The following is a 280,378-nucleotide window of genomic DNA, read 5'->3' on the forward strand; positions in this document are numbered from 1 at the left end:
ACTATTCCTCCAGGAATCCTGTCCTGCACTGTTGCATAGTGTTGTTGTGCGCTGATCTGCAGCTTGTGTGTCCAGCCCAGAAGCAGCTGCATCTTAGAAGGGTTTCTGTCATTTTCATTACCCCTTGAGTACCTGAGCACAGCAGAAAGGGCCTCCAGTTTCCCAATGGGCTGAAAACCAGCTGAATGAGGCTGATGAGGCTGCACTCCCCAGATCCTCATTTATCCAGTGGTTTAAGCCCACCCCTCAATAAATAAGTCGGGTTATTTTGTAATACATACTTGGGCATAGGGCTGGATCCAATAATCTTGCGAGGTCCCTTCCAGCCCTAATATCTATGAAATCTATGAACAATAGGTTCTTGGGTACTTGATTGTAAAGACACCTGCATCTAAACTTCTGTACTGCCTGAGCCCCCAAGGCCTGGAATAGTCTCTGTTCTTGAGATACATTTGAATGCCTATCTTGCTGGGATCATTTGACCCTTGCTGACTTCCTGCCTCTGGGGCAGGGGGTTGGACTCAATGATCTTGTGAGGTCCCTTCCAGCCCTAATGTCGATGAAGTCTATGAAATAAAACTAACCTCTGTATCAAACCAGATGTGAAACCAAGATTTTTTTTACCAACGATCTGAAATGTAAAAGGTCTCTGATGCTATTTCTAGAGGGCCAGATTCACAGTAACTGCTCAGTCAGGGCTCATGGCACAGGTGATACCCTGATTGCTTTTTCCTTTAGACCAGTATGGCTACAACCCGGATACTTGTAACTTCTCAGGTCCCCAAAGGGGAGTCTCCATAGAGAAGAGAGTTCAAGAGCAAACAGGAGAGGCCTGATTCTCCTCCCACTTTGCTGATGTAAATCAATAGATCAGTGAATCAGCAAAGTAAGTCCACTGAACTCAACTGCAGATCATTTTGGTGTAGTTGTAGACCAAGCAGGCCTCCACCAGCCCCTCCATGCTGCAGGCTGCCACAGGCCCGGGCGCTTCAGTTCCAGGACAGGGTGATCTCTATATACGGAGGCCGCCGTTGAGAGAGACGATGCTGCCGTGTTTGCTGGAAGGAGTGAAATGCATGTCTGGTTTGGGCTGAGGTTTCTATTGTTTTGATCACATCGAAGAGCAGAACCTGGCAGGCCACCAGCTGGAGCTGGTACCCAGGCACCGTTATCAGGCTTGCTGGGTGAAATCACGAGCGCCACTAATTTGAATGTCCCGTGTTTATGGAGGCTGAAGGCTGCCCGTGCCCTTTGATTGGCGAAATGGCACCATCTCGTCCCCTTCGTCACCAGATCCCATGCGGCGCCTAGGAGAGAAAAGGCAGGGATGGGTTAGCCTGGGTCAGGCTAAGGACGGGGTGAGGGCATAAAATGGGTCAGGGCCCGGGGGACTAGGGCAGGCTCTGCCACTGCTCCGGATCATTAGTATTATGGGTTGTATTCTGGCACCGTCATTTGCCCTGCGGATTTGGGCAGGCCAGCAGCGCCCAGGCTTTCCAGACCCCAGCCCAGCTCTGGGGCCACTGGGGTCGCGACCCTGCTCTGGGAGAAACTGCCAGCAAGCCCCGCCCCCTCACCTGCGGCCCCGCCCCTGCCGTCACCTCACCTGCGGCCCCGCCCCCCGCGCGCCGCGCTCTCGCGAGATTTGGCCCCGCGCCCCGCCCCCCGTGGACGCCGCGGCCTGAGCTGCGGGGATCGGCCGTTGGGGCCGTTGGGCCGCGCGGGCTGGGGGCGGCGGTGCGGCGCGGGGCGGGGCTGGGGCGGGGCGATGCGGCGGGGGCCCCGCTAGCCCCGCGATGCCGGCGAAGCGCAAGCCGGTGCTGCCGGCGCTCAACATCGCCCCGGCCATCGCCGAGGGGCCGAGCCCGGACGGCGCCGCCGAGTGAGTGGGGGGGGCGGCGGCACCGGGGCCTGGCCCGCCCGGGGGGAGCGGGCGCGTGTCCGTCCGTGTGTGCGCCCATGTGTGTCTCCCTCTCTGTGTGCGCCCCTGTGTGTGCGTGTGTGTGTGTGCGCACCCAGGGTCGTGTGTACGTGCCCCCGTGTGTGTGTGTGTGTGTGTGTGTGCGTGCGCGCGCGTGGGCCCGTGCATGTTTCTGTGTGGGGGTGGGTGCTCATGTCTGCCCACACGGCTGCATGTGACAGTGTGTGTGTGTGCCTGTGCACGTGCCCCTGTGTGCCTGTGCACGTGTGCGTGGGTGTTCCTGTGTGTGTGCTGGGGTGCCTGCATGTGCATGGGTGCTCCTGTCTGTGCCCGCACAGGGGTATTTTCTCATGCGTTCGGGTGTAGGTCCATGCGCCCAGGTGTGTTTGCGTGAGTGCTCGTGCACGTGTGCGGGTGTTTGTGTATGTGCTTGCATGCCTGGGTATGTAGGGGTGCTTACGTCTGTGACTGTGCTTGTGCAAGTGTCTGTGTTCATGTGTGCACAGGTCTGTGTGTGTGTACGGGGGTGTTTATGCCAGTGCATGCCTTCATGTGTTTGCGGGTGCTTTTGTCTGTGCATGTGGTAGCGTGTGGGTGTGCACACGCACGTGTGTGTGTGCCGGTGCCTGCTGGGGACACCCCAGGCTGGGGGAGACATCGCCATGGTGCAAAGCTGGGGCCGGCAGGGCGCTGAGGCCTTTCTGTCGGTGCTGATCCTGTGCTCGTGGGCCCATGATGGCCAAGGCCCGGGCGGCTGGTCTCAGGCAGGTCCTCACCCGTGGTATTAGAGCCCAGTCCCCCCTGGGTACAGGGAAGGGTGGTATTTTGGGCAGGGCCTTGAGGGGCCTCAGCAGGCTGTGGGGATTTACATGGTCTCAGGGAAAGCTCTTCTCATGTTACATGATCCTGGTGTGGAGGGGAGGGGCTGCTGGCATGGAGAACACCCCCTCCCCAGCCCGGCTCCCCCACAGGCAGCTGCTGTCATGGGGCCGCCTGGTAGGGTTTAACCATGCCCTCTGATTTCACAGGTTTACCCCAGTGGCAGACAGCAGGAAACGGAGCTGGGGAGGAGATGGGTGTAAGCTGTATCATCATTCATCTCCCCCTGTCCCTTGGAGATGCGCCATGGCCTCATCCTTCCTAAAGTCATTAGCCTGGTTAGCCTGGCTGCCATGTTGGGGGTTCTGCCTTAAGTGCAAACAAGAGAAGCTTTCATCTGAGCTTCCTTTTCCCCACCAGTGATGCCAGGCAGGTCCAGTGGCAAAGGGTTTGGGGATTTTGTTCTTAGACTCCGCCAGGCTTCCTAGTATCTTGTACAGCTAGTGAACAGCCACGTATCCAGTTTGCCCCTGTCTATGGGTGGTAGAGACCAAATGAATCCTCTGGCAGAAGCCTAGCAAGTGCTAAAGCTTTTTTTTCTTCCCCCACCCCTGCTTTTTTGTCCCTGTTGCTGTACTAGAGCCAACCTCGTAGACCTCCAGAAGAAACTGGAGGAATTGGAATTAGATGAGCAGCAAAAGAAACGGCTCGAGGCTTTTCTCACCCAGAAAGCCAAGGTTGGGGAGCTGAAGGATGATGACTTTGAGAGGATCTCGGAGCTGGGAGCTGGCAATGGCGGGGTGGTCACCAAAGTACAGCACAAGCCCTCAGGACTCATCATGGCACGGAAGGTACAGAATGGGCAGGGGGCGGATTGGCCTCATTGGCGCTGAGCAGGAGAGGCAGGGTGGCTTGCAGGCAGCGTTCAACTGCAGGGTCTTCTGGGTTACCCCTTTCTCCTCAACAGAGTTTCTTTCTGGGCAGAGATGCCTGATGGTCAGCCTTAGAGACCAAGTCTTATGGCTGTCCTTAGAGCAGATGCTGCCCAGGCAGCAGCTCTGTGCTTAGTGGAGGATCTGCCTGTGAGGTGAGCAAACAGTTCAGTCTCCTTGGCCTTACTGCAGAAAGTGCCATCAGAATAACATGTGTGACATGGGCACTAGTCCCCCAGCAAGGGCACTGAGGTGCTTCACACTCCTGTTAGTCACCAGGCCTCTGTTGGCACTAAATTTCTGTTCATACTGACCTGAGCTAGCTTGATAGCATGGCACAGAGCTGAGGCTCTTTCATGCCCTCTCCTGTGCGTGATCCAGTCCTTTCTCGCTTGCAGCATGAGCTCCTGGGATGCGAGTTGCTCTGTTTGTCAAAACCCATGTGGTGTCTCGAACACCTCGAGTCAAAACCGTAATTTTCTTTTTTCACTAGAGCTACGCTTAACCAGCTTGGCCAAATCGAATGAAGCATGTAGCAATCTTGCAATCTAGGCAGGTGCAGGTCACAGCTAATGAATGGCAATAGTTGGCAAAACCTGCAGAAAGAAGTGCAGTTGGCTGGCAGAGCAGAGGGGTCTTTAAAAGTAGGCCCTGGTGAATTAGTTCGTAGGCAGCCACAAATTAAAGACATCTTCCTGCCCCAAGCCCTCCTTTCTCAGTTTAGCTGACTGTTAATCCTAAAAGCTTGTTCTGAGCAGCCTTGCCATTTTGCTGACATCATTTACCATCCCAGCCCCACCTGTATTCCCTCCTCCTCCCCCCACAACTCATGCCTGAGAATGAAACTGGGATGGATTATCTGCCCATCAAAAACAAGGCAACACTTGAGGAAAAAACAAGACATTTTTTGCCAGATTAGATGGAGCTGCACTGAGACATGCTTGAAATTCTACAGCTTCCTAATCTGTGGGGTTGAATTTTGAAAGCACAAGGTAAAATCCTCTGAGCCTGATGAGCCAGCATGTCCCAGGGACTGTCTGGGCTTCCAGTGTAGCACCTGACTTGGGAGCGGTGGAGTTGGCAGGGTGCCTTGAATGTGAAAATTGATGCACATGTGGTCAAAGCTCCAAAGTCTAGGAGATGCTTGAGCATTTCAAGGCCTTAAATCTGGCGTGGCCCTTCCTTGTCACCCCCTGTGGAATGATGGGAGTTGTCATGATAATGGCTGCCATGCTGGAGTGACTTGCTTTTCCAGCACTTGGGGCTCCCCTTCCAAGCAATATATGCCTATAAAACTGGCCCTCCTTGGAGCCCTAGGAATGATGCAGCTGCTGTAATTTTCCCACCACTCCCTGTTCCAAGTTGCAGGCGTGATACCTACCTACCCTGGTTGCTCTGGTACAGGATACTTGTTGAGCACTTGCAGAGCTGGCTTTTCTTGTGTCAGATGATTAGCATCACTAGCAGGCTAGGTCTAGGTTGTCTTTCTGCTTCATATTTTGCGTTACCTCTACACAGGTGACTACTGCCCTCATTTGCATTTTCTGTGCCATGTAGAAATCAGGAAGTTGTCCAGACAGTTCAGTGTCTTCCCAGCCCGAGATAAAGTAGAGCTCTTTCAAGCTCCCCCTTTTTTTTCCGCCTTCCCCTACCCCAGGTGACATTCATACTGCTTTGTGACTCTGCATCTTGATTTGTCTTTCTCTGCAGCTGATTCATTTAGAAATCAAACCTGCCATTCGTAATCAGATTATCCGCGAGCTGCAGGTCCTTCATGAGTGTAACTCACCATACATTGTGGGTTTCTATGGAGCCTTCTACAGTGATGGGGAAATCAGTATCTGCATGGAGCACATGGTGAGTCTAGATTCCCTCTGCCTTTTAAGCTGCTGCTGCACTGAGCCATGGCACTCTGGGCTGTGTGGGCAGAGGGGGAGTGTCCCAGTTCTTTGCTGACAGTCAAAAAGTCATCTTGTGTGGGACGCCTGCAGTGGAGCGGAGCTGTCTAGGAGTGCACAGCCCTGTCTGGGCATCTCAGAAAGAAATTGAGTTGCTGGAAAGCGGAAGCAAAGGCTTTGGGGTCCAGCCAAGAGGAAGTGTTGCAAACCTCCACCGAACAGAATTCAGCATGAAATGCAACGTGCATCTTCTGCTGTATTTGGCAGGGGAGGGAGGGCGAAATCTTTTCAGCCAGCATTGCCTTGGAATTGACAGCTGGACATAGGGGAACTGTGCTGACCATGTGACGATAAGCTAACTTGGCAGAAGGTGCTGTTAGAACAGAATTTTTGGTAACTAAGATGAAGTGGGAAACAGGAGATGGACCTTGTCCTCTGACCACCCAGCTGTGGTAATCACCAGAGGTCTCTTCCTTTCTCTGAGGGCAGGGAAATCTGAGGGTACTGACAGGACAACCAAAATGTGGTGTGCTGTTTGGGTCCTCCTTATCCTGGCTAGAGGTGCCTGGTCATAGAGTCTGGAGCTGAAGAAGACCTGTGAGGCCGTTTGTGCCGGTGCTTGGTGTGTGGCTGCTAATCTCTCTACTCTGAATGTAGGATGGTGGCTCCTTGGATCAGGTCTTGAAAGAAGCCAAAAGAATTCCTGAGGAGATCTTAGGAAAAGTCAGCATAGCAGTAAGTATCCCTTTACCGGTGCTCACTTATGGGCAGATGGGAAGAGAAGATCTAGGGGATCTCAGAAGATACAGTAACTGGCAGTGCATACCAGTCTGACCTTATACTGTCAGTCTCCCAAAACATGCTGGTATACTTGTTTTACCCTGTGAATGTCTTACCTCATATATCGGAGGATGATGTTGTCTTGGTAGACATGGTGGACCTTGAACCTGAATTAGTAGGTTTTTCCACCCATCTCTAGTATGACATGAAAACATAACCGAGAGATGGGAAGGAAGTATGTTTCAGACCCTTCAGTGCATCCCCAGCCTCCTGAGTCAGAGGAGTAAGGCTGGAAAGGACTTCCAGAGGTTATCTAGTCCAACTCCCTGCCTGAGGCAGGATCATCCTTATCTAAATCATCCCTCACAAACCATAAAGTGTAGCATGAACATGTGCAGATATGAAGCCTTGTACAAACCTACAGTTCTGCCAGTAAAGCAGGTATTTCTGATGTAACATAGTGGGATTAGAAAGTTGCATCCCCGAGAAGAATGGGTGTAATTTGCAACTGTTGTTTGCTCTGGTGTGTGATGGTTACTTCAAGAACTGCAACATTTAGTTGCTAAAGGGAGGCTTTCCTGTCACTGTCACAGGATTGTGCAAAGTGACTTTGTCTTTTGGTTTATTGTAGGTTCTGCGAGGTTTAGCTTATCTCCGAGAGAAGCATCAGATCATGCACCGAGGTGAGAGGGAGAATCAAAAAATAACTTCTGCCACCAGGAGCCGTGGATTATTTTTACCTAGCCTTGTGCTTAATATGTTCCTCTCTCCTATTCTCAGATGTGAAACCTTCTAACATCCTGGTCAATTCTCGGGGAGAAATCAAGTTGTGTGACTTTGGGGTTAGTGGCCAGCTCATCGACTCCATGGCAAATTCTTTTGTGGGAACACGATCCTATATGTCTGTAAGCACCTTTTCTCTTCTACTTTTGAATGAAGTCTGTGGGTAGAAGGGACATGTCACACCCTCCAGAACCCAAGTATTTGCACCTGGTGTCTAGATTTACCCCCAGCTTCACCATGCATGCTAAACCTCATTTGTAATACTCCTGCTATTGGACCCTTCTCTGCAAGAACTACAAGCTATGCCCATGTGAGTAGTGGTCAATTTGTAGCTGCCATCCTACAACCACATTCACTATATTTTCCTTCTCCAGTCTGTGTGGCAAGAAAAACTCAAACAGCTGGTCAGGAGAGACTAATATAACCACATGAAATGCCTCTTGAGTTCTCTATCACCTTGCCCTTGTGCAGGCACGTCCACCTGAGCAAAATGCTTCAGATCGTTCAAGTTGGTGGTGCCAAGACTGCAGGCAAATGGAGAATTAGATCTAAAGCATCAGATATGCAAACTGAATTATAAAAGGACAGAGGGGTTTTTTTCCCCTTCATCTGATCTTTCGGAGCAAGTCAAAGCAGGAGAACAGTGTATCCTGTGTAACAGTTTACTCAGTGCTCCTTGTGCTACAGCAGCTGTGACAAAAGCAGTTGGTTATTAGGGGGCCTCTTGGCCTGCAATTCTATCCTTAACTCTGGTCCCCTTTATATTTTGGGAGCTGCTGTTCTTAAAGTACAGTTATATTAAGACCATGATGACTTAAAATAAATAATAGAATGTCCCCTGTGCATGCAGGCTGTGACAGTCGCTGTTCTGACCATAATAGAATGTAAATGCTACTCAAGTGTAGCTTCCAGTGAAAGTATAGGATTAGCTTTGGTGTGTAAGTGACTTTTCTGCAAAGGGGGAACTCCCCCCCTCACCCTTTTCTGCAAAGGGGGAACTCCCCCCCTCACCCTTTTTTCTGCACACGTTTTTCTGAGCTTACTGATGCTTCTGACTCATTTCAGGAGTTGAAGGCCCTTGGAGGATTCCGGTTTATAAAGGGGACACAGTGAATCTTCTCAAGCAGCTTTTCCCTGTTGTTGATCAGCCCTGAAAGGAAAAGAGCATGGTTTGCAAGAGCCAGCTCTTCAACCTGAAAGAGCAAAGCACTGGGAGAAGGGGGAGAGATTTACAGTTTTTTATCTGGTTCACTTAAACATCTAATTAATGCAGGAAGTCACTTGCATCTCTCCCTATGATGCAGTTTCTCTGCAGTCATGTGCTGTGGCTGGGAATTACTTCCAGCGAGCAGAGTCCCTTTCATGGTGACCTTCTCTGAGAATCAGTCTTATCAAGACCCCTTTCTGTGACTCCTCCTTACAGCCGGAGCGGTTGCAAGGCACTCATTACTCAGTTCAGTCGGATATCTGGAGCATGGGTCTGTCCCTTGTGGAGCTGTCTATAGGAAGGTACCCCATCCCCCCACCGGACTCTAAGGAACTGGAAGCAATATTTGGGCGTCCCATGGTAGATGGGGCAGAGGGAGAAACCCACAGCATCTCGCCACGGCCCAGACCCCCAGGACGCCCAGTCAGCGGTAAGAGTTGTGTTTGAAATCAGTCAGTATCCAGTGGAATGGGCGGTTTGAATGTTTTACTTGTGGGGCTGGGTTAGACATGCATAGTGATTTAGAACCACTGACTGGATTCCATTGCTTCTCTACATCTGAGCTTTTGGCATGGAGTTGCTGACTTGTAACAGTACTTCCAGCAGGAGTTTGCTCTGCAGAACAGCTCAGTCTGTAAAAGCACCAGCATCAGGATCCATCACAAACTTGTACTCTTGTAGTTCTTGCACCCTCCCTGCGTGAAGTTGCCTACTAAGCTGGGATGTGTATTAAGGCATCAGTTTTTTCACCTGATTGGTGCTTCTGCAGGATCAGCTAGAGGCACTTTGAAGGGCCTGATGTTTGGAGTTCAGGTGCCTGGCACTTTCCCAAGATCATGTTCGTTCAGGGTGTATCACTTGAGCCCTGCAAATCCTTCTGGCTGTTTCTGGAGTTCTTGACCTTCCCAGGTGCAGAATTAGAGCTGGAAGTTTGTGCCTTCTGCCAAGATGCTTTGCTGCCTGTTTTAAATGGTCCTTTTGGGTGTGAGTCATGTAGACTTAGTGCCAGAGACATGGCCCTCGAGTCAAGTGCTCTGCTTAGCCTTGGTTCAGTATAGCACAGGCAGCAGGGTAAGCATTTGTATCCTGCTTATGTGCCTGGCCTCTGATTTGAAGGTGTTGTCTCTCAGTGCAAGTCACTTGTAGTGGCCCACTTAGTTCCAGGTCTCCAATGGCCTGGCTAACAAAGGGGCCAGTTGTGTGTGGAGATGAATGTAGTTTTGCTGACAGCCAAACTGAGACCTCCCCCGCCCCCCCCCCCCCCCCAGATCAGCCTTGCATAGATCTACAAATAAATACATGGGGTTATTGAGGCAGCCTGGGTTTGAGCCACTGACTTGGAGGCAAAAGGCTTCCTAGCTTACTTTCAGTCTGCCAAGCCAGATGGCTCTGCATTCTCCAAATGCTCGCAGCCACAAAGTGAATCAGTGACTTGGCAGAAGCAGATTAAACCATAAAGGTCAAAAACATGGATTTTAGAAACTCAGTGCTTGCTGACTTACTTGTGTTTCCTTAGAGTCTCAGCTCATGGCACATTCTGTTTATGCTAAGAAAATCCCTCAACTGTTTGCACAATGTCTTACCCTCCTTTTGTCCACTTCGTCTCTCAGGCCACGGGATGGACAGCCGGCCTGCCATGGCTATCTTTGAACTGCTGGACTATATTGTTAATGAGGTGGGTATGGACAGAGGTTTTCTCAGAACTGTGACCCCTCTGACTCATGGATTTTAGTCAGGTTTACCCCTGGGGTCTCCTGACTCAGGATAGGCTTAAAATCCTCTTGTAGTCATCTGATAAAATGTTAATGGAAAGGGAAAAATTCAATAGAATCCTCTCTCTCTTGCTGTGTTGGATCTCTTTTCTCCTTTCCCCATTTTATCTTTCCCTTTCTGCATTAAAGCCTAAAATGCCCCGGCATTGGGGCTTGCAATCTCCTTGAAAGGGGAGAGGAAAAGGGAAGCCCTTGAACCCAATGAACTATTTCTTCAGTAGTCAGCCACTGCACAAACCCTTTTGGCAGTCTGTGAAGAATACACAGTCCTGCATAGGAGACTACGGTCCTTCCAGCCTTCTGAGCACAAGGCTGGCTCAGTCAGTGGAGAGCAAAATAAGGGGTTTAGAAACTGACCAAATCCTAAATCTTTTTTTCTGATGCATTTAAACCTTTCATTTTAAATAATCTCTTTGGCAAAGCCAAAGGTAAGTTACAGTCTGTGGTCTTACAGCAGCAGTCTGTTGCACAAAGGAGGCAGAGCTAGTCTGTAGAAACAGTAGCTTTCCCATTTGAGAGGACATGAGTTGTCACCCAACCAGCTCTCCAGACTGTTCTCAGTTAGTTCCATCTGCTTTGGAGCTGGGAGCTGCCGTGTTGGATCAGGGCACTGATCCTGGCATGCTGGACTCCATCTCATGGCAGTACTTCCAAAGCAGACAGCCCCTGTGTTCTGAGTCAAGTGGGCAGTGCTAAACCCAGAGGGAGGGCAGAAATTTCCCTTCTCAGCTCCTTGCACACCTTCTGCCACATACCACCAGAGTGGGTAGATGCTAGGAGGGAGCAGTGACCAGTGATTTTTTTGGTTTTTTTTAAGGGGAAGTGGGTAAGAGAGCTCTGATATGGAAAATCCTTCTGCTTTCTTCCCCAGCCACCTCCCAAGCTGCCGCACGGAGTTTTCACGCAAGACTTCCAGGAGTTTGTAAATAAATGGTAAGGGTCTCTGTGTGCAGGTCAGTCTAGAGCCTGAGTCTGGCGTTGGCAGGACAGGCCTGGAGATGGGAGTGTTTGCTCCAGTGCTGGCAGCAGTAGCAGGAGAGGTTTCTCTACCTGCATTCTGACATGGAGGTCCTGGCCTCGGCCACTGTGATCCACTCGGTGTGATCACTCTGAGTTGTGCTGGCCGCTTCTATAATAGAGTTGTTTGTCTTCCTAAATGGACTTAAACCACCCATTCATTTTGCTTGGGCCACAAAAATAGCTGGTGAGAAATGACTAGCTATGCTGTGCTGCACTACCACCAGCATGGCTTGTGTTGGACCTGGTGACCTAACAGATGGAAGTCCTTGTAGCCCATTACCAGTCCCCTGAGCCACCTAGTCAGTCCCTGTGATTAGACTTTGTTTTCTGGGTGTTTGATGGGTCCCTTGCTAACATCTGCTGTGGAGGGTCTGGGTTGTTTAGCACCTTAAAGAAGGTGCAATTGCAGCCACCAGTAAGCAAAGCCACGGTAGCATTAATTTAGCTAGCATAGTGTGGGTTAGCGACCAGGAATAGCCATAGGGGATCCTACATCTGGCTTTCATTTAGAGGAACCGATAATTATCATGGCTCGAGTCCATCAGTGGGAGGGGTCAGTCAAGCAGTATCTTTGAAAGTTGAGTTGAAGACCCCCACATCAGACAAACGTGATGAGGTGACATCATAATTAGCAGGCATGAGTCGAGACCCACTGGTCCTGGTTTGCCCACGAATATGCTTTGTTTTTGAGCCAAGCACTACAGCCTGTGAGGCCTGAACTTTCCACTATGAATAATGATTTTGAGGTCATCGGGTGTTGGGTGCCTTTCTTGGGATGCTGCAGGAAGGCCTGATTTCAGAGTGACTGAACTGTAGTTCCTTCAAATAAGGCATCTGGACATTCTGGGCTGGTCTCATGCATCGCTAGTTGCTTCACTTTCTAGCTGGGGTGAGTGGCTGGTCCAACGCCCCTAGAAGGGGCTGCACCTTGGGGTCCCAGTGGGAGCTGGGTTTTTAGAAATAGGTATTCTTGTCCAGTTCCCCCAGTGTTTGGTCCTGCTGTCCAGCCTGTATACGGTGACTGGGTAGTGGGTTGATCTGGGTGCAGATTTGTCCTTTGGCAACTGAGGATGCTCTCTCTGACCTCTAGGATTTGTGAAAAAGTCTGCCCAGTCCAATCAGCACACACAGGGCCTTCTCTGAGAGGTGATGGAATCTAAGGGGTTTAGATGCACTGAAGGCAGCTCTCAGTGACATCCAAATGACTTAGCCAGGGGCTGGTCTGCAAGTAGTCAGTGTCTGACCAGGACCCATCCTTTTTTCCCGCTTCTGATTTCAGCTTAATTAAAAATCCAGCTGAAAGGGCCGATCTGAAGATGCTGATGGTAAGTGGGGCTCAGGGGGAATGGGGGCAGTGCCAGGTTGGCATAGTGGGCCAGGTACCCCCCCTTGTGAGCAGCACTCCCAGGGCACAGACATCTATCCCATCCCACTTGCTGCACCCCAGTCCTGGGGAAGTGGGGAGCAGGTTTTGAGCATTACATTTTGACCCTGCAGTCAGTGCAAGAAGCAGCTGCTGCCTGAGGAGCTCAGCTCGGCTTGTTTCTGGTCAGTGCCTGGAGCTACAGCCGCTTCACTGTCCTGCACTGGCTGCGTTGCAACCAGGCACTGCTTTCGTCATGTCAGAGGGTGGTTTGGTTTGGGTGGCTGGCTGAGGTCCTGCATCCAACGTCTCTGCACATGGAATGAGCCACTTGGATATCCATATGGCTGCACCCCCACTTACACCTGGCTGCCTGGTAGAAATGCTTAGAAATCCATACAAATTGCCGGCTTCTGTGGCCCGAGAATGGGCCACATTCCCAAGCCAGCACTGCACATGTGGCCTAACATCAGCAAGGAGCTGCCACTGCAGCACAAGTATATTGGACCCAGTCCCTAGCAATGTCCTTGTGCCAGCCAGGACTGGCTGGTGGGAGGGACCTGCTTGGGTCCAGTGTGTTCCACAAACCTCCTGGCTTTGCCCCATTGGGCAGGAGAAGATGGGTCCCTGGTGGGCACTCACAATGTGCCCTGGCCCGCTATTAACAGTCTTAGCCAAAGGATCAGCTGTAGCCTCAGCTTATGTAATCGCTCCAGAGTGTTGATGTTGGGTGTCGCTGCCCAGTCTGTTCTTGGTGACTGTGGGAGGCAGAGCCTGGCAGTGGAGCAGGTCCAGGTAGTGGCTGGTGAGGTGGGGGAGGCCTGGGAACTGCAGCTTGGCTCTGCTGCACGTGCCCTTTACATGGCCTTATTTTCCTTTCAGAACCACACCTTCATCAAGCGCTCAGAGGTGGAAGAAGTGGATTTTGCTGGCTGGCTGTGCAAGACGCTGCGGCTAAACCAGCCCAGCACACCCACCCGCACGGCCATGTGATGGCCAAGCGAGCTGCCTTGTGTCCATACGTCTGCCTGTCTGACACCATCTCCTGCCCTTCCGTAGAAGACCGAACCGCCTTCTCCCTCTGCCGCCCCTCTCTCGCCTTGCTCCCAGGCGGCAAAGCATCCATCCTGCTAACCCGTCACAGACCTCAGCTTGCTTGCCCTCGGCTGTGTTCTTTCTGTACCCATGCTCGAGCGTGCTGCGGTCTCTGGAGTTTCTGACACTTGGGAAATATGCTGCTGCTTCCGTTGTCTTTTCTGAAGCCTGTTCACTTGGGTTAAAGGTGGGGTGGAGGGGTGGCAGGGTCAGGGGGAGCTCAGTGATCTCATACTTCTTCTGCTGCTTGGTTTCGGGGCAGGCTGGAAAGTGACTGGTGTAGACACCAAAGAACTGGAAATGGAGGCAGCTGCTGATGCAGAATGGCTGGACTTGAGGGCCTGTGGGGTTACCGAGTGCTACAGTGGTCTCACGTGCATTGGCAGAGCAAAGCAAGCAAAGGAGGTGAAGGTGTTGTGCTTGGTAGATGCTTAGGGTTTGTGTTGGCGACGTTGGCAGGTGTGCTGCAAGAGCAAGGAATAGGTTTGGGTCGTATTTTTAGCTTTGTTGGGGAAGAGTCAGTGAATTCTCCCCCACCCTCCTGGCTTTCAGTCTGATATGCGGTTTGAGCCTCGCCAGAGGGTGGAACAAGGACTGGAGGGGGAATATCCACATCTCTTTTTCTTCATATAGTTTTAAGATTCTTTGGTTTTCTGTGTGTCGGACGGTTATTTTCTAGCAACCCAAGTTGCTCTGTCCTTTCTTCTGCCTCTAAGGGTGGGGGACGGGCGATGGAGATCCTACTTTTAAAAATACAGCAGGTCAAAGCATATTGGAAATTATACACTGGAAGTCCAGGTGCCATCTTAGGCTGCTGGCTTACCAAGCCAAGCTGTTTGCTTGCTGAGGAAGAGAAGCGCCTCTGAGCCCATTGTTGTCGCCCTGGGGCAAGGCTGGTGTCCCATGCATTGAGGTGATGCTCACATGACTTGTGCCCACCAGATTAATGTTGGGGAAAGCAGCTCCTTCCAAGAACAGCAGCTGCTGTGTTGCCTTCCTGCTCTTGGACACTGTGAAATGAAGCACCCTTCTGTCAGTGCCTCAGGGGGAAGCCTGCATTTCTCTTCAGCCAGCCTGCAGCTGAGGTGGTGTGACTAGAGTGGTTCACTCCCTGCTGGCCCCAGGAAGCCAAGCCCTGATCATTCTTCACCTCAACTTGCTGCACCAAGAGTGAATCATGCAGCATCCCAAGAGCATGCCAACTCTTAGCACCCTTCAGACGCAGCTGATGTATTTGTGGCATACATGCTCTGCTCCACTGGCCAGAGAAGACCATCTCTGGGGGGCTAAGGCAGGGTAAAGGAGTTGTAGAAACTGCCTTTGAGGAGGGAGGGAGTGAGTGAGACACCCCAAATCCCAAAGAAATGGAGCCGTTTTCTACTGTCACCCAGTTTGTGAACCATCTGAAGACTCTCCCAAGCTGCCTGCTCATTGTATAGGTGTCATGTTGATCTGGTTCTCTCCCAGCACTGATTTCTCTCCCCACCCCCACAGCCCCTTGGCCTTGCCATGGGGCCTTGCACCTGTGACCTTCCCTCATCACGTGGCCAGAATCTGGATTGTTCCTGTCTCACCCACTTGGTCTCATGGTATTTGAGTAGCTAGTTCTGAACAGTGCAGCTGTGCGTTCAGCAGACAAACTTTCAAGGTGCAGGTAGATGTGGCTCAGACCTCCCTGATGGGATGCAGTGCAGTGCTGCGAGGAGGAAGAAGGCTTCCAGATGGATCAAGCCCAAAACAGATTTCTGGGGACAGTGTCCCAAGGACAAGGGAGGTGCCTAATTTTCTTTGGTTTGGATGGGAGTAGGGTGTCCCCTTCCCACCTTGATGTTGTCTCCCCTCTGTGCTCTCCTTCCCCTCTGGTAGGGGAGAGACCTTCGGTTCCTCCAAGCATCTTGCATACTCAGCAGATCCTCTGAGAGGTGAAGATGCCATCTCAGGGTGTCAAGCTGAGAACAACCTGCACCTTTGCAGAATCTGGCATGTGCACCCTCAATCATATTAACAGCTTCAGATCACCTTGGTGCAGGGCACACAGGGATGCGGCTCACTGAAGTGACTCCACAAGACCTCATTAGATCTTACGAGTGCAGAGGGTCTGCTGCTTGGGGTGTAACACTTGCCCCCTTCCTGCCAGTAAAGACCACATCCCCCAGCAAAGCAGGGTTCCAGTTGGGCCAATGATTCCATGTGTGCATTGGCTACTGGCCTAGGAAGATCCAGAGTCTGATGGTCCTTCCTCACTGCCAAAATGGCAGCAGCGTCTTGCCCCAAGTTGGTAACATCGCTTTCTGCCTTTGGGAAGGTCTTAGGCCCTCCGCATCTGCGGAAAGGGTGAACTGCTGTGTTTGCAAGTGCTTCCAGAGCCTCTACAGGTGGCTGAGCAAGCAACTTGATGGGGAAGGCAATGGCTTTTGCTGCTCAAACAGCTGCAAAGGCTAAGCCCAAATGTGCTGCACTAGGCCTTGCAGCTCACAGCACTATGTCCTTGTTTTCCTCTAAGCATCTCTCCATTCTCTCTCGGGCAGATCCTGTTCCTGTTTTTCTCCAGGGAAAGGCCAGCAGGCTCCACTGGCCGTGCCCCAGCAGGGCCAACTCCCCTTGTTGAATCTTGCTCCCCTCAAGCTACCTCTGTAGTGTAGTGAAGGAAAGGTATGTCTCAGTTCGGCAGGAGCAAGGAAAGGCTTGGGTCTGATGACATGAGTGGAACAGTGTTGGTATGGATCTCGGGGGCATTGGATGGAGCCCATTCAGCTGTGGGGTTCACCAGTTGTCATGTCTCCCCTCTCTTGTCCTGCTGAACAAGCCACAGGCATGACTCATGCCCTTCTGCATGTGCTCTGCGGCTGCTTGTGCTAGTCCGTTGAGCTGGAGTCTGGGAACCTTGTCTCGTCAGGCCGATGCCTTGGCTTATGGCAGTCGGAGGCTCGGCCTTAGCCCTTGCCTCCTCGCGTGGCTGTTAGAGGAACAACTTCAGCCAGCCCATGATGGCTGCGCAGGTCCATCGTGAACTCTGCTGAGGGATTCGGGATGAGGGGAGCCAGTTTTGCGAGGATTGAAGAGCTGTTTCTGCGAGCTCTGCTTCTGGAGTGGGCTCATCCTGGGGGCAGGCAGCAGGTGTATCAAGCACTCCCCTTCCCCCTCCTTCAATCCTCCCCCTCCCCCATTCTTTTTCCTTCGAGCTCTGGGAGGCACTGACCACATCTACCTGAAAGGGAAGGTGCATCGGGCAAAGCCAAGCCTAGGCTGTGTCTGTCCAGTGCAGAGCCCATCCTCTTGATGAAGGGCGAATCAAGCGTCTCAACTTGTAGATTGACACGATCTAATAATGTAATGAGGGGGAGGTTCCACCCCCTCCCCCATAGATGCATTTCATGCTGCTGATTGTGGTTCAGATATGCTGGGTGTTTAAAAAGAAAAAAAAAAAGGAAGAAAAATATCAAAAAAAATTCTATATATAGTGGATTGTGCTTATTTTTTCAAATAGTACCAGTGGCTCAAGCACTGATGTCATTTTTACATTTTGAAGGCCTTTATTTTTAACCCTGGAGTTATCAGCTTTGATCCAATAAGATGCTCTCCAGTATGGGCTCTCTGGGTAGCCAGTCCCCTGGTGCAGGGAAGCAGGTTCTTACCTGGGGGGAGCTGGGGGTCAAGCTCTAGCATCTGAGAGCCCTTTCCAATTTCCCTGGTAGACACTGGGAAGACAGGCAAGGGCTTCTTTGAGGCTTCTCCTCCAAGCTTGCCCAAGATTTCACTCCAGCATGCAAAAAAATTGCATGTAGGGCTATGTCTACCTGCCACACGTAATCATAAAGCAGGATGAAAACCATTTAGCCACCAGAGGAGTAGCTTGTCCATGGCCACAGGCTGGCATTTGTGAGATTGAATCTGAAGGTCCCTCTGCCACATTGCAGAAGGTAGCACAACTACCCTCTTTTTTTCCACTGCCCCTTTTGCCTTTCCTGGAGAATTCTTCTAGTCCATCAAATCTGGTAATTCTTGAGGACTGAATGTATTATACAAAGTGTTTGGGTTCATTAAAAAGAAATTTAAATGGTGAGATCCTGTGCTCTAGATGACTCTACTGGATTTGTTTTGTTTTGTTTTTTCTGGTCCTGTATGAACCGTGAGGCTCTGGGACGGGGGGGGGGGAGGGGGTTGTATGTTTTTGGCCTCTTTATTTAAATGATTGGTAGGGAGTTCTGCAGTTGAAAAGCTTTAGGATATTTTGTTTTTGTTCTTGCTTTCGCGCTTGATTTTTTTTTTTTTTTTGGAGGTGAAAGAGGAAGTGTCTTGAGCATTTTGTTGGTGCAGTTTTTTTTAACTCGATATTTTCATCATGGAAAAAATAAATAAATGGCACTTTACTTTACAGGCCTTTTTCCCCTCTTTATTTTTTTCCAGGCACGTTTTCCCTATTGAACCGGAAGAGGAGGAAGTTGGGAAGTGACGTCTTGTACAGGCAGGGAGTACCATAGCTGCCCCTTAGGTGAATCATAGGTCTTGGAAGCAGCTGGTCGCAGCTGCTGCTGGACACAGGAGTCTAGAGGTAGATGGGGTTCCTCTAAAGAAAGTAGAGCTGTTGCAAGAACAGCTCTTGTGGGATTTCATATCTTAATCTCGTAAGTGGTGAGGCGAGCTAATCGGTTCACTGAGCTGCCTGCCACCTGACTGCATCGCGCTGGGGTGGGCGAGGGAGCTGAGTGACTGGAAGCCTGTAGGTCTCAAACTCAGGATATGATCAATAGTGTGTCAAAGTAAGAGGGACTTTTTCCGCTAAACTCTGTGGTTGGACATGCACAGTGTGTGTGCTGGAGAGGGCAGAACAGTGCCTGGGAAAGCCCTCTAGTCACCTCCCCTGGGGGAATGGCTGGGGAAGACTTTTTCCTTACATTTGTTTTTGGCTAAATACAGCAAGAAAATTGGGGTTTCTTTTCCATTATGAATGGGCCAGGGCTCCCTGCCTGTCTGCAAGCCCAGGAAGGGGTTACCCCCACTCCTCTTCCAAACAACAGCCCAGTGAAACCCTATCGTAGATGTCCGGAAGCCCCCTCCTGACTCAAAACTGTCCCAAAGAAGGCATGAGCTGGGGAAGCGATTGCAATGGTTGATTTCTACCCGTGGAGGCCTGCTATGTCTGGGGTCCTCGGGAGGTGCATGGCAATTGCTGGTTGGACTGGAACAGGACAGGCTCGTTGCCCTGTGGAGCAAGCCAGCCACAGACCTAATGAAGAACTCTCCCCTCCTTGCTTTGGTGTTAAAACCAGACAGTAAAATCCCAGCCCAGGGGGGAGTTTTCCCCCTGAGTCTGGGCAGGGAAGCAGTATGCCCTGGAGCTCCCAGCAGCTGGGGGTACAGAGATGCCCTTGCCCACAATATGCCATGACTGCCAAGTGTTGTTGCTTGTAGGGCAAAGGGACTTGCCCTCATCCAGTCTGACCACTTCTTACCCACTCATGCCAGCCACACATGAACTCAAAGCTTGAGCAGTATCAGTCGGGACTGCAGGGTTGCACCACTGTGCTGGAGGGGGAGGGAAACCTGGGATGATCCCTGAGCAGGCAGCTGGTTCTTAGGGGTGCATTGGGGTTGGTGGAGAGAAGGGCAGCCTTGATGCAAAGCTGCAGGGGGAGCAGTCTAAAAATTGCTGGGGAATAAGCTGGCAGTAAAGGTGAAGGCAAGATTGTAGAGGCAGGGAAGGATGCCACGATGGCAGGAACTGTTGTGGGGGTAGGGTGGGGAGCAGAGGATGATCTTGTGCCTGGGCACTGGCCTAGGAGCCAGGGCAGCCACATTCAGCTGCACAATCTGCCACAACCTCCCCATGTGGCCTTGAGCAGGTCCCTTTCTCGGCCTTCAGCTCCCTGTTTTGTAGAAGAACATGTTTTCTCCCACTCTCCTGTCTGTCCGAGCTGCAGGCTCTGGCTGAGGGACTCCTGCCCTGTCTGGGCACTGAGCAGTCTGTCGAGACCCCAACCCATGACTGATTGGAGCTGGTGTGGATTCAGACTTGAGATGTTTCCCAAGCAAGGTTTGATGTGGATGAAGTCTCAGCAGAACCCACCTGGCTTTCTTCTCACTCCCCCACCTGCCTATTGGGCTACTGGGGGACATGCAGCTCCTCTGCCCCACCACAGCCTCTGCCGCATGCAGTGCTCCTGGACCTGGCCTGCTCTGGGCTCCTTCATGGGGAATTTCAAAGCCTTGGATTTTCATCCCAAATCTGAATGAGACCAAATTTCCAAGGGCCCTGTAAAACGAGAATGCCTGTACTGGTTATACGCCCATTAAGCTATTGACACCTTTAGAAACCCCTGCTGTACCCAGATCAGCACCTGGCTGGACTGCTGACTTGCAAGGAAGTCACTGTGGTTGGTGCATTTACCTTCCACTTGCCTGCGGCAGTCGGGAGCTAATCTTTGGCCTCAGATTTGAAGAGGGGCTGGGCACGAACCTGCCGCAGGCTGCTTAGCAAATCCCAGCCTGGGTTTGCTTCCAGAAGGAGCAGTTGAGACTTGGGGCTGCTTTCCATGGTGGCTCTAACGCTCGGGAAGGATGCACTTGAGCCAGGGAAGGAACAGGCTGGGCAGTGTCCAGAGCGCTGGACCTGGACAGGCAGGACGCAGACTAGGCCTGAGATGCTTCATGTAAATGTATGAAGTGGATGATGTCCTGTTATTTACTCGCAGCCTGGTCATGCGTAGAGCCCCCCATGCACAGCAGTGCCCTGTCCTGCTTGGTGCTTTGGGAGACCCATGGTGAGAGGCTCCCATACTGGGCAGACCCCAGCCTTGCCACTCCGTCAGTTCAGCCCCGCTGAGCTCCGGGCAGGCTTAGGGGTCCCCCAGGCACGTGGCAGCAGGACTGACAGTTTGGTGGCGACAGAGAAAGAAAAGACTCCTGCTTTGCACAGGGTGGAATTGGATGACATGGCCGATCCCCCGGGAGATCTGTGAAGGAGCTGGGAACTGAGAGCACAGCAGACGGGTTGCCGGTACAGTCAGTGCTTTCCATCTCCAGAAGGATTCGCCCACATTGGCTCGTCCTCAGCGAAGGCTGGAATCGGTCTGATGGACGGTTTCCAGGGCAGCTCATGGTTACGCACGTTCTTCTCCTCCCCACCCCTGAGACTTGCAAGGTAACGGTCTATGCTGCTGTGTTTGCCCTGGAATGCAAGCGGCCTCTGCTCCCAAAATGCCTGTCCCTGTGCTATGGGGGTGTGCGCTATGTCAGCTACAGCTCTCAGCATCCTCCCATGGGCTGGACCCCTGTTCCCCCAAGGGCTGCTTATCCCCATGCCCTGAGCCGGCAGTGGTAACCAGGGGTAGAGGGAGCCCAGGGTGTACCAGGCAGAAGAGAGATTGTGGAGAAGGGTCTGAGATACCTTTGCGGGCGAAGCAGCGAGATCCTGGGGATTCCAGCCTTGGATGGCCAAGGGGCTTCTCGGATGTCTGCTGGAGGTCCTTGGAGGGAGGAGTTACAACGGCCCCTCACTCAGAGCAGCCAAGCAAGGATCATCTTGCAGGGGAGGACGATCTGGAGGTGTCCTCCAGCCTGGTGCTTCCACCCCTCCCGGGCCGCAGATGCGTGCATACATTTTACATTGCATACATTTTGCATTGCATCCCTATAGCAGCAAGGCTCGTGTGGGCAATAACCCCAAGGCTGTGGATCCTGCTTACTGGAGTAGGGGCCCTTCTCTCCTTGACAGAGAGCTTCTGGGCAGATCCCATCCCGGGCTGGGGGTGCCTCTTCACCCCTGCTGTCCTAGGATCTTGCAGTATTTTGCTAGATAGGCGAATGTCCCTGTTTTGGGGAGGGAGAGGACTGAAGCTCTGACAGCCACGGCCGGGCCCCTGGGGTCCGTACGGCACTGCCAGGGTGGTGCCAAGGAGCAGAACCTGCCTTCAGATAAACCAGCATGGTTGGGGGGCCTTCCGCTGGGCAGGCCCCAGCAGCCACAGGATGTGATCTGTTCACACCCCTCGCGTGGGGCAGGCCAGGGGAGGGGGGCAGGAAATGAGGCAGAGGTTGACCCACTTTCTGTAGGTGACGATTTCACCAAGGCAGCTTGGGGCAGAAATTAAATGCCACTGCCCAGGCCCATATCCACAGTCGGGGCATTGCCAGGATTTGGTGCTCTTGCTCTGGTGACAGAAATTCTGTTTGCACACGGTTTTGCTGGGCTATTGAAAGTCCATGCAATGGGGTGAGGCAAGGAACGGAGGGAGAATTTCTTTGGAGCAGTCAAAGCCTTAAAGCAAAATGCCCGGCGACTTCAGCAGGGCAGCTGGGCCGTGCAGGGGAGCAGGGGACAATGGGTTAGCATGCGCCTAGGGGCACGGTGGGGAGCAGCCGGGGTAGCACTTCTCTTTGGTGCCAGCTGGGAGGGGGACAGCTATATTCCTTTGTTCTCTGTGGCCCTTTCTTGCCCTTGGTAGCTGCTGAGGCTGTCACCACCATTGCTAACAGGGTCATCTATTTCGGGAGGAGGGGAAGCAGGGCATGGAAATGTGACATGATTTGCTCTGGGGTTTGATCCTGAAGAAAGCCCCAGAGATTCTAGATGCCCTGTCTGGTGCTTGCTCTGCTAGGGTACCCCTTGTTGGAGGCTCAGCACATGACATTCAGCCCTGATCATCTTTGTAGAGATGGAGAAAGGCCCCAGGTCCAGCTCCTGTCTTTGCCATAGCCTCCCTGGGTGGCCCTGGCTGCATCACTTACTGCCTCACTGAAGAATCAAACAGGCCAAACTGAGAGCTGGGCCCTGCTCTCCTCTCTTCAGCTTCTTGCTGCAGTCTGCGCCCTGCTACCTTGGGGCATTTCTGCACGTGCTGCTCCCGCTCTGATTTTGCAGCCCTGAAGGCAGGAAGGGAGCAGTATCAGAGCTGTGCCTGGGCCTCGGGTTCTCATCCGGAAAAAGGTGATGTTTCCTCTTGCAGGTCCTGTCTTTTGAAATCATAAGCACCTTGAGGCACTGATTGCCTCTCGCTCCATCTGTGCAGTGCCCAGTCTGATGGCACTTGGATGGCTGATGGGTTTCTACCCTACTCTGCCTGGGCTTGGGCGGATAAGGTGGAAAGGGGGTTGTGTGCAGATCTGTCTGTGCCTGGAGGGCCTGGATGGACAAATTAACCTCTCATGAAACTTGGGACAGTTCCCACCCCCACTCAGGGCCTCCATTTCCCCACCAGTAGCTGATGGGGACTGGACCACCTTCCTTGCAAAGCTGTTGAGTACCTCAGCTCCATCCCAAAGGGCTCTGGGGCTTCTGGGTGCCTCTTACTCCATGCAGCCCCAGGCCCTGCCAGCTTAATACCTGCCAGGTGGGTGGGATGCGAGAGCCCAACAGAAATCCTGGCTCCCAGGACTAACCACTAAACCATCCTCCCCCATGCTAAATGAACCCAGCTCCTGGTGTGCTCTGACATGCGATCTGAGCTGCCAGTCCTTTGAATGCCTAATTGCTTCTCATTAAAGTTAATGATCTCCCAACACAGCTTGCCTTGGCTTGCTGAAGGTAGGTGGTACAGCCTTCTGGGCTTTGACTGTGAGGGAGTAGTTCATCCCCATTATTGTATTAACCATTGATTTGTCCTGTCCTGTGGCATGGTGGGCCAGCACCCCTTGTGCTAGGTGCTGTATAAATCTAGCTGTGGCTGAAATCTTAGGTTTCCTTATCATGTTTTCTGCCTGAGCTCTGCCTTTGTGTTATGATGCAAGGGCTGCCACCCCCAGGCCTGCAGCAATCATCAGACTGGCTTAAAATCATGAGTTGTTTTGTTTGGTTTTTTTTTTATATAACAACTAATTTGTGGGAGGAGGGATTATTATTTGCCTTCTTATATTGAGCTGTTGAGTCTCATTTTTTAGGCCTCTCTTGCAGCCAGGAGGGCTGTCAGCATGACCTCCTGAGCTCCTCAGGTGATCCCTTTTAGGAGTTATGGCTTCAAGAGAAAAAGATTTTTCAAGGCAATAGTTTGCCAGTGGTGTTAGCTCCTCGTTTGAAGCCCACAATCTACAGTCTTAAATATAGTTTTTGCAAAGCTGCCCACAAATAAGAATATTTTAGTGACTTTCTTTGTTACTTCGATTCCAGCAAAAAAACTGCTTTGGACTCTTGCCTTTCCAACTTCCCCGGGAGCCACTGAAACCCTGAAGTGATGTTCCCGTCCTAGAGCACAGAACTGAGGAGCAAGAGAAAGTGAAACCGGCTGGGCAAGCATGTCTCGGTGTCCGAGCTGAGTAAGATGTAAATAAGTAAGTAGGTTGCAGGGGCCCTGCGATTGCAGCTCTTCAGGTTTTAGTAATCTAAGATGGAGGTGGGCTCAGGCCTAATGCACCAGACCACAAATCCAGACAGATGCCTGGCTTCTAGTTCCTGCCTCAGCATGTGACTGCACACAAGTCACTTCCTGTCTCAGGCCAAATCCAAAGCCCCGTGTAGCCGGTTGGGATACTTTCAGCTGACTTTTGCTGGGTTTGAGATAATGGTGTCTGTGCTTTGTGCCTGGGAGCAAAGAGGGGGGTGATGATATCTCCCCATTCAAAGCGAAAAAATGGCATCTCTGTCCCCCGTGAGATGTGATATTTCCCATCCCCGCCCTTTATTAAAGTATATACTAGAAAAATTAGAATAAACCTTTAAAAACAGGCAGCCCTCACATACTTGCTCTTCCCTATCTGACTGCCAATCCTTAAGTGGAAAATTTATACAAAGCTCTGTATGCCCTTGCGTGGGGGATGTGTGTTAGCACGTATGTGCTAACAGTATGACCTAGTGAACAGAGCACTGGGCTGGGAGCCTTGGTGTTGGGAGACCTGGGTGCTGTTCCTGGGTCTGTGATCTTGGGCCTCATAAGGACTTGGCACGGCCTTGCCCCATGACCATCATGGTAATGCTTTGAATTCAGAGGCTGAAAAGTCCCTTATTGGAGGTAGGTAGTGGTGTTAGTGATTAGAGGTAGGTAGTGGTGTTAGTGATTAGCACAGTGAATCCAAGGCTCAGTCTGGTCTGTGGTGATAGGACACCTCCTGGGGCCCTTGTTTTGTATATGCACTGACTTGCCCCAGGTTATAGGCTCAATTTTTCCCTCTTAGATTTTCTTTTAAAGGAGCAGAAGGAAGCAGGAGTTGATTTATCTTCTCCTGCCAGAGACCATAGCAGTTCAGCACTGCTGTGGGTGGCTGTACCGTGGGACTCTTGTGCATGAAAGGTGCTAAAGAAATATGGAGTATGCTGCTTGAAAGGGGGATTAGAAAGACTGCCTGCAAGCAAGTGAGCATCAGCTGATCTCCTGCAACTGTTTGGCCTGTCTGAGCCTGCACTACATTGAGTGAAACTAAACGGCAGCAATTTACCCCGGAATGAACCAGGTGAAATACTTACTTACCATGGGATAGAGCAGACAGACACAGCAGTTAACATCTGACCCTTGGTAAGTCCCTTCCCCCTTTCAAATCAGTATCCTTGTTTTGCTCATCCACACAAACAACAGCAGAGGAGGAGAGATGTGATGCAGGGGGAGATCTGTGTTGAGCACCCTGCTGCAGAGGGCGGAGGCCCATGTTTTAGGGCTTTCAACACCCCACTTCCTTGGTGGGATCCCTAGAGGGCTGTGATGATTGGGACATGTGCAATCGGTCAGCTATATGGTGGCTGCACTGGCGGTGTCCCTGCCCTGGGCTGGTCACTATGCTCTTCTCTTCTGCTTCATGCCTAAGTGATACCAAAAGCTAGAAGGGGCCTCCTTTGCACCTGTCCTCTCTCACTTGATCAGCTGTGGGGAATACACCTGAGCTGGCAGCACTGCCAACCCCAAGCAGTCAAGACTCTGATCCCTTGAAAACCATGAGATTTAATTCTATCCGTTTAGGGGCCTCTCTCTCTCTTTCTCTTCTTAATTTTTTGGAGGGTACAGTTGCATGACCAAGCTTTCATCAGCCACTAGTAAGTACTAGTAAGCTTTTTAAAAAGAAAGCTGGGATTTCCCATAATTGCAGGACTCCAGCATCTGGGAACATTACAGATCGCACAAATGGCAGCACCAAGCTGGAGACCTCGTGCCACAGGCTTCATCCTCCACCCCCACATTCTGCCCCACAGCAGTCCTTCAGGCAGGTGTTTCTAAAAGTACCTTCTGGGCCCTGCTGAAGGTAGTTGATTAGTTTGACAAATGCTGGGATGGTTTTTCTAATTATCTATATTCCCCCAGGCCTGCCCCAGTGTACAGAATTGCGGGATCGATCCAGGCAATGCTGTGAGTGTTAAAACAATGCACCTTTCCGTTATTGTTCAGTCCAGGCCAAGAGTTTTTGAAGTAATGAGTGAGCACTTGAATGAGTATTGGGGTGCCTGACCTGAGCCACACTGAAGGCTCCTGCCTTAAAGGAGTACCCTGCACCCCATGTTTAAGATCTGTGCACAGACTATGCCCAAGTGCTGGGGTCAAACTAAGAGCACATATTCACCCTCTTAGCTGGTCTGTGGGAACACCCACCTCCTTTGTGCCACCATATGCCACGTCTCTCATTTAAGGGACTTCTGCTGTCCACTGGCATGCCTGTAGATGTGGTTATGCTTTCTGCCAGGGCCAGGTGCCTTCTACAGCTGGAGTCTTCCCAGGGTGCATTCACCCCAGTGGGTGCAGTGAATGGCATGGACCTTGCAGATGTGTGCTGGTGACTTCTGCTGGCAGACAGCAGCTGCCACAAAGAAGCTTGCCCTAGTGTAGACAAGGCCTCAGACAACATTCCCAAGCTGCTAAGTTGTGCCTCGGACCCAATCACCCACAGCAAGCCTGGCGCAGCCTTTTCCTGCATCCCGCTGCTAGCCCCTGGAAGATGTAGACTGGTTCTTCTATCACGAGGCAGGAGGGTGATTGCATGTGCATCGCCGTGGGCATCCCTGCACAGCCAGGCACTTCTGGACATCAAGGACATTGCATTCGGGTAAGTGCCAGGGACAGATCAGGGTAGCTCATGACGACACAGCAAGTCGGTCCTTTTCTCTGGGGTGGGGAGAGGCTGCGTTTTGTGTTCAAGTCCTTCATGACTAGACTTTCAGAAGTATCCAAAGCCCAGTGGGAATTGAGCGTCTCACTCCCTCGGTCTGTTAAAAGTCCCCCACTTAAATCTGAAGCCTTTCCTCTTGCAAAGGAAACGTTTGAGCAAGGGGGGCTGCATGTGTGCCCATGCTGGCAGATCATGTAAAACGTCTCCAAAGACAGATGCAAAATCCCTGGCCATTGACCCTGGAACCTAACAATGGTGGTGTGTTAGCAGCGACTCGTGTGAACACCGTTGACCATTTCTTGGCCATCGCAAGCTGGCTGGAAAGGGACATTTGTGCTGTACAAGCTCCTGCGAGAGGCACTTTATTTAGTATCAGGCATAGGAGGAGCTTGGGTGGGAGGAGGAGCTTTGAGGGAGCTTTCATGACTTTTTATTTTTCCTGGCCTGACCTCTGGCTCCAGGTGATAGGCACCAGTGGATTGCACTTAATTTCCTTGAAAGGGTGAGATGGGAGGCAGGCTCTCAAAAGCAGGCTTGGTTTTGTAAGAGCTTCGTGGCCACAGAAGCACGTGCTGCCGTCGGTTCGTGGGGGGCTGGGCCGGGCGCTCTTGCCCCACCGAGCTCCTCGCTGCGGCCGTGCTGGGCGACGCGAGGAACGTCTGTCCGGTCCGGTCCGGTCCGGCTCCAGCTCCCGGTGCCAATACGGGGTTCCTGCGCTCCGGGGCAGTGTTGCGGAGCTAAATTGCGTGGGGCCCGGTCTGACGTCCCTCCTCTCGTCGGGGGGGGCCACCGGAGGAGAGGAAAGGCCCCTGAGGAAGGGGGGAGTTGCTACCCTTGACATGACACCCCCTCGCCCCCCACCTCTGTCTACCCTCCACTGGGCCGAGAGGTGGGGAAACTGAGGCAGGGGGTGAGCCGAGGAGGACCCCCCGCCTTTCCCCCTCCCCCACTCAGGCTTGGCAGCTGAGGCCGGACGAACTCGTGGCACGGGCGGGGGCGGGAGGGCGCTGCACCTTTAAGAGGAGGGAGGGACCCCTGTGCCCTCGGAGAACCAGGAAGGGAGCTGAGCATCATACGGGGCTTTGCATATACAGTTACAGTAGGGGCTGGAGCGCAGCGCCGCGCGGCCCGGGACCGCCGCCAACTCCGCGCCCGCCGGACCCGCGGTAAGAGCCCCCCCGGGTCGCGCGGGGGGCAGGGGGTTGGGGGGGGGTCTCCCCATAGCAGGACCCCACCCCGGAATTAACTTTTGCGGCCGTGCGGGGGGGGGGGGCGCGCAGACGTTGGAGTCTGGGGGGGGGGGGGGGAGTATTTTTTTTATTTTTTCAATTTTGGGTGGGGGGGGCTCTGCCCCACGGGCTCCTGGGAGCCGTAGTCCGGCCGGCAGGTGCCGCGGGCGCGCGGACTACGCCACCCGGCATGCTGCGCGCGGAGCCGGGCCAATAGGGCGCGGGAGGTGTGTTGATGGGCGGCGGGCTGAGCCAATGGCGAGCCGGCTCGGCCGCCGGGCCAATGGCGGCGCGGGGGGAGGGGGGGGGCTGGCGCGGCCGCTGGCTCGGCCGGCTCCGGCTCCGGCGCGGGCGGGCCCCTCCCGGCTTCCGGCCGCCGCCAGGGGCAGCGCCCCCCGGGGGCCGCCCGCACGCGAGGCCGGGGATGCGCGGCCTAGTGCAGGCCCCGGCTGGGTGGCGTCCTCCTGCCCCCACCCCCGCCCCGGCCTCCATTGGTCGCGGCCCCGCGGAGGGTGGGGTGTGGCGCGGCGCCAGGCGCCCTGTGGGCCCCACCGAGCCCAGCTTCCCCTCGGCGCCGGCGGGGGGGGCCGCTGGGTGGGGTCCCCCCGGGCCTGCTCGGCGCGGCGGAGGGCGGGGGGCGGAGGGGAGGCGGCTCCTCGCGGGTCCAAAGAGACAAGGTCGCCCATAGGCCCCGCGCCGCCGCGTCGGCAGGGCGGGGGGCAGGCGGGGGCGCTGCGGCCTCAGCCGGGGTGGGGGGGGCCTGCCTCGCCTCCCTCCCTCCCTCCCTCCCTCGCCCCCACCCCCCGGGCCGCGGCACCAGGCTGCAGGAAGCAACTTGCAGCCTGATAAATAATCCAGCGCTGAGCGCCCCGAGGACCCGGCCCCGCTGCAGGCAGGCAAGTGGCGGCCGGAGCAGAGGGCGGATTGAGGGGCGGGGGGCCGCTCGCCTGCCATCTCTCCTCTTCCGCTGGGACTTCCTCGCCTTCCCCCCCAGCCAGGACGGGCGTGGGGCCTGGTCCGGAGAGCTCCTGCGGACACCCCGGGATGCGTCTGAAGGTCATTAGATGCCTCTTTTTTTCTGAGCACCGCTTTTGCATGGCTGGTTTGTTATATAAGAAGCGTTGGGAGGAGGAGGAAGGGGGGGGGTGGTGTCGGTTCAGAGCCAGGTCCGAACCTCTGGCAGAAAAGAGGTTTGGGCTGCCCGAGCGCTTGGGCACCCGTCGACAATGCTCCTTGGCGGAGTCCTGGTGTTGGTTGGGATTTATGAGATCGCAGGCCTTCCTGTCATCCTGGTCGGGGCCCACGGAGTTTGCGATTTCTAGCCTATTGGTGGATGCAGGATCACGTTGGGACCAATGTGCATGTGTGTGCATCTCCTCCTGCTTCAGCTGGTGTTTGGGGCAGGCCTGACGATTCCCCTGGAGCCAGGGCCAGGTCCCTCTTCCTTGGGTCTCTGCAGGGCAGCCGTAGGGCAGTGCCAACTCCTGTCCCCTGCTGTCCCTGCAGCAGCTTAGGGGGTCACAGCAGTATGCCTTGTACTTGGGTGACGGGGTCGATCGTGTAGTTTTAGGAATGGGTTAGGCGAGGACTTGCTATGGGATTGTTCGGATAGGGATGATCCTGCCTGGAGCAAGGGGGTGGACTACATGAGGGTCCTCCAGCCCTACTTGTCTCTGATTTCAGAGCCAAGGGAGCGGGCAGTGCGTGGCTTTAGCTTCCTGAAATGGCCCCTTGGTAGGATGTACTGCTGGTCCCTGAGCACAACAGTCATGATTACCCAGCCCTCCCCGCTGCTAATTATCTCCACTGTAAAACAAATATGCATGTTTGCGGACCTGTATGTGGGGAAGGTCCCTACATTGAAGAGTTTACAGCCTAAATGAGGATTGGATGCATGCAGGAGCGATTCATGCCATGGCTTTCGTTGATATTTGTTTGAGGAGCCAATGGGACAATATTTCAGCTTTAAACCCTGACCAGTGTCCTGGATTTAAAGAGCACCCTACGGACACTGGTTAGGGTTGAGTTGGAGGACCTAGCAGACTTACGAATTCCAGCAGTTTGCGACAGATGTATGTTTTGTTTTTTTGTTTTTTCAAACACTATAAACATCTATATCCATGAACAGGTTATTGGAGATGAGGCATGCCTCATCTCATAATATATTCATTCAGTCGTTAATATTCATTCTGGCTGCTCCTGTGGTTTGTTCTGGGAAACCAAAGATTAAAGCAGCGCAGCCCAAACATGGATGACATGGTGGGGCTTTTCCACTCGGCCCTAATCATGTTAGGAGTATAGGGAGGGTTTTGGAGGATTAGAGATGTAACGATGTAGGCAGTGGATAAAAGTTGTTCTGCGTTATGCTGATCTGTGCCTCTTCATGGGCTCAGACATGTGCTATGTTGCGTTGTGGGGTTGAGACACACTAATAGTTCACCAGTTTCCAATGAACTGGCTTGGAGTTGTGAGTGCTTTTACCCTTGGAAAATGTGCTCTGTTTTGCTTTCCAGTCCTGGGGGAATGTGAAAATGAACAGGTGTTCCTCAGCCGTAAAGTGCTGGTTTCCCAAAGGAATGCAAAGTTCGCTGAAAAGTTACATGTTTCAGAGATAAGGTGCTCACTGGTGTTACAGCACCCCACAGCTAATTGGGCACCTTCGTAAGAACCAGCCATAGACCCCATGTGCCAAGGTGAGCGCTTCTCCTGTGCCCAAGTTGAACTGGAGGCCTGTGGAAGCCCTGCCCCGATTAGAAAGTCAGCTCCAGGCATCTGAGATCTGGTGTTTAACTTTGATTAAAACTGACGCTTGAGGGGGTTTTACCACTCTTGCAATGCCACATTTATTGAGAGAGAAGTCTTTTGTGACAAACAGTTACACTTCCACTTGTTATCTTGCTAATCAAAGCCATCCTCAGCTATGGAGAGACCTGTTCCCATCTATAATTAAAAGCCTTTTGATGAGAGTGTTTCAGCAAGGGAGAAAAGGAGCATCTAGGATGTGGAGAGGTGTTTGTGCCAGATCCCATGACTCTTTGATCCAAGCTAGGTTGGTTGGTTGGTTTGTTTGTTTGTTTGTTTTGTATTTGGGCTCTTTTGATTGGCCAAAGCACCCGTCAATCAGTAGGGCATCCGGGCCTTCAATACCTGTGCTTGAAGCATCCCGCTAGGCCTGGAGGAGCTCCAGGAGGACGGCAGAGTAAGTGACTGAGATCAGAGCAGCGCTGGGATGTCGTGCAGGTAGGCAGAGGCAGGCCTTTGTTTCTCATCCCATTCCCACGCAGTGCAGTTTTTTTCCCCCCACTGCACTGAGCTCAAATGTCACTGTTTGGACTGAGAGTAACTTTGCCCATTGCAGTTAGACCCGTGCAAGTCGATCTAATCCATTTCTCTGTGTACAAGTATGGCTACAGAGGTGAAAAGGAGGAACTCTCTCCCAGCCCCAAGGCCTAGTGCGTTATAGAGATTTTCAGTTTTCCCTGAAGCATCAGACAGCCATTGCTGGAGGTGGGACATGACTCTGCGGTCTCTGGGTCTGTTCAGGTGTGGCAGGGAGAAGGGCACCGGCCAGGTGGCATGTGCTAGCCTGGCTGCAGGTGGAAGGCAGGAGCAGGTGGGTGAGGAGGCTGTTCTGATATAACCCTAGTGACACAGTGCTCAGCACTTCCGTTCCTCTTCCAGTCTACTCACTATCATTCTCGCCCATCAGAGCTAAGGTCTCAAACAGAATACAATTATGTCACCGTCTCTGGAAGGGTGGGTCAGTGACCTACGTTTTCACAGAAGAGGACACATGTAAATGTATCCTAACCCTGTTAGTTGTTCTGGTTGCTCATTCCACCTTATACTTGCTCTTTTGCTCTGGATTGGTGGGAATTCACTTTCCTTCCTGGTTCACATGCCCAGTTTCTGCCCACTGGCAAAACTAGAAACTGATAAGTACATAGCTGTTTTTTTCCCCTTAATGAATGTGTATCCCACTCTGAGCTGGGAAAGTGTCTATAATCTATAAGTCAGGCTTGTAGCTACAGGTAGCTGTTCTCTTCTTGGTTGAAGTCTCTTGCCCAAACAGGTAGAGGTAGAGGTTCAGCACTCCCACTCATGGTTGCTGTACGATCAGTTCTTGCACTGGGAGGGGTCAGGGAGGAAGAGTTAAAGGCAGGAGTTTCCAGGAATTTCTTATGACATACTTACCCTTGGGATTCGCTTTCATACTCCAAGAGAAGTAAGAAGTGAAGAGCTATCTGTTCAGCCACAAACTAAAAATTACATAAGTGCCCACCCTGCTGTTTGTGCTTGGCTTTGTCAGTAAACTCGAACCTTATTCTTTTATTTTTTCCTTCCTGGTGTGGAAAAAATGAGTGGCCTTTGGGGTGCTATTTGAGGTAACCAGAGTCAGGCTGGATCTTGGTTCCTGGAACTAGAAAGCCGGGTGTAGTAAGTAGGGAAGGAAATGGAAGGTTTTCTCAGGGTCAGGGGCTTGGAGGGCGGGGCGGGGGGGGGGCAGGGACCTTGAAAGGCAATCTAGGAAATGGTTTCAGATCTTAAAAGGAGCATTTGTCTTTAAGCTCACAGCAGCATGAGTGGAAGGGGGAGGGGGGAAGCAGCTATTGAAGTATCTATTTGGAATTTGTGCAAATGCTTGTTTGCACAATGCAAGGTTTGCAAGCTCATTTGGTAGGGAGCAGTCACAGAAGAGGGGACTAGTTAATCCCCAGCAAAAGAAAGAAGCAAGTGGGGACTTGGAGCACTAATCATCAGGGGCAGATCCTGTGGGCCTGCCCGAGCTGTCAGAGAGAGCTCTGGTTACACAACAGGAGTTCAGCGCAAGCAAAGAATTCAGGATTTGGCCTCGGATGCCTGGTGTCCATTCATGCCTCGTCTCCCAAAGAGGTAGAACAGAAATATGGCCTACCTAGCAGGGGCCTTGCCCTTGCCCAGATGGAAATTTACTGGACTGACTTTCCCCCTCCATACGTGCTCAAGTCCCTTGATGGCATCATGCCAGGCAAGGCTGGAGATTCCTCCGTTTGTGCTTTGCTGGGTAGTGGGTTAGCACTCTTGCCTTGGGATTTTTATTTATTTATTTTTTTTAAACGATGATTCTTTGGGCTGGTTCAGATACTTTATTTGGTGATGTGGAGTTTTGTGCCCTTTTGAAACGTTGTCAGCTTATTTTTATGCAGTACGTGGTTAACTCCAGCTTTGCAGTCTTCAAGATCTAAGTAATTTTTTCTCTTTACAAACGGACTGTATTTCAACCCTTAAAATGGAAGCCCTCAGTTACTAATTTAATTCCATGGATTATTTATTTATTTTTGTCCCCCTTTTGCAAAATGATTAAGATGGAGATTCTTAAAGTGGCTGCAGGAATTGAATACCCAAAGACAGAGAGAGCAGAATACTTCACTGCGCTCTGTTTCTGAAACTCCCTGAATGTGGTTCGGTCATGCTTCTCCATCTGTTTCTTTATTACCATTCCAGAACAACTTAGGGGGAGCAAACCAACTGGACAGTGACAAGCGCACAGATCACATTCGCTGTGGGTCTCGCCCGGACTGGATTCAGCAGTGATATAAGGGCCTTCCATTAAAGCCAGAATGTGGGGTGAACTCGGTGACAAGTGACTGAGAACGATATTGCAGCGTCTTAATAAACAAGCGGATGTTCACACAGAGGATGGGTACACAAAACTTGACTACGTTGTTACACATATGCATAAGTCAAGAGACATTCCTGCTGGATTAAATGTGGTCTCTGATGACAAAGGAGAAAATTGGCAAGGAGGTCTGGGTGGAGTAACCAGTTGAGACTAACCTTGCAACACAAGAGCAGTTTTAGTTTGTCCTAGTTTTTTGCATTAGTTGCCAAAAGGGCCCGTGTGTTGACTTATCGCAGAATCACTATAATGGGCCTCCTGCTCCAGCCCTAAATAGGGTGGGTGGGTGGGTGGGCGGGCAACTGGGCTTGATTTGTATTTTGCAACTTGATGGGCTTCCTCCTCCCACTGTTCATTGGGGAAGAGCCTTGTCATTTGAGCATGTGATTTGCCATCATGGATCAGCCTGTGGGTAGGTAGTGGCATCTTGCTTCCAACATTGGCCAATTCCTGATGCCTCTGTAGAAGCTGATTTTCCCTGATACGCTCTGCAGTTTGTGTACAAGCAGGAAGAGGATTCCTTCCTGATGCCTGGAGTGAGCAGCGGTTGCCCTGAAACACGAGGCCTGATTTCCCCATGTCGTTTTGCACAGACTTGGGCGTAATAACCAACCATGCAAAAACCCTGCTGAAGCACTCCTCTCTTGCTCTTTCTGTGGCAGTGAATTCCAGGGGGTGATTGAACACTGCAGGTCTTGTCCCAAAAGGCACTCGGCATTGGCAGTGAACTCCCACTGAAGTGTTTAGAGCACCCAGGAAGAGGCCTTGCATGGAAAGCTCCTGCTGCTGTTTCTGCATTTCCCTGCCAGGTGTTCCTTTGTCCCTGCCTCATGGCACAGCCAGAAAACGGGGATGGATCAGCTTTCTCACAATACTACTGTTGTGGTCCCTTTAATTATTATGTGCTTTTTGGTAATGCTTACAGACCTGAGAGATGGGCTGGGGGCTGCGCCCATGTGTGAGAGACTGCCCCTTATCCAGAGAATTTAGAGTCAGTAGAGGAGGCAAAGAGGGGACAGGGAGGTGAAGTGACCCGCCCAAGGTCACACCTCAGGTCATTGGCAGAGCCAGAAATAGAGCCCAGGGCTCCTGACTCTCAGTTCACTGCCCCTGTCTGCCAGTTTCCACTGCCGGCAATTTTTTTTTTTTCTTTCCCCTTCACTTCCAGGCTGAAATCCTGGCATCTTTGTACCCTCTCATCAGTTGCATCGCTCTTTCATTTTCGTAAATCCATATGACTGAAGAAATTACCCCCTTTAACATCTTCCAGCAGCTTTGTGTTTGGGGCCATCATGTGCAAGGCATTTAAATTTTAGCAGAGCCAGAAATGGAAAAGTAACAGCCTTTCCACCCTCCCTTTCTCCTGGTGGGCTCCACACCAGTGTCCCTAATAATCTCCTTCAGAGCAATGCAGAGTCCTAGACTTTGGAACATCTCATTAAATTCAAAGAGAACTATTGATACTGCAGATCCAGCTTGCATTGGGTAGTAATTATTGTTCTCCTTCATCACAGCTCCATACAGGGAGAGGTACAAATCTCAAGTTAGTCACCGAGAAGAAGAGCCAGGCTTGTTTTCTTACCTATGAGTCGATGATTTGGGACTGTTTGTGGTCCGTCATACTTCGTACTCAGAGCTTTGCAAAAAATAAGTGATGCTACGGCATAATCCCAAGCGGCGGTTAGAGATGACAACTATGTATTATGCATGAGGTAGCTACGGATGGAAGTGGCTTGCTCGCATGCCCTGGCGACTCTGTGGTGAAACTGGCAGCAGAACTCGGGGTTCGAGATTCCTGAGTTTCTGCTCTAACCGCTCCCTTATGCTGCCTCAGTGCAGGTGCCTGGTTAACATGTCAAAGAGCAGGGTGGAACTCGATACGCAATGAGATGTCTTTGCTAAGTCATCCTTCAGCTGCTGTCATTGTTGACACAGCAATAAAAGGCGAAAGAGAAAAAATCAGAATGCCGAAATGGTTGTAAGCAGGCTGGCCTGGGAATATGCAGCAGTCCCGTGGGAGGCCTGGTGACAGCAATCTGCAGTTTATCTGAGTTAATTGAGTGCTGCTGAATTATCCCCCAAACTTTTGTCTTCTCTGAAGTTGTTGGGTGATGCTTGGTGTGAGCCTAATGCCAGAGCAGAAGAGACTGGTGTAGCTGCCAGGCTTTGGTATAGCTGCTGGGATTTTTGCTCCTAAGTTTTAGATGCAAATATCGAAGACCAGTCTCAAGACTGCCAAGATGATCAGACCAATCTAGGCTCTAAATGAGCGCAGGATGCAGCTGTTCTTGCTCTAGGAAATGGCTGTTGGGATTCATGGTGGGAGGGGGAATGCCTTTTCTGCATTGGCCGGTCCACAGTATGCTGGTCTCTTGTGGTCTGTGGTTTGCTGGTCCGCTGTCTAAAAAGGTTGGGAACCACTGCCTTATTGCCTTATTTTAGCAGTGCAGTTGGGTTGAGTGAGCAAATCTCAGCCTGTATTTGCCACTCCTGCAGGAGCCAACTTGAAATGCACTTGGCTATCAGCCTGGTTCCTAACAGATGAGTATCCACATCACAGAAGCTACCATCACACTTTGCCTAATCTGGCCTCCAGCCTGACAGCCTTCGCAGAGGTCCCATGGGGTGTTCCTCGAGGTGACTTCACCAAAGCAGAGGCTACTAGGGTGGTTGTCAGTAGGGGTCAGGTGAGCGTGATCCAGGGTGCAGGGAGTCGAGAGACATGGCTTCACCCCTGACTTGCAGTGTGATGTGGGTCAAGCCATTGCCCCTCTCTGCATCTCAGTTATTCAGGCATGGATCTCGAGGATGGGTCTTCCAGCTGTTAAATTAGAGAAATATAGCTCTGGAAGAGACTGGGTAGCCCTACCCCCTGCTCACTGCAGGATCATCCCTGCCTAGGTCCTTCCAAATGTGGGCCTAACCTGCAATTAAAAATTTCCAATGGCAGAGCTCCCACAACATCCCCGGGAACTCAGCTCCTGTGCTGAATCACCCTCCAAGCTAGAAAGTCCTCCCTAATATCTAACCTACTTCTCCCTTACTGCAGTTTCAGCCTATTACTTCTCGTCCTGTCCCCTGTGGACATGGAGAACAATAGCTTGCCATCCCCTTTATAACAATATTTTCTGTATTTGATCTGTTCTCAAATCTCTCTCTGCGCTCCCCGTCCCCCCGTGTTTTTGTCTTTAGACTAAATAAACCCAGGCTTTTCCAACCTTTCTTCATGTATCACGTTTTCTGGACCTCTGATCGTTCCTGTTGCCCTCTTCCCAAACAGAGGATTTCTCTTTCTTCTGCTATTCAAGCCGGTATAGGTATTTGTTTAATTTTTAACTGGCACTAAATTGGGGGGGGTATTATGATTTTATTTTTATTTTTTAATTGTATCCCTGTTTCTTTTAACATCCAGGATCTTCACCTCAAGAACCTGCATCTGTTTTGCAGGTCCGCATAATTCGGATACTTTGGCAGTCAACTGCCGAAAGCCCATTCCTTTTAGAGAGCAGTTGAATTTTTATAGAGCCAAGATGGACTGGATAGTGTGGCTTTACCAGCTGGGCAAACGCCCAGCTTTTAGAAAGATTTTTGCTTCCTCCAGAGTGTCATGAATCCCACCTTTTGGCTCTGTGCTGTGTTTCCCAAGGCCTGGAGGGAGGATCCTGGGTAGAGAGAAACCTGCTCAGGCTTGCCTTGTGATGTTGCAGGGAACGTCGTTGGCAAAACCCAGCTCCTGCCCTGTATGATCTGAGAGTTGTGTTCATCTCTAGGGATCTGGGGCCACGTAGTTGGAAGGCGGGGGAGGAGGGTAGAACCAAGGCAATTGTTGCCTAAATATCTATCAAACAGACAAGGGCTTTGTATGACTTGTAATTGGGGTGAGCTATTCATAGGAAAAAAATGCCTGATTCTCCAGTCAGTGGTGGTTGGAGGATAGGATAATATTTGGGCTGCGGGCAGCAAACCACAGACTTTTGAAAATAGCAGTACTGATTTTATTTTTTTTAATAGCAGCATTGTTTTAATACTCCTTCTCCAGCAGGCAGCAACGTCATGGCTAGATCTGTTCCAATACTGTAACGTGCGGCCATACCCTCAGCACACAGACTTGACGAATCATGGTCCCAGGTCTTTGACGTAGCAGGTCAAATGCCTGGCACCTTCAGGTCTGAAACGGAGTTGTTCCCATGAAGCCTCGCCCCTGAGATGCCAGCAGCGTGGTGCCCTGAAGCCAGCTCACCTCGTTCTCATCTGGGAATGAGAGAAGCTTTCCTTTCTGCCCTCGCTTCGTTGTGTAATGTTATCAAACAGCTGACGTGTTGCAAGAGTGGGTGGCATTTCAGCAGTGAGGGAAGAGGCCTGCCTTTGCGAAGTGTGCTGGGATGCGTCGGGATGAATGGTGCTCTGCAAACCCCCAGCACTATTATTGGCCGTCTCGCTCTGACTTACACCTGCTTGCCTCCGAGCTCTCATGAGCTCATCAGGCTCCTCCTTTCATCCAGGGCAATGTTACATTACAGCAGGGAGGCAGAATTCAATCGAACCAGCTAGGACATCAGGAGGACCCCAGCAGTGCACCGGCCTGATATCAACTGTCCCTTATTTGGATCCTGACTTGACGTGGACCCCGTGGCTTGAATTCAGAAAATCTCAGATGGCTGCTTTAGTGATCAGTTGGGATCTGTTAATTAAATAAAAGTCAGCTCCATTGTAATTCTTAATTAACTTTTATTTCTCTGCCTGTTGAAGACAGAGTAGCTAATTTGACTCTAGTCTGAAAGAAACTAATAATGTAATTTTAAAAGAAACTTTTCATTGTAAATCTTCTGCTCCAAGGTAAAGTCGGCCTTAAGTGTGGCAATGATTTATGAGTTTGCAGCTAGGATTATTGCAACTGAAAGCAATCAACCGCCTGTTGGGAAGTGTTTCTTTTTTTTTTTACCCATTCATTTGTACCTTTGACTGTGCTTTTTGCCTTATTAGTTTCACTATCCTGGAGATGCAGGCTTTGTCCAGGGAGATTAAGCTTAACGCTAGGAAGTATTCCCTGTTAGGGTAGGGAAGCACCGGAGCAGGCTGCCTCGGGAGCCGATGGAATTTCCTTGAGGGGTTTGAAAACAGGTCAGACAAACCTGGCTGGGAGGCCTAGGTACATTTGAACCCGTGTCAGCGTAAGGGGTTGGACTAGATGGTCTCTTGAGACACCTTTAAGCCCAGTAGCGCTAGAGTTCAGTGCATTAGGTTGGTATAGGTACGTCTACACCGTGACTTGGATTGTCATAGCTATGTTGTAATGAATGTTTCCTCTCCTGGGCCCATCGGACCTTACGCTGACCACCTCGGGCCCAGCTGGCAGCTATGCCTGTGGCTTGTATCAAGCGCACATCTGCCTGTGCAGAGATGAACCCCAGAGTCCGTCCCCGCCCCCCATGCTCGATTCAAACTAGGCCGTAGGACAAAGATGACTTTCCACTACTACCGGCCTGGGCTGCTTTTAGAAACTAGAAGTGGAAAGCCCATATTTCATTACTCATCCCCTGAGCCACCTAGTCCTAGCCCTTCTGGAAGGACCTTGCCATTCAGCTCCCCTTAGGAAGGCAATGGGATGCCACTTTTGCTTCCCATTTCAAGGACCTGAGCAGGACACCAGGTACCGAGCCTGGGAGCTGTTGGCTAGACGCTCTGACCGCTGCTGCTGTGGTGCGGCCGTTTGCCCCAGGGAGCCTGGAGGCTGGAAGGAATCGCAGGGGAATGGCATCGTTTCGGGCCCCCTTGCCTTCTCGGCTGCTGTGAATCTGAACCGCAGCCGGACACAAAAGGCACGTTGTGCGAGTTGAATAAGTTGCGAAGTGTACCACTTTCCATGCCAACGCTGGGAGTCTCATGACCCTGCAGCCGTTCCCACACTATCCTGCTGATTGTCCCGGCCCCCATGGCAAGTGGCAGTTAACTCTTGCCTGGCTGCCTGGCTTGGAGCTGGGGGGCTGGGTGTATGATGTGGGTAGGCTGCCCAGAAAATAAGTCACCTGGAGCTTCAGTCTTGCACACAGTCCCATTCCCTTTAGGAAGCAAAAAAACTCCCTGCACTGTCTAATCCAGCACACTGTCCTGGCTCTCACAGTTGGGGCCAGAGTGATGGCCCCCTCAACAAGGTGACAGTAATGTTTCTTTACAGACATGGATGACTTAAGGCAGGAGTGGCCAACGTGGGTGTGCAGCCCCTGTGCATGGCATGTGGCAGATCAGGGAGGGAGCAGAGCAGCCTATTGGGCAGGGGAAGGGGATCGGAGTGGCACTCGGGGAGCATGTGGGGCTTAGCTTGTGACACCCCTGCCAAAAGGTTTGGCCCCTGCTGGCTTAGGGGGTTGTGCTAATGGTAAGTCAGGCCAGCTGTATATAGCTGGGTGCTCTTAGGAGCCTCTTCTCTGTACTGTCCAAACACTTCAGGATCGCCAGCAAACGGGCAGAAAACCCAGCAAGGTCGGGAAGGATTGTTTAGCCCTGTTTTACAGATGAGGAAGCTGAGGCAGAAAGAGACATGAAGATTTTCCCCAGGTCACACAGCCCACAGCAAAGTGAAGGGCTGGGCCCCATTTTCATGAGTCCCCTCTCAGTGCTCAGCCCTAACCTCACCTCCCTCTGAACAAATAACACCAGCCCAACAGCACAGGCTCCCTGATTCAAGACCACGTTCTGCCCCTTTTCATTGCCAACACGAAATCCTCCTTTCCAGCCGGGGAGGATTTCAAACCCTATGAAGCCGGGTCCTGCATACAGTGTGAGAAGCCACTTCCGTCATGATCCATATGACACGCTGCACTTGGCCTGGTTTGGCAGCTCCTACTGGGGCCAATGGCCAGGATCCCATTGATTTCACTGGGAAGTGACATGCGGACACATGTGCACAACAAACCCGTCTCCGGCTCTGAAACCCATTCCTGCCATTAAAATCAATCTCTCTTGTGCTTAGATAGTGCTCTTAATGAAATCGACTGTATCAGGCGCTTCTAAATGCCAGTAATGCTCTATCGGAGCCATTTCTACACCTTCGTGCTGGATGGATGTGGGTGTTGCCGAGTGAGAACCGCCTCTGCGCTGGGATTGATGTGGCTATTCATATGCTTTGAATGAGGAGTGAACAGCAGGAGGTGTGGAAACATGCCTTCCCCTTACGCAGGGATGTTATGAGAAAAGGTTCAGTTTGGAGAGAGTCAAAAAGAAAATTAGTAACAGATAAAAGCATGTGCGCGTGGAGGATATTGTTTGACTGCTTCAGGTGCTGTGGCTGGTTGCCATCTCCCAGTGCCAGCACCTACAGATAGAAATTGCTTCATGCACCAAGGTGCATCAGGTCCCTGCCCTGTGCTTCAGTTTTCCTGTTGACAAGGCAGGGATGACGTTGCTCACCTGGGTGGTTTGAGTAGTCAGAGCTGTGCTGGAAAGGTGCTTTTCAAGGGCAAAAGCTGCTTTCCTGTTTCTATTGTCATAATACCTCAGGGGTCTAAGTGTAATGGGAGCTTTTGTGCCAGGGCTGTGCCTTGAGAGGCAACCCCTGCCCCGGAGACCTCACAGTCAAGCTGGGCAAAGAGCTGCACGGAGTGGGAAACTTGGGCCTGGAGAGGTTTAAAGCCACGTCTCTACAGAGGTTGGCCCAGCCTGCTCGCTCCCGCTCGGGGGCATGCCGGGCTGGCAGCCAGGTCATGTAAACAACTCCGGAGCAGCCCCATGGCTCGCCATGTACACAGAGCCTGAGCACAGCCCTAGCAGGGGCTGGGGCCCAGCTGAGGCAGACCCTGCCCCATTTACGCTGCCTTCTGACTGGTTGCTGCACCCTGGGGAGAGCAAGGGGGCGGGTGGATTTGTTCTCTGGCAGACTCAGGGTGGAGGCACGGCCGAAGCGAACTGGGGATTGACCTGGGGCTTTTCTGCTCCCCCCTCAGCCACAGGTTGCCCCTCTTTGGCTGGCAAATTGCTTGCATGAGGGTTGTTCAGCTGCAGCGAGGAAAGGTAGTTCAAGCTGAGCAGAGCCGCTTGGCCTCGCTCTCCTGCCGGTGCCCCAAAAGAGCCTCGTCACTGTAGGAAATCGCCGTTCCCCTTCCCAGCGATATCTGTGGGCCTGGGCTGCAAGGTGAAGGGGTGGCGGGACGCTGCCCTTCCCCCCGGGCTCCTGCGCTGTCAGCACTTCGCCAGCCCTCCAGGAGCAGCTGAGTCGCTCGGCTGGTGCCTTTCATGCCACCTCAGGGTTGTTCTTGCTGGAGAGCAGCTGGGTTTGTTGAGAGAGGGGAGGGGAAGGATGGCACAGCTGTGGGGGCTGGGGGTCCTGTGTGAAATCAGATAGGTAGGGACTCTGGCCAGGTCCTCCCCTCCAGCCTGCCGGGGTGAGAGGGTGTAATCCTGCCCAGCTGGCACGCCAGCAGCTCAGCCAGCCCTTGGGAGGTGCGGAGGGGGGGATGTGAGGCACCTGACTGGGGGCTGCGCAGGAGCACACAGAGTACACAGGGGCTGGGCCCAGGGGGAGCGAAGGCGGGCGCTGTCCTTGGCAGTGCCATGTAGGGAATGGGCTCAGCCATGCAGCAGCATGAACCACAGGCGCACACAACTGCTTGTCGTGTCTTCTCCCTCCTGTGATACAAGCCTGCTTTAGCACAGATTGCGCTGGGCTGGGACTGGCAAGATCTAAGTACATTAACTGCCACGGGGCCACTAGGGACCCGGGGCAAATCGCTTGGTCCATCCTGAGACCTTCCTCCTTCCTAGGGCGGATGTCAGGATAGACCCGTTCGTGGTTCTGAGGTGCTCAGATACAGGATGATTGCCGGGGGTAAGAGGAGATTCACATCTGTTTGGGTTTCCAGTCCTCCACAGAAGTTATACCACAGCCAGGCTGAGACCACCTCTGCCCCCCTCCACCTCTTTCCGGTGCTCTTTCCTGCTAAGGCAGGGGGTCGGACTAGATGATCTGCCTAGGTCCCTTCCGACTCTAGCTACTATGAAACTATGAAACTATGAAACCTCCCTCCCCTCCCCTTCCCTCCTCTAGTCTTCAGCTATGGCAGGCTGGTGCCCCCTCCTCTCATGCACAGTCCCCAGGCCCTTGTAGGGTTGAGAGCTTTGGGTTGGGAGCTGGGGGCACCTGGTGAACTTCAGGGTTTGTCCATGCCCAGCAGCCTCACTCTTGACCCCTGTCCCCCTTAGTTTTGTTGACAAAGTTTCCAATCTTTGCACTGGGCACTTCTGCAGCTAGTCAAGATGGTCTTGCTAAGACCCCATTCTGGCATACTGTCTTCTTCAGTACTGTTTGCCCATGCCCCCTTCTCAGGGCAGTGCATATGGGTGCATCTACTCCTGGCTTCCTCTGTGAGTGTGGAAACACAGTAGGCACCATGGCCAAGCCAGTGCTGCAAGAGATGCTCTTCTCCCCCGGCTTGTTGTTCATAGATCATACCATGGGTTTGGCCCATTCCTTTTGCAAATTATTTTTCAGGCCATGGCTGAATTAGCAGGGTGGGGATGCCTCTGAAGGAGATGGCAGGACCCTGGGCGCTATTTAACGAGCAGGACAGGTTATGACAGAAGAAGGGCTCAGCACAAGGGGGATGCTACATGGATGCTTATGCATGGGCCAATAAATAAAACCAACCATATTCCTTCCAGTTTAACAGGCACTATTGAAAACCAGGTCTTTCTTGTGAAAACAGCTTGCATCTTAAATTTGCATTCAAAATAATAAAGCAAAAGCTCTATGCACTATGGAGGTTGTGTCCTTGCCAGTGTGCCTTTGTTGGATGTTTTACTTTCTCCCTTATGTTTAAGTTTCAAAAAATCTGGGGGTGTCTTGCGTGTGAAGGGGTTTTGTATTTGAAGGAAAGTGCTGTGTCAGGAGATGATCTGTTCAGGTACAAGAGCTCTCTGGAAGTGGAAGCCTCCATGACTTACTGTGTTTCCTCTTGTCTCTCCTCAGTCCTGTGTGTCGAAGATGGAGGGTGGCGTGGACGGTCCCATAGGGATCCCGTTCCCTGATCACAGCAGTGACATCCTGAGCAGCCTGAATGAACAGAGGAACAATGGGCTGCTGTGCGATGTGGTCATCTTGGTGGATGGGCAGGAGTTCCCCACCCATCGCTCTGTCCTGGCCGCTTGCAGTCAGTACTTCAAGAAGCTCTTCACCTCAGGGTTAGTGGTGGACCAGCAAAATTTGTATGAGATAGACTTTGTGAGCGTGGATGCCCTGTCGGCTCTGCTCGAGTTCGCTTACACCGCAACCCTTACCGTCAGCACTTCGAACGTCAATGACATCCTCAACGCCGCCAAACTGCTGGAGATCCAGGCGGTAAGCGATGTTTGCACGGATCTCCTGGACAGGAAGATTCTGGCCAAAAATGACCAGATGGATATAGTAGATCAAATTGATCAAAGGAACCATCTCAGAGCAAAAGAGTACCTGGAGTTCTTCCAGAGCAACCCCATCAATGGCCACCAAGGCAGCCTTCCGTGGACCAACCAAGACTTGAGAGACCTTCAGAGACTGAACTTCCAAGGCCAAGAGGAAGAGGAGGAGTCAGAATGCAACGGCATGGACTTCTACTCACAAGCCCCCCTAAATGAAAGACCAAAGGTGAACGACTGTGACCCCGACAGCAACCAGGACATGTGGCTGGACAGAGACGAAGAGGAGACTGCTGGGTCCTTATTCCCACCTTCCCAGAATGGACATTACAGTGGACGTAGTCTGCCAGCCCCAGGAGAAGATGATGCGGCTCAGGGGGGGCCTCTGGACCAGCAGGAAGCCGGCGACTCCCCCAGCTTTGCTCCTGGGGGGGCAGAAGTAGAGGATGCCGACACCAGGGATGTGGACAGCCTGGCTGCCAGCGCCCTGCTGCAGCAGATGATCAACTCTGTGGGGAGGCAGCAGCTAGGCGATGATGACCGCAAGGATGATGATGGGGTCATGGATTATTACTTGAAATACTTCAGCAGTTCGAATGAGAACGACGTGTATCCGTCCTGGTCCCAGAAGGAGAAGAAGATCAGGGCAAAAGCATTCCAGAAGTGCCCCATCTGTGAGAAGGTGATCCAGGGGGCTGGCAAGCTTCCCCGCCACATCCGGACCCACACGGGCGAGAAACCCTATGAATGCAACATCTGCAAAGTCCGATTCACGAGGTATGCGGGGCGGGTGGGACCTGGGGGCACTGGCGTGTCCTGCCGTGGGGCTAGGGGAGGGGAAGGGAATTGCACAAGCTTCACTTTCGGCTGGGTGGGGGAGGCGGGTCGGCTGGGCAAATCTTGCACAATTCTCTTCGCCCACTCTCCTGCAGTGACTAATTTCCGTCTTGCCAGGCAAGTAGATATAAGAGCCCACATTTTCCAAACTGACAAATGGTTGCAGGTAGCTGACAAGCGGTGTCTTAAAGAGGCCCTGGTGTAGTGTGGAGCTACTTGGGCCTCTTAGAGGTAGGAATAGCTCTCAGGTGTCTTTGAAGGGGGTCTGATCAGTAGTCATGGCTGGAGGTGGGATATTGTAGAGACCCTGGGGGCTTGACAGCCCATGGGAATTAGGGGGTCTCAGGGAGGTGGGTCCCAGCCCCAAATGCTCTCAGCCTGGTGGGGGGAGATTTGCTTTGCTCAGTGGGGCTGGGATCAGGACAAGGGGCAGTGAGCATTGATTGCCCCATCTGACAGTTGTGCTGCAGGGAGGGAGCCAAGTGCAGGCCACCCAGCCTGACCTCTCTGAACTCAGTGTCTGCAGACCCTCCAGGAGCAGAGCTGCTCTTGCTGCTATTGCCTGGTCCTCCAGGATCTGGGAAGGGCTTAGGGCTAGAGCTCTCCCTCTCTCACCTCCAGCCCACTCCAGCAAATCAGGCAGCATGTTTGCCCCGGCAGCATTTCTAGTCAGGGGCCGTCTGCGCTTCCCCCTGCCATGGGAGCACTGAAGAAAGGGCATATTGTTTGAGCAACTCCATCTCGTCCAAGTGTTACAAAGCGCCCTCCTCCTCCTAGCCTCTGTGCCTGTGATTGCAGCGCGAGGCTGGAGCCGGGGGTTCCACCCAGGTCTGTCCTGGCTGTGCCAAGCGGTTGTGTGGGCTGGTGGTGGAGGAGCCAGGCGGCTCAGTGTTTGCAGCCCTGGGAGCCCCGATGGCTTTGCTTTCAAGGAAGACGGTCCCTTCCAGTGCCTCAGTAACAGTGGGGCAGCGTGGGGGCGAAGGATTCCCCCTCCCCCAAAGTAAACTATGGGGAGGAGCCAGATCACCCTCATGTGGGTGTCAATTTGGAGCAACTTAGTGTGACATAAATAGGTTTTTGGGTGGAGAAGCTCCTGGGATTCAACATGTGAGATAAGGGAGTACCTTGCTGCCAAGGAAGCATTTGGCCCTCACCTTAACCTCTAAGCATCTTGCTGGATTGGATCCAGAGGGGCACTTGTGCCTATGCATGCTCTGTTGTGTCATTTCCTGTCCTCCCTGCCCCCTTCAGCACCCCAAACATGCCGCCCCTGCTTGTCCCCAACTGGCCAGCAGGTGCAGGGGTGTTAGAGGCATGTAGCTCGCAGGCCCCACGTTTGCTAGCTGGGGAATGCTGATAATGCACTGACTCGCCGGGGCAGGCCGCCAGCCGCACCAACACCCTGCACCAGCTCCGGCTCCAGCTCCAGCTTCGAGTGGGCCTGGCATTGGCAGCAGACGAGGACAGATGTACCTCCCTGCCCTGGGAGTGAATCTACCAGCAGGCCTGGGGCGGCCTGACACAATATAATGTGTGCATTGTACATGGGGAGGGGGAGGGGTGTGCACTGTATGCAGAGGCACATATGCAAACACTCCATGCACATGCTATTGTGCACTCTCACGCATCAGATAAGTCTCCTCCATGGCAGATCTGTGGAGGGGCTGAGGGATGGTGTCTCTCTCAAGTGTGCTGTTGTGGGCTGTGTCCTGGCGTGGAGCCGTCCCTGGCAGTAACAGTGGGGAGGGGGGAGCAGGGGACGCATGGCTTGCCTTACTGAGTTTCTTTCGGAGGAGAATTTTGATGATGAGGCAATGCCACCTCATCACTTTTTTGATCTCTCCCTCCTGCTGTACTGCTGGGGCTTCTGTATCTCTCTCTCTCTAGATGCTAGCCTGCGCCCACCGCTTGCTCTGTCCAAGCTGGTGGGAGGGGCTGGGTGGTTTGCTTTTTTTCTTTCCTTTGGATGCAGAGAATTGGATGGAAGCACTGTCCTTCGCCCAGCCCAAAGTTATAAACAAGGCTGTTTCATAATACACAGGGGCCAACTTGCCTTTTCAGACCAGACTGTTTGTCCCTCCCCCCCTCCCTCCCTCCAGGGAAAACCATATTTGGCTGCAGAAACCCCCAAATCAGGGCTGCCCTAGCCCTGTGCAGTCTTCTGCCAGGTTTCACCTGCAGCTCGTTAGCTGGGATGCCTTGTAATTGCCTGCACGGCTGTCCCACAAAGACGTGCTGCTAGGCCCGCTTTTTTCCGACTGCAGTTTTATTGACCTCAGAAATGCTGAGTCAGGCAAAGGCGAGGGTTATGGCAAAGTCTCTCTAGAGGTTACAGACAGAAATCGCATGTGGCCTCCAGCTCCCTTCCTGCCCTGCTGGACCATCCTGTGTGTCAGCCCTCGCTCCCGTTATGTAGCACGAGGCAGTGGGGCTGGAGGAGGCTGGTGGTGCTGACCCAGCTGCCTGGGAAATGCTGGTCTCTGGCATTCTGCCATGTTTATGAACCTCTGCAGTGGTCAGGATGGGAACAGCTGAGTCCTGCCACCTCTCCTGCCAGCATTTACCATCCCTGGGGGTGCAGCAAAAGTCCCCTTAAGCCGCTATGGGTGTGGTGTCATCCATGTGCTTCCCTCCAGGTTGCCATCTCCCTTCGCTTTTCCTTTCTCATCGTTCCCTCTTTTAACCAGAACTTGTCAGACCAGAGCCCCCATGTCACAAATGTCAGTAGGTCATTGTCTGCCTTACAGCTGGGTCCAAGCAGAGATCAGGACTCACTGATGCTGGATGCTGTACAGGGAGGCACAGACCCTGTTGTAAGAAGGTTGCAGTCTAGCGAGACAGGGAGAGGGAGAGAGGATGAGCTGGGCAATGGAAGCTCAGACCAGGGAGTGACTTGCTGCAGGTTGCACAACAGGTTAGAAGAGCAGAGCCTCAATCTCGGGCCCAGCAGAGCCTCCGCCCCGTGGACAGGGCTGACTCGCAGGCTGCCCCAGACTAAAGACACTGTCCATTTAAACTTGCACTCCCCGGCTCGGTTTGCCTTCCCCATTTAGCCCACCAGCTTCCCCTTTGACCCTCTCTCAGCTGGGAGGGTGACGGAGGCAGCCTGATGTCAATCCCCCCTGAGTTTTACTTCCTAGTTCTATAGCAGCCCTGTTAAAGTGTAATTAAAAAAGAAAGAAACACTGTTTAAAAAGGGGAAATAATTTTAATGGGTTTTTTTGTTGTAAAACCTTTGTTTAGCAACTTAGATTCAAAGGAGCGAGCTCTTAGATGGTGTCCCCTGAATGAGACCCAGAGCTGTCCCCATTGCCCCTGAAGCTAACCTGCCAGGGGGAACTGGTGTGAACCAGGGCTTTCCAACTGGTGGTCCACTGGCCTCGTGGAGCCCATGGGCTCCTGCTCAGTCACTGCTCCCCTCAGTGCTTTTCATGCAGTGTTACCACTGGGCTCCAAGCTCCCTCTCCTTCCCCTGCTTCTGCTTCTCCCCACTAGGAGTGGAGGCAGGGGTCTTGCAGCAGGAGGGGGCCGAGTTAACGGCTTGAGAGTGCTGCAGGCATGACTTCTCAACCTTGGAGAAGTTGGATAGCCCCGGTAAACAATTATGACTCCATGCTGATGCACCTTCCTTCAGATGGCAGGAATATCTTTAAGCTTACTGTATCCTGTAGTCCATACCCAGAACTTTCTTGTGGTTACTGTGATCCTTATTAATGATTTGTATTGAGATAATAGCTACGAACCCCAGTCTTGGGCCAGGCAGTAGTGTGTATAGCACAAAATAGAAAGGCTGGGGCTGCTGGGCCCTCCCCAGGGTAGAGCTGGTATCTGGGAAGCAGATTGCCTCTCACTAAACTGGCCAGCACTTCCCATGGCAGCAGAAAGGTATGTAGTTTGCAGTAGTAAATCCAAATAATGGAATAAGGCCTGGGAAGGGGCTAAATCTTTACACTTCAGGGGTGGCATCAGCCTCCCCTGAACACTGACCGGTCAGGAGGAGGTTATCCTAGTAAAGCAGTTGGTGTTATACTAGGCAGGGTGGCCCCCCGTTTGATTCACTCTGATAGCTCCTGGATTCCCCCCAGGCACTGGGTGGGCTGCCCCAGAGATGTGCCTCAGGTCTGACCTCTGGGAAGGGCTCCGGGACTCTGCCTTACCAGGTTGTGTAGCTCCTGGTCTCCCTGAATGGCTCATGCCACACTATGTGGGTTTACTAGGTGGATGCTTGTCTGTTAAGAACCGCACAGGAACCCACCAGCTTGTTTCACACAGGCTTCCAAACAGCCATTGAACGACAGCAGCTTGCTAAAAATACGGTTCCACTCCTACCCCCAGTGTCATTGCACCGAGCCACTCCGGTCCCTTCCAGGTCCATTTGTTAGCATCCAGCCAAGAGCGGGTGGAGCATCTGAGGTCAGAGGGACTCCCCGGCCCATGAATTGTAGGAGGTAGCAGGGTTTCCATCCCTGCTGGGACCTGGCAATGCATTGGGGCACAGGATCTGAAGGCCACCGGCTGACACCCCCTTTCCTTTCTGTCCCTGCAGGCAAGACAAGCTGAAGGTTCACATGAGGAAACACACAGGTGAGAAACCGTACCTGTGCCAGCAGTGTGGGGCCGCTTTTGCTCACAACTACGACTTGAAGAACCACATGCGTGTTCACACTGGCTTGCGGCCCTACCAGTGCGACAGTTGCTTCAAGACTTTCGTCCGATCTGACCACTTGCACAGGCACCTTAAAAAAGATGGTTGCAATGGTATCCCATCCAGAAGGGGACGGAAGCCCCGGGTGAGAGATGTTGGCGGCTTGGCCGCCTCTACAGGGAATCCTGAAGACGGAAGCTTTCAAGGTGATGGCGAGAATCAAGAGTCAGAGGACACCACGCAGAGAAACAGCCCAGAGCAGCACTTTGAAGATAGCCCTAACGATGAAGCATCAGGAAGTTTGAATGTAGCAGGGGGGTCATCTGAGGGTAACAACATTCAAGGACTCTCCTAAACCAAAAAAAAAAGGTGTCACAAAATCTAGTTAGTACTTTCCTCCAATTTCTCTTCAAAGATGTTTCTCTCCCTTTTTAAAACAAAATGAGAGATATATATATATATATATATATATATATCTATCTATAGATATAGGTATAGGTATAGATATATATATATATCTATAGATATAGGTATAGATATATATAGATATCTGTATATATAGATATATATATATATATATGTGTGTGTGTGTGTGTAACGTTTCCAATCTTCTCATCATAGCCAGGCTTCCTTTGGGAAGCTTTTCTAGCCAAGGGCCTTTTCTTTGAAGGCAGATTCTTAGGAAGTTTGGGTTAAGGGTGGCAGGATGGGTCTGTAACATGGAAAGAAGCTTCCATGTAAATCCAAAGCTTTATTTTGTGTCCAGACACACTTAAAACAAATTGTGAGATGCATTTCTTTAAAAAAAAAGAAATGATGGAAAAATGCTAAGAGCTGAATGAACTGTCCTGGGCAGTTGATACTTTTGGTGCCTCTGTTTGGCTGGACTGGGAAAAATCAATTTTTTTGCTTCTTCTGTTTTGGAAAGATAAAGCTCCCGATGCCCAAGATGCTCGTCACAGGGTATCTGATACCTCCCAGGGGTTTGGGTCTTTCCTTCCCTGATGCTGAGTAAATTGAGGTAGCTTTGGCAAAATCGCCCTTCAGAGCAGCCCCAGTGCAATTATATTCACTTGCTATTTGTGATAATGGAGGAGGTGGGGATTAGGGATATTTTACACATTGATTTAAAAATGTTTATGCCGTGTGTAGACAGACAAAATTCTGCTCCAGACATCATGCTTGAAATGCCTACAGGGAAAACCAGGGTCCTTCCTATAAGTTGAGCACTTCATCCCTGACTGGGAGTAGGTTGTAATCCTGGCTCTGCTCTCACATCCCTTTGTGATGTCAGGCAAAGCCACTTTTCCATGGGTCTCAGCTGCCAGTTGTAAAAATGAGGCTAATGCTATTTGTCCACATTTGCAAAGTGCTTTGAGATCTAGGGAGTCCACATCATGAGGGGAAGACTTAACTCTTCACCTTCCAAGGCAGATAAGAAACAAACAAACAAACCTATGCACTCTGCAGGGGAACTGCATGAGATTCTCTTGGACAAGACAGTGGTTTTCAACCGGGGTGCTGCTATTCCCCATCGGGGTGCCAGGATGCAGGTACTGCCACCATGGTAACAGCCACGAACATACTCCTGCTGCATTAGGATTCTGATCAGCCAAAAGCAGGCAGGAGCTGACTTGGCCATAGCCCTTCCCAGTCCACCTGTGTGCCTTTCTTTCCAGGTGGAGCACTGGGGCTGCTGGACCAAGAAGGGCTGCACAGCATGAGGCAGCTCCTGCCTGCGTTAGGGTGATCAAAGCTCTAATTCAGGAGTGTGCTCATGTGCCACAGCCTTTCCTGGACTGGCTGTGCAGCAGGTGTAGGCCAGCTTTATCTGGAGATAGCAACACCCAGTTGAGAAGCTCTGAAGTAGGTTGAGCAGCACCAACAGTAGTTCTCAACCGGGGTGCCACCACCTTCCAGAAAACGGTGCAGGAGCGCCGTGGCTCTGAAAAGGTTGAGAACCACTGCCTTAAGAAATGGTGGCCTTGTCTGCTCAGGTGGCACTTTTCCTGAGAACGCTTGACCTGCCTGGTGAGCAGTACATATATACATCCTGTCCCCCCCCCCAGAGATGGCTGTATTTCAGCTGGTACTATGTGGTTGTAGATTGTAATATGGTATAGCACTAAAAGTCTTGTGTGAATGTTAGATGTCAGTAGAAAGAGAATCTTGTGGCAACAAAACTAACTCCTCCTTGCATATTGATTACCCTGAGTGGGACAGGGAATATGAGAAAGCAACAAAAATTCCAGGCAGTCTCTGTTTCAGGGATGAGTTAGCAACACCTGCTTTATTTCGTAGTGCCCGGCTCTGTGATGAACTCTAGGCATAGTAGAGCCAGGAACTGTTCCATTGCAACTGGGACATCCTGACTTTCCCTTTCACAACATAGCACTTACTTTCTCTTCCCTGTTTACTCATACTCTACTCCCAAATCCCAACTCCAGTCGTGAAGCTATGGTCATCGCTAGGATAGGGACTTTGAGGCTCACAGAGACCCAGTGATTACTGGGGTGGCTTTTTAACTTCAGCCTTCAGCCTTCCTGAGCAGCTGCTGCATGGCCTAGTGACAGTCCTTAGCACTTGCTACATTGCACCTTTCAGCCCAGGATCTCAAAGCACTCGATTCCATGATTATTTAAGTCAAAAGAATTTCTTGGATGAGGATCATCCCGGAGATTTTAGGAATGAGAGCGATGGTGTCAAAGCACACCCTAAAAAGGAGCTAGAAATGAAAGCTGTCCTACAAAGGTTATTTAGGATTTCCCTTAAAGCTTCATGGAATCATTATGGGGAGAGAATTGGTAGGGCTAGAAATAAAAGTCTGCTGAAGCTGCTACCCCGTTAAGGCTTAGGGGATTTGGAAACGTATCTCCTATGAGCACCTTGTGCTGGGTCATCACACACCCTGACTTCTGGGGTATGTAGTTCTGGTCCATCAGACAGGCACCAAAGTATTCACTGTCCAGCAGAGGCAGGGACTGTTATTTATTTGAATTGGTGGTGCTGAAAGCCTAGCGCGGAGGATACCAATGGAACAAAGGTGTTGGCGGTGCCATGGGGGAGAAGAGGCAGCCTGCGGGCCCATCTGCCCTCTGCTTAATGCAATGCATAGCAGGTTCCTTCAGCATCACCCAGCACCCTGTTTCAGTGCCAAACAGACTTGGAAGTGACCTGTCCGGGAGATCTTTATGATCGCAGGCCAGCGACTCCTTGAGATAAAGAGGGTCAGGCCCTGTTCCCCCTAACAAAGGCCCCTTCCCAGCTCTCAGACAGCACTGAAAGATCATAAAGCAACTAGAAAATTACACCGACAGCTGGGCTGAGTACAGGAAAGAGGCAGGGGTTGCTTTCAGCTTCTCCAGCATGTAGGATCTTGTCCCAGTGTAGCTCTTTGGCTTGGGGGTAATGTTTTACCAGTCGAGCTACACTGGGGCAGTCCCTTGTGCAGTCTCAGTCTGAGCCATGTAAAAGTCATTGTACTATCACATGCAGGAAGGAGAGTCGCTATGCTGGTGTAAACACCTTTGCCCCAGTTCACCGGGCTACTGTGTAGGGCTTGAGGGTTGTCACTAGCAGTCCTGGCTCTGTGATCTAAAATATCTCTCAGGGGTCACTCCCCAGCCTGTTCCCCAGCTCTCTAGTGAGACAAGTCCATGCATATAGAGACAAGTAGACGGGTGGGTACACAGCACACCCCGCTCCAGGTTAGGAGAGGACAGATAAGGCACCTTTCAGCCATTCACCTGATGTTTAGATGCACAGTGTAAAATGAAAAGAGATTCTAGTCCTTTAATTTTAAAAGCACTTTTTAGATTCTTTTTTTGTTTCTTTTTTGATTTCCAAGTGAGAGCAGGTTTGGCTGAATGTAATTGGAGTGGGAGTGAGATGGGCGTGTGAGGGGGGAGGGGGCGTGTAGCGGGGTTGGGGGGAGCTGGATGTTTATTTAATGCAGAAAAAGCAATAAAAATAAAAAACCATTATAAAAAAATATAAAAAAACAAAGAAGTCTTAGCACTTTGCGATGGAACGGGTACTTTGAGATCACTTTATCTTAATTTAAAAAAAAAAGCAAAAGCGAAACATGTTTACAAGTCAAAACCAACTTCTACGGAAAGAAATTATTATTAAAAAAAAAATTCCTAAATTTATTTTTGTAAGAAAAAAATGTGTATATAGATATAAAAAAAAAGAAAAATCAATTTCCCTAGGCAGAACCCAACGTATCGATCACAGAGTAATAAATCTAGAAGACCCACCATGTGAGGAATGATGCTAATTAGGTTCTGTGACATGACGTGAAAACAAACCCCTCAGAAGTGATTGCACTTCACAAAACAGAAGCTTGAATTTTAGGCAGGAATCATGGTTTCTTTTTTTGTGTATTGTTTATTCCCCTCCGACCCCCCCCCCCCTTTTTTTTTTGTTTCTTAAATGTCTTATAGCCAGTGCTAGCCCAGATGTCTCTCCCATCTCCCCCATGCCCCGTCCCCTGGGAACATCTTAGTTCATGCAGTTTTAGGTAGAAAGAAGACTGCTAAGCTGACCGACAATGCTGTTTATCAGGAGAAAAGGGCCCTGGGATGGTAGGTGCCCTCGTGCTTGTCTGTGGTTGATTTCTGAGGGTCGGCAGAGGAGTATATGCAGCCCCTGTGTACATAGCTTCAAGCTTTACTAATTTAACATTCCCCAGCTCTGCCTGTTGCCATATAAATATCAGCCGGTGCCACCCCACTGTTTGGACAGCAGTCAGTGCAAAGGGAGGCATTCAGGTTTGAAATCTATTTGCTGATGGCTAATGTGAGACTTTAGGATCAGGGCTTAAAGATGATAATGTGCAGAAACCGCTTCCCCTAACTCCCAGTGGAGCCAGGCTCAGATTTGAGAGATGGAAGGAGGGCAGGAGAGAGATCGCCTTTCAAATTAAATCAAGAGAAATCGGAGTAGTGCAAAAAAGAAATGGAAATAAATATATTGTTGATTCTTTTCACCCACCATTTGGCTGGACCTTTGCCCAGATCTCAGCATGGGATCTCCATCTTCCTAGCGTTTAAAGTGAAAACTTGTTGGGAACAGTGCAGAGGGTGGTTCCTTCCTCCATGTCGAAAGATGCATTAATACCGCTCTCCCCTCCCGGTTCTGTCCCATGCAAAGAGGGTGGTGAGAGGCAGGGGAATATCCCGTGACCTGGGCACTAGATGGACAAGGCAAGCCACCTCTTCCAGGGATGAACCTCTGCTTAGCACTGGCTAACTCTTGCATATGCAAAAACTAGTGTGGACTTGTAAATAGACAGTTACTTGAGGTTCTTTATTGTAATCAAAAGTTGTGGTATCTCTTTTCTAGTTTGTGTTTCCCCCCTCTCTCCCCTGCTTTTAAAGCTTGTGTTTCTCTCCACACCTCCTTCTGCCATTTGAAAACAAACAAACAAACCTGAAAATCTCTCTTTTCCTTCCGCAACGTGAACAGCAAAAAAAAAAAAAAAGAAAAATTACAAAAAAATTAGTCTCAGGATTCCTACTGGGGAGAGAGAGAGAGCAAGCAAGAAAGAGTCACCCACACGCACGTGCCCCCCTAGATCTATGCTGCAGGGTACCTGCCTGCTTCTTTACAGTGACAGCCTGCCCTGTTTCATCCTGAGATCTCTTTTTTGGAGTTCTTTTCCTCTAAGAAGCAGCATGCAGAGATGGGACTGTTTTGGATGGGGCAGGGCTGAATTTGGTCCCCTTCTGTGTGAAATCTTTCCAGCAAGGAAAGATAAGGCCCGAATTGAAACCCCAGATCCAGGGTCATATTTCCAGTGACAGCAGGCACGTGGTTTAATGACTGTTCCCCCTGCAGAGCCGCACTCTGAGCTCCCGTTTTGGGGATTTAACTCTGCTAAGGGGAAGGATCCAGAGTCCTGGTCTGGGGTTTGCATTTGGCTCTGTCTCTGCTATGGCAGAGCGTGGAGCTCCACTGCTCCCTTGCTCTGGGTCTACACTGATCGGAAAAGAGGTTGGGGGGTCCTCTCTCTCACTCTAACCCTTACCTCTTCTCCCCATCCCCATTGTTTGCAGTGATGGGCTTGGGAGCAGGTCAGCGATGGTTTATTCTGAACAGAGATACCACACCTTGTTTGTGATATGTAATGCTTTGACCTTTATTAGAGATCTGGGGATCTGATGCGTGAGCTTTGAGTGGCGCTAGATTCATGCATCAACATGGCAACACTTTAGCACAAGCCTTGATAAGTTTGCACTAAACAAAAAAAAATTCAACCAACCAACCAACAAATGATTCTTATCCCTTCTCCCTACAGGGAGACTAGGAGCTCCGAGTATGTTTTGCCTTAACCTTATGACTTGTCTTACTCTGTGTAACAACCAACGATGGAGATAATAGTGCATGCAAAAACTCCCCAATCGTATACTGTATATAAGTATTGATTTTTATTGTTATTATTATTATTATTATTATTATTATTACTTTTTAATTCAGGTTGTGATAAAGTGTTGCCAAAGATACTGCTGAATTACATTTCAGGAAAAAAACAACAAAAAAAAGTAACTCATAAAAAACAACCAACAACAACAACAACAAAAAACAGCAATTTTTTTATTACTGCCTGTTTTGATTTCTTGGTACAAAAGAAAAATGTAATTTCAGTAATGGTAAAACTGTGTTTGTTTGCATATGTGTGTCTCAGACAGTGGTTCCCTCTAGGCAGGGGGACTGGGGACTTCTTCCAAGCTTCTGGAAGAGGACTAAACCCTTAACTGATCAGAGATTGGGATTTCCTCTGAAGCATTTGATTTAGCTCAGGCTTTTCGGACTTGTCAAACATCCTTGCTATGGGAAGAGAAGGGCATGGCCTGGCTGTGGGCTTGATTGTGTTCCCACGTTGGCATCAGTGGGGAGAAAGTCTCACCGTTATGGAATCAAAATTGGGCCTTTGGGTTTCAACACTAAGAGATCTTGGGATCCAGCCCACCCTGGCACTGTGGGAAGCAGAGGAAGCCTTCTCAGATGCTTACGACTCAATAGATCCCCCCATCTAGAGGGAAAACCGCCCGGACACACGTGCCGCACCGTGTCTACCACCTTGGCAGAGCACAGAGAAGCCACTCCTGCTTGCATTCTTCCTCTAGGAGACGGCAGGACTCCTCTCCGCCGTGTGCACTGAGGGCCTGTCGAGCTGGCCGCCTCACAATTGGGAGACTCGTTGGAAGCTGTTCTCTCCTCTTTCCACCCCACTCCCCCAATGCAGCTAGTGAATGTAACCCGTGGACATGGCCAAGGGCTGAGGACAGAGGGCAGAGAGGTGGGGAGGGCCAGCTGGCCGCCTGGGGAGAGTCTGCTGGCATCCGGCTTAACAGGGACACGAGCAGAACCGTGAGTTCCCAAGACTTCTTCAGTGAATACCAAAGTATACTCCACCCTCACCGCAGAGCTCCCGAGGGGCAGGGGGTGGGGGGCATGGGGGAAGCTCTCTGATGGGATCTGCTTTGATCTTAAACACTTTCCCATCAGAGTGAGCTGTAAGGGATTCACTTCTCTACTGGCACAGACTAAACGCCCTTGGCCCTCCCCAGTGCAGGGAGATGCAGGCCAAGGGCAGTAGCTTCCTAACGTGAGCGTGGGGTGTATTTTCCTCTCCATTGTCATGCTGTAACCATGCCTCATGTATGTCGGTTTATTTCTTCTGTCCCCTTCCCCTTTTCTCTGATCTCCTTTCAAAGATGCTGCATCTCCCCCAGACCCACCACCCCCAGCAAGATGCCCCTCAGCTCCAGCCGGACTTGAAGGCTTTGCTAGCAGACACCGACTCTGGTGGAGCTTCCAGCTCCTCCGCTGGGCAGGACACTGCTCTCTCCATTCCAGATAGGTTTGGGGAGAAGGAGGAAACTTCAGGGCACAATGCAGATCCCATCTGTCCTAAGGTCCATGCAGCCGGTGGTGCAGGAAGCTGTCTAGCTGCAGGCAGGTCCTTGCCCCTCCAACCCTGAGTCAGGTCTTGCACCTAAACGTAACAGAAGCAGACCTGCTTCTCCCCCGCCCCCACAAGCCTTAAGCAAGCCCAGACGGTGCGGCAGGGATGCAGCATCTTGGAAGGCAGCAGATTGATTCTTTGCACTAACTAGCCCCATTTGCTTTGATGGGAAACTGTCCTGTTGCACACATGAGCTGAGAGCAGGCCAGGGGCTGTTTCTAAGAGGAGCCCAGGTGCAGTGACAGGTGAGGATGGGAGAGAGAAAGTCACAGGCTCAGCCATTCCTCTTGGTGATGCCGGGCAGGAGAGAGGCAGACTTGTCTCTCCTGCAAGCAAAGGGCTCCTTTCTTTTTTCCTTTAGTGTCTGATGATGTTTAACAATGCGAGTGGTTTGTTTTTTTCTCCCTTTCTCCTCCCCTCCCCCCCCAGTCCCCGCCTCCTCTTCAAAAGTTCTTGATGGTTACACCTGATGGGTCTGGGGACCCCAGGCCCCAGCACTGGGGGAGGAGGGCTGGGAACACATCTGGTAACACCGTTCCCAACTTGGTGGTGGGCTGGAACCAGAACAAGAGTCCAGCTGTGAGGCAGGGCCTGGGGAGCAAACACAGATACTCACTGGTGATCTCTTTGCAGTGCAATCAGGTTGTCCATCGGTCAGTGCCAGGCAGCATCCCCGAGTGGGTGTTTCTGTCCTGTGAGAGGCAGGTGAAAGGGTCAGAACAGTCCCTTCAAATGTCCCAATCTCAGAAAACACCCACCCCACCCTAGACCATTCATTCAGGGTGCTCAGTGGCTGCCTTTGTGAAACCCCACCCTCCCACCGCCCACCCTCAGGGGAGCAAGGCCAAAGCCCAGCTTCTCTCTTTCTCTCTCTCCCTCTCTCGAAATGCCAGTGTGACGAGCGTTCAGGAGGCCTGATTCGACTATTTAAAACATATATATATATATACATATATATATATATATATTTATATTTTCAATTTATTATGAAAGTTTTATTTAAATAAAGAGGAACACTTTTTAAAGAGCAGTTAGTGAGTTGTCACAAGATTTAGCTTCCTTAACTGGGGACCCAGGCGTGTCACATTTGTATGGCCTAGGATGAGTAACAAGATGCTGCATTAAAGTTATGTTTTCTAAAATTACATATATGTGTGTGTATATGTGTGTGTGTGTATACACACACACACATACACACACACACCCTTCGAGATTAAACTTTATTTTGGGATAGGGGGATCTAAAACTCCCCTCTCACCTTTCCCCAGAAACGAACTGATCCGATGTCAGAAGGAAGAGAGAATATATATATTTAAAAAAAAAAAAAAAAGATGGGGCCACATTTTCTGCGTCTTTATATATAATCTATTTTAAAAAAAACCAAAAAAATGACAAATTCTATATATAAAGCACTCTCGAGTTTCATCAGTTTTATGTGTAAACTACTTTTTGTGGTATCTGGGTAATGAGTGAGGTGAGACAAGCACAGAAAAGACATTCCATAGATTGTAACTTTGATAGTTCTTTATAAAGTGTGGGAGACGAGACAAAAAAAAATAATAAAAAATGCACTTTTTGGGGGCTTTAAAAAAATAAACTATATATTAAAAAAAATAAATGCAACAGCTTTGTCCTTCTTGTATATAAGAACCACTTAAAAGGGTAATCTAATAATCTAGTCATTAATAATTTGGGAGTTGTTTTGTTTTGTTTTGTTTAAATCTCTTTTTTCCCTCTTCCCTCCTCCTAAATTCAAAGAGAATTTAAAATAAATCAAAATCACTGGTGTCTTGATGGGGCTGAGACATTAGGAGGTGAGAGAGGGAGTTTGTGGGGTTGCAGGGAACCGGTCCTGTCCCTGCTCTGCCCTGTCTGAGCTGCTGCTGGGTCCCCTTGGTGCCACCATGCCCTGCCCCATCTTGTCTGGCTGAGTGGATGTTCAGGGCTTGTAGGATCCATTGCAAGCCTGTGTCTCCTCCCCGTGGGAGGCGTTCACCCACTCACAGGGACTAGCCTTGCAAAGCAGTTCCAGAGAGGAAGCCCTAATTTCTCTCTCCACCTGATGAAGGGGAGTGTGGGGAGATTTAGCTAGTTGTTCTTCGGGAGCTTTTAACTTCACCCATTTCCCTTTGCCTCATCCCATGCCTTTGTGGCCTTTTCTCTCAGGGCTGTGGTGGGGTTGGAGAAATGGGGGTGGACGCATTGCTGGCTCAGGATGCATGTCTCTTCCCCTTTCCAGCTCTGAGTCAGGACATGGGGTAGGATTGAGGCCAGCAACCAGGGGGACAGGCACATTTCTGTCCACAATCCTGAGCTCCTCCAGTGAGGCCATTCCTGTCTGTTGCCTGCATCCTCCTTCTCCAGTGCCCTGTGCTCTGACTAACCCCTCTTCCAAAGCAGCTGGACTCTTGCAGACATGGAGAGCCTGGGCATGTGTGCTCAGCTTCCCCTCAGCCAGCTGTGTAGGTCTCTCTCTGCCCAGCCTCGTGGACGTGAGGGATCTGGGTCTATCTGCCACAACCAGGACAAGTCATAGCTGCCCAACCCCAGCCAGGTGCAGGCCTGCCTGCTCCGACAGCTGAGCACTGGGGGCCAACAGTGGGTGCCTAACTCTTGAAAACTAAGCCCCAAGTCTGTGGGGCAAACCCCACAGCTGGCTGGAAGCCTGTGGTCTTAGGCTGGCTGGCACCTGCTGAGGACACACTGATGGTCGAGTCCCAGTTGCCTCCAGTTGCCCTGGGTCGGTGCTTGGAAGCCACTCGGGATCAGTCTGGTGTTGACTGGTAGCAACAGTTTCCCGCTCTTTTTTTCTCCCCTGCTCTTTTTCCCATCTGCTTTGTCCCCGTTCTTTTTTTTCTGTCCTTTTCCCCCTACTTTCCCCCCACTCATTTCCTGCTCTTTTTCCCCCCTGCCCTTCCCCCCCCACTTTTTTCCCTGCTTTTCCCCCCACTCTTTCCCTCCTGCTCGTTTCCCGCTCTTTTTCCCCATTCTTTTCCCCCTGCTTTTTTCCCCGCTTTTTTTCTGCTCTTTCCCCCTGCTCATTTCCCACTCTTTTTTCCCCGCCCTTTCTCCCCTGCTTTTTTCCCCACGCTTTCCCCCACCTTGCTTTTTCCTGTTTTTTCCCCGCCCTTCCCCCCATTTCCCCCCGCTTGTTTCCCGCTCTTTTTATCCCCGCCTTCCCCAACTCTTTTTTCCTGCTTTCCCCCCCTCCTGTTTCCCATTCTTTTTTCCCACCCTTTTCCTTGCTTTTTTTCCTGTTCTTTCCCCCACTCTTTCCCCCTGCTTATTTTCTCCATTTCCCCCTGCTTTTATCCCGCTCTTCCCCCTGCTTTTTTCCTGCTCTTTTTTCCCGCTCTTTTCCCCCTACTCATTTCCCGCTCTTTTTTCCCACCCTTTCCCCCCTGCTTTTTCCCCCACTCTTTCTCCCTGCTCATTTCCCACTCTTTTTTTCCCGCCCTTTTTTTCTGCTCTTTCCCTGCCCTTTTCCCCCTTTTTTCCCCGTTCTTTTTCCCCGCCCTTTTCCCCCTGCTTTTTTCCTGCCCTTTTTTCCCACTCTTTCCCCCTGCTCATTTCCCGCTCTTTTTTCCACTTTTCCCCCTGCTTTTTTTCCTGCCCTTTTTTCCCGCTCTTGCCCCCCTACTCATTTCCCGCTCTTTTTTCCCACCCTTTTCCCCCTGCTTTTTTTCCCGCCCTTTCCCCCACTTTTTTCCCGCTCTTTTCCCCCACTCTTTTACCTCAAAGGGCATCAAGCTCAGCCCTGCCAGGCACAGGGCTCTTTGCTGGGGACAGGGGAATCAGAAGAGGGCGTTTGGGAGCCAGTTGCTCCCCCGCTGTCCCACGTCAATGACTTTCTGACCGTGGTGGCACTTAGAGCAGGATCTGGCCCTTAGCGGAGAGAGGCCATATCCTCTGACATAAGCAGGGAAGGCACTGAGCGGAGGAGGACAGGGGCTGGGGATAGTGACCAAACCACTCACAACAGCCTGCATCTGAATATTGGTCCCATCTTCACTGCACAGAGCAAGGGTTAAACTCTGCTTGGCCCCCACTGGGCTCTGCTGGCACTGGCAAGCCCAAAGGCAATCTCCAGCCTGGGCAGGGGGAGCTCAAGGGTCTCTCAAAGGATTGTCCCGATCCCGGCTGGGCTGAGCCTATCAGGGATAGAGGCCATTTGGCCCGTTGCCCCTCTTGAACCAGCCCCATCCTGCCCTGTGCAAACTACTGGGTGATGGCCTCACTGTTTTAGCAGTCACCACCCCCATAGCCGCAGTTGCTTTCAGCCCACAGCAATGAAGACTCCCAAAGGATACTGCAGCTTCTGTTAAGGGCCATGATCAGGATCCTGCAGCCCTTCCTCAGGCAAAATGGCCACTGAAGTCAGGTCACAGGAGCAGAGGAGGCCAGCAGGAGCTGGGGACAGTATGGGTGTGGGTACATGATGGCACTAGCTGGAGGACAGATTGGCATTGCTTTGCCACTCCTTTGCTCACCTGTGCCCCCCTTCTGGGATCGGCGGCCATCTTGCTGCAGCTCTGAGAAGAGGTCCTTTCTCAAAGGTTTCTTCTGCTGGGCTCAATCCCATGTGCTTAGTTCTGAAAAAGGCCCAGCTTCCTGCCCCCAAACCTTCCTCTCCCCTTTAAAACCTCCCCTAAAATAATAAAGGGACCTAGCTAATTGTGCGTGACCGGGTGTTGCAGGCTCTGAGCACAGTCTGTCTGGAAAAGGAAATCCTGACCCGTTCTTCCCTTTCTGCTGCGAGCTACCCCTGGGAGCACGGCCTCTTGTTCCCTGCAAAGCAACCACCTCTTGCAAAGGGACCCTCTTCATAGCGTAGGACTCCCTGTCTGCAGGCCTTGGGCTTCTTCGGGGGCGATCCATGCACAGGCTCAACGCTGCTGAGGGCAAAGAAAAAGACCCAGCATCCCCTATGCAGCGGGCTCCTTCCCAGCAGCAGAGAACAGCTCTCCGCACCAAAACTTGCCAGTCCCATCACCCTGCTCTGAGCTATCCTGAGGTCCCAGCTTTTTTTTGCTTTTTTTTTGCTGGGAGTAAAGGGTGGGGCAGAAATCCTGTATCTTACTATGTAGTCCTTGCTCCTTTTCTAATCAACTAGTACCAGGTATTCAGGGCTCCTGCTGACACTTAATGGAGGCAGGCTGGAGAGAAGGGCTGTTTTGCTCTGGAGGCCTGGGGTTTCTCTTTCACTATTCTTCTTCTTTTTTTTTTTTTCTTTTTTTTTTAACTGCGGGGTGTTCAGGCCCTGGGGGGAGGGGGTTCTGACATGAATTTCAGGCTTGCACAGGAACCGTTTCCTCCCTGGTATAAGAACAGCCCATTTCAAACGCTGCATTTGATTATTTTCTACTCTTGGGCAGGTTTGGTTGTTTGACTAAAATCCAATCCATTGTACGTTCCTTTCCATCTATTGTACTGTAATAGAGACCTGTTCATTTTTGCACTAATAGATTGTTTTTTTTCTCTCTGACTCCTGGCATCCACTGCTTTTACTCGTATCCTGGTCTCACTCCTGGCCGGCCCCGTGGCCCAGGAGTCGTCGCCCCCTGCTGGCGGAGTCGTTGCTAGCACCAGGCTGCCTGGGGCGTCCTCTGCCCCAGCACTTGTCATGCTGGGGGTGCTTCCTACTCCCCGCCCCATGGCTGGTGCTCCTGCAGGGCCTCCTTCTGCCAGCTGCTTGCTCCCACACCAGTGCCTGCTGGGAGAGACTGGAACTGAGGAGCCCTAAAGTCCTGCCTCTCTCTCAGCTACTCCCCATTTTGCAATCTCCCCCACACTGCTGGGACTTGTAGTGCCCCGTTGGGGCAGCTTGGTCATGACAGCTCCTGCATCTGCATCTGGGCTCCAGTGCAGCACTGGCTGTGAACCACTTTCCATCGGGGACCCAGGGCTGCAGTGAGCCTCGACCCTGCCAGCTGCGCTGCCATCAGGGGACTCTACAGCGGGTGCAGGAGCCCAGCCAGGGCAGGGGCTATTTGGCTACAACACGCTACGTGTTGGATGGGCTCCGGGGCACACCCAGGCCCTCAGTGCATGTGCACCTGTGCTGTGCAGGGGAACTTCCCGCAACTAGCACCAACACGGCCTGCCCAGCTGGATTGGCTACTGATTGATCTGAGAGTCTGAGCCCTTTTCCAGACACTCAGTGGAACAGATGAGGACACTGGGCTTTGCCTGAAGGCCCAGCATCCCTCTGATCTTTTCCAGAGGCAGTATGGGGGTACTGGCCTGGCATGCCAGACACTTCTTGCACACCCTTAGGTAACCCAGGTCCTTGGAAGTATATAGGTATGCAACTCTCCTGGAAATGCTCTTGAGCGTCCAATCCTTTTAAATGGGGGGGGAAGGAGGATGGGGGTGTTGTACGTTGCTGAGTGTGGGGTCCTCAGATGCTCTGGAAGTGGGGGCCAGGGAAGTATCTCAGCCACTTGCCATAGGCCTGGATGGAGTCTGTGTCCTGTGCTGTGCCTCAGTTTCCCTTTTTGTTAAATGAAGCAGAGTCTTCCCCGCCCCCTGCCTGTAGTTATATCTTGGCGTGGCTGGCAGGCAGGCAGTGCAGCTCATTATCATTAGAGGCCCTTTCACTGGGAGAGACAGGCTGGAGGCGCAGTGGCCATCCCCAGCCAGCGGATCTGCTCCTTCTGGGGTACAAGTACAAGCAGCACTGATTCCTGCAGAGGCCATCTGGGCCCCCTGGGGAAGGGGACAGCTACCCTAGAGCCACTTGCCACACCAGGCTCACCAGGCTCGACGTCGTCTCTTTGTGGAGGGAAGCAGAGCAACCCCCCAAAGGCCAGTCCCCAGCACTGCACCACTGCTTTGGCCCGGTGGGTTGAACTGTGCGCCCACACCCCCAGCCTTTCCCTTGTGCCCCTGCTCTTGTTTATTCATTAAAGGCTAGATGGCACTCTGAGGCCCATCTTTGCTTATTGTCTTAAAGGAGCTTTCCTGCCTCTCAGCATCCTAAGCCTCTTGCCTTTGCTGCTGCAAAGTGTGATTTGAGGCTGCTGATGCCTAGATAGCAATACAAGGAATGATTGTAATCCGTGTTTTGCACAGATTACTGCCTAGGAGGCTCCTAATGCCATGTCTACAGCCTGCTGAGGCATGGGGCTGGCACTGCTGCTTAGTGCAGCACAACCTGTCACCCAGCGGGAACCGGGAAGCATATGGCAGCGACCTAAAAGAGTCGCCATGCCAGGACTCAGCCTCACTGCACACCTTGTGGTAGAGGAGGCATCAGAAAAAAACAGGGGAGCCCCTATATAGAGGCTGGGTGGTGCAAAGGGGGCCAGGCTTAGCGAGCTGTCACACCTCACTGGGCCAGAATGAGGGCAGGCGTTGCCCCATCCTAAGGATGTCGGCACTAAGGTGCACGAAGGAGCAGTGATCTGTTGGGGTCAAAAATAAAGCCAGTTGCAAAAACAAGAGCAAGAACCAGGAGTGCTAGCTGGCATGCCTCTGCACTCACCATTATACCATACTCCCTACCCATCTGGAGTGGAGCCAGCGTCCTGCCCCACCACTGGCCCTACTGCAAGCCCTCTCCCACACTCCCTCTGTACCGAGGCAGCGGGCAAGGTCCCAATCTGTCCAGAAGGGAATCTGTCACCCACACAGCCCCACTGAACAAGCAGAGGAGCCAGCTTCACTGAGGGCTGGCAAAGAAAGCATCCTGGGCTGACAGGCAAGTGGGATCATGAGAACTGCATTAACCCCCTGCCCCAGCACCAGGCCTTTGTGACCCCCAAAAGGAGGTCGACTTGCTTCTGTCCACAGCTGGACAGGAGCCGACAGAGCTTGTGCACTGAACCGTGCAATAGCCATGCTGAACTATAAACGCTCCACAGTGAAGACATTTTAGGCCCTACCAGTGGGGACTGTGACTGCTTGGGCTCTCCCCAGCCTTTAGTTTCAGCTCCAGAAGATGTCTGCCTTTCAGCTGAGGACCAACAATGAGGCCAGAAAATGCCTCCCCTGTTTCTGTGGTTTAAGAGCCCCCCACAGCTAATGGCTCAAACCCACGGCACCCTGGCGGTCTCCCATCTAAGCACTAGCCAGGCTGAGCACCGCTTAGCTTGGAAGGCAAGCAAGATCAGGTATCATCAGTCTAGGAAAACAAGAGGGTCGATATGAATCACTAATAAGCTGCCACACACACATGGATGTAGTAATCGAACACCACCCTGGTGGAGATTCAAGGTGTAAGGCACCCTCCTGCATAGGGGAAGGCCAGTCTATAAGTCTGCCACGAAGACTGGTGCCCTGGGGCTGGACATTACATACCAGGGACACCAGCGCCACGCAGCCTCATTTGCTCTGCTTTTCAGCTGGGGAAGTAGACTCAGCCCAGAGCCCAAAGCACAGCACTGGCAATGCCGGGCGTTTGTCCCTGGCCCCCCAAGCCTCCCGGCTACAGTCAACCCTCCCTGCAGCCCAGCTCTTTCTTTAGCACTCTGCCGCTGAGCTCGAGGTGGTTTGAAGTCACCCCAGCCAGCCCTGGGTATTGTATGCCTGCTCTGCCAGCTTCACACAGACCTGAAGAGCCCAGGATTTAGCCCGGGTGACTTGGACAGCATGCACGCTGCAGAACCAGTTGCATTTTGTCAGCAGGGCACAAGTAGCAGCACTTTGGGAGGAGGGCTGCAGTCCACGGCTTCTTGCCACTGCCTAGGTGGGGACTGGTGCCAGTAAAACCCAGGCTGGGAAGGGAACTGCTGTAGCACAAATCGTCACTGCCTGGTCACTGCCTGGGATGGGGCTGGGGCTGAGTGGTTCCTGCTAACATAACTGGAGAAGCGAGTAAGCAAAAAAGTGAGCTTGAGCAACAGGCCTGTTCCCCACACCGCCTGCCCTTACCTGCCACATCCAACCCCTCTTCAAGAAGAAGCCTTTTTGTCACACCGGGGGCTCCAAGAACATGATAACTATCCCCCACTCAAACCTCCTGTGCCCGTAGCCAGCCATGCTGCCAAACAAGGGCACAGGAAGGTCTCAGGAAGCAGCCGTCATCCTCCACCCCAGAGCTGGCTGCTTTTCACCGATGGGTGAAGGAACCTGGGTTCCTCCAAACAGCGTATAATTCAAGATGCTATGGCTACTATTGTTGGTGCTATGTTTTCTGATAACACCAAGTAAAACCCTTTTTAAAAGGAAGATCAATAACCTATAGGAGTAAGAATTAAAAACCGATAACACCACGGCTGAACATGGCACCAGGAGAGCCAGACACGGCCCCTGCTCTTGACAGAGCTGTCAGGAAGAGGTGGATGAGGACAGGGAGGGCCAAGGACCCCCATTTTGCTGCAGACCTCTTGGGTGACCCTGGGCAACTCACTGATGCCTACTGATGCTGATGCTGAGGTGCCAGTGAGCCCTGGAGGCTCTCACCAAGGCCAGGTGTCTCTTTGCACTGGGCATTAGCGAGAGACTCCCTGCCTGGCACAGCTTGACTTGCAAGCTAGGAAGGCAAAGGCAGGAGGGAAGACTACTGCCCATGGGCATGGAGTGGAGAACAAGATCCCATTTCTCTTGGGGAAGCAGACACAACACTAAGAGCAACCAACCAAAGGCACCGTGAGGGGAAATGCTCCACAGGGCATCACAGCTGCCTTCTTGAAACAACCTTGGTATGGAGCATGGGCTGGAAAGGGCACAAGGGCCAGGATGGGAAAGTGATCAAATGTCTACAGATTTTCCCCAGAGACAAGCTCAGCTGCATCCTCTGGACCAGGCCCCATCTAACTCATGGGAACACAGCAGGCAGCCCAGCTGTGCTCCAACACTGGTGCTTCCTGCCTCCATGGGAAAACAGATTTTCACCTGGCACCAGCATTAACACCTGGTCTGTGCTGCTTTTTCTGTTCCAGGCTCCCCATTGTGCTGGGTGCTGCCCCTAAAACACACATGGCCAAGGCTGGTCTGATCCTTAGGAGCTGCCACTCAGCGGGGCTGATCAGGGCTGAGAAATCTGGGTTGGGATTGCCAGTACCCCCAATGGAGAAATCTGGGTTGGGCACTGCAGCCAACAGTTACCATCTTGCTGGTCATCAGGTTAGAACTAGGCTCCCCTCCAACTCCTCCGCCATCCCCTTTCTCTGATGCCTCCAAAATGCTCCTTGCACATGCCCTCCTGAGCCATTGCCCCTCATCAACGTGGATTCAGACTAGGAGGATAGCAGAGCCTGCAGGCTGGGTGTATCAGTATCACTGCATCCCCACAGGGTGACACCAGGCTGGGCAGAGAAGCAAATATCTGATGAGGAAGAGTTTGCAGGAAACTGGCTTGAGACCAAAACCTCATTTTTCACAGGCCACCAAGCAGGCACTGAGATGAAAAGCAGGGGTTCTCCATGTCTTCCAGTCTTGCCAGGTGAGGAAGGGCAAGAGGGTCGGGACCCCAACATCAGATCCTATCTCCAAGTTACATCAAAGCCAATAGCAACACCCCCACCCCCCTTTCATATAGTGAACTCAGAGAGCAAAAACATCCAAGGCCACACCTTGCAGAGCCATGGCCCTTTGGGTGAGAGACACAAGCAATCATAGAGAGAGATTCAGCATTCAGACATATGCACCTTGAGGCCAGAAATGGGGAACTGAGCCAGGATTCTGCCATAACATATTTGCAGCTAGAATGCAGATGTCAGAGAGCCTCTTCGCTGGGTGTTTGCCACAGGTCTGTCCTGCTAGCTGGAAAAATAGGTGGTGTCACAAGGGTGGAAACAGGAAACCCGATCATCACCAAGGGCCAAGCAAGCAGCTGCCCCATGTGCCACTAGAGGACACTCTGGTGAAGGTGGAACCCTACAGTCCTTTTGCCTTCCCGTGAGATGCGTTCACATTGACCTCCAGTTGCAAAGGCATATCCCTGGAAGCCTCCATCCAAAGGGCACTGACAATGTTAAAAGATTAGTTTGTGTCATAAGCTTCCTATTTTTCAAGGCCGCTATAAGATTTTGGGGGCTTATCTCCTGGGATTAAACAGCCAAGTCGTCTTTCTTAGCAAGGTCCCTAATGCCACTTAGTGCCTGGGATCTGCGATTTTCATTAAGGGCGTCAGGAACAATTAGCAGGAAAAAATTAGGGCAGGGTCTTTCTTAAATAAAAACCAAGGCTTATTCAATCAGTCAAATGAATTTCCAACTAAGTATCAGGCCTGACACCCCTCCCCCACTTCTGCATGCAAGATGCAGATTGTAAACCCCATATGTACAAGTGGCTTTTGTATCCAGTGGCGGGGGGGAACTACATGCACACACACACATTCACATGCATGCACATGCCTAGACATGCATGCATACATGTATAAGCTTTAAAAAAAATTTTAAAAAGGGGGCAGGTACTTTTCCAACAGGTTTATTGGCAGAGAACAGCAGGGAAGAACAGGACAGACCTTAACATCTTTGCTACTAGGGCACCGATTTGCACAAGTGTTCAACGCTTCCTTTATGTGATGGATGGATGGATCATTCAGTGTTCAGAGCAACATGAAATAACATGAAATGTGCTCATGCGTTGCAAGTCATCCGACACCTTTCCCCAGTGTGGAAGGTTCTGAAAACCAACCACCAAACCAACGCAGTGATCTCATTCTTCAATCACAACAAAAATAAAGGGGATGGGATCACACAAGACCCATCAGATACGCTGCTCTGGCCAATGGCATCCACATAAGTCAACCAGAAGCCAGCAAGACTAACTATATGGCAGAAGCAGGACTACTGGGTTGAACTAGAAACCTCATATCAAAGTAAATATCCTGTTAGGTCCCTTCTAGTATAACCCTGACAGCCTTGCCCAGCTGGGATGTAAATGGTAGGGGACACACACACATATGAACTCCATGCTTCTTTAGTGCAATACACACACGTGCACAGAGACAGATTCTGCCGCCTCCTCCTTCCCTTCAGCTGTTCTAGTTGGCTCCATGACTAAGATTCTCAGAGTCTCAGGTGTTGGTTGTATCCCCAGGAAGGGAAGCAGAAATTGAAGCACAACCCCTGGAATTAGCGGCTTATCTCACGGGGAAAGCTGTGCAGCCCAGCTGGGGAACAGGTTTGTTTGTAAGAGTCACGCTGGCAGGAGATGCCCAGCTAAAGCCCTTGTAGTGCTATGCTGCACCGCAGGCAATCAAAACTACAACCACTGGACCTGAAGGCATGAGGTTCTGCTGCCTGCCTCCATCTGCTAAGGCCTTAGCAGCCTCATCATGTCCTTTCTGTGCTGCAACCATGATTAAGGATAGAGCACCCTTATGGGGCAGGTGCGGGACCGATATGCTATAGATATGAAGGCATACTAAAACCCATCCCACGTGGCCAGGCATGGCCTCACTAAAGGCAAGGAGGATCACTGGTAATCTATTCCCCACTCAGTCCTTGGATTGCGGCTGGGATGCAGACAACTGGTCACTTGACACCCAAGGGAATAAATATTGAGTCACTGGAGTCAGCATCCTGCCAACATAGGACTTGACAACCATCAGCTAAGCCAAGCTCCTCTCGAACTGGTACCTTAGAGACAGACTTCAGGTATCCCAACACCAACAGTTTGGATATTGCACGGTAAATGGGAAACACAAGAATCCATCCAGCATCAAAGACAGGAATGTGCTGAGCTTCTGGAAACATTGAAAAAGATACACTAGATGAGAGAGCAGGCATCCCCAGTCTTCTGGGGTAGGTAACCCTACTTCCAGGTTTGCAACCCCATGTCCCGTGGGAGTCTGAACGCTATCCCTGAATGGGCTTGTACTCACTAGCTTGAGACCTGCTGGCATAGGCAGCTCACGCTACTGGACTGACACCACGGTCCTGTCTGACAGACCATCAAATGACACTGGATGATGCTGAGTATTCAGGTGCTTTCAGCTGTGGATTTATTGTTTATAAGACTATTCCAATCAAAATAAACCAAAAATAAAGATTCTGCAGAGGCTGTAAGGTAGGCAAGAAGACTAAGCATGCTGAAGGGACGTGGAAAGGAGCAGCTACCGTGAACCCTGTCATCCTCATACCAATATAAGCCCCAGCAGGGGACAGCAGCAGTCAGCACTGCTGAATGTAGTGATCAGATGCTCCTCCAGGCATGGATGGGGACTGGAAGCAGTGTCTGAACCTCTGAGAAGGTGGACTTGCAGGGCCCCTACCTCATTTTTATATATGTAGAAGATGGGGTGGAATCACAAGTCCTGTGTCATTTTCTGGCATTTGCCCTCTTCAAAGGGCAGGTCCCTGTCCCAGCTTCACTAAGGCAACCCATGCAAGGGGAAGGACCTTTGCAGTCAAGTTCAAGGCCAAGTGCAGGTCGACAGTCATGCTCAGGTCTCCATGCTGCATCTGTCAAACCTGGTTCTTCCCAGCCCTGGTGGCCCCATGTTCCCCAGAGGCGGGCGAAGCAGAGGCTACAGGTACAGATGAGCCTTCAAGGGGTGCTGTAAGTGGGGTCTGCTCCAAGCCCAGCTGAGCTGCTTCTCCTGCAGGCATCTGTAGGCAGCTCCGGGGAGGTACAGGGGAGGCTGGGAGGCTGTCTGGGTGAGGGGCAGAACGGGGAATCTGGGATGGCAATGCTGAGAAGGGCTGGCGGCAGCAGGGTGCATGTACGGTGGGCAGCACAGGCAGTACCTTCCTGGGCAGCAGCTCACCCCATAGCAGCCATAGGGGTAATAGTTCAGACTCACCGCCATCCTGGAACAGGGCAAAGAGAAGACAGGGTCAGATGGGTCTGTGTGCTCTGGACACAGGGACCTGCGCTAGCCTGGAGCAGATTATCTCTTCCCTTGCTGCCTGGCCCAGCAAACCCAGGTGGGCTCTCCCTGGTGCAGGGCACGCAGGGCTGGGAGCCAGGTTTGACTTAATAGCCAGCAGCCCCCTTGGGACGGTTGTCTGCCTGGATGACCTCTGCTGCCAGGGCTGTGTGTCTCAGTAGCTTGCACCAGCTCCCAAGGGTCTCTTCCCGAAATCCAGCTCACAACTTGATTGTTAGAGACTCCACATCTCCCACCCATTCCCTCAACCTTTGCCTTCTGATGGTGTCTTTCATCTGCATTCTTTGCCTTGTGCACTTTGCAACCAGAGCCCTTTGTCCCATCTAACCCTGGCTCTGCCCCTTCCCTCCCAGAATGGAGGCAGGTTTGATGTTCATTATGGAGAGAAAACAGAGTGTGAGAGATTAGCCGAAAGTCACGTGGCAAACCGATGGAAGAACCCAGGTGACCTAGCTCCCCAGCGCTCAAGTCCTCCCTGCTGCTGCAAGGCACTAAAAGAACAAAAGCCGTTTCAGGAATCACCAAAACCTGCAGTTAACCTTGGTCTCAGGCACCAAGGATTTTTTGGGGGGCCTTGATGAGTATGGGAAGAGATCTGTTAGCCTGCTGCTTTCCTAGCTTCCCCTCTAAGCTTCTGTAGCCCTTACTGTGCCCACCAGCTTTTGCCCAGCTGGAGGCACCACTCAGTTTCCTTTCTCCTCTGCCAGGCAGAAAGGTTTCAACCACCAAGTGCAGTATCATGGCAAAGGACAGAGGAGGGATCACCTGCAACACCAGGCTCCAGTGAAAGGAAAAACAAACATCCTTTTGGGCCTGGTGAGGTCAGATTCAGGTCAACGTAAAGGGATAATGGGCTTATCCCCATGGGGGAGCAGAGCCCACAGGTCAGGCTGGAAATCAGTGGAGTCCAGTAGAGAGAAGGGGTCACTCTGCACATGGCTCAAGGATAAGCCTAGGATTTGAGAACTGGGCGCTGAGCCCTGACACCCTGCCTCAGGCTGCCGCTCACCTGCGGATGCGCCGGCGGGCTCTGCGCCGGTGGTAGTCACCCTTGGAGAAATCCTCCAGGTTGGCAGGGTGGATGGCCCAGAAGTGCCCCTTGCCGTTGTCACTCCGCCCGGCTTTGATGAAGCATTCGTTCAAGGAGAGGTTGTGCCGCACGCTGTTGCGCCAGCTCTTCTCCTGCAGAGCCAAGAAGTTGGACGGGGCAGTGAAACATGGCAAGAAGGGGAGAAATTGGGGTGATAGCATTTGCCTGGAGACAAAGGACGGAGGGAAGGCAGTGGCTATAGGAGCAGCAGCCCTACCATGGTCTGCTCACTGGCACCCAAACCCCATTATAGATCTTCAATACTCACGTCACGCTTCCATGGTCTAGGTTGGATGAGCTGAGTTGTAGTGAAATTTGAGCTATATTTTTGCCTAACTTTTAACTTCTTTGGGATAAATCAGAGAATGTTTTCTTCTTTCCCCTGCTGTTTACTGAACCTTAGAAATACCAAGCCTGATATTGTTATCTTGGTCTTTCTGGAAGACAATTTGGAGGCCCCAGACAGCAAAGGTTGATTCTTTTATGGAGATTTTCTTTGCTTCAAAGTGTTACTGTCTCTACATCCAGGGGACAGAATAGATTTTAATAGTTTAAAGTCAGAAAAAAGAAGACAGCCCTTTTCTTCTCTCAAGCACTTCTGTTCTCAGAAGGTACTCTTAGTCTGGGGTGGCTAACCTCCGCTATCCCAAGAGCACCAGCTTGGGGTGCTCAGACCTGAATTTCTAATGTAAAAACACAAAACCCACCTGCCCAGCCACCTACTCACACCAACAGCTTTCTGTTTCTCTTGACAAAGTAAAAGGGGGTCAGATGCACAGCAAGTCACCATGCAGCGACCAAGCAAATCACTGGCAAAGTCACAAGTTAGCCCTGTCACTGGGTTCTCTGAGCACCATCACATCAACATGTAGCTGCCTCTCCCAGAACACCCACATGGACCCCAGCCATGGACCAACTTCATCTTGCTGGTTGCATTGGATGTTCATCTAGATGACCCAGTGATCTGGACACTTTCCTATTGCAGCCAATTTCAAGATTTTTTTTTTGTATAGTCTAACCTGGGGGGGAAAAAAAAAGAACAATCCCAAGGTCAGAAAGTTACTGCATCTCCCTGAACCTGTACATCTCACCCTCTCTGTTCCACCCTGCTACTTGGTGATCAATGCAACGGGGGTTCAAGCTGGCAGTGGATGGATCCCACATTTGCAAAACTCCAGATGTTTTTTGCATCCATTTATGAGAAGTGTAAAGCCAGAGAGGGAGAAAGGTCGCTTCATTTTGCCTTCTCCCAGGGCAGCAGGTGTTGAAGAGCAAGCATGAAAATCAAAGAAAAAGGCACGGAACAATAAGAAAGGTATAGCAGGGTGCGTGTGTGCAGTCACTATCATTGAACCGATGTGTGTGGGGGTGGGCATTGGATGGAGAGAAGAAAACAGCAGAGAAACTTCTTCTACTCCAGTGAGAGGAGGTACTTCTTAATTCTGTAAGAATATGCTGGGTCTCTCTCTCTCTGGTCTAATTTCAGGGCCAAGGCACCCTTGTGCCCACTCCCTGCCAGACTGGCACTGAGACAAAGGGAAATTTTAAATCCCCTACAGATCCTCTCCCTTTTACCCAAAGATTCAAGTGAAAATTAGAGAAGTAACTCTGCAAAATTCAGCCTTGGCTGTGCACAAATCAATGTCAAGAGGCTCGGACATGGATGGTGAGTTTTTACAAATGAAAGAAGGACCGAGCTTGCAATCTCTCAGCCCTCTGTTGGAACGTCCCTGGCACCAAAAAGAACCGTCCAGCAGACAGAGGCAAGCCCTTGGTGTTGTATCCAGCAACTCATACCCCACCCATAGCTGTGGAAACTCACCTTATTTTTGAAGTAAGGGTAATTATCCATGATCCACTGATAAATATCTGAGAGCAGCAGCTTCTTCTCTGGAGAAGAGAGGATGGCTGTGGAAATAAGGGCAATGTAAGACTGGTTGGGTTTGTCCACGGCATCTGGTGGTGCCTGAGCTCCAGTATCTGCCTGCTTTCTCTTAACCTCCTTTTCCATTTCTTTCTCTTCCAAGGAGCCCAAGGTCTTGGACTGAGGCTGGCTCCCAGCCTCCAACTCCTCACTCACTGGCTGCCCCTTATCAAAGAGCAGATAATCAATCATGAAGGAGACACCCAGTTGTCGCTTGCTCCCAGCTCCTGCCTCCTCCATGGTACTAGTGACTCTGGGGCTCTTGTGTTAGTTCATCCTCTTCTTTGCCGCTGACTTGAGTAGCTTCAAGCTGGGCTAGGGAGATCTTGCAAGGGGAATGAGCTGGGGAAAGCCTCCTGAGCACTGCCTGATAATTAGTGCAGATTACAGGGTTTGCTAATTGTGTTTTCACAAACGGGCTGCCTTGGCAAAGCAGCCTGTTTATCTGGCAAAGCCCCGGGTTTAGAAGGATTTGACCCTTAAGCCTAATAAATAAAATGATTAATCCACTGGAGGTAGAGGAATTCTGAGCCAAGCTTTCCAACAAGTCAAGGATTCACAAACGAAGAGAGACATGCGAAGGGGAAACAAAGCAGGGCCGGGAAATGTTTGAGGCGGATGGACCTTCTAAGAGACACCTAGAAATCTGTTAGCAAACCCATTGTCTGTGACTGCAGATGAGCTCTAGAATGACAGTCCAGTGGTATCTGTTTTTCTGCACGTAGACCAACTCTTTTCCCTGGAGAAGAACAAGTTTAGATTGTCCAGTGCTCTCCCCTGGATGTCAACACATCAAACTGGGGTCAAGACAAGAGCAAGGGAGGAGGTGGAGAGGTCCACTGCTGAGCCTAGGAAGGGAACAAGCTACTGGGGAAGGATATAAAAGAAAACAAGCTAGTATCATGGGTAGAGCAAACATGGTGAGTTTTAGGAACCTAGAACTGGAAAAGAACCCCTGAATCATCAAGCCAGTCCTGAGCAGTCACAGACAGCCATCTGGCTAGTAGAAATCTAAAATAAGAGAAACAGGAATGTTTTTTCATCTCAAACAAGACTCATGACAGCTTACAGGAGTGGTGCCCAACCTTGAGAGACTCAAGGCACCCTTTGGAAAAAGCCAGCTCTTAGCTTTGACTTTTTTTTTTGACTAGTGGAAAATAGCAATAGAATAGAGCAATTCTGTTGCAAAGAACTCCGAAAGACCACAGCAGCTCAGAGTGTTTTTGACACTTTGGACTCCTACTTGAAATCTCTGGGTTTATCTTGTAAATCATGTTTGCCCACCTAACAGTGCTAACATTGTGTGGCATCCTGCCACATCCTTAAAAAAATCTCAAGGCACCCTGGGATGCCACAATACCTTGGTTGAGAATCACTGCCTACAGCAACCATACAATTTAGAGAAACTCATTCTTGAGGTTGACCATAGGAATGAATCACTATACTCAAATGGATTAATGATCAAGGGACCAGTGTCCCAGAAGCCCTCCCAATCACCAGCTCATCTACTGAAACAGCTGAAGTTGGAAGTCAGAATCCAACCCACACACATAATAGGATTAAACGATGCAGCATCCTTCTTGGCACACTTTGCTCTTCCACCTCTGTTCTGGTCTTTCCTCAAACTGTTATCGTTGCCTACTCCACATGGGTTTCCTCCTCAAGTGAAACGGTGAACCTCTCCCCAGTTTAGTCAGGTCTTGGATTGGAGTTTAAGGAGCAAACTCTTCTAAAATGGAATGAAGTTGGGTTTTTTTTGGTACTAAAGAAGCATGTAGCAGCCCCAGTCAAGATCAAGACTTTACTGTCCTGGATGTTGTACCTATCCAGTGAGGCACCCCCTATCTCGAAAGGGTTTCCCATCCGATTAGAAGAGAGGCCACAAAACTTTCAGCTTCCTCCATCCTTTCCTTCCTTGGGTCCTGCTCCCTTGCTCTCTGTTTAGCAGAGCTTGTGATAGCTGTTCATTACCTACTGGTACGGAGAGTACCCCACTCCTGCTATAGTAGCAATCCAAGTTGGAGTCGTATATTATTGAAGAAAAGCATGTCCAAGAACGTGTCATTGCACAAATCCTATTTTGGTTTGATGTCCTATTTTAGGTGGTGATTTTATCAGATCGGTAGGGAACAGAGCCAGAACTCGGTGTGAATGCAGCTGCCTGACACAAGGTGCCCAATAAAAGAAAATCTAAATAGGAAAGAAGGACAAGGAATGGTCCCAGATTTAATCAGAAAGAGAATCTGTGCAGCTGAGAACAGCCTTTCCCCTGCACAAAGCCCATTAATAATGAAAGGAGGGATGCAAAATGTAGAATGAGGAAACCATTTTATTCCTGAATGCTGAATGCAAGAACTACCGTGAGTGAGAAGCAGGAGGCAATTTGCTTAATGACATCAGCTGAGACCTCCATTGAACACGTGCTGGGACATCCTAATTAATGGTCAGGGGAGGCTGCATGTGCCAAACACTTCTGGAGACCAAAATCCTCCCCAGACCATGGTTGTATTTTAGTAGCTACTTAGTGACATGAGGAAGACCCCCCCCTACACTTAGGTTGTCCACACAACTCGTTCCATGACATCCACCCCCAACATTTCTAGGGCCCAAGTTTTCTCATTCATTCTGCAAAAAGCAGTGACCTTCTCTCATGGATGGAGTCTCAGCAGGGAATGGAGGAGCACAGGTAACATGGGCAGCATCAGCAGCATTTCATAGTTTCATAGTTAGTAGGGTCGGAAGGGACCTGAGCAGATCATCGAGTCCAACCCCCTGCCATGGCAGGAAAGAGTACTGGGGTCAAACGACCCCAGCAAGGTGATTGTCAAGCCTGGTCTTAAACACCCCCAGGGTAGGAGCCAGCACCACTTTGCTTGGAAGTCGGTTCCAGATCCTAGCCGCCCTGACTGTGAAGTCGCGCCTCCTGATATCTAGTCTGAATCTACCCTCTGCCAGCTTGTGACCTTTATTCCTGGTCACCCTGATCCTGCTCGGGGGAACAGGGACTCCCCAGTGCCTGCTGGTCCCCTCTGACTAGTTTGTAACAGGCCACTAGATCCCCCTCAGCCTTCTCTTGTGGAGGCTGAACAGGTTCAGGGCCCGTCGCCTCTCCTCGTAGGGCCTGCCCTGCTGCCCCCTGACCATGCGAGTGGCCTCCTCTGGACCCTCTCCATGCTGTCCACATCCCTCCTGAAGCGCGGCGCCCAGAGCTGGACGCAGTACTCCCGCTGCGGCCTGACCAGTGCTGCACAGAGGGGGAGGGTCACCTCCCTGGACCTGCTCGAGATGCATCTGTGGATGCACGACAAGGTGCGGGTGGCCTTCCTGACCGCGTCCCCACACTGCCGGCCCACATTCATCTTGGAGTCAGTGATGACTCCGAGATCCTTTTCTGCCTCTGCACTGCCGAGAAGGGAGTCCCCCAGCCTGTAGTGTGGTGCTGGCTCTTCCTCCCCAGGTGCAGCACCTTGCACTTGTCAGTGCTGAATCCCATCCTATTCTCATCCGCCCACCCCTGTAACCTGTCTAGGTCCGATTGCAGCCTATTCCTCCCTTCTAGTGTGCCCACATCCCCTCACATCTTAGTGTCATCAGTGAATTTGAACAGGTACTTTTTACCCCCTTGTCCAAGTCACTGATGAAGATGTTGAACAGTGCGGGCCCGAGGACTGAGCCTGGGGGACCCCACTGCCCACCTCCCTCCAGGTCAAAAATGACCCATCCACCACCGCTCTCTGGGTGCGGCCCTCCAGCCAGTTGGTGACACATCTGTGTGGGTGTTGACACCACAGCCCCCCAGTTTCTTAATGAGAACGGGGTGAAAGAGTGTCGAAGGCCTTTCCAAAGTCCAGGAGGACGATGTCCACTGCTACCCCTGCGTCTACAGATTTGGTGATCTGATCATAGAAGGCCACCAGGTTGGTCTGACAGGACCTGCCACTAAGGAACCAGTGTTGGTTGCCCCTAAGCATGATCTCTCCTGCTGGCCCCTCATGGATATGTGCCAGGATAATTTTCTCAAAAAGCTTCCCCAGGATCGAGGTAAGACTAACCGGCCTATAGTTCCCCAGGTCCTCCTTCCTCCCCTTTTTGAAGATGGGAACCACATTGATCGTCTTCCAGTCCTCTGGCACCACACCAGAGCACCACGAGGGCTCGTACAGCCGTGCCAGGGGTCCCGCAATGACCGCAGCTAATTCCCTCAGTACTCGGGGGTGGAGATTGTCCGGACCTGCTGATTTGAATACATCCAGTCCCTCCACAAGTTCCCTGACTAGTTCCTCACTAACCCTTGGCCTGGGTGCACCTCCCCTGGGGCCTGAGGGGGCCCAGAGGGGGAGCGACTGTTCCAGCCCCTGATCAGGAAAATGGAGGCAAAGAAATCGTTAAATAGGTTAGCTTTGTCATCTGGTGTGATGACCAAATCTCCTAGCGTGTCTTGCAGGGGCCCCACGTTACCCCATACCTTCTTTTTGCCCCCTGTGTATTTAAAAAAGGACTTCTTGTTGTCCTTAATCCGGGTAGCTGGTCCCAGTCCCATCTCTGCCTTGGCCTTCCTGACCCCCCCCGCATCCCCAAGCAGCCGCAGTGTAGTCCTCCCTGGGGATGGCCCCTCCCTGCCATTGGGTGTGCGCCTCCCTTTTAGCTAGGAGACATTCCCGGATGCTTCTGATGAGCCATGGGGGCTTTTGCGCCCTCCTGCCCCCTTTGATCCGTGTTGGGATTACCTCCCTTTGGGCTTGGAGGATCATCTCCTTGAGGAGCGACCGCTCTTCTTGGACACCTGGCTCCCCTCCTCTCCAGGACCTCAGTGCTTCCCTATTCTCCTTAGTTCCTTGAAGTCCGCCCTCCTGAAATCTAGGGCTGCTGCCTTGCTGTAGGCCTTTGCCACCTTGCGCTGAATGGTGAATCCCAGCAGGCGATGATCACTGTCACCCAGGTGGTTGAGCACCCGCGGCCCCTTCACTGGGTCATCACCCGTGGCCAGCACCAGGTCCAACAAGGCATCTCCCTGGTGGGACTGTGCACCCCCTGGGTTAGATGGAGGTCCTGCACTCTGGCTAGGAACCTACATGAGCAGTCAGACCTGGCTGACTGCTCTTCCCAGCAGATGTCTGGAAAGTTCAGGTCACCCACGATGACCACGTCCTTTGACCTAACTACCTCTGTGAGCTGACATAAGAATTCCTGGTCTAGCTCTTCCCCTTGGTTGGGAGGTCTGTAGTAGACCCCTACTGTTAAGTCTCTTTTCCTTTGACTGCCTTGTATTCTAACCAAGAGCACTTCAGAGTGCCCCTCCTCTGGGTCTTTGCTAATTGACGAGGATGTATATTCCTCCTTAACGTAAAGAATATAGAGATTTCAGTGACTTCTAGGACACCCTCCCCATTTCAGCAAGAGCAAGGAGCAGTCAGACTGGTTACATCAGCTATTTAAGGGATCTCCTGCTAGCGACCAAAAAGGGTGCCCAACCGGTTACAAGGACAGCTGCAGGCAATAGAGGCTGGGCTGCCACTGCTGAGCATTAGCTACATGCAGTGCAAACCTTGTCTGGAACCAACTAGTTTGCTAAGTAGGCATAACGGGATCACAACCGAGAGAGACGACCTCGTCCCCACTCTGCCTGCCCAACCCCTCTGCCATCTTCTGCAGGTCCATGAATATCATGCTGGATGGGACTACAGCAACCATCTGGGCTGGGCTTCTTCAGCGCACAGAATAAGCAGTTCCTCTGGTGAATCCTGCTTCCTGCTAAAGCTTCTCCCTTGCCCCGGACCTTTGTCAAATATAATCAGGCCTAAGTGGAGTTAACACTTGTAAATCAATATGGTAATAAATGGTATCTCTTGACCCTGGTGAAAGCAATGGCAGTGCACAGGAAGAGGAAAATTTAGTGCCCAATCTCAAAGCAATGGAGAATCTACTGCCGTTGGGTCAGAAAGAGAAAAAAAATCCAATAGCACAATGGAGAAGGACAAAGCTGGGAATTAAATGTAAATCTTTCTTTTTATTTAAGAAACACTATAATTCTGAACTTTGAAGAATGTGTACTGAGGGAAAGAAAAATAATTTTCTTTTGCTTTTTCTCTTCTCTTTACAAAAAGAAAAAAACAGGATATAAGAAAAAACATATGTACAGGAAGAGCTGGCCAACTCAAACAGAAAGCAGTAACAGAAGCATGATGTTTCCCAACAGTGGCTTGGCCTGGAAAATTTAAAAACAATTAAATTAGAATACAAATATTAGAAAAACTGGACTCTAAAGCTACCTTGCGGCCGGGGATGCAAGCCGCACAACTTTATACAGTAAAACTTAATGTCTGAGCTCTACCCAGTCGCCCCCCACCCCCCAACCCAGTTTAAACCTGAAAACATATTGCTTACTTGCGCAAAGAAAAGAAAAAAAGGAAAGAAAAAAATTAAACGGAAACTTTCGTACAAACAAAGGTCATTCTGTGGTGGAACTGAAATGGCGGAAGAGCAAACAAGATTTTGGGTTGCCTCCCTCCCCCACACGCCCGTCTCATTCCCTTTCCACAGCCCCTCACCCCTCCATGGAGGAGGCAGTACTTTTGCATGCTGGTGCTCGAGAAGAAACTTGAAGAGGCTTCTTTTATTATTTCTCCCTCTGCCTGATGGGCCCCTGCCAGAGTCATTTGCAGGTCCCGGAGGGGTGTAATGGCGGAGGGTTGGGAAGAGAATATGATAGAGAAGGCAAGAAGAGCTCCCTTCTGCCTCCTGTTTCATTTGCTGGGAGAAATACAGATTGGCAGAAAGGGCTCCTCCCTTCAGAACAAGCCCATGTGGCTCAAGGTCATCAGCTCTTTGCCCTCCACCCGCAGGCGGTGGGATGCAGAGCCCGATAACCAGCCACCACAGGGCATGGGATTTCTTGAAGCAGATTAATCTGAGGTACAGCGCACCGCACCAGAGAAGACTCTACTCGTACATCATGCAACGAGACTCTATGGAGAATTTGAAGAGGAGAACTTCAAATGCCAGGGTCTAAAGCATTCTGCTCAATAGCAACTATGGGATAATATTCTGTTCTCTTCCTATATGTGTTAGGCTAGGTCCTTAAAGGTATTTAAAAATAGTTCTAGGTGGAACTTGATGGCTTTAAGTCGATGTGGTATTTTAAATGCATTGCTTTTTCTTAAATGCATTAAAAGTGCTTTTGAAAGCACCATCACTTTGGTTCTGTGATTGAACATAGCTGCCTCCTTTCCTCCAGACTGATGCTTTAGGGGAGGAGGTGGTTCTAAGGGATGACGTAGATTCATGCTGCCCAGACGTCTGTCATTTCACTGCAGCTGGAACAAACAGCAAGAGCTGGAGGCATGGCGGGGGCTGGAAGTGTTCAGTGATCAACTGCCTTTTTCTAGTAGCTAGAAAGCCTATATACAGTATGACTGAAAGCTACTTGCGTGGCCTTGGCTGCAGTATTACCACTCAGCTGGTCTGGTGCACAGTGCACTCACTGCTAAAGGCCATTACGTTGCTCTCCACCCTTCCCTTGTACACGTTCACGGGGCCAAGTCAACATGCCAGCTTCCTTCCAACATTTATTCCCATCCACAGACGAGAAAGTCAGCAAGGTCCAAAGCAATGCAGACTTCAGAGGCTTTTAACTAGGAACAGGCAGAGCAAATTATGCAAAGTTAATTACAAAATCTCTACAAGACAAAAAGGTTACCATTTGGAAACTCAAAAGCAACAATATTTTGTCAAGAGCATTGCAGTAGCTTTGGGTCTGGGACCAAAGTCTTAACAGAACAGAGAAGTGGAAAAGTCCAGAGGCCGTAATACGTGGTCACTGTGCTCCACTCGTTGCCCCTTGGCTCTGTCCCCAACATTATGACGTTTGTGCCGTCAGAAGTACCAGTGATGGGCTTTGCACTGTTTCATGTCTGAAATAAACCTGAATTGGAGTTACCGAGGTAGTTGGCTAGAAACTGAGATTCTCCCACCTGGCATTTTCTTGAAGGCCATCCCTCCCCTCCACCCTGCCCCACTCCTACACGATGCCACACGTCCAGTTGATGGGCTTCAGCTGTCCTGCAGGCTGCTGGCACCGACTCCAGAAACAAAGCCTTCTTAAAAAAAAAAAAAAGAAAAGAAAAGAAAGAAAAGGGAATGTGCAGCCCTTTTAAGTCTTCAAAAACACCAAGTTATTGCACTTCAAAAATACAACAGGTTTGTGGTTCAAGCCCTCCCCGCCCCCCCATGGCTTCTGCTCAACTAAAATGCTTCACTACGCACAATTTCTACATTACCTTCAGATTAGGTTAAAAGGATTCAAAATGTGTCTCTCTTTACATGAGGTGCAGAGCTGCGGGAGCTCCTAACTAGAACAGTGCGATCCCAATCTTAAGTCTCTTCTCTTTCAGTCCCGGCCCTCCCTGCCCTCTCCCTCCCCCTCTGCCACCCATTTAAAAAAAAAGAAACAAAAAAGAAAAAAAAAAAAGAAAGAAAGGAGATCTAACTTTGCTGGGGTTCTATCAACCTCCCCCCCTTCTCTTCCCCACCCCAACCCACCCATTCACATGTCCAGCAAAACTTTATCAGGAATGGTTATTTAACAAGACAATAAAAATGCACACAGCTTTGGAGATGCACTGGAGTTAGACGTCCTGTTGGTTTTCAGGTGAACTCCACTGATTCAAACCGTACTGGTGAAGGGCAGTTGAGATCAAGTTAGCTCTGGATCTTGACTGCCTGGCTTAAGACACTTTTCCTTACTTCAGACTCTGGTTCAGGTTGAGCTGGCAGAGCTCAGGTCAGGCTTTTAGTGGGGCAGTTTTTCAACCAAGAAGCAGCTCAATGGTTTTATTTTTCATTTTAATGGTTAACTCGGAATAGGAAAGTCAAAAGGAGACCAGGGAGGAAGGGAGATGAGGTGAGAGGTCCTCTCCCACCTCCAGTTTAGTAAGCACCAGAGTATTCAAGTCTGTCCATTCAGAGATTCAGAGCTACTTCCGCAGTCAGCAGGCAGAAACTAGATCTTTCTCGTAAGAGCAGCGTCGTTTCGGTTGGGGTCCATCATCGTCGTCATCCTCCTCCTCGTCTTCTTCCTCCTCCTCTTCTGATGATGAGCTGTCCAGTGTTAAATCCACCACATCAGCAGTGACCTTGCCATTCTCACCATTACTATTGGGAGTGGGCAAGAGCCCATTCACATCTGAGGAACCTGGGAATAAATGGACTTCAATTAGAACATCTAGGAATTAGATGTTAAATAAATGGACCACAATTAGAACATCTATTATACTCCCCAGAGCCAATACCCCTTGGCAGGCCCTGCATCCCCATACAGTATCTGGGGAAGTGACAGAGAGAACCCATTCCTCAGGGAAAGTCGTATGAAGAAAGATCTACTTCATGTGAAGTCCACTGTATCTTTGTAAACCAATGAAATAGTAAAATACTTTCTAGGATACCCCCCAAAAGCTCATCTGATCATCTTCTGCTCAAACTACCAATGGGAAGCATTTGCAGAAGTGTATGAAGCCCTTCAGTTAAAAGGGAAAAAAACCCCCTCGGATATATACAAGCAGGTTCTGGCAAAATCCCCATTCATGGAACATCAGATCTTCCCTTGCCCCCAGTCAGAGGAGTTAGAATAGTTTGGTGTTTGGTCCAAAAGCATGCATGCCAGAATTAGTTCTGCACCACTTTGAAGCCATACCTAAACTATTCACTTGGACTTGGTAGTTAAACCATTAGAGAATGAAATTGTTCAAAGGATTCAATGACCCCATCCATAATGATCGTCTTACTGGTCAGACGCATTGGGCTTCTCTGTGACGCCAACTTACTCCTTTGTATGGAGAGAGGAAAAAAAAAACCCTATTGGCTGCCTGGTTGTTTACTCAATCGGGTGACCTACTGTTTCCAACACTGATCAAGCACCCCTTAGCAAGCTGGGGGCCCATGATTTTGTATCACAAAATCATTTGTGCAAGTTTCCTAGAGCTCAGCATATTAATTTCCTTTGCCCCATGCCATATGTACCTAGTACTAGTATTGGACACTGAGGGCTGCAGCTTCTCTCCTTCTCAGCTCTTATTGGACACCAGGAACCATCCGCCATGTATTCTATTTCGTCTGCATCCTCACATTCTGTCAGTATCTTTGACAACAGCCTGAAAAGGAAACAAGATGCTATCTATTAACCTTCAGGCAATCAGCAGAGCACCGTGGCAGTATGTCATTAAGTTGGATCCTCACCTTACATGGCCCTACAGCTTAATCCAAGAGAAATTTGGTGACAGGGCAAGGTTACAAAACAAAACATTTCTTGATCACAAAATCCTTTTTTCCCCATAAAGGAACCACAGTATAGGTTCTAACAGTGAACCTTCATCCCAAAACCATTCCACCCTGACAATGTGCTTAAATAATAAAGCAGAGACAGGGTCCAAGTGAGAGAGCAGTCTCTATGCTCAGTTCACTGCCTTGCCTCTCAAGGCTGACAGTGAAGAGAATTACTGCAGGTGGATGGTTTTGTGATGAAGGCTTTCAACCGAGTGGACTGAAACACCAGCTCAGCCATAATATCAAGCCCAGGCTGAAGTCCTCGCGCCTCACCAGGTCATCAGATCCTCCAGAATGTTGAGACTGTAATTCCATGACGTTAGAGGCAAGAATTCTTGCAGGTGATCTCTTTTATTGGACTTGAGACAGACAAAGGCAAGTTTTTGGGTATCACAGTACCCCTCCTCAACCCGCCGAGAGCAGCAGAACCAAACAGCAGACTGAACAAAAGCTTGTGTAAAACTCAGTATGTAAACAAATGTGGGAGATAAGAGCAATTGGGTAGCCAACAGGCAGGAGAGAGGCAATAAAAACCTGATAAAAAGAGGAACAAGGTTGTTCAGGAGGGTCATTATCACCTGGGATCTACAGATGGCCTGTATCAGGTAGATTATAATTGGCCATAAAGTCACTGTCTATGGTGTTAAAACCCTGGTACTTAGGTCTCAAGCTTCTCCTGTAAGGGTGCAGGTAGGTTTCCTTTGAGCACAAGAACTGTGCAGTCAGACAGCGAGCGATTGTTTTCTGTGAAAAATGTTCTCCTACTTGTGTTTCAGGGTCTCTCTTCTTAATCTTTTGTCTGTGCTCATTCATTCTGGTGCATAACTTCTGTCTGGTTTCAGCTACATATTTGCTAGGAGGGTATCTGGTGCACTAGGTCTAACTTCTCTAGTCCTTTGTGCTGCTGCCCAGACAATATTCGTATGACGAGACGCACAAAGCTCACAGGATAACTGGTGTACATGCATCAAAATTAACACATTAAGATAAATTAGATGCTCTTAATAGACTGAGAAATAGGCATGAAATATTACCTTCTTTGCTCTTTACAAGTCCACATACTGGATTTCCTAAGCTACTGCTGAAATCTCTAGGGACACCATAATGTATGCAACTGCTTCCTGTTAGAGGCTGTACCAGGCAATGGGTGGGGAGGAGAAAAGAGGACAACAAGAACTTTTTTCCCCAGCAGCCCACTATCATAATAAGAAATGGCCATCTCTTTTTCTGAAGTCCCTGGTCTCTAAGTCCAGGTTACTCTTCTGGTTCACTCCATCTTCTTTTACCACTGTTCAACTCTCAGCACTTGCTTTCCAAATGCACCTGAAGGCCATTTATATTTACAGAGGCTGTCTACAAGTCTGGTTCTGGAAAGCCTCATTCCCTCTTCCACTTTAAAAATGTGACCCAAACTCATTTGGCTGGTTTGCAGCCCAAAAAGAGGCATCTGTAGGTTTCCATTTTAATAACCTGGCTCTTACTGCATTGTAGGCATAGGAAAAGGAGTCTAGGGACAGCCGTCAGATTTCTCACTGGTGTTACAAGTACAGTTTAGAGGGTCGTCGATCTAAACACCTAAAACTTCACTGTTTGCTTAAAGAGCTTCTCAGAAATCCAGAAAAACAACTATTGTAGTTAGAACAAAGATAATCCAGCTCTTAACATGAAACCCCTCAAATCAAACAGGAAGGGTACTTGTTCCTCCTTTCAAAAGCAGAAGCTACTCGGCACCATAAACAGACAAGTTCTTTTGATTCACAGAACGCTCCAAAATGTATTTTGGTTGTACCGTCTCCATCTACTGGCAGGGAGGAGCCCTACCTGTGCATCTAGACTGATACCAGATAATAAAGAATGAGGCATAAGCTTTTTTAATTAACCTAGGCCAAAGACTAAAAGTAAATAGTATTTCAAATACATGTTAGAGAAAAAAAAAATCATGATAAAAAAAAAGCCAGGGAAAATATGGTTTAAGTGAGACTTCAAGAACCCTGAATCTTCTAAAGTCTGGGTATTTGTGAGGTACATGACATATCTTAATCTTGCCCCTTCAGGAAGATTTCTACCCTTTATCTTGTTCCTTATATAGGTAGCTAATGAAACAGCCAGAACAATAATATTGAGTACTTTAAGGAGTTCCCAGTCTGCAGCTACAGAAACTGCACTTGCGCAGCTTGAACCAAAAGCCTCAAATATGTACCAGAGATCTCTGGTTTAAAACTGCATTTGTACCTCAACGGAGCTAGCTCTGCATCTAGAGATATGCGAGTGAAAGGCTGGCATTTAGAATCATTTGACCCAAACCGATGACATGTCGAGAACTGCTTGTTGGGTGCCAACATCATGCATGATAAGGCTTTTAATGAAGGAACGGGAGAAGAATACATGCGAAAGGCAATCTGTCCTGACAACAGCATGTAAAGAAGTTTCAGTTGCTGAACTACAAATGATAAACAATAGCTCATGGTAAAGTAAAGCACCCTTGTTTTGTCAGTCTCCAGTCAGATAGTGCATATGAATGAGAAGGTGGCACAAGTTTTATTTTGGCAGCAGTTTACAGAAAGCTGGTTGAGAAACTATAAAACCAAGCAAGGTCCAAGTCACAAATTTTGGCATCAGCATTGTCTCACCCAAATTAAGAGCAACTGAACTGTAATATGTTTACACTTCATTTAGAAGTGGTGTTGGATCAGATACAGAGCTAAAAAAATTATAAAAATCACAGTGGGGAAGAGAAGAGGGCTGGAGAGAAGCGAGTGAAGAGATGGTGCAAGAAGGCAAACTCACCCATCAATTATTAGCTGGTCATAGGGCGCTGGCTTGTCACACACAGGGCACATCCACGTGGGCTTCTTCTCATTCATCTGTAGGTAAAAGACTGCGTCGAAGCACTGCAGATGCGCACAGGTCTCGGCTCGACAGGGGACAGAAAGTCGCATCTTCACCAGCTAAAGGGACCAATCGCAGGCAGATCAATGAGAAATCCTACCACAACATCAGAGCCTTCCCCTCCCAAAATGAATACGTGTGTGTAGACGGATGGTTTTGGTGCCAATATGCAAGAAACTGCTTAAGGGGCAACTGGTAAAGGCAAAGATTTATTATCCTGCAATGGTGGCTTGGGTAACAAACTAGGACATCTCATATTAGTAGCTGGAATTGCAGTGCAGCGAGACTTACTGGACAAATGAGTGACACTCGAACACCTGTGGTAGCGATTTCACTGTCTGGATCCAAGCGCAATTTCTCTTTTACTGCATTCAGAAACACAAAAAAGGATAAAATTAACACACAGCTCCATTTAACCATGACCATTACGTGTGGGGAAAACTGCTGATGCCAGAAATGTATCTGGTACATTCTCCAAAAGATGCAAATGCATTTCAACCATGGAGAGTAATTGCTACTAGGCAAGGACAGGATGGCAGAGAGATGACTTGGACTAGGTCTTGCTTTCTGGGACCAATGGACCATGGTCAACCCTCAAAATTTTTCACAGATGACTAAGAATGCAAATCAAACAATGGAAAAGTGCATCACAGCACTCAGACCTACTGTAACCTGTAATTTGTGAGCCATTTGCCACCATTTCATGGAGCAGTTCTTGATACCACTGGTTCAGAAGGTTCTTGGCTAAATAGACAGGGACAACAGGAAAAAAAAATACACGAGAAGGGAGCAGCTCTCTCTCATGTAAAAGTCATGCTAAGGTGTAGGTCACCAACAGTCGGTGTTCAGCTTCGTCCCCCTGCCCTACAGAACTAGGAGGCTCCAAGACAGCAGCTCCTAAACTGTGGGTCACGACCCCAAGTGGGGTTGCAACATCAGTGGTTGGGGTCATGAGATTTCTGAGCCCACCGTGGGGTACAGGACTGCAACGGGGCTGGACCAGCTTCAGGCAGAAGCTGCTTCCACAGCCCAGCAGGCGGGACCCAGCACAGGAGGGAGCATTACACTGTCACGGCTGCCAAGGCAAAGTGCAGCAGCAGCAGCAGCATGGAGTTGTGCCCCCACTGCTGGGTAGGAGGCGCCTGCATCCTCCCCCTCCTCCCCACGGGCTCTGCTCCAGCAGCTGGGGCTTGGGTGCTGCTGGGGGAGCTGGCAGGGATAGGGGGGGTATGGGCCCTGGGGCACCTGGGAGGCTGTGGGTCAGGAGTGAGGCACCATGCTGAAGTCTAGGAAGCACTGCCTTAAGATATGCACTCTTCCTTCTGTTTGTTTGGTTACACCAGCAGTCAGAGAGAAGATGTAGACAAAAGACATTACAGAACTGCACTGTATTTCTGAGATCGGGTTAACCTAAAATATCTGGTCAAGTGGGATGTAAACTCACTCCATCCTGAGACCAGGGCAGAGACTGGATAGTTGTGAGACAACCGGGTCAAGGTCACACCTACTTTTCAAAGGAGATCAAATTAAGGTGCAGAAGAAATCATCACTGTAGACAGGCAAGTGCTGTGCCAAGTCCACTCAGCTTCCCCAGCCTCACTTGAGCTGAACTGGCCTGTCTCAGCTGCTAGCGGGCCACAGTGCTGCAGTTGACCAACATGCTGAGCTAGCTTCCCGTCTCCAGAACCTGTGTACACATTTAGGCTGCAGCTGTGGCATAAGTATGCACAAAGGCTCCTCCAGCGGGCCATCCACAGAGCACGCAATGCGGGAGGTTGAGCCAAAATGCCATTAATGAAGCAGGCAGATTATATCTGAAAGGACTCGGCACATCAGGACAAGAGACAGGGAGTTCAGATTCTGTTGCAGCCAACTGATGTCAGAAACTAATGGGGCTGCAGATAGGCTCTCTCACTGTGCTCTTGCCTCAGTGACTACAGAGGCATTTTCTGGAGGAACATCTTTTTTAAAAATCAGGGGTGCTGGAGAACAGAGGCCAAATACACCACTATATAAGCACAATTATAGAAGCTATTAGCACTGCTGTTATAATGATCTATTACCCTTCCTGCAGCCTCTCTCACTGGAGTGATTTCCCATTTTGACTGTTGCAGATCACAACAAAATGCAATTAGATATTGATTCTAAAGGCAGCTTTGTAGCAAGCAGCTCTATGGTGAAAGGCAGTTATGCAACTAACCTGTAAGAATTTATGGGGTGTTTTTGTGCCATTTCAGCCACGCTAAAATTATCCTCAATTTAAAACATTATGTTTTGCCAAGAGTTAACCCATATTTTGTCCAGTCACAGCAGCCCCTGTGCATCTACTCCTGAGTCATGGGGGTGGGGAGGAAAGAGACCTCCTAAGGAGCCATTAACCAGAACCAAGATTCGCTTTTAAAACAGATGCCTTAAGCCTGGCTCTTAAATCCACAGTTCAGTATCTGATTACGTAGCCTGATGTTCAGACAATGTTCCTAAGTGAATGCACCTAAGGAAGATAAGTCAGCAAAGGGAGTCAAGCTGAAGCATTAGTGCTTACTGGAAGACAGATGAGCAGAACCTGGAACTCGTTGTGGAATGATCGTTAAAGCTACAGCAGCAGGGTTTAAGCTACTGTTTCTTGCATACTTCATGTACCTTGTCCTGCAAAAATCACCCTCAAAAAGCTGGGGTGCATGTGTTAAATGGAAAAGCTGACTTTCTGCCTGGGGTTGGAAGCATTTGGATTAGATTTGGACTCCACTGTGCAGCAGCTGTGATATTACTGTTCGGGCAGCTGAGGGAGCCAATTGACTTAATGGCTCGCTGTTCCTCACGCTACAGGTGTTAACAATGTTCACTCCTTTTTTAATGGTCTTGTTCCACTAATCAAGTCAAACTTGAGGGAATTTTGCTGGCTGCTCCTGGTCCGTTTCATAGCCTCTAATCTCTCTTTTCAAAAATCACAGGCCCACCTGTGGAGACCAGTCTTCAGCATCAGCTAGGGATTCAACTCTATTTATGCAGGAAAAGGAACTCAAGTCAGCTGAAGATCAGGCTGTGCCCCTGCTCTATGCAGCCATGACTCCGGAGAAATCTTTCCCCTTCATTCTGGCTTTCAACAAGGTGCAGATGAAATATGGGGGCACGTGTATGCCAGAAAATACAATATTTGTTTTTGCCAGATTCAGAGAGCCATAAAGAAGAGTTTAAGGCAAGCAAAAGCAATGTGATCAGAAAATAAGGCAAAGAGCCTCCAATTTGAATGAAAAGATTTAGAAAAATAATCCATCTTTGCCACCTAAATGAAACCAAGTTCAATTAGAGCAGTGGTTCCAAACCTTTTTAGACGCGAAGCACTTCTCTGAATGTGTCAGCTCTTAGCTTTCACTCCTTTTTCGACCACAGAAACATAATAAAGCAATTCTTCTGTTGCCAAACAGCTCAAAGATCACAACAGGTCAAAGACGTTTTTGATATTATGGCATCCAATCAGAAATCTCTGCATCTTGTTAGTCATGTGTAGATGTCTGCACGCATAACAAAGCCAATATTGCATAGCACCCTTAAAAGGATCTGTTGGGAGCCTGAAGTGCAAGTCTGATTTAATGGAAAAAAGTGGAAGGCAGGAGGCCTGTTTGCAGAATCTCTGCTGGCTGCTCTAAAACAGGACGAAACACTCTTCTAGAAGTAACAGGACACAATGTTCTACTCACATTATCCAAAACTTTGTTCCAAAGAAAGTGTTGGGGTCAGAGGGAAATGATAGGCTCTTGAAGGCATTCATCTTGTGACATAAAACCAAAATTGCATCTTCTGCTCAACTCATCTGAAGGTACCACTAGGGAGTAGAAGTGGGAGCACAGCCAACTGCCAAAGCTGACCTGAAATTTCTTTTTGCATCAGCCAATGGCTGCCAGAGATTTTTAACCATTTGCTGTTTGTCCCCCCGCCCCTCACGCTCAGGTTGCCAGATGTTCTGTAAGACTGCTAATCCCATTGACAATTATTCCTGAATAACCAATGTCTCAGCCAGAATACCTTGTTAGAGAAGTTCAGCATTTCTATTTGCACCATGCTTGGGCAGAGCTGGGAGTGATGAACAAAGTACAAAATCTGTATTTGCACACAGAGACAGTCCGAAAGAGATTCATACAAATGGATGTTTAGTTAAAACATTGCTGTGTACCAAAGAAACGCGGATTTAATCTTTAAAGAGCAATTCTCTATAGCTAGTGAGATCTGAGGCACTGGTGAGGCAGTTTTCTCCTATACATTTAATAGATCACGGGATTGTATTTTCTGGGCCTCGAGAGTGGTCTGTGATTAGCAGTTAAAAATTATGCCAATGAAATTAAATCGGCCTCTTGTAAAGAATTAGGTGCTAAGACTATTCCCTATGTCATTTGGAAATTTTGAACAATCTCAAGTAAATTACTCAGACTCCTAGGAGCCAAAGGCAAGACCTTCACTTTGAGAGGTTATTTCCCCTAAGACTTACAATAAGGTTTTGCATTTGGTTTATACCACAATAATTTACCTGGATAGTCTGGGACAAGCATCTCTTGGGGATCAGCTCTATCATAGCATTTGAAAAGAGTGGTGATGAAACACTGCTTCCAGCCCCTATAATTCCTCAGGGGCTGGCAGCAGAATATTTGCACAGGATGGATGTTTGCTCCACAACACTCCACTGGAAAGACTGCACATCAAGGCTGAGGAGCTCTGGCAGAGTTTCTTGCCTTAAAATGATTCAGATGAAGGCAGGAAGTCACCCATGTAAGAATGACACTGACCCTCAGCAACTCACTCAACAAGACCTAGGGATGAATTTTAAATCTGTCATAGATTCTATGGAGCCACAGAAAAATACATGCTGCAGAAGCTATTTCTGCAGAGATCTGGGGAAATTTGCTGTGTTCAACATACAGCGTAGCAAATTCACAGAATTGGACAGGCAGATCCTATAGACGACGGCAGTTTCTCACAATTTGTGGTGCCCCAACTTACTGGCTTTTTTCAGTTGGAGGGAGGACATAATGCACGTGACATGGACTAAAAGTAACCACTCATTCAGTCTCTTAACAGCTTCACACACTCACCAAGTGTCTTGCAGAGTTCTGGGTGCTTGACTCCAATAGTTTTCAACTTCTGCAGCAATTCTGCTGAAGTCAACTGTCGCACTAAGTACAGACCCACTGAATAACTCTGGAGACAAAAAAAAAAAATGAGAGGATGAGAAAGAATGCTCTCCCCACATGCTGGCTTAATTCCCAAATCACCCTCTTTGGCATTTACCTTTCCATAATTCCCCCAGGTGACAGTGATACGATTGGTTGCTCCAGACAGGTACAGGAGATGTGTAAGGTTAATGGGACGACAGGGCCTCTTTGGCTCCACTCCTGGCTTGTTTGATGGATAATAGCCCTAGGGGACAGACAGATAGTTTTTTTTTTCCCATAGTAGCGGCCGATTCCCTCCCCCCCCTACATTTTTGAGCAAAAGGACACACCTCTTCTGTTAACCAGTGTTGCAAAATTCTAGTCACCTAAAGTCTTTTCTAAGGAAAGAAAATTAATTGCTTTGCTTCCTTCTTATGATCAGCCACAGCAGAGGGCAAGAGGGTAGATACCGACCTTCACAGCAGCATGGCAAGAATATGGGTTCACAGGATTTCAGAGAGCTTAAGGTCAGAGGGAACTATTTAATTATCTCGCCTGACCTCCTGTTTACATTAGAGGCCATTTCATGTCCCCCAACCATGCCATTATTAAACTACAAACCAAATTCATCATGCAGTTAGCTTTAAAAGTCAGAACAAGATACTTTTAGCACCCTAGCGCCTCGCCTCTCTCGCTTTAATCAACAAGCAGCTTCCATTTAAATCTCACAAGTTCTCTTTGTGCTGTAAAGTAACTTGTCATGCCTGGGCTGACTTACCGGCACCGAGCAGTAACTATGATTCACTTTCACTGCGATGTTTGGAGGGTACTGATCCTCCTGAGGGGAGCTAGTGTCTGTGTAGCAGATTCTGGAAAGAAATGGGGCACCTTTAAATAGCTCCCTTCTATCTATGTCCAAATATTACCACCTTCGCCAGCTGCCAGCCGGACCAATCCATACCAAACCAACAAGCCAGTAATCACCCCCCAGGACCCGGTACACAGCTGTGAAACAGACTTTGATAAACCAGCATCTTCTATCGACATAGCAACTCAACTGCCAGATAGAAAAGATAGAGGGTCAAACTAACAGAGAGCCAAAGTGGATACTTGTCCCATCCCTGGGAACAAGGGCTTTGCTCAGAGCGATAGTTATTTTAGCAGCTACTGCCCACAGAGAGCTGGCACTGCTGCCATGCTGTGCTCGTGCGTTCCCTCCCCCAGAGCGCTGCCTCATGGGTTTAATTAATTCCCTGCCATCCGGACTTACCTTAGCACAACCTGAACCGATTTCACACCGGGTTGCAACTCCCTGATAAAAACAAACAGAAGACAGGATTCCATGTAACGCTTCTTTTTCCCCCAACCAAGTCACAGAGTTTTAGATTATTCAAAATGGAAAAGGTGTAAAAAACCATTCACTTGTCAGAGCTTCTCTTACAGAATTCACTGAGTTTGGAAAAGAAAAACAGCTTTCCAGGCCTCGTGCACTGGCTCCAAGCTGTCGTATTTGGATTTCCAAAAGAACATAAAAGATGGTGAAGAAAAAAAAGAAAGAAAAACCCTTGGTTTTTTTCTCACCAAAATGTGATAACAATGGAAACACTACTACTGATGGTAAATTTTGTGAGACGTTTCCAGCCCACCACACTCACGATCTAGATTATCATTTTCAGAGTTGTTGACAAAGCTATTTAACACCCTCTTTGTTCAATTATTCCATGTAAGCCGATTCTTGAAAACCGAAGAATCTGAGTATTATGGCAGGGTCAGAATGACTGTGAATGCAGTTAGCTTCAATAGCACTGTGCAGAGAATCCTAGGAAGTTAGGACTGGAAGGGACCTCAGTCCAACCCCCTGCTCAAGGCAGGGGCATCCCCAACCCGATTATCCCAACCAGGCCTTTGTTAAGCCGGGTCTTAAAAACCTCCAGGGATGCAGATTGCACCACCTCTCTAGGTAACACGTTCCAGTGCTTTACTACCCTCCTAGTGAGAAAGTTTCTCCTAATATCCAACCTAAACTTCCCTTGCTGTAACTTGAGATCATTGCTCCTTGTTCCATCATCTGCTACCACTGAGAACATCCTCTTGGCAACCCCCTTCAGGTAGTTAAAGGCTCCTATCAAATCTCCACTCAGTCTTCTCTTTTGCAGACTGAATCAGCCCAGGTCCCTCGGCCCTGAACCGTTTCATTGCTCTCCACTGGACTCTCTCCAACTTGTCCACATCCTTTCTGTAGTGGGGGCCCAAAACTGGACACAGGACTCCACATGTGGCCTCACCAGTGCTGAATAGAGGGGAATAATTGCTTCCCTCAATCTTCTGGCAACACTTCTATACCAGTGCATGGGATTCTTCTGTCCCAAGGACTTTGTACTTGTCCTTCTTGAACACCTTGTAAGATTTCTTTTGGCCCAATCCTCCAATTCATCCAGGTCACTCTGAACCCTAGCCCTGTACTCTACTACTTGGCCCCAGCTTGGTGTCATCAGCGAACTTGCTGGGAGTGCAATTCATCCCATCTTTCAGATCGTTAATAAAGATGCTGAACAAAACCGGCTCCAGGACTGACCCCTGGGGCACTTCACTTGATACCAGCTGCCAGCTAAACATTGAGCCATTGAGTCTGACAATCCAGCCAGCTTTCTATCCACTTTACAGTCTGTTCATCCAACCCGTACTTCTTCATCTTGCTTGCAAGAATGCTGTGGGAAACAGTATCAAGAGCCTTGCTAAAGTCAAGGTATATTATGTCCACTGCTTTCCCCGCATCCACAGAGCCCGTCATCTCAATCAGTTGGTCAGGCATGACTTGCCCTTGGTGAAACCATGTTGACTGTTCCTAATCACCTTCTCCTCCAAGTGCTTAGAGGACCTGCTCCATGATTTTTTCCAGGGACTTAGGTGAGGCTGACTGGTCTGTAGTTCCCTGGGCCCTCCTCCTTTCCTTTAAGATGGACGGGCACTATATTTGCCCTTTTCCAATAGTCTGGTACCTCCCCCAATCACCACAAGTTTTCAAAGATGATGGCCGTCAGCTCTACAATCACATCAACCAACTCCCTCAGCACCCTTGGGTGCATTCCATCCAGCCTCATGGACTTGTACACGTCTTGGTTTTCTAAATTGTCCTTAACCTGTTCTTTCACCACTGCTGGCTACTTGCCTTTTCCCCAAACTGTGCTGCCTGGTGTGGTAGTCTGGGAGCTGACCTTGCCTGCAAAGACCAAGGTAAAAAAAAGACCGAGTATTTCAGCCTTTTCTTCATTGTCTGTCACTAGGTTGCCTCCCCTATTCAGTAATGGACCCAACACTTTCCCTAACCTTCCTCTTGTTGCTAACATACTTGTAGAAACCCTTCTTGTTACCGTCGCATCCCTTGCTAGCTGCAACTCCAGTTGCACTTTGGCCCTTCTGACTTCAGCTCTGCACGCCCGAGCAATAATCTTATACTCCTCCCTAGTTATATGTCCAAGCTTCCACCTCTTGTAAGCTTCCTTTTTGCATTTCAGCTCACCAAAGAGCTCTCTGCTAAGCCAAGCTGGTTGCTTGCCACATTTGCTATTCTTCCTGCATGTTGTGATAGTTTGTACCTATGCCCTCAGTAAGGTTTCTTTAAAATACAGCCAGCTCTCCTAGTCTCCTCTCCCCCTCAGCCTGGCCTCCCAGGGGATCCTGCTCATCGGTTCCCTGAGGGAGTCGAAGTCTGCTTTTCTGAAGTCCAGGGTCCATACTCTGCCGCTCTCCTTTCTTCCTTTCCTCAGGATCCTGAACTCGATCATCTTGTGGTCACTGCTGCCCAACTGCTGTCTACTACTACATTCCCCACCAATTCTTCCCCATCTGTGAGCAGCAGGTCAAGAAGAACATGGCCTCTAGTTCACCACTTGCACCAGGAAGTTGTCTCTAACGCTCTTTAAAAGACTCCTGGATTGCCCATGCACTGTCAGGGTGACTGATGTTCCCATGAGAACCAGGGCCTGTGATCTGAAAGCTTTTGCTAGTTGTCTGAAGAAAGCCTCATCTACCTCATACTCCTGGTCTGGCACACTCACCACATCACCCTTGTTGCTCTCCCCTCCTTAACCCAGAGACTTTCAACAGGCCTATCTCCAGCCAGCTTCATACCAGAGCTCTAAGCAGTCATATGGCCCTTTTACATACAGTGCAACTCCTCCTCGCCTTCTCCCCTGCCTGTCCTTCCTGAACAGCTTGTACCCATTCACGACAGTGCTCCAGTCCTGCGAGCTCCCACCATGTCTCTGTTATTCCATCATGTCATAGTACCGTGACTACACAAGGACTTCCACTTCTTCCTGCTCGTTTCCCAGACTCCATGCATTTGTGTACAGGGACCTGAGGTAACTAGTCGATTGCCCCGATTTCTCAGGAAGTAGGAAAGCACCTCCCCTGTTGCCCCCTCCTGCGTGCTCTTCCTTTGAGTCTTCTGCTTCCCGGCTTACTTCAGGGCTTTGGTCTCCATCCTCCGGTGAACCTAGTTTAAAGCCCTCCTCACCAGGTTAGTGAGCCTCTCTGCAGAGATGCTCTTCCCTCTTTTTGTCAGGTGGATCCCATCTCTTCCTAACAATCCTCCTTCTTGAACAACATCCCATGGTCAAAAGCTGAATCCCTGCTGGCAACACTACCTGTGCAGTCATGTATCGATCTGCAGGATGCATCTTCTCCTGCCAGGGCCCTTTCCCTTAACCAGAAATAGAGCCCTGCAGTCACTCTTGATCTGCTCAGGGTCTGCCCTGGCAATACCACTGGTGCCCATATGGATAAGCAGCATGGGGGAGTAGCCTGAGGGTTGGGTAGGTCTCAGTAATCCTTCTGGGACATCTTAGATCCAGGCTCGTGGTACGTAGCAGATCCCCAGGACAACAGGTCAGGCTGGAACATGGATTCCTCCTTCCCCCACAGAAGGGAGACTCCAACCACCACCATCTGTCACCTCCTCTTCATGGAAGCAGCCTCAATTCTCTCCACCTTGGGGACTTCTGGCCTGGCCTCTTCCCCTTATGGAACATGCTCCTCCTCCTCTGTTGTTAGTGCACGATATTTGTTCTCCAGGTAAACTACTGCACATGGGGATGACAACTTTTTTGCTGCCAGAAGATACAAGCTGCCACCTTCCTGCAAGTCTGGGCTCTCTTCCTCTTCCAGCACCACCTCTGGCAGTCCTTCCTCCAGTCCTAGAGGTTTCCTCCAACATGGAACGGATGAAGTCCTCATGGCAGAGGATGCTCAGGAGCCTTGCTAACGCCCTCCTGTAGCTCTCTTGCCTTCTCCCTGAGGGACACCACCAAAAGGCGCCACTCACATCACAGGCACTCCTCCACCTGGCTTCATGCAGAAACAGGACCCAGGAGTCCTGTGTGGCCCCCACTGCCCCAAAATCACAGATGGACCCCAGGAGTCTTGACCCTCTGGATGGTGCATGGACGGGCTCCCACACTCCCATAGGTGACTGGTTTCTGATTTCTCACACTCTTCCTTCCAGGGTCCCTGCCCCAGGACGAGCTTCAAGGGGACAGCAGTGAGGGCCAGAGCATGGCAGGACTTCCTGAGAGCACCTGAAATGGTCCCATGCCAGGTGCTGTACAAACCCAGAGCAGAAAGACTGATCCCTCCCCGCCAGCCCTGTATCTGCTTAGCCAGGGCATCCCCTGACACAGGAAGGAATCTGCAAGCTGCAGTCTGCACAGCACCAGACCAGGACCTGGGTGGAAGCTGCAACCATGTGTGGTCCTGCCTGGACAGATACCTCACAGGCGGAAGCAGAGGAAGAGCTAGAAGAGGCAGAGGCTCTGGGATTGCAGTGCCCTCCAGCTACGTCTCTGGGTCTCCTAATCTGCAGCCTCTCGCTTCTTGCCTCTCTTTCCAAGCAGACCTTCTCTGGCAAACTCCTCTGCAGATGGCCTCTTTGCTCTTCCTTGATCTGAAGGGTTTCCTTTTCCCTGCAAACTCTTTCCTCTCAGCAAGCTTATAGTAAAGGAATGTGAGAGAGATTCCAAGCAAACTCCCCCTCGCTCTGGACTCTAGTTAAACAAGGGGCTTAAGTCTTGGTGTAGTTGCTGAGTTTTAGCTGCTAAAATAAAACTATGTAGATTAGTCAGTCCTAATTACCTATAAAAAGCAGCTTATCTTTCAGGCTCCCCTTCCAGGACAGGGGCAGCAAACTGACTAGCGAACTGCTTGCAAACTGTCCTGTTCATTTCTCCGTTTGCCGCTCCCCTGGTCGCTTGGACTGTCCAGGCTCCTTTGTCACACCCAGGCAGCAATCAATCGGCAATCAGTCCACTCAGCTGCTCAGAGCACAACCAAGCACATAAACCCACCAAACAGACCTCAGCAGGCCAAGCACACAGGCAACCCTGGCTGAGTTACCTTCCCGGAGCGGGATCTGATGCCTCGTGCTTGGTTCCGCTTCCCCTTCCTCCTCTTGCTCCCAGTGAACTGCTTGCAAACTGTCCAGTTTGCTTCTCCCTGTTTGCTGCTATCAAACAGGATTCTCCCTGTTCGCTGCATAGCAAACAGGATTTTAATACATCTCAAAAAAGCAACATATCAGACTAAACAGGCTCATTAATAAAGTTGTATACACAGGACAAGATCTATGCTTAACTTTTACACAGGATAAAGTGGAAGTACTAGATTAAACCCAACATTTTGCCTCGATTTCACAGTGAAGTGTTTCATGTTGTAATCCATCTTTTAACGGAACTCTTTAAAGATGAAAGGTGTCATTTCAGTGTGCAACTTGCAAGGAAGGGAGTTATTCTGGCAATTTTAGTCAGTCTGTATTCAAGCAGTACCAGAGAGGCAAAACCAACCTTGAATGACCATCATTACACCTGATCTGAAGCACTCACTAAAATCCCTCCTAGGAGCATGTGCTAAATTCAGATCAGATTACAGCTTATTAAAATCCCCTTGCAAATCCAAATATTCTTGGCTTTTCCTTTCTCAACATTCAGGAAACAAAATAAGCAACCTATTATGTCGTTCTAAAACAGGGGTGGGAAAAATATGGCCCAAGGGCTGGATCTGGCCTGCCAGGCAATTTAATTTGGCCTGCAGGCGGGTGCCTACCAATTCACTGTATCCAGCCCAGCCCCCCATGCTGTGCTCACATGGGGATGAGCCCCATTCATTCCTGTGAGGGCAATGCATGCCGCGCTCCCAACCACCCCTGCAGGATGGCCCTGACCCTGGCCCCGTGGGTAGGAAAGCAGCATCAGCGAGCGAGCTAAGAGTGGCGGCAGGCAGGAAGGGTAGTGACAAGGAAAAGCAGCAGCGGGGGAAAAGCGGTGGCAGTGGCAGGTGGCAGCAAAATGGCAGCTGAGTGGGAGAGTGGGGCCCGCACAGTTGCTGGCAGGTGCCCAGGGCAGGGTGTCAGGAGTGCGGAGCCCAGGCTGGCAGGGTCCACCTGGCCCAATGCACGGAGCTCCCCACGGCTCGCATGCAGTTCCTGGGTTCTCTACCCAAGCCATGTGCCTCTGGAGGAGGAGCACTGTGCAGTGAAGCCAGCAGCCTGGCCCCATTCACTGCTACGTGCAGGGCATGGGGAATGGCAGGGACCTCTGTGCTATGGAGCCTGGCTGGCTTTGCCCCTCTCCCTGCAGCCCTAGCTGACTCCCATGACCTGCACCACAGGCTTCACCGCACAGGGCTCTCCCCAACAGCATGGGACTCAGACAGGGAACCTAGATATACACACATGAACACACGCACCCTCCCCTACACACACACACATACACAGACCCCCACAAACCCCATACCCACCCACACACACCTACACATCCATATGCGCCTCCCCATCCACACCCCCTCTACAACCCCCATAACCCACCCACAATATACAAGAGTAAGACTTCATTTTGAGATACTGTGTGATCACTTCTATATACATTACACAAATGCATGCAAATCAGAACAAAAAATACTTTTTGATTTTTTTTCTGGTTCCAAGATGGCACACCCCCCTCCCAAAAGAAGTCCTTTTGGGGGTAAGAGGAGGTAAGAGGAGGGATTTTTGGTGGCAGAGGTCAGGGGCTAGGGGCAAGACTTCCAGTCCCAGGGTGGCAATCAGGAGGCGGGGCACCTGTCAAGGGGCAGGGCTACCCTTGCGGCCCTCAAGAGCTCACCAAAAACTGAATAAGCAGCCCTCCAGCCAAAAGAATTGCCCACCCTTGTCCTAAAAGGTCCACACAAGTCCTGATATACTGTTTCCTCTCTCACTGGGTCCCTGAATGACATTTCCCTACTCTGTTTTCTATCAATCTAGAGCACCACGGCTTTTGAGCACTTAAGTATTCAAGAAAGAAAAAGCCCTCCTCTCCCTCTGACATTAGTACTTGCAGGATTATTTACTGTGGGAAAGTTGGGTCAGGGTTTTACATCTCGTTTTGAGGGCTATTTGGTTTGTCGTCATTCTGATCTTTCATGGCAGCGAGTCCCACAGTAACAGGCCAGCTGCAGAGAAAGCTTTATCTCCCACACGGGCATATTTCACTCTTGGGGTTGAAAGTTATGTCACTGAAGAGGAACGTAGTTGTCATGGTAAGTCTTAGTGGCAGAGCGTGAGATGGTTGCTTAGGTAGCTATTATAAGGATCCTTATAACGGAGCAGCTTTCTTTCAGGCAACTAAGGTCAATGGCATTAAGCATATAGCTTTTAACCTGGGATTCAAAAAAGCCACTGCAAACAGATTCACAATGCAGGGTTAAGAGAATTTAAGACATCTATTGATTTCATGCTGTTTGCCCTGCCCAGACTTACTATTCTAGCTGGAGGTTACAGAACTAGGAAAGTTGGGAGACACTAAAGGCAAATTGGATAGCGCAAAGAAATTACAGTTTTTATCAGCGGAGAAAAGGTGGCGTGCTAGTGTCCTCAAGCAAGCAGTGCTGGCAGGCAGAGAAGAGACTGGAGAGAGGAAAAACCCATCAGGGACGTTACACAATTCAAAGGCTTTTTTAAACAATACACGGCAAAGAGTACCTGGAATTTCTGATCAGATCCACTTGTCTTGATGTCAGTGCAAAAATGCATGGACTTTCCTGGAGCTTCTCATTGTTCTGTGGGACTGAAGAAACAGGAGAGAAAAAGGAGACTTTATCTCCAGTGCATATCAGAGTGAAGCAGAGACCAATCACATTCTCACTTTCATTGCACTGCTAAAAAGAGGTAAATTCAGTTTGCTTAGAGCTGCATTTGTGTTTGAAAGGGTGCAGAGACTAAACATGAGAGAAGTTCAAGCCTCCCCCAGCGGGACCGAAGAGTTGTATGCAAACTTCAAACATTTTCCTGGAAAGATAAGGAAGCAAGATGTGTGTCAAATGTCTTTATGCCATGCACCGCTGATTAAAACAGACTGTTCACTCCTTGCCTGCCTCTTTTGTTGGCTGGGGAATTAAAGTGGTGTGGACTTTAGTCCCATCTATTTTTCAGGACCCTCCCCCTCCCCACTTCCATAACCTGGACAATATGCAATACTTAAAAATAAAAGCCTATCATGAATGGTACCACAACATGAAGACTAGAATACAGAGAAAAACCTAACAAAGGATGTCAGAGCATTCACAGATAAAACCACTAGACTATGGAAAGGGAAGTAGGCAATTGCACATCAGTTTCGGACAAGATAGCTTCAAAACCCCAGCCCCAGAGGGCAAAGAAAGAAGTGTTTACAAAAAAAATAAAAGGACTGGTGCATTTGTAGGCATGAGAGTGCTGAGATTTACTGACAGGTGAAATGCTATGCATAATAACTGACACTTTAAAATGTAATGTTTGTTTAACATTTCGTTTTACAAATAAACCTCATTAAAATTAACATTTAAAACTGATAACCTATGCTAGCTTATAGGAAGTTTAAATCCCAGTTGAAATGAAAAATAAATCACGCTCAACCAGCAAAAAAGCTAAAACAAAAAACTGAGATTAGGAGGGTCCACTGGCTAAGCACCTGCAACTTCAAATGCCAGACTAGTTCTCTCAGCAACTGCCTCTTCTGCAAGGCAGAACAAATATCTTCTTCTTTCACTCTAATCAATTAGTTTGGTTCAGCTAGTTTATTCATAGCTAAGAAATTGAGCGGGTATTGGAAAAGCAGGAAAACTGGTTTTCCTTTTTCTAATCTGTGAACAAAAAAATGGAGATGGGGGTATGTTGTCCATCAGTCCTAAAACCTTGGAGGGCACAGGGACAGAAACAAATCAGTGCAGTTAGCTGAAGGTACTCCCTTTATGAATACGTCAACTGTAAATGCAAGCCATATCTTTGTAAAATTACCAGTTCATAAGGAAAAAAGTAGGCAGCATATTTAAGGCAGTATTAAAATCAAAATATTAAAGTGTTATTTTTGTGCATTTTCAATCATAATCCCCGTTTCCATCCAAATGCAGCTTGACACAAATTGTAAGAACAAATCTTGTAAGTTAGAAATGCATCATTTGCCATTTTCTAGCTTAATAAAAATACACAAATTAAACAGGCTAGATCATCCCTTCAAAACAACTGCATTGTCTTGGTTAGTAAAAGCAAGTATCAAATACAATAACATGGCAGAGTTTTGAAAAGGTAAAAATACAAAATGAGACTAAAATGAATCATTTAAAAACTGATCCACATGGCAAGAACTCTTCTCTTTAACCAAAGAGATTGCCACCTTCTCTAGAGAACAATGCTGGTGGGCTGACTAACCCAGACTGAGGACGCCATCCTCAGCATCAGCAGCGAAGCAGTGACCCCAACAGTCTCCCACCCAAGCCCATGCAACTGGGAGATTTGGTTTTGCTGAAGTTACAATCTCCAAAGAATCCCTCAGCAGCAAGACATGCATGCAGTATGCCGCATACCCTGGAACACAAAACGTGCTTATTCAACATGCCAAACGGCTGGGGCAGCACTCCAAGAGAGAAGCCCATCCAAGATTACCTCTCCTGCTCGATGAAATATAATGGGGCAATGAACACAGCCACAAGCCGAGAGAGGTAGGACAGCTCTTGCCTGCACAGCACCAGGCACAGAGAGAACAGCAATCCTACGCAATCTGAGCATGCAGCCAAGACCACAGAAAAAAGCAATACCAGCCAGAAGCAGAAGACGCTCGCTTTCCTCTGCAGCTGCCTGGTTAACGGTGAAAGAAGGAAACCGTTAGGAGACCTGACCTGCACCCCCCTTGATTTGTATTCCTCTCCAAGGACCCAAGTTGGGCCAACTCATCTTTACTGGATGAGAGCCAGGATGCTCCCCTCATGCACAAATAATGCCTCTATTTGGTTGGTCAAAGTAGGCTGCTATGACTTGACACAGTTCTCAACCCTTTCTAGCTGTGAAGAAACAGAGAAATCACACTAGGTCTGACCAGCAGACTCGTATCCTGTCACCAAGCAAGACCAAAACCAGATGCGTGACAGGAATGTGCAGAAAAACACCCTTCAGTAGCTTATGGGATAATGTATTCCCAGGGGGAATTTCTGCTGGATCCACATCAGACAAACATTGATCTATGCCATGAAATGTCAGGATGTCTACCCCTTGCTTGTGAACACTGAACAGCACAGGAACACTACCATCCACAAGGTAAAGCCCTTGCAGTCCAAAATGGCCAGGCACATACATCCTTCACCCAAGAGCAGTCGTCAAAAACATGGGTTTTTTTAGATACCAACCTTAGACAAACGAGTTTCAAGCAAAAGTCTTTCTTGAAAATGAACTCTTTTGAAATCATGCAATGCATTCACCACTGAGGACAGACCAAAACAGTCAGAGCTTTAAAGCAAGCCCTGGTGAGGATTTCTCAGAGGAGCCCCGATGCATGGAAGCATGCTTTGCAATCAAGGCAATGCAGTTGCCTCAGCCACCAAGCCATACAGTCTATTCAGAGCAACTGGGGATGATCTTTGTCGAAGGAAGGAATGTACTGTCAAAATGCTTGCAGCTAGTTAGAGCAGAAATCATACTGTCAAGTCGATATTAAAAAGACTAAGACAAAACAACGCCGTTTACTGCAACAGTGGCTGGAACTGCTAGATTATGTAGCTCTGTTCCCCGAATGGTCGTACGAGATCCTCGTTGGGCACTGCCTCCGAGGGAAGTCCCACTGTCTGCAAGTGCAGGCCAAAATTCCTTGCCCCACTGTGTTTTAATATTGCAAAAGCCAGTAACAGCACTGCCCTAGCTGCCAGTATTTTGCGAGGATTAATACCCTAAGAACTGTGAGGCGCTCGGATGTTATGGTGACAGGGATCATGCAAATGCCCAAGAGATAAATACCAAAGTTTGTTGGAAACAGCAGTAGAAAAAAAAATTCAATGACTAGAAAGGTCTACACTTGATCCCAGTCTTACATCTGAGACCTCAGCAATAGAAAAAAGTGGTGATTAATTAATTAGTGGGCACACCTGCTTCATTCCCACTGCCAAACCATGTTAAAAACTGCCCACCCAAGGCAGCTGTGCTGATTTAACTAAACCATTTCTAACCAGAGTAACCGAATTCTCACAACTCTTGTGGGTTTACGGTTACCAAATACTGAATATTACCTGGATCATGCTACACTAAACTGTTTGCTCCCACAGCTGAGGCCCTCTCTCGAACAGTACGTAACCTGATGCTTGCCTGGTCAGGGAACACTGCCTAGAGACCAAATTAGACATACCCCATCTCACCTTTTTTCTCAAGGTGATAATTTTGAGGCAGGAGAGCCCTTGTTACTTCTCAGCACAGATTAGCTTCCGATTAACCAATATCCTTCCAAGTCAAGGGAATGCACAAATTCCTGTTCCCTTGTTCCCACCACTACTACTACTGTGCTTTCAAATTCTCTCTTTAGTTGCGGCCCATTTCACCAGGCCGCATCAGTACTTAAGTACGTGTCAACATGATCTTTAATCTCAGATTTGTCTTGGGTGTTTCTAAAACACAAGGAAAGGAACAATTTTTGAGAGCAGCTCTGGTTTAGATAGAGAAGCTGCACCAGTATAACAAAAGGTACATCTGTAAACAGAAGTTTAAAGTGGTGCAACATCAATACACACAACCTTTTATTCTTGAGGACTACCTCATAGTTCCACCCCAACCTCACCAAGCAGAGCTCCATGGAAATGCAACTTTTCTTCACTCGTTTCACATTTGCTTCCTCCAAAAATACCATCACCAAAAGTACTTAGAGCCTGCTTTCTACAGAGCACGGTTTTACAAGGGCACTGCTTAGCAATGACAAACAGAATCTTGTTGAACCAAGTATAAAGGCTGGTCACAAAGATGTCTGTCGCTCCCCCTAGCATTAACACTTGAACCAGATCTCTTCAGAGATGCCCAGCCTTCTCTCAGTTCCAGTTACTGAAATGAAACGGCAGGGCCAGGCCACACAGAAGGCCCTCATGCTTCCTGCCCCACATTAACAGTGGTGTGTGTTTGTATATTCCCAGCTTCCAGGGCTTGGAAAATGAAAATCCAAACATGTCTTATACTGTACATTGTGAGCAATAAGTCGAGACACCAAAGATAATGAGCATCTGTTCACCACCTAAGTACTCTATACTAATGAAGCAGAAGTTGCACTTCTCAAAAGAGAAAATTAGTCAAATGTACTTCAGGGAACAAGCCGACTCTCGGGAGGTATTAGCTAACATTGGGGTAGGATACTAAGTCTAGCCAAACCCAAGATCTGATGTCACCTAACAAATTTTCAACTCTTATAATCAGGATAAATAGTTTTCTGTTCCTATTTCTCATCTGTAGATATTTCCACTCTTTTTCTCTTTGGACCCATGGACAGGAAATGAGGTTGTAGCTAAATATATGTATTTTTTTCTTCAGAAGATTGGATCGCATTCAATTTACATTTCTGATGGAGCACAACCTTGAAGCGTGCTGCATTCAGAAGCAAATTCATCAATTTCTAAAGCTCTAGCATGTGTGTAGTTAACATACAGTTTAGCCTGTCAGCATCAGTTACCACTTGTCTAAGGTATGACAGCCTCCAACCTTTGTTGCTGTCACATGAAGCCTGACTCATACAGTCAGTAGAATTTTTTAAACTTTAAATACTGGTGAGCAGTTCAGAAACTAAAAAATACGGAAAATAGGAGTAAACGGAAAAAAAATAAAATAAAAAAATCAGGCAGCACTGCACAGAGGGCAATAAACATATGGAATACGTTAATCGGGAAAGGCAATTGAAACAGAGGATATAAATAAGCTCTAGGGATATCCACACTGGCTTGCGAAGGCGGAAGGGAGTGAAGGTATGATAAAAAAGCAGGAAGATGGGATTAAGAAATTATGAAAGTGTAGCCACATTGGGCCAGACGACTGTTTCCTGTTCCTAAAAATTTATGTTCTCCTGATTTAAAGAGGACAGTTTAAGTATTGTCGAATTGTGGTAAGGCAAGTTTTGCAGAGCCACATAACATGGTCAATAAAAGTGCTTTTCAGGTCCACACTAGAACAAACTCTGCACTCCTCCTTGGCCAGCACAACAATGCTGTACAGCAGTGGCCATCTCCCAGGTCTTCTTTCAAATTTCCAACTCATGGCCAAACACTGCAGCAGTTCATCCACCTGCACGAGGGTAAAGTGTCATTTCCTTCATCTATCACCACTGCTTTCATACTCATGCACATTGGAAATGTGCCTTTTCAGCAAAGGGAGATCAGATTCCCAGGTTCTGTCTTTATTTTGCTAAAATAAAAGTCTATGTCGGGTCGCAGGGAGCACACTGTGTCTATGCTTCAGAGTCAGCAGTGGCTTCCAATAGCTCTCCAAGCACAATTCAAGGTGCTAGTCTTGACCTATAAAGCCCTATGTGGCCTGGGACCTACAGAGCTAAGGGACTGCCTCCTCCCTTGCACTCCATCATGATCCTCAAGGTCAGCCAAGAACAACCTCCGTTCACCAAGTCTGCTTGGCCAAAACGCACAGGAGGTCATTTTCAGTTGTTGGTCCCCAGCTCTGGAACTCCCTTCCGTTGGGGCCTGCCAGAGCTGGAGCCTGGCCATCTTTCAGAAGTGGTGTAAGACATTTTCATATGGGAAAGCTGTTATCAATGTGGGGTTAAGCTCAGGGTATTCTTTGGGGAACAACTGTATTACTTCATCCATTTTTATTACTTTGTTGTCATAGGCTACCCTGAGCCTCTTTGGGGAAGCTGGCACAGAAATCCAATCAAATCGAATAAATCAGTACAAATGTTGTAGCGAGGCCTCATGTTACCAAGCTTACTCCTTGGACAACTGCACATCCATGTAGTTTGAGGAGTCCCAGGGCAACCAGGAGAGGGGAAAAAAAAAGGGGGGGGAAATGGAGGAAAGAAAAAAGAAAGGCCACCAAAATTACACTTCACCCAGGGACACCTATGCTTAATACTACTCAGCAGTGTTCCCTCTAAGCTGCATGGTGTGAGCAGCCGCACAGGCATGCTCATGCCATGCTGCCAGGCGCACCTGCACGGCCGCGTACCTCACACAGCTCAGAGGGAATGCTGCTACTCAGAACTACAACAGCGCAAATGCAGTGTCCAATCATCTGGGCTCCTAGTTGGGAGAAGATGCTTATTTCACCTTCCAGATTCTTCTAGTTGTCTCTCAAAAACACAAGGTCCTGAACATACAAAACTGTGACTGGTCCATACAGAACATGCCTACTATGGAAGCCATCTTCTTTCCCTTGTGGCAGGCTTTCAGTCTGCTGGGCTAAGTACAGAACCAACTGGCACTGATACAGAAAGGGACAGCGCTCCTGTTTAGTACGCTTGTGGCACTGATGCAAAAAGAAGCTTCCCCCCTAATATACTGCTCCATTAGCCAGAGCAGGGATAGATTATGATTCACTGCGCGAGGATGCAATGCTACAAGGCAGCATTTTCAATGACGGATATGAAAGCTCCGGCAAAACAAGACAGGCTTTACATTACTTATCAAGATGACTGCAGTTCCTGTTTTAAGGTATAGGGAATATAAGCAGAAACAAATAAACCTATATTTAAAACATTTTGAACAGACACCCGCCAGAATAGGGTTCACTGGGTCCCTCCCCTATTCACATGGTGGCATTAATCACTGAGAACACTGCCGTTGTTTCAAAGCCTGTATGCTTTTTGCACTTTCTTTTCCCCAAATGAGCCCTTGGCACAAAGGCTGCATCTGGGTACAAGACTCACCTAGCTCTGTTGGCTTCAGCAGTTCATCCAAGATGTTATAGAAGGGCAGTTTCACCAGTCGAACTTCGGGCTTTACAACTTTGGGCGGTAACCTTCCCAGTCCATTAAGGTATTTTCCATAGATCGCAGGATAGTCAATGTTAGTAGTGGAGATAGAAGTCCTAGCAACAGTGCTCCCCCGGTCGTACGAAGAATGTATGGAGAGCGTCTCAGGAGGTCGGTGCGGCTGCTGCTGCGGCTGCCCAGACTCAGAGCTCTTCTTGGCATAACGAGTCTCATAGAGCTCTTTAATTTTCTTGAACACTTCCGGGCTACAGTCAAACTGGACCAGCTGCAATGCTCTGGTGACTAGTTCATGTTTAAGTCCGCTTTTACTCCTGCCGACATACCCCAGTAACATCTGAAGATCCGACACTCTGAAACTCATCACCATGTTCTAGGGAATAAAGACGAAAAGTCAAGTCAAAGATTCTTATGGTTATAAATAGATTGTGTGACAATTCCCTCCACAGTCTGTAGCCTGGAATCCAAAATACTGATGTTCACTTTCAAGAGCGACACCCAGCCTTCTGCTTAGATCAGTTGCTGTTCACCTGATTAACGTGCTGTGCGTTAGACACTTGTCTGGACAATGGAAATGAGCAGGAGACCATCTACTGAATTATCAACCTATTCATACAGGTCAGACAGTGATGGCACAAGCTCATCTTTAAATTACTACAAACATTTGTATCCTTGTGCTGATTTTAGTAGAAGCAATAGCAACTATACAGTAACTCAGGGAGACACTGAGTGGCTTTGCACCATACATATTCATGGCTTAGTTCCTTCTTTCAAAAGAAGGAATTAGCCCTACCCAATAGCTCTCATTCCCTGCCTGGCACCTGGGAAAATTGTGTGCGTTTTTTTAAAAATGCCATTGTGTTTGGGTGTATTATGATGTCATCCTACATTAAAGCGAAGGCAACAGTTAATATCAGTAGTGGAGACAGAAGCTCAAGCAACAGTGCTCCCCCCCAGCTGTATGAAAAACACCCTGTTTTAAGACCGCACACATCTATCCCAGTGTTATCAGCACTGCCTGCATGTGCAGGAGAATTCTCACATATGCCTGATTTAGAACTGAAATGCTAACAGGCCACAGAATGATGCTCAAGAGGTTTTATTTAAGCAGAAGGTAGGAAGACAGGCCAGGCCATCAGTGACATTCACAGGGAGCCCTCTGGTTAGAAACCCAGTTCTTGATGCTAGACATCCTCAGCATCTTCCCTCTTTCTGCCAGGATGTATTCTCTGGACTCTGTTTGAATATTTCATCTTCATAGCAGTCTCTGGTCACTGTAGTCTGATGTTTTTAAAGAATCCTTTCTATTCAGTCTTCCTGCGCTCACGGGAACAGTTCCTTGCCTTATCACCCAGGACTTCTTATCCTCTGGGTGAGAGCAGGGCCTATCAGATTGCTAGATGGGCAAGGGTGCCAAGGGACTACCTGCTTCTCTGGCCCATGCCCAGCCACTCCTATGACTAGGCCCAGTGCCTGCTTCGCTACTGTTCTAATGGAGCACCATAAAACTATTAAGGTAGACCCAAGGTTTTCAAGACCATTTAACACTAGCCAAATCTCAATTTCACCGTCTTGTGCTCATGGAAGTTCAGAGAGCCTATAACTGTCCACAGATTCAGGAAGACAACCTGTCTACATTGGAAAGCTTATCTGCATAAGAATAAGAGCTTTTTAATTAAAAGTAATGCTTAGATTCAGAGATTGATCATTCTGATCCTCCTGACTACCAAAGACAATGTCATAAGTGTTCAGGGTGAACCGATGAAGTGCATTTCCTATAAATGCAAACTGCCTTGAAAATGTTTAGCAGGCACCTATGTTTCTCACTTCAATGTACTTCGTGTTTTATACACAGTATTCTACAGCAGAAGATGAAATCAGAGCGCTGGTAATGATCTTTCCATCTGAAGTCAGATTAATCTATGCAAACCAGCTGATAACAGTATTCTTGTGATTCTCTGAAGAGGGACAAACTAATTTTTAAATTAAAAAAATGAAGTAAGACCAAAAACGTTCACTTGCCATGTTTATTTGTGGGAAGTAGTATTCAGCCCAGAAAGACCTAACATTATTTTATTTTTCCCAGTTTTCTATGAAAGCCTCTAACTTCCTGGTTCACTGGAGAGGTCACAGAACTCAAACTCACTGGCTGGACTGAGACACCGGGTAGCTGAGATGTTCTGGAATTTCTTCTGGCGAGGGGAAAGGGCTTTGGAGAAAGTTCAGTTGCTTGAACACTTGTCTTAAGACTTGGGAAACCTGGGTTCATCTATCTCCCTGCTTCACTACAGAGCTGTTGTGTAGTTCGGGATGAGTCATTTGGTCTCTGTGCTTCTGTTCTTCATCTGTAGCATGGAAAAAAAATAGGACTTTGCCACCCCGCGGAGTTAAGATAAAGAAACGTTAAAGACTGTGAGATGCCTACTGCAAGAGAGTCAAAAACACCTCCAAAAAAAGCTATTCCTGCACTCACTGTTCTTGCTTTCGGATCACTTGAGGCATCAGGAACATAAAACAGTTTACATTTACGCGCAGTTTATATTTAGCAGCGTTTCAAGTCTTAAAAAACACAATCATGGTTCTTGAGCAATAAAAAAGCCAAAACATTTAGGCACAGAGAAAAACAGATCACTAGAAGGTTGGGTCACTCACTCATCAAGGAGCGGGTACAAATACAGTTTTCGTTAGCTAGCGAGGTTATTTCAATATCAGCGCAGATGCAGGCTTTCCCATAAACTAGGAGGTCATGTGGACGAGGGGCACAGAAGATGGCAAGTTCCAGTCTACCAAGCCCGCAGATTCACACAAGTTTAGGGCTGGAAGGGACCTCAGAAGATCATCTGGGCAGCAAAGATGGCTGGCCTCACATGTCACCCCAGTGCACCTTTGATGACCAACGTGTCCGCGGTGCCTCCCATCAGAAGAGCAGCAGGCTCAAGCCACCAGCGTCCATCCTTCAATCCTTTTGCCACTTTTCAATCCTGCAACCTCTCAAGCAGCGCGGCAAACCCTCAGCTGCCCCGGATAGGCGAATTCCTTCCTTCCAGCCTAACCCGGGCATACACCGAGCACCTTCGGCTGTCATTGCAGAGTCACCGGGTAAGAGTGGTGATTTGACAGGAAGCTTTGCAGCGCGAAGCCGCCTTCCAGCTCGTCCCTGGGCGCATTTGCCCACTTCACACAACAAGGGTATTGCACAGTGGGACTGGACCACAAAAAAGAGCTTGGTGCTGTATACGAGACAGAGCATCCCTTATATATATATATACAGGACTACATATATGGAATGCTCTGGAAAACTAGACGCGTTTTGAAAGCCCCTGGATTGAAATGTAAAGGTCGCCGGGGACCCTCGACACCTTCCAGCGCCACACGGTCTTCCCCGAAAGCTCCCCTGGCCTTTGACACGGACCTCAGCAAAACCATCTGCGAAGGCGCCGGCGGAGGGGGAGTGTTCAGCAGTGAATTTCTCCGCCGGGAGGTATTTGGACAGCTCCTCGCAACTTGTGCCAAAAGCCTTTCCAGCGGAGGATGCCTGCCCGCCATCGCTAGGGGCCAGTCCCCCCCTTGCAGCCCCGTGAGCCGAGGGGAGAGCAGGGAGGGTGAGGGAGGGACGGGTCGACCCCAGAGGCAGGCGGCGGAGCAGAGGGAGGAGGGAAGGATTGGGGGCCGGGGTGGGAGGTCCCGGGCTGAGCGGGGGTCCCCCGGGAGCGGCGGGCGAGGTGCGGCCCGCGGGGGCGCGGCCGGGCAGGACCCCAGGGCACGGCCGTCTCCCGGGGGAGGGTCCGGGCGCGCTGGGGCGGAGCCGGGCACCGCCGCCTCCCTCCCGGCCCAGCCCCGGGGCGCCGCCGCCACCCATGGGAGAGGGGGGGGGAGGGGGGTGCTCACTCACTTTCGCCTCTACCAGCTCCGCCGCCATCTTGTTTCCAGCGTCCACCGCGCCGGGAGCCGCCGCCGGGTCACGTGAGCGGCGGGGCGGGGCGGGGCGAGCGGGGCAGGCGCGGCCAATCAGAGCGCGCCCTCGCAGCCTCCCTCCCACCCCAGCCGCGGGCGCAGGCGCAATGCAGCCGCCCGCCGGCGCCGCTGCCGCCAGAACCCCGCCCCCTCCGCCTCTGACAGCCGCGGGCTCTTAAAGGGGCCGAGCGCGGTGGGGGGACAGGGAGGGAGCGGGTCTCACACCCAGTCCACGTGCAACCAGGGGTGGAAGGAGCATCCTCCGCAGTAAAGTGCTGTGACTCCTTCACCATATTCGGGGTATAACAGAAGTCCTCAGGTTCAGGGTGAATGCAAAGGGATTTATCTTTCGAATCGCTCCCAACCCTGTGGGTTCATCAGTGCAGCGTGTCATTTGAGGGAACAAGGCCAAATCCTGCTCGCTTGACATGTGCGAGCTGCCCGGTGGGCTCCAGAGATGATCCGACTTGCGGGAGAAAGGGAGTTGGGATCATTAGCCACGATGGGCTGGATTTCTGTAATTAATGGGAGCACATACCTACACCCATCCACACCCACATGCACCCATACCCGCATCCCCCATCCACCCACACCCTTACACGCGTGCCCACCCCCCATACCCAGACCCACCCACACCATCCTACTTACCACCTGGGGACTGGGCTTTGACCCGCTGAAGTGTCTTGTGGGACTTTCATTTCTACCCAGAGCTTTTCCAATCTCTTCTCTGACGCCCGATGAAGGGTGTTTGTGCCCGAAAGCTTACAATTCGAGAAATGTTTGCAAAAATCTAGCTGGTCTAATAAGAGGTATCTCCTCTACCATGAGTTCTGAACCAAAGTGTCTTGTGGGAGCATCACATAAACTTGGCAGATTCCCAGGGAGGCCAGAGCCGTCCTCACCCCAGCCTTGTGCGTCCTGGCTGTGCCCGTGACTGACCGCAGGGCAGATCAGCTCCATAGGAGCTTCATATCCTGGCCCTGCAATGCGGCCCAGGCTAATCTGATTCTGTAACTTTCCCCTGAAGAGTCTCCATAGTAGCTGGGAGGAGGAGGAGGAGATCCCACCGTTGCCCACCATGGTTGTCCAAGGAAAACCTTCCAGCCTCTGCCTATCCTTGGTAAGTGGAACCGGCTCTCTAAGGGCTGATGAGGGGAGGAGGGTAATATGCAGCTGATGCTATCTCCTCCCTTCCAGTGGGGATTTGTACTTTGAAGTCCTCCCACATACACCCATGGCTCAGGAAGGTCCGACCCAGCCCCCTGCGGCAGAGCCCTGAAAGAAGAAAGGGTCCATGGACCTGCTTCTGTTCCAGCTGACGGACCCTGGGCTTTGGCACCAGGGATGTTAATGAGCCTTACCCATATTGCAAGATGGAAACAGATACAAAGCAAATGAGGTCCTATGACTCAGCTGGAGTTGCAGTCAGGAAGATGCTAAATTTAGATCCTCAGATTTGCCCTCTCAAGCTCTGCTAGCTGGCATTGTCCTGACTTTCTGGGACTTGCTGTCCTAGTGGTGCAGACATTAGCACCGGTGACCCCAGTTTCAAAAATCATGAGCATGACCCTCAAAAGGCTTGTGATCGTCTGAATGAACATGAGTTTTAAAAACCCACCCAACTTCACGGGGCTGTCGGCATTAGCTTCGAGGGACTGAAGTGCTTTGGTGGTGTGGTTATGTCACTGTGTATAACAGTAACAACTACAGGCAGAGATACAGGTTTTTGCATAACACTTCACACTCACAGCTCTGCCATGGCAGCAAAACCCCTATTAGATAGATAGATAAAATATAGGGGGTGCAGGAACTAGATAGATATTTTATCTAACTTCAAAGTTGGTTGGCCTTGATTTAAATATATTAACAAAATAAGCAAAAAGAACCCTCCAAAAACCCAAAGAGAAGTATAAAATTGCACAAGTCTTTTATATCTTTTCCCTTTAGGAAACTTTCTCTTGAGCATAATTTGAAGGCAGACTTCAAATTTATATATTTGCTTCAAAAGGTTTGTATTCCAACACAGCCTTGCCAGTCCTATGCAAGCAAAAATCATCATTCAAGACCCAAAATACCATAAGAGTAGCTAAAAATGTTGTAAAATTATTTGGGGATCTTTTTTTTTTCTTCTCATTTTGATTTCTACATGTTAAGGTACAATCAGTTAATATTTTTAGTCTTTTATAACACCAGAACTAGAAACTTCTTTTTAAAAATGAAAGATGAGATTCTCAAGTAATCCTTTGTTTCCAGGGGCAGGAATTAAAAGGCATGATCAATATTTTGTGATCCTAGGATAAAACAGTAAGAGTTGGCAACCCAGTAAACTAGGCAAAGGTGATATCTAGTATTTGTTGGTCAAGATTTTCACAAAGTTTGATTCCTATATCCATATTTGGCACCTCAATAGATAAACTGATTTTCAAAGTAGGGTAAGAGTGATTTTTGTAACCCTGACAGTCCAGAAATTATGCAAGAGGCAAGGTTTTCTTTGGGTGATGTCTTTCATCGGTCAAGTTACGTAGTTGGGATAAAGTTAGACAAACTTTCAGATGCAAGATGTTCTTCCTTAAGTCTCACGGATTTTCAGAAGTACTGGGTAGTTTCTACTATAATCTTTCAAAACTCAAGTAACCAACAGGGGCCCCAATTCTGTGATGAAATAACAGACGTAGTTTACAGTAGGCACATCGGTGGGCTTAGAAACTTCTGCAAAGGACTAGGGCCTCAAATCCCTTTTTGTAATTTTTGGACTTGAGGACTGTTTGGGGAGGGGATTTTTCTGAGGGACAAAGTAGCAAAACCACCATGAAAATCAACAGGAGTTGTGCAGCTAAGGACTATTTGTGCTTTTTGAAAGATCATGGGAAACGATGTTGTAAGTGTTGAACCTTAGGCTAAAAACGGAGACCAGTTTATCTTGGAGCTGATTGGCCCAGGCTTTAACTCTGCATAAAAACAGGCAGCAGGCTCAGTCCTTAAGGCATGCAGCCTTAATGGCAATTAACTCAATTAGCCCCAACTGCCTTGGGAAAAGGTGTTATCTCCATTCTTCACAGGTACTTAGGGTGGGACAATGAGCTTGTGCTGTAGGATCCCAGCAAAGAAGGCTTGGGGCAGATGGGGAATCATATGATTTGTTTTTCAAGTCACCTGTGCATTTAAGAGAATAATTTGCTCTGGTTATGTGCCCCCTTGCCTTAAAAATTTGAAGCCGAAGTCTCACTACTACCCTTCAGAACTAGATTTGTAAAGGCATAAAGATCCACATAGACGCCAAGTGGAAATTAAAAAAAAACAACCCAAAAAACACATTAGTGTCAATGGAAGTCAGATGACTCAACCCAGATCTTCCCACTGTTTGGGCCCCTAAGATCCTCCGCTGAAATCAAGGGGTGATAAGTGCTTAAGCAGAATAAGGGTGTAGGTTGTAGCCATGTTGGTCTACGGACATAGGCAGACCAGGTTCTTTGCGTGAATCTGATATCTTTTATTAGACCAACTTAAATAGTTTCCAGCTATTAAATAGTTGGTCTAATAAAGGATATCAGATTCACCCAAAGAACCTCATTTGCCAAATAGAATAATAAATAATACCTGGGAGGATCTGGGGAGCAAGTGTATTTTTAAAGTGCCATTTAGTGCCCATCTACAAGTCTAGGTGTCTAAATGTATTTACTAGGCTGGCTTCAAGAGACTTGGTTATTCTGGAAAATGTGACCTAGGCACTTTTGAAAAATATTTCTCTTTGACTATGGCCACAATTGTTTCCAGAATCAAATATTAGCCATTTTTGCTGTTGTTCTTTGCTGAAAAAAAATGGAGATCGTGTTTACTTTTGGAAAGTATATTAGCAGACAAGGTTCTTTGGGTGAATCTGATAGCTTTTACTAGACCAGCTTAAATAGCTGGAAAACAATTTTGAAGCAAGCTTTCGGGTTCAAAAACCCTTTGTCAGGCTGAGGAAGTTCAGCAGTTGGTGTGTTGTCTTCCTGGATGGAATGAAAAGTAAAGAAGCCAGAGATTGTACAATATATGTAAAGTACTATTGTATACAATTGCACACGGAAAGTATATTGTACACTCTTGGAAAACCATGTTGTTTCACTCTCCCATTCATATGTATGAGTTATGGAAGAGTGAAAAAACACACTTTTCCAAGAACGAACAAAATCCACATTTTTACTACAGTACCATTAGTCCATGAATCTTCTAGCTCTTTACATTGCAAAATGCATCCGGCCAATTGCACAGCTCTAAAATAGAGGGATTCCCTCCTGACTGTGACTGTCAATCAGTCAATGTTTTGAAATGATGAGGATTAATCACTCTTGTAAAATGTAACCTTTTATTTAGTTACTCGCTGTCTCCTACATGCAAGGTTGGGCAGTCTTCTGGAACAGATTTCATAGACGTTCGGGCTGAAAGGGGCCTCGGAAGATCAGCAAGTCCAGCCCCCCGCCCGAGGGGCAGGAAGTCAGCTGGGGTCAAAGGTTCCCAGCAAGATAAGCATCCAAATTTCTCTTGAAGGTGGTCAGTGTAGGTGCTTGCCCTATTCCAGACCTTGGGGACTTGGACAGTAAAGAAATTCTTCCTTATGTCCAGCCTGAAACGGTCTTGCAGTAGTTTATAACCATTTGACTTCGTCATCCCTTGGGGCATTCTTGTGAACAAACGTTCCCCCAGATCCTGGTGGTCACCCCTGATAAAGTTATAGGTGGCCATCAGATCACCCCTGAGCCTGTGCTTTTCCAGGCTAAAGAGCCCCACGGCTCTCAGCCTGTCATTGTAAGGTCTGTTTTCCTGACCTCTGATCAAGTGCGTGGCTCTTCTCTGGACTCTCTCAAGCTTCTCCACATCCTTTTTGAATTGTGAAGCCCAAAACTGGACGCAGTACTCCAGCTGCGGCCTCACCAAGGCCGAGTACAAGGGGAGAGTGATGTCCTGGGATTTTCTTGAGAAGCATCTATGGATGCAAGCCAGCATTTTGCTCACTTTACTAGACGCAGCATCGCATTGAAGGCTCATATTCATCTTGCGGTCAGTGATGACCCCCAAGTCTCTTTCTTCAAGTAGCACTGCCGAGCCTATAAGGATGCTGGAGGTTTTTCCTCCCAAGGTGGAGAACCTTGCATTTTTCGGTGTTAAACACTGAAAGTCTCTGTACCTGGAGTTACTGAGGAATAATTGATCAGAGGGCTGTTCTCAGTGTAAGTGGTCTGTTGGGTTAATATGACTGAGCCACTCCATGTTCTGGAGCCAGTGGCGCACAGAGAAGTGATGTGGCCTTTGATGCCCCAGCCCAAATGCCCAGGGGCCCATTCTGTGGTGGGATGGATGGGGCAGTAGAGTGGGTTTCCAGGCAAGTCCTGGGGCATAGGGAAATCTGTCAGCTGCCCCTTGTTATTTATTATCCAGCCTTAAAATTGTTTCTGCCCCAGCAATAGTGTCATCAAGTGTATCCACCCTTTCTCCTTCCCCATTCAACTCAGTGGGGCTTGAATTCTATTCTCCATCCCCTCTCAGCCCCTCCATCCACCAGTTCATTCCCACAAGGGAGCAAACTATTATGCTTTCAGATCTGTGCTCAGCAGTATTAATGATGATGTGAGGAGAGTTGGTCCAACATGTTGTGGCAGGGGAATGCTTTCTTAAAGCATACCTGGAGCAAACTGGGTGAAGGACATTTCCACCCTTCTAGCTGAGGTCCACTGCAGTAAGATAACAGCCCTCTGGCTACTTCCACCTTTCCTTTTTTGTGTTCTTGTGACAAGGTATTTAGGAGAAGTCACAGATTTGCTGGAATCTGATAGGGCTGCACCGTGTCTCATTATCCCTGTTTTACAGATGAGGAAACTGGGGCATGGGGCAGTCTACTGGCTTATCTGTGGCAAGTAGGCCAATGGAAAAGTGGGGAATCAACTCTGGGTCTCCCAAGGCCTGGCCCAGTACTTTGTCTGTAGATGTCTGTAGTTATCATTAAAGAATAGGGCTGGAAGGAACCACAGGAGGTCACCTAGTCCAACCTGCTTCTCAAGGCAGGATCATCCCTGTTTAAATCATCCCAGCCTCATGCTTGCCTAACTTTCCGTATCAGTTAACAGTTTGGGTACGGGAAATAGCCGCATTAGCACAGCATTACATGCAGACTAATTCACGTCTCAGCAGAGTACATTAGTCTGTGGTGAGCTCGATGCTAATGAAGCTGTCCTGCTTCTGGTTCTTGAGCTGGCTTGGGCATCTCTCTATGGCTCTGTGTTGCTTATATGCTCCAAGGGCAGATTTTGCAAAGTGCTTGGCATCTTTGACCTGCTCTTGGAAATCTTGTTGGTCCCCTGGGCATGTGAATGGTAGTGGGTCTCATCTGGAAATTGCAAGGAGCTCAGCACTCTGGCAGGCAGGCCTCCCCCAGATAAGCAGAGAGGGTCAATGGTAGTAAGTGAACAAGTGTTTGAAAGGGACTTCAGACCATGTTGCAAGTTCACAAAGTCACCATGGGGGAGTCAGTTCTTGCATCTGTGATCTAGCTGGAGGAGGAGGGAAAAGAGAGGGACTTAAACTGCCCTCTGCTCTCTGTTATGCAGGTGGAACGCAGGTGTTTGATCACAGGGCGAGAGGAGGAGGGCTGCAGAGTCTGTATGAGGAGAGTTACTCATCTGATCCCCCTTTCCGCTGCAAGAGAAGCCCTAGGGCTGGGGTTTGTGGCATGCTGAGAATGTGCATCTTCTGCGCAAGCTTCAGGCAGCCTGGCTCAGCGTGTTGCTTCCACTGCAGCACAGTGCCCCTGCTAGGAACACCTGGTGCTCCAGACCCTGCACGGACCACACTTCCATTGAAGTCCCTGGAAGTTTTATTTACAGCAGAGTTGCAGATCTGACTACTAGGGGCCCAGTTTTCCTCTTGCAAAGGTTTTACACCAGTGACTGAAAGAATAGCCCCCCATCCCACTGCTGCTGGGGAAGACAGATTTCCAGGAGCCTTCCTCCTGTTGGCAATAGCAACACATATTAATCAAACAAAATACAATAAGACAACTCCCCTGACAGGCCAATGTGTTAACCAGGCCAATCATCCTTAATTTAAACGCTGGCAAAACCCAGCCTTTGTGCTAAAAATTCAAACAGTTACCTTAGCAACTCTACCAGCTGATAACTCATCCTGCCACAGGGAGAATGTACACCCCCAGACAGACACTCTGAGCCCAAGCAATCCTTGGTGTAACTCCCTTGGAGCCACAGTGAGAGCAACATTGCCCCTTTCACACCCATAGAAACTGCAAACAGCTGTATTTGATACGACTGCAAACAGCTGTATTTAAAGTGAGCTGGGGGTGGAGGTGTCATGAATTCAGTGGTGGATTTTGCTGAGGGCACGGTGGTTGTAGAGCAAAGTGACTTTGTTGCGTCCAAACTTTCTATGTTGTGTGTTGAGGTTAGAGTAGTAGTTCTCAACCTTTTTACACTTGGGGTACCCCTGGATAGACTCGAGGCACCCTCAGAAAATGCCAGCTCTTAGTTTTCACTGTTTTTTTAACTACAGAAAAATAGCAGAGCAGGGTTTTTTTTCCGTTGCAAAGAACTCAAAAGGCCACAAAATTGGATTTCAATTTGTTTATCTTGTAAGTCATGTTTGTAAAATGAACAGTGCTAATACTGCGTAGCACCCCATAGCACCCTTGAAAGGATCTCATGGCACCCCATGGCACTCCAGTTGAGAATCACTAGATTAGAGGGTAGAAAAAACAGTCTCTCTCCCATTAGGCTATGCATACTAAATAAACAAAAATAGAGGCCGAGGCCGAACACTTGATTCCGCCACTAACTTATGACATGGGCAAATGATTTCATCACCCCCTACATTTCCCCATCTGTGAAACTGGGGCAAATAAGACTGTCCTGCAGCACTGGGGCTTAGGGAACCTCCATATAACAACAGGTCTAATTTCCACTCTCATAGCTGACATTGCTGTAATTCCACTGACTTCAGTGAAGTCCCTCCTGTTTCATGTCAGCACATGTGAGAAGGGAATCTAATCCACTGGTTTGAGACGGTATTTAGGATTAATGAAAAAGGTACCATATTGTGCTGATTATAAGTTGACACCCATTTTCAGGTTCTTTTTGAGGAAAAACAGCTCTCCTTCCCCACCCTCCAAATTTAAGCTGATAAGGACAGATAAAGACCTTGAAGTCCTATTGTCTTTACAAAAATCCCACATAAGAGTCAACCGACCAAGGAAAGGACCCGGTGGGTTAATGCCCTAAAAATACTAACCTACAACTTACACTGCAAACTTTTCTGATTTGTAGATTTTTCTTGCATGTACAAAAATACTGCAGGGATGAAGTCAAGACTGTTGGGGGCCTGAAAATAGGTTGACTGTGAATAAATCAAGAGCCATTTTTATGGTTCTTTTGGAGGGAAAGAAAGGTAGGCTGATCATCAGACTGGCCAAACTTCTTGGCAAGCATGCCACAAATGAAGGCGAAAGTATGAGGTAGTGCCCCTTTAATCAACCACTGCTTGTGTGCCAAACACATTGGCTGTCCTTGCCACATGTGATATGCATGCCACAGGCCAGCCACCCCTGCAGTAGATAATGTGTTTAACGAGCCATGCTTTGATTTTTACCCAAAGGTGTTTCAAGAGAGAACAAGGCATTGAGGAAATAATTGCAGAATGGCATGCATGGCACATCTTCTGTTCTGACCTGAAGGAGTAGAAAATCCTTTGCCTGGAAAGGAGCGATTCCTTTTGTGTTCACCTGATTCAACTGGGCTTTGTGCTGGGCTACTGTGCATCTTCAAAGGGGCCTGCCTTGGTCCTGTGATCTTTGAGTTTCCTTTTAGCCAACCTGGGCATGCAGCTAAGGCCTGACCTATACCATGGGGTTTTGCTGGCTGAACTCTGGTGCACTTTCCTTCTCATAGAGGCAGAACCCTGCCTCCCCGCTGAAAGAAGACTTCCGCCACCACACAACAGCTAGCAGAAGGCACATGTAGACAAAATTAGATATTTTGTCAGCAACTGGAATCTCTTCTGAGCTAGCTTCCTGGGGCATACTTTGCTCCTGCTGGCTGGCACAACTCCATAGGCATGTTGAGTAGAAGCAGCCCAATACAGACACATTATAAATGACAGCATATTGTCCCTGACTTCACAGAACCCCCCTCCTACTGTCCTTGGGATCTTGATGGTCCACACTCCAGAGGACTTTGAGTCATGCTTTGCTCCTCTCCTCTCAGTTCTTCCACTCATCTAACCCTAACCACCTCCTCCCTGTCCTTTCTGTTACTGTGCTCCTAGCCTATGCTTCTGGGGTGTCCAAAGGTCCTGAAGATATCATTGCCCCATAGCTAACTGCATAATGGTTTTTCTGGATAGGTTTCCTCATTCAGGGGGGCACTAGCAGGCTGCAGCGTGCAGATAGATCCTGCTAGGTTTGGCTCTACTGAAAGGACCCAAAAGCAGGACTAGCTTGAGTGCAGTGTGATTCAGTTATCTCCACAAGCCTCTGATTCACAGCAGTAGAGATTGGACTAGTCAGCACCTGGAAACAAAGCCTGAACACCCCACCCAGAGAGCTAGAGAAAGCCAGGGGAGGGAGATTACTGGATGCTTTGCTTAATTTGATCACTGCTTCTCTTCCACATTCCCAGCCCTATCCAGCTAGACAGCTACAGCCCTCCGGGGTCATTTCAAGGCAATTCCCATCTGTGGTTGAGGAGGTTTTTAGCAGCAGGCATTTCAAGGAGACATTTTATAATCTTCCCAGTTGCTCTGCTTGTGAAGCTCTCCCCCACAAGCTGAGGGAAGATGAAGCCAGAAGAACGGATGAGCTTGACTGAGCAACAGAGCCAGGAACCCAGCTTTAGTGCAGGCTCTAAAAATAATTCTCCTTAGAGCATGATTTATGCAGCACAGCGGAGCCGCTCTGCTCTCCCCGCTCTTGGCAGGCAAGTGAAGGCATCAGCAGGCCAAAAGCTGCACCTCTGGGAGCTCTGGACTTGCAACAAAACCTCCCTTCCTACAGGTGTAGCTGCTGCCCTCTCCACCCCTGCTAGCTCATGCGCAGCCAGGCCTCCCTGCAGACATTTGCAACTCCCTTTCCCTTCCCCTTCTCATTATCCACCCTAGCCAAGGCACTTCCTCCTCCCCCCAGTAGTTTATTATTGGTTAGAAATGTAGACGTCACCGAGACAACAACACACCGGCAAAGACATGAACCTGGGAGGAAAAAAAATCAAGAGGCTCTTTCTGCTTCCTCCCCCTGCCAAATATGCAGAGAAAAATAATAGATCAGTGAATTATTCCAGCTTCTGTTTAACAGTGAACATCTGGCAGCAGCTGGAGCTGGTGCTACAGCATCAGGGAGTATCATGTTTAACCTGCAAAGTTGAAGCAACCTGCAGTTATGTTTAAAGATGCCAACAAAACAGTGAAATGTCTCTATCTATTAGAGGGGGGTCCTTTGATTTACAGAGAAGGAACAGACTAAGCCAGGGCTTGGTTTTGTGACCTTGGTGCTTGTTGCTGTTCACATTGGCTTCACAGCGAGGGCTCCCATATGCTTGCTGGCAAGAGGAATATTAGAACCATGCCCAATTTTCCAGCAAACCATGTTAATGCTGTGGTTTATGGTTTAGTGCTTCTAAAATAGTATGTGCTTCATTTTTTTTTTCCTTGTTAACACACTACTTGCATTGAGCTTCTAACAGTAAAACTAGAGTGGCTGAAAGGCCCAAGACCTGATTCTGCAATAAACAAAGTGCAAGTGTAACCCAGTGCTCGTATAGGACTCAGTAGCTCTACTGGGGCTGTACATGGGTGCCAGAGGCCATCCATACAGAGCTCAATGGCAGGATCAAGGTCAAAGGCAGAACTAGTTTATACAGTCGAGAGTCCAGAACTGGGATGACTCACCTGAGATTACAATGCAGTCTGAAAATTTATTCAGATCTCATGACTTTCCTTGTACTTAGTGTCGTAACCCAGTAAAATAACCTGTATCCAAACTCAAAGAGAACAATTTAGAAATAGAGAAAAAAAGAGAGAAGAATCTTAGGAAGAAGGGGAAGGGGTGTTACCTGTAGCTTTAAAAGCAAATATATCCACTTGTATATGATAAATAAAATAACTACAAAGAATAAACATTTTATTTAGCTACTGTCAGAAACAATCTAAGTACACAGCTTAATCTTAGCTTGTTTTTAGACACTGAGAAAACATTCCTTAAGGCCCAGTTTTTTCTAGCAAAATCAGTGCTACACTGCCCATAGCAAGGGAAGCAGCTGACCTTACTTACAACTCATTCATTACACCTACAGGTTGCTTTAAAAGTGATTCACCTGTAGGGCAGCGAAGTCCTAAGGTCAAATCCCATCATCCTGGCTAAGCGCATCCTAGGGAGATAAACACCACTTTGCAAAGAAGGAATTCATTTTTATTGTGTGTTAAAGGAGTGATCATCACTTGTCCCCTCCCAGTTGAGGGTTGTCTAGTGAATGCCAAGATTCAGGACTCAGGGGCATTGGTTGTAGACTGGTTTGTCTAAGGGTGTAGGCAGATAAAGTTGTTTGGGTAAATGTAGTATCTTTTATTACATTAAAGGAATAGTTGGGAGAATTGTTCTATGCAAGCTTTTGGGTACAGGCACCCTTCTTTGGGAGAGCATAGGGAGAGCAGTGGTGGCATTCAGGTTGTTGAGGGCCTGGGTAAAAGTAATTTAGGGCCCCTTAGAGGTACTCAGGTAAATATTAACCCACCACAGTTGTATCATGGATTTTTTAAATATTATTTGGGAGAATTAGTCAAGTGTTAAAATGCAAATAGAGCCACTTCCTTGCAAAGACTTCACCACCCAAAAAAAACACTGGTTGCATAATGTTGGGCCCCCCCACAGTGGGGCTGGTTTGCCCTTCCAAGGCAGCTACTGGGGAGTCTCCTTATCACTCCTTTACCTATGCAACTCTCCTTCTGCCTGAAGAAGGGCATTTGTGCCCAAAAGCTTGCAAAGAACATTTTTTCCAACTACTTAGCTCGTCTCATAAGAGATCGCATCAACCTCCAGAACCTTATCTGCCAAGATCCAGGTTTGGCCGCTGTTCTTGATCTCTCGGCTTTCCGTGAAGCACAGAAGCTTTGCTAGCACGTCTCACACCACCCCGACAACATCCACCCCCCAAAGGTGCTACCGAGGAAGATGCAGTCAGATGCTGAGTCGTGTCTGTTCAGGATCACACCAGTTTCCAACAGAGAATCAGGCTACCGCCGCAAGGGCTCGTAAATTACTCAGCGCAGTTCCGCGGACTCCGGGTTTTTCCTGGCTTCCTTGCTCGCCTACCAGCTGCAGGCTCAGGCTCGAAGCTGGGCTGCCACACGGCACCGCCTGGAACAGCCACGTGGTCCTAGCGAACCGAAACCAGCCCTTCCGGATCATAGAGCTCCCCCGAGGCTGGAGCAAGAGCGGCCTCTCACGTATGCGCCCGCCGCCTCCCCGGTTACCCGCTTTCCCCGCCCCCCGGGCCGGCTCCGGCCTATAAGAGGCGCGAGGTTGACGTCAGCGTCCTCTTCCGCCCGCTCTGTCCCTACCAGCGAGACAGGGCCGCAGCCGCCGCCATTACCGGTCCCCTCCTCTTCTCCGACCTCGGGGAATCCACCGCCATCCGCCGCCATGGTGAGGCGTCCGTGCCCCCGCGGGGGCTGGGGGGCGCTGGGGGGCCGTGAGCCGCCCAGCCTGGGGGATATGGCCGCGTCTGGGCTCACAGCGGCGGGGGGAGCGGCCTGCGGGCGGGGTCAGGTGTAGGAGAGGGTGATCAGGAAGAGGGGACAGGTGTGTGGGGGGGGTAAAGGCCTCTTCCCCGCCCCCCCACCACCACAGTGTACACCTGTGCCCCTTGAGTGTGGCGCTGGGGAGGGTTGGGGCGCTCCCGGCCCCTCTGCCCGGCAGCATGAAGCTGCTTCGTGGCTCTGCCTCCCCTCTTCCAGGTACAGGGGTCTGCTGCCGCTGCCCCTCCCCATCTGGGTGCTGGCTGTGGGGCTGGGAAGTTGCCCCCTGTCCCCTGATCCAGGCGCTTGGGGCTTTTCTTTTTGCTGGAAGAATGATGTGGCAGGGCGTGGGGAGGCTAGGATGTATTTTAACCTCCCTCCTCTCTGGTCAGAGGAGGTATTGCAGCATGGGACGTATATTTTTTCCTGCAGTGAGGCGGCAGTCTTATGTAACTCTGCAGTAGCGGCAATACTTGGTTACCTCTGTGGGAAAATCTGAGGGAGCTGGCATGGCAGGTGTCCTGGGGGAGCACCTGGCCCCTCAGTGGGGATGGGGTGAAATGACTGGGTTGTTTCATGGCCATAAGAAGCTGCTGTGCTTGCATGTAGGCTCTTCTTGAAGGAAAACAACTAGCTCCCCTCCATTTAGACATTATAATACCCCTGGGAACATTCTTGTGGAAGCCCTGTTAAGGTGCTGAGAGAGCGAGGTTTCTTTTGTTGTAGGCTTTCTGCTGCAGTTTTCTCTGAGCAGCCTTGTGATGTCTGCTAAGCAACTGGAATGGATGTCAGCAGGACTCGGCTTGGCCCTGCTGTGTATTGGCGGGGCTGGTTGGAGTTTCTGGAAGAACTAAATCTGTTATGTGCTATGTTTTTCTTAGGTGAACTTTACAGTAGACCAGATCCGGGCCATCATGGACAAAAAGGCCAACATCAGAAACATGTCTGTGATCGCCCACGTAGATCACGGCAAATCCACCTTGACTGACTCTCTGGTATGCAAAGCTGGTATCATTGCCTCAGCCCGTGCTGGTGAGACCCGTTTCACTGACACGAGAAAAGATGAGCAGGAAAGGTGCATCACTATCAAATCCACGTAAGTTGTTTTCCTTCAAGCATCTTGATGTTCGGATGCATATCTGCGATGGTCTGACTTCAGGACCGAAACCCAGGGACCTCAGAGTTCTAGTCTTGCTTCTGATGTGAGATTAGAAGAAGAAACTACAAAGCCAAACTGTTCTGTAGCTTCAGAAGTTTATTTCCTTGTCATTCAGAGTACTGGGAGTGTATTTTTACAGGTGTTAAGATACAAATACTGACTTGTCTGTGCTGAAACCTGAGTGCTACCAACAATAAATGAAATGCTTCCCATGTAAATATGAGTATGATGGTGTTAATTGGAATGGTCAGAAATGATGGTTTAATACAGCTCTTTTGATAGTCAGTTGTTAGTTCTTGAGCATTTCCAGCTGAGGCAGCTAAACGTCTCTGCCAGCAGCAATGTCTATTAAAACTGAGCACCTTTTTCACACCAAAGGATGCTACAAACATAGTTAAATGAGAATAAGCACACCTGCTCCTGGGAAGATAAGTAGGTGCTTCTACTGGCACTACCTCTCCTAGACTGAGAACAGATGGCTCATGTAAAGATGATCTTTCTAATCTTGCTGCCCTTTTTATGTATCTTATTTTCAGAGCTATCTCTCTCTTCTATGAGCTGTCTGAGAATGACTTGGCCTTCATCAAGCAGAGCAAAGATGGTTCTGGTTTCCTGATTAACTTGATTGACTCTCCTGGGCATGTGGACTTCTCTTCAGAGGTTACTGCTGCTCTCCGTGTCACTGATGGTGCTCTGGTTGTAGTAGACTGTGTGTCTGGTAAGACTTAACACTACTAGTCTTGGTGATCATGTAGTGGCTTGAATGTTAGCCCTGCAGCAGGAGTCACCTAGTCGTCCTCTCCCAGGTGTGTGCGTACAAACAGAGACTGTGCTACGTCAGGCCATTGCTGAGAGGATCAAGCCTGTCCTGATGATGAACAAGATGGACCGAGCCTTGCTGGAGCTGCAGTTGGATCCAGAGGAACTGTACCAGACATTTCAGCGTATCGTGGAGAATGTCAATGTCATCATCTCCACGTACGGAGAAGGAGAAAGTGGCCCCATGGGAAACATCATGGTAAGGAGCAAGCCTTGAGGCCTGTATTTAGCGTGAGCTCTATCCTAAAGTTACCCTTGGGTCTTAATAAGAGCCTATTAGCAGTGCTTCCTCGTCTTGGAAAGGAGGAGCAGTATCTGTTTGGAAGTCTGTTTTAGCACAGAGAACTCCAGTTTACAGTAGACATTACTACAACATCTCCATCTTGGCTGGTAACTTGTCGTAGAGCGGGTACCATGTATGCCCACTTCAGCCACTCTGTATGTGTTGCTCAGTTCCAAAGCTGCCAGGGTGGCAACTTTGCGCAGCATGGCAGCCACTCTAGCCAGACTACTGCCTGTGGCATCCGTGTCTGATCCATGCTGTGCACAGTGCAGGTTCCAGACTGGCTGGAGTGCCGGTCAGATTAGGTATGTGTGGGGACAGATATAGAGAAAGGGGGTTCATGGCCCTGATCCAGCCTGTGGACTGGTCCTACACCACATGTGGCCTACAGAGATGGATGAAATGACTTAACATGCTTCTGAAGCAAAGGTGTCAGTTTGATTTAAATACTGTATTTCTGATCCCTTTCTATTCCTGTAGGAAAGAGTTTCTATTTACAGTTCAGGCATCTCGAACAGACCCTGAAGAGTGACTTGATCAATAAAATGCTTTTAGTACAGCAAGAACTAGTTACATGAATTGGAAAACCAGCAGGCATTCATGTAGGAGCTGGTCTTCTGGGCTGCCAGAACCTCATAATCTGGGCCTCAAATACCACTTGACAGGTGATTGGACCTGGTAGCTGCTAGCAAAGTCTGTCTCTGCACTCATATCTGGCAAGTCTGTATAATTAATGTCCCTGGGGTTTGATCTCTTTTCCTTTACAACTGAAATTGAGTTACTTGGCATATTGTAGCTTGGAAGCCAAAACTGCAGGGGCTTGCATGTCCTCTAGCTCTGAAAAGCTACGCTTACAGAAGTCATATGTTCAGACAAATGAAGTCTCCCTGGCTGCCATGCCTTACCAGTTAAGGTTTAACATCAGATTTCTCATAGTTAGGACACCCTTGGCATATGCATAACTTGTGTTCAAATTCTGTCAGTTCCTCACTGTCTCTTGACCTTATCTTCCAGATTGATCCAGTGCTAGGTACTGTTGGCTTTGGTTCTGGCCTGCATGGCTGGGCTTTCACCTTGAAACAGTTTGCTGAGATGTATGTTGCAAAGTTTGCTGCAAAGGGTGATGCTCAATTGAATCCTGCTGACCGTGCCAAGAAAGTAGAGGATATGATGAAGAAGCTGTGGGGAGACAGGTGAGTCACCTCAAGTCCTGGTCTTGACAGTGCTTTTGAGGGGTTTCAAGCTTGCTTCTCTTCAATCTAGTACTACTTAAGCAACAGAAATGACTACAGCTTGAAACACTTTGTTGGGACACTGACTCCATAATGCACACTAGCCTGCTCTGTTCTGTTCTTTGGAGGAGTGAGGCTTGAACCTATGGGCTGAGAATTAACAAAGTATTAAATTTCAGGCCTTTGGATGCTACTCCTGATGGTGGCAGGGTGGTGTAAGACATCTCATGTGGGCTCTTGGTGCTATGAATGGCTTCCAATCAAATCCCAAGCAGACCCATGTTAGAAGTTGAATATAGTGGGTATAGTCAGATCCATCGGCCTCCTGCAAGTAAGTGACCAATGGAGAAATGCATCCCCCATATTGGAAGACTTGGCATTTTTCTCTGAGCAGGACCTTGGCTTGGTGAACTTTAATCCTGAGACGAGCAGACTGCAATGCTAGTAGGCAAATGTGCACCACCCTAACCTTCCGATTTGACCTCCTTTTTTTTTTCCCCTAGATATTTTGATCCTGCTACTGGCAAGTTCAGCAAATCTGCCACCAGCCCTGATGGAAAGAAACTGCCCAGAACTTTCTGCCAACTGATCCTAGACCCCATCTTCAAGGTACCTACCTTTTGGGCCCAGCCTCCCATAACAGTGGGGGTGCACTGTGCCTCTGTTCTCCAGAGACAGCAAGTGTGTGCGTGATGATGAAAAATTTCTTCACTTTGACCTGACTTGTTAGTTTGAAGAAATTGCATATCTGACACAAGCTCGGCTCCCCTGTGCAGCAGCAGCAGCAGCAGAGGCTGCGAGTTCCTCCTTTCCAAAAGGGGATCTGTCTGATTTTTAAATTGCCTTGTAACTGATGGATACCAGTGTTGCTATGAATGCAATTCAGTTGCCACTTCCTGGCTTGCCTGAAAGCGGCCTTGAGCTGCTTTGTCTGTAGACTGGGTTACTTGATGTATTCCCTCCTAACTTTAAACTCTCTTGCTTTTAGGTTTTTGATGCAATCATGAACTTCAAGAAAGAGGAGACAGCTAAACTGATTGAGAAACTAGACATCAAGCTGGATAGTGAGGATAAGGACAAGGAGGGCAAACCCCTGCTGAAGGTAAGAACTGATCTGAGGCCTCAAACAGGGCCTGGCAGTTAGCTTGGTCATAACATTTTGTTCATTTAATCTTACTACACTGTGACAATACTCCAGCTTGGAAGGACTGCTTAAACTTTCATGAGAAGCTATTGTGGGGTAAGGGGAGGGGGGTATACATGGACTTACTGGGGCTTTGAACTCTGTTTCATCAGGCTGTGATGAGGCGCTGGCTACCTGCTGGAGAAGCTCTGCTGCAGATGATCACCATTCACCTCCCATCTCCTGTTACAGCTCAGAAATACCGCTGCGAGCTGCTATACGAGGGACCCCCTGACGACGAGGCTGCCATGGGTATGATGAACTGTATCACTTTGTTGCTCAAATGCATTGGAGATCTTCAACAGTGGGTCCCAACCATTCTGGCAGATGATACAAGGCCAGTAGGTGGCACTTCCCTGAGTGCCACTCCCTTTCCTGATTCCCACCTGATCTGCTGCACTATTTTGCTCCCTGCTGTATGTGCCCTTGTGCTGCCTGTCCTCTCCTCAGCCTGCCATGTGCCTCCCAGGTGTGGCACCTGTGCCACTGCTTGGCTACCCCTGCTCTCTAATCTTGAGCTACTTCTGTGTTGCTGCAATGCAGCAGGACTAAAGCTGTAGATTCCTACATCTGCAGCATTGCCAGTGTGGATCTGATAAGCTTGTTAGTAGCTCTTGCTCCTGAGTACTTGGGTTAGCCTGAGCAGACAGGGTGGTTATCATCTGGATAACCTCAGCCTAGACTTTTAATGTGTGATTTGCTTGATGCACAGTTTCTCTCTTCCTTGCCAGCTGGGCTAACCAACAATGTGGAGATTTAGCCTGTGTAGTGCCCATGTCTCAGAATACAGGACCCGATCATTCACCCTGGTGTTTTTTAGTGTTCTTTTGCTTTGGCAAACAGTTTAACACTGTCTGCCTCCATTTCCCAGGTATTAAGAACTGTGACCCCAAAGGCCCCTTGATGATGTACATCTCTAAAATGGTGCCAACCTCTGACAAGGGCCGCTTCTATGCTTTTGGGCGTGTCTTCTCTGGTCTCGTCTCTACTGGCTTGAAAGTCAGAATCATGGGACCAAACTATACACCTGGCAAGAAGGAAGACCTGTACTTGAAGCCAATCCAAAGGTCAGTACCAGCCAGACTTAGGCACAGCTGGTGTGCATGGCTTGTGTTTTTTGGAAACTAACTATAGAACTATAATAACACTACTCTGCTAAAGGATGAAATGCTCACTCCTGCAGTTCTAGCATTGTGAGAGGTGCCTTTCATTACCTGAGAGAGAGAGTGAAAGGCAACATTCAACTATCTGCCCACCTCCCAACTTTGTCTAGATGAGTCAAGCCCAGGTGCTTAGCTTTATAGCTTTCTTACTGCGGAGCTGGATCCACCTCTCCCCATTCCACAGGAGAGCTCCCATTTTAAAAAACAAAACAAAAACAACCCTCTCCCCGTGGCATTACTCATTGCTGCTTGTAATGCAGGACCATTCTGATGATGGGCCGCTACGTTGAACCCATTGAGGATGTGCCTTGTGGTAATATTGTTGGTCTGGTCGGTGTTGACCAGTTCCTGGTGAAGACTGGAACAATCACCACCTTTGAGCATGCTCACAACATGAGAGTGATGAAGTTCAGCGTCAGTCCTGTGGTGCGTGTGGCTGTTGAAGCAAAGAACCCAGCTGACCTGCCCAAGCTAGTGGAAGGGCTGAAACGTTTGGCCAAGTCTGACCCTATGGTGCAAGTAAGTGTCTGAAACATCCCGTGAAATACCAGTTGCCAGGCAGAGTTCAAGTGGCCACTCAAGTGTTTCTCCCAACTCCCTGTCCTAAAAAAGGACCAGTGTGCTCTCTTTGGGCCTGGAGGCATAACTGACTATGTAGAAATGAGAGTAGAACCAGTAGGGGTTGGGAGTCACCTGCATGTAGTTTTGAGGGGGAACTGCCATCCTTCTTTCGGTGCAAGTCTGCCAGAACAAAGTTGAACACAGCTGAAATCTGTAGCCTGTAGAGGTGTGGAAGGATTCCTGGAGATTAAAGCTGAGACTTTTATACCCAGGTGCAACTCCTTTTAGCATATGCTATGGTGACTCCCCTCTTTGTGATGCAGCATGCCCAAGGTCCCCCATGGCACTTTATTGGCATCTTGGAGCTTGCTGGTCATAAATTTTAAATGCTGTTAACTTGGCAAATAAAATGTTGACAGGCCTCACTAGCCAACTGCTTCTTGCAGTTAGATTAGTTTTAAAGGACCACTTGCTGCCTGTGAGCTTTCAGCTAGCAATATCTGAAATATAAGTGAGTGGTGCAGGAGATGGGGGTGGTAATCTAGTAGGATGTTCTTCCATCTGTATAATTGATTGTTTTTTGCTTTCAGTGCATCATTGAGGAGTCTGGCGAGCACATCATAGCTGGTGCAGGGGAGCTGCATTTGGAGATCTGCCTGAAGGATCTGGAAGAGGACCATGCATGCATTCCAATTAAGGTAAATCTCTGCATTCTGTCATCCTCTAAAAGCCTGAAAGAACTGAACTTCTTGAATGAAGTAGCTGCAGATCTATTTAGCCTGTAAGCTTCTAGATAGGTGGAAACACAGGACTGCCTGCCTATGTAGCTCTCTTCACAATAGCTAGGTGCGCAAGCAAAATCTAGGAAGTGGCAGCTGTATGAAGAATACTACAGCTCCTTTACGCCCTGGCTATAGGACAAGTTGATTGAGTACAGGCTTGACTAGCTCTAGTTCACCATTGATATCTTAACCCTGCCTTCATGTGACTTGGGAGATTCTGGGCATCATTCCCATTTTACCAAGTGGGTGGTGTGAAACCCTCCTAGAAAAAAGATGGCTGTTTAAAGCTTTAGCCAGTAAACTAGTTGAATATTGGTCATTACCAGGCTTGATTTTAGTGGCAAGCAAACCTTTAGCTGGATATTGAGCACTTGAAAGTATAATGGCCATGACGTGGCTACTGACTTAACCTCTGGAGATGCACTGTCTGTCTGATGTCTTGTGCAGAAATCTGACCCTGTGGTGTCTTACCGTGAGACGGTCAGCGAGGAATCCAATGTGATGTGCCTTTCCAAGTCCCCCAACAAACACAACCGGCTGTACATGAAGGCCCGCCCCTTCCCAGACGGTTTGGCTGAGGACATTGACAAAGGTGATGTGGCTGCCCGCCAGGAGTTGAAGCAGCGTGCTCGCTACTTAGCTGAGAAGTATGAGTGGGATGTTAGTGAAGCCCGTAAAATCTGGTGCTTTGGTCCTGATGGCACTGGCCCCAACATCCTGACTGACATCACCAAGGGAGTGCAGTACCTGAACGAAATCAAGGACAGTGTTGTGGCTGGCTTCCAGTGGGCAACTAAAGAGGTAAGCAATATGCAAGTGCCAGTTGCTGTCCCACAAATCCAAGGTAGGAGTTGGCTGTATGCTAGTGCAGATTCTAGTTGGATTGCAGTGCCATTGAATGCCAACAAGCACCTGCTAAAACTTGCCTTTTTTAAATCTCTGAGGATGTGGGCCTGCCATACCAACAATAATAAACTTTTATACTGTCTTGGTCTGGAACACATGCTCGCTGAGTGCCTGGCCAGAACATGACCATCTCTAAGCCATTGGTGATTTGATCTGGTTAAAGTCCTGGTTAAAGTACTTGTCTAGAGGTGTCTTCCTCTAGGACCTGCTTGCTTGTGATGGCATATGGGATGGGAGCTACAGAGAGGCATAACTTTGAGCTGTTTACTGATGCTTCTGCTCTGTTCTTCCAGGGAGCTCTGTGTGAGGAGAACATGCGTGGAATTCGCTTTGATGTGCATGATGTGACCCTGCATGCTGATGCCATCCACCGTGGTGGTGGGCAGATAATCCCTACTGCCAGGAGGTGCCTCTATGCCTGTGTGCTTACTGCACAGCCAAGACTCATGGAGCCCATCTATCTTGTAGAAATCCAGGTATGTGGACTCTGCTTGGCTGTAGTTATGGAGGAGTCGGGCTTAAGTTCAAAGGTATTGAGAGGTGAAAGCAGGAACTGGCAGTTCTGTAACCCATGTCGTCTTTTTTTCTTTCGCTATTCCAGTGCCCAGAGCAAGTAGTTGGTGGCATCTATGGTGTCCTGAACAGGAAGCGTGGCCATGTCTTTGAGGAGTCCCAGGTGGCTGGTACTCCCATGTTTGTTGTCAAGGCCTACCTGCCTGTCAACGAGTCTTTTGGTAAGTGTGGAGGAACAGAGCTCCAGAAGCCCAAGCTCAAGGTGTCCTTGAGGGATAAGCTTGAGTAAACCTCTAGCCATCCTATTCCATCCTAGACACTTGAATGCCATTGTCTAAACACCTACCCATCCTTTTTCCTCCATAGGCTTCACAGCTGACTTGAGATCCAACACAGGTGGCCAGGCCTTCCCTCAGTGCGTGTTCGACCATTGGCAGATCCTGCCTGGGGACCCATTCGACAGCACCAGCCGTCCCTGCCAAGTTGTAGCTGAGACCCGCAAACGCAAAGGGCTGAAAGAAGGCATCCCAGCACTGGACAACTTCCTGGACAAATTGTAAAAGATTCCCCACCAACATCAGCTCAAAGTCACTATTGTTGGACTCTGAATAAACCTAACTAGTGTAACATCAATGCAGCAGGCAAATGGTAGACTGCAGTGACCATCTTTTTGCATTAACACCTAATTGGTTTCATAGCAATTTGAGACTTTCAAAAGGGGAGGAAAAAAAACCTCATTGATATTCAGCCTTATAGGTTTCTGTGTTGAACATGATGCATTGGGGTCCCACTCGGTGCCATTGTAACTTAAAACATTTCCACTTGATGCAACTAGAGTTGCCTGGCTCCATATTTATTTGACACAATGAAGGAAGCAGCTCTGTTTTCCTTCCTGCAGTGGTTATTTGGCAAAAGGTGGTGTGGTTGGGGTTTGGGGGGGGGTAGCACTTGGGCATTGAGTGATCCTCTTGGAGAGGTTGGAGCCAACAGATTGCAAGCCAAGCAGGACAAGTGCATTAAGGGGGTTTGCTTGGGTTAATGGCCTGTAGTGGGTTTGTTCAGGGGAGGGGGATATGGAAGGGAATGTCTAGTTGGGCAGAAACTAGAAGGCAGGAAGCTCTTGTGCAGTGTGATTGTCATCATGAACATCAACAAGTGTATTAGTGCCACTGGAATAATAAATTTGATATGGTGATGAATATTTGCATGGACTCTCAGTATCACTTCAGTAGCTTTAAAGTTGCTGAACTTTTAAAATTTGATTCTACCTGCTTGTCTTTTATTGGTAACTGCTCCAGAGAGTGTGAATGGTATGAGTTGGGCCCATTATCTTTTAGTTTAGGGATGTCAGCTGAGAGGTTGAAGGGAGAAACCAGGACATGGAGGTCAGATTAGCCTCTGCAGGCACATTTTTGGTAGAGAAGTCTGCCACAGATTGTGCTAGAAACTGCTTAGCTGTGGGCCTGAGGCTGGTTCTCTCCATCTCTTTAGAAAAGAGTATTTAAAAATGACCTTGTAATTATGGGACTAAGATGGCAAATATTCCTACTGTGCTTCAGTGCAAGGTTGGCTTACTCTAGCTACTGACCTCAGTCTAACAAGGTCAGCTTTTAAAGTTAGATGCTAAACTGGATTTCTGAGTTTGTATAAAGTGGGCTTTAAGTAATTCTTGTGATAAAGCAGCTGTGGTGGTTGTAAGATGGGCTGGGACTTGTGTGGTCAAGATTTGCATTCCCAGTGTGCCATGAGCCGTCCAGGGGCTCTGTCTACCACCACTTCCAGTTACTGAGTCCTGCCCTACAGTGCTCTAGTCCTTTGATATGTGAACTTATCTAAATATATGCTGTAAGATGAGCCAGTCTTCCTGGAGCAAAGGCCTTGCATTGACCTAAATCAAAGGGGAGGCAGGCTACCAACTCTACCCATGTCATCCTCCATAACGATGGGACTCATGCATACTAGGTGGCAGGGATGAGCCCATTCCTAAATGCATTTTTTAACTTGGACTCACTTGTCCAGTTGGGTTGCAATCGCACTTAATCTCTTGGGGGTGAGGATAGGAGCACAAGCAGATTAGGGCCTGAGGTGCAAGATCTCTAACTGAATTACAGATTCATGCCCACTTGTTCCAAGTCTGAGATCCCCATTTCTCTCACATTTAAGTGATGTATGCTACCAGCTTATGCTAATGATGCCCTCTGCTGCACATCTTGCTAGATAGGAAATGTAACGTGAAGGCTACTGGCTAGTGTTAAGAATTTGAAATGTCTGGTTTCCACTGAAGCCTTTGAGTTGCCCTCAGTGAAATCTGAGGGGGAAGGCTGGAATTCAAAGTGGGATTTTTTTGTTGCTGATCTTGCTCAGTAACCAGAGAGATGCGTAGATGTGATTCAATTGCTTTGTGTTCTCCAGTATAGAAAGCAATTTATGGAGTGGGTGGATGTAGGTATGGGTGGCATTGCAGCAGAAGTATTGCAAATATCTTGATAAGATTGCTTAAATTAGGCAAGTGCCTTGGAAGGAAGCCAGCCTGTTGCTTCTGAGAGAAAAGAGGACAGTCATTTTCAGGAAAATGGCTGCTCTAATGACTAAGACTTGGCTCAGTTCAGGGGATCAAGGCTTCTGGTAGTTAGATGAATACTGTTCTGCTCAAATGCTGCTGTCACTGAAGCAGCCAGCCATGGTGGGTTGTGCAGATGATATTGGTGCTTCACCGTTGGACGGTTTCATAGAATCAGAAGCGCAGTGGGGCTGGAAGACAACGCCGGAGGTCATCCCAACCTCTTTTGTACCAGGACCCAGTTGTAAACATCGTCGGCTAGTCCCAAACCAGTGCTCCTCACTCCCCGCCTGCTGCCCCAGCCCGCTGGTGGGTATGTGGGACACAGCAGCCCCTCAGAGCCTGGAGCTCTGCCAGCCTTCAAGGGAAAAGCCCTGGTTTCCTGTGGGGTGTTTTTTTTCTTTTTTTCTTTTTCTCCTTTAACGGAGGATCCATTCTTTTTAAAGCATGTGAATCCTTTTTTAAAGCCTGTACTCCACCCTTTCATATATTCTTGCAACCCACTCTTGCAGCGTGACTCATGGGCTCTATCCCATGATGGATCTAACCCCTACGGGAGGGAGGGTCATCCCTGTCCGACAGAGCTCAAGGGATGAATCAGTCTCCGATACCATGCACCCTGACACCGCACAGACCTAACACCCAGGCAGCCACCAGTGAAGCAGGGGGCCCAGGGCAAAGTCCTGGTTCAAAGTCCAGGTGTTCAAAGTCGGGTTTTTTTGTCAGTGGCATTCAGTAACCAGAGAGGAGGGTGGCCATGGTTTAATTGCTAGGCCTCCTCCGGGCCAGAAAGCGATGTAGCGGGTGGGTGGATGTAGTGATGGGTGGTGTTGCAACAGAAGCATTGCAAATACCTTGCTTGGATTGCTTAAATTAGGCAACCCCCACCCTTGCCTGCAGCCCTCCGACCCTGGGGTTAAATTCCTGGCTGATCCTAAATGGGGCACCAGTCCCTCTCTTGGGGACACTGACTGCGGGGCCTCCGCGCAGCATAGAGACCGGGTGGCTCCGGGGGACGCGGAGGGAGCGTGGTCTGCAAGCTGCAGCTCAGAAGGAAATGGGGAGCCCTGAACACTGCAAATTAGTCTTCTGATTGCCTTGACGTGGCTCGGCCTCGCCAGTGTTGCAGTGAGTGGCCTGCACCATTATGGGCCACTTGGCACGTTTTCCTACGCGACGGGCACTAGGACCGCGGAAACCGCGTTGGGAGGAGGCAGGTGACGTCAGGCCGGGCGGTGACGCAAGTCGCGGGGTGGAGGGGCGGGGCCGACGAGTGTCGGAATGCGGCGGGGGCGGGGCTCGCGGGGGGGCGGGGCCGAGCTCTGGTCCCGGCCGGCGCGGGGGCGCAGCGCTGCGGAGCGGAAGTGGAGCTTCCGGCGCCCCGGCCCGGCCCGGCCCGGCCCGGCCATGTCCACCTTCCGGCAGGCGGACGTGGAGCAGCACTATGATATGGGCGAGGAGCTGGGCAGGTGAGCGCGGCCCGCGGGTGCTGCGTCCCCGGGCCGGGGGCTCCGGGGCAGCGGAGGCGCTGGGTCCCTTGGCCCCCTGGTTCTCAGCCCCAGGGCCCTGAGATCCTTGCAGGGGCGCGCCAGGACGCTGCCGCGCCAGCACCCAGCGCTTCCCGGGAGCCCCCGGCAGCCCTGCGGCAACAGGAGAGCGGCGCTGGGTCTCTGCCGACTGCAGAGGAAGAGCCGCTGGTCTCCTAGATGCTGGGGACCTTGCAAGATCGTCGGGCGAAAGACGACTGGGGGCGGGCGTCAAGGAACTGAGAAACGGCTGCTCTGGGCCCTGCAGAGGAAAGCCTCGGGAGCGGGCTGCTGGCCCCTGCCTGCCCCAGGGGGATGCGAGGGCCGGCACCCCGTTCCCTCGCCGCGTGGCCAGCCCCGCGTGCTGCTGCCCGCCGGTGCTGCGTTGCGCTGTGGTGCAGTGCTGCTGTCGCGCTGCAGCGACTCGCTCCGGAGCGGCTGCGTTGTGGCAGTGCCTACGCGCAGGGGCGGGTTGCGATGCTCGCTGCCCTTTTAGGGGCCAGGGTTGGTGAGAGCCTGACGTTCATGCCCATCTCCTATTGTGGCATAGCTCCAGTCCTTTCCCTCTTTGGCATTGGTTTTCTCTGGTCCCGAGAGGCTTGTGGCCTTGTAACATGCTTCCTCTGTGTCTCAGGCACTTGGCGTGTTTGGGGATGGCAGATTTTGTGCTGAATCATTTTTGCCTTTCGAAAGGAGCCAGGCCTCCCTGCAACGCTGTCCTGTTATGTGCTGCATCGTCTTGGAGGCAGGATCTGCACCATCTCGGATGGAGACTACATCCTGCGATGCAGCTTGCAAGGGAGTGCTCCCCGGCTTGCCAGGCTGAGTCGTGGAGTTGCCGTTTGCTGCAGCAGCGTGCGGAGGTCAGCGAGGGCCTTCGTGCCACGTGCTGAGCAGCTCGCAGGAGGGCAGCGTCTTGGTCCCGAGCGCCTTATGTTCCCCTGTGGACCTTGCAGCCTGAGGGCCCCAGCCCGTGCAGGGGAAGATGGGCTTGGGCAGAAAGCAGCTCCGCTGCAACTTCAGACTAATCCGTCATTGCAGGCGTTTCTAATGAGCTTAGCCTTGTTTTGGTTTTTCGCAACTGCTTTCCCACAGAACTAAACTACTGACCCACATTTAAGGTTGGGGAGCCGGGGGGTCCCTTTAAGAAGTCTCCAGCCCCATCCTGACCTAGAGAAGGTGGTGCCCTGTAGCCGGAGCAGAGCCGCCTACCCAGGTGCGAAACTGGCCTGCGAGGCCAGGGTGAGGTTTGAGCAACAAACTCCTGTTGCGCATGGCTGAGGTGCCCTTTGCTTAGGTAGTGTCTCATGGTCTCTGGATTGTCTGTAGTCCCCTTTACTGCTCGCTAGCAAAGCAAAGGAGCATTAGGTATTGGGAGATGGCTTTGGAGAATGGGGCGGTGTCCTTAGGGGGTGGGGCGGCGAGGTGGATCTGCCTAGGAGCAGCCCTTCCATCGCCCCCACAAAGGCAGGCAAGGATCATGGCCCTGGCATGGGAAAGGACCCATTGTGGGAGGCGGGTGGCGGTGTGTCCGACTGGCTTCCCTGAACCGCACCGAGTGGGTGCGTTCTGTTGCCCAGACCATGCTTTGGCGGTAAGAGCCGCATCCCTGGCCCAGCTCTTCCAGAGGGCAAAACCCTGGTCCCAAGACCTTGGTGCATCCTCTTGCCAGGGTCCCCTGGAGCAGGCTGCTGCTACTCCAGGGGTTCAACGTGGCTGGGCAGCAGGCTGAGGCCTTCTCTTCTCCAGCCTGGCTGGTGGGGTGCCCGAGCCCTGGGCCCTTTGAGGAAACGGTTCCTTGGTTCACCGCCCCTTCCGCCTGATCAGGGAGCGGTACCAATTACTCTGTCTGCCTCTCTCTCTCTCTCAGGCAGCTGGCAGTTTGCTGCCTGCGATAGCGAAGAGAAGGTGTGGGAGGTGCAAGCTGTTTGAAAAGAGGCAGATGGTTGGACCTTCCTCCGTGCTTTGGGGCTGTCTGGTATTTTTAGAGGGGAGTGAGCATCTTAAATTGAGGGTCTTGGATGCCTCTTGCTGTGGCGGGCACCCTGGGCACTTACTGTGTTGCAGTAATCGCTCCCACGGCTTGTAAATATTTAATTGCATCGCTGCCCAGGCCGGGTGAGATGAGGACAAGGTGACCTCCTTATTCCTGCCCTTCCTTGGAGCTATCCATTTGAGGCTTAGCACTTACCAGCTCCATGATTTTTTTTTCCTTCTTTCCCATGCTAGTCCAGCTGGATTTTGCTGATGGGAGGTGGAAGTAAGAGGCTGTTGGTTTTGGGAAGCCTTTAGCATTTGATCAGCTCGGGCTGTTTCCTATTGAAACAGGAGCCTTATATGGAAAGCTTGGGCCAGGCAAGTGCCTGCCAAATGAAACGTGCCGTGTTGTCACTGCTTAAAAATGTAAATAACCAATCCTTGCAGATTCCCAGGCAAAATGAGGAGGATGTGGGGAGGGGTCACTTGGATCCTCCTTGATGGAGGGAGTGTCTTCAATGTGGAGCTCTTGGGACTCTGGAGCTGCCTTCCCTCCCGCGGCTCGTGCCTCAGCAAACCTGCAGGGTGGGAGTTGAGAGCGGAGGCAGCATGTGAGGCTGGGGAGTGAGACCTGGTTTAACCAAAGGGCCTGGGGCAGGAGTCCTGGGCTCTGATTTCTTCCCCTGCTGCTGTCCCCTGTGTCTCAGTGACTTTGGCCCAGTCCCCCCCGCACTGGTACGACGGGGCCAGTTCTGACCCGGTGCAGCAGGAGGGCGGGGGGTGTCCTGACTGAGCGTCTTCAAAGCACTGGCACATGGGTATTGCTCTGTAGCATCATAGCCTGGGTTTGGTGCACAGGCACGCACTCAAATAGATCATATCTGTCGGGACTCTGGCAGCAGCCAAGGTTGTTTTGGGGCTTTTTCAGGAGCTCTCTTGATCCTCTGATCTCTAACGCTTTAAGATAAAAAGGGACCATTGTTATTGCCGCAGATTATAGGCTCTGTCTCTCCGCCTGGCTCCCCACTGGCCCAGCAACTGCAGTTGTGTCGGCCGTTCGTTGCCACTCTCATAGCTGAGGGTTGTAGCTGCATCGGTACAATGATGTACTTCCTGCTACGTGGGTGATTCATATGTTTCAAGGCAGAACAAAGGATAGTCCCCCGTCACATGCTGGAGGATACTGCCAGCGTCCTGTTCCAAGAAGCTAATGGATCCGGCAGAGCCAGGCAGGAGTTTTCTTTCTTCGTCCCAAGCACGACTGCAGGATGTAGGGGTCTTGGGAATTTGTTTAAGTACCTTCATGTCCTTGCTGTATCCCACCGGGGCATTTATTGAACTGATTGGACTCCACGCCCATCCTGCTGTGGGAGCTCCCAAGCCCATTCACCCACTGAACAGACTCTGTGTCTGTTCTCCAAGAAGGGGACTCTGTGTTTCCTCTCCCTTCTCTGCTGAAGAGTCTCTGGTGCCCCAGATACTGCCCACATTTGAAGTGGAGCGCAGGGAAGGGAGATGCTTGGCACTTGTTCAAGTGGAAGTGCATGGAGGCACTGTGGTTCCCTGCAGGGTGCCAAGGCCTTGCAGCACCCTCTGTAAGGATGTGAACAAGCAGAAGGCTTGTCCCTGGCGCACTGCAGGCCCCAATGCTGCCTTGCAGGTGCCAGCACTTACCCCATCTCCTCTCCCTGTGCAGCGGCCAGTTCGCCATCGTGCGCAAGTGCCGGGAGAAGAAAACGAATCTGGAGTACGCGGCCAAGTTCATCAAGAAGCGGCGCCTATCGTCCAGCCGGCGGGGCGTGAGCCGGGAGGAGATCGAGCGGGAGGTGGACATCCTGCGGGAGATCCAGCACCCCAACATCATCACGCTGCATGACATCTTCGAGAACAAGACGGATGTGGTGCTGATCCTGGAGCTGGTCTCGGGTGGCGAGCTCTTCGACTTCCTGGCCGAGAAGGAGTCCCTCACTGAGGAAGAGGCCACGCAGTTCCTCAAGCAGATCCTGGATGGGGTCCACTACCTGCACTCCAAGCGCATTGCCCACTTTGACCTCAAGGTGAGATGACATGTTGCTGTGGGCAGCGGGACGTGGGGTGCTCTACCACTGAGATGCAAAAGCAGGTTCCTGCCCCTCCTTGTGGTCTGAAGCCTGGGAAGAGGGGACAAATGTCCAGGTCAGAGGCTGCTCTTATTCACACTGGCCCCAGTGCTGCCATGTAGAGCTGAGGTCAGAATTTGACCCGGGTGATCAGAGGGGTAGATGCCTACGAGTACAGCTAGAAATCCCCAAACCCAGGTGCAGGACCCAGGGCTTAGCATAGAAGGGCATGGGCAGAAGCAGCACCGTCAAGCTGTTAGGACGAAGGAAGGGCAGCGATGGCAGCAAAGCGCAAGCAAGTTCTGGTGTAATCTAAGTGAGCAGCATCGTTTGAGCTGCAGCTCGGAAGTAGCTAGTGTGCTGTAGGCAAATGCATGAAATAACCAAGCCCAATTGGTCCTGCTTGCATCGTGTCTCCTGTGCGTGTTCCCCTCTTCCTGATGTGTTTTGTCAGTCCATAAGGCAGGGCCAGTGCAGTTCTGAGCAACCAAACTGGAGCTCCTGCTGTTTTGTGGAGCAGTAGCAAAATACCCAGCTCTATCCCGAGAGTACCCCAGACCTGACATGGCAGGAAGAGCCCAGCCTGACTTGCAGGCCCAAAGCAGAACCCACGAGGCTGGCCACTTGGAAAGGACGGATGATGTGGGCATGATTGAGAAGGGGAAGGAGGCTTGGGAACTGCTCACAGCCTCCAAGTTAGAACCAGGGGAACCTTAGAGAGCCCGGCCAAGGGGAGATGCGATGAACGGCTTCAACCTTCTCCTCTTGCTGTCCTGACTTCTTTCCAGCCTGAGAACATCATGCTGCTGGATAAGAACGTACCCAACCCCCGCATCAAGCTGATTGACTTCGGCATCGCCCACAAGATCGAGGCGGGGAACGAGTTCAAGAACATCTTTGGCACCCCGGAGTTCGTAGGTGCGAGCGGTTGTGGGGAGTGTGAGGCTCTGACACCTTATTCGAACCCTGGGAAAGACACGGGGCAGCCAGGAACTGGGTGGCAGTAGGTGATATCCCCAGTTAGGTGCGAGTTTTTCTCCTGCAGATAGATGCTGAAGGGGACAGAGGAACAAAACCTCTGCAGTGAGAGCCAGCCTGGCTGTTCTGTGGCCCCTTGCTTCAAGCTCTCTAGCAGAGTCCTGGTTTGCTGAGCCTGCTGGGCACTGCGTCGCTCTGTGTGCTGCACCTCACTCTGCAAGAGAGGTGTCTGCACTCTGTGTCATGTATGGCCCTGAGCCTGGGGATGTTGTTGGCATAGCCCTGAGCTGGGCAACACGCCGTTATCTCTGCAGCAACCTTTGTCTTCCTGCCCTGGTGAATCAGTGCTCGGTCGGGGGTGGGCTGGGATGCACTGACAGCACCTGCTTTGCAAGGAGCCTTCCTGCGGCGTAACCGTGCTTCTTCTCTCCTTCCAAAGCTCCCGAAATAGTGAACTACGAGCCCCTGGGGCTGGAGGCTGACATGTGGTGAGTGTTCAATGAATGTATTGCATCAGAACCTACCTAAATTGAGAGCTTGGGCCTGGTTCTTTGTTGATTAATGCCTACGTTACCCCACAGTTAGCCCCAAATAGTGCCATCATTAGAGAGGCCTGAAGCTGCATATACCTGAGACTAAGCCGTCCTCTTTGCTACAGGGCAGCCTGCTTAGGTCAGGGTTGAAGGGCTGAGTAACAGAAGGGAATTGTCTTTGGTTGATGCACAACAAGGATGTCATCTGTGGATCAGCCACCTCCTGAGCCAGCCAAGATGCTCCTCAGTCAGCCTAGGAGCTGGCAGCTCAGCAAGGAAGTTCCCTGTGCCTGGGGGCTGCCCCTGCTCCCTAGCTCTCTTGTGTCTCTGGTGGCATTTACGGACTCCAGTGGGGGCTCTCTGGGGTTCTCTGTTCACAGTCCCTCCGTCTTGTTCCACTCTCCTCCTGTGCCCCAAATAATCCACTGGTGCTTGATTCAGTGGACCTTTCCCTGTCTGGGGGGTGGGGAAGAGGCTTGTACTTTTTAGTGGGCTGCCTAGAGCAGGTGGGGAAGGCCTACTGCTAGCTTTATTGGGTTGACATGGAGTAAGCAACAGGGAAAGTTGCCTGTGGGGCAGGACTGTCTGTAGCACCAAGGCAGCAGTGCCAGGGGAGTCTAACTAGCTCATGCAGAAAAGGCACAACTAGGAAATGACTTGCAGTGCTGTGACCTTGTCTCCTCCCTCTCTTCCTCTTAGGAGCATTGGAGTCATCACCTACATCCTGTGAGTACAGAGGCCCTAGGAACATGGGCTGCGGCATGCAAGGGGAAAGAGTTGTGGTGGGCTGGGCTGCAGACCCTGGGGGCCCGCTCCCAGCTCTGCCACCGCCTTGCGGCATGACCCAGGCCTGTCTGTGCCCTTGCTGAAGGGGTGGGGACATCAGCCTGGAGCTGTGCGAGTCCCTCTCCTGAGGGTTGGGAACAAATTTGCAGGCCTCGGTGTTCGTTCCAGACAGTAACAGTTGAATTCCTTCCCCCAGCCTCAGCGGTGCCTCCCCGTTCCTGGGCGAGACGAAGCAGGAGACCCTGACGAACATATCAGCTGTGAACTACGACTTCGACGAGGAGTACTTCAGCAACACCAGCGAGCTGGCCAAGGACTTCATCCGACGCCTCCTCGTCAAAGACCCCAAGTATGGGACCTGGGTGCTGGTCAGGCAGCTGGAGCTCCCCCCATGAGGCAGCCTCAGGGAGAGTCTGTTGTGTACTCACAGTTCCCACGTTTGTGCTCCTGACTGGGCTCATGTGGTGGTGTCAGCTCTTGCCCATCTTCCTGCCCTCCACTGGCACCTTTGCCAGAGACCATTGAGTGGCAGAGCTGTAGTGAGTTTAAAAGCTGTCTCCTCCCTCGCCCCTCATTTCCTACAGTTCCTTGTTGTCTGTCTTCAGTGAGATGCGTCTCTCAAAATGTCCTAAAAACAGAATATCTGCTCATCAAAGCCATTCCATGTGTGTGGGTTTAGTTAGTTTTGGTGAGACCATTGTGACTTCAGTGCTTTATAATCCCTTTCTGTTGCCATGTGGAGGTTGCGGGGTCTGTATAGGTTGAAGCCAATTCCCTTCTAACGAGCCATAAGTCCAGCAGTTGACAGAGAAGTCGGTCAGCCTTGGGCAGCAAATGGCTGTGTGTAGGGGCAGGGGGAGCACTAGTTGCACAGTGAGGTATACGTAGGAGCAAGAGACTGTTGTTTACTCGACCGTTAAACCAGAGCCTAAGAGGAAGATGCCAGCACTCTCTGGGTGCAGGTTTCCTCTGAAAGCTAGTGAAATGATGCCAGAACCTCTGTCCTGCTGCTGACAGACTAACCAACAGGCCTGTATCCTTTCAGGAAGAGGATGACGATCGCCCAGAGCCTGGAGCATCCTTGGATTAAGGTAACAATGCATGCCTGCTGGCAGGCTGTCCCTTGGCTTTCCCCAGAGGGGCCAAATGCCCAACTTCTAGTGAGGTCAATAGAAGTGCTTATGCGCAGCACCTTGGGTAAATCTGGGGCTTGACCATGGTTCTGAAATTGCTGCTCTTTGCTCTGGAGGGGCACAGTAGGTCAGACTTGGCATCACTCTTCAGCGATGGAGAAGCAAACTAATGTCCATTGACCAGAGAGGTCAGTGGAGAATGGATGCAGCAGCATGCAGGGGAGCAGGATCTGGAGGAACAGAGCCCTGTCCAGCCATGAAGCTAGGGGTGAATGTGCTTGGGGAGTGGAGGGAGGTGGAGGGGAGCAAATGAGCAGCCATGCCTCCACCCACTGGCTCGTAGCATGAAAATAGTTTCATAGTTTCTAGGGTCAGAAGGGACCTGTGCAGATCATCTAGTCCGACCCCCTGCCACGGCAGGAAAGAGCACTGGGGTCAAACGACCCCAGCAAGGTGTTCATCCAACCTGCTCTTAAACACCCCCAGGGTAGGAGCCTGCACCACTTCTCTTAGAAGCTGGTCCCAGACCCTAGCCGCCCTGACCGTGAAGTCGCGCCTCCCGATGTCTAGTCTGAATCTGCCCTCTGCCAACTTGTGACCGTTATTCCTGGTCACTCCTGGCGGTGCTCGGGGGAACAGGGACTCCCCCAATGCCTGCTGATCCCCCCTGACTAGTTTATAACAGGCCACAAGATCCCCCCTCAGCCTTTTCTTGCGGAGGCTGAACAGGTTCAGGTCCTGCAGCCTCTCCTCATAGGGTCTGCGCTGCTGCCCCTGACCATGCGAGTGGCCTCCTCTGGGCCCTCTCCATGCTGTCCACATCCCTCCTGAAGTGCGGCGCCCAGAACTGGACGCAGGACTCCAGCTGCGGCCTGACCAGTGCCGCATAGAGGGGGAGTATAGTGGGACTGCGTTATGGGGAGGGCTTGGCTTGGCCAGGCTGCCAACAGTCTGCAAAGGCCTAGGGCCAGAAGGTGGGAGAGGGACTCATGGGCTGGTTTAAACATCTGTGCAGATGAGGAATGGTGGGGTGTCAGCCCCAGCAGCCGCCAAGGGCTTAGTGGTCTCCTCTGCCCCATTGCAGGTGATCAAGAGGAGGAACGTCCGCAACGAGGACAATGGCAAGAAGCCAGAGAGGCGCCGTCTCAAGACCACGCGGCTCAAGGAGTACTCCATCAAGTCTCACTCCAGCATGCCCCCTAACAACACCTACATCAATTTTGAGCGCTTCTCCAAGGTCATGGAGGAGGTGGCTGCGGCCGAGGAGAGCCTGCGCGAGCTGGAGAAGACCAAGAAGTCCTTCCGGGAAGACGTCGAAGCCCTGCTCTCTATCTACAATGAGAAGGAGTCGTGGTACAAGGAGGAGAATGAGAGCATCAGCCAGGACCTGCGCCAGATCCGCCAGGAGCTGCAGAAGACGGAGGCCCTGAAGAAGCAAGCCCAGGAGGAGACCAGGAACATGCTGCAGGCAGCCGGTGGGCTCAAGAGGCGCTACCGGAAGCTGGAGAACCGCTACGAAGCGCTGGCCAAGCAGGTGGCCTCGGAGATGAAGTTTGTGCAGGAGCTGGTGTGGTCCCTCGAGCAGGAGAAGCTGCAGGGCGGGGAGGGAGACTGCAGCATCCGCTAGCCTCCTTCTGCGCTGGTGGAGCGGAGCGGGTGGGGGGAGAGGGGGCTTGGTGGGGAGAGCTCCTGTGGCACAGCTTGTATGGGGGGAGATGGCCCACTGACCCAGCGGGGCTTTGTCTGTGGAGCAGGAGCCCAGTGTGCTCCACCAGAACGGCATCGCCTGGGAACAGCCTGTAGCAGCCTGAGACGACGTTGCTGTCGTGCAGTGCTCTTCATCCAAGCTGTCTCCTTCTGGGTCCACTGCATGCTGTGGTACTCGGTGTTCCCCCCACGTTGCCTCTGCGCTGCGTTCGTGTAGAAGGTGGTACCGTACAATCCGGTGGCTCTCTCTGAGTCAGTCTGGCTGGTCCCTGTCCGAGGCGGTTAGAGCAACAGCCGCTTCCAAGGCCTGGCTGACTGGCCTGCTCCCTGCTCCAGGAGCGGGGTCGTTCCTAACTCTAAAGTGAAGAGCCTTTGGCAAGGTGCTTCCCTGATGCTTTTCTTTGGTGGCCACCTGCAGCTGAGCTGCGAGTCCTCTGCAGCCATTGCCAGTCTGCCCTGATCTTGCTGCTGCAGCTTTTCAGGCTTCGAGGGCATCTTGGTAGCAGAAGCAGGCGTTGAGGCACTTCAGCTTACGACTCTCTCTGCGGAGGGACCATGGGATTGTCCTGGAAAAGCTGTCAGGCTCTGAGGCCCAGCTGAAAGCCCCCAGCGGGCGTGCTCTCGGGTGTTGCAGGGACCGTCTTTCTCCTTCACACGTGTCAGGAGCCCCCTCCTCAAAAAGCCTGGCTCTTGAGTTGTTGACAAAGGCAGTTTGTCTTCACTGAGGTCTTGAGCCCAGCCGTGGGGCAGTTACCAGCCAGTGCTCTCACCAGCGCTGTCTTGCCGACTTTCTTCCTGCTGTGGGGCTGTCGGTCACCAGCCCAGCTGCTGCTCTTCCCTCCCAGTTGCTTCATTTATCTTTTGCTTTGCTCTGAGTCCAGTCTCTGAGCCAGATTGCTCTTGGGGATCTCTTTGCTTTTGAGGCTTTCTCTGCTGTGAGGAGCAGGTGACAGGTGCTCCTGGTAAGGACTCAGCCTGTCTTTGATACTGGGATTCGCTTGACCCGCACTTCCCACTTCCCAGGTTTGACAGGTTCCTCCCTAAGCCCTACCTGGAAAAGTGAGGGGGGAGATGCCCTGGGCCTGTGCTGGGTTGTGGAAGTTAAGGCCTCGTGGGTCAAATTCCACCACCTACTTGCCATGTCAAGTTTTGGTTTTGACCACTTGCTAGCAGATGTACGAAGGCCTTGTTTGATCCCAGCCCGCAGCTGTCCCCTGGCTGGGATCCCAAATCCAGGCAGGTGCCCTCCCGAGATCTGCTCGGCACTCTCTTACACCCATGTCACTGGCTGCTGGGCGGGTGCTGGTCCATGGCCCCTAACTGTGCCTGCCGTCTGGATCCTCCTTGTATCTGCTTCTTGCTCTGGGACCGCTCCATCCTCATTGCCTCTGTTTGCACTCCTGTTCATAATCTCTTCCGTGTTTTAAGTGCTCTCCAGTGAAGGTTTTCAAGAGGAGGTTGGAGAGACACTTGGCTGGGGTAGTTTAGTCAAGGATGATCCTGCCTTGAGCAGGGGGCTGGACTAAATGACCTTATGAGGCCTCTTCCAGCCCTACTCTCCTGTGATCCAAAGATGCTTCCCCTCGGTTCTCAGAGAAGCCAGTTTCTTCCTAGCTGGTCTTTGCTGTCATGTGGCACCTGCTTTCCCTGCATTAGCTCCAGGCACCTTGGTCTCAAGCTCTCATAGCTTGTCAGAGGCCTCTGTATCCAGCAGGGACCTGGGGCAGGAACTGGAGAGAGACCAGCAAGGAGAGGGAGTCTCTGGCTTAGAGCTGGTTCATCCCCCCCACTGTCTCCGTTGCCTGCCTTCATGCCTTTTCCACGTCACCTGCTTCTGCCCCTGTGCCCTGCTGCTTGGCACTGCCTGATGCTCCAAGCAGGATGCCTTCAGCAAGGCCAAGGTCCCTGGGTTCCTCTTCAAACTACAGCTTGACACTCACCACACTTCCCTTCTCCTCTTTTCTCCATATATCTGACCAGCACCTGATCTGGTGCATGTGTCCAGGTGGGACCTGTGGCCATTAGCCACTTCTCCCTGGCCCTGTCCTCTTACCCCCAGAAACTTCTTGCCAGCCCCCTGCCCCTCCAGCCTTTACATCCAAGTGTCGTTCTTGGTGTGTTATCTCTGCGGGCACCAACGGGCTTTCATACTCCTGTCCTGCACAGCTGCCCTTCTTGCCGCATGCGTGGTCTGTTACTCCACTCGGAGCTCAAAGCACTTTCAAAGCCCCGTCTCCTCCCCGGCGCATCCCGACGTGGGGACTCTTCAGGTTTAGAGGTGACTGCACAGCTGAGGAAGTGGCACAAATGGCAGATGAACGCAGGAGTCTGGACTCTCTCCTTATCTCTGTCCACATCCCAGCGCTCCTTCCTGCCCTCTGAACCAGGCTTCCCCTTGCTGAGCTGTCCAGCTCCTCTGGGGCCTGGGTTTTCCCGGCAGCTTCAACATCCAGCCTTGCACTGGAGCAGCACCAGGCTCGCTCTGGTGATGGAGCTGTCTTGCCACAGAGCAGCTGCTTTTCAGTGCAGTGCAAATGTATCGGCCCACCCTTGTATTTCAGGTCTCTCGGGTTTGACTGTCGGCCCTGCGCGCTCACTAAACCCAGGTTCCTCCCAACCGAGATGAGCCAGGGTCTGCTTGAGAAAACCAGCTAGCGTTACAAAGATCCTGCCCACAGACAGGAAAAGCTGTCTCCCAGCTGAAGATGGGGGGGGTCTTAATGTGCTGCGTGCAGCTTGTTATGTCTCTGCTCGTCTGAAGGCTTCCGGAGCAGGGAGGGGAAGAATGCGAAAAATGCTGTGGATTTCCCTGGCTTTTGTGCGAGGTCTTTGTTAACGATCCCTCCGGAGGGGGTTGGAGCCGAGAGGAATTTTTTGCCAACTCGGCTTTCAAAGGAGCATGCCTGAGCTCCGAAGCATTGGGCTACGTGGTTGAGATTCTTCTCCAGCTTCTCTGTAGTGACCCCCGTTGTTTTTTAAATCCAGTTCTCCCACTCCTTCAGGGTTGTGCATGTCTGCGACCAAAGACTGACTCAGAGGAGCCCAATCCTACCAGCTGCCATGTGCACTCGCATCCAATGGACTTTTTTGGGAGCAAGAGAGTGCTTGGTCCTGCCTGGGATCAGGGCCCAAGGTCTACAGGGAATATCACGTAACCTCTGCTCATGTCTCGTTGCCAGGGTCCAGGGCCAGCCAGGGTAGAGGACTCCAGCGACTGGGGTCCAGGCTAAGTTTCCCAGGGGAGCTGGTCGGAGCCTGTGGCAACTGCATGTCGAAGTCCCTTAAACCTCTTAAGCTGGCATAAGGACTTGACTCTCATGCTGTAGAGCAGGCCGAGTGTTGCTGTCGGCTCTCCTTGCACAGTGTTTTGCCTGATGCACTTATCCCATTCCACTTGTATTAACCTTTTCTTCTGTGCCATCACTGCAAAGGTCGTGGATCCTCCAGGCCACCCCATGCTTGCTTGTAGGCATGGGGCCCTTCACATACCTCTCAAACACTCAGCTGTATTGTCTGTGATGCCACCTCAGAGACTAAGTGGACTGCTGCGTTTGTGCCAAGGTTTGACCTACTGGAACACCCCGCTGCTGGACTCTGCAGGTGCTTTCCAGAGGACATCCGGAAGCGGGCAGTAGATCGGTAGAGAAGTGATGTCGGTGAAGGACACGGACTGGCTGGGACCGCGTGCTGTTCCGCGTTGGTACCAAGCAAGCACCTGGGCTATAGAAGATGCATTTTGTCAGGGCTTCTCATGGTGTCCATGTGCAAGTACCAAGTGTCCTTTCTGTCCCCACCTGCTCTGCATTCAGATGCAGCTGCAGAACTGAAGAAGCAGCATTGCGGGCACTTCTCATGCTCCAGATGTCCTAATGCCTTTACCCCAAATGTTTTCTACCTAATAAGGGTTGGAGAAGGCAGGTGCGGCTGTGGGGAGTGGGGCATAAGCACCACGTGGGCTGGGGAGGTGTGGGGGTCTGGTCTCTAGTGGCTTGGGTTGGGTAGGAGCTACAGGTCCTGTTCTGGTTGCAAGCAGGAATCAACAGCTGGACATAGTCTCTGCTTGGGTGCAGGAATTTGGTTGTGTGGTGTGGACGTTTGTCCTGGGTTTGCCTGCCCCTGGGGAGAGGAGATGCAAGGCGCTTGCCTTCTAATGGCCCTGTGCTCTGTGCCACCTCTGTTACCCCTGCAAGGAGAAACTTTCCTAGGACCGGGGCTTGGCACAGTGCTCTTGGCTCTGTGTCCTTGAGACCAGGGCCAGAGCAGGTTGCTTCCCGCTGGGTTTTCCACGCCCCTTGTGAATTCCTGCTTGCATGCCCTCGCCCAGTCTTGCTCGTGCTGGAGGCCCCAGGCCAGGTGTCTGGGTCTGGAGGCCCAGACCCTGGCATGGTACCTGGGGCCGGGAGTTAGCTGTTTAAATTGCTGGCGTTTCTGTCTGTGGGAAGCTGATCTGGCTCATTCACAGACAGTAATCGCTGTTCCAGCCTCCTGCGGCGGTGCAGCAAGCCTGGGCGAGACAGATTGCAGGCTGGCCCGAGAGCCTTCCTTACGGACGTGGCTCGCTGGGCAGGGGGGCGAGATGTAGCATGCACAGAGCTGTTGGATGCACAGAGCTGTTGCCCCCCCAGGGATGGCAGCTGCACTCCCTACACCCACGATAGAGAGACGGCCTCGTTTGTGGTGCAGATGCCCCTTCGGGCAGCCAATGCCTTAGCTGTTGCGCAGGTCTGGGAAGGAGGCAGCCAGTCTGTTCAGCTTTGCCCAGGAGACGGCCGATGCCTGCTGGCTTCTCTCCTGGCAGGGCCCGGCGGGCTCCCTTGACCTCACACCCCAGGCCCCCTCTTGCCGTGCCAAGTCCCGTATAGCTGAGGGCTCTGCTCGCCCCCGGACGGGGACCTGGCTTGTGTTTGACCTAGTGAAGCCATATCCTCTCCCGCGGTGTGACATTGAGTCTGATACCAATAGGTCATGCAAAATGGTCTGAATTTGAAAGGAATAAAAGGTTTCTATCTGAAGGCACCAGCGTCCCTGGTTCTCCCTGCAAGGCGGTGGGGTGGGGGCACAGGCAGCCTTTCACGCCTGGGGGTCGGTTTGAATCTGACCAGTGGGGACGGCGCGGCCGTCAGGTCTGCTTTGGCCAGCATGGCTCAGTGCCTGCTCCCTGGTGGGTGCCAAGCCACCCGCTCCCTTTGGCACTGACGGGCAGGCTGTCTGCTGTCCTTGTGCCTTGCAGGCATCCCTGGACATGCACTCTCTTTTCCAAGAGCCAGGTGCTAAATCCGAGCCATTTTGAAAAACAGCCATTCAGCTCTCCCCAGCGGGATGTGCCGGCCCTGCCCACGAGCTCTCAGCAGCTCCGTTCATCTGACTCCGAGTTGTCCGCATGGGGCAAAGGGGCAAAAAGTGTCCCTCTTTGCCCCATGGCAATGTCCTGGCAGGAAAACCAAGCTAAGTTGCAGCTGCACGCTAACCCTGGGGCTTGGCCTGTGTAGGATAATAGCGGACTGCATGTGCTTATCTGGGAGCCCCCTTGCTCACCGGGCTGCAGCTTCTCTCCTGGCAATTTTTCCTGAGATAAAAATGCTGCCTGGCAGCTCCCAAACAGCAGGAAGCCCCCGTCTGCCCTTCTCTCCTGACCAGGGACAGATGACAAGGATGAGCCCGGCCCCTACTGAGCAAGGCAGCAGAGGGGAGGAGTTGTGCTGTGGATGCCAAAGTTATTTATTGGGTGGGCTCCGGCTCCGACTGGGAGAGCGCGGGGGTTTCGAGGCCCGTGGGTGCAAGATGTGGGCTGTGGCCTGCATGTGGGCAGAGTCCTGCGCTGCTAACGGGCACCTCTTGCCCCGAGGCTCCCGGGAGCAGCGTGTGGTGGGGGAAGCCTTCCGCTAGAGGTCCTCCGGCTCCTTCTCTTGGCACCAAACCCCCAGGCTTTGTGCTCTGGCAGCGTCTGCTTGAGGTCTTGGTCTGAGGACGTGTCTGGATGCAGCAGCCTGCTGTCGGAGCCAGCGCACGACGGCTGGGGACGCTTCGCCCTGCAGTTAACATGGCTGTGCTGGACAAATTCCTGCTGGGGATTTGGGGCAGTTGTGGGAAGCAAGCTGCTGCAATGAGGGGCAGTCTCTTCCCATCATTGCCCCAGGGGACTGGCCTCTGGAGTCGTGATGGCAGCAGCTCCATAGTGTAGACAAGGCTGAACCCCAATACCTTGTCCAGAATGAGACCCAGTGTTTGCAGAAGCTTGTAGCCGCGTTCCCAAGCCGTTCCCTGCCTGCGCTTAGGAGCGTCAGTCTGCTTTGCTGCCCACGCTGAACCTCCCTCAGCCGTGCATGGAGAAGACTGCACCCGGAGCCCAGTGGCCGCAGCCCTTGGGGAAGGACCCCCGTGGGGCTGGGCAGAGGTGAGGGGCTGGTGGTGCAAAGCAGTGGCAGAAAAGGTGGTAACAGCCCACCTGAAGCAAGTGGGAGCCAGCTGGGATGGGATGGGTTGGGTCCAGCCCCTCTTTACGCCTCCTCGAGCCCCGGTAATGGTCTGCCGGGGCTCCCGACTCCCCTGGAGCTCTGGGTCGCCCCCGTGCCTGCAGCGCCCAGGTGGGGAGGGCGCAGGCAGACGGGGCGGTGGCTGCGGCTGCTCCGGCCCAGAGCCCCAGGCTTAAACGAGCCCTGTGTGTGTGCCTGAGTCAGCTCCTGTGGGAGAGGTTGTTTTGCAGCCTTGTCCTGCCGAGCGATGCAGGCAAACACGGCCCCGGCCCGGGCAGCTGGGGACACGGACCTCTCAAGCTGTCTGAGAGGCCTTGCCACCCCAGCCTCCGCCCCGGGCTGCTGTGCGCTCGTGGCCCGACCCCTGGCATCGGCGGGGTGGGAGGGAGCGGCTGCTGGGCCCTGACGCGCGTGCCATTGGGATGTTGGGTTGCCCTCGCCGGCGGGGGCTCGGGGGCCGCGTCTGCCTGGCTCGGAGGCGCCTCCGCGCACAAGGGGCTGTAGACGGGCCAGCCTGCTGGAGCTGGGGGAGGAAATGGAGCCGCCTCAAGGCGCGCTTGGTCGGTTTGGGTCCGCGGCTGCTTCGGCCCGTCTGGACTGCACGCACCCCCAAGTCTGGCCTGTGCAGGCAGGCGTGAGCCAGGAGAGGGCTGGGGAGAGCTCTGTCCCCGTCCCCTGCACGCCCCCGAGCGGTCCTGCGCCGTCCGTCTCGCAGCGTGGTGCTGGGGGGTGGCGAGGCCTCATGAATGAAGCCTTGTCTCCCCACCACCTGGGGTTTAGTAAGGTGAAGGGACAAGAAGAGCTTTTGAGATGTGCCCAGCTCAGAGTGGCCGTCTTTGAGGGGAACTGTTAGTAAAGCCACGAGGGCTTTGGGGGGGTCTGATTTGCAGCATGGTACAGCGTGGAGAGGGACTCTGTGCATCTTCCCCTCGGGGGTCTGCAGTGCATGAGGCTGCGGGCGAATGAAAGCCGCTGGTCACCCTTGTTATCTAGGATTTGGGAGGTGGCCGTCTGTCTCAGACCAGTTGCGAGGCTCTCGGTCCCCAAACCCCTCCTCTCGAGGTGCCTTTGCAGGTCTTCCCACAGGCCCTCTTTGATTCCCATTGGTAAAAAAACCCACGGATATTTCATGCTTTGCATCACGACAGCAGAGGCTGGGGGCTGGCGTAGCCGAGGCGAGGCAGAGGGAGCCTGGCCACAGGTCCGCTGGGGTCAGCACGAGGGGGTGGGGGGTGGGCTGGGGGAGCTTGAAGCAGGGGGTCGCGTGGCAGCCCAAGCCTGGATTAGCGTGGAAGATCAGTGGGGCAGGACTCAGGAGCCCAGCAGGGGCATCTTGGGCGTGATCTGAGCTGGGGGGCCCCACTCATGCTCGTCCTCTGACCCCCAGGAGTGTCAAGCAGTTTGCCCCAGTGGCCCGGCCCAGGCTCCCGGTCCTGATGTTGCAGGTCTTTGACGCGGCCTCTGCTGAAAACCAAGCGGGTCTCGCCTGCCCTGAACGTGGATGAGATGCAGCTGGGGGCCGTGTGCTTGGCAGAAGTGGCCTGCAGCCGGAAAGTGCTGCCCCCCCGTCACCCGCTTGTCCACCGGGATGGCAGAGGTCAGAGTTCAGCCTTTACTTGATTGGGAAGAAGGGCTCTCCACTTCCGTGGTCCTCCTGTGGTACCGGGGGTTGGACAGAGGGACGTCCGAGGGTACGGCGGCCCTGCTTCCCCAGCGCTCTTGAGCGTGCCAGGGAGAGGTGCCCGCTGGCCGCCGCATGTGCCAAGCCCAGAACAGCCTCATTGCCGTGATTACTGCGAGGGCTGTGGACCTAACCTGCACGGGTGGCATTACGGAGGGCGTGCACACCTCTGCAGGCCTTCCCGGATGTGTGCATGGTTGTGGCCGCAGAGGGGTCTGTTTCGGCGGGTGTTAAGATGCTAGGAGCCGGGTGGATTTGCAGTCCAGGAGAGGTGGGATACAAAAGGCAGCCCCCCTGGACAAGACGGTAGCAAGGAGAGAAGCAGCAAAGGAGCCTCTGGAGCAGAGTCGGCATTGCCGTGAGAGGTGAGCCGCTCGGCTTTGGCTGCAGGCGGAGGGGAAATGTCTGGAGTTCTTGGTCTGCTTCCCTCTGGCTGGCGGGGTGCGGGTCTCGGGAGGAGGAAATCTCAGTGGGAAGAGGCTCCAGACGGTGTTTAAACAAGGCCCTGGCGGGCGGATAGGGTGGAGGGGGGCGCGGAGGCTGCAGGGAGCATGGGTCACTCCTCAGGAATCCAGGGCGCTGCACGGAGCTGCCCCGCAGCAGGGGACGAGGACAGGCGCCCTGCATGCGAGTGAAGTGTCTGTTGAAATCGGTCCTCAGCAGACCTGGCTGCTGGGGCCTTGCCTAGGGTCCCTCCGGCTCAGAGCCGTTTCGAGGGGATGGAAACTGCTCCTTCCTCCGCCCCTCACATCAGGGGGATGCTTCCCCGTGGTCTGTCAGGCCGGGACAGCCTGTGTACTGCCACGGAGGGGGAGCCCACATGGAGATGGAGTTCCCTGCCCCTGCAGCGCTTCCGGCACAGGGTGGGGGCATCACGGACGGAGGGCAGAAAACCCTTTCCTCTGGAGTGAACCCATTCCCCCTGCCTGAATCCCAGACTCCCCGGGCAAGAATCCCACCCAGCGTGGCCAGAAATACCCGCTGGGACCCTGCAGGAGGCTTGGCAAGACACTGGTAGGGGGACGCGGGTGGTCTTAGCATCGTGCCATCCCATATCCTCACTTGATATCGCATCCTGCATGGCTGATTCAGCCGGTTTTGCCTTTGGTCCCAGCCCAGGCCCCATCCCGGTCCCTACCCCAAAGGCAAAGATCCTACCAGGTAGATTCCAGTATTGTGAATTTTATTCAGAGGGTCAAAGAACACAGGTTGCAGCATCTCCCTGCTGCAGGCTCCCAGCTTTGCCACCGCCACTGGAGCCTCCCCACCTTATGGCCGAGAGCCACGTTCCCCCATCTCCCTGCTCAGGCTGGCCTCATCCCTACCGCTCACCCCTGAGCTGGGGTCCCAGCTGGACAGGGGCTGTTCCTCTCTGGGCTGTGGGAAGTGACTGATAAAGAAGCTCTGACTACCAGGATTTGGGGATCATTGCAGGGGAAGCGGCGGGTACAAGCTGCCCCACAGCTGGGATGCCCCGTTGGGCTGGGATGGAGCCGGAGAAAAACTTGGCTCCTGAGCAGCAGGGAGCATGAGATACCACCCAGGTGCGAGGTACCATGCCTTCCCTTGTCTGAGCCTGTGCAGACCCCAGAGCGAGCAATGCTGGCAGGAAAATGCGATGCCTGAGCCGGCAGCAGCGCAGCAAGGACTGGACAGCTTCGAGTTTGTTCAGAGATGGATGCTGCGATCTCCAGCTCGGGCAGTGCTGAGCCCTGGGCAGCTGCTCTACCTGGATTCCCATCTGACCACAGGCACCAGGTAAGAGACATGGAAAAGCAACGCGGCAGAGAGGGTCCCAGGGCATCCCCTGGGGCAAGCGCTGCAGTCGGGGGGAACCACGTGGTGGCGGAGGCATCCCGTGGAGCGGGTGTGGGGGCTGGTGCTCCTGTGCCTTGCAGAGCGGCCCCGGCTAGAATCTAAGAGGAAAAGAGAAGCAGTAGGTTCATTTTGGAGGTCAAATTTTGGAGATTCCCAGCCAGGGTGTCGCAACCAGGGCATGGGGATCCCCTCATAACCAGCTCTGGCACTGAGCACTCTGGGCTGAGCCGTTGGTCGGCACCCTCTGCCCCTGGCTGTCACCCGGTTCCCCCCCAGCTAAGTCAGAGAGGAAGGAAGGAGGGTCCTTGTCCATGAGTGCACCAAGAAACGTGCTCGTCCCTTCACTCCCTGCCAAGGGGCAGTGCGCGCAGCTGCCTTTGAGTGGGGTTGAGCAGAGCAAGTGCTCCTGGCTGCTCTAAGATGGTCGTGCAGGGCAGGCCAGGGCAGTGCTCCTGGTTTAGTCTGAGGCCACGTGGACACGCTCCAGCTCAGGGCAGTGACAGGCAGTGCTTGGGACCCTGATGCTCCTGCTCTGTCTGTGCAGCCTCTAGCATAGCAGGGTCCAGGTCAGGCCAGGAGCCACAGCAGAAACCCCAGGAAGCTTGCAACACTGGCCCCGGCCTCTGGGGTACTTTAACAAACAAGGGGGTTGTTAGGTGGTTTGTCTAACACCCAACAGCCCTGTTGCTGCAGGGCTGCTTGGATAGGAGCAAGGAGGCTGAATGCTGGCAGAGAGCTGTTTAAGCCTGAGTGCGCTTTATTCATCTGCCAACCTCTGTCCTGACAGTGGTGCTCATGTGACTGGGACCCCAGTGAGAAAACTCACCCCAGGGCCCTGGGAGCTATCAGCATGAAGTGGGAGATAATAAAGAGCTCGGAGGTTCTCCCTGCTGTGGGGTGAGCGTGGCAAAGGCACGCCACTTCACTGTTAGCTGCAGAGACCGGGGAGTGATGAGGCAGCATCGTGTCTGGTGACCTGGGACCCCTCAACCTGGGTGACCAGGTGCCCACATGCCAAAGGCTGGGCCTGCTGACCCAGCTGCAAGCGTGGGAGAGTGTGAAGCTCAGACTTGTGCCCTGAGAGCTGCTGCAAGACATGGTAGCAGCTTTGCTGCCCGGGCTGAGACCAGGTGTGTTACCTGGAGGGCAGCAGTACTCTTGAACCTCCTGTGTGGCCCTGTCACTAGGGAGCTCCCTTGAGTTGCACATCTAAGGCCTCAACACCCCTTTCTGTTTCTGCTGCTCCAGGGGTGACAAGCTCAGGTGGAGCCCCCCCAAGTTGAGGTCCGGGTGGCCCCGGGGAAGCGAGTGACGGGGCACCGTGCCGCGTGTGGCCGTACCTGGTGATGCGGCAGTTCCACGTGGTGACAAAGGTTCCCGTGTACGTGAGGCTGCACTTCACCACGTTGTTGGTAAAATCCGACTCGGCCACCAGGAAGTTGGGGTTGACGGTCACCTTCGGCAAGATGCATGCAAATATGGGCTGAGCTCTATCTGCCGTCCCTACAACCCACCCCTTCAAGTGGGCAGGTCCGAGAGCCGGAGGTCCCAGCCAAGGGACCAGAGTCTCCCTGCACTACCCACCGGACCGAGGGTCCTTGCAAGGGCCCTTTGATAGCGAGAGTGCGGGGGTGTCCAGCAACAGAGATTTGAGCGGTGGTGGGTAAACGTGCCCAGTCAATGCACCTACAGAGAAGCTCCTTCCGCAACTCCCCGGCCCTCTGTTTCCCCACCCTCCCAGTGCTGGGTCAGCTGTACCTTGAGGATGTAGTTGCCAGGGGGCACATCTGTGATGTCAATCCACTGGCAGTCGATGTTGGCGTTGTAGGTGTCGTAGCAGCCTGGCCCCAAGCCCTGCACAGAGCAGTGCCATTACTGACCAGTCCAGTGCTCCCTGCCCGGCCCTGCCAGACAGGGTAGACTGGGTGTCTCAGAGCAACCGGGGGGAAGACCATCCCCAGCTGGCAGGCAGGTTTTGCCATCATGTGACAAGGGAATCTGCGGTGTGAGGCCCAGTATCATGCTCAGTAGGAGCTGGGGGGCAGCTCATCCTTCCCGACACCCAGAGCAGGGTCAGTGCTTCGTGCTCCCAGCTGGGCCAAGCACAAAGCCCTCGAGGGACAGGCCCCCTAGTGCCAGGGCATCCAGCCCCATGTGCCAGTGGGCCCCCGGCTCCCTTGCCAGCTCACCTGGGTGTGGGCCGTGCAGGCATAGCGCCGTTGAAAACCCACATCGCATGTGGTGTCCTCCAGGCAGAAGCTGGCCTTGTGCCCTTCTGCCACCCTTCTCTGGGACACCGCATCCAGGAGGTCATAGCTGCTGAAGGCATCCATGCTGTGGTAATGCCTGGGAGGGAGAGACGGTGTTGTCTGTGGGTGGGCGGTGGGACAGCCCTGGTAACCCCACAGAGGTAAGCGATGCAGGGATCAAGACAGACAGCCTCAGGGGCACGAGAGCAGGAACGGCTGGGCCTGGGACGTGGCCTTTAACACCTGCAAAAGGGCTTGCAAGCTAGGATCCCCGGAGGGATGCTGGCCTGTGCCAGGGCTCCATGCTGTGGAGGGGGATCAATGGCGATGGGCTCCCAAACCAGGATGTCCTTCCTTGTGGCTGCATTAGCTTCGCTACTCACTGGTGGCAGCTGTGCCACTCCCAGGCATGGCGCGGCTTCACTGGGAGGAAGTCAGCGGTCCCCTGGTTTTTAACCCTTTGTGGAAAGCGGAGCAGCACCCTGTAGCTGATGTCGGTCACACCTGGTCGGTAGGCAGATCTGAACAGAGGAGAGGGTGTTATTTGCACACAATCTCATAGGCAGACTTGTAGCCAGGAGAAGGGGAGACTCTCACACAGACCCCTTTCCCACTGGAGTCCATGATGGGGTTGGGGTGAACATCCTGCAGCTCTTTACAGGGACAATGGCTTTAAAAGGTATGGCCAGCTGGCTCCATGGTTAGCCGTCACCTTCCCCTGCGGATGGTGCAGGCAACCCCTGGCCCATGCACCGGCCAAGGCAAAGGCGTGTACTCAGAAGAAAACACTATCCCCAACACGCACACGTGTGCCCGCGAGCGTACTCAGAAGCCCTTTGTCAACAATTTCTCCAGACTTTGGAAAACATCCCACTGCAGGGCCGGATGCTGGTTCTCACTGGAGGACTTTGAGCATCTCGGAGCAGCTGGGAACACAGCTTCCCTGCCAATACAATAACAGCCCGTGTCTCTGAAAGAGTCTTGCTAGGAGCTGTGACAAGCCACAGCCAGAGCCTTGGCGGACACGATCCTTCGGAAACCGCCGCCTGGCACAAAGCCCTGGCTGTTCCTGTGCTGTTTACAAGGACTCTGGGCTGTTTCCACTTTGAAACTGAAATAAACACTCAGCTGCGAATGAGCCATCCTGCCGCAATGCTACGAAGCCCAGGAAATGCCAGGATGGAGAGTCCGGCTCACACCTGCTGCTCTGCTCTTGTCGGGAATAAATAATCCTTCACCTGGACATAGCATCTCTCACCCAGCAACCTCAGAGCACCTCTCGCGGCGAGGACCAGAGCCTCCCTCCAGATCAGGATGTTCAGACAGTGCCTGGAATAAGCAAACCTCCCTCCCATTCTCCTGTGTTCTCTCGCAGCCTCCGCTCTGCTCCAGGCTCACCCCTGCAAACCAAATCTCCCACCCACGCTCCTCCAAACTGGATTGCTTCGCTGGTAGCACCTGCCCCTGGCTTGCTTCACTCCCTGCCCATCAGCGCCGTGCAGCGCCGCTGCACTTTAGTAAAGAGCTGCCACGCTCTGTCTCAGTCCGCTGCATTTCAGCGACAGGCGATGTGATCTCGGCAATGCGGCGGAGCGACAGCCCTGCTGAGGTCAAGGCTGTCTTCTCCTTGAGCTGTGGTTTGATATCATCAAATGGAAGGGGCTACGGGAGCAGGTGTGTATTGAGGCAGCACCTAACAGCCCCGGGCACAGCCCAGAATCCCACGGTGCCAGCACACAGCGGGCAAGTGCAAGGTATAATGCCAGCCCTGCCCCAGAGAGCTTACCTGGCCAGGCAGTTCTCCTCAGCCGCACACCTCAAGGCATACATCTGCACGCGCTGAATGTAGGTGGAGGCTTGAATGTAGTACGGATCTGGGATCAAGTCAGGCAAGCCTGGAAGGAGAAGGAAGGATGGCGCGTGAGCCAGGCTGGGAGGGAAGGTCCCAGGAACTCAACCATCCAGCCAGGGTCCTCTTCCCTTCCTGCCTCCACAACGGGACACAATAATATGAACGGCCTTACTGAAAGCTCCACTGTGCTGTAAATGGGCGTCAGTAATATGAGGCAAAGAAACCTGAACAAGGTTCAGGACAAGGGAAAGACCGAAGGAAGGAAAATGCAGTCATCTGAAATGAAAACGTTCAGTGTTAAGGCTGGATGGAAACCCCCTCCCTCTTCTCCACCATCACAGAACAAATCCAGCACTGGGAAACGTGGAGACCATCCACGTAACCTTCACACTGCCCTTATACCCTCCGCTGAGCCAGCTCCCAGCTGTATGACAGCATGCATCTTCAGCATCATCGCTGCACTGGATACACACAGGGTATCGCCCAAGCACCCACGGCACGTGCCACCTCCTTAGCTGGGGACCCGTCACCAACTGAGTCACCGATTCCAGCACGCAGAGCCAAGCTGAAGGGGTTTGACACAGCACAGAGCACACCCCGAGGGGGTAGTGAGGGGTTAATGGTGTAGTTTCAAACAGCGGGGAAGGGCAGGGCAGGGAGGGGGGTACAGGGAAAGGCTGTAGGCTTTGGTTCCTAAAGACTGGAAAGAAGCAAGGCTTGGAAATGCATCAGACCAATGGGATTTGCAATCCATGCCCCAGCTGGGGAGCAACCAGTTTCAGGCTTTCCCCGCTGGGCATTACTGAAGCTCTATGGACCACCTGTCTCGGCACCTTTGTGCCAGTTGCTGCACTTTGGGATGGGACTTTGTGCCCTGGTGCTCAGCAGATACCGAGAGTCCAGCTGGGGAGTTAGGAAGAGGAGCCCGTGCTTTGTAACGTCTCTTCCTAGGCAAGGGGGCTTGACAAACATCAGATCTCCTAACAAACTTAGGATATTTGTTTCATGCAAGAGGTAAAACTCCTGGAGCGCAGGGCAGGCCTTGCTTGCAGCTGTCTCGCTAGCGCCGTGTCTTCCTCCCCATTTTACAGGCAAAGAAACTGAGGCACGGAGCGAAGAAACAACTGGACGGAGCCCTAAGCTGCTCTCTGGGGAAGCTGGGAGAAGCCAGGCCCCTGCCCCCCGTTGCCCGTTGGCACCACTGAGGTCCGTCCCTTCCCCCCGCCCGCCCGCCCGCCTTCGCTGAGCCGAAGCGCGGGCGGCGGCTGCTCGGCGCTCGGGTCCCGGCCGCGGCGCCCCCGGGAGGCAGCGAGGAGCCTGGCCCGGCCCCCCCCCCCGCTTCGGTGCCCGCCTCCGCGCAGGCTCACCGTCGTGGAAGTAGCCGGTCCCGAAGCCGGGCCGCCGGTGCGGCGCGGCCGGCCCCCCGCCGGAGTACACGTTGTGCAGGACGCTGTTCCAGCTCCGGCGGGGCTCGCGGGCGTCGCGCCCGGCCCGGGGCCCCCGCGCTGGCGGGCTGCCGCCGCGGGCCGCGGCCGGGGGCCCCGCGGGGGGGGCGGGCCTGCTGGCGTCATCGCGCCCGGAGGGTTCCCCGCTGACGTCACGCCGCGCCCCCCGGAGCCGCCCGCGGGCCCGCTGGGCTCCGCCTCGGGGCGCCGGCAGCAGCACGAGCGCGAGGAGGAGGAGGAGGAGGAGGGCGCAGCTCGGGCCGGCCATGCTCCGGGGCGGCGGCGGCGGCTCAGCCTCCCTCCTCGCGGGCTGTGGCGGGGAGGGCCCGCACCTCCCCCTTAAATCCCCCGGGCGGCGACCCCCCTCGCCGCGCCGCGCCGCGCCGCGCCGCCCCGCGCCCCCCCGGGAGCCCAGACTCGCCCCGCAGCCGCGGAGGATCTCCAGGGAGCCGAGCCCGGCGTCTGGCCACACGGGTTTCCTGAGATCGGGTCTGAAACCCTCCTCTAGGAGTTTACCACCCCTTGCTCCTGGTTTCCCCCGGGGCGCCTCGCTGCTCGCCGGCCCTGGTGCTCTCCCTCAAGGACGTAGCTGGCAGCTGAGGTTGTCTGCAGCCCCGCAGCCTCCGGGTGCTTTTTATGGGCCCCGTCATCTCTCCATGCCAGCGGGACCTCGGCCCCAGCTTGGTCCCCGTGGGTTTAGGCTGGCCCCAGCCGCAGACCTTGGCCTTTTCCCGCAGGGGGACAGCAGGCCCTAGGCCAGGATCTCTCTCCTTCCTCTGCTCCGTGGAAGCCGTGACCAGCCCCAGGCAGAGGCTCTGCAGAGGGGCAGCGCTGCCAGAGGAAAGGGCGGTAGGCCCATGCATTTAAGGGTTAAACCCTCTCATCCATGCTTATTTTGCTGGAGTCAGGTTTGACCCTTGACAGGTGCTTGGTTTGACCCAGTGATCCAACTCTTTGGTGCGGGGTAGCAGAAGCTGACTGTCTAACCATGCCTTTGAAAATCTCCCCTTTCTCTTTTCAGGGATTTTTGAAGAATGCACTAGTCTGGGAGACTCGACGCGACCAGCCACCGGCATCTGTGCAGCCAGAGCTCTGTAATAGCATCTCATCAAACCAGCCCCTGGGGGTTAAGAGTATCCAGGACCTCCAGCCTCAGCTTAGCTTCCTCTTGCTATTTGCTCTCCCTGGCTAGCTAGGCTGCTACAGCACACAGGGCTTTTGTCACTTCAGATACTAAGGCAGCGTGGAGGACATGTTTCAGACTTCTAGTAGGAACTACAGGCTCTGTCCTGGTGAGAATCAGAAATGCGTCTGCACGCAACAAGCCAACGAAAGAAAAATCTCGGCACACCAGCCAGAGGTTTAGCTAAACCAACACAGGCCAAATCCTGCTCTTTGGCATGGCTGAATCGACCCACGGAGGCTGATGAAGTTACTCCAAGTTAAACCAGAGCACATAAGAGCAGAATTTTGTTCTGGGGTGGGTTGTTTTTTTTTTTTTTCCTATTTTTAATATTTTGGAGAGAAGAATGTTGTCCCAGCGTGTGTCCCTGCTGCATCCAGCGGTACCAATGACGCATCACTTAGGTCATGAAGAGGAAAGTTACTGAATGTTCTGCAAAACAGCAAAACTGAACAGGGTCTCGGTCGGCCTCAGCTGGTGTTAGCCTGCGCCACTTGAAGGAGTTCAGGGATCTTACACGCTGGATTTACACTGGTGCAAAGGAGAGCTGCATCTGGCTAACTTTCTGGTCAACTCTGCTATCCGTCTGTTGGAAGTTAAATAGTTCTACATCTTTCATGAGCAGTTTGTAACCATGCTTTGCATCAGCTGTGCCTGGAAAATGATGTGAGGCTAATTACTGGTGATCGCTCATTAATGTTGGGCCCTGAGCAAGTCAGAAATGATTTGAAAATGTGGTTGGATTTAAAAAAGTGACCATTGGGTTACGTGGTTATTTCTTCCACGGGAATCCAATCAGTGGGCTGAAGGGTGGCTCTCCATCTCAGGGTCAGAGGTGTGACTGGAAGAGGTGTAGGCACATCTGAGTTGCCTTTAGCCTGGTTGGCTGGCTTGGTATGGACAGGGGTGGTAGCCAGAGCACCATAGGTTTCAGTACAAGCAATATGAGGTTTTCTGGGATCCTGGGTACTTAGGTGACTTAACAGCCCTGCCATCACAGCTGGGGTGCTCGAGTTAGGCGGGTGTACATCTGAATAGCAGCAATGCCATCTCTCATGATTTTTGGCATTGTTCTTAAAGTCTATGCTTTGGGAATGTAAAAAACGTAGCTCTTTCTTTTATATATAAAATATAGATATATAAAAGAAAGACCGAAGTTTTTCACATTCCCAAAGCGTAGATTTTAAGAACAATGCCAAAAATCGTGAGAGCTGGCAACACTAGGATAGCTTAGTGGACTTGAACAGCAAGGTGACCACTTTTTGTCCCGCTCCCTGGTAGTGTCTCTGCAGTCAGTGCTCTGGATCCGACGTGCTGCTGATCTGTCTGCTCTCCCCTCTCTGGATGGAGGCTCGCAGGGTTAAGATTGCTCCGTCAGATGATGCACTTCAAAGGCACAAGCACAGCACATGTCCTGAGCAGGAGGGACCATCCTGGTGGGATTGTTCTTCAGAGAGCAGCCTGCTTTCTAGGGCCAATATCAAGAAGTCTAGCCCGTTTCTAAAACAAGTTAAAACCAAGTTGCAGAGCTATCCCTGACAGCAGGAGCAGTGTTTGGCCCTAAATAGCTCTGTAATGGTGCCTTAGTGTCTGTTTTAGAGCTGAATTTTAGTGCTGGTCACATGATCAGGTAAAGACGAGACCAGGGTGCAGGATTCCTGGGCTCCATAGTCTAACTTTGGACACTTTGTGCCTCGGATTCCCCATCTGGAGCTACAGGGTAGGAGAGAGGACCGGGAGCAACATTTGGTACAATTTACAAGCTGCCTGAGGACTGTTAAGGGCTATTGGACACCAGGAGCTGGGGTCTGTGGCTCCAGTCCCACGCGTTTCCATGGGCTTGGCCCTGGTACAGCTGTGCTATAGCACCGCGGGTAGAAGGGGCATCCCTTAGCTTTGCATTTCTGGTATATGTTCACGGGCCTCTCGTGTGCTGCCAGGGCATGTTCACCTGGTGCCAGGCCCTTGGCTCGGACACCATGAAGGAAACGAGTAGGGTCACTGGGCATAGGCCCACGTCCAGCCTCTAAATAAAGCGCACGGTCAATATTTTGAAGCTCACGTCTCAGGGGGCTGGGCCTGCGCTCCGGTGTCCTGCCGCGGGCCCTGGGCTGGAATGTGACATGTCCGAGTCAGTCGGCAGCCGGCCCCCCCCCGTTAGCAGTGCTAATATTTGCACGCAGGGAAGGAATTCCAGTAGGTGTTGGACAGGAAAGGCACGCTGGACTTTATTGTGACTGGAAGGAACCGCTGGTAATTCTGGCAGACCATCCTCTCCCCAGGAGGTGAGCGGAGCCGCAAGACACGCTCTCAGGAAGAGCCTGGATGGGCTTGGACGGCGGGATGCTTTCTGGGATTGCTCTGTCTCCCCACTGGCGCTGGGAGGAGCCGAGGGGCTCAGTTTTCAGCAGGAGCAGGGCCGCCGTTTGCGTTTGGGATGAAGCCAGGCCCTGTTTAGACGTCTGATCTTAAAATGCCTCTGAGTGTCTGAGGCATCCTGGTCTGCAAACAGAGGCTTGGCCCGGGATCACAGATGCCTGTGCCTGCGCCTGCACCGTGTTCTCCTTTACATGGCCAAGCCCGTGGAGAAAGAGCATCGCTTCAAAGAGCGAGCAGCCTCTGATACCCATGGGACTGGCTGCAGAGCAGCCCCAGAGGCCAGGCCACGACACTGCGTTGTGTGTACTCCTCCTCCCTCTTGCTTCCCTTCAGCTCCGCGGGTTTTGCTGGCTTGGTGCAGCATCCCTGAGAGCAGAGACAGGTCCAGGGGCTTGACCCATGCTTTGAACTTCCCAGTTCTAAACACCAGACCCCACGGGCAACCCAGGAATCTGGACTCCCACCCAGCCCCTCGCTTTGCCCATTGGACCATGTTTCTTTGCTCTTGGATAATGAGTTGCTGTTCACCTTTCCTCCTCTCAGCTGGTTCAAAACCATCCAGGTACCTTGCAGCAGCCTAGCTCAGGGCTTGCACTGCCCTCCCATCAGCTGAGGAAAGGCCTGTGCACCTTGGGTCTCTTCTCACCAGCCCCTCTGCCCACCCCAGCTTGGGCGCCGGGCACACAGAGGGCATCTCAGCCCCTGCACGTGGAGGCAGAGGTGGATTCTGTGGGTGGCCAGGAGGTGATAAAAGATGGTAACTCCGTCTGCCTGTGCATGGAGGGAGGCCTGAGTGGCTCCTGCAGGGCTGGGAGAGCACCTCCCAGCATGACTCACTGCGCGTGTCTTCTCTTCAAAAGGACCGGAGGGTTTTAACCCTCAGCAGAAGCTCTTTTCACCCTGGGATTTTGCTCACATAGTGGCAGGAGGAAATGGCCACCTGGCTCAGGTGTGAATTGGCTTCTCCTCCCAAGGCTGTCCCAAAAGCAAGCCCAGCCTGCTCAAGGGAGCCATAGAACAGGGGGGTTATTGTGTCAGGGAGGGTCCTCCAGGAGCTTGGCATCACCCAGGGGCTCGGGACTGGCTCTGCTCTGGTATTTCTGCAAGCCAAGAGTAGGGCCACCGCTGGTGCTGCTGGTATTTGTATTGTGGTATTGTGCGGGAGCCCTGACTTGGACCCCACGGTGCTCGGAGCTGCACAAACACAGGACAGACAGGCAGTCCCTTCCACAAAGGACTTCCAATTTTAGACGACAGGCGGGGATGTGACACCCCAGGGTGACCCCAGGGCTCTGTGTTCTCCTCCTCACTGTCCTGCTACCTACGTTTGGGCCTTGCCCTGATCTGGCTCATGGAAGACCCCTCTCTCCCCCTGGCAAGCCTGACTTCCCAGCTGACTGGACCCTGCAGCTTAGTGGAGGAGAACCCTGCAAACTCTTGGGGCTTCTTAGGTTTGCAAAAGAAAAATCGGCTTGCTGTCTCCATCGGACCAGAACGGCTGTGGCTGGCAGTCGCCCTGCAGTCACTCAGTCCAGGGCTCGCATGTAGGTTTGGCACAGAGGGTGGGATCTGTCCCTGGGAGATTCTGGATAGAAGATGGTGATTTAGGCCAGTGTTTCTGAACTCCAAGGCCAGGTCTGCCTGTGCGTCCTGCTGGCTTCATGACTGTTTCTTGCTGTGAGGAATGAACAAGCAGAAGAGGAAAATAGATCATAGATGGTTGCATCTAAAATCCTCGTGGTCAAAATAGGCAGCACTGACCTTCCCTCAGGGACTCCCCAGGAGCCATGCTCTGCAGCCTGGAGACATGGGCTCTGGCCAGTGCATTGGACCCAGTGACCTCTCTCCAGCCCAAGCTGTGGGCACCACAGCCACTCTTTTTGGCCTGCTGACTCACATGCCTCTGAGTCCTTGGAGCGTGTTGCACAACACCCCTGGGTGGGTGCTTGGGGGAAGGGATTGACTCGAGGCTCTGCATTTCCAAGTGTGAGCCTTCTCCGCATGAGCTGCAAGACTGCGTCTCAGCAGGCTCAGCTAACCTGTGAGTGCAGCCCAGCTACCAGGAGAGGGCGGCAGAACACCATGCCAAGGGGCGCATGGGTTACACCTGCTGACTGGCACCACCTGCTCCTCCAGGATTTGGCCCCCGCTCCTCAAGGGCGGTCTGATTTGTGCGGCGCAGGGGAGGAGGTGGGCCTGATGCTGTCAGCAAATCAGGAGTTACCCCATGCAAGCTGTGTTGGGGGCAAACCAATGTAAGCCATTGCAGAACCAGGTTGGGGAGTCCAGTCCTGAATGCATCCGGGTGTCTGCAGCTTTCCCCAAGTGCTTCCATCCTGCACAAGCTGGGTTAGTCAGGGTAATAGTGCTTTCTTCAGCTCTTCCCTTCTGCCCATGCAGTCCAGAAGGTAGCTAGCTATGCCCTGGCATCCAGCAGCAGACCAGCCCCACTGCTGGCCAGGTCAGTGAGGGAACCAGCAGCACCAGGGAACTGCACAGCCGGGTGTCTAGGCATGCACCAGTGTCTTGTCCCTGTCGGATTCTGCCCTCTTCCCAGCCTGGCCCTTGCTGAGTCAGGGCAGAAATGTGCAGGGATCTCAGCTGGAGGCAAAGGGATCCCCTACAGTCTTCCCCTTTTCCTTTGGTGTGTGAATTATTTTTATGCTTGCTTTAGTTCTGGGCATGCACCCGTAAGTGAACCCCAGACAGAGCTGGTGGGCATGCTCAGCTCTACATTGCCTGAGTGTCCAGGTCCCGTGCAAACAGAGTGGGTGGGCCAGACTTCATGGTGCTCCCTAGCACAGGCTGGGTCGGGCACACATGCCCCAGTGACTTGCCTGAGGAAGTCCGTGGCTGAGTGGGAAATCGAACCCATCTTGTTGGTTAATGCTCTAACCACTGAACCATCCTTCCCTCCCCAGTGGTTAGTCCTTTGGATCGTCTAGGTTCTTTGGATTCCTATTGGATCTGAATTGCAGGTCCTGCTGATTCCTCTGGCAGGGGATGAACCCGAGCACCTGATCCGAGCACCCCTGGGCTCTGGGTGCATGAGCCCCCTTTGTGTTACAGGAGCAAACACATCAGAAGTCCAGGGCCTGCTGTGAATTGAGCACATTGCTCCCCGTGGCCGTTGATCACTCCAAGGAAAGGCTTGCTGTCACTGCTGAGATGCTTGCATGGGCTCTGCAGAGATGAAGGCCCCTGGGGGGAGGCCAGCGCAGGACAAGACAGGTCTCCCTATGGCATAGGGCCTATGCTCTTCCCCCAGCATTTCCCTGTCTAGGCAAAACCCTCCTCCCTACAGCTCCAGCCCCCCTGGAATCGCTCCTCTCATGCTGCTCTGCCTTGGCGAATCCCAGCTGAAAATGTGCCATTCAATTTTTGCCTGCCCTCACCTCCAAGTCCCAGAGCAGCCACTCCATAGACTACTATTGACATATTTGTTCTGCCGTCATTGCCTATTGTTTATCAGTTCATTCGGTCACTGTGTTATTATTAGTTTAATAAGACTAATTCGAACTAATGAGGCTAATTCTAATTAATTCTGTCCCTCTTCCTAAACTAATAAGAGTGACAGACCAGACAGCTTAATGAGCCACTGCCCCAAAGAGCTCGCAGTTTAGTGGCAAAGGATGGCATCTGGTCTGGGATGAAAGAGCAAAGCAAGAGGGCTGAGAAAGTCTCGTTATCCCACAAACTTTCTCTTCCTTTGTGTTGATTTCTCTGCATCGCTTTTGTTATAGACAGAGCAGGGGACCCTCACTGGAGGCCGTTAGGTGAGGTTTGAACAAAACATCGGCACCAAACACTGAACTGCTGCTCTTCTGGAGCAGCTCCATTACTGACAGGAGGGGTAGGCCAATTACCCTTGCATGCGTGCCAGGCGCTGTACTCAGCAGGCAAATGATTGTAGCGCCGTAGGTCAGGGCTGGGAGGCTGCTTTAAAAGCATCTGCTTTTCTTTTTGCCACTGCTTCTTTGCCAGCAAAACCAAATCAGCTTCTTAGAATCATTTTTTAAAAAAAATTTCATATTCCAAGCCAAATCGGCCAAATCAATTCCAAATCCATGAGTTAGTCCAGACCCAAAAGCGGCCATACTACCGGCAAACATCCTCCACCCCCAGCTGGGGCTTCAGATGCTCCTAAATCCTTTGGCAGGCATCCTACTTGCAGGCCCAAGCCCCCAAGAGCAAGCTCTCCCACTTCCATTAAGTGGGCATAAAGCCAAGGTTAACTATGCATCACGTGCACTGGTACTATCCCATGCCAGCAGAGTGGTCTTCCCCGGGTGCGACTAGGAAGCCGCTGTAGTGATCATGGTATTTCCCCTGGGGAAGCATAGACTACGCTTGATTTGAGCCTTCAAGAGGCTGAGAAGGGCCGGAGGGTCATTTAGTCCAACCTCCTGCTCATGGGAGCGGGACACTCTGTTCCTAACCCATCCCACCCCTCCAACCTCTGCTTCAAAGGTCCCAGAGAGGGAGTTTCCCCCTCTTCCCCGGGCAGCTTCCACTGCCATGTTTTTACAGTTAGGAATTTTTTCCTGGGTTTCAATCTAAACCTGCTTTGCTCCAGAAACATCAGCTACTAGGTCTTGGTCTTTGTAAACACAGGGACTTATGTTGTGCCACGCACCCACCCAGCCGGGCTCCAGTGGCTCCCCATTGATGCTGGGCTCTGCTCATGTAGGTCCAGGTCCAGGGCAGGACATCTCTTGTGTCCTGAACCTCAATTTGGGGTCTAAATTGGACCCACCTGTTTAATCTGAACATGTCCCAAACTCAAAGCATTTCAGACATTGACTGCTGCCCTTCCTGAATCATTAGTCTTTATTTTCCACATTGAGGCCCCAGCTGAGATGGAGGCTCCATGTTGCTGGGAGCTGGGTGGACAACCCCTGCCCCAAGGAACTTGCAATTCAAATAGGTATTGGGTGGGGGAAACGGAGGCCCAGAGGAGCAAAGTGCCCTGCCTAAGCTCGTAAATACGCCAATGGCGGAGACCGCAGCACTGACCGCAGGGTTCCTGATTCTCAGTACAGAGCCCTGCAGTTCCCAGCCTGGGGGTCAGGACACCCTGCGGGGTCTCAGCAGTTGTGAGCACACAAAGCCGCTAATGCACAATTACCCCATGTGTCCTAAAATTACCAGGAGGCAGGGAGTTCCCATAACTCAGCTGCTCTGTGGTATCTCTCCCTGTGCTCCAGTTACCTCAGCGTAAGTGAAAACTAAGCCGGGGCAACAGAGCGCCGTTCCACGGAGGGGCTAGTTCTCCTGGGGGTTGGAGCAGGCGTATGCTCAGTTACTAGGAAGCAGCTGAGACCCAGGTAAGTCCCTGTCCTCTGTTCGCTGCAGGCACAGGGACAGCTGCTGCTTTCTGGGGGTGACACAAAATTATCGGTCCCTAAGTGAGGTCTCAGCCTGAATGGGCAAGGCCTGAATAGTTGGGGCATGAGGTTTGCTGTGGAGCGGAGGCACTGTCATGCCTCTGGCCTGTGGCTAATCCCGTGCTGGCTGGCAAGGCTATTGTGAGATCCTGCGGGCGCTGCAGCCTTTATCTTGGTTAATTGTACAGTAGCGCGGGAGGCTGAGTCATTGCCGTGCAAGGGGAGGTGAGGAATCTGATCTCCACTTTCCAGCATTGACCTTTCAGCCCATGTGGGCTGAAGACAGCTCAGTCGCTTCACCCGAGTCCTGATGACCCCAGCTGGGGAAGCTGTGCCACCTGGAGTCAGCCGCAGAAGGGGGCGGGAGGGGAGCTTCTGCTGCCCAAACCCAGGCCGATGAAGCTACTGGCAGTCTTCACCTGGATGGTGATGCTCTAGGAGCGTTCCCCTCCCCAGAGACACAGCAGCCACAAAGCCACTCAATGCAATGCCACTGAGAAACACTCAGGTCCCACTGCCCATTGGGTGACTTGGTCTGGGATTTTTCTGCTCCTACCTCTTGCCCCTGGCGGGGGTGCTCAGCTCTGTAGCTCTGGCAGGGTACAAGGACCAGCAAGGAGTGAATGGCCAGCTGGGATCTCCCATGGGCAGAAAGAGCAGAGGTGGGGAGGGGGGTTAAATGGAGCTCTTGCTGGCATGGATGGGAAGTGGCTCAGGGAACAAAAAAGATCCCCAGACATTGATTAGATCTGCAGGCTGAGCTGCCCATTATTCCCTTCCAACCTGCCATGCTCACGTGGCTGCGGGAGGGCCATGAGCTCATGCTGAGATCCAGGTGGCTTCAGCGGGAAAGCCATTAGCCAACAGTGCTGAGCTGGAGGGCTGAGCCAGCATGGGCATGTCCACAGCGTGCTGCAGGCACGGCAGTGACCACCCTGCCGACATACCCAGGCGGACAGGCTGCTGCAACAAGGTGAGCAGGTGGGTGAGATGTTGGCAATCCTGCTTCTGTCTCTTTGGCTCTGTCTTCAGGGTGAGACCCAGATCAGGGACCCCAAAGCAACAGTGCAGCCATCCTCTCTCCAGACCCATGGTATCTCTGTTAAGTGGTCCAGGCACTGGACCATTTTTCCCACTGGATGTTTCTGGTTGGAGCCTGGAGCTGCACTGGCAAGGGCAGTCAGCATTCGCCTGACTCTGCTCCTGAAGAGCCAGTGGCCAAATTCCCCCTGACTCTTGGGGCTTCTGGTTCGATTAACTCCAAGTTCTGGTGAAAGTCTCTACCCAGGAAAGGGGAGAACGTGCTCTTTTCTTGCAGCTTTGGGAACGGGATAGGCCAGAAGCCTGATGTGTTCACTCCCGTGGCTTGCCTGCTTGGTACCATGTCCTGTTACATCCTTCCCGGTATGGGAAGGGCGAGGACCTGAGGGGCAGTTGAGAGAAAGGCTTGTGCTTTACAGGGGATTAAACGTGCAATCCGAGAGGCTGCGTGGGCACGAGGGCGTGAGAGGCTGTTAGCTGGGGGGGAGGGTATATGGACTAGTCATGATTCGAAGGGGGGCAGGGGTTGCAGTCCCTCCTGGGAGCACAGGTGCATTCTGGGACTGAGCCCAAATTTGGCCAAGTCAAGGCAGGTCTTTCTGCTGACCTCAAAGGGCATTTATACACGTGCTCCATGTTGAACGAGCTCGAGTTAAAGCACCCCCACTACCACTTTTTAGCGTGGGGACGCTGATACACGTGACACTGGAGTCTGCTGGAGCACGGTAATTACCATGCTCCAGCCAACTCAGTTAATCAAGTCAGCTCTGATGCACCATCATTATTGGTTCTGCTCTCTGGGCACTGGCTCCCCTCACCTTGCACCCTACAGTCACGGGCTGCCCAGAGGGAACATGCCCTGCTAGTGCTGGCAGTGGCAGGAACATTTCACATGCTCCCCCTTTGCACAAGGAAGCATCAGGACATCTGATTCCCTCGCTATAAAATGGGACCAATGCACCCATCTGCACTGAAAGCCACTGGGGAGCTTCTCAGGGTGCTTTGAAGTTGAACAGTGCATAATAGCACTGAAACCTTGAACCCAGAAGCTGATGGGGAAACTCTTTGATCTCCATTAATAACGGGGCTCTATTGCAGGGGCTCCTGTCTCTGGGGAAATTCTTTCCTGATCATCCTTGGAAACAAATCCCAGTCTCTGAACAGACCCCACCATTCAAGGATGAAAGGGGCCCTGGATTTGGATCTGGAGGTGTGTTTTGAACTTGATCACTGTCTCTGTACAAAGTACCTGCTTGAGTCCAAACACTTCCCAAGCATCACTGGGGTCTGAATGGAGGGCTGCAGGCCCATACATTGCAAAGAATTATGATTAATGAAGGAGTGGGGCTTTGCTAGGTAAATGCTTATCCTGGGCCCATCAAGCGGTATCCAAGCCCCTCCGAACAGAGTGGGGAGGAAAGGGCTGAAGAGTGCCTGGGAAGAGAGCATAGAGGAGCTTCCTGTTTCCCTGAGTCATCTGGGCAGAGCTGAGCTGGATGAGACTGGATACCTCTGACACGGTGCCAGCCTCCAAAGGCTTTAACCAAAGTTGGGTAGAAAGGAGAATGCAGTTCCCTGCTGCTATTAATAGCAGCCTCCCTCTCTGCCGCCCAAGGCAGGGAGGGGATGGAAAGCATCTCCATATGCAGAGCGCAGGGATCCCGGGGCTCCAGAGTCCTGCCGAGCTCCGCAGACCTGAGGGCCCCAAAGCAAAAAGTTGTGAGCAAAAACAAGTAAGTACGAGCGCATCCTCCGCCCGGAGGGAGTGTGAGTGAAACCTAAAGCATGAAACAAGAGACACTGGGGAGAGAGGCCGCAACGTGTGGCTCTTCCCCAGACACAAACGGAGCTGGGGAGCTCAGCTCACTGCTACCAACTTGGTCCTGCTGATGCCCTGCTTGCTCTGATCTGAACCCTGGATGATTTGGCCCCCAGGGGAAGCAGAGTCTGGATGCTTCTAGTCCTGGCTCATGTGTTTTTGAACCCGGGGGCTGTGCTTGCTGTGTACGTGGGATCTGTTTCTGTCTGATGGCTTGTGACTCTCCCTCCCTTTCCCGGAGGTGGCCCAGTGCAACTGTGACGCAGCTGCAGGGTGCATCCAGACGTGCAGCCCTGCCTGCCCCGTGCCTTACTCTGCGCTGGCTGCTGGCAGGAATGAGGCCCTGTTTCGAGCGAGCAGCTGTGGGTAAAAATGCCGTGGTTTGCAAATGCTGCAAAAGAAGCCTGTTCCAGAGGGACTTAATGAACTTCCTGAAGCCACCACTGTGCAAAACCGAGTCCTCAGCAAGCCAAAGCTCTGCTCTAAATGACATCTAAAACCAAGTTCAGTGGGAGTTTGATCTGACAGAACAGTAACAGTGCCTCAGTCCAGACTTCTGGAAGAATAGGGCCAAACTCCCACTGACTTCAGTCCCCCTGGGTTTGGCCTGGGGGCCTCCTGCTACAGGGAGATAGAGCCAAAAGGTCTTTCCCACCTCTAGTGAGATGCGATCTGATGTCTGCCTGGTTACTTGTGCCCTGCTGCAGATCACACCCAGGAGCTGTCGCAGAGGGGAAGCTTCGTAGGTGCTCTCTGATCGAGAGTGCTTGAGGAAGATTAGCTCTGATAGGTCCCATAAGAAGAAGGAGTTTGAACAGGACGGTGCTTTTGTGCGAAAGAAATCCTGGTAGAAGGAGTCAGAGGGTCTGCTCTCGCTGTGCTAGTTCCAGCATGGAAAATACACTAATAATGCTGATAAAACAGGGAATGGGAAACCTTGGTTATCAAGATCCTTTGTTTAATGGAGCCAGGTCCCCTCCCTCCACAACCTTCCACCCAGTTCGTGCTGGTTAGCATGGCCAAAGCGGATACCGTGTACAAGCGCCCCTTTTGCAGCTTTAGCAAGGTGCCTGAGACGCAGGGGCAGCAGGTCTGGTAATGAGGAGGAACACAGACATCCTTGCACAGTAGAATCAATTCAGCCTCCACTGCAGAAAAGGGCTGTTTGGTTTTAATTACCCCGGGGTAGTTAAAGCAGTTCAGCTCTTCCAGAGGGGGGGCAACTCATACAGGAAGGGAAATACGCTATTCAAGTATAAGGCATCTTTATTCCAATATAATGGCTTCCACAGCAGATTGTTGTGTGAGTTATAGCTACTGGGGAAGGAGCCAACTGTGCTGCTGGGATTTCCCGTGTGGTGTGAATTCCAGCCCCCTGGGAAAGGGCTGAGACCCCCTGGACACCAACGTGGGTTATGTTATGCTGGAGTGAGTTACTCATTTCCCTGCTAATAGATTTCCAGGGAGCCTTTGACAAGAATATTGAGACAGGATGCTCGCTGTCTGCCCTTGGCTGGCCTGGTGCATCACACAGCGCTGCTCTTCCAGAGGCGGCTGCACTTTTCCACAAGAGAGGCTATATCCCACTGCATTGTTAGGCTTGCAAGAGGCAAATGTTATGCCTCGTTCTGGCACATCCACATGGGGACATGATACGGGTTTACAAAACAGCAAAGAGAGAGTCAATAGGGATTTATTATTTACTGTCTCTCATGAGGCAAGAACTAGGGGTCACAAAATGAAAGTAGCAGGTAGTAGGTTTAAAACTAACAAAAGAAAGCTCTTTTTTTCTCACAGCATGTAAATAAAGCGTGAAACTGGTTGTCACCAGATGTGGAAGCTGATCGTTTAGCCAGATGCAAAAAGGGCTTGGACAAATTCTTGGAGGGAAGGGGCATCAGTAGCTATTGAGCATGGCAGTTTGGGGCACGGCCTCTGAATCTGAACTTCCCAGCCCTTAAATGCTGGAGGCTGCAAGCGGGAGAGGAACAGGGGGGCAAACCCTGGCCAGACCCAGGTCACTCTCCCTTGCAGCCTCTGCTCTCTGCCAGTGTGGCACAGGAGACTGGGCTAGATGGGCCTGTGGTCTGACACAGTTAATGGCAATTCTTACATTCTTTAATTAAGGCTTCTTTGACGACCTTTCCCACCACCATTTTGAAATGAAGGTATACTGAATACACGAGATGCTGCAGCACGCTGGAGCGTTCTGGTTAGCATGCTCCAGTGGACTCGATTAATTGAGTCTGCTCTGATGCATTTTAAAATGTGTTGGAGCACGTGTAAAAGTGCCCAATGATTCTATGCTAGTGGCATAAACCCTGGACCAGATTACAGTTACATTATGATTTCTTGACATTGGCCAAACGGTGCATAGAAGCATAGAAATTATGGGCTGAAAGGGACCTCGAAAGGTCATCGAGTCCAACCCCCCTGCTCTGGGCAGGAATACTGCTAAGATCAACTGGTCCCAGCAAGGTGCCTGTTCAGTCTCCTCCTGAAGACTTCCAAAGTTGGGGATTGCACCACCTCCGTGGGAAGTCTGTTCCAGCTTCTGGTCACCCTTACCGTAAAGAAGTGTTCTTTCTTATACCCAACCCAAAACCATCTTCTAAGAATTGATGGCCATTGTTCCTTGTCCTCCTCTGGGGGGCCCTAATGAACAGGTTCTCTCTCAGCCCCCAATATTCATCCCTTACATACTTAAAGACAGCCACCAAGTCCGCCCTCAGTCTTGTCTTCCCCAGGCTGAACAGTCCCAGATCTTCTAGTCTTTCCTCATAAGGTTTGTAGTCCAGGCCCTTAATTATTCTTGTGGCCCTTGTCTGGACCCTTTCCAGATTGTCCACTATTTTGAAGTGCGGTACCCAGAACTGGACACAGTACTCCAGCTGGGGATCACTTGTATACCCGAGTGTAGCAGGCTGCATGCTTTCAGGGGTTGCAGCCCAGCTGCAGGCAGTAAGCCTATGAGTGCAGGCCTGCCTAGGAGGACTGCACCAGCTGAGGAGGATAACTGGTTGCCCAGAGAGAGAGACAGAGGGAGGGAAGGGTGCAAGGCTAGAGGGTGCACTATGGAGCCAGGGCACTCTCGCAGGGTTTGGGAAAAGACTGCAAGGTTTGAGAGAGCAGTTTATTATTTACTTATGTGTTTGATTTATGGATCATGCTGTGTCCGGTGGGACAAGTTTGCCCAGGGAAATAAAAGACTGTATTGTGTAAACTGACAACATGCTACACTGAGAAACCAGACCCCTATTGTTTAGGACTGTCAGAGGTGACACGACAAGTAGGTGACAGTGATGGGAACAGAACCTGAAGTCCTGATGCCACATCTTTAGGCTCAAACTAGTAGGGGCGGCTATGGGGGTTTATCCACTGATATCAGTGGATGAAAGCAGGAAGGGATTCCTTTATGTGTGGGTCTGAGTAAGCCCAGCTGTCCCCCAGCACAGCAAGCTTCCATGCGGGGTCACGCTAGCATTTCACGTGAATATCAGACATGTTTTCTCTTTCCAAAGTAAAGATCTGCTCCAGGAAATACAAATGTGAACTGAGTCTGGGTTTTCAGTACTCCTGATATACAAGGCCCTGGGTTACAGATGGGGAAAATGAGGCACAGAGTGAGGTGAGAACAAAGTTGTGTAGGTTGAAATGGAGCCTCCTTGCACTTGTTAAATCTTGCTTGGAGATTGGGAGGAGGGGGTGGGAGTGGGAGTGCTACGGGCTCCGTGCTGTCCCTGCGGGATGGGGATGCATTTGTTCCTGGCTTTGCCATGAGTAGAATGCAGATTTTTTCATCACCTAGTCTGGAGCCATAGCCACTAGCTTCTCCCCCTCCCTCTCATGTGATTGGCAGAGGGTCTCAGCTTTCCTGCTCTGTCTCCCGTGTAAATGTATCAGGAGACACCTGTGATCTGCCTAGTCTCCTCTGCTGATTAGCAGGCATATTTATAGATGAGCTTCCGTCCCTTTAAACATTTACGTTGAAAAGCCTGTGCATCAAGCTGTTCTGGGTTCATGAGTCACAGGGGACATTATGGTGCCGGGGGGGGGGAAGGGGATGGCAACACTAGAGAGGTCTGATCTGCACTCACATACTGCAGTGTAGAAAGCGGTGCACAAGTCCTTACAGCAGAGCAGGCGTGGACTGTCCTGGTGGGTGCTGGGCCCTCTTGATTGCTATTCCTCTCCCCCCTGTGTTTGTATTATTACATATATCCAGGTAGCATCCAAGGACCTTGTCCAGGATCAGTACATCAGTTGCACTTGCATCACGTTTTCAAGTTGTGCTTCGCAGCCATGATGACTAGAAACAATCATGTCCACGTGTACACACATACACATGAGCACGCATACACCAGGCATGCACATTTACAAAAGCAAGTTGAGATTGTGACATCAGTTTGTGACTCAGGCCATTGGGGTCTGTTCTTGGCACAACTGGGTAGTGCCTCTGATTCAGTCTGTTCTTGCAGATGGTTATGGGAAGAAGCTGTAGTTTTCTGTTTGAGCATGCTAGGTATGGAAAGTAGAGGCTTTGACTGCCATGAATATGGAAATGACTCGGGTCCAAGGCCAGTGTGTCAACATCCTGCTCACCTGGTATATCAGGAAGAGACGTGGAATTCAGCAGGGAGTCCGACACTTTGGTGAGACCGGATCATTGCCGGATGATTGCAGAACGCGTTCCATGATCCCCCAAAGAAACCTGAAACGTGCTGGTTATTGCTGATTTCCTGTAACCATTTTTGCTGGGAACATGCTGGTCACTGACTTGTGACCCATACTGAGCCACTCTGCTTTAGTGTTGTACCAAGTGAGAGGTCCAACCAGCAGTTCATGGACAACAGGACACAGCAGAGCCTGGGCTGGATTTCTGCGCATCTCCAGGAATGGATTCTAGGTGCTTTCTTGAGATTGGGCAGAATTCCACCTGGATTTGTGTGCTTACCTGAAATGACCAAGCTTGAATACGTGATACAAGTGTAACTGATGCACTGATCCTGGAGAAGGTCCTTGGATGCTACCAAAATATATGTCAAAATACTAACACATCACTAATACTAGCAATCAAGAGGGCCCAGCACCCACCAGGACAAGCCAGGCCTGTCCCATGTAAAGACTTGCACGGTGCACCAGTGTCTCCACAGTACATCAGTGCAGATCAGACCCCGTGAGAAGAGAAGATTTTGAGCTGGATATCTGTCCCATTGTAATGGACTCTGGGTATAGCTACTTGACAGCAGAACCCAAACCTGGTAAATTAAGGAAATACAGACTAGGTGAAAGTACTGCAAGGTGGATACATTACTGGTTGGATTATCTTGTTCAATGAGTAATCATCAATAGCTTAAGGTCTACTTGGGAAGAGAGATCAAATACAGTTCCCCCAGGTCTGTCTGGGCTCAGTATTGTTTAACATCTTTAATGATTTGGAGGATGGGACTGAGTGTATGCCTATAAAATGTGCAGATGACACCAAGTTGGGTGGAGTTGCAGACACTCTGGGGGGCAGGGCTAGGATCCAGAATGACCTGGATAAACTGGAGAAACGGTCTTATCAATTGGATGAATTTCAATTAGAGCACGTGCAAAGCCCTACACGCGGGGTGGAATGATCAATGCACAGCTACAGGCTGGGGAAGGGCTGGCGGGGCTGCAGTATGCGGAGACAGACCTGAGTCTCAGTGGACCATAAATTGAATATGAGCCAACAGTATGCTCTTGTTGCAAAACAGACCAATAGTATGCTGGATTGTATTAACAGTATCGTCGTTTGCAAATCAAAGGAAATGCTTCTTTTGCTATACTCAGCACTGGTGAGGCCTCACTGCAAGTTACTGTGTACTGCATTCTGTGTTGTGCTCCAGACTTCAAGAAAGATGTGGACAGCTTGGAAAGGGTCCGGCAGAGGGTGACAAAAATAATTAAAGGACTGGGTAGCAAGACTTATGAGCATTAATTGAAAGATCTTAGAGTTGTTTAGCCTGGAGAAGAGAAGACAGAGGAAGGATTTGATAATTGTCTTCAAATACCTGAAGGGTAGTTATATAGAAGATGGAGATAAATTATCCTTTGTGGCTGCAAGCGACAGGACAAGCAAGGCAAATTTAGATTGGAGATCACCAAGGGGGTGGCTAAGCACTGGAACAGGCTACCCAGCGAGACTGTGGAACCTCTATCCTTAGAAGATGTTAAGGTTTTAAGACGGTCACTTGACTGCAATGGTTTAGTGAGGGATCATCCTGCCTGGAGCAGAGTGCTGGATTAGACATGACCTCCTGAAGTCCCTTCCGATCCTACTATTCTAGGACTTTATGAAACCTGCGGTGCCCTTGCAAAACAGGGAGAACTGAATTGGATTTCTGTGCCCTGCTTGACTGGACGGTGAGACTGCCCCTGTTCTCTGCACGTTGAAGGGGGATGGGAAACAGCTGTTCACACATGGTTGGTCACTGGGTTCTTTATCCTCAGCAGATGGCACCAATGATCCCAAAGGAATCCAAAAGGTCAATGGAAGAAAGAGCCTTGTGATTCACGCTGAGTGCAGGTAAGCCAGGCCCTGCTCCTGCCTGAGCGTGATGATAGAGGGGAAATGTTGCCTGCTGATCACAGTCTTTTCCCCCTGCCCCCCTTGTCCTGGGCTGACAGCTCCAGTGTGACTCCCAGCCAGCACATTGCTTGCTTATGTGAAGCGGGGGTGTAGATTTCATCCCAACATGCAGAGCATGCAGGCGTGGCGATAATTATAGTCTCCCAGACCTGCTCTTCTTTTCCAACTGCAGCTCCAAGAGCCCAAGCCGCTGCTCAGATGATGCTGCCACTCGGGCAACATCGTCAGCAGCTGGGCTGGCAGGGATGCCATGGGCTGATCTCTGACTGCACCTTATGGGAGGGAGCAGGCAGGTTGAGCTGAAACCAGCATAGGATTTATGAGGCTGGCTTGGATTCTTGGTCTACCAAGTAGTACCCACCTTCAAGCAGCTTCTAGCTCAATGCTAGAGTAAAAACCTCTACCCTGTCCCCAAATGCACCTAAGCTGGATATACATATGGGGAGAGGAAGCATTCCTTCCTGATCGTGCAGGGGATCAGGTGGAAGCCCTGAAAACTGATATTTTAATGTTAATGGGACAATTATTAATATGCTTCATTTGTAAACCTGCTGGCTTGAAGCCCTGAGCAAGCAGGGTACTCACCGTTGAGACCCGTTATTAAACGGGAAGAAGAACAACCTAGAGCTCCCAGAGAGCTCCAGGGCAGGCGGCTCAGAGCGGAGGTTGCTCTTTGTTGGCCTTTTTTTGATGAGCCAGGAGAAGTAATGGATTGAGTTCAGGGGCGTTTGGTCTAAACTTGAATTCTGCACAGGGGGAACTATAAAAGGCTGTTGTCTCTACCAGACAAGGAATGGACCAGGAAGCTTTCTGGAGATGTTCACCCTCAGCAGGGAGAAGTCTGGAATGGTTGGGTAAGGAAGCCCTGGAGGCAATGAGGAGAGAGAGAAAGAGAAAAAAAAAGAGGGAGGGGGTGGATTAGCTTTGGTTTCGTAGCTCACTGTCATTAAGGACTTGAGTGGGGTTCTTAATGCTCCTGCTTCCCCCCCAGAAAGACTGAAAGAATAGAGTCAGCAAGCTGGGCTGAACTTTGAAGGCAAGGAGAGCAGCAGCGGGGCTAAGGGATCTGGTTAGACCCTCCACATCCAGCATAAGAGCAGTGATCATCTCTGCAGGAGTTAGGTGAAGTGTTCTGGAGCAGTGTAGCCCACAGGGGTGAGATGGACCTTCTCAAGCTTTGGACTCGACCAGCTCTGAACAACACCTGGTGAGTTTGATAGAGGGTAATGGCTAATGGCTTCATAGTTGCTTACAACTGGGAGGAGGGACTGAGGGTCGAGGTCACCTTTTATTGTTGCATTAAGGGATGGTGTTCCCAAATATATTGTGTGCTCCTCCTTCCCTCCCAATAAAGTTCTTTGACTGAAACCTGTGGACTCGTTGCTTGTGAGCTGGGAGATACTCCTCATCAAGAGCATCTGAGCAAGGTGATTAGTTTTCCTGGCTTCTGGGCAAGAGCTCAGGCTAGTGTGACATGAGTGTTTTAGGAGGAGCCCACAGGTAATTCGCTCTGAGCCTTGTTACTGCCAGCAGCTGCTGATGAAAAGGTTGCACTTGATTTGCATTTCAGTAGCACCCAGCAGCCCCAACCCAGCTGTGCTGGGGGCTGAACAAACCCAGTGCAAGAGACAGCTCCTAACTTATCATCTAAATAGACCAGGCAGAGGAAAGGGTGGGAGAGCAGAAGGTTTATCACCCCCATTTTACAGGAAGGGGTTGGGGGCCGAGGCACAGAGAAATGAAGAGACTTTCCTGAGGCCACATGCAATCTGGAAGGGAAAACCTCCATCTCCCAAGACCCCCTTCCCCTTCTCCGAGCTGAGTAATGTGCAGGTTGGACTTGGCCCTTTCCCTTTTACTGTCCAGGTTACGGCTCTCTTATTTGTAAAGCCTCAGGTGGCTAAACCTGAAGGCAGCTGGCAATGAAACACAAGCGAGCGTGAGGGGTCAGTAGCCTAGAGGCCCAGGGAGCGCTGTCCTTCCTGGGCCTGGAACAAGCTGTGAAGTCTGACCCTCCTGCCCGGCTCTTGTACTCCCTGCCCTCTCCTGGTCTGTTCACATAGCAGGGCCCTAGCACGTGTTTGCGGGCGGGCAGGCGGGGGAACCTCAAACAGGGCCTGTCGGCCGGGCTGGCGTCCAGTGGAAATTACCAAGTCCCCCTGCCCCCCCGATATCTTCCAAACTCAGTGAAAACTGACACCTGATGCAGCCAGAGACATTCATCATGGGTGTGAAGGGGGCTTGGAGGAACCTGGCGCTGGCTCCTACAGCTGGTGCTGGGGTGCCTCGCACTGCTCAGCTCAGTGGGGCTCCTGCTCAGTGGGGTTAGGCAGGTCTGAGACATTTTAGTAGCTGCTGGATCCACTTCCCTTGAACAGCAGCGGGCTCCTGTCAATGAGGGCCTGACATCTAGTAATGATTTGTTGAGAGCAGTGGGTGAGCAGGGGTCTCTATGAACTGCAGATCACATTGTCACTTCTCCCCCAAGCTGCTGACAGGCTGAAGAGTCAGGGCCAGGCAAGATGTATTGAGACTTTCAGATGGGGAGCTGGGAACTGATGGTATTCAGTGGGTTTTGTGGGAGAACTGAGCTTTCAGAAAGGATCTGGAGTGGGAGGCAAGGGGAGCTGAGAGAGAGGAAAAAGAAACCCAGGTTCTTCCTCAGGGACCCCTCTAGACACAGGGAAGGGAGCTAGGAGCTGGTGCCATTGCTAGAGTCAAGGAGCAGTGAATGGAGATGCTAGGGGTGGGCTCAGTGGGGCAGGAAAGATTGAAAGGATGCCTGTGACTTCCAAATCTGTTGCACATCCCAATCAACACTGCAGTGCAGATCATCTTGTAAGGGTCACTCCCGGCTGCATTTGCACTGTTACTTCCTTGGCCCTAGCTGGATTTCTCAGGAAGGGAGGACCCCCAATCATTTGGCCCTGGTTGCTGAATTTTTTGTGGCTTCCCTTTCATCCTCTCACTAGCTGTGGAGTACTTTGCAGTCTTCTCCCTCCTGACCCCTTCCTTTTGTGCTTTTCCTACTACAAAGGCAGCACACTGGCACACAATGATCTGAACGTTCGGCACAGCGGTGAAGTTGGCGGGTCCCACTCTGGATGGTATTTGGATTGAGTGTTACAGAGGAAAGCAAGCAGAGGCAAAACAGGGCCCCAGCACAGATGGCCTGGTGTGACTTACAGCGGTGACCTATAGATCTACTTCTAGGAGGCAGTTAATTAGAGTTTAAAGGGTTCTCCGTTACCCAGTATGACATTCACATAGCCGTCATCTTAATCATGTTGTTCAGTGCTGAGTGTTGTATTCTGGAGGAGGCTGTTTCTAGTTACATGTGGCTGAGGCTTTGGTTTCTGCTGCACAGGGAAGAAGTGCTGGGGAAAGGGTGGGCAGGAACACAGCTGGCTGCAGGGGGCTCCGAATCTCTCTGGTCCTTTTCGGAGCATTGTGGTTTGCGTGAGCTGGAGTTGTATAGAGGATCACTGCCTGTCCTCCATGCAGACAGGGCTGGGAGGCTGCCACCAAACAGCCTCTTCCTAAATGCAGCGGTGCTTCTGTCCTAGAAACACGGCCTCATATTTGTTTAAGTAAACTAATCTGATACTGTTCCAAGTTCCTGTGCTATTCCAAGTGCTTCTAGTTGTTTGCAATAGTCTCCTGCCTTGGCCTTCAGGTCAGGGGAAGGTTGAGATTGTATGTCTCCTAATTGTTGGGGAAAGTGCCAGGCTACTTGTGCTTGGCCATGTCTGTTCTGGGGGAATGTAAGATGCTAACTACTGGGGTGTTACTAAGCAAGTGGTAGAAGCAGGATTACATGAAGTCTCCAGTGCCAAGTTGGGGCTGTTTCCACTGGACCCTGCTGCCTTCCAAGCTCCATGTAATGCTTAGCATTGGCAGAAACAAAATTCTGTTAAAAATGTGGTAGTCAGTCATTGCGAGTCACATGTTTCTTCCCTTCCCCTCCGCCACAAGGATAACCTTGAGCAGTTGACACGACTGTCATGCCAAGGACAGAATCAATATCAAAGAGGGAAATGTGATGAAATTGTAGAAATTAAAGATGTTTCCAGGCCTGGGGGAGGGTGATTACTCACCCCAATCTTGGACAGACCCCAGCAGTATGTTCTTGCATGCTCTGTCCAGGTTAGTTGCGGATAGCGACTTTTTGTAGGGGTGCAGTTTCTACCTTCTTAATGCACTCCAGTCAACTCCTAGCCTTACATGCAGGGCCGATGCAAGGAGGTGCAGCTCTGTTGGCTTCAGATTAGCCCAGACCCTGTACATTTAATCTAGCCCTTGCACATGGATATTTGTCACCAGAGTCAGCACCTAAAAGGATATATGGAAATCCTATAGCAGCAGTTGTTACTGAGCTCTGCAAGATTGACATAGTGCTAAAGCTCAAGGAATGTTTGTCTCGCCCTGCAGTTTTATTCCATACCACTGAAGGAAAAGAGGTCTTGGAAGTTACTAGTTGATTTATAATCCCTCACTTGCTGGATGTAACTGTCCACATTCACTTGGTGTCATGCCATGCTCCTAAAAGGAGGGATCTGTTACCAGTGTCCTGCTGGCAACTAAGGAAATCTCTGGAGAACCATATTAAAATCCCTATTTGGGGAGTTTTTGATGATCTTATTAAGGATATAATGATCTCTCTCCAATATTTTTTGAGATTGTTATGTTGCAGAATATAATGCAAATGTACAGGCAGCAGATTAGAAATGGGACTGGGAGCCCAGGCTTGGCCATGACTTTGGTCAAACTGCTCACTTTGTTTAATAGAAAAAAGGTGGAAAATATCTGTAGCTGCTTTGCAAGGGTATTGAGGAATGGACTGCAAAGGGGACTGCAGCAGTTTCCAGAGGTACTGTACTGCATAATGCCTGACCATATGTTGCTCATCTCATCACTGCCTCCAGTGGGAGGAGTTTGCTAGTATGCGCGCTGCTCCTAAGATTTCCAGTGCTTCAGTAGGAAAGCTGCTGTAAACTAGAGCAGCCACCATGGATGGTGTAAGGTCTGGCTGGGGCATTACTGGTTCTCAGTATCTGGTAGGTGCGAAGAGAGACTCTACACCCGATTCCTCACCTGTGGAGATGATATTGCTTTCCCTAGCAGGGCTGTGAGGCTTGACTCTGACATGATTTTAGAGCCTCTAACAGAGGCTGTAAAAATGCACCGTCTCCAAAGCAATGTTTCTAAGGGAATATAATTTTCCTTTAAATGTCAATAATAAAATGAATTGTTCATTATTTTTATATAGTGAGAACAATAGGGTTAAACATGAGGGTTAACAATAGGGAGGCCTGTAAAGAATCCTATCGTGCCAGCATTCCAGAGCAGAATTATTCAGACACTCCAAGCATCTGTCAGCAAGCAGGACTGCAGCTATTCAGTGGGAAATGCTCCATAAAATAATGTAGAACAGACTGACAAGGTATCAGTGACAAATCCCAGTGCTGTGTCCCAAGCCCAAACATTCCTTAGGTTTGCCATTGACAAGTGTCCTGGCACATAAGGGCATAACTATAGTTTTGTTAGTCTCCTCTTCAGGCATGCAAGTAATGAGCAGGGTTACAGAAGAAATATGTCTTTTTATAGCCTGCATAAGAATGAATGGCAATGTTTAAGTTTTTCTATATCCTGCCTAAAATACTCTTGCTTTTCCTCCCTATTTCCCCCTCCTTTCCCCTGTGGCCCCCCCTCCCCATTTTACATTTGATAATCTTAACACTTGGAAGACCAGATCCTAAAACTGATTTGTTCTCAATATAGCCCACTGACCTTTGAACAAGTCGATCTGCTATCATTGGAATGGCATTAAAACATGTTTTAAAATAAGAGATTTTCTACCAACGTATAGCAACTGGCTTTCTAGAGTAATGCTTCTTGAGGTAAGTCAGGAAATGTTCTGAAGTGTGTAATGCTGACACAGTAGCAAAGTTATTTTAGTATCAAATAGATCAGAGTACTTAGTCCATGTGAGCTTTGTACTTCAGGAAACTTTAGAGTGTTTTTATAGAGTGGTGCATCGCTTGTGCTTTAGTACTTGTTTGATGGCACAACCTATCTTTAGCAAGTGTATTTTGATACCTAGTCAAATGGTATATATACCTTTAACTCACCTAGCTATCAAGGCTTAATGTAATTAAAAAACAGGAAAGGTTAATGTCAAAGGGAGCAGGAGGGCACATAAACCCCCATGGCTCACTAAGAGCATCCGGGAATGTCTCCTTGCTAAAAGGGAGGCATATACCCAATGGAGAGATGGGGTCATCGCCAAGAAGGACTATGTTATAGTCGCCCGAGGATGTAGGGGGGCAGTCAGGAGGGCCAAGGCAGAGTTGGAGATAGGACTAGCTTCCCGGATTAAGGACAATAAGAAGTCCTTCTTCAAATACATAGGGGGTAAAAAGAGGGTCCCGGGTAATGTGGGGCCCCTGCAGGACACGATGGGCAACTTAGTCATCACGCCAGATGACAAAGCTAACATATTTAACGATTTCTTTGCCTCTGTCTTCCTAAGTAGGGACCAGTTCAGCCACCTCCCTGCTGGGCCCCCCTCGGGCCCCGAGAGAGACACGCCTGGGCCAAGGGTTAGAGAGGAGTTAGTTAGGGTACTTCTGGAGAGGCTGGACGTGTTCAAGTCCGCTGGTCCGGACGATCTTCACCCTAGGGTTCTACAGGAACTGGCTGAGGTCATTGCGGGACCCCTGGCACGGCTCTATGAGCACTCATGGTGCTCTGGCGAGGTGCCGGAGGACTGGAAGAGGGCCAATGTGGTCCCTATCTTCAAAAAGGGAAAAAAAGAGGACCCGGGAAATTACAGGCCAGTTAGTCTGACCTCAATCCCGGGTAAGCTCTTTGAAAAAATTATCCTGGCACACATCCAGGAGGGCCTTGCGGGGGAATGCATGCTCAGGGGCAACCAACATGGGTTTATCAGTGGCAGGTCTTGTCAGACCAACCTGGTGGCCTTTTACGATCAGGTCACCAAATCATTAGACGCAGGGGTTGCTGTGGATGTAGTCTTTTTGGACTTCCGGAAGGCTTTCGACACTGTCTCTCACCCTGTCCTCATCAAAAAGCTGGGAGACTGTGGTGTCGATGCCCACACGGTCAAATGGGTCGCCAACTGGTTGGAGGGCCGCACCCAGAGGGTGGTAGTGGATGGGTTCTTCTCGACCTGGAAGGATGTGGGCAGTGGGGTTCCGCAGGGTTCGGTCCTCGGGCCTGCACTGTTCAACATCTTCATCAGTGACTTGGATGAGGGGGTAGAAAGCACCCTGTTCAAGTTTGCTGATGACACTAAGATGTGGGGGGATGTGGGTGCACTAGAAGGGTGCAATAGGCTACAAGCTGACCTTGACAGGTTGCAACGGTGGGCGGATGAGAATAGGATGGGGTTTAACACTGATAAGTGCAAGGTGTTGCACATGGGGAGGAAGAACCGGCACCACACTTACAGGTTGGGGAACTCCCCTCTTGCCAGCACGGAGACGGAAAAGGATCTTGGAGTCGTCATTGACTCCACGATGAACATGGGCCGGCAGTGTGGGGAGGCAGTCAAGAAGGCCAATCGTACCCTGTCATGCATCCACAGATGCATCTCGAGTAGGTCCAGGGAGGTGATCCTCCCCCTCTATGCGGCACTGGTCAGGCCGCAGCTGGAGTACTGCGTCCAGTTCTGGGCGCCACACTTCAAGAGGGACGTGGACAATATGGAAAGAGTTCAGAGGAGGGCCACTCGTATGATCAGGGGTCAGCAGGGCAGGCCTTATGAGGATAGGCTACGGGACCTGAACCTGTTTAGCCTCCACAAGAGAAGGCTAAGGGGGGACCTTGTGGCCTGCTACAAACTGGTCAGGGGGGATCAGCAGGTATTGGGGGAGTCCCTGTTCCCCCGTGCGCTGCCAGGAGTGACCAGGAATAACGGTCACAAACTGGCGGAGGGTAAGTTTAGATTAGATATTAGGAGGCGCTACTTCACAGTCAGGGTGGCTAGGGCCTGGAACCAGCTTCCAGGGGAAGTGGTGCAGGCTCCTAGCCTGGGGATTTTTAAAAGGAAGTTAGATGAGCACCTTGCCGGGGTCATCTGACCCCGGTGCTCTTTCCTGCTAAGGCAGGGGGTCGGACTAGATGATCTACCTAGGTCCCTTCCGACTCTAGCTACTATGAAACTATGAAACTATGAATAATATAGACTTAGCAGCTGGAGCAGATGCAGCTTTTTTTATTCTTGCAGAAGTGCCTGGACATCCCTAGTTAGTGGCTGTTTTTCAAGATGGAACACTTAACAGAAAGAAGGTTTCTACACCAAGGAGCTTCTGATGCCAGGACATAGTATTAGGTAGACATGACTGAATGGAAGAGGGTTTGTGTAGCCTTTACTATTGTTACATTACCCTGGATTTCTGTAGGAGTTGCATGTTCTACATATGCCCATCAAATTCCAGTTTATTTTCCGTTGAACTCCCCCCAAAAAGAGCAAACAAGGTTGTTTTGGTGACTTTTATGGCTTTGCTAAAGACTATGCATTTAAGTTGTGCTCTTTTTACTAAGGCAGGGATGCTCAATCCCTGGCCCTGTCTCATCTGCCACTGCCAAATTTCCAGACCCATGGGGAGCCCCTGGCCCTGTGTGTTAGATTGAGCACCCCAGTACACAGGGGCCAGCAGGGGTGGTGGGAGCTGACACAGCCTGATCCTGCCATGTGGGAGCAGCCTTGGGCCCCAAGATCCAATCCTAATATGTGGGGCCAGGAGGGGGCAGTGCTGGGCCTCAGTGGCCAGTTCTAATGCACGGGCCAGCTGAGGTCCATCAAGGCCCATGGTCCAGGATCAGACTCCAATCTAGCCCACAGACCAGCCCTATACCACTCATCTGACCTATAGAGTCAAAAACTTAAGCGCCAGTACACTAAGGAATCTGTAAGCAATCATGCTAATGTGAATAATCCAGTTTAACTTGCCAGAAGTCCTCAAAATGAAGAACACCTCCTCATATGCTTTTCCTATGTTTAAAGCTACATGTTTCAGTTGGGGAATGAGATTACGTATACTGTAAGCAACCACGTATGCTACTCTTGCCGTTCTGATTTGTCACATCCCCAGTACAATAAAGTTGTTCAGCACACTAAGGAAGAGACCAAAACCAACTCTTTAAATGTGTTTTTACTGAATTTATAAATCTGGCATTACAAACAAGGTACTGATACAAAGGCTTAATATCTACACAAAGAAATAAGCAGAACAGATGGTGGTTGTCTGCATGGAGCTAAGTGTTCAGTTATATAAAAAATGCATCTTTAAAACAGACGTGTTTAAACCAATGGAATAGAAAATAAGATTTTAAAAACTTGCTGATTGGTGAGTTGTAAATAAGTTACTTCCACTTTTCAATTATATACAAAATATATTTTCTAGGAGTTTAACAGATTAAAGAAATAAGCCAGTTCTATCTTCTAAAGTTTCAAGGACTATTTACATCAGTCTGTACATGGATCTTTCGGTTCTTCATAGACCCTGCGAAGTAAGCAAGGGAGTGTGAATAGCCAAACATAAAAAGGCATGGGTTGCTCAGCATGAGAATCTTCCCCCACCTCTCCCCCCTGCCCCACAGAAACAGATCTGTTCTTACCTATGAACTATTTAAAAGCTTATTCTGAACATCTTCAAAGACTTGATTGTAAAGATCATCTCTAGACTTTAATCCATCTAGATAAACTGAAAGAAAATTCAATAAGTGGATTGGTTTGCAGCCAATCTGCCTAAATGCAGAAGTTTAAAAACATTCTACAAGCATATTTTACATGATCAGCACAAAAACTCAATTAACTTTTCAAGGTCAAAAAAAAAAATCTTACTCCACAATTTTTCCTCCTAGTTCATATATACAGGAATAACTGTACGGTTATAAACAGGAATTTACTTTCAAGGTACTTTCTAAAGGTATTAACCACCACAATATTATAAGGTGGGTCAGCGTTCAAGCCATGTTATAAAGCTGGAAATAGAGTCTGAAGTGATTTGAAGTAGTACACCAAGCAAATCTGTAACAAATTTCCTTTGGGTCAAGGGAAAAGCAATCAGCGTGGTCTTTAATGTTTCCCATTAGACAAAAAGCAGTAAACTTTACAGTTTAATTCTGACTGTGCTGCAGTGCTGCTTACCAAGGGATTCTTTCTGACATATTAGCCTAAGACAGTGGGGATTTTTCCTTTTCGCTGTACCTGAGCTACCTTGTTGATGTTAACAAAACTGTAATTTAGCAGAGAAGAATCTAGGCTAGAGGCAGTAGGAACCTCCACGCTCCCCAGTATCACAACAGGGAATTAAAACCTGGAGACAAATCTTAGCTTCCTTAAAAATTGGTACTACAGCGGTCCATGATTTGCTTTTGAAGTGACTTACCAACATCAACCTCATTGGCTTCCATTTCTTTTCTGTGTTTAAGATACTTGGGCCAGACATGTCCATCAAAGAGACCAGGAGGGTCAGGTACAGTATAGTTACGTGTACTAGAAGTAATAAAATGAAAAAGAATGTTAGACTACTGAGCATGCACTGTTTCTAGTACAATACTGAAAGCCAATTATCCTCTAATGTCTGTCCAATAGTGTTTTTGGAGAGAATTGCTGGTTACAGTCTAGCTGTCCATATTCCACAGTCTATCTGCTAGAAGGCCCAGGACTGAATGAGGACAGAACAAGTTAAATCCTTTTGAGGTTTAGTGCAAACTCAGTATTAGGAAAGTCTGCACCATCACTGTATACAGTGGAACTAAAAAAACTGAACTTTTGCATGTTATTTATAAAGAAAACTACACTCATGAAGCAACTAGAGGTTAAATGTTGGACAAAAAACACATTAGTTATCTTTTTCCAGTTGACACAAAAGTTTGAAATTGTAACTTCAGTTTGAAAGTGATGCCTATATATAAAAAATAAAATTATCACAGGCAAGTGACTAATATGCTTCTATTTCCCAATGTCTGATATTTAGGTCTAGTACTGACTGTGTGTATTACATATAAACCAAGCAACCAGGTTACCTTCTTCTCCTTTTGCATTCGTCATATGGAACTGCCAAGTAGTAGCGTATGTCAAACAGGTCAACCAGTGGTCTGGGGAAATAATTTAAATCAATCAGTCATCTACATTCTTAACCGTAAGAGAGAGAAATGCAAACATGCTAAATCTGTTAACTCCCTGCAATGAATAGTTTGCTTCATTTTTCATCTATGATTTCTATTTGCCATATTGCTTCAAACTGTTCGTGTTAGACAAGTGACATCTCAGTCAATCTGACAGATTCACAAATATTTTCATCTACTATACAGAAGCAAGGTGTTTAAAGACACCTCAACAGACTTACTTGGCAAAGGCAAACTAATCAATCAATGAACTTTAGGAAAGAACACAAGGGCCATGTCCACACAAATGCGGACATCTGGGGACAAGAAGCAGCAGACCTTGTGCCACTTCTGTTTGTCCCTGGGGAATGCCCACACCATGCGCCTTGTGGTGCATGGCAGGTTACCCCAGGTGGGGTAGGGGAGGCTGGGGCCAGCAACCTTACCTGGGACCTTGGCGGCCTCAGGGAGCTGCAGCTGCAGTGCTTCTGCAGCTGGGAGCCTAGCTGGCAACTAGAGTGTGGCTCTGGCCAGCCAGGCTCTGGTTTTGGGCCGTGTGCTGCCACCATATACACAGCCCTGCTTTTTTTCTGTGTGGGGTTTTTTCACCCCAGAATCTCCTGGCGTCAACCCCCCTTCCCCCATCTGCATTGCAAGCGGCAGCATGGGGAACACCTGAATGTGCAGTGTGTGGTGCTGGAGACGGGTTTGTGGCACCACATACTGCACAGCTGCACTCATCTAGAGGCGCCCAGGGACTTTGCTCTTTCACATCTGGGCTGAATTAAGTTCCCATGAAGTTGAATCCCCACTCTACTTCCCTCCTTGCACTAACTAGAGACATCAGATCAGACCAGGGCATCGCTGCAAGTCAATCAAATTTATATAGCAGGATTGGACAGAAGGGGATTACCAGAATTTTAGAATCCTGCGGATGGGTTGCATGTATCTTTAATATGGAGATAGAGACCACATAGATGCCAAATACTAGGTCCCAGACTGCAATAATCCATCTTAGTCAGAATGTAGGCTGCTTGCATCAAGATGATGCAGTTTGTAAAGGGATCTGTTGCCTCTATAGAAACACTTTGGTCCACCTTATTCAGACAAAGTGTAGGCAAAGGGATCCAGGCAGGCTGCCAAAACAAACTTCAGTTAGACACCCCTAATAGCAACAGGCTGCATTAGGGAATCCTTGTCAAAAAGCAGTCTAATTGCATAGCAGTTGTACATTTTACCATTGCATCTTTTGTTCTCATGAAACCATTTACAAAGAGTTTTGAGCCAAGATTTCAATGCAAGACAACTTTACTATTGCTCTTTGCCTTATTTGTAGGCTGCATTTCACTTTGGGTGCATGCATATGTAACATGCAACTTGATGTCTTCCACCTTCCTTGTTCAATGTATTTCCCTCCCTTTTTAAAAATCAAAATTACCACAATAAGTAGGTGGAAAAATGTAGAATTTTTCTTAAATGTGAAACAAATTGCTAGGCTCAGTCCAATTACTACTTAACAAGCATCTGTGTCACAAAAAGAACCTATTCAGGAGTTGCAGGACAGAAAACTGAATGTGCTTTCTTGCTCCTTTTGACGATTCTTACAAATTAAGGTCGAGGCATGTTTGTAGGAAAATGTAGGAGGGAAGTGTGAACAGTCATTGCTAGTTTATTGCCTAAGGAGTTCTGATCTTTAGCAGAGATCTAGGTGTAAATCTAATAGCTCAACTTCTGGCTCGAGAAGGCAATGTGTTGTATGGCCCCAGGCAAGTCACTGTGTCCTTATCTGCAGTACTGCATAGCGGCATTAACACAATCAGTTAGCTAATTTATAAGGAGGCTTCTGCCCTGAGATTTATTATAACATTTTTCACTTGCAACACATTCTCTTTAAGGAGAGAATTAACCACCCCCCAAAACAAACAACCAAACAAAATTATCCCACTTACTTGTAATTATAAAGCAAGAAGCCTTCAATGACCAATATGTGGATATCTTTGGAGTCTGGCTCTTTTGAGCCAGGTATTACATTCACACCATGGGAACGAGCAAATTTCACTGGGTTTTCAATCCATGCACGCACAGTGTTCACCATTGCATCCATATCCAGGGAATCCAGCACTAGTTAGAAGAAAGTAACGGAACAAAACCAGTCAAATACCACAAACAACCTAAGTTAGAAAGTGTGTAAATAAGAACTTGTAATATGGAAGTATAAATTACCATTAAATCTTAAGATTATAGTTAAGAAGAAATACTTAGGAAAATATATACATTACTGCATCCTACAGCGAACACCGCTCTTACCATCCCATTGTTTAAAGCCGTCTTCCCCGACTTCTATCTGATCTTGTGGCTGAAATATAGTGAGCAATAAAACATTGCTGCAAACTCAGGGTGATCAGTTACCCACGATTCGATCACAACCTGGACACTATTGTAATACACAACAAAGCAAGCGTCCACTTAACAAAACAAAAATCCTTCATGTGTAAAGTCTGAAGTTACATTTTTTATAACCCCATTCTCCACCAACCCTCAGAGCTTCAAAAAGTTAGTTTGCTCTAAGTGAGCCACTTTTTCCAATGGGATTCTAAGTTTAAAATATTGTATAATAATCAAATATAGGCCCCTGTTTTTAGGTTAAGAGATTGAATTGTAAGTCTTAAAATAAAGGTAGTATTAAGGTACAGTTGCTATTACATGATATGTTTTTTAGCTAACATTTCTAATAAAGATGTAGTTGAATAAGGTACAAGTCATTTAATCTCAGCTCTGCTTTCAGTAACCAATTTTAAGTCAGGCAGAAGGCAGCATAGATATCCACCTTCATAGACTAAATACTTTTTGAAGTAAATATGCCAGAGGGAAGTGATAAGTTTTACTGTAAAATTGGAATGAATTCTACCCCTTTTCCACTTTTTTCCAACTTGGGCTACAAATTGCATCTTGATTCAGTTTCACCTTTGCAATAAATATATTTTATTTTGTTCTATGTAGTAGGGTGTGCATACATTTGAATGCACAGACAGTAAATGGGCCTTACAACTCTTGTCAACACCAGAAAAAAGTCTAATATTTTGGGGCTAAAACACAGAGTTCTCTGTAAAATACAGAGTTGTCCAGCTGTGTTATTTCATGGCTTATTCTTACTTCCATAAGTGGGATCAAACTGTTATTAACAATTATGAGATTGTTTCAACTTAGGGTAACACAATTCAGTAACAAAGTTCTAACCTGACTTGGGCCCTGACATTACTTTGGGCTTGTTCTAGCATCTGCTGAATTCAAAGGAGTCCTTCTGCTGATTTCAACTGGCTTTGGATCAGGATCTAATAGAGGTAAGACTGAACTGTGGTAAATAGACCATCACTCCATACAAAGCTGTCTTCACCAACTTGAAGACGTATAGGTTTGTTTTCTTTGTAACATGCAGTTTCCTCTGAAATGATAAAGCTGCAAATGTGTATACACTGTGTTTAATTTAAAAGCAAACAGCAAGGAAAGGAAATAAGCTTGGGGAAAGAGGAAGTAAATTGATGTAAAAATAGAGTTCAGTTGAACAAAACTGTTCACTAAGGGTTAAACGTACTTGGTTTGAAATTTAAGCAAATTACCACAGACAGTCTTTCTCTATATATAAATTTTGCTAGTGCAACATTCTGAGTTACACAAATTGTGTGAGACTAGCACACATTATTGTTTGGTATAAGACAAATGTGTTTTTATCTGTCCAAAGCAATTCACAGGCCAAATATTTATATCCCAAAGAGATGTTACAACAAAACTTACGTGTATACAAAATGCAGACGCTGACATAACATTTCCACTAAATATACAAAACATCAGTAAGTATTTAAAAATAAATAAGCAAGTGAATTTTTCTTACCTTGAAAAAGTCATCTTGATGCACAACACAACAGTTTGGAAGTGCTTTGATAAGTCTATTGGTCAAAGTGGTTTTGCCACCATTGGTTACACTAAATAAAAATTTGAAGCAGAATTGTGGAAGATGTATTAAAATTAAGATAATTGGAAAGTCTGATGCATAACTTAGACTAACGCCACTTCTATATAGGATTTTATAATATAAATAATGACACTTCTGCATCAGTTACAAAACCTTTACTACATATATCTCTTATTTGCATACATCAGGGCTATTTGCTATAATTAAAAGGTAGGGTTTTATATTAATCTCATAACTTTCTCTTTGATAGTTGTTACTTCTAACCAAACGTAACTTAACTTTGATTAAACAGTTTCATAGCAAATCCAATAAAACCTTCAAAGTCCTAGTTCTAGTCTTTTAACCTCCTAGATAAAAAAAAAACCTAACCAGACTCCATAGGATCATAGGCAAGTACAGCCAGAAGCAATATCGTGAGACCTAGTCCATTAATATAATACAAGGAAAAATAAATACCAATCTAGAGATTTTAACTCTCCCTTATAAAAGAGAAATATGGCTCATTGAAAAGGGTTCCTATGAGGACAGCCTCCACCAAATGACTCTGTGAGAAATTAGCAAATCGATCTCTTCATCCCAGCTCTTTTGGCGACATGCAGGGACCCCCCAAAAATGTTTTGACGTTGTTTAAAGGAGCACAGATGTCAGCACTAACTCTGGTATGCAGATACCATGGGGACGAATACCAGATAAGCAAAGGAAACAGTCTGGGACACAGTCCATGTGGCTTCCCCACTTCTGTGGCTACAGATGTTATTCATAGCATAGGTTCCATGGTAAATTAATGGACGTTGCATTTATCTTTTATCCAGAGTCAGGAGCGAGAGAACTGGCAATTAATGCCCAGCGGTGTATCTAAGGGGGAATCAAGAGTCTTTTGTACCCAAATGAGTTTTTAGGCAGACAGGGTTCTTTGGGTGAATCTGATCTCTTTTATTAGACCAACTTAAATAACTGGAAAACATTTTTTAACAAGCTTTTGTGTTGAAAAACCCTTGGTTAGGCTGAGGAAGCATCTGCAGTTGGCGCGCGTGCTCTTCCTGGAGGGAAGGCCTAGGACCTTGTCTGCGACCAGCATGGCTACCCCATGCCCCACGCATGAGTCTTTGGCCCTTCACTACTGTGTTGGTATTTCATTTTTGCTGGATCTTAGCTTGCTCCATGGTGAGGGAACACCTTGCTTTTTGGCTGCTTTCATGGAAACCAACCCTGCATCTGATCTGGGGATAGAGACCCGAGGGTAGACAACAGTGGGGGGAAATCACTTCCTAGGTGACGGGCGCAGAGGGATTGGAGACTCTTAAATATTCAAACTGGTTCCTTAGGCAGACAAAGCTCTTTAGATAAAGGTTAGACTGACTCAAGTTTGGGGGAAATGGTTCTTTGCAAGCTTTGGGGGCAGTTTTCCAGGACTTTGGGGGACAAAAGCTTGCAAAAAACAATTTGTCCACGCATTTAGCCAGTCTAATAAATAAAAGATACCACGTTTACCTAAAGACCCTTGTCTGCCTAGGTCCTGAGAGCAACAGGCTACAACTAGCACCCTCCTTGAAATTCATTTGGAGGGAGGAGAACTGTCCCTGTTGTGGGATTCCTTTTGGGAAACCCTGTGGGGCTCTGTTCTTTGCTCTTCGTTGTGCCCTTCATTTTGCGTCTCGTCTCCTCCCCGCGCGCGCGCCCGCCTTAGAGGGTTTAAATCTCCCGCCTCCCCGGCCGGCCGGCGGAGCACGCTGAGTGCTAATTGGCTGGTGCTCCCCCCTCCCTCCCACCTCGTGGCGGGCACTAATAACGGCCGGTTAATAACGGTCGTGGCCGCCCGCGCGCGGGCTCCGCTTCCCGCCACTTCCCCCCCCTCACAGAGCAGCGCAGGGGCTGAGGCCGCTTCTCCCTCACACGCGGGGAGGGAAAGCTTCCCCCCCACCCCAGACCCCACTGGGGGCAACACAGCTGCGCCCCGCTCCCTTCCCCTCAGGCCCTGCTGAAACAGGCGCTGAAAAGACCGCAGCTCTTGCTAAAAAGAAATGCCAGGAATGAGAGCAAGACCCGGGGGTGGCCGAGCAGATGTCTCCCACGCAAGGCATGACTTTAAAAATAGGCGCCACGTGTTTATATTATTTTCTTTTATAATCCCTATAGGTGTGGTGTGCATTCGCTATCCACGAAACACTGAGCACATGCCACCAAAGGGAAATGCTTAAAAAAAGAAACCTCCCCCACCCCATTCTTATATTTCCTTCATAATTAGTGCTAGAGGAGTTGGGAGTTTTCCTTCCCCCCCCATGGATGAAGTGTTTTGGGGCAGAGCTGGATTCAAACTCCCTTTTGCTAATTTAAGTGTAGATCCAAAAGAGTTTCCTCCCTAATTGATCATGGCCTCAAGGCTGAATGTGCTAGTGAAGAAGCATTTAACCGTGGACATGCTTTTCCTCAGTAATAACAATAAAATCTGATCCCCAGACTGGTGTCCATTGTCCTAGTCTCACTGCAGTCAATGAATCTGTGAGATCTGACATCTCCCTGTTGCCATCCTATTTATGCAGCCCTGCTTTCAATTTTCATTCATTTGGAGGAGGAAAAAATAGTGTCCTTTTGGCATTAATTTTAGGAACTTTTCTATCACCATTTTATTTCTTTCACTGACTTTTCTATCGCCATCTAAAAGCAATTGTCACTGGGATACTAAAATCTCACCCTGCATGAAGAGTCTTTCCCTTTCCCAGCTTGAGAGACCTCTATCAATCTATTCATTTAAAAATATTTTACTATTTGAACATGTCTTCTTTCATAACTAGAGAAAAAAAATCTGTTTAAATGGCAAGTTATAGAGCTGACGGCATAGACTAAAAATGCAGGCTACTATAGAAAGATGAGACATAATTTTCAAAGGTTAAAGTATCCCACATGCAGCAAAAATAAAAGCAGCCATGAATAAATTAAATATCAACTTACCCCCCTATACCTATGATGTATTTCATCTTTGTAGAGTTGTTTCCTTGGCAGGGATCTGGAGAGAAGCAATGTGGATTCACAACTACAAATGATGAAAATTAAAGTGAAGCCAAGATTTATCTGAGCCCAAGCCTTTCTTTTTTCTCGGCTATTTTCTGTCCCTCCCTCTCTCTCTGCTCTACCCTGCTTTACTATTTCATTGAGGAAAAAGGCGGGTGTGACTTGCATTTATACCCCACTGCTGCAATGACCTTCCCTCCCTCTGCATTTTCCCCGCCCCTGCATCATGATGGAAAAGCCCTATGACTATCATGAGCTTGCCAGATTAATATTTCAGAGTCTGGCTCTAACCAATCCTGACCCCAGTGTTTTCGATCATGCGCGCTGCAGCTGCACCTGTTTTGCACCCCTCACAGACCCCACTATCTCTTGCTGCCTTGGCTGGCTTTGTTATAAATAGATTTTTGGCAAGCTTTTCCTTTGCCTAAATTAGTAATGGGGTAGGTGAAAATGTCACCCCGTTTTTACATTTCCACTGGGAGTGCTGGGGCAAGGCAGGGACATACGTACTGGTAAAATGTCTTGCATTTTCCAGGACGTCATATGCATGATCTCTCTGCTTTCCTCTTTCCGCTGCTCTTGTTTAATTATTTCAGGCATCCAGGAATTTTTTGTAGTTCTCACAATGATTTTTTCTGTTATGATTTTTAGAGGGCTCTTTTAGAAAAAAAAATATATATGTAGGAGAAGAAGATTAAATAATGCTGGTGATTATTCCTTTCAAGGTTTTAAGACATTTTGAGTTAAATCTACTACTAATTGGGCTTATTTTTCATAGAGTCACACACACTAAAAAAGTGATGTGCCACACTTGCCTTAAGGGCCCGATTCTGCTAAACTTCCCTATGCTGAGCACAGTAATATGTGTAAATTGAGTTCATTTGGGCACTACTCGCAATGAATAAGGACTGCGGAACCTACTGTTTCCTAAATTCGTGTTTTCTTATTTGACATAATGTTTTATTTGAGAAATACTTTTGCAGATAGAAGAAGGTGGGAAAAGGTTAAAAGAAAGTAACCCAGTAGCAACCCAGATATAATACTACATAATATTTTTCAGATTAACACTATGCCATACAATGTACAGAACACACGAATACTTTCTTTAAAGGGCTAAAAATTATTAAAGCAACATATCCTTTTGTGTGATGCCTTTCACAAAATCAATTAATAGAAACTTTAAAAACTTATTTAAAGATCCCTTATCTCCACTGTTCATTCTACACAATTAAAAAGAACAAATGTCATTGCTTTTTATTTATATGATGCTGTGTGTGTTTTCTTCCACTTCTAGACCCACCAAACTCTGTATTGTGATCTTGGTGTTAATGTATATATAGATAATGTACCGGGGACGTTTGAGAATATTTTCATGGCCCAAATCCTAGGTAAAGAAGGCGGCAGCAAGCTCAGAAATGATTGCAACAGTGAGGTTCCAATAATTATAGTGGAGTAATTCCACCAGTACACTGCAGTCTGGAGGGATGGAAGGGAAGGATTCTTTCTAAGCTTTTATATTTCATCAGTCAATGTATTTGTTTATGCTGCCCTTCCCAACAAAGGCTCAGGGTGACTTACAGTAAGAACAGAATAACTTGAAAACAAGAGAGCGGGAAGAAGACCAAAGTGCAATAGTTGTTTTCTCAATAGTCTGTGCCCTGACCTTCCAGTGAAGCACTGTGCAAAACACCTAGAATTTGACCCAATAAAACAGAAATGTGTAAGGAAGATCACAGCAGAAAACATGATTTGAGTGGTTGGCTTATGTCCCTTTCCCAAGGATATAGCCTTTGCTAAAGGGAAGCCAATGACAAGAGTATTGTGTGCATGAGCTGGGAATGAACTTAGGGGGTGGAAAACACAGTTCTTGTAGAAAGAGTACTTCTAAAATTGAAGACCATGGGGGTGTAGGGCAACAAATTCACCCTCACAGTGACTCTGCAGTCCTGCGGTGCTGAGAAATGGGTCATACTATGAAGGACAGTAGTCAGAAAAGCACAACACAATGTTACCTAACAGCATGCTGGCAGATAGGATGCAATGGGCAGGGCTTTGGGCAGCATGTCTATTCTAATGCCCTTGTCAAATTTTCTGCTTTTCCATCTAGGTCAAATGGCAAGCAGTCAGTCTATGTAGGCCTGACAGCTGAGCTGCCAGTGCCTGCTTGTAATATATCTTTATATTAAAAGCTCTGTAAATATTTTCATTGTAAAGTTGTAAACCAGTTTTCCCGTGGGCAACCCTGAAGTAATAAAGCCTTACTAAAGAGGAAAAAGTATTCCCCAATTTTGGTAGCATCTTCCTCAGGGCTTTCAAGGTGACTTTGAAGCGAGCACATTAAATATACAACATGTAGTCTATTCTCTACCTTCAGAAAATGAAATGAAGAGTTAGCATTGCTGAGATTCTAATTCATCTGAACCTGATGCTCAAGGGTGGTCAGCAAAGGAATATATAATCTGGATTCACGTTCTCTTTCATTTCATTTTTATTAAGAAGCTTTTATACCTGGAATTGAAAAGTTCTGTTTTTCTGTGTCTAGGCTTGCAAAGTGTACCTGTATGAAGAAAGCCTGGGTGTCCCCATTATTCCCAGCAGAGAAGGACTTAACAGTATAGGAATCTGCTAGTGTCCTTTAATGTGACATTCCTTTCATGTTTCCGTCCATATTTGGGCACGGTATATATAACTTTGAGCTAAGGATTTCATGAAAGAAATGGTATGGTGTTCTTCTGATGAAAGTTGATCTTGTCTTGGTGGGGGAATGATAACTCTTTGTGCCCCACATTATACATCCACTCCCGGTGCTCAGTAATATAACTCCAGGCCCTAAAATGGGTGATATTCTTCTTTCTTCTAATGCAGCCTTAAAGTATCTGTTTCTGTATTTGGGACAGAGTGAGATCCTGTCTGGCTCATTTTTTTTTTATCTTCAAAATCTTTACTGGCATCTAATCATGGTTTTCCAACACGGTTTGTACAGACTTGCTAATCTAGTGAGGGGGGATTTAAACTACGTTCTTCAGGAGTTGGAGACCAAAGCCCTGAGGTAAGTGGAGAAGCAGGAGATCCAGAGGAAGAGCACGCAGGAGGGGGCAACAGGGGAGGTGCTTTCCTACTTCCTGAGAAATCAGGGCAATCGACTAATTACCTCAGGTGCCTGTACACAAATGCACAGAGCCTGGGAAACCAGCAGGAAGAAGTGGAAGTCCTTGCACAGTCACGGTACTATGACGTGACTGGAATAACAGAGACGTGGTGGGAGCTCACAGGACTGGAGCACTGTCATGAATGGGTACAAGCTGTTCAGGAAGGACAGGCAGGGGAGAAGAGGAGGAAGAGTTACACTTTATGTAAAAGGGCCATATGACTGCTCAGAGCTCCAGTATGAAGCTGGCTGCACATAGGCCTGTTGAAAGTCTCTGGGTTATGGTCAGAGGGGGGAGCAACAAGGGTGATGTCATGGTGGGGGTCTGTGGAAGTGGTGGATGAGACTTTCTTCGGACAACAAGTGGAAGGTTCCTGATCACACCCCCTGGTTCTTATGGGGAACTTCAGTCACCCTGACATCTGCTGGGAGGGCAATACAGCAGTGCACATGTGATCCAAGAAGTTTTTGGAGAGTACTGGGGTCAACTTCCTGGTACAAGTGCTGGAGTGGCCAACTAGGGGCTGTGCTCTTCTTGACCTGCTGCTCACAAGCAGGTGGGGGATGTAGAAGTGGATGGCTCCTTGGGCATCAGTGACCATGAGATGATTGAGTTCAGGATCCTGAGGAAAGGAAGGATGGAGAGCAGCAGAGTAAGGACCCTGGACTTCAGAAAAGCAGACTTCAACTTGCGTCAGGAACTCATGGGCAGAATCCCCTGGGAAGCCAGACTGAGGGGGAGAGGAGGCCAGGAAAATTGGCTGTGCTTCAAAGAAGACTTAAAGAGAGTGCAGGACCAAACTATTCTGATGCGCAGGCAGACTAGCAAGTATGGCAGAAGGCCAGCTAGGCTTAGCAGGGAACTCGTCAGTAAACTAAATCACAAAAAGGAAGCTTATAAGAAGTGGAAACTTAGACAGATAACTAGGGAAGAATATAGAGCATTGCTCAGGCATGCAGGGATGAAGTCAGGAGGGCCAAAGTGCAACTGGAGTTGCAGCTAGAAAGGGATGTGAAAGGCAACAAGAAGGGTTTCTACAAGTGTGTTGGTAGCAAAAGGACAATCAGGGAAAGTGTGGGTCCATTACTGAATGGGGGGAAGCAACTTTGACAGGATGCAGAAAAGGCTGAAGTGCTCAATGCCTTTTTTGCCTCAGTCTTCAAGGGCAAGGTTAGCTTCTAGACTACTGTACCAGGCAGCACAGTTTGGGGAGGAGGTGAGCAGCCAACAGTGGTGAAAGAACAGGTTAGAGACTGCTTAAAAAAGCTGGATGTGTACAAATCCTTCAGGTCAGATGGGATGCACCAAGTGTGCTGAGGGAGTTGACTGATGTGACTGCAGAGCCATTGGCCATCATCTTTGAAAACTCATGGTGATCAGGAGCAGTCCCAGATGATTGAGGAAGGCCAAACATAGTGCCCATATTTAATAAAGGGCAAAAGGGGGATCCAGGGAACTACAGACCAGTCAGTCTCACCTCAGTCCCTGGAAAGATCATGGAGCAGGTCCACAAGCAATCCATTTCTAAGCACTTGGAGAAGAAAAAGGTGATTAGGAACAGTCAGGATGGGTTCACCAGGGGCAAGCCATGCCCAATCAACCTGATTGCCTTTATGATGTGATGACTGGCTCTGTGGGTGTGGGGAGACCTGTGAATGTGGTGTAACTTAATTTTAGCAAGCCTTTTGATATGGTCTCCCACAACATTCTCACGGGCAAGCCAAGGAAGTATGGGCTGGATGAATAGACTGTAGGGTGGATAGAAAACTGGCTGGAGCATCAGGCTTGGAGGGTGGTAATCAATGGCCCAATGTCTAGTTGGCAGCTGGTATCAAATAGAGTGCCCCAGGGGTCAGTCCTATGGCTGGTTTTGTTCAATATCTATATCAGTGACCTAGAAGATGGCACAGAGCCACCCTCAGCCAGTTCACAGATGACACCAAGCTGCGGGGAGTAGTAGATACACTGGAGGGCAGGGATAGGATTCAGAGTGACCTAGACAAATTGGAGGATTGGGCCAAAAGGAATCTCATGAGGTTCAACAAGGACAAGTGCAAAGTCCTGCACTCAGGACAGACCAATCCCATGTACCGGGACAGGCTGGAGGCACCTGGCTGGGCAGCAGCTCTGCAGACAAGGACCTGGAGGTGACAGTGGACAATAAGATGGACATGAGGCGGCAGTATGCCCTTGTTGCCAAGAAGGCTAATGGCATCCTGGGCTGCATTGGTAGGAGTGTTGCCAATAGGTCAAGGGAAGTGGTTATTCCCCTCTATTCTGCACTAGTGAGGCCACATCTGGAGTACTGTGTCCAGTTTTGGGCCCCCCACTACAGAAAGGATGTGGACAAATTAGAGAATCCAGCAGCAGGTGACAAAAATGATGAGGGGGCTGGGGGACATGAATTATGAGGAAAGACTGAGGGAGCTGGGCTTATTTAGTTTAGAGAAGAGGAGACTGAGGGGGATTTAATAGCAGCCTTTACCTACCTGAAGGGGGGTTTGAAAGAGGATGGAGCTGGACTGTTCTCAGTGTCATCAGAACAAGGAGCAACAGTCTCAAGTTGCAGCAAGGGATGTTTAGGTTAGATATTAGGAATAATTTCCTATGGGAGGATAGTAAAACACTGGAACAGGTTACCCATAGGGGTGCTAGAAGCTTCATCCTTGCAGGTTTTCAAAACCTGTCTAGACAAAGCTTTGGCTGGGATGATCTAGTTGGGGATGGTCCTGTTTTGAGCAGGGGTTTGGATTAAATGTGACCTCCTGAGGTCCCTTCCAATCCCCATTTTCTATGATTCTGTGATCGACACATTCAGTTAGCATGGAGCAATAAACTCCTGCACAGTCTGTACTGAAGTCAGTGGCTCCTGGGTGCAGCATACACATGTATGCCCAGGACTGCAGCAGTTTGAGCCAGTGTGGAGCAACCCCAGGCTGGGAGCAGGCTCAGGGTCAGCCCCAGGTTTCGGGTGCTGGTGTCACTTGGTTGAGGGACTGGCTGGTCAGCAGGCATCCCCCGTACTGTAGCACCCTTGTGCCCCAGCCAGCCCCTGTCACTATCTACATGTGTGTTGCAGCAGCTTAAATTACTTCTCTGTCAGATAGTACTTGTCCTGGACAGTACTCTCCTACAGCGCAATTAATGAATTTACTGCACTCTAATATGGGCATCCATGTAGACAGTGATGCTTTACTGTAGAACTAAGTAAATCAACTGCAGTAAAGCACACGTGTAGACCTAGGCAACTGGTAGGGAGAGCACGGGGGGGCATGTGCCCCCCCCCCAACAGGGCCGTCCCCACTGCCAACACCGCCAGCAGCTTCTGCGGGTGCTCACCAGCCCCGTCTCCACCACTGACGCTGCTAGCAGCTTCCATGGGTGCTCGCCAGCCCTGTCCCTGCTGCCGCTGCCAGCTTCTGCAGGTGCTCGCCAGCTGGTCCCCACTACCACTGCCACCACCAGCTTCTGTGGGTGACCCATCAAACTCTGGAGGCACCAGTCGCCCATGTGTGTAGATGCACCCAGTGTCTCCTGGAAGTTCTGTAGTACCTGCTGGTACTAGCAACAGACTTGACAGCATATGTGCTGGTTGACAGATTATTTTATACCCTCCAGGGACTGAAGTCAAAGCCATTACTGCAACAGTATGAACTGGCTCTGGAAACAGGTAGGCTGCAAACAGGAAGAAGTTTTGTATCAGAGGCATAAGGTTTTGAAAAAAATCTTCCCAAGGGGAGTGATGGAAGCAGATATTCTACGTGGTAAATTTGTGAATGGGTTTATATGTTTTCTTGCTTTCAGCTGTAGGCCTTGTCCATTCAGCACCCAACTTAAAAACTCTTCCTCTAGACCAGTGATTCTCAACCAGGGTGTAACAGCACCCTGGGGTGCTTTGAGATCCTTTCAAAGGTGCTGCAGGTTGCCACACAATGTTAGCACTGTTAGGTGTCCAGACATGATTCACAAGATGAACCCAGAAATTTCAAGTAGAAATACATAGTATTAAAAAAATTCTGATCTATAATGATCTCTGAGTTCTTTGCAATAGAAATGTTCTGTTATTTAGTCTGTAGTCAGGAAACCAGTGAAAAATAAGCTGGCATTTCAGAGGGGTCATTTGAGTTTAACAAAGGGCACCTTATTGAGAACCACTGCTCTAGCGCCACGCCACCAGTGCTTCTGTGGCTGTATTTGGCTTTTCCTTGGTCTGTTTCTGTGCTGTTCCTTTTGTGTCTCTCCTCTCCGGTATATACTGGTATTCAGCACAATTACTTAGCAAAACATCAACCCATATAGTTCCAGTTCCTGAGTAGTCTCATCTATAGGGGTTTTTTTGGGGTGGGGGCCTTGCCCCTATCTTTTGTTGAAAGCCCCCAATCATTCTGGCTACCTGCTTTCATGAGCTCAGTGATTGACCACAAGTATCTTATGTGAAAAGTGGCAGTTACACTTACCTTTTTTAGCAAGGTTTAACTCAACTCACAATGATATATCAATGCAAGACATTCACATCTCTAGTTACATTTCTCAACGATTCATCATTTGTTCAGTCATCTGAAACTTAACTTTATGTAGGCACAGGAATGAAAAAGATATGTGCTTTTTCTTAACACTTTACCATTACAAATGCCACTCATCAACCCCTATCAAAGATAGATAAGGATTATGTTCCTGCTCTTTACATTTATTTGATGATTAGTAATATTCACTGATAATTAAGATTAATCTTCCTTGTTAAGAATTCCAATGAGATAACCTGGTGCAAGCCAGTTTAATGTTCATGGCACAGTGATTATATCATTTACCCAAGATAGTCCATCTCTTCATATCCACTGACCTTTGTGATGTAGAATACGACTCATTCCTTCTCACACTTCAGTTCAGAATCTGACTCCTACCTGCAGTATAAGACATCACTTAGGGAATGAACAAGGTTCTATCAAAGCTTCCTAACACAAATAAATTAGGATTTGTTTTTGGTTATTTTGTGGAAACGTACCATAAGAACAATAATAGTTCTGATGGGTGAAGCTTTTAAATCAAAAGCAGAACTGCTCTTCCCCAAATGCTCATTTAATTTGGTTGCTCATCTTGTCCTTTTCCCAGATAGTGGAAGCCACTAAAGAAGATTCTTGAGCCTGCTCTGAATATCCCACAGAAGTAACCTTAGGTGACAAGCCAAATGATCCAAGTCATAAGTTCCTGTGTGATGCATGAAAAATAAATAAAATGCTTTATGATATACTTTTCCTTTCCTCCACTTGCTTTACTATACTTTTCCTTAGAGTTGAAGAGGCCTTTCTTTACTCCTGGTCTCCACTGAGTATCTTAGATTATGAGTGTGTGTGGCAATAACATACAATAACGTACATCCTCAGTTCCATGTTGCTTCATTCAGGAATGAACTTAATAAACTATATTTGCCTATAATATTGGTGAAGAAATGGTAGTTGGAGTTTATTTTTTTCCTCCTCCTCTTTTGTGGGAATTGAGGAATAAGAGGTTGCAAAATCTCTGGTAGGTCATCTGACATTTTAGAAGTTTCAGTTAATGCTTTATGCGACCTAATTTATAGAATGCTTAGTTACACATTTTTGAGGACACGACTTCCGTGTTTCCTACAGCCTCTTCCTGTTAGGAAAGTGAGCAGAATTTGTCCTACAGACCAACTGTGTTAATGGTAGCAGAATTGGATTGAGCTTTAATAGGAAGTATCATCCTTGTACATCTCATTAATACCTTCAGCAGAGGACTGGCATGTGTATGTCTTGCTCAGTGCTCTCTCCAGATAGATGGAAGGCAAACCACAATAAGTGACTTTTGTGGGGTGAAATATATATAGGTGAAATAAATATCAATGCCCGGATGACTAATCTGCATCTGATCCCCAGTCTGTCCCATGTCCTGAGAACTGTTCCCTGCACTTTCATTTCTAGTGCTTTTTAAAGCATCGATTATGGGAGAACTGAAACTGATTTCCATTGCTGATTTTTTATCATTAGAATTTGGTATTTTACAATTACTGAATTAACATTTCATTTAAGGCATGATAGCCTGCACTTGTGCTCTAATGGAAAATATGATACTTGTAAATTAAAAGGTGATACCAACAGTCTAACCCCCCTAAATCATAGTAAAACCTTAATATTATCTCAAAGATTCTGGAAGTACAGTGCATTTTTATCCTCTCTGTCTTTTAGATTGCGTGCTTTCTGTCACTGTGGCTGCCTTCTTTTTATTTCTGGTCCACAGAATATAGTTAGTGCTTAACAAATACTACATGATAATAACAACATAAACTTACAAAAGCAAGAACTTAGATGGAAGAAAACACTAAAGCTTATGGAAAAATACAGCAAAGACTGACCAAATCATGTATTTTCTTTTCAGAAAGGACATCTTGTCTTGTGATTGTGACACTTGGTTTCTTCAGCAGGGTAGCAGTTAATCCTATTTCAGTTGTACTGTGTAATCATAACATGGGGAATTTATGAACTTTATCTGTTGCACGGAGGTAGGAGGTATGTTTTGACAAGCCTTAGCCAAGATTCTCCGCCTTCTTTTTTTATCATTACTGACCCAAACATTTCTGATGACAAAACAGCAATGTAAGTGGCAAATGGATAAAAGACCACTTGAAATATTTTAGAAGCTTCATTCATAACCAAATGCAACATGTGACCCTGCAATTGAGGTAATGCTTTTGTTTTAGCCAGTTAAATTTCAGAGCTTACAGTATGCTATGTAGCTTTACCCCAACTAGCTTATAGTTGCAAAAACTGGCAGGGTACATAAAATCATTTTTCAAACATCAGCTTGGTTTTAGATTTATAATGCCAAGCTTGAAACACAGTATTCCATCTACCTGTACTAATTATTTCCATAGTAATATATTTAAGAACTGTACAAGATAAGAAAAGTTCACAAAAAGAAATTTGTCATAGATTGTTGTTATAGTGATTGATGCTCTTTAGATCAATATAATAAAGAAGGCCAAAATCTGCTCCCAGTTGCAACTCAAATATGGTGTTGATAGTTTATACTCAGATCAAATTTTGTGAGTTTTATGGTAATTTTTTCAGGACATACAGCCTAAAATATTTGGTATTCTAACAATTCTTACTGGTATTTGGTAGTATTATTTGGTATTATACTAACACAGGGGTTAACACCGGTTAACCTGTGGCATGCATCCCACAGGTGACATGCAGCATATCAGGGAGGGAACAGAAACACAGCAGCAGATAGGGCAGAAAGCAGAGTAATGAATCAGGCAGGGAGCACAGGGCAGAAAGCAGCAACAGATTGGGCAGAGAAAGGAGATTGGAGAGGTTCTCAGGGGCAGTATAGGACTTATCTTGTGATATGCATGCCAAAAAAGTTGGTCCCCACTGTATTAATGTATGTTTGCATTCAGACTTATTACTTGAGATATGCAAATGTCTTTTTTCTTATTCAATCAGTATCCTGTCATCTCAGATATATCCCTTAAAGGTTGATTTGTAACGGAATATACTGGGACTGACTACTGAACAAGTTCTGGCAATTAAACAATAACTGAAACATGGAAAGAACAGGTGTCATGTGGGACAGTACGGTTCTTCACAGAAAGCAGTTGTTCCATGAATCGCCTCTGAATCAAAATATGCAGGGACAAATACAAAAATAATATTGATACTATATTTAGGAAAAGCATTTTGAGTAATGCAGCTTGCAGTATCAGAATGACTTATCTGGCCCTTTGTGATTTATGGCCCTTCCTTCATCAAAGTGCACTAAAATATTCCCATCTGATTTTTATTTTCATGTAAGATTCTATTCTAAACAAAAGTTGTAAGAATTAAATTGAATGGAAACAAAATATTTAAGTGTCAGCCTGTTTTTAATTGACTACCCACAGATATTTATCGCATAATACAAAGCAAAAAATAAGAATACACAGCAGCAATCTAGATCTTCTAGCATAAACTACCTAAATACAAACACTTTAAAAAAATGACAGTTCACACATTTTTACATGTAGGTGTGGGTTGGAGGGCCTGATGCAAAGGAAAAAAACTGAGGTTATGTTATATTATTGTGATTTTTCAAAATTCACTTTAACAGTAGCATGCTGACTTTTTGACTACCTGTCAGTAAGGAAATACAAAAAAAAAAATCATGTTTACATTTTTAAGCTATCTTGCTTGCATGTCCCCTGTTGTCATGCCAATATCAGTTTAAAGAAATCATTGCTATATTATCTCTTCCCATCACCAAAAATGTAGAATATAGGTGTTGCTTTTAAAGACCTTAACACTTAGAAATATTGTTTTTCTCATCAATATGTAGACACATCTGTAAACAAACAGTCTTTGGAAAAAAGTAGATGGAAAAAATTGTAATGAGGTATGTTCTAAATGTCCACTCAAATTTACACAGTACTACTATACAGAAGGAATATAATTAATTATTCAACTTGATTAGACTGCACTGTCTGCCAGTTTCATTTCCTGTGCCTTGTGGAATAAAATAAATAAAAATTAGGTGACTGTTCCAAATGTGGGTATTCCCCAACTGTTCCAGAACAAAGTATTTTGATTTCATAAACTTGTTAATTGCAGGAAAAGCTCGGCAAAAAGTATCTGCATTTCAAAAGGATGGGCCAATTAACCCTACTTTATTGTTCTATTGATTTGTAGGGCTTTCAGTTGAATGTAACAGATGGATAAGGAGATTGGAGAGAAGTCACTTAAGCTGTTAAGCAAAGAAAAAGTCCATTGAAGACAAAGGGAAGACTCCTATCGACTTTAATGAACTTTAGAGAAGATCTTTAGGGAGTATGCACAAATACCTCAATACTGAATTTGAATGATTCACACTCTGTTCTTTAATTATGTCTGTATAGGAGAGAATCTGATTTTTCTGTTTATGTTCTATCCTCTATGTAATGTAAAACCATTAACAGGCTGTGAGCAGAATATAGTATTGTCCATAGACATGATAGCACAGATATGTGATAAAACTTTCCCTCACATAAAATTTCCCTATATCTGGAATCAGTAGTAGAACTGAAAAATTCATGTGAGTGGCAGTGTCTGACTATCCTCATCCAGGGAAGCAATTTGATATTTACTATTCAGACAATACAGTGCATTCATGTAAAAAAGCCTACTGTTCAGAGGTATTTTTATGAGGCAGGAAGAAAGCTTGGTCTACACTAGAAGCTCTTACTCATGTAGTAATGTTTCTAAAGGGGTGTGATTTATTTTAATTTAACATTTAATTTAAATTTAACTCTTTATTACTGGCAAAACCTTAGTATAAATGCAGTTATATCAGCAGAGAGGTGCTTTTGCTGGTATAACTTATTTTGTTTGGGGAACTGGTCAAACTGCAGATACCCTAGGAAGGTTTGCCAAGTTATTCTGCCTAACCCTTTCAAGTGCAGACAAGGCCTTAAAGTCGCCACTGTCAGGTCTGTTAAGGGTAACAACAAGGAATTTGCCTCCTTTTCAGTTTGCGTTATGGAAGGCAGCCTCATATTCAGACATAGCCTTTTTTAAAATGAAAGGTTCATTTTGGATTGGAAATTAAAACTATCTGAAATAAAAATGTTCAAATGTTATTAAAATATGTTATTTTCTCCACTAATGAACAATATTTGAACTTCAGAGAGATACACAGAAGTAATTCACAACAAATACACATAATATCAGTAGGGGCAGTTGAATCGTTTGATGCCATCATGTTTCTGAAGTGCAGTTAGGAGATCACATGTGACACTTTGGGCAGTTATAACAGACACCCAGATGTCTTAATTATGTTCTGAGCACATATGTGTTAAATGTCTTTGACCTCTTAAGTATTGTTGTCCAGGTTAATGACAATCCTTGATATGTTATTACTTTTATATTTTGTTATAGTTTTAAAACCACAGGTTGAGGACTCCAGACCTCTACCGTTATATCATGTACCTGCATTCTCTGAAATGTTGCCAGCCACTCTTCTTTGAAGGTCCGCATACAACTCTGTGCGAAAGAGTCTTTCTATTGCCCTCAGAGAGAGCTGAATGTTTTTCTAAAGACGCAACTCACTTTCTGATGTGGTATTTACCATCTATTGGTCTGATACTTGTTTTTAAACTTGGTACAAGGCTGTCAATAACGCACATATCTTATTAAAAGGATCCTGCCAATTAGAACGTTGTGTTTTTATCTGAAAAATTTGTTACTATGGTTTCAAGTAACATATAAAAGCACTGTGATTGAAAGAAGTTAATGATACATTTGGTATTTTTGTATTGCCAATTTCATCTTTTCACCTGTATTTCACCTATGCTGAAAAGACTTATAGATAGCAGTTGGGGAGCAGAAAGTCTCTGCTCCCATTTTTTTATTTATTTTTTAATCCAGTATACTGTTTAAAGAATGCTATTTTAGAAAGTGCAAATTTTGGGAAAAATATTTTTTAAAAGTATTCAAGTTGACATTCTCCACTTTAAATAATAGCATTTCCTGCATGTTTAAATGAAACTGTTGAGGTCTTCATTGGAATTACTCTAAAAAACACTTGTACTTCAGTTTCCAGGCCCATTCATTCTGTGGTTGCTCTGTTAAGACTAAGATCAATGGTGACGTGTTTTTCTTAAGAAAGTTCACCTACTATTGCTGCTGTCCATTATCACAAAATGTTTTATGTCTTAAGGTCCCAAGACTGAAGATAAATCTGTGTTCTTTTTCCCAGTAGGATTTAGTTCAGAACAGTGTTATTCCAGAGATGGGGGCATTGTGGACATCTTTGCTAAAACATGTAGCTACTATAGGCACAAAAGAGGTTTTGGGGGTTGTTTTTTCAAACACTTCTTAAATATACTATCATATTGTTCACTATATGACTTTACAACTCTCTCCCAGCATCCAATATCATACAGTTTATTGCATTCTTTTGCAGAAAGCAAAGCACATGACTTCCATCAAAATGCAGAAAAAAAGTTTCTCAAAATGAGAAGGAAAGTCTAAGTTTGTGAATTCCCAATGGGAGTTTCCCATCTTCTGTACTAGAGCAGGATCTGTAACTGTTCATTTTAAACCCAAGTCAAAGTCCCTGGATTCAATGGGAGCTTTTCTATCGACTTCTGTAGGTTTTGGAGCATTCCGTTTGTGAGAGCACATGAGAGACAGGTCACACGTCTTTTGGAAGAGATTTACACTTACATGTTTTAAAAGTTCTGACTGCTTGTCTTGAAAGAGGGTGACTGCCAATATTTTGGGAATGTAACATTTTTAGTAAAATGTTCCTTTTATCTTAAACTAAACTCCAAAAAATTGAAGTGCTGCTTCTTTTGCATGTAACATAAAAATCCAATCCCCACAGCCAGCAGCTGGCTAAGAATAAGAGGCCTTGTGATTCATGAGTGCTTGTTTTTGCGCTTATTTTTAATGTAATCTGAAAATGAAGATATGTGGTCTTCTGTGTCACTGGTTAATGATATTAATATAACACTCTCTTTCCATACATAGGTCTGCTCAGTAAATAAAACCATGACTTAAGAGTCATGTGTCCCACTGAAATTCCTCCACCTGCAATATGGGACAAACATGCAGAAAATGAGAAGAAAAGAAAATCGGCAAGAATAATGTTAGCCAGCATACTTTGTACTCCTTTGTAGCGTTAAAAAAACAAGGTTCTGTCTGCTATGCCGCTGTTAAGTGTAGAAAAGACTAAAAATCAAAACTCTGCACTTTACAGAAAGCAGATCCCTAGGTTTAGAAAATCTTGCTTTGCCAGTATTGCCCTCTTGTGGGATTTCACAGCAAAGAAAAAGAGCACTACTTTCAAGTGGTCATGAACAGCTTGACTGTTAGGGCCCTGTACAAAGATCTGTCTGGGGCTCCAGTTACAAAATCTCTCTTGACTGTTGAAATCGGCAGATAATTCTTCAACTGCACAACTCCATAAGGGGAGTTTGTGCCCTGTGTACGTGTGAGACTGTTTGCATAGGGTGGCCCTGGATGGAGACAGGGGCTTGCAAGTGACACTGCTAGGCTTTTATGCTTGTTCAAATTCTTCTCTCCTCTGCTCAAAAATCCTCATGTTTTTTAAAGTCTTAATATCATATCATCATCCTTTGATAGCTGAGTGCCTGAACCCGGATACAATTCCCTGCCTTTGTATTTGCAACAGTCTCAACCTGAGCTTGTTCTAGTCACTCTTTCCACTCTTTACCTTCACCAACCAGGAAGAGAATGTGGGAAAATTTCAAATATTTAGCAGCTTGTCTCTGCAGTAGGAGGTATAAATAGTGAATGATTGTCCCGTGTCATGAAAGTTCTGTAAAGAGAAGATATGAAAATCTTTCCTGTCCATAAGACACCTTCTTAGGAACAGATCTTTTTATGCCTTGGTATGGAAGGTGCTTATAAAAAAGGCTGGCATCCAAAATACTGCAGCCTTCTTTCAGAGTTAGTCTTCATCAGAGTGTCTTATGAAGAGGAACAGGACAAATTAAACATCATGGCATTTCATCATTAGGTAAGTTTCACTAGGACTTAGCCCGTGAGACGACCACCAAGAAATCTCGGTGCCCCGACTTCGCGGATCTTGGAATTTTGGGAGCAAGAAGGCCAAAGATTGGTGGATCCTCAGTATTGACTGGATGAAACATACACTGTATTTGAAAAGGTGGAAAACTCACTCTTCTCATATCCTATGTTTGTTAACACCTAGAGCAATGGCCATTGTAATATCTATAAGGAGGAAATTGATGTGCAATTGAAAGCAAAAAATTACAGTGCCGGCCAGCAGCAAGTTAAAGAAGGGATTTATAATTAAAAAAAAATATATCTCTTTGTTTGGGCTGGTGGCTGTGATGGACTATGAGGTGTTGTTTACTTTCTCAGAGGAAATATTGTATATATTTGCACTACTTATATCTCTCCACAGACCATCACTGAAACAAGGTTGGAGCCTGTCCTGGAAAGTGCTATTATTGGATTATTCTTTTTTTTATATATATATATCTTTTTTTTCAAAAGCTTCAAAGGAATTTGCATCTATGAGACATGGGCCAGGCTCCTTGATCTTACAGGGTTCAGAATGAGATGGTGACGAGATCTTATACCAGGAAGGGCATTTACAGTGGGTGACTGTCCAGCTGTGTCATTCTTTCCTTCCATTCATTCCTCATTACTTCAGTTCATGACATACTAAGAGGGAAGAGAGAGAGAGGATTATTTTTAGTAAACAAATTAGAATAAATCTGATGCCTTAAAATCCATAGCTAAGAATCTAACAAAATGGGTATGCATGAGTTGAGTGCTTTACAACATTCTGCAAGCTAAAAACACAAAGATCCATGTCCAGGCACCAATAGTTGGTCAAAGCCTTGGTTTACTTTAATCTGAATTTTATCCCAATAAGAATTGCAAATTGAATATTGCTAATTTTTACTCACTTGATCACTCCTTATTCTTGCAGGTGGTTCCACTGATGATAATGCTTTAGTTACCTGACTAAGGGTTGCATACTCTTACTGACTGACACGTTCTTTGGGGAGTAAACATCTCCTTGGTTTACCATTCTTCAGATCTCACATACATACTTTTATTCTGCATAAGATAACTTACCAAAGTCCAGTTTCTCCATCCAGTAGTTCAGGGACTTGTTAATTCTAAAGCCAGCCCTTCCTCACTGACCCCTCACTTCTCTGCTATTTAAATTCCGTCAAGAATATTTGTTTCTAGGCTTCGGAAATAGAAAACACAAAAAAATGGAAACAAAAATCCCCTGCTATTTGGTAAACCTGGTGAAGATCAGTACACTTGTGGCTTAATCCCTAGAGAAGAAGTCTGCTAAATCAACTAGAGCCAGACTGGACCCAAGATCTTTTGTTTCACAGGGAGTGTATGACAATTAATGAGAACAAAAACTTTGGAAGGGCTGTTAAACCCCATGTGTTGGAGCCAGTTTCTAACTAGAAGATCTCATTCTGGTCTCTGTGTGAGAAGATTGTTCCCCATCTGCCAGGTGTAGGGTTCTTAAGCCTTCCTTTGAAACATCTGGTGCTTGCTACTGGATTCTGAAAAAAGATGCTTCATACATCTGATCCAGTCTAGTGATTCACTCAACTAGCATAGTTACAAATGCGACTGTATGAGGGTAGTGACAGTAGAAACAGGTATTCATCCAACCTGGTTTCCTGATCCTCTGTGGGAGGCACAGGCCTGCTAGGGAGACAGACATTAACATGAATAAGCATATCTTCACCATAAACCATTCATCCTCAACTTATATCCATTGAACTTGATGTAATTCTTTGGAGCAACACAGGCAGATCAAGTAGAATCTCATGCATTTGATCAATGTTCCTCTTACTCTGGGGAAGAATAGAAAAGCATCCACCATTTCCTCTCAGCAATAAAAGGAGAGACTAGAAGGGAGAGATTGTGTTCAACAGCATCACAGCTAACAGGCTCTAACTTTTTAAAGGAAAATTGCACTCATTGTTTCCCATAATGGCAAGACCTCATGCCTGGAGTACATTTTGGCATTTCCTATAGCTTTGCATTCATATGTGATGATATAAGAACACATTTGGCTTCTATTTATACCAGGAGATCAAAGGAATTGCCCAGATACACCAGACAGGAAAACTGAGTCTTCTGAATATGCTGATGCAATATCACGATGCAAACATTGCAGCACAATATCAGGAGAACTGTCTGTTTGATGACAGGGGTTTTTTGGCTCCGTTCCCTGATCAAATGTTTTTTTTCCATAGCCTTAGAAAGTTGAAGAGCTTTGCCATGAATTCATTTTGACAGATAAAACTAAAAACAGAGTAAGATCAAGCTGATCAATATATTCTAAATTCACTCTCAGTGGGTGCGTCTGCACATGATGCTACGTTGCCGTAGCAGCGTGCTCCCTCATTATAGCGTGTTGCTATGGCAATGTAGTAGCTAAAAATAACCATGTGCTGCATGCATGGTGCAGTATGGGTTGTTACCGCACCATCATTTAGTACTTCCAAAAGGAAGTACTATATGATGGCGCAGTAACAAAGGCATCATAGGGACATGTGTAGAACACGGTAGTCCCCAAAACAAGAGTTAGTTTCACCCCCGCGACCAACTCTGTGACACAGATACTGATAACTTTGAGAATTTCAAATACCTGAACCATCTTGACATCTTGGGACCTTCTGATAATAGTGGCACCTGAGAACAATATTAAGTTTCTGCAGGTTCTTGTTTCCAGAACATTGCTGCATGCACTTACAAACATTCAGACTGATCTACAGGCTTCTCCTGGCACAAATGTGAGGGGGAAACACAGGGTGCAAGTCCCAGACAGAAAAAAAAAACTGCTTTCAATCTTAGAAAGAATAGTAATTTAGTGGCAGTGATGCAACAAGATTTTGTAAAATTTCCTTCCTCTCATATATTATTTCTGGGCTAAGAGTAAGATTAGAATCAGCTTCCTGTTTGATACATCCACACACAAGAGACTATGTCCTGATTTATGGAAGATAGACCCTGTTTCATTTCATTTGGTGTGGTCACTGCAATATCAAATGTGTCTATACTTTTAAAAGAAAACCCCAAACTTCTCATTTCCCCATTAGAAGACAACAAAATCTAATTGTCGTCTTTTTTCACTACATCTCCTCCTGGTCCCTCAGAATAACAGTCCCTGGTTCTGACGATAACATTCCCTGGCTCTCATTTTACATCCTTTGGTTTACAAGTCCCTACATGAGTCACATATTTCTCTCTCCTGGAGCTCCTTCATTCCAGTGACTCAGGACACACTGGACTTTTATTGTGGCTCAATGAACTCAGCTGACTGAGCAAGCTCATCCACTGAAGAGGGGATTAATAGCAGCAATTTGTGACTTGCTGCACAGAAGCAGTGTTGGTTATGCCAACAGGAGACTGATCTGCTTTGATAGGTTGTCAGAGCTCAGTTAGATGGCTAAATGGCATTCACTTCTTTTTTTTCCTTTTTCTTTTTTGAAGACTTTTTTATTTCCTAGCAGGACTTTTTTCCCTGTGGTTCATATAAAAATATTTCCAGATGCTACCAGGACCCTTAGAGCAATTTTCAACGGAAAAAAACTGATAATTATTAATTATTCATGTAGGAGCTAGGATTCCCAAGGGATATTGTAAGCACATGCAGCTTACCATCAACTATGGGATATTTACCTTTCTTTTTCTGCCATGTCTTGTTTCTCTTCTGCTCTGTAAGGAGAAATTATATTTGAAATCTACTGCATAGAATTAATCAGCCTTTCCATCAAGCTTGGATGTTATTCTAAAACAGATACTATAGCTAAAGAGCAGTTAAGAGCTTGCTACAGAAATTAATTACTAGGTGACAGTTGCTGATCTATTTTGGCCTAAAAGCTATGAAAATCTGTAGATTCAAACTGTTCCACTACCCCATGCATATTATAGGTTAATCACTTGGGAATGATTTTAAAGATGTAAAGGGCTTATTATGATCCTGATATTGCAGCCTCTACTCAGGTGAGTCATCCTTGTTCCCATGAAGTTGTTCACACTGTTATTCAGTCAACTTTTATGTTGATGTTCTTGAGCTACAGAGGATCTTATATTTTTTTGTTTGACTGGCTTTTAGCAATTTACATGAACACTTCTAAATGACTTCTAATAGCATGGAACTGGATTCTGGTAGTTTTACTTTTGCTGAATAGCTTTTTACTCTGTGGGTGAAATTCTGACCCTAATGGGAATTTTGCAATGACTTCAGTGGGGCCAAGATTTCACCCCATGGGCACATCCCCACAAGCAGGGGCAGGTGCTTGCAGTGGCAAAAAAAATAGCAGATTTGTGTGCTACATTTTACCTCTGTGCACGCCCCTGCACATGGGCTTTGGTGTAGAGGAAACTGCCATTTCCCCACTCCTCCCAGCTCCCAGCATATTGGAGGACCTGGGGTGGACTTAGAGGAGGGGAGACACTCTGACTGAGCCTCTGTGTCTGCTGGTGCACGCTCCTATGGCACATGTTGCTTTTTTTTGCTACTGGGATTTCCTAGTAGCAAATTTTGCCCCCGTGATGGGCACATTTTAACGTGCCGGGCATGTGGTTTGTGGCACCACAACCATACATGTCTGCATGTCTGGACCCAGCCCACGAGTCAATGGCATTTCTTCCAGGTCCTGCTCAATGACAATGATAGACTCTGACCCCAATCCCCGATCTATATATAGTTTTGTACTGTCATAACTACTTTGTTTTGGGTACAATCTTCATTAAAGGGGTTAAATCACTAGTTGTGGATGTGGTTATACCAGTTGTAAAGATGTTTTATACTGGAGTATGCTTATTCCCTCTTCTGTACAGGAATAAACTTTACTGATATTAATGCCTTCAAACTGTGGTGGCAGAGGCGTGGTTGCATCACTTTGATTGCAGAGGTATAGGTTAAGTGGTATAATTGAGAATAGATGAACCTTGAGAGGTAAGTAGACTTCTATTTAGGAGCGTATCAACATAATTTTTAAAAATACTCATCAGTTTTTCAATTGCCTTATTACTGTAACAGGGCCCTTCTACTCTGGTTCCTTCTTGACAATAGCTGCGAACAACTGATTTCCCCTAGCCCTCTTTTAGGTGGCACTGAAAACAGTTTGACTCCTTTTCTAGTTGGGAAGACAAGTGTAGGCGAAACTGGGGAAACCATTCTTGATGGCTACTGTCAATAGCAACCATTAGTTTTACGAGGATTTATAAGGTGCCTGTTACTGTGGATTCTGGGCATGTGATTAGGTAAGTGGATCAGCTTCCCCATTAAGATCATCAACTGCAGCTTCAAAGAAATTCATGGAATTGCACCACCTTACATCAGCAATTAGTGTTTACAAAATCTCATCTATTACATTCTCTTCATAGCCCTATTCCAACAGATCCTTCAGCACAAAACATATTGCCAGATAATGAAAATTGCTTCCTGCTATGGCTGGCAGAAATGCTTTGGATTTTGGCCATGGAATAAAAGTATTCCAATTAGAACCAGGCAAATCATTCACTTTTATTGCTGATCAGATGAATTTCATGTATTCTACTGTTCTATGAGCTGCCTGTGATTTCTCAAATGTTTCCATCATTGAAAATGATGTGTCAAATGACTTCTATTTGCTGAATAGCCATGAACTGACAAGTATACTTAGAGTTAAGCACATGCATAAATGCTTTGTTGAATCAGAGCCTCTGTAAGCAAGGCCTAGAATTCCTGGAAACTGGGATGAGCTAGCCTGGTGCCACTCAGCCCTAACTGGCCCAGCAGCAGGCAACATTAGCCTCAATAACATATCCACTTATGTAAATTAAATATTAAGTATATACTTAAATCCCACTGATATCTGTAGATCAATTGCATCCTGCATCAGAACCCTGTCCTATCTTCTGGCTGATTCTGCCTGACCTCAGACTAACACAGCTAACTGCCCCTTTGTAGGATCAACAAAAAGCAGAACCCCACCCCGCAGGTAGCTGGGTTATAAGGCACAAAAAACATAATGGTGATAACTTGCAAGTTTTCATAGGAGCAAAACAAATTGCAGTGGCTTTATGATAATATGAGTCCCACACTTCCCATTCTGCATCTCCAAAAAGTTGATTTTACCTTTCTTTCCTGGCTTTGATTCTCTCTTCTTCATATCTGCAACAAAATAGATACTTTTTCAGTAAATGTGCAGCCAGGACTGTCTACTTTGCTTCTTAGTAAATGCTTCATTTACTTTGAAGGGTGCAGGCAGTAGCTACAGTATACAAAGGGTATGACACTGTTCTGCATTTTGTTTCTGTAGAAAACCTGGCAGGTAATTTGTTCAATAAGATGATTTACATACAGGAGCAGATCTAATATTCCTTTGCCAGAGATGTTTGGAGGTGGAGAAGGTTTGTAGTTTCCTTCAAGCCATGCTACAGCTTCCTGTATAGTATTTTCTAGTGTTTTGTTCAGTCCAGGGTTATAACCACCTGATATCAGCTTTGAGTCCTTTACTTTTCCTTCCAAGACTGTTGCTAATCCATTTATTAAGACACCCAGTTCCCCATTATAGAGGGAAAATGACTCCCTAAATTCTGTGGAGCTCATCTTGCAGAGATGGAATAGAAGTCTCTCCTTTGACTGCTTGTGTTTCCACAAGAGGAACTAAAGGGGCTAGCTCTAGTAGAGTTTCTGATGGGAACCCTGCTGTACCCCTTGAAGAACATAGCTGTTCCCCAGGCCCACTTCCCTCCCATTGCCCCATGACACGTCACTCAGCTAAAGCAATCAGTTGTCAGTGGAGGAGGACAGAGTCCCACTGAGTGGACAGAGGTCCCACTAAAATGCTCCCTCAGTCCCATAGTGTCCTAGCCATGTGGAAAGCTAGTGGGAGAGTTACCATGTCAAGTCCTTGTTTAAGTCCTCCCTGACTGGTCCCTTCCAGAGTCAATTCTACACATTAGGTAAAATCAGAAGCAAAAAGCATATAGAGGAAGTAGAAAATGGAACAGTCTCCATTGACAGTAGTCCCCTGAGACTTTTTCACTTCCCTGTGAGTGACCTGCTGCTCCAGGGGTTGTCAAACTTTCCCATACTCATCTTACAACGACAGTCATTTCAGGTTCCATACCTCTGAGGTCTCCTCCTCACCACCCAGCGTTGCAGGCAAAGAAGCTGATTGCAAAGCTGAGAACCCATGACTGATTGGGTGAGCTACTGTTAAAAACGAGTTTCCCATGACTTCTAATCGCTACATGTTTACAAATACATGAACCCGACCTGTGCACACACAACTTGGGGGTCTGCCCACACACAATATCTGTATCCTATGAAAATGGGGAGTTCAGTGCGTGAAAGGATGGCCCTTCTCCAGTCCCAGCCCTCTCTACAAACATTACGTTAGAGTTATCATGTCCCAAAGGGGAAGGACAATTATTCTCCCCATTTTATAGCTGGCGCAGGGAACTCGTGGTTTGCCCAAAGCCAAAGAATAAATATGTCTGAACCAGAATTAAACACACAGGCAGCTTGGATCCAAGTCCTTTGCCTTGCCAGGACTGGCCTCACAAAGTGAGGGGATGCTATGACGTGGCAGCAGTACCCCAGAGTTGCCAAGCTTTTGAATGCGGGGTCCCTGCAATACTTACTGTACGACACACTCGGGAATCTGCACATGCTCCATAGGGATGATCTGCTCCAGGTCTTCCAGGCTGTGAATGTACTGGATCTTACTGATAAACTTCACACTGCCAAGGAAGGAGCACAGAGAACTAAAGACCCCATTCAGACTTCCACATCCACATAGTGATGAATATATGGGGTTAAATCAAATTCCTGATGAAATCCATGGGAGGTTTGCAGTTGATTTCAATATGGCAAGTTTATGATTCTTAGCAGGTATCAGTTCTGGGAAACAAAGCCATCTCTTTGCAAGGGCTGTGAATATTTCAGACAGCAACATTTAGGCTATCCTTCTTCTGATGTAGGTGCCCCATTTCTGAGTTGGGAGAAGATAGTTCTGGAGTCTGCACCTCTCCAGTTTGTTTTCACATTGGTTTCTACAGTGATTTGCTGAAATAGGTTGGGACTATAATATCTGGGACCTCTGAATGAGCTGGTTTTCCTATGTCCCTTCCACTTACTCTTGCTGAGACTGGGTTTGGGTTCAGAGGCTTCCAAGGTGGTAGCACCTATGACTACTCGGTCTGGATTTAACCTAAGAGGCTGTTACAAGTGCCTGACAAAGAAAAAAGATGCTAAACAAAACCTGTCAATAACATCTAGAAAGCTTTCACCTCTAAGGGTCACATCATAAAAATACAAATAGGCAAATAATCTAGTTTGCAATTTATAAATTAAGTAATAATGCTAATGATCATTCTTAACATGGAGAAAAAAGTCATTGCTCATTGCAGCAGTCTCCCTTTCTAGCTGCATGTGTCGGACCATCACAATGACCATAGTGGATCAGGGTCACATTCTACGTAGCCCAATATCTTGTCTCTGACAGTGGCCCACAGCAGGCAGCTCTGGGACAACCTGCCCTCATCTAAGTCTCTTCCCAGTCTCTATTAGTTAACTGCCGTAAAAGCTTAATTTACACTCCAAAAACCACTTGTATCTGGTGGAACTTTCTGTATACCTGATGAAGGGCCTGGATATAGCCAGCACTGTCCGGATGAACCACGAAGGATGCACTATTATCAGAGCTTTCAGGTTTTTCCTCAGTCTGTGGAAAAGTCAGATGATAGGTTAGACCAGAAGGGCTTTCTTTTGAGCTTGCTTGCACCTGTGTGAGTCCGTGGATTTCAGTGGCTTTTAGTGGTGTTGGATCAGACATAGGCCCATGGGATCAAATACATTAGTGACAGGAATGACCTACTGAGCCATAGGTTTTAGCTGTTACAGACTTGACCTCATGTTATATCTTTCAGCACCTTACCCAAGCATTGCTTCATAGGTAAGTAAACTATCTAGGAAGAGGGAAGATCTAGTTTAGTCTAAAAGCAACAAAAGCCCAGATAATTACAGGAAAATCTGCCATACTAATTCATTTTTGTGGTGGATTTGTAATGTATAATGTAAGTTGAAGGGCATGAGACCTACAGCTGGGATATTCTAAGGAGCCTACGAGAGTTAGCCACCAGGAGTCAGGAAAGTTGGATTTCATTTCTGGCTCTACTTTTGACTTACTGTTTGAGTTTGTCCTAGCTGCCTATGTCTGTGGTTTCTGAAAAAGACTCTCCTTTTGGGTGCCTTGGTATCTGAGTGCCCAACAGGAGACACTTGGAGTCAGATTTTGGAAGGTGCTGAGCATCTAGGCTCTCAGTCGGGTTTGTGGGTGCTTGGTTTCTGAAAATTGAAGCCTCTCTGCACTGCTAAGCAACTTAGAGCAGCCAGTGAGAGTGCCAGTGAGAGTGCCTTGATAATAGAGATCAAAATATCATATTAAGAAATTGTCTTTTAGCTTACTACAATCAAGGATGCACTTAGAGTGTGGTTATTATTTAGAAACCCCTAAAGGGACAGTCCCTGCCCAAAGAGCTTCCAATCTATGTATAAGGCAAGGGACAAGAGGTGAATGCAGAGAGATAGGTGGGTGGGAGAGACAAAAGGAAATGAGTCTAGAAATGCGGCTTTCTGAGCACTCTTGGTGCTCTGGTGTGGTGCCAGAGGACTGGAAAAGGGCCCTCATGGTTCCCATTTTCAAAAAAGGGAGGAAGGAGGACCCGGGAAACTAAAGGCCAGTCAGTATTACCTCAATCCTGGGTAAGCTTTTTGAGAGAGTTATCCTGGCACATGTCCACGAGGGGCCAGAGGAGGAGGTTATGCTTAGGGGCAACCAACACAGGTTCATTAGTGGCGGGTCCTGTCAGACCAACCTGGTGGCCTTCTACGACCAGGTCACCAAATCCTTAGACACAGGGGTAGCAGCGGACATAGTCTTCCTGGACTTTCGGAAAGCCTTCGACACTGTCTCTCACCCTGTTCTCATTAAAAAACTGGGGGACTGTGGTGTCGACACCCACACAATCAAATGGGTCACTAATTGGCTGGAGGGCTGCACCCAGAGAGTGGTGGTGGATGGGTCACAAACTGGTAGAGGGTGGATTTAGGCTAGATATCAGGAGGCGCTACTTCACGGTCAGGGTGGCTAGGATCTGGAACCAACTTCCAAGAGAAGTGGTGCTGGCTCCTACCCTGGGGGTGTTTAAGAGGAGGCTGGATGAACACTTTGCTGGGGTCGTTTGACCCCAGTACTCTTTCCTGCCAGGGCAGGGGGTCAGACGTGATGATCTGCACAGGTCCCTTCCGACCCTAGAAACTATGAAACTACTATAGTTATGTGAACTTCGCCATGGTTGTCTTCAACATACAAGCATTTTATCTAACAGTCTAGTGAAATATAATAAAAATACTACTGAAAATGTAGCACCAAAGTGACATAAAATGACAGTTACCTTCTATTTTATGTTTATGAAAACAGGTCTTTACATGTTGTCCCTTTGCTCTTATATGCCACAACTCAGGCAGGTATGAAGTAGGAACACAATACGCTACTCAGGAAAGAGATGAAAACTGTCTGAATCCGTTCTAACTGCTCCACCTGATGGCATCATTTCAGTACTCTGGGATTGCTTTTACCAATATCCAACTTTGAAAGAGTCCATGATGCCTCAAGGAAGTTGCAGACTGTTAGCCAGGGAATAAACTACCAATCTTGCTGCCTTTCTGTTGTAAAGGATAGATCTATACCAATAATGTGATCTGAGGTGCTCAGCACCTCTTTTGTTGTTGCTGCTGCTTAATCCTCAGTGGAATTCAGACCTCTACATGCATCCAGTCCTAAAGTACTTTGCATGGGTACATGAAGGCCAAAACCACCTTTAAAGCTAGAGTCCGAAGTGTGACTGCCAGTAGGGTGCCTTTTACACTGTTTCGGCCCTACCTTAGAGTACAGTAGCAGAGTCCAATTAGATTGTAGGATCATGGCATTAATTAAGCTGGTTTCTCACCTTCTGTCTATCATCTGATAGCATTTCTTCAACCAGCCCAGGCCCGGCATCCTCCGACGTGGTGTGGCTCCATTCAGATACACGATCATATAGTCTTCAGCCACCAGCAACTCCAAGCTGCTGATAACATACCTGACGGATGGAAATGGGGTGAAACGTCAGAAAAGTAAACGGATGGATTGGAGTTTTTTTTTATTTTATCTTCACGTGCCCTTGCCCCACAACATTAGCAGACTAAGAATTCTTCAGTCTATAGTTTCATAGTTTCTAGGGTCGGAAGGGACCTGAACAGATCTAGTCTGACCCCCTGCCATGGCAGGAAAGAGTACTGGGATCAAACGACCCCAGCAAGGTGTTCATCTACTGATACGTCCCCATGCTTTACCACAGGGAGTCCAAAAAAGACTGGAATTGAAAAACTTCCTGGTCTTTTTTGTAGAGAAGATACCTCAAACCTTTCATAAGGTATCTTTGCAGGAGTCATGGAAGGCTATAGTCTTGAGTCATGAGCTATGGTCCATACTCTTATGTGCACCCTTGGCCCAGGAGTAGCATCTATTAACCCTTTTCAGTCCCATCTGGAGGAGTCCTATCCTGGACATGTGTTTTTTTGCTGGCTGTAATATGGGCATCCATTAACATTACATGTTAGATTGCTTTGGCTTGTCAGACATGCAGGAGGACACCATGGAGGACAGGGCATCTAGTGGCACTCAGCTAGGTACCCTCAGGAGCTTCATGGATTCCTCCTTGTTCATTTTTTCCAACGGAGGTTCTTCATGCAGTGGGTTCAATAGGTAGCTCAGACGCTAGCATCCCTAGTCCCCATGCATGTTCCCTTCCTTGCCTCCCCTCTGTCATGCAATTGTGTATAGCCACTTACAAAAAGAGATTCTCCATGATGTAATGGTAGTCAGCCAAGTTACTGTCTGGGAGATAGCAAGCAGCAAAGACAATGATGGCATTGAGACCTTCTCCATAATACCCTAATAGAGAAAGAGACGGATAGCATGACAGCCAGAAATGGGACAGACAGCAGAGAGGCATGAGGTCAAAGGGGAGCTTAATGGGGCATTTTTACAGCTAGACCTGTGCTCATGCTGTGCTCCAGAACTCTACCCCCACCTTAGACAAGTATCCTGAGCCCACACAGCACACCTCCTGGAGCCATGTACCATTATAAACCACCACTGGCTTAATTGCTCCAGCTATGGGCTTCTTTATAAGATTTAAATAAAACAAACAACTACGCTTTGCAGTGTGCCCTAAACCTATTTAGATTTGGATCCCAGCAAACTACAAGAACTGGATTCAAGTAGAGCCCAAGTGACAGTCCAGTCCTGAAGAATTTTACCATGGGGGGCCACAAGGACCTCCTGTTTGATCTTAACATGTTTTATCAGGTCCCATGTCTGCTTTCAGTCAGGAGAGGTGTTCACAATTGTGATCTGATTATTTCAAATTGGGAAATGAAGCAGTTGTTGGACTTAGGGGAAGGAAGGTTTTCTGTCCCCGCTGAACTACTGACATATTGCTAGACCTGGGTCAAATCACTTGGGCTAGTAAATTGGGCTTCTCAGTTTTCAGGACTCATTTTCAGAGCTGCTGAATATCTTCCGTATTAGGAGATTTCAGCATGAGCTAAGGGTGCCCTGCATCTTGAATTCAGATTTTATATCTTTGCTGCAATTTGTTATTGTGCTCTGGCTGTTATGTAGCTGGGTTTCTTAGTGTGATGTGAAACATCACTGTCTGCTATCGGACACGTACAATAAAAATCTCTTGCTTTCTAATGTTATGGCCAAGACAACCAGTTATTCAGTCCTAATCGGCCCATCAGCTTAAGAAGCAAACTTTTGAAAGAAACTCCAGCAGGGCCATTTAACACACCACGGCTTTCTTTTCCCTCACCTCCATGTGTCACCACTCTCATGTAGGGTTTGATCATCTGCAGATCTATGCGGTGTTCCTGCTCTCCAATGATAACGGTCCTCCAGAGTCTCCCATTGGTAGTGCTGCCATCTTCTGCCACTCCATCCCCAAACAGATCAGCACTGTCCCCAGGCATGTTCTTGGCTGTGGCTACAGGTGTATCATCTGGAAAAGGGAAAGTGAGCATGCTGGTGAACATCTCTGTGAGACTGGAGAGAGTTTCCAGGTGCTCACCCTCCTGCAGTAAGGTTGTAAGTCTGAATCTTAGCTTCTTCTCTGTTCGCTGGTCTACACATGGAAGTTAATTCAAAATAAGTTAGTATATGAATTCAAAGTGGGGTAACTATTCTGTGTTATTTTTGCTTTGGGAAGATGTTAATCTCAGAATAAATGTGATTTATTCCAAATGAGCTCTACTCACTCCCGAAGTGGATTATTTTTATTCCATAGTAAGAGCCTCCACTTAGGGAGTTAAACAGGAATAGCTGTTCCAGGACAACTCCCAGTGTAGACAAGCCATTAGTAAGGCCATGGGAGGCAGTAGCAACCTCAGATTAAGAATGAAAATCTTCCTGTCATGCTTTGGTTTGCCCTAGGTTTGTGTTTATTGCAAATAATTAGTTGTGCTCCCTTGTCAAACTGCAGTAGAAACCGTAGCAATGCCTTGTGCTTTATACTGCTGCAGTCACAAAGGATCACAAAATGCTTTTTGATTCTTGTGCTGTCCCCTTGGGTGTTTCACAGCAGCATTATGCAAGAGTTTGGGTAAGTGATTGAGGGTCACTGTATAAAACTGACCTTTGGGGGAGGTGGGGGGATTTAAGGAGGAAGAAGGGAATGGTCTGTGGTGGAGTTTGTCTTGATGTTAATGCCCCCCTCCTTGTGAAAGGTAGCAGAGCATATATACTGATCACATCTGGCCAGGACCGCAATGCTATGCCTTGTCAGATGCTTCATTAATTTTGTCAGAGATGCGAACATTTATGCCATTGGAGAATGTATCCCACCATCTAGCATTATAAGTCCTGATGACCTCAGTAATTGGTACCAGTATTTCGGAGCTAGTAGACCCCACTGGCCATACTTTTGACAGTGAAGCAGGGTGAAAAGAAAGATAGTTGGAGTTAATCCAGCACTAGGCTGAGGCCTGAACTTGTCTTTTACCTTCCCATTCCAGCTCATTCCCATTTCCCAGGAACTCCAGGGAGTCTGTCTCATCTGGGGTTTCAATGTCATCCACGTTAATGTCCAGATCATCAGGGGTGTCCAGGAAGTCATCAGACAGGATGGAGCCCTCACTGTGGTCCAGTGAAATGTTGATTTCAGGTGCAATGAGCGTCTTACGCTTACGATGCGCCCCGTTAAAGTTTAACGTGTTAGGAGGAGCTGCAAGTAAGAAAGTAAGTAAATAATAATTTGTCCTAATGACCTGTTCTTTTAGCAAGACGTTGAATGTATGGATCCCTTTATATAAAAAGCATTCTTACACCTCTCTGCAGCAGATATTATTATTCCTATACCAACAAGGTCCAAATTGGGCACATGCATTAGAGTAGCCAGCGAGAGTGCCTTGAGAATAGAGATCAAAATATCATATTAAGAAATCGCCTCTTAGCTTAGTACAACCAAGGATGCACTGAAAGTGTGGTTATTATTTAGAAACCCCTTTATGGGTTTCTCCTACACATGCATTAATGCACAATGGTTACTGCACATTTAGTTTAGTACCAGTTAGTAACAGGTACTAACTAAATGTGCAGTAACCAGCAGCTGGTATTACAGGTATCTGTTATTACAGGTAGTAAACTAAACGTGAAGTAACCAGCGCTACTGTGCAGTAGCACTGGTGCACACCTTTTTAGGCTAATTCTACTGTGCATTAGCACATTAGCCTGTGTTTTACCCGCTGTGCTAATGCACAATAGAAATTAGTCTACTGTGCTTGAAGCATCTTGTGTAGATGTGCCCACTGAGGCAAAAATATACTAAGCCATTTAACCAAAACAAGGCAGCATCAGTGGCAAGAGTCAGGAGCAGAAGCTAGGAGTCCTGACTCCCAGTTTTCTCTTCAAACTACTAGGCAACACTCCCAGCCCATTATGAAATACAACTCTAGTTTTCAGTTTTCACAGCTGTTATGCATGACTGAGGAATCTCCAGATTCCATCTGTCTCCTGCGCTGGAGACGTTACCGGACCTAAATGTTCCCCCAGCAAGAGCTTCTATGTAGTTAATAATGCTTAGCACTAATATAATGTTTTCCGTTATCGGAAGGAGCTGTGCAGAGAGTAACTAACTGCCATTTACAACCCCACGTGAGACAGGATCAGTATCATCATTTCCATCTTACAGGCAAGTATATTGAGACACAGGGGCCCTGTTTACAAAGAAACTGGGTCTAAAAATATTAAAGTATGGATGTCTCTAGACTCTTGGGCCATATGTTCCATGTTCGCTAGGACTGTCCTGTTCTGAACGCCTGTCCCAGGCATCCTGTAGATTTCTTCAAATGAGCCCTTTTGTCCCACTTTCAGAAACCTCCCTGCCAAATTTTAAGCACTCACCACTTCAATAGGAGCCCACAGGACTATCAGCACCTTTGAAAAAGTCCGTTTCCACCACTGCTGGTGAAACTGGAACAGACAGAAATCTTCACTGGTTTCATTATGCTTGCCAAAGTATTCTGGTTAAACCTTGAAGGGAATTTGCTCCCACTCTAGCCACAGCCTGCTCCGACATCAGACTTTTGCAAAATGCCTCTTCAAAGTCAAAATATGCAAGGCCAATACTTACAAGATGTGTTCTCGTCTTCTGTAGGGCTGCCCAGAGACTCCATTCCTGTCTCTTCTGGGAGAGGTCTGCAAAACACAGCCAGTGCAAAGTATCCAAAGACCAAGATAAGGAAGCAAAAAGAACAGAGTTAGCAGGGATGCCCCAAATCAAATGTTCCCATTTCAGTGCTTGTGGCTTCAAAGCTACTATTTTTTGAGCACATGAGTCTTAGTGTATTTATTAAGCCTACCTACATACTGGATGTCAATGGCATGAGTCAAACTCAAGGTACAAGGTACATCCAAAAGAACCAGCCAGCCCCAGTACTATACAAAACATAACTAATGATCCTTAAGCCGAGACCTCTCACTGAACTGCCTAGCAACAGAGACCGACTCACAACTCATACAAAGTACCGGAAGGCAAAATGGGTTGGTAGATGTAAAAAGCGATTAAGTGACTCCGCAGTGATCTAGAAAACACCAACTGAAGAATACAGAACCCACCAGATCTCCAAGGCATCTAGTGAAGAGCCCCAGAAAGGGAGTCTGAAGCAGATCTCTAGACAGAGGAAGCCTTAACCCTGGGCTGGGCTTATCTGAACCTAGGGATGGAGAAGACATTTACCTTCATCAGCCTTAACCGCTGGGTGAGAACAGAGAACCAGGACAGAGCTCATGGTTTGGGACCTCACAGTACAATTAACTTTATATGGTGTTTCTTGATACCAAAATACTAAGATGTTGTTCCGTTGGCTTGGCACCCCTGACCTTACAGATATAGGCAGACAGTGCTGCCCACAATGGATGAAGGGATCTACAGTCTTTCATGGTCGATGCACTGGGAAAAATTGGCAAAAGACTCAAGTCCATTCTTTCATACATCGTTTACCTAGATCTCATGGTTTGCCTGGGAATAACCCAAACAACTGCCAATTAGTTCGGGCAGTATTTTACGATCCAAAGTCCTTCATGGCCAGCTGTATGAAGCCCACTCTGCTCTCCTCAAAGCCGAGCTACCAGGGACTATAGATTCTCTTTGATGGTGCATCAGTGACTAATTTCCTGCCGCCAGCAATGCATGAACAACCTTCTGGGACCCCCAGTCACCAATCTGTAGCACCTGGCTCTGTCAGATCTGTGCACGGAGGAGGCTCATTCAGAAGTAACATTTAAGGCATTCTTTGCTTTTGCAGAATAGCCAAGCCTGCCAGACCTGCTTGCTCTCATGGCTGGCAAATTCTCATAGGGAGGCATATTTAATTTGTTTTCATTGGTGGAAAAATACCTGGAATATTTCTTTCTCGGCCTACTCGGATGAGACTGTTCTGAATCGAACACTGCATTATTAACTAGTCCTGGATCTAGACCTCATAGTACTAAATGCTCAACAAACACAGATTGGAAAGATGTTTCCTACCCCAAGTAGTGCTGACAGGTGAAGACAGATAGAGAGGAGAAGACCAAACAGGCCAGTGTGTGAGGCAGTGGTATCACTTAGTGATAGCCATGGCCATCGCCTTCCCTCACCTAACCCTCCAACAACGTCATGCGGCCCCTCAAAGCATGAGTGTTGCTGTGCAAGGTGAACACGGGTCCTGGGCATGTTTTCTCTGTCCTGGCCTGGTATTTTTGCACAGGGATAAAAGGGGAGGAAAATCTGGCTTTTAATGCAAAAAGTGCCTTGCAAAATGTCTATTCACCATCCTACAAGGAGTATCACAGTCGAACGTGTACACTGCCTCTGCTGCTACTGAGCATTATTGATCTTTTTAGCGTCCTGCAGATATTAACTGATTCATCCTCATAGCAGCTCCTCCCAAGGGAAATTAGGATTATTGTCTCCTTTATGTGAGGGAGGAAACTGGTGCCATAAATGAACTTCACTACAGTATAAAGGAGTCAGCACCAGGGATGGAATTAAAAGTCCATGGACCTTGGCTTTCTGTTTCAGAGCTTGAATCATGCCGTTCCCAGCTCAATCCTGGCTCTCAGTTGTGCAAGACTTGATGATCAGACCCCAAACCTGCAGTGGTTTTGTAATACACAGAAATATACACTTGGACAAGAGCACCAGCAGGCTGGGTAGTTTCAGTGCTTGCAACCTACCCAAGAATTCAAACCCATGCCCGTCTCCGGGAGTACCAGGCTGACATGACACACGGCCTCGCGGGGCTGTTACCACCACCCCGTGGTACAGTGTGATGGGTCAGCACATTCAGTTCCTTCCATCAGGTGCTTGTGCTCCCTGTGGCGTAGACACTTTTCTACGAGAGGATCACTGCAAGGCTTAGAAATACCAATTTAATTACCATTTTGCTTTCAAATGCAAGTCCTGGAGCCAGGCTCTCTGCTCACTTGGACTAATGTAAACCCTGCGTAATTTTGAGGCAGCCAAGGCTGGAAAGTGAGATGAGAATCTGTCCCCCAGTTCATACACGTGACACTTTTCACCGTGCCAACTCTTTGAATGCTGCCCTGGGCGCTCTCTTGCACGCGGCGTATGCTATCCTGAAGTCCAGGGGGCACAGCGTAACACTCCATGCTGCTTTCTTTCTGCTAATTGCATAGCAATCCATGCTAGAGCTTGCATCCCATTAGCCAGCACTTGCTCAGAGCTGTGGGAAGATGCTTTGCAAAGACAGAAGCCAAATCCTACAGATTACGATGCCAGTTGCAAAGCAACAGAGAACTGGTTTTGACTGGCACACTCATATAAGGGAGGGCCTTATGAAACTCCAGAGGCTTCTTTCTGCACTGCCGTGATGCTGCAACCACCAGACACATTAAACGGTATGAATATTTAGATTAAGGGATAATCCTCTTGGAGCTGGTGGTTTTATATTTATGAATGTATGAGTTCTGATCAAAGGCTCAGTGGTCCCTTCACTGAGGCTCTGCATCTGTGCATATCAGACAGTGTTCCCCTGAACTGACAGGAACAAATAATATTCCTAGATCTATTGAAAAGATCCACAGGATCCGTTTTTTTTTCCCAGCTGGGCTGAATACTTGACTGTGATTTGACCCCCACTGCCTGACACAGCCCAGGGATGCAGTGTCCAAAAAAAGGCCCATCCATCTCTTTGATTGATCCAAAATACATGCTGCAGTGAGGCTCTATGGTTTATAACAGAAACCCAGGATTTTCAGATCCTTTAGAATAGTCTTTCTAAAAGTAGAAGGAAACAAAACAAATCTATGAAAAGGATGCTTAATCTGGTAGCTCCCAGTTCCTAGGGTGAATCTTGCCTTGGATTGTCCTTCCTATGTGCAGCTAGCTTAAGACTCCTTCCTTTCCCAGAGTTTCCTGAATAAAGCAGCTTTTCTAAGGGTCCTGTGCCACCATTTTGCTCTGTGCTGATCATATGATGCCCAGTTTCACCATATAAGGCACTTGCTCTCAGTCAGCAAACAGCCTGAGCCTCTCCTTGCTGTGATTAGATGGATGCTTTGCGCCCCAGTGAGCATGCTCCCGCATCCACCCCAAGGCATCGTTACAGCAACATTGCAGGACCGGAGTCACAAACAGTGCAGACCTACTGTAGACAGGAGATGAAACCTTGAGGGAGTAGTGGATGGCTGGGGGGAGGATTTATTTTCTTGCCTGCTCCAGTGAGATCAGTCTTGCCTTGTGTTACAGCTCTCTGCCTGGAGCTGCAATAATTCCCATTTAATCTGCACCTTTGCAAGGAAGAATCGGGAATCAAAACCTACAACAGCTTTCCATAGAGCGAATATTCGCCTCCTGTCCTAGGCAAGGAACTGAATGGGAAACAGGGTGTGTTTTTGTAGCCAAATGGGTTAATCACAGCTAAGCAAAAATAGATGCTCAGCATGTCCTCGGGGAACGAGCTACTGCCGCCAATGCAAGCTGGAAGGGACAGACTGCGGCCTCTGGGCTCTGTGATTTTTAAAGCCGAAGGGGACCAAATGGCTTTAAATAATGCTTCGAGTCCAGCTAAATGCAGGCAGTTGAGCAGGAGCTTGGGCATTTTTCAGGTCACTGTAACTGGTTCTATTTTATTTACATTGTACACTGCAGCATCTTTGCTAATTCAGTTCCTATGCAGCAGAAGCAAGGCCAGACCAGGGAACCTGGGCTTCAGGCTGCCTGGTTTCTAACTGCACTGCCACTGACTTCCCACATGACCCTGGGCATGTTGCTTCCCCTGCCTGGGCATCACTTTCCCTGTCTGCCAGCTGGGACTGTTGATACCAACTCAAAGCTTTGTGAGCTCTAAATGGGAAATAACTTGAAAGAACTGAGTATTATTAATGGACAATGAGTCTGTCACTCACTTCAGCAGCTACAGAGAAATGGATACTTGAGGCTCCGGCATCAACATCGCAGTTTGGCCCAGTGGATGGAGCACTGGACTCAGACTCAGAAAGCCTGGGTGTCACTCCTGCCTTGGTCCTTGGCCTCCTTGGGCACATCGCTGCTCCTCTGTTTCCCCTCCCACTGTCTGGCCTACTTAGGGTATAAGATCTTTAGGGCAGGGCCTGCTTGCTGCTATGTGCAATGTGCAATATGCTAGCGCAAGGGACCAGATCTCAGGTGGCTTCTAGTTTCTATAGGGGATGGTCCCCAGCAGTGCCCAGCGTAAGGTTTGCAGGCAGCATGCTGCCTGAGGGAACTCTCCTGCTGCACTTCTGCCACAGGAAATAAAAAAGATTCCAGCAACTGCAAAGCATGAAGCTGCCCATGGTTCATCGCTTGCTTGGCATTGCAGCCCCCGAGCTAGTGAGGGTTGGGGACCATGTTTTAGGTGCTTCTGCAGTATAAATATCAGTGCTGCTCAAGAAGGTTGGGATTCAGGTCCCAGCTTTCTGCAAATCTCCTTGCTTTCTCTTCCCTCCTTGTCAGTTTGGGGGTCCTCATCCTCCTGGCAATAAGCAAGGCCATTCCCATCTTCTGGAAGATGCCTCACTGCGTCTAAGCCTTCTTTTGGGGGAGAAGGGCAAATGAATGAAAAGGAGCAGGGTACCAGGGATGGCAGACAGAGGTGCTTAGATGAGCTCTGCAGCTGGCACTTGCATAAATAGAGCTACGTTAATCCTCCAGTGAAAAGGGAAGACAGGAGGCCTCTTACTGCACTGGGTGCCCTGGCAGGGTCTTGCACACAACAACCGGAGATGCACAGTGGGTCTCTGTCCTGCAAACACAGAGGCGCTGTCGCCCGGGGACGGGGGGATTCTGCTGCAGCTGGAGAGAGGAGATGGCTCGCTGACAGGGCCCTTCACCCCCGCAGCACAGGTGCCACGGCTCCCCTCCTGTTGGATCTGAGTCCCGTCTGGCACTGCCAGCTGCCTCCAGTCTCAGCAAGGAGCTGGGCCGTCGGCATTCTGCACAGGTATCTCTGGGAGAATGGTGAGAGGAGTGAGGCAAGCGCTGGCCCACTTTGGGTGCGGGCAGATGTAGCCAGGCCCTTCTCTACCTGATTATCTTGCAGCCAAGGCGGGGCAAGGCAGCGTCCTAGTGTGGCCTGGGGTATGTAAACAGGACTAATTGGGTGGAAGTATGAAGGGGGAGACGTACAGTAAATAACTCCTGGCTTTGAAGCCTATTTATTGGAAACAGGTTCCGTATGGAAAAGAGAGAGTCCACACTGACTGTGGCCCCTGGCATTTAGACTTGGTTTCAAGCCCTGGGAAAAATCCAAGAGGGAGTTCTGCCCTGGCTGGTCTTTCCTCACGACAAAATCTGTGAGACTATGAACTCCTCCGAGTTCAGTGGAGCAGACCTGCTTACACCCAGGCTGAGTCTGGCCTGCTTTGCAGGGGCCTTGATCATTAATGCACGTGCTTGCAAGGTCTCAGCTAAAGCAGGGCTTCCAAGCGAGTGGAAATTTCCGTTGTCTTCCAAAGTTGCTCAGTGACTTACCCATTGCCAGCTGGGCAAATTAGAAGCTAGGGCTTACCTGATGCCCCCTCCCCTTGTACTCTGCTCTGAACATCTCTACTGAATGCCTAATGGAGCAGGATTATACCTGCTCAGTCAATTCACTCACTGCACATGAGGCTTTATGAGTTTAAGGGAATTTCACATGCACTCAATACAGATAAATAGCAACAACCTGGCCTAATGGGGTGCAGTCTTTGTCAGCGAGTTTGGATTGACTTTCTTCCTTGTCCAAGGAGCAAAGGAAGGGGGACAGCAGGAGACTTGGGTGGCTGAACAGCAGCAGGATTAAGGGCTGCAAGTAGAGGGAAGCATGTCCAGGAGTTTCCCACATGTAAAGGGAACGGCCTCTGTGAGTCCTGCCCTGCCTGGGCATAGGAAGTGTAAAGGGACTAGCGGGCTGATAAGGTGCAAGCTGGAGCGAAACCACTTTGCATTTCCATTCCCTCAGCCAGGTGGCCTGAAACACGTTTCTCCTTTGGGCCTGATCCCACAGCCCAGAACGGTCTCACTTCTTGTGGCCCACGGGCCCTTGACTCCAGTTACTTCACCAGGACTCCCTGTCCGAGTGCAAAGCCAAGGGAGGCAGAATTGCTCTCTGGTGGAGGCACTCGCTATCCTAGATGAGGAAAGCAGGCATCTGTCTTTCTGTTACGGCTCACTATGTCTGACGGTCTTCCTTGCCCACCCTACACTTCCCACCCTGCCACCTGCCTGTGGAGGGATGACTGTGGTTCATGATGATAGCCATACCCACAGTTTTAAAAGTTGAGTGAGACACCAATACCCAAACACTGCAGTCTGAGCAGCGCAGAGAAGCCCCAGCCCCACTACTCCGCCTTCCCGTTCTCATTTGACAATTTTGGGGAACAAATTGAATTTTCCCTAGCCTTTAGCAGAGGCTTTGCTGGAACAAACCTGGGAAAGTCCTCGTCCTGCCATTCCTCCTTCACATCCACATTCTCCATCCGCAGCGTGGCCTCCGTGGTGCCCATGTTGCTCCTGGAGGGGTTGTGGTCACACAAAGTGTCACGTGCCAGAAGGCTCGGTCTGCACGAAACACAGCAGGGCTGGTAACAAGAGCTTTGACAAAGATGCCTTTAAAACTACAGAATTTGGGTTCTGCCTCCCAATGTCATTCCCCAGGGCTGGGGCTTGGAGAGGGGCTGGCAGAACCACTTGGAAAATCCAGCCCTGGGTGGTGTCAGGGGAGGGACAGGGAGCATGAGCTTGAATGTGACTGATTAAATATATGTTCTACATAAAATTAGCATGGAGGAATGATCCAGAAAGCTCCAGGGCAGAGTGCTCCATGGACATCAATGTTGCTGGCCAAAAAAATCTGGTGAGGTTGGCAGGTAGATGGTGAGACCACCGCAGACAACCTATTCCTGCCCCTTTGTGATTCTCACTTAGCCCAGTGGTTGCAAAGATCCACTGCGAATGACCATGGTTGGTTGTATGGCCCACAGATACACCTCTCAGTTTATCTTCTCTGGCAATAACAACAGTGCTGGTCACAACCAAAAGGGCCAAAGGACATGAAATTCAGGTTGAAAGGCAAAAATACCAAGTTGGTCTCAGGTCTTGTGGCACCTGCGTTCATTGTATTGTCTCAGAGGGATGTGAATATCTTCTGTTTCCCAAGGAAATTGCTGCCCTCTTTGCTGGGATCCAACTAGCCTCCATGTTCAGATAGGAGGAGAGTGGTGAGTCTAGGAGGAAAGTGTTATCCTGGTGGAAATCATCACTGGCCCTCAATTGGGTATAAAGCCACGTGCTGGGCATGCAGAGTACCTGCATGGTGGTGGCACAAATGGACTCAGTGGGTTTGATTCTGTGCTCACTTACACCTGTTTTGCATTGGTGTAATCCCTTGACTTAATGGAAACACTTCTGATCCAGGCCAGTACAATGCCAGCACAATCAGGATCAAAAGGCCGAATTCTCAGTTATGCTAAGACCGCTGCCCAGCAGTGTCATGGGGCCTAAAAATGAGGGTGCCTATAGTTTGCTTTCGATTTAAGGCCATTGACTGGCCGTTTACACGGCCAGTCAACACGAATCAGCTCTGTTTTGTCTATTTTTAGAAACCGATGCTGTATTCCTTGCCTACCTAAAAGTCCTCGTGACGCCCAAAGGAATTTGGGGCGTGCACAGATTCAGAGCCAACATCTACCAGTGCATGCTCCTTTAAGAAGGGCCCACACACTCCTTAGTTTGCTGGATGACACCAAACAGCCTTTTGAGATCAGAGCAAGCAGGATCAAGGCCCTGTTTCTGCTCAGCACCAGGCATAGCGTCGAGCTAAATAAATAACATCCCATACGCACAGTAGGCAGTACATACTGGAAATGCGCACAAGCATTTACCCTGCATTCATGGTGCACAATACAGATGATCTACATGATTTGTCCAGTAACATTTTTAATGCAAAGGGCCAGACTGCAATCTTGTTGCATCAGCTCGAGACCTGAATAACAGCCCTGGAGTGAATAGACTCCAGGCTTGCACCGGGGCCAGTAAGATCTGAATCTGGACCCAAGGTTCACCTATTAGAAAGCTCTTCTTGGTAACCAGCGCCTTTATACATCCTAAGCAGTCATGTATTTTTAAAGAGAGGGATCTGACTGATGGATTAGAGGGTGATCAATTCCTTCATCTCTCTGCATTGCTCTGAGGGGGGGAAGCTGGCTAGAAGCACTTGGTAATTTTTATATTAGTATTTATTGTGGGAGATGGGAGCTGGAGCAGCGTGATGAGCGGTATAGTTAGGCATCACCATGCTGTCCTCCCCTCCCCATGTCTGCATGATGCCTCTGAGCACATACATCCCACTGTCTGTCTTTATCCCAGTGCCTTGCTGGTTGCAATGCTCATGAAAGCATCAGATTTGTGCCAGGTCCTGATTTCCCAACATGTCGGAAGGATGGATGTCTTGGAGCCCACGGAGAGCCTAAGAACCTACCCTCTCTGCTCCCTTTTTATAGCATCGTCGAGGCAAAATAAAAAACCCCAAACCCCAAGAGCCAGACCTGATGCTGATAAAATAAACCTTTCCCCAGCAGTATGGAGGCATGGAGGGCGTTCTGTACTCACCGTTCGCCCGTCTGTTCTCTCTACTGAGGAACAAAGACAACCACTCCTGTATCCCAGCTGTTCATTCCTCCTTCTAGGGCAGGGATCGCCTTAGGATGTCCAGTGTCTTAAGAGAAATGCAGATGGGCCTGGCTGTCTCCTTGGGAGAATGGATGGATGCATCAGTGCTGGCCTTTTTTTGGAAGGAGCTGTCCCTTTGTTTCAGATGCTGATGGCAGCTATTTGTATTCTCCTACAGCCGCCGCCGCTGCCACCTTCCCTGCCTGTGCTCTGCCTCTGAGGTATTTTATTATTTTCGGCTCACAGCTGGCAAAGCCTCAGCTCCCTTAAGACAGCTAATTGCACTGCTTTTGTGTGCTGGGAGAGTGTGGGGGGTGTGTGCTCTGGGTGGGTGGGTGGAGAGCAGGCAGCATGAAGCACAAGGGGGGGAGCTTTCAGTGTCTCGTCTCCTCTGATTGGATAGAAGACAGCAAATATTTTGGGGGGAGGAAGGGAGGGGACTGAACCGCAAGGTGCAGAGCTCTCTTGGTTGTCACCGATTTCTGCAGGACGGAGGATACTCAGCCTCCGGCAGGGCCTGACCAAGGAAGGGACGTGGCACGGTGCAAAAAGAAAGGGCTTTTTTTCAGTACAGCACATCATTCATTCAAAAGCAAAGCGGTGGCCTCCGCTTTGGAGCAGTACAAGGAAGGTTTCAGTGCCAAACCTAACAGCCGGCCCCTTCCCAGCAGCCTCCCTCGGCATCTAGAAATACAGGCACTCTCCTTGCTGCTAGTACCAGGAGCCTCTAGGCCAAGCAAGACATCTGGGGAAATGCAGGAGTGAGGGGGTCTTGGCAGCTGACAAAAATCAAATTAGAGGAGGTGGGGGCTGGGAGGCTGTTCTCTGGGAAATGGGAACAGCTGGGGATTTAGGCTGGGAGGTTGCCAAGGGGTACAAGTGTCCGAAGCTCTCTGTCTTTCAGTGACTCCCACGAAAATCCCTGTTTGCATTTCAGTCTGGTTTGGAAATTTGTCCTCATTTGGAAATTTGTTGCTGCCATGTTCACATCTGTTAAGTATTATTTTTATTTGCACTGCTGTAGCACTATGGACTGGAGTTACAATGTGCTGGGTGCCATATAAAGCCTAATACAGACTAATCCTACACCAGAGCTAATGACCAGCCACTTGCATCCAGCAGGACGGTTAAGGCTTCTTTATCCTCAGCATCATCCTCAATGACAATCAAGATCTACGATCACTTATGGTCTGGTTCCTTATAGTCCCTGCAAGGGCCAGCTGATGTCAAGCTATAGACACGGATGGAGCTGCATGAATTTACACAAGGTGAGGATTCATCTCCAGCTCTTTTTCTGTTTCTGGAACTTTGTTTGATCAGGAAACAGATTTCCATCTGGCAAGATGAGGCAAATAGCTGCACATGATTTGTTGCATGGTGGCACAGGGGCAGATTCCAGTTCCCACTGAAATCAGTGCTAAAGCTTGCATTGGGAGCAGAGCGGAGGTGACTGGGAGCACTGTAGAAAATCCCACTTGAATGGGTTTAGCATCGTTGAGTTGTTGGACGCTGCACAGAGGATGGAGACGAAGGTTGCCCCATGTTCATGAAAGAAGCTTCAATCAACGATGTAACTGCTGAGCAAATCCCACTCCGATCCCATCCCTTGCACACAAATGCAAGGCCCAAAAACAGCGAAGTGTCATGGTTTCATCACATGGGGACATTGGCATGGCATGTCACAGAGGGGCTGACCAGGGCTCCACAACTAATAACCCCATACTCTTCCCCCACTCCCATTGCCAGTGGTCCAGATCCAGCCACAGCAGGCACAGTCCATGGTGGATCTACTGCACCTTGCTTGCACTTGGTGATCGCATACAAAGGCCAAGTCTTCCACCCTGACTAGCTGTGGTCTTTCTGTGTTCTTTGCAACAAAAGAATTGCTCCATAATTTTTCTGTAGTCCAAAAAGGAGTGAAAACTAAGAGCTGGCATTTTGCAAGGCGTGCCTGGAGCCTAATAAGGGGAATCCTGAATGTAGAAAGATTGGGTACCACTGCTTGAGAAGGACACTGTCCGGTCTCTATCTGCTACCATTTTTCAAGCAGCACTAAAGACCAGATCAGAAGAGTGATACAAAAGAGACAAGACAGCTCAGCTACTGCTTCCCAAAGCTGGCATAGAAATGTCCAGCTGGGGGGAATGTTTAGCTCAGGCTTTTATTTCATTTTTGCATGAGAAGCATTTTTCTCTTCTGAAGTTTTGTGGCAGCCGAATCCCAATGCAAAGCTTACCTATGCCACCTACTGGCTCTGGAAGGGACCTCATGAGGTCACATCTTGTTCCGTCTCTGGCTCGGGCAGGATTGTCCCTGACTAAACCATCCCAGCCAAGTGTCTGTCCAACCTGCTTCTGAAAATTTCCAAGAATAACATGTTCACAACCTCTCTGGGCAGCCTGTTCCAGTCCTTGACCCACACTCATAGTCAGAAAGTTCCTCCTAATCTCCATCCTAAATTTCCTCTGCTGCAGCTTGAGGCCATTGCTTTTAGTCCTGTCCCATATAGCTATAGTCTATCTCCATCCGCTTTATAATGGCCCGTCCGGCATTTGAAGACTGTTACCAATTTGGACTCATGTTGGACCTTTCCAATTTGTCCACCTCTTTCTTGAAGAGCAGGGCCCAAAACTGGATACGGGACTCCAGCACTCACCAGCACTGAATCGAATGGAAAAAAAACATTTCCTTTGATTTGCAAGAGACATTTCTGTTAGTACATCCCATATGCTATTGGCCTTTTTTTTTGCAACAAGAGTGCACCGTTGGCTCCTATTCAGTTTACAGTGCACTGTAACTCCCAGGTCCTTCTCTGCAGTATCTGAGCCCAGCCAGCCCTTTCCCAGTCTGGATTTGGGTGTGAGATTATGCCACCCTAAATTCAGGACTTTGCATTTGTCCTTGCTGAATTTCATCTGACTGACTTCAGACCATTTCTCCAGTGTAGCCGAGTCATTCTGGATCCTAGCCCTGCCCTCCAGAGTGTCCGTACTGTAGCTCTACCCAACTTGGTGTCATCCACAGCTTTGCTAAGCATTTGCTCAGTGCCATCCTCCAAAATGTTAATGAAGATGTGAAACAATACTGGGCCCAGGACAGACCCCTGGGGACCCAATGGATGCCTCCTCCCAGCTAGACTGTGAGGACGACAGATGAGGAAACTGAGGCAAAGAAAAGGGAAGTGACTTGCCAAGGTCATCCCTGCAGGCCTGGAAGAGCTCAAACCAGAGCCCCTGCTAGAAGGTTGTGCTCTGTGCCCAGGGGGAAGCTGGGCTCAGCTGCAGGCACTGGATTCTCCATTTGTGACTCCTGAGATTCATCTCCAGGAGCTCCACCCTTGGCAACCCGGGGCTTACCTGAAGTTCGGAGGGGCCTCCAGGCTTGTGGAAACTTCCCACGGGAACTTGTTGAACTTCCTGTCTCAGCCTCTGCCCCACAAACGCATTTCCCATCAAACCAGCCTCCCTCATTGTTCCCAGTGCATCACTTGTGGCCTCCCTCTCTCACGCCATCCAGCCGGGCCTGGGTTCTGATGCACGTGGGACTAGCGCAGGGCAGGAAGCAAGCTTGGCCACGCTGAATGATGCCATGCCAACAGTGTGGAATAAGGCCCGAGCCTGGGAGTCAGGACACCTGGCTTCTCCCCATGTTATGCTACTGGTCCCCTGATGACTCTTCCTCCCTCCCAGTATCAAGTGGAGTGCCCCAGGGGTTGGTCCTGGGGCTGCTTTTGTTCAATGTCTTCATCAGTGACCTGGAAGATGGGATGGATGCACCCTCAGCAAGTCTGCAGATGACACCAAGCTGGGGGGCGGGCGGGTAGTAGATATACTGGAGGGTAGGGCTAGGATTCAGAGTGACCCACACGAACTGGAGGATTGGGCCACAAGAAATCTCATAAGGGTCAACAAGGACAAGTGCAAAGCACTTAGGACAGAGTAATCCTATGCACTGGGACACGCTGGGGGCTGACTGGCTGGGCAGCAGCTCTGCAGACAAGGACCAGAGGGCGACAGTGGACAATAAGCTGAATATGAGTCAACAGAGTGCCCTTGTTGCCAAGAAGGCTAATGGCATCCTGGGCTGCATTGGTAGGAGCATTGCCAGCAGATCGAGGGAAATGATTCTTCCCCTCTGTTCAACACGGTGAGACCACATCTGGAGTCCTGTGTCCAGTTTTGGGCCCCCCACTACAGAAAGGATGTGGACAAATTGGAGATAGTCCAGCAGAGGGCAATGAAAATGGTTAGGGGGCTGGGGCACAGGACTTGCGAGGAGAGGCTGAAGGAACTGGGTTGATTTAGTCTAGAGAAGAGAAGATTGAGAAGGGATTTAATAGCCACGTTCAACTCCCTGCAGGCGGTTGCAAAGGGGATGGAGCTGGACTGATCTCAGCGGTGGCAGATGACAGAACAAGGAGCAACGGTCTCAAGTTGCAGCAAGGGAAGGCTAAGTTGGCCATTACCAAGAACTGTCTCATGAGGAGGGCGGTGAAGCACTGGAAGGGGTTACTTAGAGAGGTGGTGGACTCCATCCTTGGAGGTTTTCAAGACAAAGCCTTGGCTGGGATGATGTAGTTGGGGCTGGTCCTGTTTTGAGCAGGGGGTTACACTAGATGTGACCCCCTGAGGGCCCTTCCAGCCCTTGTTTGCTACGATTCTGTGCCTCAGGTTCCTCATCAAGGAAAAAGAGTGACGAGGGAAGGAATCTCTTTTGTATTTATTGTCCTGTCAAGATACATCCATATCAGTCGTTACGCTGGTGAGGTGCAAAAATGAATAAAAGCAGTTATTATTCATGGTCAGATTTTAAAGCGACCCTCCCCCCCACACGCACCCCTTTGTGTTTTATCAGAGGAGGGAATCAGATCCCAGTTCTGATCGGCTGAAAAATCTCTCAAGTTTCACCGAGTTTTGCACTTGGCCACTAAGGGGCAGCAGGTCCCAATGCTAAGCAGCTTGGCGTAAAAACCTTTCCTCCGCCCAGGGTTGGGCATCTGCGGACTGGGCTGCAGGGGTCACTGGGCACCAGGAGATCATGGCTACCAAGGGTTGAACTAGAGAAGCAAGGTGTGCTTGGGAATAGCTTAAATGAGCCCAGGCTCCCAGGTGGCAGAGATGTTAGGCAAACTTTTGGGCACAAATTGCCCTCAGGTCTGGGAAAGAAGCAGATGCAGCCAAGCTAAACACTAGGTGGAAGCAAAGACCTTTCTTTCTGTAAGTGAGAATTGTCATGTGAAAAAAGGGGCAAGAGGGCCGTAAACCTGTGCAGCCCAGAGAAGTTATCGGGAGCAGCTACAGACCAAGGAAAGGACAGCTGAAAGAGAGCAACTAAATGATAGCATGCCAAGTGTTTTTATTAACACGGGAACAAGGTCATTATTATTTGGGGCTGGACCTGATGATCTTCCGAGGTACCTGCCAGGCCTAATGTCCATGAAATCTCATGTCTCTGAAATGACTTGTGGCTGGTCCAATAGAAGACCTAACCGGATAAATCTTCCATTTCTCTGTTCCTGGGACCATCATGGTTATAGCGACATTACTGAAGTGTTTGAAGCAACATCCCAGCAGTGATTCTGCAGGTACGTCCACGCTGCCAAGAAAGGGGTGCTCTTAACTAGGGCTGGCTCTCCTGAATCATCCAGTTTGAGAGAGTAGTGAGAACACAGTCACTTGAGTTACCAGCTTAATTCAAGTTACTAACAGAGCAAACCAAATGAAGAACACATTTGTGTTGTTTGCAGTGTAGGCGTACTCTCAGAGGCCCAGACAACCCCTGCATGCGTGCATGAAGTTTTTATATGAATCCTGGAGAATTTTAGGTTATTTTAATGGTCTCTTCCAGAGCAGAGGGCTTCCAAATAAGTAGGGTTTGGAGTTGGCACAATACTGATCTAAGTACGGTGGTGCTCCTTCCTTCCCCAACCCCAAGCAGGCCCCATCAGTATGCTCCCTTGTCCACCAGTGGTCTTTCTGGCAAGGTGACCAAGGATCTTGACCCCTCCAAAGAGATCAAACTTGAAACATTTTCAGAGGATATTATTGAGGAAAAGCTCAAACCTTTTTTCAAAATTTCACATGAAAAATGAAGTGCATTTTTCAGCTTTTGGTCGATGGGCTCCCGGATGAGCCCAGAGAAGGAATGGTCATTGGAAAGAGCAAGATGCTGGGAGCAGAGTGAATGCAGTGACACTCAGCATTCAAAGCTCACGAGTAAATCTCCCCAGGATGGAGGAGATGAGCTTAAAAAATCAGGAGGTTTTTCTTTAAAAAAAACAAACAAACTTTTTTTTCTTGCTTTTTGTTTTCTCCAGTCCTATTTTCAAAGTTTCCCTAGAAACCATAAAGGTTAGAACTCTACAAAGAAAAAACCATGAGATTATCATGTATTCACAGGAGTCCAGGAGCTGGGGCTTTAAGAAATAATACAAGACTTCATGAGATTTGTGGAATGATCTCCAACTCAGCAAAGCTTCAGCTGAGTCTTAATTGCTCCATACAGTCTAATGGGTGCAATGTAACCTTCTTATCCCAGTAGACAGAAGACTTCGCAGAAGCCCAATACTTCCCTGGTGAAACTCCTAAGAAAAGCACCAGCAGAGGTGGGAGATATTTCTGAGATAATTGTTGGAAGCAATTTGAGAATTTGGACTGAATTTGGTGACTAGATTCATCCAAGGGGAAATGCCAGAGCTTCGCATTTGATAATTTTGTAATGGAAATTTTCGGCTTTTCGTTTCCGAATTACATTTTAACTTTGAAATTTGCCTGCCTTTAACTATGAGGAGAAGGCATTTATAAGGAGCTCAAAAACTCAAGAACATGAGCTGTTTAATTTTGGCCTGAACAGAATTGCTTCGGTTGATCCCAAGCGGCTCTGTTTCTGTATTTTCCATTTCACGAGGAAAGCTTACAGCATTGTCAGCTGGGGTTGCCCTGAAGGAATTTTTTTCCCCTCTTGAATTTTTGGTGCAACCAATGAACTGACAAACAATGGCTTGCAGAGGACTTTTTACCAGCACTCGCATGCCAGGCTTATTCACACATCAGTGGACTCAGTTTTACAGCTGCAAGGGGAAGAGCTGCAGGAATAGAGCGGTCAGGATACCAGCAGCCCCTGTGCAAGCGTGAGCAGGACTACATGAAAGGTGCATGGAAGAAGGTGGCATGTCCCAGCTCTAATCTCTCCTTCCCAATCTGGTTGCTTTAAAACTGGGACTATTGTCTGGGGCCTTTAGCCATCTGCTTCCTTTCAACTTTGCCCCTCCTTAGGAAGCTGCTGTGGGGATGGAGGACTCAGTACTGAGGAGGGCTCTGTGGAGTGTGGACTGGAGGATGTTGCATTTGGACCAGGGCGAGATGTCATGGTACAACAGGGCAGTCCCCTTTAGGGACCAGGGACCTGTGAGGCCAGCCAGTCCTTCAGACCAGGAGTGCACAGTTGGAAAGGAGGAGCAGGAGGAAGATGGTCATCTGTAGTGGGGGTGACTGAGGTGACGGCTTCGTCTTTGTCTTCGTCTTCTTCTTGGCACCGAGCAAGGCAGAGAGAAAGGCCTGCGCCATTGCCCAGCATTCCTCCATCTCGATGCTTATCTCAGGGCGTTTGTACACGTCACGGCGTTCAGTGCTCGTTAATTCATTGCGGTGTTTGAGCTCCGACACCCTGCTTGAAGGAAGCAGAGACCTGGCAGGATGTTAGCTCTGCACAACAGCATCCCTCTGCCTGGGCAAGGTGAACACTTGGGAGCCAGGGGAGCAAGGAGACGCATCTAATCGGGGAACCCATGTTTGTCCGAGGCTGGGCACTGCGATGGCTGGGCACAGACACGATGGGAGCAAACAATGTGGTTCAACATTTGCAATTTGCACTACAAGCAAACAGTTTCTGGCTCTGACTAATGAGGGGCTTGTGGGGAGTTGGATGCTGGCACGGCCGAGCCTGTAATTTGTGCAGGCCTCCTGTGTTATGACTTTCGGTGCCAATAAACAAACTGGGGTGGGGCCAAGAGGCACGTTCTTAGCATATTCCTGACTGCGGGACCCCAGCGTGATCTTGGCAGCTCTAGCAATCACAGAATAAACATGTGGAAACCCCTACACCCTTCCCCAGGCAGCGCCTTCCAGTTCTTCGTGGGAGGTTTCTTTGCCTTTGGGGGGGTTGAGGTTTCTGGATCACACTGCTTTGGTTTCCAGGCCTGGGGGTTAAAAGTCATTACCAGCCAAAGCCTCTTTGGGCACCAATGCAAAATGAATGAGTGGGTTTCAGTGCAGTTCCTATAAGGGGCTTCCCTACAGCAGCTGCCATCCCAAGTGCCCTGGTTCCTCCTTCCTGAGGGCTTGGGATTTCCAAGCTGGGAGGAGGCAGGTCCCCTTATTTGTTAATGAAAGCTGGGATTTTCAAGACGCCTTTTATCTTTGCCAGGTACAGATGTTATTGGGTGTGAGCTTTGGCACACGGCAGATATCTGCACTGTTGTGCTCTGCATCCTGCCGTCTACTCCAAGCTGGGATTGTCAAAGGAGCTGAAGGGAGTTCATTCCTGGATGCCCCGGCAAGTCAGTCTGAGCCAAGTGCCTGAATCCACTGGCTCCTCTGAGACATCCACCCTGTCAACATCTGCACCTCCTGGCCCAATTCCCTTCCTTTCAAATGCCTCCCACTTCTTTCCATCTCTCCTCTTGCCTGCGCAGTGACTGCCATCCTGGATAACCCGGGGGACTCTGAACGGGGGACGTGTAGCGCTAACCATACCAATGGCTGCAGCTTGAGTTAATCCCCCCTAGCTAACAGCTCACTTCTTCTGTGAATTGGCAGAGAGGCACATGCTGGTGGGTTATGCCAGGATCTGACTGAAGCTGCCACGAGGGGAGGTCAGGACAACGGGGCGGTGGTAGTATAAAGGGGGGCTTTCCCGAGCAGACCGGCCACTGCTGGTAGCCCCAAAAACGGCGGCACCGAGGGAAGGCCAGGTCTGCAGGGGATGGAGGCAGCTACAAGTCTAGTCCATGGAGGCTGCTGTGTTGTTGAGCTCCTGAGGAACAAGCCAAGCGTAGGCAGAGGAATGCATGGCCATTTTCTGATGGCCCCATCACTTCACATGGATATTAGAAACCTTTCCACAGAGGCTTAGAGAGACAGATGCACTGGAACTGTGTGTGATCTGTGTGGTAGGAGGGAGCGAGATCTGAGGCAGGGGCACACCACCGCTTGGACCCCCCCTCTCATGCATACCAGATGGTTTCTCAGTCTCCAAAAGGATGCCTGACCCTCCCCTTGTCTGGGCCCAAGAGCTCCCTGGCTATTCCCAGAAACCTCCCACTTAATGACTTCTTGGGAAGGCCGAGTGGAAAGTTGGAGAAAGCCACACCAGATATGTATATCGTAGCGTAAACAAGAGACCCAAGGAAAAGGCTGCTTCTAATATCCTATTTGCCTGCATCTTCCAAATAACCCTCAGCTAGAAAATGGGACCGGTCCTTGTCAGGGACTCCTTTGTATCATCCAAGTGAATCCCTTGGGCTGGAGATGGACCTAAGAGAGCAATGTATACCCAGGAAACCCTTCCCAAGGGATCTTGAAAGCCAGGCCTGTGACTCAGTGCCCTTGTGTGAGCATCTGATGGAGCTCCCCTACCTCGGTCCGTCAAGAAGCACTGGAAGAAGGTATCAAGAAAGAATAGACTGGTCTCCAGGACCTTTATTTCTTCCTCCCGGAGAGCCCCCTTTAACCTCTGGCTCTGGGAAAGATCCACACTACGGCTCCGGTTGGGACGCAGGCTGCATATCCAAACGGGCTTAGGTGGATTGCAGAAATGCCCAGGTTTAGACCTTCCTGGTCATAGTCCAGGTAAGGCTGCTAAATTCTCCCACAGCAGAAGGGTCCACCGAGTGTCTCCCTGAAGCCTGGGCTTCCAGACATCTCTGTGTTCAACTTCAGGCTCTGCCCCTGCTGTTGGCCGGGGGCAGCTCCCTCAACGGGTGCAGGATTAGGGCAGAGCCCAACCAATGGTACTCAGCGCGAGTGCGTCCCTGTCTCATCCTTTCCCTGCTCCCAGATGAGATGCCCTCTGGGAGCTCCCGGTCTCCAGGATGGAGGCGCTCATTAGCGCTGTGTAAACATGTGTCACACGGTTACAGATGAATGTTTGTTCATTTATGTCTACCTAGAATATGTGTGTGTGGGGTGGGGGGTAAGGCTTGGGTAAGTCAGCCATTAGGCTGAAGGCCTATTTTTCATCCATGAACTCCCTTCTGTGCTCGTGAAACACTGAGAGTGACCAGATACTGCCCTACACCCAGGCCCTGACCCTTTCCCTACCCCATCCCTGGCCACCGCTGTGCAACCCAGGCCCCTCATTGCCCCGGTCCTGTTGCCTGGGCCCAGATTCGACGGTGCTCTGCACCCCAAACTCCAGCCTCCCACACCCCTCATGCCCTGGGCCCCAATCCACCACAGCCCTGTGTTGTGTGCCATCATTTACTCCAATGTAAGTAGGGTTTAAGTGCTACCAGATCCATTGGCAAGGGTTTCCGCTTGCTTTGCACTGCTAGAAATGAGGGTAGGAGGCTGTGGGGCACCGGGGATGCCCACTGTAGGGGTGGGGGAGATTCTGCCCTTTCCTGAGCTGTCGTACAAGCGAGGACAGCCCTTCTGGCAGGGGGATAAGTCAGGGGAGGAGTGTCTCCTGGTAAGCTTGGGATCCTTCAGATCAGTACATGGCCAGGGAGTGAAGGCATCTGGGAGAGATTAGGGTCCTGCCCCGGGCTCTGTTTATGCCAAGCTAAATAGTTCACGTCCCTGGGGCTTTGCACGGCCCAACCTGAGCCACGTGGCTGTTTATTTCTCATAAACAAGGGAGAAAACCTCCGCCACGCCTTCCCATTTGGTAATTAGCAGCAAACCTTCCTGCTCTTCTGATTGCCTGTTTATTTTCCCTGAGTATGAAAATATGCGGGGAGTGGGACGAAGCTGTGTTGGCCCCTCAGTCCAACATGCAAAGAGTGGTGTCCAGCATAGGATTTCCCTCCTGGCTTTTGCTGGCCTGGACTGGGAGATTTGCAGATCGCTCAGGGCCAAGGTGGCTGCAAAGCATTGGAGTCCTGGTTGGGTCGGTGTTTGCTAGCTCTACCACTAGCCTCCCTCCTCGATGTCCTTGTTAATCTCCCAGCCCCAGGCTGCAGAGGAGAGACAAGACACCCCTGTTACTACAGCTACCACGGCGGCCATCCGGGGGTCTTCTCCTTTGGGCTGAGGTTGGGGCGAGTGTGTTTGGCCTTGGGAGGAAGGCGAGGGACTGGATGGACACAGCTCCATGGGCACTGGTGCAGGAAGAGACATTGAGCCCGTCCACTGCTTTGGTGACAGGCACAAACCCCATCTGGGGTGGAGTGGGCCAGTCTCCAGCACTTATCCTTAGCACCTGTCTTCTTGTATTTTGGCAACCCCATCCCCTCACTGCATCTCCTCTCCACCCTTTCTTCCCATCCTTCCCCGCACCCCTTCCAGATTTCCACCCCATCCTTCCCCTATGTGCTGCCCTCTACCACTTCCCCCAGCTCCATCCTTTTACCTCTTCATCAAGTACCCTTCCATTCTTCCCAGCCCTAATTGTGTCTTGGTCCCCAGTTCATGGGAGTGTTATTCCCCAAGATCCCCGCGCTGCCTGCAAGGCTGTGAAAACAGATTTCAAGTTGCCAGTAAGTTGAGTAGGGCAGAAGGGGAAATTGAAACAAACAGGCAAATGGACCATGAAAACCAATGTTATTCAAGACTGTTGTGTTTTTATAGCTGGCAGTGGGCTAAGATCTACAGTCAAGGATCCAAGAACTGCACTGAAGCTTTTCTCCTGTCCTTGAAAATAGAAGTAGCGTTTTGTTTTGTAGCCCAGCACCATGGTGAAGGTGGCTGAGAAGCACACAGTACCAGAAGGATGCAGCAGGTTAGAGGCAGAGAGCGCCGGTCCTTTCTCTCCTGTCTTGGATTTCAACCAAACCAGTTGCACTGGTGCAAACTCCAGGGTCCCACCTTATTTTGATTTAAGAGGGGTTCACTGTCCACTCCTCCTCACTCCTCTGGTATTTGTGAGAGGCGGCACCCGGCTCTCCACACTTGATCAGCAAGACCTTCCTGGAGAGGTGACCTATTCCCCCTGCCTTCAACCATCTGTGAAAAACCCCATCCATGCATGACTCTGCAGCCTCTCAAATAGCCTGAGCTACTTGTGGAGGTGTTTGTCTTTTAGGAGGTAAGTAGTAGAGCATTAGAGGGGGCTCTGGAAGGTTTGCAGCTGCTTTCATTCTTCGTCAGTGAGGGGTAATATTTAAAATGTCCCTGTGAGATTAATGGTGATAATGATCTATTCAACAAGCTGAGCTGGTGATGCTGCGTGCGGGTAATGCTCCTTGCTGCTTTCTTTGAGGAGACTTAGGGCACCGGGGTACTGGCTGGGAGAAGATGTGGGGTTTAGGTCTAGGCAGGTGCCTGCATTTTGGACTCTTGTTCTTCTAGAGAAGGGGCAATAGAGGAAAGGCCTGGAAAGCGCCATCCATTGAAACCAGAAGCAGCCCCTTTCCTATGCAGCCCTAGGCAGCGATCACTATTCAGGGGCTATCTCTGATCATCTGTGGTCCAATCAGTTCTCTATGCAAGAAGTAGCTGAAGCCCAAATCCCTTTTCAGAGGGCTGCCATCAGCCCTGCTTCTTGGCTATTTCCCACCAGTGCCAATTCTTCTAATGAGGTTAAGATTAAACTACATAACAATCAGGTGCTTAACTCCCATTGCGTCCAAGTCAGCACCTGCATGAAGGCTTTCTTGATTCACGGCCATTACGGCCGATTGCAGTTGCTTTTCCCTATTCACCATTAAAACCCATGGTCCCGGCCACTGACAGAACAAACCTTTTGAGAAGGTGCCTCCATGAACCGTTGAGCGACCTTGTTGCCCACGTGCAAAGGGTTAATCAGGGCTTCAGTCAGCCTCAGTGTTTGCATCGGCTGATTAATTCCAGCCAGGTGTCTCCAGTCCAGGTCTTAAAACAACAACCTTCTTCAAGGGTCTGGGAACACTTAGTCAGATGTCACTGGGCAATTCCAAGTATGGATAAATATTTGCACCTCTGGGGTTGTAAGACACCTTGGAGATGTGAAGGCTATTAATTTGGAAGCTCTTTACAAGAAAAAGTGACTGCTTTCCTGTGAAGCAGCATGGTGAGGAGGAGGAGGAGGAGGAGAAGGAGGCTGGGAGTGAGGACTCCTGGGTGCCAGTCCTGGCCCCCTTGTAGATTCCCTGTGTGGTCTTGCAAAGGTCACATGAGACCACAGACTTTAGGGTCCTTTGTTCATTCCTTTATTTTCAGAGGTACTGAGTGCTTGCAGCTCCCATTGACTTTGGCTTTACATCCTTCGTGCCTTGGTTTCCCCAGCTGTAATCTATGTGAGCAATAATGATCTGCTTCACAAGGTGGGGGGGGAGGTGGGAAGGCCATGAGGCCAAGTCCACTAGCTTGTGCAAAGCTGTGGTCTTGAGATCCACCCATGGAAGGCCCCTTCTTGCTCCGGGTGGTTATTTATGACCATTTCCATTATCATTTCCATTTGGGAACACTGCAATGACTATAGTTTCCGGCCTTCTTCCTTTGAAAAATGATATGACGGTGCTTGGAAAATGCAGGCACGAGATACAGTCCCATCCATGAGCACGTTTGCCTTGGCAGCTGGAATCAAAGGTGGGAAGAAATAAACTTAAAGGCATTTGAAGGGATAAAAAAGTTTGTGCTAAGCAAGACTTCCCACAGAAGACAGTAATTAGACAAGGGCACTCGCTGAGCTTGCCCACCAGGTTGCTCCTGTGTCTTCTACTTGATTGCCGGTGCTTCATTTCCTGTCCCCAGGCATCAGGTCTGGGGGCTCTGCAGTGTTAATCGGCCATTTCCCCACCACCCCCAGGAATGGATGCATTTTACTTGGAGCAATCAAGGGGCTTGCCTGGGATCTCGCAGTAGGTTAGCAGGGGTGCTCAGAGTGGAACGGGGTCCCCCCCCGGGCAGGATCTGGAAAGCACTTTGGTGAAATGGCCAGGTCCTGCGTAGGACTCAGCACCCAGCAGCTCCTTCAGATGATGTCTGGGGAAAGCACTTAAGCACATGCTTAACTTTAAGCCTTTGGTTACTTCGACTTCAGCTGTTCTGGAGGGGGATCTTTTACCGAACTGGACCCTGGAGGAGGAAGACTTGGGCTCCATTTCTGACTGCTTCTGACCTGCAGGGTGACCTCAGGCTGGTCTCTTCCTTTCTCTGTGCCTCAGTTTCCCCAGCTCTAGAATGGAAACAATGATCCTGACCCCCTCTGGCAAGTGCTTTGAGCACGTTGTGAAGGCGGCTAGTTAAAACTGGTGTGGGCGTCAATGTAGTGTTCTTGGATGGACCCTCGCCTCTTCTGAATACCTCCTAATCACCTGCTCTTCCTTTTGCTTTTCCTGATTGTCCATTCTCAGCTTTGAAGTTTGCTCCTGGTCATGCACCAGTTCCTCGGATCCAGTAACAGTTCACCTCACTGCTCAACAACATGGGAATCCTGGCACCGCCAAAATGCAACAAATTAAAACTCACCCCCAAGAAACCCCTTCCCGTTGACTCAATTCACAGAGACATTTATGGGCTACAGGACTCTTGATTATTCCTTTGATTGAGCATCAAGTGTCCTCAGAGAATTGGTCCATTCAGCCTCTGACAATGTTATATTATTCCGTGCTCTTGAGTCACTGGAAGGGAGTCTGTGGTATATTAAAGCTATTGTAATAACTTCACACAGGCATTTCCAGATTTGAGTGATCACAATAATGACCGTAAAATACATGCAAAGTGAGGTATTTGTGAATTACTCTACATGGGGAACAAAAAAAAAAGACCTGGGATGAATTAATAGCACAGGAAGAGTCATAAATTCAGAGGAATCAGATTGCAGGGATGTTTTATGGATTACTTTGCATGAGTAATAAAAGGAACATTTATTAGTTTGGGATGTAGGTTTGGGTTGATCATTTCTGGAGAAAAGACCGTTAGCAATAACTTCCTGTAAAAACAAAAGGAAACAATTGCGCTGTCTCAAAGGGAAAATCCAACTCTTCTGTTGATTAGAAGCATTTCTTTCTCCAGGTAGGAGAAATTCAAATTCACTTAAAGAGAAGGGACCCGAGTCTTCAGCCCGGCACCTTGCATCAGCATTTATGCTAGGAAAGGTGACACAATACTGGAGCAGGATGGTGACATCTGTGCAGGCTGGTTTCAGTCTCTGATGCATAGAGAAAGGTCCAAATCTCTCATCAGGCCTAACCTAGCGTGCATGCTCTTTAGGCTTTACAGTGCCATGGACCAAACCTGTCCCAGGACGGAGAGTGAAGGGGATGGAAATAGTTCTCCTACAAGGAGGGTAGTAAAGCACAGGAACAGGTTACCCAGAGAGGTTGTGGACTTTCCATCCTTGGAGATTTTTAAGACCCGTCTAGACAAAGCCTTGGCTGGGATGATGTAGGTGGGGCTGGTCCTGCTTCGAGCAGGGGGTTGGACTAGATGTGGCCTCCTGAGGTCCCTTCCAGCCCTCATTTTCTGTGATTCTCCTGTCTCTCTCCAAAGGCAAGGTTTCCAGAGCAGAAGAGTCTTTGCTGCTAGTGGACGATGTGTGATTGGAGGCCTGTGCTGAAAGCAGAGAGATGAGGAAGGGGTTCTGGTTTTCTAATGCCCTTTGCTATATGCAAAGTAACTACAGCCTGCTCTCCTGTCAGTGTTTTCCACCTTCTCTACACTGGGGTAAATGCCTGCAGGAGGTTCAGGGGCAGTGAGGACTAAGGTCCCTCAGGTAGGGTGCAGCAACCCCCGGCACATCAGACACAGGAAGGCAGGTTTGAAGAGGTTGTTGAAATAGGGGGTGAGACTATGGGGAGCGATGGAGCCAGGTTGCCCTCCATCATCCTTGCAGAAGGCAGGTTGGCCTCCTTGTAGAGCAGTTCCTTTCAGACCTATGCAAGGCTTGGCTTCCTTTGAGCTCATGCCATGGCTGTGGGACCACGTGCCTCCACTGCATCCTTGCATGAAGTGTAAAAATGGCCCCATGCCCCTGTCCACAGCCATTTCTGGAAGCCATTCACGTGCTATAACATGGCAGATGCATGTTCACATTACTGAGAAGAATTCCATAGGCATATGGAAGACAAAAAAAAAAAAAAAAGGCAGCAGAGCGGACTCTATTCCCGATTACCCAATAAAAACCTTGAGTAAGTCCACTAACGTTGGCAATTGTTACCCTACAGGATACCTTTGGGTGGTCTGAACCAGCCAGGCAGCTGGGCTCCCCGGATGCAAGAGTAAGGGGTGGAAAGGGCACACAAAAGAAGCTTTTTGCAGAGGAAACCATTGGTTGGAAAGTTCCTGGTTTATCCAGAAAGGTGCCACATTGATTTTTGTATTACCTTGTGCCTGGTGGTGATGCAGTGTTTTACAAACCCAGCCTGGCTCTTTAGGGTGCTTTAGCTGTCACCACAGTATGTGATCACCCCATGGATTGTCCTCTCACAATCCCAGAAAGGAAATTTTAGCTCCATTTTATAGATATAGAGCCAGGGTCCTAGGTACCGGGAGCCTGTAGATGGGAAGAGAACCCAAGTGTGCTAAGTCCCAGCTATAACCCTACTCCTCACCCTCCGCCCCCCCGACCATCCTGTCTGACATGCAAACTCAAAATGTGTGTCTCCCACTGGGTCATCACTGAATGGCTCTGTCTGTCTCCCCGCAGCGTCCCTTCCTGATCCACTCCTGCTTCGGCTGCGAGGAGCCATGCTGGGTAGCCATGTCAGATCCGAGCCCTGTGACGTGAGATGCAGGCTTTCTCATTAATCTCCCTCTAGGTAAATAGCATGCTCTGGCAGAAAGACCCCTTGCAAACTCCGGCTCGTAAATCCACAGCACTGCCAGCTGCCGTCAGAAGGATCCGGTTAGCTTTCTCCCTTGCCTCAAACCTGGAAACCAGATCCCCTCAAACCCATTTTTAATTGAGTAAGTAATGCTTACAGTATACTCCAGGGACTCCTGCCTTGGGTTTGTACTAGAGCTGGGAGAAATTGGTTTTCTTTTTGTCCCCCTCCATGCAGAACAACAACTCGCGCTGCTCCAGTCTGGACTGCTCAGGGGTCCCCAGGCCGACAGCAAGGTCTGAGTGACTGGTGGAGCTTCGATGCCAGGCTCTCAAGGCCATGGGCGACTGGTGCCTCCCAAGTCTGGGGAGGCACCAGTGGGGCATGACTGGGACGGGGGTGCCCAGCAGCCAGTTGCTGCCAGCGGCCAATTTCAGGGTGGGCACTGGCGCTCTCTGTGCCCCCCTGCCAGCTGGAGTGCTCACTGTTGGGGGGCACCAGCGCTCTCACGGGGCTGAAAGCAAGTTTTCCATGGGAACATCCTCCTCTCTGGCCGGGGGGGCTAGAGCATCAATGCACATTCTTGTAAGCAGGAGAGGAGATTCGATGAGCCTGCATTTAATGAGACTTTAACAGAGACACGGCAACCCTGGACTTTCTCATGGCGGTCACTGCTCCACATGGTAGCCTCAGGGACCTTCAGGTTGGAGGTGCGGGTTGAACTCACATCCTGCTGGGTTTTATCAGTGCAGAGGTTATGGGCATGCCTGCATAGTAAACTAACTGTCTGGCGCCCTTAGGTGTGCCACGCCGCTCTGTGTAGCCCATCTCCCAAACCAGAAGCAACTTGAGCCATGTCTTTGTGGGATAATTAGCACACCGGAGGGGCTGGACCAATTAACCTGCCCCCAAACTAAGTTGCCTGCTTGGCTACAGCTGGGCTATGACACATAGTTGAAAGTACTGATTGCATCCAGCAGGGGCAGCGACGTGCACGTAGTACATGGGAGAGCGCCTTTCCAGCAGGTCATAGGCATCTTTCCCAATCCTGGGATTTTACAGCTGAGGCTTTTAGCTGTGCAGATTCCCAGTTCGCTCCCTTGCGAGTTAGCTCAGATGGTGGCTGTCGTGCGCTCCCAAGCACTAGTCTTCTCGTGCAGCATTTACACCTGACCTTCTCCCTGGGCCCGGTGCCTGGACTGAGTGTTGTCCAGACTCAGATAAATAAAGTGGAGACTCAAACACAGCAGGCCCCTGGCATTGGTCATCTAGGTGTAGGTCAAGGACTGACCAGCCCATGAGCTGCAACCTCCCTGCTCTTACAGGTAGGCTCTTAGTCAGGGTTAAAGACACATTAATAAGGGGGAGTTGGCAGGCAAAGTGCTTTGGGTAGATAGGATATCTTTTATTAGACCAACAGAGTAGTTGGAAAGAAGGTCTTAACAAGCTCCCGAGTGCAGTCACCCTTCTTCAGGCCTGGGGAGTCTTTGCTGGTCTGAGACTCCAAGGAATGAGAGAAGCTAGAAGTTGTGCATGTGTCTGGAGAGGTGGGTGGGATTCTCCTATAGCTGTGGTCCATGCTTCATTTGCTAGGGTAACCTTTCCAGACTCAAGGCCCCTCTTGGGAAATGCCAGCTCTTAGCTTTCACTTCTTTTATTTTTGACTATGGAAAACATACCAGAGCAATTCTTCCATTGCAAAGAACTTGGAAAGACCACAGCAGGGCAGAATGGCTTTGATACTATGGACTCCTATTTGAAATCTCTGCTTTGTCTTGTGAATCACGTATAGGTATTTGCACATTCCTAATCTTGCATGGCACCCTGTAGCACCCTTAATAGGTGCTCGTGGCCACAGCACCTAAAAAATCACTGTGGGCTCCTTTGGCTGGGAATGATAATCCAGCTCCTCTCACCCCCCTCAAATTTACTTTATAAATGATAACTCAGTGACCCCGCACGGGACAGGTGTCAGTCCTGGACAGAAACTCCTCGGGCTCTGAACATGATGTTTGAAAGAGGTCATCAAAGCATGTTGAAGGTCCTCTTTCATTCCACCGTTTCCACTTCACAGCCAATTTTCAGTTCACATACCCAGCCGGTGACTGTGTGAACTCTCTCAGACACAGCATAGAGACATTGGCTGCTTTCATGTGCAACTTGTCATTTCTAGCAGTCAACAGCTGTGAAAGGAAAAGAAGAAAACCCTCTACAGATCCTGTGTGCCCTTCTCTACAAGCCTTGTTTGCTCCTTGTTTGCTGGTGGAAAATGCCTGAGGATTAACAATCCTCTGTGGTAGGATGTTTCACACATATGGCTCGAGATTTCTCTTTCAAGCCCATGCAGCCGTGGGGCAAGGCTTGAAGGTAGAAAGAAGGAGAAATAAAGTTGCACGGATCTGTCTGCAACTAATACATTTTCATGGCTGCATAGTAGCTCCTAATGGATTTCCCTGCTGGGAGGCAGAAAATCTTAAATGAAACACCAACATAGCTAATTAGTTGCAAAAGGTTCCCTTGCTCGAGTTTGCAGTGTGAAGGGGAGCTTAATGCCGACGAATGGACATTAGTTTGGGGTTTATTTTTCCACAGGCAGGTGTTTGTTTCATAGGGCACCATATGTATGGGAGATAAGGTTACAGGGCCTGTCTGCTCCTCTGATGTGTGACTGAACAGCCAAGGTGCAAAGCTGGGCAAGCTGAAAGCCGGTTTATAATTAGAAGGTAATTTTCTAATTAGCCCAAGCTGGAATTGGATCCCAAGCTGGCTCCCTGGATGTTTATGAGGAGGTGTCAAGGCTTGACGCTTGCTGTTTATCGTTCCTAAGCCATCCAAGCCTCTGTCATGCGCTGCGGTGGCTAAATCACGCCCGCCGGAGTGGAAAGTTCACTTCTCAGGCCTGTAAATTTAAACAGCTTAAGAGGTGGTTGGAGTCTAATCCAAAACAGTAGGAGTGTGTGAAATAGCCGCCTGGAGATATTCCCTTCTGCACTGGATCCAGGACTGAAGGAAATGACTCTGGGTGGGCTGCAGTTCAGGAGCAATAAGAAGGCAGTGGAGGTCAAGTCAGATGGGAAGCCGCATGGCGCTGTCATTCAGAGAGGTGCATTTAGGACCCGGGCGTTGTCTGCTCTGTTAACTCCAGTATCCAGCTCCTTACAGTGATCAGCAGCGGAGAGTCGCAACTGCCGCCGCGTACCCAGTCCAACGTGCGGTGTCCAGGAAGGCATTCCCCTCTTTTCTCTATGCCGGAGGGTAGAATTGGCCTGGTGTATTATGGGACTCTCGTCTCCTTCCTGCAATGCATCGATGTTGCATCTCATTTGTCAGGACAAGCCAGTCACTGCAGAGTTGACTCTGAAAAGCCAAGGAGAAGGCCTCTGGGCCCTCAATCCAGAGCCAACAGGTGTTGTTGCATGACTGCCAAGATGTTTCTTCACCAGCTCTGCACTGCAGAGCTCAGATCCCTGGTCTGCTCATTTCCAAGGACTCAACTTACATTATCTGGGGACGTGATCAACTTGGCACATGTAGCAGACATGCTGGATTAATGTGAATCCCTCCTGGCCTTGTCTGATGTTGGCAAAGACATCTGGGTATAGGCTGGAACATGGGGCAGGGTGGTATCCTGCGGGGGAACGAGAAAGTCCCGGCGGCATTTTTGCATGAGAGCAGAGGATCATCATATTCCTTTGGAGTCTCTGGCTTTTGCACGACCAAATTCCACAGTTGGAGTGGCGTAACAGGAAAGCACAGCAAATTAAAATTTCTCTGAGTAGTGTTAGTTTAAGGCACTAAATGGACTTGAAAGCGGCGGGAAATCTTGGGTTGTGCAAACACAAACGCAGTTGCATGGATTAAAATGGAAAATTTTGTTTCATCTACACACATCCTAAGTCGGTGAAGCAATCCTTCCCGAAGATAGGGAGGCAACTCGCTTGAGTTCAAATCCCAGGTCCACCACAGGCTTGCTTTGGGGTCTCTGGCCAGTTCCTCGGTGCTCAGTGCCACAAGGGTGTGGGTGCCACAGCGCACTGTTGTCACTGTGCCTACTGCCTGGAGTGCAGTCCACAACCTGGTGTTAACCACCTGGAGGAGGCATCTCTCCCCAGCCAGGATCCACAGTCCTGAATCCTCTCCTGAAGGCAGGCTGTGGGCTGCACCTTGTCTTCAAAAACCAAGCAGAGGGGAGTCCTTGCTTCCAAACAGCCCCTGGAAGAGCTGAGTCCGTGTCTCCTCTACTAGTCACAGAGCTGGGGCATTCACACAGGGTGCGAGAGACCCACGTGTCAGGGTTTTTTCCTCCTTGGAGAGCATGCTGCTCTTGCAGTTGGTTTACAACCCCTCACGTGCATTGCCGGGCCCCTCGGATTGGGCTTCTTGGAAAGCCCTTGAATGCCCTGGAAAGGTTCTTTTGGACAAGAACAAAGGCTTTTCCTTAGATGGCAAGTGTGGCCGCGATCCCCTGAGGCCTGGGCACTCACGTAGGCAGAGAAGTGCTCAATTAACAGGCAGAACGTGCAAATTCCAGAAAGGACTTTGTCTGCAGAAAAAGTGTCTTTAGGGTGAGTTCTCTGCTGGTGGGAAGCGAGTGCAAACAGGCCTGTGACGTGCTTAGCTTGAGTCAGGCACATTCCCCTCCAGATGAAGCTTTGCATCTCTTTCATCTTGGACTCATTCTGGTTAACGAAGTTCTGAAGAAGTCGCAGGTTGCTTAACACATGTATGGCTGAGACTTCGATGGTTTTCAGGTGCCAAACATGAGGCACCAGAAAAGGGCCTGAATTTCAGAGGAGGGTGCTCAGGGCTTGTGGGAAATGTCTTAAGGTGGGCTCCTTCTCCGTATAGGTTCATATTCAGACCTTAGGAATTCAGACCTTAGTCTGCCCTATACGGCTGGAAGATAACATTTCCTGCTTCGACTAAGCTCCCATAGTGGACTCTGGGAACCGCATGAGTATGGATTCATCACCAGTGGTGTCATGCAGCCAGAAAACGGGGCATATAAACTAGGAAGGAGCATTGGGCTCTCCTGCGGTTCCCAACCTCTTGCACCTTATGTCCCACCAACCATTTTGCCAAAAAACCCTGGTCCCACCATGATAAAAACAAACCCCCACTTTTCCCAAAAAGTGTAATTGTACATTTACATGCCTTTTAGTATTATATTAATAATGGAAATTTTCAAATGAGTCAAAGTCCCACCTACACAACCTTTGTGCCCCACCAGTGGGACATGCCCCACAGTGCGTGCCCTTTTCTCAACATGTCCCGCTGGTTGAGAAACACCGAGTTGGTCTATAGTCCATCTGCCTTTTGCCCAACTTAAGTGTGTTAATGTATCAGCCCCTTCTACAGGGGTTGCTCAAGAACTTACCTCCTTTGTAAAGCCTTTGAGCCTTGCTGATACAAAATCTCATATAAGCATTGCTATCACTCATGGATCTTGGGAGCAAGGGGAACTGAAACATTCATGCTTTTAAAAAATAAGTCAAGAGCCATTGCTTTTCTCTCCTGGTGCCAGACTTCTCTTATTTTCAGTGTATTGTGGGTTTTCTTACCTCTTTCCTTTAACTTTGGCAAAGCCAGGGTCCCGTGCAATGGCTTTTCATCTATCTGGCTAAGGAGGAGTAGGTGGATTTCCATCTTAAGGCTAGAAATAATTCTTTGAAGTTGCTAATAGGAAGCTACCGCAGAACAACGCACACACACACACATATTGCTTTTGGGGCTCCCACCTCCTGCCAGGATCCAAAATGAATTCCAGGTCTCTCCTACATCAAGGCCATTGCAGTACATTGACTACCAGTTTGCTGCTCCAGCAGCCCCCGTTCTTGGACAGCTTTGCAGGTGAGGTGAGCCAGACCTCAGCTGGCTGTAACCTGACAGCTTGACTGAAGCCAACAGTAATTTCTCCATTGGCTGAAGTCCTACCCCTGTCACTGCTCAGGAAAGAGCTGAATTTTGGAGGAGTCTCGAAGAAGTGAGGCTATCTGGTGATAAAACCCTCCCCAGGGCCAGGCATTAGGTAATCAGGGTTGATCCTTCTTGGGCATGATGTGACCTTTTTGCCTCTGGATAAACTCTTCCTGCAATGAGAAATTATACACTACCCAAACACGTTGTTACCAGGGAACAATCAACCAACCTTTGCAATCGAGAAAATTGCAATGAATGTAAGGGGTTTTTTTTGTTTTTTTTATAGTGAAGCTGCTGGGCATAGACAAACCCCTTAGCTAATCCTGGTTGTGTAGCTCCTAGGTTGTGCAGTATTGTCTTACATAGATGTTTTGTAAATCCAGTTGCATCAATGTAAATGAACAACATTTATGCAATGCATTCCTCCATATCGGTGTGACTGGCAAATTGTGTTTGAGTTTTTACTTCTGTTGGGATCAGGAGTAAATCCCAGTAATGCTTTTGTGCTTGTGCCTGTACTTGTAGTATTTTGGTAGCTCTCCAGCTGCCTTCCCATACCGCTGCTAACCAGCTGCTGTGTTTGCCTATGTGGCCTGTACTGCCCTGAGTGGAACAAACTATACACAGGTTGACTTAAATCTTGATCTGGAAGAGATGGACGCTTACATGCAATTTCAGAGACTCTGAACTGTGTTAAAAATAAAATTAAAGAAGAAAAAAACAGATTTGATGATAAGGAGGAACAGAAGTCTGGAGAGAAATGTAAGTCGAACAAACATATTTTTGGTTGGATAAACTTTAACAAATGTCTCATTACTCTGAGGGAGAGTGTCAGAGTCTGTGGTAAATTATGACTTAAGGGTGTATGTACACGCCACGGTTTTTGCCCTTTCATGCACTGCAACTGTGGGTCTGCTTGCACATCATTATGTCATAAAGGAACAGATACTGTCTAAATTTCTCTGCTTTACTGATGTACCTGTTTAGAATTTGGGGGCATTTGCCCAGATTATGCTTCCAAAGAAGAAACTTCAGTGACAGTTCATATGTAGCTTATTTTGCTCTATGAGAATGGTTGCAAATGGGTCAACCTTTGAATGCCCGGAGTAAGGAAGCAATATGGGTACACCTCAGACACCCACATATTTTCTAATTTGTTCAGCAAAAAGGGGTCCAGTTGGACTATAAAGAGGAACGGAAATCCCTTATGCCTTCCAGAGGTTTTGCCAACATTTTAGTGAGTATTTTTATGAGAGTTAGAAAGAGGAATTCCACAAAAAGTTTTATTTTTTGAAAAAAAATCACTCTATTTTTTAAGACTATTTTGAGGTCAAAAGCAGGGTGCTTCTTATCAAAACATAGATCATAATTCCAGCTGATGGAGCCTGGAATAGCTCCTTGAGATAGATAGAGTTCACGTGAGGTCATGCCAATAGAGGCTTTGGCCAGTAAACTAGAAATAATTTTAAATGTGGAAATGAATATCTCCTATCCTTGAGTAGTCTCTTCATTTCACAAAGTAATTGCATCTTTGTAGAGCCCACAGGGTCAGGGGAGGCTTCGAAAGTCCATACCTTGCAAACTCCCTGCTTTATTTATGATGGATGATTTCTTGTATTAGAAAATGTGGGGGGAAAAAGGTAGAACAGTTTCTGGGCTTGTTCTCAATCAAAGCCACACACATTTTTCCACTCATGCACATTGACAAATGTAACATATTCCCACTCGGGCAAAGCAGATTGGTTTCATTTCACACCTATCATTTGTTGGTGCAAATCTCTACACAAAGTCATGTCATGGATTTTAAGCCTGATTGTGTTTTCATGGAAGGTAAGTCATTAGTAAAATGCCCCTGGGTTTCAACGATCCAGAATCAGGCCTGGTCACGGATATGTATTAATTTAGACGTATAGAGAATTCTTTACCACATACAGAAGAAAGTTACAACTGGTTTTGATTGACTGCAGCTGACAGTTTACAAAAATAAGCCCTGTTTTTGCCCTTAGAAGTGATTTTCTTCTTTCAGCTCTGGATAGCTGTTGCCTTCAAATATCACAGATGTGTAGAAACAGGGTCTTCTGGCACTAACACAGGTTTTCTTCCAGCAGTTATACAGAGCAGACCTAGCAGCTGTAAATTATGGATACTTATTTAAAGAAAGACGCTGCTTTTCCACTGCTGGATCCTTTGTGTTCATTCTCTCTCAGCTGGAGGTGACCTTCAGTTTCCAGCTCTAGCAATAATTTTCTTCCTCTTATTTTTTTTTTGCAGCCAGTATCATGTGGCTGTGTGAGTCCATTAGCGGCCTAGGCAGGAATATCCTCACCAGAGAAATGTCTGGACTAAGTGGAATCACTTGGCAGTTATGCATAACGGGAGCCAGGGCAGGGTTTTAAGGAATCTTAGTAGCTTCCATGGAGCTGGACAAAAGGGTTTGGGTTTGAAAGTCATTCGGCACTGAGGAACCCAAGTAGCTTCTGCCAGTTTGAAGATCTGGTACTAGGAGTCTATGGGCCTGATTCCCCTTCATCCAAAGACTCCTTTACACCCTTCCAGCAATGTAAATGGACTATAGCAGGCGGATATACTTTAGTACCAGGGTGGTGGCAAGGTACCAAAGAGTTTGTCCACCCAATAGCAGTCTTGGAGGAACTCCATGGGTAGAGACACCCTTGTTCACAGGTGAATGCCGTTTTCTGGATTACCTTGATCCGCTTTCAGAGACTAATTTCAAATTCAACATTAAGAACTGTCACGCCAGGATAAGAACCTCCCCATAAGGAACTAATGAGCAGGGATCCTGGTTTTCTCCGATTTAAAAAAAATCCCCAATTTTCGGTTAAAAAAAAAAAGTAACCCCAAATCCACATATTTCCGTGATCTAAATGAAACACCACTAATATATAGTTTCATAGTTGGTAGGGTCGGAAGGGACCTGAGCAGATCATATAGATCTATATATAGTGCTGTTTTATTTTAATCATGGAAAAAATGTGGATATGGGGTTACTTTTTTTTAACTGAAGATTGGGGATTTTTTTAAATCAGAGAAAGCCAGGATCCCTGCTAATGAGGAATAGTTACTCCACTTTTACTTCCTGTGTAGGCAACCCTTCAGTTTAGTCCACTTTGAAAGTGAATGAAAAGAAATAGGAACAGGGCAGTTATATTCTGGAATAGGCGTGTCTGCCCAGGGAGATAGTTGGGAATGGCTATGGTGCTTTTAAACACACTCCAGCTTAATCTAAATTAACTGTCAGGTGTAGACAAGCCTTCAGTGGGGGAATCTACACATGCAATTAATTTGAAGCAGTACACTCAGGAGCAGTTTGAGCCAGAGTAAACTACTCCCAGCACAGCATCTGCATGTGCACTTGGGACAGCAGCAATTTGAGCCGAGGTAGAGGAGTTTATGCCAGGGCTGCTCCTGCCCTGCTGGCAGGGGCACCAGCAGGTCAGTCCCGGGCTCTGGGTGGCAGCTGGGCAGTGTTGGGCTGTCTGGGGCACGAGGGTGCTGAGAGCGTGGAGCCATGTAGCTAGGCGACAGGCAGGAGTCTGGTCCCCTGCTGGCTGGGCTGACCAGGCACAATTTACACCTGTGGTCAGCATCTCCACGTGTTTAATTGCAATTACCCCACCGTAAGATAGTACTGTCCCCAGCAACTTACGATGATCTTAATTAGTTTACTGCGGCCTAATAGCGTCACACATGTAGACAGTCTTGCTTTGCTCCACAATTAATTAGTCTCCTCTGCAGTTAAGCCCACGTGCAGATGTGGCCAGTGTAACTGAAAATCCAGACTTTAAGCCCGTTTCCCGGGTTAACCTGAACCCAGTTCTACTTTTAGGAGAAGGAATGGTGTTTCATTTGGCTCTTCATGCCCAGTTCTGTGGCTAGCCTACCTGTACCAGTTGAGGTGTCTGCTACGGTCAACATTACCAAACTTGTATTCTTAGATACCAAGAAATCAAGCCCTGGCAATGTCATTTCTGACTTTCTTGGGCTGAACTTGCTCTCTTCATCCACCGCTGACATCTTCCGTGGGCAGAAAAAGAAAAGGCAGCATCTGGCCCAGGGGGAAGGTGGTGTAGGCTTGACAGTCCTCTGGATGTGAACACTAGGCCCATCCCTGACTGAACAGGGCTAAGGAGGCAGCAGGAAAAGTAGGAGAAAGATAAGCTCAATGGATTATGGGACAGGAGAGCCAAATATATTCAGTGTAATAGGAAATGGGCCATGTCCTGACACAGAGGCCGTGCAACACAATGACTTCAGCGGGCTGCTCTGAGACTCATCGCTGCTAAGGCCTAGGCAGGAGTGAAAATCAGACTGTACGTCAATGCGATCCCATTGCAATAGAAAAGGGCGTTGCAAGGAATGTCACCTGCCTGTGGTTCTCTTGCCAGCAGTGCCAGGGCTGTGTTTAGTCCATTGTCCAGGTAACTAGAGGAAGGGGAGCCCATCACCTTCTGAGACGAGAGTCTCTTCTCTGTCATGCACTTGTCGCCCTACCGACTACACAGGTTGGAGGCATCAGGCAGTTAGATTCCTCACACCTAGTTATGATCTGGGCATCTAAATCCCCTAGGCCCCTTTGTGAATCCCAGCCTGGACCCCGACTACTGACTTCCTAGGCGGTGAATTCCAACAGAGTGACCATATGGCAATAGCCTAACCCGGCTCTGCTTTCCTGAGAAAATTCTTGGAAATCCTGCTGTGAATGACGGCTCTTCACGCTTGAGGGGGAAAAGGTGACTATCATCCCAAAATCAAAAACCAGAGCATCCTGGCAGGGACATTTTTTAGGGTTGTGAAATCCTTCTGCAAGAGTGCACTTTAAACCCCCCCACATGTGCTGCAGTGGCTTGTGCTGGCTCGACTCTGCTGCCATGTGGGTGTATTTCTCAGAGGGGTGGAATTTTGCCCCCCAGAAATATAGGCCTTCTCAACGTGGGGAGAGTTAGGTTGGATAAAAGGAGGGTGTTAATTTGAAGAGCTGTGGCTATTCTGAGATACTAGCCTGGGTGGATGTACTTACTCTGCCTCCTTCAGCTTAATCCCCTTAAGCGAAATGAGACAAAAATGGGAGTTTTAGTCCAAAATGAGCATGCAGGCAGGGAGCTTTGTGATCACTTCTGCATAAGTTTATCCCAAAATCCCAAGTGAGTGCCATCAACACTCACGCTGAATGAAAGAACAGCGTGGGGAATCCATGTGCACATCTGATTTTCCTCCTCATCCCAAACACAGATCCTCATGACTGGCCCTTGCTCTGCAGGGTCCTAGCAAACACAAGGCATGTTCTGTTTGCAGCAACTATTCCTCCTTAGTCAGGGATGACCTTGCCTTGAGTAGGGGGCTGGACTAGATGACTTTATGAGGTCCCTTCCAGCCCTACTTCCCTACAATCCTTAAGCATGTGTGTCCATGCATATGTGTGGGTGCATCTACACAAGGCACTAACTGTGCAGGAGCCTAATAATACCGTGCGCATCACAGCATGGAAGTGCTAATATGCTACTGTGCAGTATTATTAGACTACTGCACGGTAGCATCAGTAAAAAGGCATTTGCCGGCACTACTGTGCAAGAACTCTGGTTGCTGCACATTTAATTTAGTACTTGTGCAACCAAGTACTAAATAAATGTGCAGTAACCACTGCACATCAATGAAAGTGTAGACATGCCCCACATGTATGATATGCACCCAACTTTCTGCTCTGTTGGCAGTCTCTATAGTTTCTTGCAGCCCTGACCAGTGACACAGAAAGCTAGAGCTAGGGAGTACTCTTGGACCCCACACCTTTCCAGCTCCGCTAAGCCCTTGTAGACTGTGATTTGCCCACATGGGTGAGGTTCTACTGACCTTGCATTGCTTTCCAGGTTTGGATGGCTGTCCTGATTCTCTGGAGCTAGCAAGAAGTCTCCTGTTGGATCCCTGCCACCAGGAACCAGTGGAAGGAAATGAGCGGCAAACCTGCCAGAGCTGTACATGAGTTCTGCTGCATGATGCACCCATGCCGTGAGGGCTGCCAAAATCTGGAATGGACTTCCAAGGGAGGTGGTGCTCTCTCTGATCTTGGGGGTCTTCAAGAGGAGACTGGACAAGCACCTAGCTGGGGTCTTTTGACCCTAGCACTCTTTCCTGCCCAGGGCAGGGGGTCGGATTTGACCTACTGAGGTCCCTTCCAACCCTAACAGCTATGAATCTAGGAGATGCTTTGAGATGGGTGGGGTGGAGCATGGCAAGGAAGGAGATGTGGGAGTTGTCTTCTCCCAGGCAGAGACAGAATATATTCCTTCAGAATATACAGAGAGAGCCAGGACCATACACATCCCCGGTGGTGATGGCTGTGCAGTGTAAACAGGGAGAACCTTCTCATTTGGGAAGTTCATCAACTTTCATTGTGGGGATGAGTCATTCATCTGCAGTGGGATGTCCCAGCCTCTGGCAGGCAAAACCCTAGGCAGGTAGGAAGATGCTGCACAAGGCTAGAGTCTGCAGCATCCACCCTAGGGTGAACTAAGCAGGTATGATCTGGTGCTGGGGGCTTTCAAGGCATTTCTGCTCTGCACAACCCTCATCCATGCTGACCCGACCCCTTCCCACGCACACACACCTTCACATTCGGAGATGTCACCATGAGACCACTTTGTGTCGGTGTAAAGGATGGCACAAAGCACAGGGCAACAGGGATCACCTCTATGGACCTTGACTTAGATTATCAGGTCACCGGGGCAGGGGCCATCGTTTTGTTTTCTGTATTTGTTTAGTGCCTAATGCCTTGAGACCCCCTCTGTGAGAAGACCTCCTAACCGCCATATAAGTCTTCATAGTTGACTAGAAAGACATGGAGATGTTTCATGCCCAGTGACTCACAGAATCCAGTTTCATGCAGTAGAGCATTGACACACATGCTAAATAAAAGCCTTTCACAGACTGGAGACTCCCCGTACCCTTGAAAATACGACCACTCCCATGTGGCTGGATTCAGCTCCTGCGGGTTTCAGTACAGCACGAACAAACCCAGAATGGTCCCCACCTTGGTTCAGGTGGCCTTGCTCTTTAGAAACACCTCCTGCCATGCCTGACAACATAGCGTGGGCTCTTAACAGGCCAGGCTCCTACTCTATTTTCCTGGAAAAGTAACGGTTAATACTCTTTCTGCCTTTTTTTTTGAAGTAGTGCAGAACCTTAGGCAATGAAGCACAACAGCAGGGCATCCAATAGTGCTTTTATTAAATATGACAGGATCCCCAAGAATTTCCGTCAAAGTCAGGACTGGAGGCAGCCCAAGAGACAGATGTGCAGCGAAACCAAAGCCACAGCACATCCCTTGAAAAACTGTAACCCTGTCTGGTAAAAAGAAACCCTGAACAGTGCATGAATTCTGGCTAAAGTTTTCGTGATGAACCCCAGTTAGCTGTGGGCGAGCCAGTTGGGAATCAAAAGCGATTCCAGTTCACGGGGCGGGAGAACATCCTTAACATGCTGGTTTTGGCTGGGTGGGAAGGCAGTTAGGGGTGAGCCACAGAAATAAAAAATGCTTAGTTCAGAAGGTGAAAACAAGGAAGTCCACACACATGTGTGCGTGCGTGCGCTCGCACACACACACATGCGCCTGCCCAATAGGGGCCAGAAGCCCACAGGAACTCGTGCAGGGCATAACCCAACACATTCGGTATTCCTTGTGAAAAATGCTCTTGGAAGAGGCATAGCTTGGACCCGGGGGTGGATCTGGGCTGAGCGCTGATGAGAGGAGCACCTGCCCTCTCAGCTGCTTCCGGGCTGGAAGGGTGGCCAACCTTTCTTCTCATGGTTTGGTGAGAGCCGGCCCGGATGGAGAGGCAGGGAATCGAATCACCCCCGGCCATCTCTCCTCGAGGATCCAGCCAGGGGGAGAGGATGGCGCCAAGAGGCCAATGCCAGGATGGGGGGGAAACAGCTGGTACTGGAAATTCTGCTGCATTCAGGCTTGAAAAAAAGAAATCCCTGGTGCTTTTCCATCCAGCAGCTTGCCAGCTTCTTCCATGCTCCCATTCCAAGGCTTCGTGCTGTCTGCTTGATTGATGGCGCTTTATTCCTGGGCCCGTTCCGTTTTATCCTGCAGGAGAGGCATTTTTCTCCCTCCATCTTGTCTTTGCTGTTGCTGCCTCTGCAAGTCCTCGATGGCAGAAGCCGTGGCCGATGAGTCCGGTTTGGGCTGGCAGCTCCGCCTGGGTGGAACGTCGCTCTTCTCCAATAACAGGAACGTCTAAACCTTGCGTTTCACGACTCTGGGGCCGGCTCCGGGGCTTGAGAGTCACTGCGCTGAAATTCTTCCCCCGTCAGGAGATCTCCTCGGGATCCAAAGCAAATAGACTTGTAACAAGGCTTCACAGCAGCGAGGGGCTGATGGCCCAGCCCTGCTGCAGGGGCTTCCTTGCTTGGCTCTGAAGTCAAGAGCAAAAGGAGCTCTTCGGGGCTGCAGAGATGCTTCAAGGCACTGAGGGCTTTGGTGACTTTGTGGGGGGGACTCTGGGTGGAAATGGAGGGCTGTGACTTACCCTCTGCTCCCACAGGACTCAGAATGACCCAAGCAGGTTGTCACTCCACCTTGCCAGGTGTTTACTTCGGTTTCCTCTGGCTGCAATGGAGTTGGTGCCCTGTAAAGTGTTGGCTCTGGATTTAGGACCCAGAGACCTTGTTCCAGGGGGGAGCCCAGAGGGACCCACCCTCAGACCGACCATGGCCTTTCCATTCAATAATAGGCAAATGTAGTGCTAACAGACAAAGCAATGCAAACAATCGAGCAGTTCTATATATCTACCAAATCCTAGGGCTGTCATCAGAGTCAAAGTACATCTGTGGTCAGGATGCAGGCTCCACTTCTTTTAGGTGTTAGCAATCTGGAGGTGGGATGCTGAGGCCCACAGCCCCCGTCCTGGGCTGGGCATCTGCCTTCCATCCATGGTGGCCTCGAGGACCCTTCCCAGAGATGGGGACACCTCTCGGGAAGAAGGAGGAAGAGGGATGGGGCAAAGGGAGGGATGGAAAGGACAAGAAGGAGGGACCCTTTGCTAGTCTCATGTTTCTGCTTTTGTATTCTCCTTCCCTCCTGAAGACTCTTGATCCGTGGCTATCTCTGGTTGGTTGTCTCTCCGTGATCACACAGCCACGTAGCCTTCTGGGTCTTCTCCGAATTTGGTCTGTTCCCCCCAAACCAGGACTCAGGCCCCACTCTGCTCTGCAGCCTTGCAACTGGTGTCACTTATCTTGTGGTGTGGGCAGTATGGCACATACTCCCTTGGTTCACAGCCTTGTTGTGTTAGACAGTATGATATATGCCCCCTCAATTTATCTGTCTATCTATCTATCTAGCTAGCTAGCTAAGCCAATTCTCCCAAAACAGACCTTTAAATAAGCCAACATAGAGCAGGTGAAGTATTTGCTCCATTCCACTGAGTCCTAATGGGCAGTGGATCAGGACAGGCCCAGTCCTAAGCACAGCAGGAGGGAGCGATGACTTAGAGCAGCTCACTGCTCATCCCTGGCATTGGCAGTGTGCGTCTGGCCAGGTAGGAAGGGGGCATCTCTAGAGCTTTCTTCCCCCTGGGTTTCTCTCATGCCAAAGGATTTGTAACTGAGCTCCTCTCAGGACCAGAGCTGGGTTTGGGAAAGAAAGCAGAGCTGAGAGTGACTCACCTCCCATCACAAATGCAGGTGCCCTCAGGGCCTTGGAAGAGGAAATTCCCTATAAAACTGCTGGAGTGAGCAGCCACCTGCCTTGCTCATCTGGCATCCAGTCCCACCAGAAGAAAGTTGGCCCTTGATCTGAGAGCAAAAGTATTTATCACTCTGGCAAGGGGACCTGGCATCTGGGCTGTGCAAGGGGAGGCTGACAGGAGCCTGGTGGGTGTGGGAGAGGCCTGCCATGGCCCCCCACTCTGTCGTGGGAACCCAGCTGACCCTGACACGGGAGCTATATCGTCTGCCACATGGCAATACTGGGAACTCAGTGAGGCTTCCCCTTCCACTCTTTCCCTGCCGCTGTTGTGTGCTGGCGGGGCTCATCCCCTCCCAGCAATGGAGCGTCCTCCAGAATTGGGGGATCCCTCAATGCACGGGAGGTCCTGTGCGCTCTGTATCTCCTGGGGCCTCTCCCAACCCTGCTTCACATAGGATTGGTCTCTGCTGCAGCAAGTCAGCTCTGAGCCACCCCCAGATGTGTTGATTTCTTAATTTCTTCCTTACAGGCTCAGCCCTGTGGCTCCCTGGGCTGTGCACAGTCGGCACGAGAGGCACCCGGGGCATTTGGCTAGGATTCCTGCTGCACTCCGGCCAGGAAGAGCTCCTCCACCCGGATGAAATCCTCCTCCCTGGAACAAGCCGCGTGGCCCTCTGTATGTGGACTGGTCACATGCTGGAACCGACTTGTTTGAGCGCTGAGCACTAAACCAGCCCTCGAGCCCCTGCAGGACATGGAGCCTTTTCTCCCTTGATGCTCCTGTCATTGGTTTTGGGCCCAATGAGTCCAGTTGCTCTCCGTTTTTACTGTGGGTGGACCCTGCTGCCGTGTCTTCATCCCAAAGGTGCCCGTGGAGCTGTAAGGAAAGCTTTGGAGAAGGCCAAAGAGCATCTAAATGACCAAACAGCTGGGGAGAAGTGCTGGACTAAAAATCCCTTGGCTCTGCTGGGAGAAGGACACCAGGAAGCCAGATGCTTCACAGCGTTACCCCGATTAAGATTAGCGAGAGCTCCCTCAGACTGACCCCAGACCTCTTGCTGATGCTGCCTGGTGCCCTCCAACAACCTCCCCAGTGTGCTCTGCACCCGGCGGACCACAAGCGTCTGGGTCACAAGTTGTCTGCAGCAAGGCCCGAGGACAAAGGCTTCAGGGCAGAGCCAAGGACTTCTCCCTGGGAGGAGTTAGCACAGAGAAGTGCACCCAGGCCAGTTGCTTTTTTCATTTTTCACACATGCTCGAAGGGTGAAAAATTCCTGGCCTCATTGGAGTCAATGCAGGTTTTGTCAGCAGGGCAGGAATTCATGAACGGCACAATCGTTCTCTAGTGGTTTCGGCAGAGTCAACCCTGTCTGGAGCAGGGGGCTGGGCCGGATAACCTCGTGAGGTCCCTCCCAGCCCTGCTTTCCCAAGCTCCTATGAAACAGCCCGAACCCTCCTGAGCTACTACTGAGCTGCAGAGCCTCACAGCTCATCACCAATTACTGCTCTCGCTGGAGCTAGCTGGAAAAAGCGAACCTCTGGACAGCACCTCCTCATTCCCAATGGAGGCGACTCTACTGGATTCCTTATGACAGCAGCCTTCAAGGTACCAAAGTGTTGTGCGTGCAGACCTGAGCTGAGCAAAAAGTGGGTTACAAGAATCTATAAAGGCATCACGAACGAATTTTAAAAATGAATTTTCCTTCAAAGAGAAAAACGTAGGAAACCGGGGCTTTTCCCTTGCAGGCTGGCAGAGTTTCAGGCAACCCCCCTTTGGGAGGCAGCCTGGGATTAGTCCCTGCAATTTTTTACCCACCTGACTCCTCTCCCAAAGCACCAAGTAATAGAGCTTGCTGAAGCCACAGTACTGACCAGCCAGAGTGGCAGCATGGCCTAGTGTGTAGGGATCACGCATGGCAGTCAAGATATGTAGGCCTTTTGCCCATTTCTGCCACTGCCCTGCTAGGTCAGGTCTTTTTGGCATGCCACAAATTAGTACCACACCCTCCCCACATGCCACTTTGGTCCCTGTCCCTTGCCCGATCTGCTGCTCTGCTTTCTGCTCCCTTGTGCTCCCTGCATGATTTATTGCTCTTCTTTCTGATTTCTGTCCTGTCTGCTGCTGTGCTGCCTGTCCCCTCCCAGATCTGCCATGAGACACACACAGAGGGTGCCAGTGCTACTTGTGGTACACGTGCTGCAGGTTCCCCACCCTTGTGCTACGTGAGCACTGGCTCTCACTTTGCCTTTACGGGTCTTGTTCAGCTCCCAGAAGCTTTGATCTTGGCTGGGGCTAAAGGATGCTCTTATAATACTATTAACAGAGTGATTTCTATGCCCAAAAGAGATTTCTAGGCTCATGAGAGAGAAGAACCCCGGATGGTTCCAATGTGTGGGGAGCTGAGTCCAGCTGAACAGCCTTTGATATCCCATAGGTACAAATCCCCGAATTTTGGTCTCCGAGCGAACTTCAATTTGGATGCAGCTTCCCGTGGCTGTGAGAGAATCTGGTGGGCAACATTTTGCCATGGACCCTCGTCTGGGGACCACTGCTCCAAAGTCCTTCCAATCCACATATCCCTAAAGATGTTCTCCCTCCCTCTCTCTATGACAGAGTAGGGAGCATTTCTTTCGGGTGCTGCTGACCATCTGGTCTTCCAAAGGGAAGGAGGGCTGCAAGGCAGAAGGGGAAATCTGGATCTTATGAATATAAAGCTGGGTTCCATCCAAAAATCTACTGAGGCTTTCCGTTGGGGTGGCGTGCACTGGGGTGGACACGCAAGATGTGGTCGTAGCTGTGGTTACTGGCTGTCTGCCCACGAGGAATGAGATGGACCAAGTCCAAGAGGACGAGCTGGAGTGCTCATTTCGGAAGATCAGGTGTTACCAGCTGGGACAGGTTTGGGGATGGAGTATGAGGCAATGATATTAGAGCTGCTGGAGCCATCTCCAGAGTGGTGTCAGTGGACAGCGTCAGTGGAATTGCATCAGTAGCAAGTCTCGCACCCTGGAAGGTGATGTTTGGAGACCTGGGCTATTGGCCCAGAGGTTGGGGTCTCTTTTACCGCATCCTAAGTAGAGGCAGCCCACATCCTGCTGGCATCAGAGAGATTCTTCCAAACCCAAATTGTCTCAAGATGCTCTTGGCCAATTCCAGGGACCAGCATCTGCTCTTGCTTTTGCTGTGGTATAAATCCATTGACATCTGTGCTCTTCTCACGGCTTTGCACCTGGAGTGATGAGGACGGGAGTCTGTGCTCCAAAACAGACTGTAGGTTTTTAGGAAACAGCAAAATCAGACTTCTCTGGAAGGGGCAACAGATCCTCTACCATTTTCCCAAAGTGGGAGTGGCACATCTGGCTCCCCGTGCAGCGCACGTCTGGATTCCAAGCCCCATTAGGCGTAGCTTCTCTATTTTAAAGAAATACTATCGAGTCAAAGGGTTCAGAGTCTGATTCTCTCATCACTGAGGCCCCCTCTACACAGCCAATGTGATGTACAGATACAAACACAATCAAATCCTGTATCTACCACTATGTAAGTCACTTAATCTTTCTGTCTCCCTTTCTCCAGCCCTCATTGTGCCAGGCGTTGTACAAAGTGTGCTGTATAAAATGCTGCTGAGAACAGCCCAAGAAGTATTATCAAGATTTGCTACAGATACTCTTGGATCTGAGTGTGTATCTTTGTCTCCTGTTTCATGTCCCTTACAGGCCAGGCTGCCCAAACTCTGTCAAAGCCGCTTTTTCAGATTCCCTTGTTATAAGACATAATGCAAACAAGCAGGTTGCTGGAGCCGTTCCGCAATTCCTCAAGCATCTTGGATCTTCTCCTGCAATTTTTTTTGGGCTCGGTGATACCAGCTCTCCAGTAGATGGTGCTGCAAGAGCTCCTACATTGACTACTTTCTCAGCTGGCCCACTGGAGAGGGGCATGGGGCTCTGTTCATCCAGCAAAGCGAAGGTGCGATTGTAGCGTGCCCGTTCCACCACCTGACCCAGGTAACAGCAGCAGTGACGATGCAGAGGACACGGGCTTTAGGGCGTGCTAGCAACCCTAGCCAGCGTCCCAGGAGAGTTGTTCTGTGGTTACTGGTAAACGCTACTGTTGCCGATGCTAGCTTCTCTCACTGCTATCCCATGCTTTCAATCACAGTTGCCTCTTGCTGGCTAGAAATACCCTGAGCTGCCACTTTGGGGTCTAGGAATTACTTGGCTTGGGTTGTAACCATTACTTGGCTTGGGTTATAACCATTTCCTTTCCATCTGGTGAGCTTGACTTCTTCAGCTCTGGGCAACAGGCACTGAAGTTGTGCACGGCTTTCCGGCCGAGCCCGTTGCTGCCCCAGTTGGGATGGGGCTGTGCCGCCTAACTCGGACTTTCCAGCAAACCTTTCCTATTTCGATGCAGCGACCACGACAAAGGGGCTCCATGCCTGCCCCCCCCCGCGATGCTGCTGGGGGGACTGGACTCCCAGAGATGGGAGCACCCTCTTTCCTGGGACAGCAGATCATTGAGTCTCCTGTTGTTCATGTCAGTGCCAAGGTGACAAAGTGCTGAGCCTTCAGCCACTCAGGGCTCCAGGCTGCTGCAGCTCAGCTTCTGGGCTAGCTAGCCTAAGCTAACCAGTCCCTGAGCTAGGTAGTCTGGGCTAACTTGGGTTTCTCCACATGAACAGAGAGGCCAGAGATGCAACTCTCCTTCTGCTATGGGGGGTACCAGAGTATGTGATATAGGTAGGGCCCTACGTGAGAGGCCAGCGTTTGCTTGGGTGGGCTCCTTCCATTCCCGTGCACCCGGTGATCAGGAAGAGCTCCGGGAGTTCGCTTCCTTTGATTAATAAGATGCGCCTCATATGGACCATCCTTCCTTGGCAGTTTCCACAGTCATTTGCATTATGGCAATGCCTAGGAGCTGCAGTACTTCCTTCACACACACATCCTGGAAGATTTGTAGTCTAGAAGCAGGGACACAGAAGACAGCGGGGAAATGTCTTGTCCAAGGTCACGCAGCAGAGCTGCACATAGAGCTCGGCTCTGCTGACCCCCGGGCAGGTGCCTTGTCCCTAACCTCTGCTGACCCATGGGCATCACTAGTGAGCCCTGCATGAATGAATGCCCTGCATGACGTTTGGTTGGTTTAATAAAAGGTATTGTCTCTGAACCAAGAAGCCTGGAGTTCTGCATTTCTTTTGGTCTCAGACCAACATGGCTACCGACTACATCCCTGCAGGAAGTTTCACACCTTGCTCTCCCCATGAGAGTATCTGTAGCAACGGTTTTCCGGGGCTGCCTGTGATGCCCGAGGGTTTCACTGCCTATAAGCTCCAGGTTGGAGACTACACTTCACTAAACCAAACTTCCTTTTTATGTGGTTTGTTGCATAAGACCCACTGGGATAGTACAAGCCTTCAACCTGACAACTGAGTCATGCAACTGGCTTTCTGGACTGGGAAGAGACCAACGGACGCGGTTATGTACTGAGCCCGAGGGAGAGATGAAGTTTTTGACTGAAGCAAGGAGATGCATTGTCTGGGGACATGACAGATTTAAAGAGTGTTTTCCAGCGGCCTCCACTCCCGGGCTGGCATTTCTGAGCGCTGACGCCAGTGGAATGCGTCTCATCATCTCTGTCTGGGGCGGTGGCGATCTGTGAGGTGCTGAGATCATCCCAGGGGCTCTGCTGCAGAAAGGAGCAGCTAAAACTCTTTCTGACTAATGGGGTTTTAATCCCTCCTCCACAGGATCGGATTCCTTGCTGCCCTGAACATCCCACCCCTGCAAAATGGAGGTGAAGTGTTTTGCAGCTGCTATCTGCTGCCCATCGCCACGGCCTCTGGGCTTCTTCCAGCACCCCAGTGTGCCATTATTCCCATCTTGGATTTGGGGACTGGGGACACAGTGAGGTCTGCAGCTTATACAGACATACCCCAGCTGGGTTCAAGCCAGCCCCCCGGGGTGCCGCGAGGTGCGTGGTCAGCAGCTACAAAAACCACGGGGAAAGGGGTAAATCCTCAGGTGGGTTTTCCAGCCTGTGCTGAGCTCCATCAGGCCAGGGATACCCTGCAATTGCTCTGCAGTTACCCCAAGCGATTGGCACCCATGTCTGAGCGCCTGGGTCAGCCTGATTGAGTGCAAACATCCTCGCAACGAGCCCTACCTGCAGTAATGTGTCCTCACTGGTTTCTGCCTGTGCCTCTGTGTGTGTTTGTAGTTCTTTGTGCGGAGGTGCTCTAGGATTATCTTTTCCAGCCAGCATTGACTGTAGCCAGAAAACTTCTCTGTCCTTTGGTGAAGAACTACGGGAAGGCATTGGAGGACCAATGATTGTGCTTGTGGCCTCTCAGCGTGGTGGGTTCCAGGCTGAATGAAAGCAGACCCATACTCCCACCAGGGTCGGCTAGCCTGGATTTATCACAGCACCCCATCCATGTCAGAGATTATTGCATATGGGCAGTGAGAGAAGGCTAAAACCCAGTGAACCTGGGTTAACTGCACAATGCAGATATTCCCTGGGGGTTGCCCAAGGTCACAAAAAAAAATCTGTAGCAGAACAGGGGCGTGAATCACATTGGCAAGTCCCAGACAAATGCCTGAAGCCCTAGGTAGTCCTTTCTGCTTGTGCACTTTGCACAGGTGGGACTAGCCACGCAGCACGCAGGAGAGCTGGGGCTGCTGGACATGCTGATACACCCTTCAACTGCCTCAGCAAGTGATGCATGTGACTCGTGTGTGTGTGTGTGTGTGTGTGTGTGTGTGTGTGTGTGTGTGTGTGTGTGTGTGTGTGTGTGTGTGTGTGTGAAGAATATGCCACCTGCTTCTTTGCCCCTTTGGTGCAATTGGTCCCTCTAACCGAGCCACATCCCTGTTCCCTCTGCCTTGTATCCCAAGAGGCTTAAAGTGTTGGTAATTCTTCAAAGCACAAAATTCATAAAGAGAGGAGGGGATGGGAGGGAGATACCACTTCTCCAGCTCAAAGCTACAGCTAAGAGTGGACATGGGACTGGGGTAGGCTGGGAGCAAGTAACTTGGCACTGAACTCTATAGGATTTGAAGGAAAGAACAAGCCACTGCATCTGGGGTTTGTGTAAGCCCTGCTGTTGGCATGCGCAGGCCCTTTGGATTTCAGACCTCTTGGAGATGGTTGCAAGGAAGGAATTAAACTGGTTGGCTGTTCTCCAACTAGCATTGCATTCTTTATTATATGACACGTATTGTTTATGGCTTTTTTCTTCTTTTAGGGACAAGAAATCACCTGACAAAGCTCCCTCCTGATGAGCGCTGGGTACTTGTTGCCACTAAACAATCCATGTGTCTCATGTCTTTAACCCACTGTGATTTCTAAGGGGAAAAGCAGCAGCTCCCAGCAAGCTGGGACAAGGGTGCCCAGGAGTGGGGCGGGGGGTGCAGTGTGGGGGACATCTGGGCTCACATCTACTTTTAAATTTGCAAAGGGACAGAGAGTCTGTACTGACCCTGGCGTAGCACCTTGGCCTTGCCTGGTAAGGGAGGGATCACCTGCCATCGTGGTGTGTGAGCATCTTGGGCTCGATTTTGTTCCACCAGTTGGAGACCTGAACAGGGGAGCACTTTGCCCCAGTACCAATAACAGTGCAAGGTGCAGGGCAACGGAGGGTCAATCCCACTGGCTTCAGTAGGTGGAGGATCAGGCCTTCTTGACTTGCCATTTGTAAAGGCCACTCCATAGAGGGAAGCCCAAACTCTGCAGGAAATGGGTTGATCTCCTCCGCCAAGGGATTCTCCAGCAGACCCGATACTCAGACCTTCGCCCCCGCCCCTTAATACCAGGGAGGAACAGATCCCATCTCTCCTTTAGGCCAAATCTAGAAGCAGCAACTATGCTTCCCCACTGCTTTCCCTTGCAAAAACCGCAGCCAAGTTGCTTGGTGTTTTTTAATCCCCCCAGATGGGAATTGACCATTCCCAGATGTGCCCCGCCCATCCTCTTCCTTTCCTCCAATCCAGTGCTGGAAGAGCCCCTT

At 49.4% G+C, this 280,378-nt stretch overlaps 9 protein-coding genes, 1 long non-coding RNA gene and 1 other non-coding gene across 22 annotated transcripts; 6 read left to right on the forward strand and 5 right to left on the reverse strand.

The window, feature by feature from the left end:
* The first annotated feature begins 1,649 nt into the window (after positions 1 to 1,649).
* On the forward strand, positions 1,650 to 17,965 carry MAP2K2 (mitogen-activated protein kinase kinase 2). The gene is made up of 11 exons (XM_090027351.1): positions 1,650 to 1,882; positions 3,381 to 3,591; positions 5,383 to 5,529; positions 6,228 to 6,305; positions 6,982 to 7,033; positions 7,131 to 7,255; positions 8,557 to 8,770; positions 9,951 to 10,015; positions 10,984 to 11,045; positions 12,412 to 12,457; positions 13,378 to 17,965. Exons 1-11 carry the CDS (start codon positions 1,797 to 1,799, stop codon positions 13,486 to 13,488), a joined length of 1,197 nt encoding a protein of 398 aa, XP_089883477.1. The 5' UTR covers positions 1,650 to 1,796; the 3' UTR covers positions 13,489 to 17,965.
* A 9,374-nt stretch (positions 17,966 to 27,339) lies between these two features.
* ZBTB7A (zinc finger and BTB domain containing 7A) lies at positions 27,340 to 53,905 on the forward strand. 2 transcript variants are annotated; one of them, XM_090026935.1, is made up of 3 exons: positions 27,340 to 27,773; positions 43,457 to 44,658; positions 49,265 to 53,905. In XM_090026935.1, exons 2-3 carry the CDS (start codon positions 43,472 to 43,474, stop codon positions 49,716 to 49,718), a joined length of 1,641 nt encoding a protein of 546 aa, XP_089883061.1. In that variant the 5' UTR covers positions 27,340 to 27,773; positions 43,457 to 43,471; the 3' UTR covers positions 49,719 to 53,905. The 2 variants fall into 2 exon arrangements, with proteins under 2 accessions (XP_089883061.1, XP_089883060.1); XM_090026934.1 differs by lacking the exon at positions 27,340 to 27,773 and adding an exon at positions 28,132 to 28,892.
* A 16,214-nt stretch (positions 53,906 to 70,119) lies between these two features.
* LOC149853251 (forkhead box protein D3-like) lies at positions 70,120 to 82,661 on the reverse strand. The gene is made up of 3 exons (XM_090027122.1): positions 74,031 to 82,661; positions 72,128 to 72,300; positions 70,120 to 71,038 (listed from the first exon to the last, which is right to left on the reverse strand). Exons 1-3 carry the CDS (start codon positions 74,370 to 74,372, stop codon positions 70,756 to 70,758), a joined length of 798 nt encoding a protein of 265 aa, XP_089883248.1. The 5' UTR covers positions 74,373 to 82,661; the 3' UTR covers positions 70,120 to 70,755.
* A 12-nt stretch (positions 82,662 to 82,673) lies between these two features.
* PIAS4 (protein inhibitor of activated STAT 4) lies at positions 82,674 to 112,695 on the reverse strand. Of its 3 annotated transcripts, XM_090027119.1 has the most exons (12): positions 112,616 to 112,695; positions 108,661 to 109,096; positions 101,493 to 101,577; positions 98,876 to 99,010; positions 93,753 to 93,794; positions 93,261 to 93,351; positions 92,619 to 92,747; positions 92,423 to 92,528; positions 87,630 to 87,703; positions 87,237 to 87,397; positions 84,147 to 84,277; positions 82,674 to 83,322 (listed from the first exon to the last, which is right to left on the reverse strand). In XM_090027119.1, the coding sequence occupies exons 1-12, from the start codon at positions 112,640 to 112,642 to the stop codon at positions 83,117 to 83,119; spliced, it is 1,623 nt and encodes a 540-aa protein (XP_089883245.1). In that variant the 5' UTR covers positions 112,643 to 112,695; the 3' UTR covers positions 82,674 to 83,116. The 3 variants fall into 3 exon arrangements, with proteins under 3 accessions (XP_089883245.1, XP_089883246.1, XP_089883247.1); XM_090027120.1 differs by lacking the exon at positions 98,876 to 99,010; XM_090027121.1 differs by lacking the exons at positions 93,753 to 93,794; positions 98,876 to 99,010.
* An 8,451-nt stretch (positions 112,696 to 121,146) lies between these two features.
* On the forward strand, positions 121,147 to 135,245 carry EEF2 (eukaryotic translation elongation factor 2). The gene is made up of 16 exons (XM_090027915.1): positions 121,147 to 121,167; positions 124,973 to 125,353; positions 126,327 to 126,541; positions 127,141 to 127,322; positions 127,411 to 127,622; positions 128,721 to 128,899; positions 129,442 to 129,547; positions 129,927 to 130,040; positions 130,235 to 130,373; positions 130,993 to 131,188; positions 131,545 to 131,803; positions 132,436 to 132,543; positions 133,075 to 133,428; positions 133,827 to 134,009; positions 134,135 to 134,267; positions 134,413 to 135,245. Exons 1-16 carry the CDS (start codon positions 121,147 to 121,149, stop codon positions 134,604 to 134,606), a joined length of 2,976 nt encoding a protein of 991 aa, XP_089884041.1. The 3' UTR covers positions 134,607 to 135,245.
* On the forward strand, positions 129,627 to 129,692 carry LOC149853254 (small nucleolar RNA SNORD37). The gene has a single exon (XR_016439220.1). It is a non-coding gene; the product is annotated as a small nucleolar RNA SNORD37 (small nucleolar RNA).
* Positions 135,246 to 137,921: 2,676 nt separating the features above from the next.
* Positions 137,922 to 152,357, forward strand: DAPK3 (death associated protein kinase 3). Its single transcript, XM_090028107.1, has 8 exons — positions 137,922 to 138,075; positions 141,806 to 142,166; positions 142,997 to 143,126; positions 143,626 to 143,674; positions 144,419 to 144,445; positions 144,702 to 144,854; positions 145,551 to 145,596; positions 146,723 to 152,357. Exons 1-8 carry the CDS (start codon positions 138,014 to 138,016, stop codon positions 147,263 to 147,265), a joined length of 1,371 nt encoding a protein of 456 aa, XP_089884233.1. The 5' UTR covers positions 137,922 to 138,013; the 3' UTR covers positions 147,266 to 152,357.
* Positions 152,358 to 156,637: 4,280 nt separating this feature from the next.
* Positions 156,638 to 163,269, reverse strand: LOC149853256 (protein-lysine 6-oxidase-like). The gene is made up of 7 exons (XM_090027788.1): positions 162,786 to 163,269; positions 161,353 to 161,461; positions 159,950 to 160,087; positions 159,507 to 159,663; positions 159,076 to 159,171; positions 158,658 to 158,773; positions 156,638 to 157,415 (listed from the first exon to the last, which is right to left on the reverse strand). Exons 1-7 carry the CDS (start codon positions 163,129 to 163,131, stop codon positions 157,409 to 157,411), a joined length of 969 nt encoding a protein of 322 aa, XP_089883914.1. The 5' UTR covers positions 163,132 to 163,269; the 3' UTR covers positions 156,638 to 157,408.
* Positions 163,270 to 174,446: 11,177 nt separating this feature from the next.
* LOC149853257 (uncharacterized) lies at positions 174,447 to 212,741 on the forward strand. Of its 4 annotated transcripts, none has more exons than XR_016439130.1 (5): positions 174,447 to 174,586; positions 181,153 to 181,225; positions 206,174 to 206,225; positions 207,665 to 207,728; positions 208,949 to 212,741. It is a non-coding gene; the product is annotated as an uncharacterized LOC149853257 (long non-coding RNA). The 4 variants fall into 4 exon arrangements; XR_016439128.1 differs by having other exon boundaries at positions 174,451 to 174,586; positions 181,150 to 181,225; XR_016439129.1 differs by lacking the exon at positions 206,174 to 206,225 and having other exon boundaries at positions 174,451 to 174,586; positions 181,150 to 181,225.
* On the reverse strand, positions 190,450 to 199,550 carry NMRK2 (nicotinamide riboside kinase 2). Its single transcript, XM_090027601.1, has 8 exons — positions 199,347 to 199,550; positions 196,317 to 196,407; positions 194,735 to 194,783; positions 194,377 to 194,548; positions 192,347 to 192,418; positions 191,707 to 191,813; positions 190,934 to 191,019; positions 190,450 to 190,818 (listed from the first exon to the last, which is right to left on the reverse strand). Exons 1-7 carry the CDS (start codon positions 199,370 to 199,372, stop codon positions 190,934 to 190,936), a joined length of 603 nt encoding a protein of 200 aa, XP_089883727.1. The 5' UTR covers positions 199,373 to 199,550; the 3' UTR covers positions 190,450 to 190,818.
* Positions 212,742 to 212,880: 139 nt separating the features above from the next.
* Positions 212,881 to 240,165, reverse strand: ATCAY (ATCAY kinesin light chain interacting caytaxin). Of its 6 annotated transcripts, XR_016439127.1 has the most exons (15): positions 239,785 to 240,165; positions 237,604 to 237,735; positions 230,803 to 230,867; positions 229,174 to 229,395; positions 227,989 to 228,174; positions 226,961 to 227,063; positions 226,078 to 226,209; positions 223,704 to 223,790; positions 222,709 to 222,807; positions 221,195 to 221,230; positions 218,749 to 218,784; positions 217,715 to 217,758; positions 216,730 to 216,765; positions 215,626 to 215,745; positions 212,881 to 214,870 (listed from the first exon to the last, which is right to left on the reverse strand). XR_016439127.1 is itself a non-coding variant. In XM_090027116.1 (14 exons), exons 2-14 carry the CDS (start codon positions 237,678 to 237,680, stop codon positions 215,726 to 215,728), a joined length of 1,143 nt encoding a protein of 380 aa, XP_089883242.1. In that variant the 5' UTR covers positions 237,681 to 237,735; positions 239,785 to 240,165; the 3' UTR covers positions 212,881 to 215,725. The 6 variants fall into 6 exon arrangements, 5 of the variants coding, with proteins under 5 accessions (XP_089883242.1, XP_089883243.1, XP_089883239.1 ...); XM_090027116.1 differs by having other exon boundaries at positions 212,881 to 215,745; XM_090027117.1 differs by lacking the exon at positions 217,715 to 217,758 and having other exon boundaries at positions 212,881 to 215,745.
* Positions 240,166 to 280,378: the final 40,213 nt, after the last annotated feature.

The sequence above is a fragment of the Crocodylus siamensis genome, chromosome 14 (assembly GCF_052110815.1).
Source record: "Crocodylus siamensis isolate JL-2025a chromosome 14, ASM5211081v1, whole genome shotgun sequence".
In the NCBI taxonomy this organism is placed as follows: domain Eukaryota; kingdom Metazoa; phylum Chordata; order Crocodylia; family Crocodylidae; genus Crocodylus; species Crocodylus siamensis.

What these genes read in the sequence shown, in the direction of transcription:
- LOC149853256 (XM_090027788.1), bottom strand. Translation starts at nt 163,131, where the DNA reads ATGGCCGGCCCGAGCTGCGCCCTCCTCCTCCTCCTCCTCCTCGCGCTC. An exon ending in GAGGAGAACTGCCTGGCCAG is followed by an intron (nt 160,088 to 161,352) that starts GTAAGCTCTCTG and finishes TCCTCTGTTCAG; the next exon opens with ATCTGCCTACCGACCAGGTG. An exon ending in CCTGCACGGCCCACACCCAG is followed by an intron (nt 159,172 to 159,506) that starts GTGAGCTGGCAA and finishes TGCTCTGTGCAG; the next exon opens with GGCTTGGGGCCAGGCTGCTA.
- ZBTB7A (XM_090026934.1), top strand. An exon ending in TGCAAAGTCCGATTCACGAG is followed by an intron (nt 44,659 to 49,264) that starts GTATGCGGGGCG and finishes CTGTCCCTGCAG; the next exon opens with GCAAGACAAGCTGAAGGTTC.
- ATCAY (XM_090027113.1), bottom strand. Translation starts at nt 237,680, where the DNA reads ATGGGCACCACGGAGGCCACGCTGCGGATGGAGAATGTGGATGTGAAG. An exon ending in AGAAGACGAGAACACATCTT is followed by an intron (nt 229,396 to 230,802) that starts GTAAGTATTGGC and finishes TCTTACTTGCAG; the next exon opens with CTCCTCCTAACACGTTAAAC. An exon ending in ATATCCAGGCCCTTCATCAG is followed by an intron (nt 222,808 to 223,703) that starts GTATACAGAAAG and finishes CTTCCTTGGCAG; the next exon opens with TGTGAAGTTTATCAGTAAGA.
- NMRK2 (XM_090027601.1), bottom strand. Translation starts at nt 199,372, where the DNA reads ATGAAATACATCATAGGTATAGGGGG. An exon ending in GAATGCAAAAGGAGAAGAAG is followed by an intron (nt 191,814 to 192,346) that starts GTAACCTGGTTG and finishes TATTACTTCTAG; the next exon opens with TACACGTAACTATACTGTAC. An exon ending in AGCCAATGAGGTTGATGTTG is followed by an intron (nt 191,020 to 191,706) that starts GTAAGTCACTTC and finishes ATTTTCTTTCAG; the next exon opens with TTTATCTAGATGGATTAAAG.
- PIAS4 (XM_090027119.1), bottom strand. Translation starts at nt 112,642, where the DNA reads ATGGCGGCGGAGCTGGTAGAGGCGAAA. An exon ending in TCAGATCCCGCTCCGGGAAG is followed by an intron (nt 93,795 to 98,875) that starts GTAACTCAGCCA and finishes TGTTTTTATCAG; the next exon opens with GGAGTTGCAACCCGGTGTGA. An exon ending in GTGTCCAATACTAGTACTAG is followed by an intron (nt 83,323 to 84,146) that starts GTACATATGGCA and finishes ATTTATTCCCAG; the next exon opens with GTTCCTCAGATGTGAATGGG.
- MAP2K2 (XM_090027351.1), top strand. Translation starts at nt 1,797, where the DNA reads ATGCCGGCGAAGCGCAAGCCGGTGCTGCCGGCGCTCAACATCGCCCCG. An exon ending in CCCAGGACGCCCAGTCAGCG is followed by an intron (nt 8,771 to 9,950) that starts GTAAGAGTTGTG and finishes TTCGTCTCTCAG; the next exon opens with GCCACGGGATGGACAGCCGG. An exon ending in TGGACTATATTGTTAATGAG is followed by an intron (nt 10,016 to 10,983) that starts GTGGGTATGGAC and finishes TTTCTTCCCCAG; the next exon opens with CCACCTCCCAAGCTGCCGCA.
- EEF2 (XM_090027915.1), top strand. Translation starts at nt 121,147, where the DNA reads ATGCCACAAATGAAGGCGAAA. An exon ending in TGCATCACTATCAAATCCAC is followed by an intron (nt 126,542 to 127,140) that starts GTAAGTTGTTTT and finishes TCTTATTTTCAG; the next exon opens with AGCTATCTCTCTCTTCTATG. An exon ending in GCCCCATGGGAAACATCATG is followed by an intron (nt 127,623 to 128,720) that starts GTAAGGAGCAAG and finishes CTTATCTTCCAG; the next exon opens with ATTGATCCAGTGCTAGGTAC.
- DAPK3 (XM_090028107.1), top strand. Translation starts at nt 138,014, where the DNA reads ATGTCCACCTTCCGGCAGGCGGACGTGGAGCAGCACTATGATATGGGC. An exon ending in TGGCACCCCGGAGTTCGTAG is followed by an intron (nt 143,127 to 143,625) that starts GTGCGAGCGGTT and finishes CTCCTTCCAAAG; the next exon opens with CTCCCGAAATAGTGAACTAC. An exon ending in TGGAGCATCCTTGGATTAAG is followed by an intron (nt 145,597 to 146,722) that starts GTAACAATGCAT and finishes GCCCCATTGCAG; the next exon opens with GTGATCAAGAGGAGGAACGT.
- LOC149853251 (XM_090027122.1), bottom strand. Translation starts at nt 74,372, where the DNA reads ATGGAGGAGGCAGGAGCTGGGAGCAAGCGACAACTGGGTGTCTCCTTC. An exon ending in ACCCTTACTTCAAAAATAAG is followed by an intron (nt 72,301 to 74,030) that starts GTGAGTTTCCAC and finishes TTGGCTCTGCAG; the next exon opens with GAGAAGAGCTGGCGCAACAG. An exon ending in GCCCGCCGGCGCATCCGCAG is followed by an intron (nt 71,039 to 72,127) that starts GTGAGCGGCAGC and finishes GCCCTGTTCCAG; the next exon opens with GATGGCGGTGAGTCTGAACT.